Here is a 288,358-nt window from a genome sequence, read left to right on the forward strand (position 1 = left end):
GGGGATCGACAATGTGCATCGTATAATTGATGCATGTATAACGCTCGCGAGGGTTTATTTCCATCCGACGTGTATGACTTTGCCGAGTTTTGTACCGCGGCACCGTGAATTCGGTGTGACGGGCGCGAGTGTGTATACATATACGCCATCGGGGGGAGAAGTGGTTCGACGCTATTTTCGGAGTTAACGCAAGACAGGCGAAGGAGATAGCGCGGCTTATTCGGATGGGCTTTATTTTTAGGGACAGGGTTGGTGAGCTTTCAAACTTGAGGTGTCGATGACTCGTGTCGAACAGAAAGATGGGAGGGGGAGAGGCTAAGGGCATAAATTCTTCATTTTTTTTTTTCCAAAGCAAAGGGGGTGATGAATCTTTAACTGTCCGGTGCTCGCCGATAAATCGTTTTTACGAGGGTGCGCCGTGAAATTTGAAACTCAGCCGGAATGACAGTCCGTTTGTGTATGGGGCTCGTGATTAAATGAGAGTCGAGAGGTGTCGGGGATCTTTTTGACTTATTTCCCCTTCCATCGCGGCAGAAAAGTGGCTTAGGCATCGATACTCAGGGACAAACTTTGGTGACTGATGAAAACTTTTTTTTTTTTTTTTTTCCACAAAAGGGGATTTGGATACTCTTTACGGAGTTGGAGCTCCTTAAATTCCATTGCGAGGAAAATTTTTTATTTTTTTGTTTTCTGGAACTAAAACACCTCATGCCAACGTTGTTTCACCGTGAAATGTGCTAGCTGTGGATTTTCGACCCTGGATGAAAGTTTTCCCCAGTGGGAAAGATAAACACGATGTAATAGAGGGAGGTGAACGACTAGTGACCCACGACCTACTTGGATTTAAATATCAAAGTCTAAACGAAATATTTTCTTGTTAAAACAAAAATCAAATAAGTACATTTTTCAGTTGATTCAAATTAAAAATCTCGAAACGGACCGTAACTTTTAGTATACTCTATAACTTTATCTGTAAATTTAGGTGGCTTGCAATTTTTACACGAAAAAGTAAAAGTAATTCACTAGACTTTAAAAGCTCAATACCTTGCTTTTCTTCCCCTACAGACGCGAATGTTTATTTTGTACCGGCCAACCCTTAGAATTCAAAGGCCCAACCAGCCCCTCAAATAATACAAATTTCACCGATGCATCGGCCATGTCCATCACATATACATACCCCGTGTGTTCATAATACATCCTAAGCGATAAGTACCCAACGTCCATTAGCGCGCATTAGTAATTCTATACGCGAAAACAGCCGCGGCGCCGCTGCTGTCGGTCAGCTCTCGTTATTTCGAGGTTGGAGCTTATGTGTACGGTTACTATAAAAATAAAAATTAATTGCATATAGTACCCATAGATTACGCGCATTGAAAACCATGGTCACGGAGCTTTTGAAAGCTCGCGCCTGGGAGTAAATTACACATTGCGGGAAATAAAGCCAGCCGAGCCGTGTCGTATTCTTTTTTCCATTGACCAACAAAGCGACGCTTCCACAATATACTTTTTTTCATCTCGAAGAGAAACGTCAACAGCTAAATGCAATTATCAAGTTGGAAAGACTTTATTTCGCTCGACTGGTATAGTATATATACGCAACCCAGTTGTTACTACGAGGGGTATTGTTTTCCAGGAGAGCTTCCAATCGAACTGATTGGATGTACCCTGTGCACTCAATGTTTTCGTCCCACCCCCGAAGACTTTCTTCCTTTTTCTTCTCCTTCTTTCGTTGTCAGATGATGCGTCGCGTACCCACAAAATACACACACTCAATTAGAATAAACAAGGAAACGCCAAATCGATTTGTGGTGACTCAAGTAAATGACCTTGAGGTGTCAGTGATGATACAAATCATTTGACATTCGGCGTATCATGACGCGTAGCCACGTATAAGTATTTTGTATTTTTTGTTCTCAAAGGCTCATTGACGCTGACACGACATTGGAGCATCCTCGACGAGCCCTTCGTTTCCCCTTGACATCGGGACCCATCTCGCACAGCGTCGAGATACATCCTATTCGGGGTGCGGTCGTGCGGCACGTAATTTTCGCGGTCCGTATAAGCACGGCCCACCGCGTGCAAACTCCATCAGTAGGTGTACACATATACTCCCCCCCCCCAGACCTACACAAACGGAGCAGGGGTGCGGTCTCTCGACGTGTACGAGGCAACCTCGTCGTCAAAGCTCGCCCTCATCTATCCGCACGATGGGGCAAATCGAAACCTCGGGCGTTTCGTGCTTCTAATTAGAAATTAATAGCACACGGGCGCCTGTACTGCCAGAAATGTACGCATATATATACGCATAGGGTTGGTACAGGGGGGACACGGCGAGCGGACTAAAGGAAGATGCGCTGGAAGCCAATAGCCGATCCCTTGCCCGAGTATACATATACACGCGCGTGCACGTATAAATAGCCCCGAGCCGAGCACGCGCCCACTGCCTCCTATGCACTCCTCCTCCGTGGGTGTAATCTTGATGCGTTTCGGGGCGCGTGTGGCTGTTTGTGTATGGGTACAGATGTGTGTCTACAAAGGGTTTCACCCCCCACCCCGTACGTGGTGTGTACTGTTTTGATTTGCAGATTTTGGCCGTGTGATTTGTTAGTGGACTCTATGTATTTTATTCTAATTTAATTGTTTACTAGCATCTCGATTCGTTTTTCAACGGGAAGAGGAAGTTTTCGATGCGCACGTCAGCTTGATTATTTTATAGATTTTCAGATGTGAGGTAATAAAAATCAAACAGTTAGAGGTATCGAAACGGTTTTTCTTCTGGATGTTTGTCTCCTTCAAAACGTTATGCCGAAAAAAAATAAAAATAAAAAAAAATACACGTCGAGTAGGTACTGTCCGAAAGTTTTATTTCAAAAAATATTTTCATGTCGTCCGCATTGGCTTTTTGTTTTGTTGATGGAAAATGGATCACGATCCCGTGAAAATATCACGAGCACCCATTAGTGTCTATTTTCCGCAGTTGTGAAAAGTTTTTTCATCGGCATAGCGTATTTTGACTGCTCTATGATTTAAAAAAAAAAAAAAAAATTTTTTTCCAAACACGGGAAAAGAGCAAAAATATTTGTTTATCTACGAACCGGAATAAAAACATATTGGCGGGGAGCTTTTTTTTTTCATCGTACACCTTTGAATTTGAAGCAAAACAAATTTTTCAAACATGCAAAGCCGGAACGTGCCCAAAAACGAGGAAAAAATAATGATTCCGTGCCCACTCATTTTTCAGAGCTTTATCCCGCCAATGATAAAAGATTCCCAGATTATCCATTTTTATAGAAATTTAAGGGCCGCCTGGGCATTGACGCCGACCAGAACGAAACCTACTGCTTATTTGTTTGTAAAATCCTTTCGGTACACGCTGTGGCGACACCAGTATTTTTATTTTCTTTTTATTTATTTATATTTTTTGTTTGTTTTTTTTTCCTTCTCGTTCCGATAGACCGCGCAAAATAAACATCCACTCTGCATCGATACGTGTGATTAATGGTCTTCCAAAGGGGTGGGTATTTTCGTTGCTCCAATGGAAATTTGGGGAAAAAAAAAATAAATAAATAAACACATACAACCATTACCCGTGTAATTGAGCGCACGTGAAAAATAAAGTTACATCCCCTCGAACATTCAAGACTCGGTTGCGTCTCTAAAACACGGGGGACAGCCCCTAATTTGGCGTAATTCAATAATTTTTCTCAGCTTTGTCACTTTTCAAGCGAAATAATTTCACTAAACCTGTTTTTCATGGCTGCCACTAGCGCGTACTCGAGCTGACTTTCAAACTCCTTCCTTCGCTCTGTTTTACAGTAAAACAGCCCAAGTATATGGACTCGTTCCCTGTGAAAACAATCACAGAGTGGGGTAGGTACAGGTACTGGTGTAACAAACACTTTATCAAGCAATCAAATTAATGATGATTTTACTTGCTTTCTGTATATACATTGCATTTGGCAAAAAATGAGCAAAGTTTCGACAACCAGGCATTATTGGTTTTTAAACTCGTTAACCGCGAACAAGTTTGGTGAAAAGGGTACAACTCGTCACAGCATCCCAACAGTGGAAAAATGTTTTCCAATCAATCGTTCGTTTGTTCGCTCATTTTTCTTTTTTTTTTCCGACTAATAAACTAAAAATGTATAACTAACGCGTCCCGCCAATTATAAAAAAGAATTAATAAGGAGAACGAAACAACAAAAAAATGACCAAACGAATGGCGCTCTGTCGATTAGTTTGGTACATGACAAGCGTGTTTCTCTCCTTTGGAAAATCAAACGGAATAAATAATTCATTCAACCCGGCAACTATCCGCGATTACGTAAGAATCGGACAAAACTTTTTTTTATCTCGCAAGCCTCATTTTCGATGATACCCAATGGCAGTGTATGTACCCCTGCCACATCCGTGCACGATGACGATGATGATGATAAAATTCACGTCAATTATCCGTTTCCGATCTCACGAGCAACGAGATTACACGAGCGCGCTGATGAAACTCGGGGCCGAATAAGCCAAAGATGAGCTTAGCACGCGCGCACGAGATAACATTCTAAACGTGTGGCGTGGTCAAGTATGAGTTGGGGGGGGGGGAGGTGGGCAAACAAGCCTGGGCGTTCGAACGAAACCAGTGATAGGTAGGGTATATATACATACGTATGCCCTCTATACTCGCGATTAGGGTGTATAATGTTATCTGGTGGTATTACACGCATGTATATATATATACGTGTGTACCCCTGTGTACAATATATACGTATAATGTAATAAGCCTGCGACCAACCATTTGTTCGTTTATACATACGATTTATGTACATATACACACACACACACATATATAATTGGTTAAAATAACAACCCCAATGCTAATAGTAGTAATACAAAAAAAAAAAAAAAGCTTTGCTTCAAAAAACTAGAAAATCAAAGATAGTTACGCACAATCGCGTGATCGTTTCTCGTCTCACCTTGTTATAACCGCGATGGTTTCGATGTGGCTTTACTGTGCGCCGAGAGTACACCTACGAGTACCCATGCTTACACCTCCAGGTATATACATTTGCCATTAACTCGATTACCTCGAGACTCATAATCTCCTCTCTTGCGTACCGTGTATGCACTTACACCATACTCGTTGGTATTTTGGGGTGAGTGGGGGGGGGGAGGAAACGTTTGCGCTTCGAGCTAATCTCGGTTAATTGAAAACACCCATGAGAGGGGGGGGGCCCAATTATGGCTGGCCAGTCAGTATAGTGGCACTACTTACAAGAGCAGTCGAAACTCCTTGCTGAGACTTTTGTTTGTTCGTTTCGTTGGTTATACTCTGGTTTTGATAGAGCTAGGACACGATGTTCCACGTAAGATCAAGAGACAGCTGTAACTGCGCAGCTCGCAATCAAACAGGAGTAAAGCCCGAGATAAGAGCCCACTGCAACTTAATTTTTTTTTTTTTTTTTTATAACTGCGTGTCCTATATTTTACGATGACTTTTTTTCCGTATAGTGATGCGCCTGGTGTATCAACGGAGAGGGCTCGCGTAAAACATCCATTCGTGTACATAATAGATACGTACAGTCACCTGCCTTTAAAATCTAGTAACACGGGGTGACGTGCGCGACGTAATACATTTAAGCAGGTATTTACACGGATACCCGTACGCGACTCGGGAAGAAGGGAAAATAGAACGAGAGCATAGAGCAAGCGAGAGTACAGGTATATATATATGTTTTCCTTTTGCGTGGCGAGAGCAAAGCAACACAGTGACGACGCGGATGGTATCAAATCATAAACAAATATCAAGGTAACGAGATGCAAACAGAGAGAGAGAGGGAGACGTTCCCCTTTCCCTCCGCGTCTCTCTCCCCGCTGTTTGTTTGTTTGGCTGGTCATGCAACTGAAGCTTGTGCTGTTACTCTTTCTGCTCGTACCGATAGTTCTTACCAAGGGTTTCGTATATGTAGCGAAAGTATTAAGGGGGGGAGGGGTGGCTGGGGCAAATGGTGAATGAGTTTGCGAGAGAGAGTATAGCCGAGTTCAACGTTGCAATGGTACGGAGCTCCATGCGTGTACGCCTCTGGATGCAATGGTCACTGGAACAAGTGCAGAGTAAATTCACTTGCCGTCAATGCGTGGCAGCGTCGAATAAACTTTTGAAAAAAAAACGTATCTTTTTTTTTTTTTTTTTTTTCTCAATTCTCTCTCCATCCGATGACCGTATACCCGCTGGCATCGATATTTTTCGCGAGCAAACACCGCTCAAGGTACTAAATGGCCCTCCCTCTCTCTCTCTCTGCCTCCACCATCAGAGGTTACATCTCTCTCTCCCTCTTTTTTTTTTTTTGTTTAGAAAGCCCTTTTTGGGTGCTCGTAAAATTGAGGCGAGTGTTTATTTGCTCTCGGCTGTTTGTTCCCCGCATAAGTTTACCGCAGTTTCGGGGGAAAAAAAGAGCCTTTTAATCCTTTGATCGACGAAAAATCCCAAACCCGCTCTGTACGTATACACCCACGCACGTTTTTTTTGAAAAAAGAAGAGAAAATTTAAAAAAAACGTTTTTACCAGAACGCGCGATTTTGCTTTAAATTTACGCGTTTTCGAGTAACCAAAAAAAAAAAAAAAACAAATAATAAAATGCTTAGATCCACCCATGGATCTGGGGGTGTAATAGAAAAAAAAGAAGAAAAAGTATAAAAACCAGCCACTAGATTCAAAGAGATCACCAGCAGCCATGACTCGGTATATGGGAATACCTGTGGGTATACGTACCGGGTGCACATTAATCACGATTTAATAATCCTCGAAAGTTGGATGTATATATACATGTGCAGCCGGACGCGAGTGTTTTACAACGGCAGAGTGCCTTTTGCGACCGCGTTTATACGCGACACTTGTATGTATGGAGGTAAGATAGCGATAAAATATCCAGCACTCCCCCCTCCACACCTTGCGTGATTATCTTTGTCTTTATTTTTTTTTTCGATAAAATCAAAGAGTGGATGATGCGATGATGAATGGCCGAAAAACAATTTTACGGATGAAAAATTCATGGCTCACGAGCAGGTGTTCACATACGCCCGTAAGCTCGCCGATACACCCGTAAACCCCAGCCCCGCGTCGATCGCTATTCAACGCGCGTCTGACGAGAGGAGAGAAAAATGATCATCCCGAAACTGCTCGGACGATCCCTCCATGAAAGTAAAACTCAGGGCTGGGGGGCTGCAGTGGCAAATAATAAAACGATCCCGCCTTTGAAAAATTGATTCTTACTACGGGCAATTTTACCCCTCGCTTACTCTACTTATCGATCCCGCGATCTATACTTGCGTTTCTCTCGTATATACCATGCAAAATAATCGTGTTATTCATCTGGGTATCGACGTGACGGCTGGTTCAACCTCCACTGATAAATTGCACGACACGCGCAAAACCACCCAAGTGGATTTGTTCATCGGTGCGGGGGGGTCTTAGCGGATGAAACGCGGATTTTGCATCGACAACCAGGTCAGTTTTAACTCGGAGAATAACACGCGAATACGCAACGTCGAGTCACCGACTGAGGAGCAATCTTATTGAAGATATTGGTACGGGAGGACAAGCTTTTGTCAAAAAATACATTTCCCGGCAAAGGACCAAGTACTTTCTTCGTAAAGGTTCGTTGTTGCTCTGCATGGATTAGAACAGCCTGTGCACATGATGTACAGGTGCGTGTGCAGGCAAGACCACATAACTGCTAATTAATGCACCATAAAAGGGTTGAAACTCGAGGGAGAGAGAGAGAGAGTAACGTGCATCAACACATACGCCACGGGAGGTAAAGAAAAAGGGTTTAATTAATATTTTACGCCCCTTTCTTCGTAATTAAACGCATCTCTCGCTGGGCACAAACACCTTGATGTACTTGGATGGCACGAACGAAGCCAAATGTCAAAGCGGGGGAAGGGGAACAAAAGCTCAGTCACGCGTACGCGCGAGTCGTGCCATCTCCCCTCGAAAGGGGGGGAAGTGAAAAATGTGAAAACAGAGCTCGGGCCACCAAGTGGGATAATACGATATCGAGGGGGGGGGGGGCTGCTCCAGGTGTAGAGTCACGCAGCCGATGACAAATTATGTACTCGGTTCTTTCCGTACGCGCGTAGTTGTACAAGAGCCGTGCCCTCTCAGACAGCTTGAACACCCCCCCAACCCAACCCCCGGGTGATGCTCGAGAAAAGAGGGCTTCCTTCCCTCGAACGACCAATTACGCAGCTTTTCCTCCGCCTCCTCCTCCCGTCATTTCCGCGGGCGACTTCCCTCCCTCCCTCTTTATACCCCTGCCAAGACGGATCGAGAGGGTCTGAGGAGTACCAGCCGAGAGCAGGGTACGCATACCTACCCCCTACATCCATTTCTCTCTTTCCGGCGCCCGCGGGCTCGTCACCGCCGCCGTCGACTTGACTAATCGGCCTGCTTAAGGAAATGGACGTCGTCCTTTCTTAATGCTCCTGTTAACTCTCTGTCGGTCTAACTGTGTGTGGATGTGCACGTGTACGTGTATACGCGCATAGGGCATCGGGGAAACAATTAGCGCGAGAATATCCGCGTGCACCTGGGATGAGTATCGCGGAAGGTGGGGAAAAAATTGCTCCGAGCCCGTAAAAAACGCGATGAAAGGGCGCCACGCGCGATGACCCGCCCTCCCTTTTCACGGTGAGTCCCTCTTTTGAGCCGCTCCTATATATTTTTTTTTTTTTTTTCCTTTTTTTTTACACTTTTCACCTCTACACCTCCTTTCTTTCTCCGGCAAAGGGGGCGGGAAAGGAAAAATAATGTGCCAGCGATTCGTTCGTTTGCTCTTCCTCCCTCCTCCACCTCTTTTTTTTTATTATTTTTTTTTTTTCATCCTCGGTATTTCTTTTTCCTCCCTCGGCGCGGGCAAGAATGAACTTTCCGTCTTCTTCGGCGTTTTTGTTGTTACCACCTTTGTCCCCCTTTTCCATTTAATATGTAAAATTTCATTCGCACGGTGCCCCGGAAAAGCGCTCGGTCCGAGCTCCACCGCGCGTACATATACATACATACATAATAGCAGGGGTGGGTACTTCGTTAACGGAATAATGAACTTTTAATTTGCCGTGGGTAAATTGAGAGCGCCGTCTCGCTTTTCTCTCCGCGGACAAAGTTAAAATTATCATTCCCCCTTTCCTCCTCACCCCCTGTCTCTCATTCCTTTTCCGTAAATGCCCCTTCGCTTTTCCTCCACCGTTCCGCGATCAATTTGGATGATATACATGCTTTTTTTCGTCAGACTTACATCATCGTCTTTTGAAAAAGCCCGACCAACCCCCTTCCCGTGTTCCGCGCGCATCCGGGCAGGGTTTCTCTATTACCCCGCGGACCGAGGATTTATGTCCATCCACACGGCAAGCGGGCCCCCCGAGTGATTGAGATGGGCGTATCCAGCGGGAGCGAAGGGGTTGGATGGGCAGGCTGTCCGCGCGCGTCCGCAGGATCTATGCGCCCGGCATTCCTCTTCCATTCTCTTTACTCCCCAAAACAAAGGGCCAGCTCGCGCGAAAACCAAAGAGAGGGGAGGGGCTGGAATTGGGGCGAGGAAACAAGAAGAATAAGAAACCCCGCGCCGGCCGAGCGATTAAAAGAGGCGGATATCTTGATTCACCTCCCCGGAACAATGCACCGCCGGACGGCGCTTCGGCACTTTTAAAACAAAGTGTTGTCGGTGGATGGGATACCCCCCCCCCTCTGCTTTTGCCTCGATTTTCCGTGGCTACGCTGGTTTTCCTTTTTTTTTTCTTTTTTTTTGCCGCACAGCTCTATTTTAATCCTCCGTCCCTTTCTATTCCTCCCCGGTCTACTTCTATCGCCCCCCCCCCTGCCTTTGGAGTGCAAAGAAAAGAGCGGGAGTTTATAGTTTACACGCGGCGTGTCCCGTGCAAACCGCGGCCGATGAATCATCGGTCGGTCCCAGTCGTTGCATCGGCACTGCTTTTGACGCTACTCCTGGTTCTCCCTCCTTCTTTTGTATACCTTTGCGTTCTATGTGTTGGAGGTACCCCCCAACCTCCCGGTGCCTAGACACGGTCGTCCATTTTACGTTCGTGTGACTCAATGGTGCCCTTCTTTCGTTTTTTGCTTTCCTTTTTGCAGCACAATCGTATTTCACCGAGAATTTGATTTCAATCGCGTTTGCGACGGAACTCTTTGGGTATTTTTTTATTTCAACTTCGAGTCCCCTGTCGATCGGGATTCTTCCCCCCCACTCTCCAATCCTTGGGCAAAAGGAGTAGTTGTACCGATGAAAAAGAGCCCACGGGCTACTTACAAGGAGTTGCAGGCGAACATTGTCAGAAAAACTCCGTGCAACGGTTCGCGAAGTTCATTAGTGCGACAAAAAAACAGGTAGCGAGACTGTTTTTACTTCCCCCTTCCGTAGCGTGCAACACTCCCTCTGCCGTCATCAGCATCTCCTTGACGCCGCTACATGTATAGGTGGAGCCTACTGCAGTGCAGGCCAGGCGATATTGAAAAGCCGGCTCGTAAGGTTCGATAATCCGGAACTATAAATTTTGACCACGGGCTACGGCCTAGGAGGGATCTATGGGGACGAGCTACGCGTTATCGGGATTTATCGATTCGACGAAAATTGGCCGAGCAAAGGGTCATAGCTATACTGTATCCGCGATCGTCAATTTTTGTATGATTTTGTCGGGTTGTTAAAGCAAAAGGGTTGAGAATTTGACTTTTCAATGATTCGTGTGGGATTAAAGGACTGCGCCATCAAGAGCAAATTAAAAGTAGGTGGTACGACCAAAATAAAACTCCGGAATCCATCGAGCAAAACGTGCACGCGTCAAGCAAAATTGTCCCCCCGAAATAGCAAGAGAAATAAATAATGCTCTCGGTCTTTTGAAGAACTCGCGTCGCGAGTGTACCGTTCGAGGGAGTCGGGCCCAGTCTGTTATTCATTCGTACAGCTGCAACAGCCGACCAAAAGGGACGAAGAGAGGGGTTTGGGAGGGGGGGTCGCCGCTTTTCGTTTAAATTTGCACGAGTATGTATATACGCCGCAAACCCAAGATTACGTAGAGGTGCCTCGGCGCGCTAAAGCTTTACAAATAGCCCGAGCCATTCTCCGGGAGAGCCCTTTTCCTTGGCCCCCGTTCGCCCGAGAGACGCTTTAAAAAATATGTCCTTCGCTTAGTTTCGAAAGGATTGCTTCTTCTTCCTCACCTCCCCCGCCTCCATACGCGTTACTCTGTTCTCTATTTATCTGCCGGTACGACAGTCAATCTTGACTTGATTTGTCAAAACCCCCCGTCCGAAATAGTACAAAGTATATTACGAACGTTCCTGCAATTGCAACGTACCATCCGTTTGACTGACGTCACGAGTACAAATTAATGGAGTATAGAAGCACCTACGAGGTGGGTATTTACCGTCTGGTAAACCTTCCTTTGCAATTTATCACTGGGAGCTGGCTTTTTCGGGAGAGGCAAGAGCTCTTCCTTGGTGGATGCCAACGCGCGTATCCGACTCAAGTGGCTGTTATTAAAAATAACGAGACTCGCTTTTACGTACTGATACGTTGGCCAAGAGGGGGAGGGATGTGCCTCTGCGAGAAATCCATCAAAGCTTTCGTCTCGCGTCCGTAAATTTCCTTGAGGCTAAAAAAAAATCTTTCCTCCTCGACGGACGAGCACGAAAACCCATAACTGTATGTATACGCATCAGGAAGCGTTCATTTTGCGCCCGACCTGCTTGACAAAGCTCGGAATCCAACGGGAAGGGAAAATTGGAGAAAAAGAGGCGCGCGCTTTCGCGTCGGGAAGGGAAATAGAGCTTGAAAGAATTAAAAAAAAAAAAAAAAGACGTGGTGGAGGGGAAAAAAAAAAAAGTTAAATATCAACGCGTTGGGGCCTCTCGTTGCCGTGCATGTATGTGCGCCTCGAAAACTCGAGGGTGCGAATTGCATTAAAATAATTAGAAGCGGCCATCCGAATATTCCATTTCGCTCACAGGTGGTGAGTTATATTGCTCAAGTGCACGTATATCCACCACCAACGCCGCCGTTTAGCAAGTCTGATGACTGCGGACTCTCCGGGGCCGCCCTTGTGCCTACATATACGTGTTACGTATGCATATTATATGCACATCGCGCGTGTATATGTCGATGCTTTCACGTATACATGCATGTGTAGGTCGGTGGGAACACATGTGCACACCTACTATCGTGACGCTTGCCGAAATTCGCCGAGACGTTAAGTAAACGCGATTACTGATGGTTGGATGTTGTTTTTTTTTTTTTTTTTAATCATGGTGCGCTTTTTCCGATGAAATCGTTCGTCTGGAAATTTTACTGAACTAATTTTTTTTTTTTTTTTTTTTTTTAATATTCTTTATTCGAAAAATATTTAATATCTCGGTCACAAACTCTTTCGATCCTCAAATGGCGAATCGATGTAATATCGAATAGAAGCGTATAATAGATGTGTAGGTGGGATATTGACTATGCCCAGTAATGGCCAACTTGACTTTTTAACAGATGTTAAAAGGCACCATATAGCCCGAAAGCAAATTGCACGGCAACACTGGCCTTTTTCTTGTGTACCGTCGTCGTTTCGATAATGGGTAATGGTGTACCCGTTTTCCCAAATGAAACGTATCAATACGAGACGAGCGAATCGTAATTACGTGCCAGGCAATTGTTTTCCATCACGGCATCGGAAAAACTCTTTGGAGGGAAAAAGAGGCCCTTGACGAACAGCGGAGCAGGCGAGACGAAAATTTCCTCGAGAGGTAGTCTCGCGCCTTTGACTGGCTCCCTCCCTCGGCGAGTCGACCTTCTTAATTTCCGAGAGCGTTTTTACATCGCCGAGCTTTTAAAGCGAAGCGAGTGAAAAGCCGGCAGGGCCCTCTGCCCTCGCCCCAATAGCCGAGCGCTCGCCTCTTCAAAACGAGCGGGCAAAGCCTCCTCCGGAAAAAGTGAAAAATAAAGAGATTGAATCCCTCACCTGGAAGTGGCGAATATGCTCACTCCTCGAAACTCGCGCGAAAAAGAGAGGCGATGCTGGGGGGAAACGGGGCACAGCGAGGACGACTATACGTCCGGGATGTCGAGACAACGGGAGGGACAGTACAGACATGTACCCAGGGAGGAAGGGGGGATAAGTTATGTCAGGCAGTGTTGCCGGAGCGGTGGTTGAGAAAAATGACCGCGTTCTTTTTACGAGGACTCTCTTTACGGTTGCGTTAAGCACCCCTTCACCCAAACCCCCCCGAGCCTCATCTCTAATGAAACATTTTACATCCGTACATTAACCGTTGCATTGCGCAGCGTCCCCGGTGCTTTGTGTCTGTCAGTTTTGTTTCTGACTCTAATAGGCGCAGGGACAATAAACTTTTGTAGATTGTCGCCCAGGTACAACTTGTCTTGAGATGGGAGGATTAATATTATTTTCACACTTCTTGCAAGAGCCAGCGATGTGCAGTGGTGTATAGATTGTTGTGTTTAATTATTTCACACTTCCGAATGACTGAGACTGTTTTGCGATGTCTGACCAAATCTGCACTTGTTCTACTTGTTCAGCCTTACGAACGTATGAGGTGATTTTTACTGTTTTTCTATTCTTAATTGAAATTTTAAATAGTATCGTGACTATTATTTAACCATTAATCTATTTAAGAATCATTTAGTTCATGAGTGACTCAAAAATTATCAAATTATCAATTTTTCCATTTTTCAAAATCATTAACAGCACAAAAATACGTATTAAAATTTCTTAAGGTTTATTTAACACAATCACTAGAATTTTGGCATAAAAATTGCTTTTTTTTTATTAAACTTCAGCTTTTTAAATAAAATTCTCATGTACTCATTTTACGTAGTACTCTTAAACCCGTTTGCTATACTTGTACTTATATTACAACTTACTTTAGGTATTGTATTACTACTCAGAAGCAAATTTTATGGTACAATGTTATATTCATCAGCTAAGGGCAATAAACGCTATAAAAGTTAATTAAGTGCATTTTATTACGAAATGGTTCTCGTAACAGATTTGAGTAACGGCAAAATATAATGTGCGAGCTTTTTAATGATAACGTATGAAAGTTATCAGGTAATATTGTCCCAGGAGTCCACACGTGCTTTTATAACACTCGTGAGAAAACAATAAAAGCCATGATTTATATTTCCAGGACGTACAGGTAATTCAACGAACAGCGCATGGAGCAACAATAATTAGAAAAGCGCATTAGGAAGCTACTAGACTACAGTAACACACTTGAGGCTTTCCTTCCGCTCACCCTTTATAGATGCACACGCACGCAATGTGCTTGTCGCTCTGCTGCTGCTGCCGAGCTAATTTCACTTCGGCAACTTGACTCGAAATTGCGAAACCTTTGAAGGACCAGGGGAGTGGGACATTAATGGCAATCACTTGGCGAAATGTCATTAACATTTAATGATTGCAGGAGGATTTGTTATTAGAGCCCGCGCCCCCGTATAAACGAATGGGTGTGTATATATATGGATGCATAGGCTCTTAACGCGCGTATAGGCCCACATGCGAAAATTACGATTTCAGCGCCAAACTTCCGGCTATAATTGCGAAATTACAAGAGAGCGAAGCCTCCGGTGCACAGGAGCTTCACTTAACATAATACCCCCCGCGCAAGGGGACGAGGATCGGAAAATGAAAATTAGTTGTGAGTGCGTAAAATAAAGTAGAAGGTTCGGGGTACGGCTGGAAAGGAGCTCCGAGTATTTCCGGAAGGAGGAGGTGGGGCCGAAAAGTTGGCTAATTAACTCATTAATTTCCCCCGTGGCGAAAAATCAATTTACTTGGCGCGCTAAAATTCGATACTTGCCCGGAAGACCCGCGCGTACACACACCTAACTTTGTCCCCGCTCTTGCTCGTCTCAAAAAAAAAAAAAAAAAAAAAAAGATGCCTGCAATGAATACGTAAGGTTAAAATAATAAAATTTCGCAAGGGCAGGAGATAACACACGCGCCCGTCTTAAATTATTTATCAGCGGTAGGCACGAGCAATTGTGTACAGCGCCGCCGCTGTATCCTTGGCGCACAGGATAAACACGCCTAAGGGAGAATCGCGAAGTCAGAGCGCGTGTGCTTGCCCGTGAGGGCGGAGGATGGGGCGATAATGTTGCTAGAGAGATAAAGCGAGCGAGTCGTCTTTCTCAACCTTGTAATTGAGATGCTCGGGGCGTACGGTACACACGCCAACGGTAGTACCGAACGTGCGGATGGAGAGACGGACGAGCGAACAAACAGACGACGGGGTGCAAAAAATGACGCGGAACGCTGCGTGGGATGCTAAATTGAGGCGGAATACTCGATGGCTAACTAACTGGCTCTCGGTGCATTTGCGCGTGGTCCATTGTATACCGAGTTGTGACGAATTACGGCTTGTACGCCGTGTGCGGTTCTGTATTAGGAAGCAGTTGTAAATCAAAGTGTGCCTCGGGACATAATATGTTGCTGACCAATGACGCGTCCCACCACTTGATTTTGTTATTATTGTTTTGGCAAATAATTCAGAGTCAAAGCACTCTTGCAAATACTCATGACTAATGTGTGGCTGACTAGTTACGAGTTGTACTACTAATTTCTATGAAAACTACTGTTTTGTGTTGATTCCACGTGTAATAGATACACCCATAGTTACAACTTATGCTGTACACTCCTTTGACATATTTTCGAATCCTCCAAAAATTCTAATGAATTTAAATGTGACTCCTTCAATTAAGCGTTTTCAAAACATTAACTGTTTTTTTTTTAATTAAATTAGGCTGAAAGGACAAGGCTTATCATGCATACATTATACTACTGATTCCAACTAGGGATTCTTATTAATTCGATGAAAAATCGTGTGCAATAATTTTAATAAGCCACCAATAAATGCCTGACCAATAATTGATTGCACTACTGATTTTGGTACACTATTTCTCGATTATATTGTTTCATACGCACTGAATATTACCAGTAAAAATTTCTTGACTACGTTTATAAGAAGACACAGTTAATAAAGCTGACTAATTATACATTTTACTATTGATTTCAACTAAGAACAGTTTTAGGTGTTTGTGACAGAGCAATACATGTGATAAAGTTACAAATGAAATGGCTGACCTATAACACATTGTACTACTGATTTTGAAAAACATGGCGATTCTACTTCTCTTTTTTATATTTTAATATAGCAGACCAATCAATCGATTGTACTTAGAAATAATTTATTTTACTACTTTTCTGTTTCATAATTATTTTTTTACGTTCATTGTGACTTGTGAAAATTTAACAAAGGTGTGGCTGACCAATCGTACATTATACTACTGATTTTTTTAAAAATCATTATGTAATTTTATTATATCTTTGAGTGCGATTAATACTTTAGTTTCATAGTCCAAACTTTTTCATTGGCTGACTGTTTAGGCACCGTACTACTTATTTTACTTTAACTGCTGCTTGTTTTCAGTCTTTGTTTCTTTCTTTTTATATTTTTATAACTGAAAACGTGCTGTAAAAGCATTTTGTTAAAAAATATTTTCATAAAAAATTAATCCAAAATACTTGTGGTTAAATTAACTTTTAATCACCAATTCGTAGTTTTTGTTTTTTTCAAACGACTTTTTGAGTTTTAACGAGTAATGCAAAATTTAATCATTAAAAATTTTAATTAAAACACCTGATACACCGTAACACTATACAATATCAAAGTACATAACGCTTTCTAAAAAAAAAAGTATTTTTAGCCCAGCAAACTTTCCCGTTAAAAAATTTTCCGGTGGTAATAAAACCCATGAATTTTAATCCGAATAAAGTAACGTACTCGCTTAAAAATCAACAGAGCGCCATTCTATGGAAATAAAAAGCAATGAAAATGTAATACACTTGACGGTGTATTATGTATCGACGAAATCAATTGCAAACGTGTAAGAGACAAGACGGTCGCATGTTATTATTGACAAAAAAACCCGCCCAACGAAAAACAAATCAAAAGTACACATGGAGAACAAAGTACCTGCAACGGAGTACCGAGACACAAAGTGAGGCCGAGAAACGAGGGGACCGCAACTATAACTGGAGTCACGAAATGAGAGGGGACGAAAGAAAAAGCAAAGTCAAGAGCGAGGAGGAAGAAGAAGAAGTGCGGAAGAAGCTGCAAGACGTGAGCTTGCGCTCGCTACCCTCCTCCTCCGTCTCATCTCTCGCGCAAGCCTCCAGGGCCTCCTTAACTAGTAAAGTCCTTTCGATCTCGAGCTTCGCTCAAGTACACTGTATACCGTGACGTTGGGGCCCCGAACTTTCCAAAGAGCTTGCACGTATAGATAACACGTATATACACGTGTGTCACGCGTGTACACACGCGGCGCATTCGTGTCTTCTACACAGCCCGTAGCGAACGACTATGGCGCGCTGAACCAAACCCAGCCAACTAACTCGCAATAACCTCGCTGCATCCTCCACCCACTTGGCGATGTCATCGTAGTAATTGTAGGAGTAGTAGTAGTTGTAACAAAGTATCTCGAGGAGCAAAGAGATAAAAAGGTGGTTCCTTCCTTCCTTCCTTCCTTCCTTCCTTATACACTAGCCTCTCTCTCTCTCTCTTTGATAACTTGTTAATCGCTGGGGGGCCGTATCCGTGCGAAGGCAAGAGGACGACAAAGTTGTCGAGCCCCGAGAGAAATTGTCGGGAAGAACGACGGCTTGTCTTTTTGCCAGCCAAGACAGGCAGGAAGGGACAAAAGAAGTGCATCGTACTTTTTCCTCCTGCCGTAATTACCCTTTACTTCTGTAGTGTACCCTTTTCTCGTGTTATCATCGCTAATCAGGCTGTTGTCGATTGTCGAGGTCAAGAAAATACACCAGCAATGATCCCCCATTGGTCGGAGCTTGAATATTTTTACGGATCTTTAGCCGATTTTCGTCCCCGTGAGCCATCACCGTAGTTCTTGTCGCTTCACGAGGGAACCAAAGTTCACGGCAACATGGGGACGCGCACCCCCGAGCATATGGATGAATTATCGCCAGCCCAGAGATAGAAGGTCAGAGGAAAGTTCTTGGTATAGCCAGTCGTCTGGAAACCAATAGATTGGCCGATGCCGAAAACGAAGGTTATACAACTACCCTGCACGTCGCTCGAGGAGAGCAGGCTAAGGTCGAAGAGAGCAGCTCCAACATTGCCCAACCCTATGGGTTATATATTTGTACACCTATACGCTGACCCGGCTGTCCACGATCCACGTCTCGGTAAAAGTTTTCCGGTCGTGCGTCTTTGCTCATCGGGCCCTTATTGATACGTCCAGTCGAGGTACGGACCGCGTGCGTGAAAAATCAAATTTGGAGGAACACGTCTTTCGACTTCTCTCGACGCGCACCGTTGACGGGAGAAGAAGAAGCGATCCAATGGAAAGTTACCGATTTTAGAATGGTGCACGTACACACAGGTTGGCGTGGAAAATAGACGCTGTTGGCTTTGCCGAAATCTATTTAGACCCACTCTCTCGGACACTTGACACTGCCGTACTCCACCGGCAATATTGAAATCACGAGTAGCCGAAGGTGTCCACTATATATGCACGCGTCAAGGGACGAAGAGAGAAGGAATAAAAGCGTCAAAGTTCTCCGAGCATGTGATCCCTGAAATTGTGCCAGCGTGAAAAACAAGGACGGAAGTACGTACACAAGCGCGTGGTCATTGTATACATAGGAAGGTGAAGAGATTCATCGCTACGTGGGGCGGGGGGTAGGGTGTCGAGGAGCAGAGTTGGCTTATAGGTGAACGTGGGTGTACGATTTCACCGAGCCAGCTAGCCTTTCTCTCTCTCTCTCTCTTCCCCTTCCCCTACACCACGCGCTCGTTTAATTAATAGTTGCTAAACGCGCACTCCTCCTTCTCCACCGGCTCGTCCCTTCTTGCAACAACCTCACGCGCGTTCAACTCGGTCCTCTGCTCGAACCACCCCCCCCCTTCCCCCATTCTACTCCCCGTTGGCTCGCTTACGTTACTCCAAGCGTGATTTTCACTTTTCGCTCCCAACCCTCCCTTTCGTTCACTCGGCGGCCCTTCATGTTGCACACGCTAAATTAGTGCACGCGGCCAACGATGATGATAATACATATTACCCAAGCATTTTGCAAAACTCCCTTTGCAAAGATGTCCCTTTCGTTATATTCGTTCCAACTCGGCGCTTTTATCTCACTACAGTTGCAATAACGATCGTAAGATGACTTTATGTATGTATAAGTGGAAAAAAACAACAAGATTCATTCGGGTGCAAGGAAAGAAGGAGAAAAGAGCTAATGGCATAGTCCTTTGGTGGTGCTGTTAATTAAAAACAAAAATAAGGAAAGACAGAGCGGTCGCTTGCACGCGGACCACAATATAATTAACTCAGCCGAGCGTGCCGCGCAGGAGGAGGACAGACAGCCGGAGTAATAAGGCTCGCGAATAGCCGTCCAACTCGTTTAAACTCTCGTGCGCCCCAGCAGCAACGTATACATATGCCTCTCTGCACTGCACCTCGCTTCTTCGTTATAACCATTTGCGTGCACGTACACACAAACGCGCGGCCGAGGGGCTCCTTGGGGTGCAAGCTCGCGATAAATCTCTCGTGAGTTCCACCACCGCCGACCGGCTAGACAGCCTACGTACCTATGCACATCCGAGTGGAGGACGTGCGACGACACGGTGCGGAACATATATAGATACACCTATATGTGTTTTCGCGTGTGTACACGTTACCAGGGGAAGAGGAGGAGCCGAGGTGTGTGCGCGCACGTCGTGCGTTAATGCGTAAACGCCAGAATTACAGGGGTAAGAGCAGACAGCAACAACAACTTTTACCAGATCATGACGCGTCGATCCCGATTTTTTGGGCAAAAGTTTTCTCTCGACTTCGCCTCCATACGTGTACGTATACGTAAGTATAATTTGTAACGCATACATACATAGTTGGAAGCGGGTGCTCGAGCCGAGAGCCGTGAAGGACCGCACCAGGGGTATACAACGTCTAGATATCGCGGTCTTAATTAAACCACGTCCTGCAGTAATCAGCCGGATGGAGATCGGCGTAGCGAACAATTACCCCCTTCCGTCCGTTCCCTTTGATAAACGTGTATTATAGGTATATGCCTATGTATCAAACATCCGCGTCTTGGTGTAGCAGCGCGCCTCTATGAACCCTCATTTCTGGCGTGTGTCATGTATGTATATACAGGCAAATGCTTTTCGGCAGCATCCCAAGCATCCGACAGTCAAATTTTCCGGCTGAATCGCGAACTACGTCAACTGTATGTATGTAGGTACGTCAGAGCGTATAATGCGTATGTGCAAAATACGACAAGTCTCGCGGGTTTTCTACTTTTCCTGACAATGCGTGTCGTCGCGTGTACAGGTGCACAAGGAAGTGCCGGAAAATCTTACGCGAAATTTTCCCGATCATTTCCGCTGAAAGACGCGTACTAATACTCCCGATGGCTGTGGTACGAAAATTCACGGCGGGTGGCTTATACTTTGCTTGTTCCGAAAGTAATAAATTTGCCCCTTGAAAGGGTAACAAACTTGGCATGCGAGTATAGAGCTCGTGATTTGCGTACAATGGAGCGCGGGAACGCAAAACCATCTCTTTGTCGCTTTAACGCGATCGTCGAAAGAGAAGTGACCGAAACGTAGCAAGAAGCATAAGAGGAATCACCCGCTCCGAGCACAATGGGGTGACGGTATAGATTGTCCGCTTTGCGGACGACAAATATCCTCAGAAGGAGCCACGTTGTTTTTCTATACTACGACGTACTTGTTCATTCGTACATTGTGAGTTATCCTTTTTTTTTTTATTCCCGATTTTTGTACCTATGAGTAATGTCAAGTAGATCGAGTCGGCGTTTGGTCAGACGAGCCAACGCTGCGAGTGTGAAAAACAGCGTTGTTGTCTATGCGCCGTGTCGGAACGGGCATTTTGTTGAAAAATACGAATAAAGTAGGCACGAAGTCCATCTAGTACACCAAAACACGTGTCGCCCGACGATGCGTGCAGCAGTTTTCGATACAAATTTTACGCGCTTCGGGTGAACTCGCCGTGGCTTGCGAGAGGAGTGGGCTTATGGAAAAGGCTTTTGAGCCGTCGAAAGTTTGACGCGTGGAATATGTTTTCCCGTCAACTCACAGCTATCGATTGTTTGCAGAAATATAGCTAGCCCTCCAAATTTTTTTTTTTTTCCCAACTGGTTCTAAAATAACTCAGGACCGTATAGAGTGAAACAAAAGTATAAATTACACAAATTTATTTTTTAGTTAAAAAATCGTGCCCAAACAAAATACAAAAAGTCAATCGTAGGCAGTTGTAGAGTGAAAAGTTGCCGTACAAAAACGCTGAAAAGATTTCCCGACGCATTAGTTCTCGGATTCGTGCTCAAGCAATCCAATAAACGCACAGTGAGCGTTTAGTAACATGCCTCTCCTTTTTTCTATTTTTTTTTTTTTTTTTCATTCCGTCCTCCTGTGTAATCAGTGTGGATTATTATTATCTGTCGGCCGTAAGCGGGGTAATTCACCAACCATACCCCATTATCTCCACAAAGAGATAATCCGAGCTGCCTCGTCCGGCGCGTCATTAAAAGCACAAAACACGAGAACGAAGTAATCATTTTTGTACGACTCACTGCAAGGAAACGGTAGGGGGGGGGGAGGAAAAAAAAGAATAAAACCACACCGTCTCGAGTGCTGCGGCGCAATTACCCCTTACGAAGCGAAAATTTTCTCAAGCGCGGAGTTTATCCCAGAATGCCCCGGCCATTATATTACGCGGAAAAGTCGGCGGCTGCGTGGAAAAAAGGACACGACGCGCTCTTTACGAGTAATCAAGTTCCCACCCACCCACCCCCCGCCCCCTGGGTCGCCCGGCTCCAAACACCTCGGCATTATTCTCGCCTCGTCTATAAAAATATTTAACAGCTCGGATATTTAAAGAGAAAGAAAAAAAAAAAAAAAAAAGAAACTCCGTTGCCCCGGCATTGTATCGAAGCGCTTGAAAGCTCGTGCAAAAAGGTGGAGAGGTGGGATCGCGGCAGCTCCGGTAGGTATTATTAGAAGAGCGCTTTCGCGCCGAGCGAATAATTGAATTCCGCTTTCCGATGAGTGCGCCGCGAGAGGAAAAAAAAAAAAAAAAAAAACCCTTGCTCCGGCACACGCGTATATATACAATATCCATCCAGTCTGCGAAGAAAAGCAAAAGAGAGGGGTAGCCTGTTGTTATTCTACATTTACTGCATACTTTAGCTCGCGCTAAATTACGCACAATGTACAGCTGTTACGAATTTTTTCGTGTATCACGTGCTGTTGTGTAGGTCTACCAAAGTTGGAAATTGACAATCGAGGATCAAGTTTGCGGTCTTTCGCGCTCTCTGCACTGAGAGAAAAAAAAAAAAGAATAATAAATAAAAATTATCGTGCTATAGAACGATAATCTGGTATTTGGGGACTTTTTACTCTGGCCAACCTTATTTTTACCATTATTCTGGACAGTAATTTCTATTGTACAAACAGTAAAAATCACTATACTTACAACAAATGCGTTACTGTTGTACCATAAACCCTAAAAATTATTGTTTCAACAGTAAAAATTCTCTAGACGATTGAACACTACCAGATTACCGTTCTAGCACAGTAATTTTTTTTGTTCTCTCAGTGTGCATTGTACAGTCGATAAGAACCAAAAACCACGGGATGGGGGGTGCCTTGTCCTCGTGAAAAGACGCACATACACACACATTAGCTGAGCAGCGACCATATGCTGACGGTGGAGGTGTTATTGTTCCGTCGATATGTATTAGACGCGACGCCGATCGGCTTTTCGTTCGCAAGTTACGGGAGTGACGCGTCACCTCGGGTAGAGGGGCGCCGACCACAGGGGAGGGGGAAAAAAGCACTCGAAGCTCCGCGTTAAAACGTAAAAGCAACAACGGCAGGGAAATAGAGGGGGATGTACACGAGGGGCGACAGTCGCGGGACGCGCGTAAAATTGACAGTGAACTCCTGGCAGAGTTCCCGCACTGTCATAAGTAGTTAGCGATAGCCCACCTGTACCGCCGTTTCCCCCGAGCGTTGCCGTACGAGTGGGCGCGAAATTCAGTTTGGCGGCGAAGAGGAGCGATCGACTGTTCCCTCGTGTGCGCCGAAAATCAATCTCGCCAACGTCCGCCGTTCGGTTGTGTTTCTGCCGCTGCTGCCCGTTTGGTTTAGCGCGGCTGTGTACGGATGAGCCTTGGCAGAGTCTATATATTATACTCCCCCGCGTTTCCACTCTGCCCATCCACCCGCTTGTTTTCTCCCCGCCTACGGTGCAGCTCGACGATAAGCACACTCGGAGCGATCATCTCGTCTCGGGGCCTTTCCAATATATATATACGTCCATCTGTTTATGCCTCGCTAGGGCTTTTCTCTGGCTCTCGTCGCGCATACACTTTTCCTCCCTTTGTCTTATTTTCGGCCGAATTGCAAATTGGTGACCACGAGTACACCAACAAACGATGTGCCGTAGCTATGGCGACGCAGTATTTGTTTTACAACGCCAAAAGCGACTTTTTTTTTCCTTCACCTCTTCGTATCAGATTGAAAGGAAAAAGGAAAGAAGAAATTAAACGCGTAGCCTCGAAAAATTTTTAAAAATCCTTTCAATTTGCCGATCAATTTGTAGAGCTCGTGTTTCGCTCGATATTTTTCTCCCCCTCCCGGCCGTTTCGCGACAACCGTATGAAATTTTCAAATCCTGGCAGGGATGAAGGCTCGGCTTAGCTTAGCGCGCTCGTGTTGTAGGTCGCGTACTTTTTTTTTCCAGGTAATCTCGTCGAGCGCATGACGAGCATACTGCCGAAGCCACTGGACCCGTTAATAAAAACAAAAAACGCGCCTCGCCAAAGATAGACGCTACACCTGATGGGTGCGTCTAGTTTGGAGCGCATCGATAGGGGAGAGGGGTGACGAAAATCCGAAAAAATTCGATTGATTTTTGTAGCCCTCGGGTACTTGTGCTGGTATGTAAAGTGCATTTGGCTCTGCTGTTTGTGTGTACGCACAACAACATATATTGGCCAACACTAATGCAGGCTCCTTTATTTACTTGACGAGATTTTTCGCTCCAGTGTGGCCTGCTCTATGGGATCGTTCGAGGCTCCCTTGTACAATGATGGTTTCAAACGCGACTCTTACACACAAGGGTGACCCTTTTGCGAGGTTGATTGAAATTCAGATTGGTCGTTTATGGTCTAAAGAAATCGCGAACAGTGAGTTAGTCAAATAAATCGTCATTTGCCGATTTATCTTCAGTTGAAACAATCGAATGTATAACCGTCGTTGGGCACTATCCATCGTAAGATATGGTGAAAAAATGATTTTAAAACAAACGCACACCCCACCTCATACGTACACGTTTTGATTATACGGGCATTGGCTGCTCAATCAAGCGTCGATTGTTTATCACCGGCTAATTTCTGGGACGGCCCCCTCGTGATTGCCAATTAGGCCACGATTTGGCTATTGTGTGTACATGCTCGGGGATTGCTCGTTGTTGGACGGAACACGAACGCGCCGTGGAAAGAGACAAAGAGAATGGGAAAAGGAAAAGCTCCCTACTGCGCTGCATTCCGTGCACAGTAACCAAGTGTCTGCAAACGAAGGTGCAATACGTAACGTACACCCTCGTCGTGCCATTCGTTCAAAAGGCTCGGTAAGACGCTATCAGAGATCAATTTTTTTTTTTTGTACCGATTATTTTTTCTTTTCTTTCCTCGTCCCTTTATCGTACTCATTTTCCTTCCTGCAACAGAGTATAATACACATGTACTTTCCTATTGAAACTTTTACGTATAAGCTGGGCTCCCTCCTCTCCCCCTTACTCGTGCAAAATTAGGACGTCGCGGATCGAGCATACGACCTACTTTCTTGCAACCCTCTCTTATTATTTAGTCACGCGCCAACGTCGTACGATATATAGGTACTCTCCACGCCCCAGTTATTGCGAGCCCGACAAATATGTTGTTTCGTTGTTTCTCCAGCGGATGGATGCAGGATCCGAATGCTGCGATGTGACGAGACTAAACTTTGTTTTTGTTTGGATGGCTGCCAATTTCACGAAAAATTACCGTCCAAAAGGTCTTTGTAATTTTAACCGATTTTTTATCGAGCTGCTTCTCTTCACTCGGCTTTGAGCTCATCGTCAAGTTTTTTCGTCCCACCGGCCAAGTGCACGTTAAATCCTGATAAAATAAATAATGACCGTATGGCCATTTAAATTTTCTCCATTTCCATGTAAAATCCATGAAAAGAGGCAGGATGATCGGTGACACCTAGGACCATCATTAGCAAATGAGACTAGGTGCAGCGGGTCCAATTTCGAATATTGATTGCACTGCTCGAAGAAAAAAAAAACTTACTTCCACGAGATATTGGGAATAACTCGATTAAAACGCAAGTCGCAGGATGAAGCTTGTTACATCCTTACCCCTGAACTTTCAATGGCTTTGTAACTCAGACAAAATACAAGTGCACCACCATCTGTACCATCTCTCCTTACATCTCATTGACAGAATGGCCTACCGCGAATACAAATCAAACGATAAAGATAAAAAATAAAGATAAATCGAGCTAAAGTGGCGATCCTCGAGCGACAAATGAAATAAATACCGAGAGAGGGGCCACTGCGCCGTTGGTGCGCCTGTTTGAAAGGGAGTAAGTATTTCCGAGCGAGTTTTATTTTCTCCTCCTCTGTGTACGACGAGCTCCTCTCATTTTTCCTCCTCGAGGCCTCTTGCAGCGAACTACACATGTATATATATATAAGAGCCAGGTCAGAGGGTGGGCGTGGAGTGTCCGTTTGCCAGATCCTCGAGAGTAAATCGATTTCGCCGTCGGCTGATGGAACTCTCACGCGATTCGATTCGGCGATATCTCTCGCGAGAAATAGAGAAGCGGCCGTGTAGTCGTTTCTATGCATTTCTAACGCGCGCGAAACTTATTTCGCCGCTCCTCGAGGCTCCAAGCCTCTCGCGATTTTTCCACCCCCACCCCTCCGTCGCGTTGAATTATACGTGCTCCGACGCGCGCTCTCCGTTATTTATTGACTTATTTGTTCAAATGTTGACGCAATCGGAAGCGGACGCGATCTGTACAAGATCCGATTTTTCCCTTTATACATTTTTAATCCCTGCTGTGGACTGCGCGTCGGATCCGGAAAAATCACGATCGCGTCGGCAAACGTTGTTCCTCTGTACAGAGTGCTCGGTGTTTGCGAGGGAGAGTGAAATTTTAACCAATATGGTACAATAAAAATCTTGAAGCGAGTGTTTTCGTACTACAATCTCGGGGCGGAAGCATCGATACCGAGACACATTTATTTTTTTTTTTTTTTAATTTGTTAGCAAAAACGTAACAATCGTTTTTCACGCGGGTGGGCCCACGCAACGACCACTCGCGTGATGTACCGAGAAACACGCATGTGGACGGCATATGTATAGGCATGCATATTATAGAGCTCCGAGTGTAACTGTAAATTCGAGCTCGTTCGTGTAAAACGACGGTGAAAGGGGAAAAGAGCGCCGCAATTACACGGTAGCGCATTAGAGAGTCAGGGAGGGGGGGTGTGCGCATATATACATGGGTAGGGTATACGTAACTTTTTAGCGAAAGCACTCGAGCTTGCTCGCCTACATAAGTAGTAGAATCAGGGATGGCGAAAGAGAGGGTTAAAAGAAGGAGAGGGTGGGGGTGGGGCAGAAAATCAGCATAATCCCCTCGTAATCCGAAATGAACTCCTCGGAGGTAGAGAAAGAAGGAAGCGAAGTATGAAAAGCAGAGAAAAAGGGCAGAGCAGTGCCATTGATTGGATTTCAAGACCATTGAATCTCACCACGGAGCTGTAGTGATTATTTATCGGGTGAAACTGCCCCTAACGGGGGCTGCAACCTCAGACTCTCTCGTCATCTCTTTTTCTCGGGAGAGCAGGAGTACTTGCCCTGCATCTAACAACTCCTCGCGTATACTATACACCATGTATAAGAAAAGAGAAAGAGGGAAGGTTGAATTAGAATTCAAATCGGGAATGACCCGGGCCCATCTGCTACACCAGCGCCCACGCAATTGCGCTCCAACCATGCGGTCTCCCTCCTTTATTATTTTCACCCCAATAACCCCTCTGCTGTTCACTTCATCTTGCTGGACCCTCGGGTTTACGTATCAACCAAGTACTTTTTTTGCTCGATGAGGAAAACAAAAAAAAAAAAACAGCGCAGCCAAGCTTCGCCCCGAAATTGAGCTTTTTCCCAGCTCCGAGCCAGGTACAGTTTACCACAGAGTCCAAACTATTTTAATTGAAGCCTTCCCCCCCCCCCCTCATCCTCCTCCTCCTGACCCTGCAACAGATTTGGAAAACTCATGAGCAGTCGAGCGTGTAATTCCCGCGTGAAACGAGAGCCCCGTGCGCGAGAGGGTTTACTAGTTTCCGAGCTCGCAGAGAGGCACATATAGTAAGTATAACGACGCGACGATCCTCGAAACTTTGGAAATTCGGAAAGTCAGCGCGCCCCGCAAACACCGTTGCCAAGAAACCGATGCTCGACGTATACCACATATACACATATATATATATGTTATGTGCTTTCCGTACATTATTCAAAGAGAGCCGGAGATGATCGAGGGGCCTCGCTCAGCATCTTACAGCTGCACTCGATCGCGCATACATTATACATACGTGTATGTCATACTTACACCTCTTGGAAGCTCCTCGACAATGTGCGGACTGGAACCTTTGCATCCACCCTATTTCTTGAGGATAAGGGCCACGTTATTGCATTTTACATCTGTCGATGCTGTATACCTCGTTTCATCAAATCAATTGAATATGTATTTGTTTAATAATCGTATACATCTTTTTAGGTGCCGAGTAACAATAAACAATGAGGATAAAAATGGCCATTTATTCTTACTTAGCTCGTGCCAAATCAACGTTATATACACATCGCGATCACGAGAGATTAGAAAGACGATTGTCGTACGCGAAATGGGGAACATTTCAGCTCCCGACGATCTCGATTATCTCCTCCTCGTTCTCCTCTTTGTATTACGTATACATGTAAGTACAAGTGTATACATATATATCCATGTATTATACGGACCACACTCCTACTTGAAAATTATTGCCACGTACGGGACATCATTACGAGTCTTACGAGTGTAAGCCTCGCGCCGCGCGCTTAACGTATATATATATATATGCTCTCGCAGACACGCGCCCCAGGTTCTCACCACCCCATATCCAAATTGTGTACAACCTTTAAGTAGGGGGGAGCACACATGCCCACGTTGTGAATACAAAGTTGCCAAAATCACAGCTGGTAAGTAAGTGAAGTGAGAATTATGTACTTAGGTACACGGACGCAGTTTGGTTTATACGTTTACCTGCCGTACAGCGGCCGGGCAAATTAATAGGGGCTCCGTGGTTACCTGTAAACAAATAAGATGAGCGAAACCCAAAGTGTACCGACTTACAGCTTCTTTGTAGCTATATAGAAAAATGTTCGAATGCGGGACCGCGTTATACTGTTTTTGTATGTATGAGTTCGAGTATGGTGAAAACAATGACAGGATGAGCACTAGATACGTGGTAAATGCATTTTGAATAACAAATGGTTTCATTGGTGCTCAAAGGCGGGCTTGAAAACGTGATTTTCACGGGGAAAAATATTTTAAGCACAATAATATATACCTACAGCCCTCCTCCTCCTCCTCCTCCTCCGTGCGGTGCGCATATATACGTGGAAATTGTAATGAAAGCTCCGTGTCAGGGGCCATCGGCAAACAATAAACTGATTGTCAATATGCGCTCGGCTTGATTGCAACTCTCGGGTACGAGGGAGCATGTATATATTTGTTTTGTTTTTTGTTTTTTGTTTTTTTTTTTTTTTACTTTAGTGCGCTTTTCCAAAAGTATTCACAATATTTCCTTTCGGAATGTTTTTTTCAAATAATGAAAAATATTGAAAAAGCCAATGAAAACCGCGCGATATACGCTCCGCGTCAAAGAATGAAACGTACAAAGTTTGATGGGTAATACAAATTTCACGTGCTTTCAGATTTCGGCGTTATACCAACGGGAAATCCAAACTCGGGATATATACGAGCTTAACGAAACGTATTTGACATGGTCACTTTGAGCCGAATAACAAAGTGTCCCGCCGCGAGTTGATGTGGATGTTACTATTTGTAGCGTCGGTGGAATGAAAAAAAAATATCAATAATATACAGACACGTGTGACAGTTCGTTAAACGCCCCCTCCCGGGTGTATATGGGTATGAGCTTGAAAACCATCGGGCAAGTAATATACACCGTAACTTATTCGAGCCAAAAAAGGAGAACACAATGAGTCGCATATATATATATATGTACACAAAAGTTTCTCCCACTGAGAGACGACGACCGGTAGGGGTATAGGGTCCGGGGGATCCATATGTATATACACGTAGCCCATACAGGAGCTTCCTCGGATGATATTGCGCAAAGTGATTTATGCGAGGCGCGCGAGACCGCATATTACCAAGAGAAAGAGAGATGGGGGGGGGGTAGCGAAGACTGGGAGCCGATACTAATGCTTATGCCAATATTCCCGAGGGTCCCTCCACCTCCTCTTCTTACTCTTCGTTCACCCTATATATATATATGTATATATGTGCTCGTTCGATCGCCGAAACTTTTCCGATCGTATACCTCATTACGAGAACGAGTCCCGTCTACGGCTCGTGCATGTTATACCTACTTATGAATACTATGTGGTCGTGGCCGACGATTTCTATCTTGTGTTGGTCATGTAATTAATACGTTGTGCGAGGGCTGTTTGGGATGATGATGATTACTGTACGGATGTTTTTGTTGTAAGTACTACGATTTACACGTGTTGCCAGATTCGTGTGTTAATTTTTTTTTTTTTTTTTTGTTATACTTTGGTTTTGGAGGGTTTTAACATAATATACCACCAGGATGACAACGACAACTCGTGGCTTTATACAATTAAAAGTGCATCGTAGTGAATGTCAGATTTATTTTTTTCACTTTACTTTCGTAGTATCAGGATGCACTGATATCGTCCTACACATAGTATCGGTTTGTGAGTATAAGACTGGGCCATTTTTTTGATGACGTACCACATAGACAGACTTTTTCGAGTGAAATGAGTAGGGGTTTGTCCCAACGACGTGTGTACGATGAATGTGATGTTTTGAAATCTATTTATTATTCATGAATAGCATTCTTGAATTCATCAGCAAATTTTTATGATACCGACAGTAAAGCTTTTTTATATAAAAAAAAAATTTCCATTCATAAAGCGGCACGCTTGATTCGCACCATCACCAACGAGCGAGCCAACGGGATAATAATAAATCACAACGGTGTACCTCGTACGATTATTTGAGTTTCAGCCTCCGTCTATATTTAGTTCACGGGCCCCTTTCAATTGACTAATGGAATTAATTGATACGCGCAAATCCTACCGAGCTATTAAAGGTCATAACGGAATCGATATAATATTAAATACCAGTGCGGTAAGCCCATCCCCTTTGAGAGTTTATTGTATCCTATAGATCCGTTTAACCTACTGTACTCCTCGTCCGCCGGTATTTATATATACAGGGAATGAGAAGGGACGCTTTGATCCTTTTCACTCCAGTCTTCCGAGCACCACGTCCCCTTCGATATTCCGTTCACCAGCGGGTGGCTTTCGCGTCGGGCGCGAAAAAGCGCTCGATTATCCCTTGGTTGGCATGCACGCCTGGCCCCTTCTTTTGCACTCAACGAGCGTGTACGCGCGTCTATTTTTTTTTTTTTTTTCTTTCACTCCGCCGTGCGTCGATCGCTCCTTTACTTTTTTTTTCCATTCCTCGTGCAAAACACTCACGAGGAGTCGGAGTATCACCTTAATACAAATTTACCCAGCAGCAGCCGTTACCGCGAGTTGTTGCGTTAATACAGGTACGTGTACATTATAATATTGTACACTTACACGCATCGCACGATAATATGGAACAGCCGCGGCAGACATCGCCCCAAGCTTCGTGGAATGCTTGTAAATTGCATTTTTACTTTTTTTTTTTTTTTTTCTTTTTTCCACCATGCTGCTTGGGCTGCTGGTGATGTTATAAAAGAGGCAGCCGCGCTTTAATTAAGGAAATAATTATTCCAACGCACCTAATGAACTCTTTGAAAAAAAAAAAAAAAAAAAAAAAAGTAAATAATTAAAATACACGATGTTACGTGAGCGATGTTTTGGAGGAAAAAAAGCTACCTTGGTTGTAAGAAAGCGTGAAAACAATTTTCACGGAAGCAAAACTATCGGATGGAAAATGAAAAAAAAAAAAAAAAAAAAAACAGGGGAGATCCCATCCTTCTGATGTACTCTACATTCGGTCCATGCCCGTGTATGGAGTACAAAAAGCGCGGACGTTCGGGCGTTTTGATGAAAATAAACTGGTAAAAATAATTGCCGATATGCAAAACAAGAATCAACAAAAGATTGAAAGCACACGTAGGGGGAGGAACAAAACATGGCCAGAGGGTGGGCCATGGGTGGCGAAAAAAAAAAAAAGAAAAGAAAAAAAAAGTGGGATAAAAGCGCGAGAGAAAGGTGCCAATGCCAATCAATCACCAAACTTGACGCGCCGTATAGCCAACCTTCCATCCCCCTGTGCCGACCGGAAAAGCGTGTGTATAGCGATTTCTCGAAAAATCGCCAACTCGCCGATGCGCGCGAAAAACGTAAAATCAAAACAGACACGACGACGCATAGCTGCAAAAAAAAAAAATAAATACAAAATAAAAGCCTATAGTTCTCTTGCCTCCTAACGCTCTTTCTCCCTTTCGATTTATTATCCGTTTAACGCGATCTGTTTCGCGCGTGTCCATATATACGCAGCCAGACACGCGCAAACGAAGGCATCCATCGCTCGCGCAAAAGATTGGCCCAACTCTCTGTCTCCTTCTGTACGTTTCGTTTTGTTTCTCTGTTTTTAAGCGAAGCCAGGGCCGCGCGGGAGTTAAAAAAAAAAGCAGCGTAATGGAAAACGTCGGGTTTAATCAACTGCCGACCGCAATCCACGCTACTATTTTTTTTTTCTAACAACGCTGCGTGTGCACGTGTACAACGACATCAATTCCGTTATGAAGTTTTTGTTCCCCCCTACCAGGCGCCTCTCTATTTATCTGTCAGTCGAGCAAAGGCTGTATATATATATACATCCATCTGGGTGTACGTGAATCAAGAGCCTTGGACTATCAACGTTATGAATAAAAGTGAAGTATATGTGCGCCCTTAGCTGTGATTCTCGCATATTTCAGGTGTAAATATTGTCGATTTTGATTGGACAAGCATAAGGGTGATGATAATCACACGCGTATGCAGTTTTAATACTCCGTGTCCAAAGTAAGTAAATACTTCGCGCTATCGTGCTAAAAAAAAAAAAACAATAAAAAATAAATAAATAAATAAAAAAATGTGTACAAAGTATCAAATTAACTTCACGCACTGTAGTGAGCGAAAATGTACTTTGAGCACTAGTGCGGTAATCAGGCACGAGAATTTAGATTAAGCGAATAAAGTGTTGAAAAACATAATTTTTTTACACAGTGACTTACACGATTGGACTCATCAGTGAAATTCAAAGGGTTCGAGATGTTTTAATATTTTTGATTAAAATGATGAACAGTAGGTATGAGTACAAAAGTAGGAGTTTATTAATAAACCACGAAAACGTATACACAAATGCATTTGTGCACATCCTAACTTTTATGGGAAGTAAAAAAAAAAGTTTGTAATCACGCATAAAAAATTTTTCATGCAACTTTTAACATTGGCAGTATAACAACAACAAAAAAAAAAAAAAAAAATAGGTTTTTCCTGGCAAACGAGCTAAAAATAAAAATACAAATGAAAGCAAGTCCTGATTATGTACGCGCATACCTCCACATAACGATGGATAGGTGTATCAGCGAGATCACTTTCGGGCGATCGCAAGCGAAAAATTTTCCACGACATTTATTTCTCCCGATATCGCTGATATCGATGATGAGACTTTTCTCTCTGCATATATAAGGTGTAGTAATATCGACGACGACGATTTTTCGCGAAACGAACAAATCAAGGATGGAAAAAAAAAAAAAAAAAAAAAAAAAAAAAGGAACTTCGTACTTTGCTCTCCTGCTGCTACTGCTGTTGTGTAATCCACAGGCAAATCATCACGGCGGCAAATGAAACACTGTCAATTTTATTCGAATCGATACATCTCTCTAGAAACTTCAAAACTTACTCTACCTTAATAAAAAACTCATTTCAATAATATGAAGAGCATACGAGCGAGCGCCCCATGTGGAATTTAATGGAGTGCAAGTCACAAAACGGAACGCCACACATGCTTTATACTTAGGTAAACGCAAGAACCTCATTTACGATAGAAAAAAAATTTTTTTTAATCTAACGGAAAATAACAAGGATTTATTTTTTGATGAAAAAATAACACATCTGTATATTTTCAGCAGCGGTAAAGCACTGGTGCATCGACTGGAGCGACATTTCGGGAAAATTCCACTCCTCGGGGGGGGGGGGGGGAAGAGACGGAGAAAAGAAATCTCGCGCGGGGATGAAAGTTGTTTTCCCAGTCCACGTGAATTTAAGCACGGCCGGCCAAAGTTTTCCGTCATTAAAACTGCAAAATAAATTAGGAAGGAGAAAAAAGAAGCGGGGCGCGCGCGAGCCTTGATAAAAATTTACTGCTCCCGGCATCGTTAACCCCCCGCATCTGACTCCCTTCCGCTCTACATGTATACATGTATATTGTGTGTGTGTACATGCACAGCTCGAGATGAAGTGAAAAAAGTCCAACTCGCGTTGTAAGAGTCGCAGCAAAGGAATTTTAAATAACATGGAGATAAAGAAGACAAAAAAAAAAAAAAAAAGGTTAATACAAGAGGCAGGAAGAAAGCTCGTGAGTTGCAGTCTTGAGGAGGGCCCCCCTGTTTCTTTTTTTTCTGAGTCCGTCTCGAGTTTCCAGGGGCAAGTTTGCCGACTGAAAACGCATTCGGCGAAGTAAACGGCTCTGCTGCAAAACAAAGAAAATAAAATCAGAAGTGACATTTTTATGAATCAGAATATATACGTATGTAGACTTTGTGCAACATTAATTTTTTTATTTATTTAATTGTTTCATTTTGTTTGATCGATGAGCTCCCCATTTCGTTGAAACGGATAAGTTAATATTTTTTTTCAATTTAGAAAATGTAAGATACTTGGAATTAATAGTTTATCCCATGAAGCGAATGTTTTTTTTTCAAAAAGCTGAAAATAATAATGTATATTTTTTCCAATGAATTTTAATTTTTTTTATTTAAAGTGAAATACTGACCAGAACGAGAGGAAAGGAAAAAAATTTTTTTTGTTTTGTAAGAAAATCGAGCGCTCAGTGCACCGACCCACATGGCTTTTTTTCATTCAAGCATCGGCAGCGTAAAAACGACTATTTATTTAAAAGCCTAGCTTATTCACCGCGAATGAAAAAATAGTGTAACCTTACAAGCTCAAATGCTCACCTTTTTCATTTAAAAATATTAAATTATTCCAAGACTAAATGCACCTGCTTAAAAGTGCAATGGCGTTAGTTTCTTTCCTTTTTTTCTCTTTTTTCCCTTCAACCTTTTTCTCTCTCTCTCTCGCTGCAAAGAACCCGTGCGAGCTTGCAAGCACCGAGAGCCACCACTGCCGAAAATTTTATTCTTTCTCCCCACGACTTTTTGCTCGCTCGTACACACAAACATACACATATATACTCGCTAAGCGCGCGCCAGTTGTAGTGCGGGGTGTGTACAGCAGGTAGGTATAGGTAGGTGTATGCAAATTTTCAAATGCAAAGCAAAATAATAAAACCTGCGGGGGATCTTAACGAGGTCGTTATAACGGGTAGGAGGAAATTACGCGGAATAATGAAATTAAAAATAATGTATCATGAAATTAATTGAAATTTTATTAAAATCATCGAGACATGTGGGAAGATTCATCGTTAAAATTAAAAAGGTTTACCGCAGTAATATGAAAACTATTGGAATACATCTATGTTCGTCGAGTTGTGAACTTTTTTTTTTTTTTTAAGAGTTAGTAAAATTCAAGCATGAAACTATAAATATAAAAAAAATCATACGTAATTGTTTAGGTATTGATTTTTTTTTTTTTTTCTAATTTCCAATATTGACTCTACTTAAAACGTTAAAGAAGTTAAACAAGTTAGTAAGACAGTTCCTCAGACAGTACCCAAGAGCTGCAGCAAATTTAAAGAACAAAATGTTTAAAAATATGCTTGTATTTTATTTTATAAAATTACCTTCAGGCAGTCTGACAAATATTCTATTATAAAGTATGTGTGGCAAAATAGCATTCTAACTTTGAATCCAGAAATTCGCGATTTTACGTCCCTCTCTTGGCAGTCCAAAAGTTGGAATATTTAATAAAAACATGGCTAATATCGTGTAAAATAAGGAATTAGTCATTAAAGCGCGTTAAAAATTTCGGTGCTGAACAAAGTAGGTATGTCCTTTTATTTTCTCGATCCATTTTCAAAATGCATGCATCACCATGCGTCCTTTTTACAAAATTAAATTAAATTTTTAAGCAAGTAATACTCACGGGGGTATCAATGAAAAATTTAACTCCAATTTAGTATTCTGAAATACGATTCAACGCAAGTTCATTAAAAGCACACTATTGAAAAAACTCACAAGAGTTTCAACGTCATAGATGGGAAGAATAATTTTTAGCAAAGTGTTTACATTCTGTTAGATATTACTATAATTAACACGAATAACAATCATAAAAATTAAATTGTATGAAATAATTAATTAATATAGGTACTGACAACAACAAATATTTTATACTAATGAGGAAGTGAATTGACTGACCAAAGAATGGTAAGAAATCTCTTACAGTCGCCTTTAATGCCGACGGGTGCTAACTTAAACTCATTTGATAAAGCAGAAAGTGACGCTGTCAAATGTAGGGAATGTAGGCAGCTAAATTTTAATTAGAAAACATGAGCGCCAAAAAGTTGAATCACTGGTCAAGTCGGCTAGTTTTGTAAAAATATTATTATGAACTTCTATTGCCATTATCTCTAAGGAACGCAAGTTTTTAACAAAACTACCCAAGTGCTTTTTTAAGCAATTGCCTCGTAGTAAAACTAAAAATAACGACAATTTGTGATGACAAAAAATTATAATTATACTATGATATTATCTCTATTTCTGTTTACAATTATTCCTAAATAATTTACACAATAAAATAATAAACTGTTTATACATATATTGTCTTGTTATATGGGTAAGTTATTTGTGATGAAATGAGTTCCGCTTATATTTTATTATTAATAACTATTTGTCTTTACTGATCAGATTGCCTTACACAACCGTAATCTATTGATGAAATGAGCAATATACATGTAGAAGAGTACACTAAAAAGAGTAAGGAAGAAGATTGAAAAATTATATTAATAGGCACATTCACCCATTTAGTGTTATATATATATAGTACTCTTTTTTTATCCATCTATACTTATACATATATCTTCAGTAAGTACGGGGGCGTTTGGATAATGCATCGAGCATCAGCAATATGCACTCCGGCGCGACAGTCGTTTTCAATGTTATGATTTTTGAGATTTTAACGTCGCGATTTTGACACGTCGACTTCATCAGTGCTCTCATCTCTTCCTTTCGATAATATATAACAACGCTATACAAAAGACAGATAGAACGAAATCACTCACAAGAGCAAGTTCGTGCCTACTACTTATATACATTAACATAATGAACTCCTCGACTCAACATCAGCAGCGGCAAGTGATGGCAAATGATGGCAATAATGATGCCTGATCATCATCGCTGATGTGCGTCCGGTTTGCTGCTGCTACAGCTGCAAATATTATTTGTGCTTATTCTTCATGGCTGCTGAAGTTGGAGCAATGGACAGTTCTGCACCAGGACAGTTGCAAATCAAGTATCAGAAGCTAGCCACCGAATACTCCAAAGTATTAAAATGCCTTCTTGTTCGTTTTTTTTTTTGTTTTGCCTTGCAATTGATTGTTTCGGGTGAAAGTGATTAATGTGCAAGTGTACTCGACACAGTGGTGCTTCTTATTGTCAAACAATGACAATTCGATTACACTGATATTTTGCACTTTGCTGACGTGCACACTTGACACTTCCACCTAGTAGATCTATTTTTATAAATACAATAATTAGCTTGATTAGCCCTTGAAAACTTAATACTTCGTGTTTAATGTCAATCAAAGTGCTTGTTTACATTTTATTATTTATTGTTTTGTTAACCTAAAAAAGCTGTCATTTATTTTCAGATACGTGCACAGGCAAATGTCCTGAAAAAAGCTGTGATCGATGAACAGACTAGAAATACTGAACTTAGAGAGCAATTGAAAGAAAAGCAAGTTGAACTGAGAAGAGCAGCCCAAGAATTGGATAGTCTGACCTTCCGTAATCAACAGCTGACGAAAAGAGTGACAGTCCTGCAAGAGGTAACATTTTTTTATTGAACAAGTCGTTGCGATCAAAATGAAATTGGTTGAACACGGGTGATTTTTTAGGATTTGGATAAGATTCAGAATAAAACGAAAAAAGGAAAAAGTAAGACTGCAGACAACAAAACTCAACCACTGCCTCCTCCACCAAATCATATTTTAGATGAAGAGTTTCAGAAGAAAATCATTGAAAATGCCCAGCTGTTGTCACAAATCAGTGATAAGAATATTGAGATTGATAGTTTGATGGATAGGATTCAACAATTAGAGTATAAGTTAGAATTATCAGAAAAAGCAAAGGTCGAGTTGGACAGTAAATATTGCGAAACGATAGAAAAATTAGAGAGAGAAAGAAACGATGCTCAAAGAAAGCTCAGTGAAAAATTAAAGCAGGAGGAAACCGTTTCATGGTCTAGTGGAGAAGGAAAGTATGACTTGGACTTGAAATCAGGAAAGTTCACAAACAATAAGCAAGATCCTTCTCCATTTTCTTCACCCTCTGCTTCAAGACGGTCTTCCAAATCAACTGTTGAAATTGAACCCACAAGAAAAACTTGGTCTGCGTATCAGAATGAAAATGGCTATGATTTTGAACTTTCAAAATTTTGTGAATTAGAAAAAGAACTAAATCATTGGAAAACCCAATACAATATTGTTAAAATTAAGTATGATGAGTTAAATCAAAAAGAAAACAAAGAAAAGAGAATACTCGAAACAAATTACTTAGAACCAGTTGAAATTAATAATATGGTAAGGAATTTTTTACAAAGAAAAAACTATTGTTAACCAACGAAAGTAAAAAATTTTAAATTCGAATTACAGATTGGAAGACTGACTGCACCCTTTTCTTTACCAGAGGAGATTGAGGCTCGTGAAGAAAAAATGAAAGAGTATTTTTTACGAGAAATCGATAGGTTAACAACAGAAAAACACATTTCTCATGTTAGGAATCTAACTATAGCTGCAAATGTAAGAATTAATTTTTTTATCTCATACTTTGCAATTTTCACTACGTATTTTTATTTTTTTTTTTTTACTATTGCAGACTGAAGTAATGAATGTGCATTTAGACACAAGTGAAGAAAAAAGGGAAAAATGTGAAGCTGCATTATTAGAAGCTCTTTCAAAATGTAAAAACTTGCAAGAAGACAAAGAGATTCAAGAGGGAAATTACAAATTACAGCTGAGTACCATGAGTGAACATCTTGCTAACATGAACGAGAAACTAATTCGGCAAACAGAAGAAATTCAGCAGTTGAAATTCGAACTGTCTACTAAAGTAAATAAGACATTGTTTTTTTCTTGTTTTTTTTTTTATTATTTTAAACAATTTTCTTTAATCGCACCATGTATTTTAATAATGTATATAGTAAAGATAATATTCATACAATTTTTTCAGAATGGTAAAAGGGGGAAGTAAAGTTGCCCGTCAAACTATTTCATATCGACGATACAAAACATTCCATGATGCAATTGTGCTCATCAAGGAACTTCATTTATTGTAAATACTACGAACATGATATCCAATTTCGATGTGCTCCTAACTGCAAAGAGTTGCTGTGAGCTTTCTGACTTGGTGTTACGTTATTTATGAATTATAAATAATAAAAATTTTAATGTTCGCTATTCGAATGTTAAATCATGTACAGATCAACATTGTTCTTCTTATTATTAAACAATTATAAATTTTAAACACAAGTTCCCATTATTTCTAATTTTATGCACATCTCATTTTTATTACTTGAATCAAGCTCACTACCATTCAATCAGTCCAATTTTATTGCAAAGCTAGCTCCACAGCTGCAGCCTTGTTCTGCTAGAGGATTATTTGTTATTCTGAAAGCCGATCGTATAAGTTCTTTGTGGTATTCTATTGTGGATCCCTTAATATATTCCAAAGACGTGGAGTCCACAACAATCTTTGTGCCATCTTTCTGGAAGACTCTAAGAAACAAATGAATTATTAAAAGGAAATGAGGTGCAAAAATAAGAAAAAATTTAAACTCACCTATCATCCTCATTAATATTAGAATCAAGATCAAATTTATACTGGAAGCCTGAACAGCCACCTCCTTCAACTGTGACTCGCAAGCTAGATCCATCTGTGATTTCCTTTAGACGTTTCACACAACTGTCACTGATAACCAGCTCATCCTCCTTGGCATTACTAACCACCTTAGCAGATGAAGTTTTCAATCTGAGTGGCAAAGCACTTGTCCACGGTGTCCTGTAAATAATAGAAGCACACCAACTATTGTGAACCGATTGCGATTATCAGATAATCTGATTGCCACTGGGCACTTTTTAACATGGTATCATATGACAAAAACAGCACTGTACAAAGGATAAAAATTAAAATTTCATTACAGCTTAGAAACTTACGCCAGTAGTCGTGAAAAGAACTGATTTGAAGCGAAATTCGAAGATAGTCCCCAGACGGATTGCGTTAATTTGGCCATGGTTGAGTAAACTGTCATCCTCCTTCACATGTGCCGTAGAAAAATGGATGAAAAAAGTGAGCAAAAAAGTATCACTGGCCCATGACATCAACAACATAATATAATGTAATTGTTACCAAATGAAACTCTTAAGTAATGCAATGGTACATTTATGTGTACATATACATATCAGTATATGAATGGACACAACTTTTATACCTACAAACCTACAATTGACAGCTAAGATGGTTCCTTCATCAAACTCTAACCTTCTTTTCTCTACATAATATTGTAATGAATTACTATGTTTTTACATATTCTTAGATGTGATAAGGATAAACGTCATACGTCTTATCAGAATACTATACTGTACATTACTCCTAGAGATTAGAGCTATAATCTCTTTCTGCTTGTCTTTGTATTTTTTATTTAATTATCAACTTATGAGCTGTCAATTGGAAAAACTTACATAAAGACTTATTAATTTTTTCATATCGTACATTTGCGCCATCAATTACGTATTATAATTATAAGTGAACTTGTAAATTGGTTGGTGCAAAATGTAAAAGTGCATGATAGGTTATGTAAATCCATTTCGTCTGCTTGTAACAGTAAACATAGCAGACGACGACGAGATCGATTTCACTGATTTCACATTTCAGGAGCCCCGCGCAAGCGCTGCAGCGCCGATTATATTTATATATATATTTTATATTTATATATTATATATTGTATATTTTATAAGTATTTATCTAAGTTTAAAAAAAATTAAATTTACTTTTCTGTCAACTGTTTGTATTTTGTATCTAAATAACAGTATACATGTTTATGATAGAATTGTAAAATTCTTTTTCAAAATAAAAAATTGTATTGACATATTGTTACGTTTATAAATTAATAGTATTAATAATACACCCACAAGTCTTGAAGTGAAAAAAAAACAACAACAAAAATTACGGAAAGCTAAAAAGTTTGATAAACCGTATCAAAAAATCATGAAAATCTAATTAATACTGTTACATATGATTTGTCGTGGACATTTTTTCGTAACCATACCTTTTCTGCCAGTGCATGTCTACTATATACATCTGTTAGAGTAATTAATCTTCATAAAATCATCTGTCGTGTGGTTCCAAAATGAATATTCAAATGAAGTTACTCGTACAACGAATGACGTAAAAACATAGACACAACAATTTAAAAAAAAAAAAAAAAAAAAAAAAAAAAAAAAAAAAAAAAAAAAAAAAAAAAGAGGGCCAAACACATTGATGACAGATTGTTTTGAAGGTATTTGTTACAAAATACGTAAACTAAGCATTTAAACTTGATGGCTCACGACTAAAAGAGCCATATATTTGGAGAATGTGTGTGTGTGTGTTGGTATATCGTACAACTTTTAACTTGCAAGCTAACATTTCTATACCTTTTTTTTTTATATTATAGTGTACTGACCTACCTCTTTTAGCCGTTTCCTGAATATATATATATATATATATATATATATATATATATATATATATATATATATATATATATATATATCTCCAGGCCAGTGGCTTCACGAACAGCCTGAATTATGTACGAGTATTGATACATTATACATATACACATACAATTTATATGTGTATAACATTATATTTATATGCGTATTAAAAAAACATCTGGTCATAACTCAGGTGCACCGATGGCTGAAAAACATCTATTCTTGTGTATAAAAAGCCATATCTGAGCCTACGGGCGATGATGAACAATAAATATATCATATAAGTATATTTTTATATGCATGTTGGAACAAACACATGAGTATTTATCCGAAATCCGAATCGTTCACATTTACACCCAACCCTTGCCAATAATTGGGTGCGCGCGCGCTACGAATGTATCGCTACACACTATACTATTTTTATGTCTGAATACTTTCATTTTTTTTATCATGTTCTCTTTCCCCGATGCAAAAGCTCATACACGTTTGCATATATATATATATATATATATATATATATATATATATATATATATATATATATATATATATATATACGATCAGTGTATATAGGTGTGCACGCATTGTTAAACGTAACAATGAAGTAAAAGAAAAAAGAAAAAAAAACGAAAAGGAGTATATTTTTTTTCTCCAAAGCTTGAGTGTGAGAGCTTTTTACTATTTAGTCGTTCCAATGCATATACCATCGCTCGGAACTGCTCCTTAAACGCAATAAGGGCAACGACAAGTGTGTAGAGTGCACGGGCGCATATACAAGCAATCTAATATACACTGCATGTCCTACCCTAAATATTCACTTATATAGATGTAGGGAGAGCGGAGTGCGCGTTTGGCCGTACAGGAATATTGTATACCAACAAAGGGGAGGAGAACGAGGTGGAGGACGCAAAGACGACACACTCTAGATACCCAAATTGCAACGCAGGAGAAAGAGGGAGAGCGTATACATAAATATACCACTATATGAAAAAAAAAAAAAAAAAAAAAAATACAGTATATATAAGAAAAAAAGAAACGAGAAACAGGGAGAAAGGGGCCATCCACACACCACTTGCACAGGCGCGCAAGCTCTCTTAATTCTCACCGAGCGAGCAAACAAACGGAGTTTAGTCAAAACCCCTCGATATACACTCATGTATGTGGTGAAAAATGCATGCACATATGTTGCACGTGCGTGGGTTTATACATGTATGCATATACGTATGAATGTTTGTAGGCCAGAGCAAAAGCTCCTCCTCGGCTTCGCAAGCTCACTCTCCCTTTGGGTGTATATGTATACGTATGATGCATTATTGCACGGAGGTATGTGTGTGTTTTGTTTTAGACACATCAGGTTACGACATACGTGGGTGCTATAACCTACGAGCCAATCAGAAAGCTTGCAAGCTCCGTGGTAGGCCCTCTGATGGTCTGGTCTGTGGCTTACGTTTGCATGGGCTTTAAGTTGTGTTCCTCAAGTTGTCGGCGCGTTTTGATGATCACACGTCAGTTGTGTACAAGTCGAGAGAAACGTTTTTAATTTTTTACCCGTTTCATTTTCATCCACTAAAGTATACAGGACAAATTTGCCTTTTATAGTTCCAATACACATCATTACTGATTATTTGTTTGCACACTACAATTGGATAATCGATGAGCAGAAAAGTTTAACAAAATCGATGAAAAAGGATTTCATGCAAAATTTGATGATGATATAATCCGTCGTTTGGAAACTTAAAACAAATAATATCTTACCAACAAACAGTACTTACTATGAATACAATGTTAAAAGCCGTTGAGAATAAAAATATGTTAAGGATGTATATTACTATACACGGGTTGAAATAAATGTTTGAAAATGTCCTGATAACTGTGAACCCGATTCGAGTCATTCAAATTCAAATGATTCATACATTAGTGCCAGAAAGGACTTATCATCCGATATAATGTACTTTTTTGAGTAATAATGAACGTTACAGTGATACTAGATAGCACACATATATATATAATATATAGTATATATATGACTCATGACGCAATTAGAGTCAAAGAAAACTAAAACGAAAGTTTTCCGAAAAAAAAAAATTAGAAATCGATAAGCTACTTGACTTTTCACAAAGCTTCATAGTTTTATATGCATATAAATAATTAAGTATGTTATACGAATGAGGTACGTGACAACATTTGTTTGTTATTTCGCCAAACTTGCACAATAAAAAATTCAATTTTGTGCTCCAAATTTTTTTAATTTGCATAATTGAAAACTTGGTATGTTCTTTTAAGCTCTCCGAAAGCACGCACTCTCTGCACGCAGTTTGTCCGGGCATATATATATGTACATACATATGTTTCGTGCGCGCACCATGTACAACTGTACAAGTGCAAAGTGTATTAGTCAGACAGAGACATCAGCAATGTCAGAAAGGAGCTAGCGCAAGAGAGAAAGAGAGAGAGAGAGAGCACTTGAGCAGCAGAGTGAGCCTGAGTATATAACTTTTAGAAGTACTTACTTTCAGTAAAATAGAAAGAGCAAGAGTCGAGAGAGTGGTTGGTCGAGTCGGGGGTGGAAGACCTTTGTTTGGGTAAGGTAAAATATACCTTTGTACTTTTTACCAAAAATCCAAATAAATATACCTAGTCCACGCATACATGCTGTACGACACAACAAGAGAAGTACTTGTAGTAGTAGTAAGTAGTAGCAAGCAAGTATAGCAAGGCCGAAGGCGTACAAGTACAAGGATACGACTGATACGAGTAGTACAAGTACAACCTATAAGCGAGGAGGACGCTCTTCTCCTCATCAACCCTCAACCTCGTATAGACGCGCACGGGACACGCTTTTGAGGGTGTATATATACGCGATGGAGGAGTCGAATCGACCAAGACGAAGACGATGATGATGATGATGATGGTGGTACTGCATCAAGGAAGGGAAGTTTTTCCTCCAAGTGTGTAGTGAGCGAGTGTGTGTGTGCTGTTAAGTTAAGGTATTAAGTATATGTGTACGTGCACGCAGAGGGAAAAAATACAACCGACGACGACGGCCACGAAGAGGAAGAGAAGAGGACGTCGCTGTTGTGTTGGCGTTTATGTTGTACCTGCTGCTGCTGCTGCTGCCTCCATAGTATTTCACATCTTCCTCCTCGTCATCGTCGTTACGTATGGTCTGCTGGTGGACGCGCTCCACGCATTGTACGTCGCTGTCATTCGTTCCCCGTGCAGTAGGGTTCTCTGCGCCTTTTTTTCACGCAATACTATCTATAGGAGGAAAATAATTAAAGACCCTGGGGAAAGAATGTTGTTCTGCACTAGCTCTCTGTGATATATCACATCGTGATTTCAGCACTTTGCGCTCTCTCTTTCTCTCTCTTTCTATATACTCGTTCGCCCCCATGACTCCGATTCTCGGGATAATCGTCTTTTCCTCGTCATCCTCTTTTTTAACTTCAAAGGGGATTGTCCGCTAATCGTTGTAGATATCATATACTACTTACTCATCAGCGCAAGCTTTCTAATTTACTCGAGTCTACTGTTGTCATCATCGTCGTTGTTATCGTCATCCTCTCGAGTGCGCGCTCAAGCAAAAGCAACACCATCATGTTCACGGGTACCATCAAGGTTGAGATTTGCGAAGCTTCTGGTCTTAGAGCTACGGACAAGCAGCGCAAGTTCTGGCAGGATGAACCACCCATCCTGGATCCCTACGTTCAGTTGGACATTGACGAAAAGTATCTCAACTGTTCGTCTACCAAAAACAAGACCTTCAATCCTGTCTGGAACGAGTGCTTTACACATGAAGTGCACGATGCCATGCTGTTGGGCCTCACTGTCTTCCATAATGCAGCTCTTCAGCCTGACGATTTTGTGGCCAACTGCAGTATACCCTTCGAAGAACTTATTCAGCGAGACGATGAGACTACTGACTTTTGGGTAAGTACGAGCGGTGACATTTATACGTCATACTTGAGCTTTTTCCTTCTGACATAATGTCGCTGTTATGTCTTTTTGTCGGTCTTATTTGTGAAACATTCTCTCATAATATTTACTTTGACACGGTAAATAGCTAGTGCCACTGATAACACGGTGATGTAACAATCATCTGCTCTCTTGCTATTAGCTGTATGAATAATTTATTGTTTCAAAATATTTTCAATTCTCAGTAAGTAGTTTTTTTTAATAATGTATACAATATATGAGATAGTGACATCACCTTTGAAGAAATATAATTTTCAATAGACATCTTGATTACGCTTTTTACTGTTCAAGTGATCCACTGAAAAGCTTCTGTATTCTTATCTTGCTTTCATTTTTATAAGTACATCTTACAAGATAGGGATCATATATACCTACATTGTATTGTGTAAACATACTGATAATCAAAATCTTTCTCTGATAATTAAAAGTTTATCAATGATTGTCACTTTGAATCAGGAATAAAACAAATTGGTAGAAATGCATGTACAACACTGTTTATAATGTATATATAATGTGCATACTTGTACACATACACATATATAGAATATAAAAGTAAACTGACACGTGATATAATAGCTTCTGCTTGTTTTATGATATCTAAGAAACAGATAAGATTGTAGAAGATGAATCTTGAAATCAAAGAACACATGACTGCAGTACAGTTAGGTGCACACAAATCGATTGCTTGATGATATTCCTCCCATGTTTTTGGGATAAGTTTAAATTAGTTTTACAGTAGTCTATTAATAATCTGTATTATTCATTGCAAAATTAAATTGAGCAAGATGTTTAATTCGCACAGAAATTATGGAATGCTCAAGTGTTTACGTAGATTAATTGCAATTCAGCAAGAAACAATTAATAAAATGGGTATAGTACATCCTGAATATTGGGTGAGGTTTAAAATCTGTCCTTGATCAAAAATCAAATTAAGTATTATTTTTAAGATTTAAAAGAAAATCACTATACGTAATTTTTCATTAATTTCAGGTGGATCTGGAGCCTCAAGGAAAATTAAGAGTAAAAATAGAGTTACAAAGAAATGACCACCTACAGCATTTGGGAGGTGGTACACGAGATGGAGAGGGAGTTGGAGGTAGTGTCAACAGGAGCAAAGAGCCCAAACGTGAGTTTAAGGAGCATCATCAAGGCTTCAGAGGCAGGCGGGGTGCCATGAGAAGAAAGGTTCACCAGATAAATGGGCACAAGTTTATGGCCACCTTTCTTAGGCAACCCACATTTTGTTCACACTGTCGAGAATTCATATGGTATGTCTTGACTGTAATTTATTCAATAATTTAATATTTCCTTATTAAATATAATGGGTTCTGCATGCTTGACTTTTACTTGATCAAATTGAAGTTTAAGGGGTTGTAGGGTTGCAGACCTGTTAATCAATTAATATTAGATTATATCAATAGAAATTTTGCATGTACTAAAATTCTAGAATGTGATACGATCTAAAATATATTTAAGGATATGGAAAGTTGGTATTTTAATTTAACTCAGTGAAATTATTATCTCTAAATAATATATTATTATTTCCATGCATTTTAATAAGATTATACAAGGTACTCTTACCATAAACTAGTATTTCTATACATTTTTATTTTTTTTTACTCTATTTTCTACTTTTTTTATTTTCATTAATTTTTTTATATAACTTAAGCTAGGGATTAAACTCTGTTTATAATTTATCACATCTTAATTTTCTAAAATTCTTGGTTGGGATATTTTCTTACTGTTATACAGTGTAACTTGCATGTTTGGGGATCTTTCCTATTAACGATTTTTGGAACTGTAGTGCTATTTAAATTATTTTTAGAAAGCTATAAGCCTACACTGGTGATAAATAAATTATTTTATGTGAATAACATACGTTTTTCTTCGTGAATAATTTTTATCTATTTTTATCTGTGGATGTGGATTAATACAACTTTTCACGTTAACACGATAAATACGATTTAATAATATAAATAAAACACGGGAATAAGTGTTTTACCAGAGTAATTTTATCAGAGGAGATAATATGACGCGTTTTTGTCTGTTGTATTTCAGGGGCTTGGGCAAGCAGGGCTATCAGTGTCAAGGTGAGGAAGACACAAATCACGTTATTGAACATCTTTTAATTGCTGTTGTTATCACTTACCAGGCCTGGGCAATACTTTTCATTAAACTGTATAAATATCACAACATCAGCAATAAGTCACTGCCCATTCCTGGTTATAAATGTCAATGGCTGTACATTAACAATCTTTCTACGTTATGTATCTCATTTTTTTTTCTTGTGTTCGGAAGCTTTTTCATACGTCAACTGTGGGCTATGCTTGCAAAAATTTTACTTTTAATGCCATTATTAACACCATTTCAGGGAATTTTCATTTAGTTTGCTGATGTTATGTTTTTTTTTTACATTTACATTATGGTTACATTACAGTTTCAGCACCTATCATTTTAGCAACACTAACAAAGTGCATGTACAAGCTTGGGGCTGTGTTATGAAACATTTTTTAAACAATTTCTGAAAGTATCTCATTCTCGTTTCAGTTTGCACTTGTGTCGTTCACAAAAGATGCCACGAGCAAGTTGTTACGAAATGCCCTGGCATGAAAGAAGAGGTATTTATCTAAATGCTTTTGTATTACGTCGATTAAGCCTTACCTAGACTTTTTTAAATTATTAAATTCAAAATTTTAGGCATGCCATCCAGAAGTCGCTCGATTCAAGATAAATGTTCCGCATCGTTTTGTCGTTCACAATTACGTACGATTCACATTTTGCGATCATTGCGGCTCACTTCTCTACGGTTTTTTCCGACAAGGTCTCAAATGCGAAGGTAAACACCATACATAAGCACTATTAACTTGACGTTTATTAATTATTTCAACAATATTAACACATGTGTTGATTGGGCGCAGTCTGCGAAATGAACGTTCACAAGCGCTGTCAGAAAAACGTGGCAAACAATTGCGGAGTCAACGTGAAGGCGATGGCCGATGCGCTCAACCAGATCGGCATCGCCCCTGACAAACAACAAGTAAAAACTTCGAGGATCAACTACAAGCCTTCGATTCAATCGAGCAGCGGGAGCGATGTGTCAAGTGATACTTCAACCACGTCCTTGCTACATAGACAAAAGTCTGGAAAAGATTTGGTGTCGCTTGCGGGTAGCGACAGTTCAAGCACAAAAGATTTGAACGACATACACAAGTACGGCCTTGCAGACTTTAATTTTATTAAGGTATTGGGCAAGGGTAGCTTTGGCAAGGTCATGCTGGCTGAGAAGAAAGACAACCCTGAGGAAATTTACGCCGTCAAGATACTGAAGAAGGACGTGATAATTCAAGACGACGATGTAGAATGTACGATGACGGAAAAGCGAATCCTAGCCCTAGCAGCAAAGCATCCGTTTCTCACAGCTCTGCATAGTTGTTTTCAGACAAAGGAGCGTCTCTTTTTTGTTATGGAGTATGTTAATGGAGGTAATTTGTCAGAACTTTGAATCATATTTATTGCTTGCCATGTAATATCCATCATTTTACAAACAAATTTTATCATTGATACAGGCGACTTGATGTTCCAAATTCAAAAGGCTTGCAAATTTGAAGAATCTCGCGCTCGTTTCTACGCTGCCGAAGTAACGCTAGCTTTACAATTTCTCCACGAACATGGCGTTATATATCGTGATCTGAAGCTTGACAATATTCTACTCGATCAAGAGGGACACTGCAAACTAGCAGACTTTGGTATGTGCAAAGAAAAAATGTTCCCAGGCAAGCTGACGAACACCTTCTGCGGCACACCCGATTACATCGCTCCAGAAATTCTCCAGGAGATAGAATACGGTGCAAGTGTCGACTGGTGGGCGCTAGGCGTCCTTATGTACGAAATGATGGTTGGACAGCCACCGTTCGAGGCTGACAACGAGGACGATCTTTTTGAGTCGATACTAAAGGATGACGTGTTGTATCCTGTGTGGCTGAGCGAGGAGGCCGTTTCAATTCTTAAAGGTTTCATGACCAAAAATCAGAACCGTAGATTGGGGTGTGTCACGATAAACGGAGGTGAAAAAGCCATCAGAGAGCATCCATTTTTCCAACACATGGACTGGGATGCGCTTGAAGCGCGTAAAATCAAACCACCCTTCAAACCAAAAGTCGTACGTTTCATTTAACGTAACTTTAAAGTTTTTTCTACCGATTATCATGTAGTTTCGTGATCTTTAAAAAATTTTTTCAGAAAAACAAAAAAGATGCAGTGAATTTCGATGCAGAATTTACAAAAGAAGAGCCGGTTCTTACTCCGATCAGCTCAGATATTACGTCTAGCATAAATCAAGAGGAATTCAAGAACTTCTCTTACGTTAACCCGGAATTCTATCCTCCTAGATTCGTATCACAGTAAGGGAAATACATCAACCATACGCTGAAACGTTTTGGAATTTTTATTAAACAAATTTTATGAAGTTCACGGCCAGAGCGACGTCGACGATATATAGGTAAGCAATTTATTCGTCGTACTATCAAAGGCCGAAAATTTCCTTTTGGATACAGAGTAAGAAAAAAGTGTGTAAATATTAAAGACGAGCATTTCTCGTTTTACTATGATCTCTAGTCAACAAAGAATCTAAAAGTTTGTGGGGAAAAATATTAGTCATTTCGCAATTATTATATTTAATTCGCCAAGGTGAAACTTGTCACTCGCGTTGTATCTATAGTAATTTGTGTGCGATTAAAAGTAATTTTGTTTGTCGTTTTTTAAGAACTCTGGCGAAATGATAATAACATCGTCGTTATTAATAGTGAAAAAAAAATTTTAAAAACTACAGTCAAGTGACGTTGATTCGTCATCAACAAAAATAAAATAATAGCAGAAAAAGAGATTGCTTTCACGATTGACATGAAAGCATTATTGGTGGCCGTGTACCTCAATCGCTTTACGGTTCAACGGCGAGAGGCGGACATCGGTTTTTCTCGCTCTACTTTCCTCCCTGCGTTACCATACACACACACAATATTCGACCTCCGGTACGCCGAACAAACTACGGAGACCTGAAATTTCAAATTATCTATGCTTAGTATTTATTTTTAAACGACATAAAAAAAAAGAGTGCTATGAATATTTAATCAAAGATGTTTAGTGTTTGTGAATCGTGTTGGACACATTATAAAAGCTCACAAACGAAAAAGCCCGCGTTGATCGAACGACTATTTAAACAAAAGCCACATTTCGTTGATCTTTAAAAAAAGGCTTCTTATCTCACTGCGTGATCAAAAAGCTTCGACTTTACTCGACGAGATATTCAGGATGTACTCGTCGCGCATCGTCGGGGCGTAAGCTTACAACGGAATAAGAAAGATTTAAAAAAGCGGACCACTGGTGGTTCGCGTATCAAATAAGCTATACATGATTATGTGCGTATAAAGAAAAGAAAAAATATATTAATATATATATAAACTAAAGTATATAAATAAATATTTAACTTATTTTAGAATATGCTTGAAAAAAAAAATAAAATAAATAAGAAAAACAAATAGTGAAGTCAAATCGCAAACTATTGTTGGAATCAAAATAACAAAATCTATTGTTTATAATAATTGTTGAATGTTGCTGAGGTATATATAAAGGAAATGAAATAAAGAAACAAAACTCATCAGAAAATAATTACTGTATAGAAACGCCCATTACGCACCTTTCAGGATATTTTTAAGTGTTATTTCTAGTTAGACTGAAGTGAAAAAATTATACGTACCATGGGAGAAAGAAGATGAGTCTATGTAGCAAAGTTGAAGTTGAATTCTGTCTAAAAACTTGAAATCGAGTCTGATAGAAACATAGAACCGTAACTGTTAAGTGGATAAATGAGCATACTATACACATTTGGTAACCACTGGGTAACCACTTGTATTTATCTTTATACGTTTCTATAAAAATTTTTTGTAGAAATCTTCATCGAGATAGAAATGTTCGACGATTAATCTTGCGCGGTGCAATGTTTCTATGTAAAACTTTTATAGAAGCGAGAAACTTCGTTTTTGTATTCTCATCGCTGTATATGAGATGTTTTGAATATCGTTCTTTTTTAAAAGATCAATCGATGGAGAAGCGCGTGCACGTACATGGTGTGATCTGCGTTTCGCGTGTAAGAGCTCAGTTTCTATTTGACTGTTTTTTTTTTTTTTTTTTTTTTCTCTCTTCAGAAAGTTTTCGCCAAACATGGTCACGTATCAGTAAATGAAGTTCATGTATTTATTATACAAATTTATGAGTCTCCATAGCTTCACAATTCTCGCCTTGTACACTAGAGATGAAAAGAAATTTACTTTATTTTATTTTTGAATGACTATGGGAAAAAAACAACAAAAATAAGAAAATTGTCGCAGTGATTCGTGTACTTAAGAATAGTAATCTCATATACCGTAAAATCCAAAATTATAAATCAAAGAAAAGCTTCACACCTCGTGCTATATTATATAAGATGGTGAAAAATATAGGCAAAAAAGTAATAACGAAAGAGCCAAAGAGGAAAAGTGCACTAGAAACGCGCAAAAGTTTCTTTTGTATCTCGTTCTGATGGCAATTAATTATAAAAATTTCGTTGATGTTTTACGTTGTTTACGTTGATTAACAAAAAAAAAAAATAATAAATAAATAAAATGTTTTATACGCACAATCGAAACGAGTCGTGGAATTCTGTGTTCGTGTATTATTATTATTATTATATTTAAATTTTACTATCGTGACAGAAAACGTGTTTTATTTTTTGTATTGTTTTTTTACCGTTTGTTTGTATAACTTTTTGTTTTTGTTTTTATCATACGTATTAATATATAAAAGTTATATACTATGAGCCACCGAAACAGCGATCTCGCAGTGGTATAATCATAAAATAATAGGGGAACTGAGGCACACTTTTTTTTCCTCGCTTTTTCGAAAATTCGTTCCGTGCTTTTTTTTTAAAGTTAGAAGGTGCTTTGACTTTTCTCGAAAAGTGCTGAATCAGCCCCAGGAGCTCTTTTCGAGGACCGGCAAATTATCACTGGCCCCAAAATCGAAGAGTAACATCCGTCAACCCCTTGCGCAGCTCATATATAGGTACATTGTAACGGAGTGCATGCATGCAGGGCTTGAAAAAAAAATGAGAAAAAATGTAGTCTGAAACTCTTTCATTTCCATCCCTCGTCACTGATTGATTATTCGTCAGGTTTATTGGTGCCTTTCCTACAAGCCACCCAAATGCCCTCGTTTTGCATCTTAATTTATTTGAAAAACTTGGATGTTGACAGCAGACTGACCACATGTTTTTCTCATTTTTCACGAGTCCCTCAACTCCTTACAGTGTTATCCTCTATATTAATTATAATTCGATGTCGTAATCGTCGTAATCGTGTTACTGAACGTGCAATTTAAAATAAAAAAAAAAAAAAAAAAAAAGGGAAAAAAAACTAATGATTATTTCGTGCAATTTAATATTTAAGAAAACTCCATAAACACACAAATACATCAACACACTTACAGTACGGTCTTGCGACCGGAACGCGACGACTGAATTGTTGTTGGAGAAAAAGGAAAATTTTAAAAATTAATTAAACAGTTGCGTCCCGAGCGTATAGATTGACGCGCATTTGCAATTTCGCCTTTTCGTTCGTGAATAGTAAGACGAAATTCGAAAAACTATTGAAATATAAACAAAATCACATATTTACAGCTATGGTGGTCCTTGCGAGCTTCGACTTTGTGCAGATCTCGCAGCTCGCGATCGTGCCACCGCCTCTTTACATAATTATACATATATACATGAATATATTATTATCATTATTATTATTATACACGTTGTTCGTGAAGAAAAAAAAGTAAACATATATATATATATATAACTTAATGCCGTTTTCTTTTTATAAAAAAATAGGAAAAAATGTATCTTATATACCGCTTGCATTTTTATTGTATTTTTGTGCGCTGTTGTGTACTTGTTATTTGTTATTATTATTTATATTTTCTAACGAACTATATTGATTTTTGTATATGTTTACGTGCGAAGCAACATCGAGCGAATCCTAGTCGACTAACTAATATTGTAGTTACAATGATAAACATTATATTTATTTAATTACGTGCACTTGCAGGACGACAAATGCATTTATTTATTTATTTACTTATTTATTTATTTATTTATTAATTTATACATTTGTTAAGCCACCTCACGAGGTGAAGAGATAGTCAGAGTCTCGATTATTTTTCTATTCACTAATTTTTGTTCTTCGAAAAGTATTAGTAAAAGACGAGTGTGCAAACGAAGCGTGAATGCTAGTTATTTTCGTTCGCGTGACTAATCCCATTACGGATAAGTATAGATGCACATAAGTATATAGTAGGCACAAAGTGAACACAAAAATGTAATGAAGGCGAAAGGGGAAAAAAGTGATGACTTGTAAATTTCGTCGAAACGTTGGACGTCTCTTGTTAAGTAAAGAAAGAAATGAGAAAACTCGAAATCACAAGAAAGTACATATGCTCCCTCCGCGATTAAAACAATGTATACATTCGCGATACAACGACGGTTATTTTGTGATGAAAAAAAGCGCTGCTAAAAAAATCTATACTATCTCTGATTTTCTGAATTCTATATATATAAAAAGGATCATACTGAGTTGAGAATGAATCTTCAAGAGATTGATTGTTTTTGATGGAGGCATATAGGTTTCGACTTTTGTATGTAACGACTATCAAAAGGAATCATAAATCACATTAAATTATTAGTTGCAATTAGATATTCAAACAAAACCCAAGTGTTAAAGGACTGAGTAAAAACAATGCTAGTTTTAGTTTGCGTGTTATTAACTGAAAGCTTTGAGCGTTTGATGTTGCTTCGTAGTTGATAAAAATTTTATGAAAAAAAAAAAAAAAATTTTTTTAAAGAAATAAAACCCCAGAGTTGGATGGATTAACGAAAATGTGATACACTGAAAACCCACACAAAAAGTAAAGTAAAATTAGAAAAAGAAAAAAAGTTACAAAACCGTAGAGGAATGAAAAAAGATTGGGACGCATTGTGTGCGTTGAAATCTACAATATATAAGCGATACTTCTATTAGATCTGGAAAGATGCATATACAAATATATATATATTATCAATGTGTACAATAGCGCGTGCGCTCCGTTCTTTTTCTTTTTTGTTACAAATATCAAAGAAATGAAGCAAAGATAGAAGTAAAATAAAAAAAAGTCGAGCCAATAAACAAATATAAATATTTAAAAAAAAAGAAACAAACAAACAAAGCTATGTATACATATATAAAATTTAAAAAAAGTATAAATATGATGCGGAAACCCACGTAAGATTGAAGCAGAAAAGTTTTAATGATTGAAAAAAAAAAAAAAAAAAATTATGGAGCAAAAGAGGCGAGCCAGAAAAAAATGAAAAATACACACGTCGAAAAAACAAGGGACTGCTAGATAGAAGTTAATATGTACCTATAACTATATGTACGTACGCGTACCGCAAAACCGAACAAAAATACGCTCATCTCCATGCCTCGGCCACAGAAATATAGCGCCGATACGCTACTTACTTAATTATTTTTTTGTCAGTCTATTTGTATACACATTTACGCATGTACCTGCAGTTTTTGATCTTTATTTTTCTTACTCTTCCACCCTCACATCCAATATATCATATCCGTATTATTTAATACCCCACCTACTCTGACTAATAAACGAATATTATTTGTAAAAGTATGATAGAAAACGAGAGTATGCGTGCACGAGAATTCGAGCGAGTGATGTGTTAACGTTATATGATATCGTTATGATATTGCGAGCAAGTTACGAGATTTATCAAGTCAAAACGATTTTTTATCTCATTGAGGCACAAAGTAACAATGCATATGTATAACGCAACCAAAACACATATTAATTGTAAACCATAACACGTACACGCACACGTTGTATAATCATATACATGTATTTGTTGTGAGAAAGATGATGCGTTGACAGAGAGCGGCCGAGGCAAGGGTTGATCGAGCGGTCGCGGCGAACACTGTTACTTGTCTGATTATCGTGTAAAGATCGTAAATAAAACAAAAAAAAAGTATATATGTATCTATAATCAAGTCTGTTCTCTTTGCTTTTTTTTACCTTGTGACCATAAAAAAAAAAAAATCTGCGGTTTAATTAATTTCAGGGTAGGTATGCGTAAATGATATTACATTACTCGAGGTCTTCGTAATATAATATGACTTTATTGTGTTTTCTCGATACAGAGGCTGAGTAGGTATATTAATATTAATAATACGTAAGCGCGTTCGCTCATCATACATTATTATATATGCGTGTGTCCTTCGTACGCGTTTATTATGTGCGTGTAAGTATTTAGCGTTCGTTGGCCACGCACGTAAAATAACTCATACCATTTCAGTTCCTGCACCCCGACTCTTCGTTTAAGACTGAAAATCGAGTCTCTGTTACATATAGGTATATTCGTGTTTTCCGTCATTATAATATTATATAATATATACAAAAGCAATCTCGATCGTAACATATATTTCTTCTTTTTTTTTTTTCATTAATTCTTTCAAATCGATAATAATATCGCCAACCATTAATTTATCAACTCTTTTGTTTTTCTTCTTCCTTCTGCGTTAACATTCATTAAGCTATTACAATTCATTCGGCATTCGTTTTCTTTCTATACATCAGGCATTTGTGTTACAGTTCACTCAACCCTTTTTTTTTTTTTTTTTTATTCCTCTACTTATATATTTCGCACCACGTAGTATACTCTTACTTGTTTCGCTGTGGTTTTTCCTCAAGGACTCAATGAATTGGAGAATGCACCCGCTGTCGGCCTCGGCATTCATTATCATTATACACATATTCAGGCCAACGCCTGCACAAGAACAGAAAAAAAATTACAAACTACTCATTCTGCTGATAAGTTTGTTTGAGCTACAATCAAATCGATGTTGTAGGTTTTACTTGGAAATAGTAAAAATGGGTAACGCCATGCTCAATTATTTTTATGTTTATTTGTTCCCCAGAAATATTTAAATTTAATCAATACTTTCAATGAAACAATACTCGTTTCCTTATATTTTTTTATTTCAGCAGCTCAAAGTCAAATATTACAACTAATTGTACGTTTTCATCCGAATGAACAAACAAAGGAATCTTGGTTCGTTTTGTTTTTGGCTACGTATTTTACGGAACTTTTAATAGCTCATATTTACACGCTGACAACGAGAGATAAACTCAAAGTTAAATACATATTCGTCAAAAACAATCGAAGGAGTTTTCGCTCTTCTCGAAAATCGCCACGAGAAAGAGAGAGAGGAAAAATTGGTTTCACTGTGTGCGTTATAATTATTGTATACAGTACGCATTGGATTTGGACGTTTACTTGTCGTAAAATCGAGGCACGGCGCTCTTCTCAAGAAAAAAATCTACTTGAAGTTTATTGTTTTTTTTCTCCTTTTTTTTTCTTTTTTTTTTGCATTTCTGAGGTACAAATGGATTTTTAGGTATAAATTTCAAAAAGTTTTATTGGTTTATTATCATTGTGTGAAAGTTTGTGTAACATTCGTATCAATTGAGATCATTTTCATTAGATTATAAATTGTATATTTTAATCGAGAAATGCGGTTATTAGTGATTATATCTTTATTATTATTTTTTTTTTTTCTTATTTCGCTTAAAATGATTGTTAGTTATGATTGATATGCAAATTTTAAGTTAATCGGAAACTTTTTGGTGTATTGTTAGTTGGTAGTGAATCGCTTCTATAATAAATTGTATATTTTGTATAATGTACTCATATTAGATTGTATAAGGAAAATCCAGTCTTTAAAAGTATTTATTGCATACAGAAACGGGGAAAGAAACAGAAAAAGTTTTTTTCGCGTAAATACACACTTTTGTACAGAATTTGTTAAAATTATGTTTCTTAATCGTAACATATGCACAACAGGCTTCGATAATTTTAAATAACTCTAATTTTTCATACCCATAATTATTTACAAACACATTGTTTTAACTTGCTTTTCAATTTAGTTTAACAACTAACGAATTATAAGCGGAAATATTTCTTACACGCACTAACACGAGAATTCTTTAAATATATTCTCCTATAATACACTTACATCAGAAATCTTAAATTTTAACAGCCAAAATGCCTTGATTGCGATTAATTAACCAATTGGCTGTGTATAATATTAAAAATTGTAAAATTATAAAATTTGACAGTCGTAAAAAATCAAGCCCAGTTTATTAACTTTTGTTATTTTGTCGTCACTTTATTTTTATTATTTTAATGGTTATTTAAATAACTTGATACATATTCAAAAGTCTTGCTCTAAACGCTGGATACCCAAATGTCTGTATTTGCAATCGACGCAAAACTGATAAACATTGGATCTCGAGATTATGCTTGGTTCAGCTTAATTTAAAGTAAACAAACTTTACTGAACAATACGGCTCTCTTCAAATCTTGATACAATTCCTCACTTGTAATCTGTATATTTGGTTATAAAATTTGAAACGTCAAAGACAAAACGCTTTGTCAACTTTTTTTGTTGTTGCACCTCGTGTACACACATATCGTTTTGTATGTGATGTCACGTATCTATTTCTCATAATCTAATCTGTCGTTAATATTTTTCAATCAAAACTTTTTTTTTATAAAACGATGAGGTATATCGTATACTTTATATAATTCATTAAAAAGGCAACGGTTGTTACAAGTGTATATAATGCAATAACGATACGAAAAAACTTTCCAGCATTGAATAAGTGTAAATCTGCTAGTTAAATAATTTATCCAAAAACACACGACTCCGGCTATTTTACCTGTTAGAGTCGACAAACAATCTTACACGGCAGTGTTTTACGCAATATTGTAGACATGTACACGTCGTCTACTTTCATCATATTTGCAATATTCAAACATATACTCCTAAAGCCAGCATCACTATAAGCTAAACATGATTTTTTCATTTCCACTGTAAACCATTCGTCCATACAATTATACGAGCTATGAGATATATATTTTTGCTATACATATTTTCATTAGAGATTCTTCGAGGTATTTCTTTAGCATTTAATTGTAGTGTTAATTATATTAATTAAAACTAAAAATACGTCAACGATTAAATATCTCGAAAAAAGAATAAATTTGTCGTAACCGACGACTCACAGGAAAACAAATCGTTTGCACGCACCATCGTCAAATAATTTACATTATAGATTACAAAATCGTTCGCCAATAAAATGTACAACCTCGTGCGGTCGATCTATCGCTTCCGAGCGAATGACCGCAGCAATTTAAATAATTGGAAGATAAAAAAGAACGACTTATACCTTCCTTTGGATACTATTCACAATTGCGCTTATACCACAGAGTATGGGGTTTTGAATTTTTTATTTTAACTCGCTTGGGAGTGAATGACAGGCGCGCCTCGGTGCAGCGCCGAAGCCGGTCGTGATTTTCGATTGAGGGTTCCATTGGCGACTTGCTGCTGATGCGCCTGGTTCACTTGCACCATACCGGCGTCTCGTTTATGAACTTCTACCGGCAATCCAAGTACCTCCATGTACTCGCGAATCAGATTCGCGATCTGGAACGCCTATGGAATCGTGAAATAATTCAGGTTAATACAATCATTACTCGGTGAGAAACAATTTATCGGTATGATTGCACGATCAAGTTACCTGTTTGGTCGTGAGTATGACTTTGCTCTGTTTCTTGTCGGGCCCAGTGATAATCATCAGGCAGTTCATGGCAGGATTGTAGCTAAGAATATTGACGTACTCGAAAGTGCAGAGTACATTCCTGGAGCGATGCTCGAGCAGATGTAGGCCAGTTTGGTCGATGGCAAGCCAAAGGACGCGCGGCCAGATCGACGTGAACGACTGCATGACGTCGAAGATCGTCGCCTTGTGCAGTGGCCACGATTGTATGAGATTGAGGAAGGCCTGCTTGGAATCGGTTGGATTCATGCTGTGCAATGACTGATGGTGCTGTAGAACGCCGTCGAGGCAGAGGTTGGGCACGAACCGGGACGGCAGGCAGTGACCGGCTATCGACTGGTACTCTTGTACCGTGACGTGTTCTTCGCAGTCACCGAGCTCGAGTTGGGCTTGCAGGGCTGTCAGCATGATCTGAAAAAATTGATGTTGAAAAGTTTACAGATTTTTCGCAAATTTTTTAATATTCCTCGCGAAAGGGAAAATCAAACTCACGGCTTCTTTGTCCGTAATGGGGAAACGATCGGCACGAAGATCGTGAAGAACCTGGTGATACAAAAGTTCCTTCTCGACCGTATCGTCGAGATTAATATATTGGTCCAAAAACAGGTGCTTTTTGAATAGGAAGAAGTGATGTGCGTGTTTGCGCGGCTGTGTGCCCTGGCCTGTGGCATTGGCGTTTCGGAACTTTTCCCACTTAGACATGACCTCGGCGATCTTTTCGTCCGGCAGTAGAGCTCGATCGGTATTGTTAAGTACTTCGTATATCGCGTAGCCTTTAATGACAAACAATTTTGTTAGCACACGTACCTTTTTCAAATTACCGATACAAACTGACTCGTTCAACTCACCCATAGCGTTTTCTCCGAGACCGACTTTCTGCTTGATGATCGTCATGACGTCCCTTGCAGTTGCCGACGGGTGGAACTCGACCGCGTGATACTTTCCGTCCATAAAGTGGAATCTCGCGTATATGGGCCTTCTGTTGATCGTGCACATGATTTCCTCCCGACTCGGCGTCCACTGGCGCTTCCAGGTGCCTTGCGTTTTGTACAAGCACTTTTCCGCAAATCTCGCAAATTTACCCTCCTCCGTCACGTAATCGCTGGCACAGCGCTTCAGATGCGTGATGAGATACTTTCTTATGATCTTTTGTGGTGGTAGAATGACGGAGCAAGCTAATGATACATACATTGTGTAAATACACGCGCTAACGGGTTTGGAGGCATTCATTTCCGACCAAATGGATATTGTGCAAAACATATTTACCCAACGATATGAGAGCCCAGTGCCTAAGGTTGACTCGGCTGTTCGGATCTGGATGGTCCGTGCTCTGTTTGATCAGCTGAAGATACAGCTCTCCCAATAGCTTGTCATTTCGCATGCAGCGGTCCATCACGGTCTGTATGAGATGTATGTGATCGTCTTCGGCTCGGCGCACCATGTCGCCGTTCTGACCGAGGCCGGCGTAGGTCAAAATCAGCTGGAAGACGCTCAGAGCAACCTGCTCCTCGGCATCCGGCAGTTTTGTCAGGCTTTGAGTCAGTGGCGTCTTGCTGAAGGCCCAGTACCCGTAATGGAAGCCCTTGTACGTCTCACCCTGGTCCACAGAGTTACCGTGCTCCTGGCGCAGCTTTTCTATCCTTGACTTGGACAGTCGTCTCAACGTGTTCCTGAAGAAGTTCGAGCCCGCGTCCTGGGGCTTGCGCAACGCCTCCGAGTCGACGAGTGTCCTGCGACAGTTCACCAGATTGTGGTACAGCCTCAATCTGTCCTCGTTCGTGATGCCTTTGAGCTTTTTGGCCGGAGCCTCGTTGTCCGTAATCCAGCCGGCCAGCGCTGGACAGTAGCTGACGATCAGACTTCCAATCTCGTTTTTTTGCGTCGTCTCGAAGACGAAGCACTTGTGCGAGCTGTCGGGGTTGTGCCTCAGCAGCCAGAACGTGATGAACGAGTCACTCGGGTCGATCATTATACTCTCGACGTCCTGGTAGCGATACTCGGACAGCACGAACTTGTCGTCGGGCTTGATGAGCATCAGGCCCTCGCAGTTGATGCCGAGGATCAGATGATTGCCGTAGGACCAGTAGCCGCGATAGGTCACGTTGAACATGGTAGTGCCGTACAGAGGATACTGCATCACGCAGGAGAGGTAGAGGACCTTGGCGGCGAGCTCTTGGCGTCCAGCGCCATACTGGCGATGCGCCTGCGCCAGAATCGGCACCCATACATCGTCCCCTCGAGCTCGGCTGATGCGGTACGGCAGGAAGGTCTCAATCTCCTGGTAATAATCAAACCGATCGTTGTCCTTTGGATCGCCGAGCATCACCTGGGCCTGCAACCCGGCCAATTGCAGGGCCACCTTCTCCGATACCGGAAAATCATCGCACTTGACGACGTTATACACGGCTTGGGCGTACAGCATGTTCACCTCGACGGGGTCTTGGGAAAGTTCTTTGGTGTTGCGGAACAGGCGTCGCTTGAATATAAAGCGATTGTCGCCATTCGTCAGAGCTTGATTGTTGCGACGCACAGTCGAGAAACCGGATTGCACCGTGTTAAGTTTGTTTTGTTTCCTGCGGATGAATGGAAAAGGAGAAAAATGACGAGATCATAAACAAAATGATAACAAGGGAGAAAGTGTTCACATAGTTTAGCGACTTACGTCTCCCACTCGGCAATGATGTCGTAGAGGTAGTCGTGAGCCCGAACGTGTTCCTCGCCGTCGGGTCTGCTCTGATAGATTGCCCAACCCTCGAGAGACCTGAGACCTAGCTTCTCGGCTAGTTTTTTGACGGCATCGGCAGCAGTGTCCGTCGGATGAACGTCGATCGCCTTGGTCCTACCGTCGAGGAAGAAAAATCGGCACACTATGGTACCCAGCCGGCGCATCGCGGATATTTCGACGGCCGAGGGTGGATGTCTCCTGCATGAGACCTTGTTCGTGTTGCAGTTCTCGAGGCACCACTGCACGAACTGGCGCAGCTTGCCGTCGAGCGACAGGTTCTTCTTGAGGAATGACATGAAATACTTGTGGAGCAGCTTGCTCGGCTGGAAAGCGACGACGGCCAGGCAGAGCAGAAGCCAAACGCGCTCGGCCCACTCAGCGTTGGGATTGTTGGTCCCTTGGCGCATACACTGAACGAAAATCTCGTCGCGCAACTCTTCCCGTTCAATACCGTAGCCTATAATACTCTGTATGATGCCGGTTTCTTGGTCCGGCTTCAGTTCGCCTCGCAAGTACTTGCACAGATCCTAATGGAAAGTATATACGTATTTATACCCAGCTGCATTGGTGCATTGTAAAATATAGTTGTCAGACAAAATTTTATTACTTACCCTGAACACCGAGCAGGCCACGTTGACGTTATCCGGATCGTAGAGGTGAATGTGCGAGTTCGAAATGGTCGAGCCCTTGTAATAAGTGACCATCTCGTACTTGGGCACGAATTCTGTGATCTTGCCGCGTGATTTTCTCGTGAGCGTCGCCATGATCGTACCCTCGGGCGAGCGCTCGTGACTGTTGAAATAGTTCTGGGCGAACTCGACGATGTCGTGATAGTTTTCGCCATTTTCCGGCACCTCCTGCTTCTTCTCCTCCAACTCCTGCAGTTTGCGTTCGACTCGATGCTTTCGCCTCTGCTCGCGTTCAGCCGGTTGTTGTTGCTGCTGATGATGATTCGACTGTATCTCTGGCTGTTTTTGCTGTGGCTGCTGCTGCTGTTGTTGTTGTTGTTGTTGTTGTTGTTGTTGTTGTTGTTGCTGTTGGTGTTGTTGTGGTGGTTGTTGTTCTTGCTGTTGCAGCTGGTGGTGGTTGTGTTGCTGTGGTGGTTGTTGTTGTTGGTGGTGGTTCTGCTGCTGTTGTTGTTTTTGCGGATGGTACTGCGGCGGATAGTGTTGCTCTTTCGGTGACTGTTGGGGCTGTGTTGGCTGCTGTTGGTACAAGTGCGCAGGCGGTGGCGGAAGCGGCAAGTGATTGCTGATGTTGATGTGCTCGTGCACGTGATGACCGTGTCCGTTCTGTTGGGGTAACGGCTGGTGGTTAGCGTAATGATTCTCCGTGGAGTTAATCCTATGCTCCATCAGGCCATTCGGGCTTGTGACCTTTTTGATCTCCTGCATCGGAGGTGGAGGTGGAGGCTCCGTCGGTTCTGGCAAACTCGGGGTCTTCTTCTGATATCCGTTGACCAGATTGTGGGTCTTCTCGACCTCTTCCCCATTGGTCTGTTGAACGTTGTTGTTCCGCTTCAACTCCAGCTTGGCGTTCATCTGGAGTTCCTGCTGAATCACGGACTCGAGCTCGACATCGAGGTTCTCGACCAGCTCGTTCATCTTGTCGCCGATCTCGTCGATTATGTTGTTATTGCTCTTACCACCCGATTGCACGTCAGAAAGGAAGGAGAATATATTGTCGAGGTCCACCGAGTCGGTTTGTCCTTCGTGGCTGTTGCTGTTGATGTTGTTGTTGTGGTTGGTGGTGTTTGTGTTTCTGTTGTTGTTGCCAGCTATCTTGGAGTTGTACTGTTCGGCCATCTGCGTGAGAGCCGCGATTTCTTCTTCCGCTCTTCTGTAATGGGAAACACAAGAATCGTAAATCAGAAAAGGTTGTTGCAAGAATTTTCACAGCAAATAAAAAAACAACGACAGTGTGCTATAACTGTGCATCCAGTGTTTGTGAAGATTGCTCGATTCCATGCTGCTAAACGAGTTACATATGTATGTGGGTTAAATTAGGTAATACTGAAAAATTGTGTCTCATCATCATTATAATTGCAGCCTAGGGTGCAGGTTCTATCAAATATATATACCTAGTCGTACAAATTTTATCGTTTATCGTTGCTACTCGCAGATAACATGAAACAACTGCAATAAAATTATCCGAACGCTACTTTGTTAGTTTATTTTTGTTTGTGCATCGTGTGAAAAATAAAATATACATGTTTGCTCAAGTACGTTTTGTTAATCAGTGTTGAAAATGTATACTTTCGAAGAAAAAATACACACTAAATACCGAATATACTTTGTGATGGTTGGAAAAGCTAAATAATTTCAATGTCATGTAAAACAAAAACAAAAATTACGTTGTTTCTCGCAAGTCATATTGTACACCAGAAATGTAAAAGTGCAATGACGTATGAATAAAAAATATATCAACGCATGCAATACACATTGTCAATTATTCCTTTACGGTCTCTCGCAACTCGACAAACTTACCCAGCCTCCATTCCGGCCATACCGTTGTACTTATCGCTATAATTACACAAAAAAGAAAGAACACGTCATACAATCATCTCATTATGTGCATCATCGCGATAACAACAATGAGATCGTGATTTAAGTACTAGACCGCTTAGAAAAAGAAAAAAAACTAAGAGATAAAGGGGTACTAGATAATAACGAGAGTGCACTCACCTCTGGCTGTCCTCAAGGGCCTTATTGTCCTCCATCTCCTGGCGTTCCTTCTCGAGTCTTTCGCGCTTCCGCATCTCCTCGTCGACTAGCCTCATCTCCCGCAACGCGGCCGCGACCTCCCGAGCAAAGGCGCCGCGCAAATGCGACTGTATCACGATGGCGGCGCGCCTCTTCTTGAGGAACACGATCCTCAGCTTCCAGCCCCGATAGGCGTGCTGCACTTTCAGAGCGGCCTCTCTTACGCGCACATACTCTGTTGAATTGGGTTTTTTTTTTTTTTTTTTTTTTTGATAATGCATATTCACACTCAACGACCCGAAACTAAATATAATTAAAACTACCGACCTTTCCGAACTTTGTAGCCCCGCCAGATCTTTTGCAGGAGAACGGCGTTGGCCGTGATGATCTGGTTTCTCGCGTCCTCGAGAGGCTCGTGCACAAACTTCCTCAGAAACACCTTGGTCTTGCCGATCTGCCACTCGTTGGTGGAAACGCTCTTGGTTCTGATGAGCGCCCTCACGGCCTCCTTGTCGTCCCTGGGTAGAGCGAAGCGCCTCTTCTCGAGGCAACGATACCTCGCCACAAAGTCCCCAAAGTCCATGTGTATGGGAAAGCCCTCCTTCCGTATGCGTATGATGTCGAGCATGCCGAGGTACCTCAGCTGGTCGAGCACCAGCTTCTCGTCGTAATGATCGGCCCTCTTGTCCATGTTCGGCTTGATGCAGCGCGCGTACCAGGGCGTAGTCGCTTGAAGCACGTCCACCAGCGCCTGGAGCTGATGTCGGAACGAGTCGCACAGCGTCGGCTTGCCCTTCGAGGTGCCCCGGGACAGGGTTGCTGCCGCGCTGCTGTTGCTACTACAGCTCCCGCCACTGCTGCTGCTGATCGTACTGCCCGTGGATGCTCTACCGACCGGGCAACCAACGAGATCCTGATAAACAGACACGTATGCAACGCTATGACGTGAAACCCTGCGTCAACGATAATCGGAGGTAAAAGAAAAGCTCACCTGAAAGGCCGCAATCTCCTGGACGAACTCGTTGGTGCTCCTGGACATAAAGTCGAAAAAGACGTCTTGCTGCACGTCCCGGTTCTTATCGACGAAGCCCTCGACCGTGTAGGTGACGCAACCCGCGTAGTGCCTGACCCCAAACTCCTTCTCCCACCTGCGGCGATCGTCGCCCTTGATGTAACTCGGGTGGCCCTCGAACTCGGCGTGCAGGTTCGTCAGGTAGGCCAAATCCGAGCCCTTGGGCATGTGGCACTGCTCCGTGAGCAACTTGAGCACGCACCTGGGCGGTTTCTCGATCAACTCGAGGCATATGCTGTTGTCCGTGAAACTGATGTGCGAGTAATGTATCCCCTCCTGCCTGTACAACTCCTGCTCGAGGGCAAATACGTAGTGATTGAAGAACTTGTGGAGCTTCTCGTTGGTGTAGTTGATGCAGAGCTGCTCGAAGCTGTTGCTCGCAAAGTTCTCGAAGCCAAAGATGTCGAGGACCCCGAGGAAGCGCGACGTGTCCTGGCCCGGGTTCGTGCAATTGTTTATGTGGTTGATCAGCCAGGCGAAGGTGCGCGAGTAGAGGGCCTTGGCCATGGCGTGGCGGTTCTCCCGCGCCTCCTGGACCCTCAGCGGGATCTCGGTTATGTTGCCCCGGACGTTGATCTCGCGCTGCAGGACCACCCGATGCACGTCCTCGAGCTGCAATCCCAGGAGAATGGACACGGTCTCGAGGATCTCGCGGTCGGCGGTCGCCAGCTCGCACCTCTCCCCGTCCACGTCCTGAAAGCCGAGATTGCCCAGCCAGAGGATGGCCGAGAGCACCCGGAATATACCCTCGCACATCTCGACCGGCACCTGCAGCACGTTGAACGCCAGCCTCAGCGCGTCGAACTTTTTCGAGTCGGTGGCCGCGGCGTCCTCCTCCACCTCCTCCTTGGCGTGGTTGGCGCCGTTGGTGAGGGGGGGCGCGCCGTCCGGGTCGGGTGGGTCGTTGGCGCGGTTGAGGTACCTGTAGTGGCTCGCCGGCTTGAGCCTGTACTGCTCGGCGAACTCGAGGTCGCGGCGAGCCGCCTCGACCAACTGGTAAAACACGTGGTAGTTGCGCTCACCGGGACTCTGGGAGGTGATGCGGCTCTGCTCGAGGAGGTAATCCTGGATTATGCAGCCCCGTATCATCCACTTGCCGTCGAAGCACACCTGCATGAACTTCCCGAAACGCGAGCTGTTGTCGTTGCGCACCGTTTTCGCGTTACCTGCACAAATTATATATGGAATCGGTGGTGCTTGTATATATATACGTATAAATATCGATGGTCGGCGAGGGTTTCTCACCAAAAGCCTCGAGTATCGTGTTGGCCTCGAGGATGCGCTGCTCGACCCACGTGTCGACGTTGCTCGTCACCGAGCACAGGTACTGCAGGATGAACTTTGTCGTCTCGGTCTTGCCGGCCCCGCTCTCGCCCGATATGACGCACGACTGGTTGACGTCGGCGTTCATGAGCGAGCGGTAGGCAGCCTCGGCCAGTGCGAACACGTGCGGCTCGAGGGACCCCATCTTTTGGCCGTGGTATTGGCGCACGTGTTGCTGCAAACACACGGGGACAGGTGTTTCTTTCATTGTCAACTGCATCGTGGGAACAAACGATGATGTCTATATTCTTCCTCCTGATCGTATCGTTATAGGTATTATGTATTACACTGGTGTAAGTATCGGGGACAACGAGAAATCGGCAAAAGCTCCGATAGCCGCGGAAACGATCACCGCTTTGGCAATCACCGGCGTCGAAGGGGGTGAGGAGCTTTCGCGAAGATTAATCGCTCCTTCGTTTGCCTCCACTCGTCTTGATTGAAATTCATCCCTGTATACCTATACCCGCAGGCTTTCGGGGATTACCAGACCGATCGCGCGATATTGAAGCAAAATCGGGATCGGCGGAGGGGGGGAAGCTTCTTCTTCTTCTTCTACTCGAATGGAACAAATTTGAATGGGTAAAGTGCCACGTATACGGAGAGAGCCTCTGTCGCTGTATAACCATTTCCGTTTTCCCAGGTGGAATAAGTAGAACTACCCAGTGTAGGTGTGTAACGTATACACGCAAGTAGTACAACCCAGTTTACCGTCAGCCGGCGACCCCTTTACTTCGTCTCTCTGTATAGCGCGCTCGGGTCGCGTCATCGTCATCAACGACCCCCCCCCTCTGGCTTTTTCACTCCCTTCTCGACACACTACGCTGATTTTGTTTTCACTCGTGTTTATGTTTCTCCTCCCCCTTTCCCCCTTTCTCTGCAGCTTCTTGAGTTTACGTGCACGTGTCATAAGTAGACGCGTTCTCGGCGCTTTTCCGTCTTTTCGCGGCTGTGCAGGGGATTTCTCCGAGCGCGTGGCCTTTTTTCTTTCGAAAGCTCCTCGAGTTGCTTGTATACATTCGACGGGGCTTTTGTCTTTTTACTTTGGGACGCACAAGTCTTACTTGGGGCTCATTTAAATTTACTCGCGATGACAATTTGCAAAGTCAAGAGTGGATTTTCTTTCCCCCCCGCGTTTTCGATAACTTTTCTAACAATTAACTATTACATACATTTCCGTCGCTTGTATGAAGTAAACATATACATGTTTAATCGAGTTATCGCGATTTTATATGAATTATGGAATACACGCGAATGTTTTTTTTTTTTTTTTTTTTTTTTTTCCTGATAATTAAAACATATATCCCAGTCACTTGAAATATATATTTAATTTTAAATCAAAGATTCCAACGTTGGTCGAAAAGCAAAGAAAAAATCGCTCGGATTCATGTAGTGTACCGAAAAAATATACGAGCTAACGAGGTGTGTTTTACCCGAAGGAGAGAAAGAAAGAAAGAGAAAAGAAAATTGATAGCAATTACGTACACCAGAGAGACTCATTGATGAAAATTTGAGTATCAGGCACTTTGTCATTATCTCTCGTTACGTGCGAATGTGTGTATGTGTTATGTAATATACGTGGAGGGAGTGCAAGGTTTCCAGAGCGGAAAATATATTCCCGAGTGCCCGTAAGAAAGTAGGGTACGCGCGAGTGGATCGTACACGGCTGGCTGCTCGTGTTTCTGAATTTTTGACGATCTGAAAAGTTAATCGCGCACCTGGTAGGTAGGGTGCTCAAGTGCGACTACTCGAGAGCCCGGATCTCTAAAAAAAGCTCGCCTAACGAATATACAAGCCCGTCAATTGGCTCATCCAAGCTGATGGGGGGGGGGGGGGAAAGAAATCGACCAGAAGGTGGCAATGAGCCCGCGGGGAAATAGAAATGAGCCACCAAGGGCCCTCGACCCGCATACACGATCCAACCAAGCCTCTCGCGTGCACGCTCGGGATCGTTCCGACCTTCGCGATCGACCCACCACCGGATCCGATTTTTCTCATGGAGATATTTTTCGAACGAGCGCGCCCATCTCCTCTTTCCCCGCGTTCAAATTGCCACCGTTTGACTCTGCACGGTTTTATTTACCATGCATAATAAGTTGGGGTGGCGTAAGATCACAAAAACTTTACCCCCTCGTAAATAGTGTCATATCTTTTAATATCACTAAACGCAGTCTTCTCACTCGTATGCTATGCGTATGGATTTTCATATCGTGCCAAAGAAAGGTATAATTTGAAGCCATAAAAATCCACGAGAGAGCGATAAACGTTGCTCCCAAGGATCGGAACACCCGCGCAAAACTCTTATAACAATATGTATACCTACTATACGAAGGGTCCCGTATAATATATAGGTATACATTCAGCGCTCGCTCGCAACACGCGAACGAGTACAGAGTCTAATGACCCGTCTCCCGCCCTCACGGAGCTCCCTTTCGACTGCCATGCGAGCGGTGCCTGTATACTTCATTTCCTCGCTTGATTTTTCAAACTCATTATGGAAAAAAAAAAAAAAAAAAATCGCCGAGACGCGAAAAGAATAAAAGAGAGAGTAAAAAAGAGTACATAGACACAGGGCAGAGGTATACAGCGTGCGCGCGCGCGTGTTATCGACGCGCATTTTTCTGGGACTTATCGAGTGCGCAGAAGGAAGTTTAATGCAAGAGTCGTCGCTTCAATTGCGGGGCTATGACAAGCTCACTGGAGGAAAGTTGGGGGAGGAGGAAGAGACGGGCTTGATTTATTTTGCAGCAATTTTAATCTCATTGCGGGAGCTGTCATCGTGTACAAGTGTACATAATATGTTATCATGCATCATTGAAACTAAGTGTACGTGTACGTGCAATGTGCGAAATAAAATAAAATCCGTTGCGTGTGAATTTGACTTTGCGAGTTTAATCGGAGCAAAGAGCGGGGATGGTCCAAAGTTTTCTTCCACAACCAGCTCGATATAAAAGAAGGGGGGGGTTGAAACCCCTGCATGGCACGCTGGCCTGTAAACAACAATCAGCTGAGCTGAGCCACGGCGACTATGTACGTATATGTATACATTCGCAAGAGCAGCGCCCAAACCACCCCGCCCACCTACGACCCATCGCGTTTCCACGGAAAACGAGATCTCGGGGGGCGATCATCGTATCTACCGACGCGGTCGGTAAAGAAGAGCTCTGGCCGATCTACCCCTTGGCACCCCCGATAAAACATGTATATATACTATTGCCAAAACAAACGGGCGATCCGGGGGAAAAAGAGCGCCCGCATGCAATGAAAATCCAGCCTCGAAAGTATATATAACAGTGCGGCAGGCATCCGTATGTAGGGAGGAAAGCACTGCTCATAGAGCTCGTAAAATATATACAGGTATATGACGTGTACACACTCCCACAGCCGAATCTGATGCGCGCAGCGAGCCGATCAATAACCGGGCGTGTACAGGAGCGCTCTCGGCCGCCGTTCCAACCCTCTCTCGCGGCTCGTCGACCTTTTCCCACGTCGTACTCCTTTTTTCTCCCCCACCTTGGCCACCCCCCACCCCACCCTCGGATGATTAGTTATCAAGTTTGTACAACCCATCAATACATACATACCTATGGTATCCATCACTATCTAGCGATCATCGCGCTCGATTGGAGATAGGTACACACGCCAATTAACCCCCCCGATGGTGTATATATGTATATGTATTTTCCGAAACAAAAAGCGGCACTCGGCTATTTCCCTTTTGGCAAGCCGGGTGCATTCAACAGCTTATCCTTTGAGCGCTGCCAAAGGTAGCCATTTGTGTGTATATTTATGTATTTTATCGTGCATATGTGTACCACTGGGCCAAGCCAAACTCAAACATTTTTTTTTTTTTTTTTTTTTGACGGCCCAGCCCCAGTTTTTCACTCCAACCTCGCTGTGTGTACAACAGGTGCATGTGTATATTATGTACGTGTTCCACGTATACATCGGCATCAAAAGTAAAAGAAGAAGAAGAGAGGCCAAGAGCGCGGGTTTTTCTCTATCGCGGGGGGGGGTAGTGATGGAAAACGGGAGCACAGGGCGTGGTACGCGCGCCCTATATACCACGACCACCGCCTCGGTTCCCCTCGTTTCCGACGACTACACGTATATAAGGTATATAGCGCACAGTATCGCGAGGATGAGCTTTTACCGCGGATAAGAGGAGCACGAGAGCTCTTTTCAGCCGACGATGGTCCGCGCCCAAGATATTGTACACACACGGTGATGTGTTGTCTGTATACGCAGTGTACCCACGAATCTGCACGGGTGTAGTACATATATAATATACGTAAGTATACACTTATGGAGCTTGCCCAGGAGAGAGAGATCTTGAGCCACATCGTCGCTTGGCCCCCCCCCCCTTTTTTTTGCTGTTTCTCCTCAACTTCCTCTTTATTAATTTACAGCCCTCTCCCCCACTGGCGAGGGAAATGCGAGGCGCTACATGTAGGGAATGGGAGCTAAGGTGACGAAGAGAGCGGGTGCAGTGGAGGTCGGAAAAGCGTTACTAAGGGAAAATGAGATGAGTACTCAAGTGTCGCGTTTATTTTGGGCGCGCCCTTTTAGATGTGCAGCGGAGGTGTGACAATTTTGCTTTTTTTTACGGGAGGAGTACAGGGGTTGAAGCCTACACGGGCAATACCGCGCCTGTACGTTTCAATGCGAATGAAAAGCCATTACTTATGTATCAAAGGGTGCATGGATTTATCCGTGAATCTCACTTTTTGTATATATAATTAAACGATGACGAGCTCGTGGCTCGTGCAATTCATCTCGTTTCTTTCTTTGCCATTAAATCACTTTGACGTAAATTACATGTAATTATGGGCGTCGAAAGGGACGTCAATGATACATATATATATATATACATCCTCTCTACCCTAAATTTTATCTGGCACAGGCGGCAAGAGCGCGTGTAAGAAAAGGGGAGTTTATAGGATGTTGTAACCCTCGCGCCCTTGAACGAAGGAGAAGTGCTCGCGAGTTTTACATTATACATATCCCCGATGTGTCAACAGCAGTTAATATATAATGGTACGTGTACGCGATACGGGCATTATGCGCGTGCATGTGCACCACCGTTAGAGAAACGGGGGAGAAAGAGAAGAAATACCTACACAGGCTCTTTGCTTTTTTTTTCCTTTTAGGTGTATGAAGCTTTACTGCGCTGTAGAAAAATATATATATATTACAGCGAAAGTGATTACAGGAAATCCTATTTTTTTTTTTTTTGTTACTAAATACCTATACATTATTCTGTCTCGGAATTGAATACAGTGTGTTCAAGCGGATCATACGGAACGAGAGTGTCGATAAAAGTGCCGAGCTTTTAGCGCGACAACTTGTGCATGAGGAGCTTAGCGGGAAATTTGCCGAGAACACTCGGTTGCTCGCTCGATTCCATCGCGAGAATTTATATCCACGGAAATGGATGCCCATCGGGCCACCACGAGCCATTGACTTTTGGAACTTTACCTCCTACTTGTTATACGCTCCCTGCGAGCGTATATATTTATACACATACATCTCAGGCGCGACATATAGACGTTTTGAAAATTTTGTAATTAACTTTGCGACGAAAATAAAAAAAAAAAAATATGCCTCGGGTATACGATCGTGAAAGCATATCAGCGGCAGCAACCTCGTTCGCTTTGGAAATATCGCGAGTCCCGCCTCGCTCGTTCGTTCCCGTTAATCGCACACGTCGCGATCCATTCCCTGGGCAAAAAAAGGAAAAAAAAAAAAAAAAAAAGGGCCCGACCGACCGGCAGCAGACTCCCATAAGTGCGTCAAGTGCACTCGTCAATCCCGAAATAAGCAGCGCAGCGGCGAGAGGGCTGCTCGCGTATAGGGGCACAATGGACTTTTCGGAGCGCGTGCGCGCGTTTGGTACCGAAAATAGCGGCGATTCCGAGAGTGCGGCCACGAGAGTAACGGCCGATAGTGCGTATATATATATACGGGTATTAATGGCTGATCCTCTATCCCCGTGGCTGCGACACGTACGCGTAATGCACACGCGATTAAAAATAGAAGGGAAAGAATAATAATAATAATAATAACAATAATAATAATAATGATGGTGATGGTAATACATGACCCTTGTTAATCTACAAGCATATATACGCTTATTTCCCGAGAAACGGGGAAGGTGTGTGTGTATATAGCTGACGGTAGATTTATTGCCGGCAAAGAGAGCATTGAAGGGCACAAGGTCTAATTTTAAGAGCAACATTCGTCGAGAGAGTTGTTTTTATATATATACGTACGGTTAATAGGATGTGCTCTTGCAACTTTGCAACATTATATGGCACCTAAAATGACGACAGAAATCGAATGCGTTGGACCGCGAAAAAAAAAGCCGAAAGTTTTCGGTGGAAGAAAACAATGCTGATCCACCTTTGAAACAAAGCCGATTTAAGCTACACATTTACGGGAGCGACAGGTCGCACCTAAACGTATATTACTCTCGCTAATTCCCTCTTGGCGCGACCTAGAAAAACTAGAGTACAAATAACCAAACCAACTCGCTTGGCAGCTATATACAGACTCTTGGACTATAGTACATGTATTTTCTCTCTGATATCTCGTTGCTGCGGCTTCCGCTTCCTGTCCGTGGCTCTTGATGCTGCTTCTATATACTGCTAGTGCACGCACACGCGAAATACAAGGCATACTCTAAGAATGCACCAACCGCTTGTTGTATTGTATATATGTTGGATCTGCTACTTTGCGGATGGCTATGGAGGGTAAACGTTAGCTGGAGCGAAGGGCTTTTAAAGGGAGCTATACACGTAACAACTAAACGTGACCACTCGTTTTGGTGCAACTTTTATGCATCCAGACATTGACGGATGACCATAATTTGCGTGATACAACTCCGTTTGACGCAAACTCTCTTGGATATACCAGTAATTTTAGCTACACCTGCTGTATGAATGATCCACGAGGTTGACACCTATCCCGGTCCTGACAATGTCACTGTCGCGCATAAAAAAAAAAAGTGCAAGTAAGGTTTCAGCCTCGCCAACGACGGCCCAAGCAATTCAACTCAATTACACATAGGCAGTCCGTACCTTGTTATTACCGTCAACTTGACAAATCCACGTCTCACTGATTCGACCGTAGCGAAAAAAAAAAAAAATTCCATCGATTCCAGTTCGTCCTAGTTTCGCGACGCCCCTTTTTTTCAAATCAGCCGATCCCCGGCCTACTTGTTTATACTCTACATACTTCGCGACAAAGGGAAGCCCCCGTCATCCTCACCTGGATCGAACCTGTACAATCTCACTCCGGTTGGCTCCGGTAGCTTCGGAAGCCAGTCATTTCCGTATACGCGGCATTAGACACCCTTTTTATTTGTTTCTCGGAAGCATCAGCGCGTAATTGAGTATTTTGCCGAAAATAAGGACCAAGAAAAACAAAAATGGAGGGAAAAAAAAAAAAAAAAGGATCGACGCGTGCTGTTTTTTGTATAACAAAGATGTATCGCGCGCACACGTAGGTGTACTTATAATATAAACACATGTGCCAAGAGGAAGTCAAAAGGCGTCGTATACGCACGAGTTTACTATTCCCCGGTGGGCACTTCCGTCGATTCGTTGCTGCTGCCCGGATATGCGCTTTTGCCGCCAACTAGTGACGCTATATATATATATTTATATTGCATATGTCTATAAATATACAATAGTAAGTATCGTATATTCCACTCTGTGCCGAGGAGGTACTCGCAAAGGAACTATACTCGACTTTTGTGCGCGTGCATGCCCACACGTTGTAAGTAAAAACACACGTACGTGCAGCTTTTGCTCCCTTTTACATGCTTTATACAGGGGAGCTATATATCGGGAAACGCACGTCCAGTTTATACTTGCTCATTCTTTGATTTGTTTCGTGCGACAATTTAAAACTGTTCCACCTGAGTATACATTATATTTTTTAATACATGAGGTGCTGTTTCTTTTTACAACTTTGGGGGGAAAAAAAAGTCCGTGAGAATAGCGACGATCGATTGTTCCTTAGGATGATGTGTAAAATAATTGTATGGCTTACTCACCATGGTGTAAAAGTCGACCTCCTTGTACGGGTTGACAGCTATCAGGATCGATCCCGTGTACGTCTGCGTATACATGTTTGTTAAGAAAATTTGCTTTTTTTTTTATATATATTTATTTTTTGTTATCTGCGTTTGAGAAAATAGTAAAAATTATAACAACCCCCCCTCCCCCAGGACAAAAGGGCATTGTAGGTATGATGTGCAAAAAACAGCTTACTATCCTTGCGTCCACGCATAAACGGTTCTTTTATACGTATCAATTACCCTGCACTATAGCCAATAAAAAATAAGCACCTTCCAACGTTCAATCGTGAATCATCCTTGTACGTGCATGACACAATTAAAGGGACGAAAATAATATAAGCATCAGCATACCAACACGGGACATTCCCACTATCAGCGAACAGCTGACCAAAAGCTATATACCCTCATGAATTATGCAAATTCGATCGTCAAACGAAACTAATCGGCAAAATCTACCCCCGAAGCTGAAACACAGCTACACGCATGTAAACCGACACACGCGTCACATTCAAGCACAAGTACACACCTATACCATGTGTCCCGTCCTACGAGAGCGAGCCGATCGAATTTAAGTATCGAGCCGTCGTCGTACCCACAGCTATAGGGTCGTTGCAACGGCGGTAGGGGCATAAAAACGAGCATTTACGACTATACGACTCTCGCGTGCACCCTACCCTCCGCCCTTATTCGCCAGACAATCGTTAGAGAGTAGTGCCGCACGAAATCATCCCCCATAGGATTTGAAGAAGGAGAGAGAGGCATCAGCAGCTCGCGCGTGACGTCACCGGCGCGTGCACGAACGGGGGGGGGGGTTGTTGCTCCGAAGGGATGACTCACGCTGTGGCCTATGTACATACAGTGGTAATGATGCGCGTTTGGCTCCCCACACGCTTACACCAGTGATGGTGTGCAGAATAAAAGGGGAAGAAGAAGCCGTGTGCGTGTGTATGTAACATCGATACCAACTGGTCGTTTAAACTGTTTCTCCTCCGAGGGGCTGAAATTTTGTCGCGCGAAGTCGAGAGGATTCGTTTAACGTGCGGCTGGTGCGTGTACTCTGAAGTGCAAGGTTGCCTTTTTTTTTCCACTGTTTTTGCTCGAGTTGAGTATTGAATTTCTCAATCAGCTGATGGGGTGTAATGCTTATATACATTTACAGGCACTTTTCAGAAAATTAGAAGCGAGTAACAGCATAATATGTCAGGGTGAGGACGATGGTTGCAATATAATTGAAAAAAAAAGGATTGCGTGAAATTTTATTTTTTATTTTTATTGTAGAGAAACCTGTATGTGAACGTGACTCATGGATGATTTAAAAATCATTTCTTTTTTATCATTTGGTCCACACACAGAATGTTTTCCTTCAACAGTCCCTGGAGAAGGTAATAAAAGGTAGATGTTTGACATTGATGAATAAGCGACCGAAAAAACAAGTCTACCGTTCGAATCGAAGAAAAAAAATTTGCTCTGGAAACGTTATTGAATCGCATCCAAAAATCTACTTGTCATTTGGGTCGAAAAAATACAACCCGCTCGCGCCCTGCAAACGCTCAGCAAACATTTTTTTGATTGTATGCTAATACTTTCCTATACGTTTCAAACAGGAAAAATACTCGTTTGTCGGAGTACCCAATTTTTTTCATTTCCAAACAAATACAGACCCAAATGAACGAAAAAACGTCCCCATTCGTTACATCCTCGCGGCAAATGGAATAAGTTTTTTTTCCAATACAGCTTTTTGGAATACTGTAAGCTTATCTGTAGGATATTGGAGAAACGAATACTTGATCGTTTTACGTATGGCCCAAGTCCCACGGATTAAAAAAAAAAAAATGTTTTTTTGTTATTTTCATGATCACGAAATACCGTACTTTTCGCGATATCTGCATTATTTACGTAAAAATGAGCGATTTGAAGTTTTGTTTTATTATTCTCAATTAAAAAATATTAAACTCAAAGGATAGCCATGGGTATACACGTCTCGCAATGTACATCTGGATAATATAAAATGCGAAAAAAAAAAAAAAAAAGGGAAAAATACATGAAAGAAAGTTCATGCCAACAATCTGCACAGGAGTGAAAGAAAAACTTGGCAATACCGAGGAATCAAGGGGGGAAAAAAAGAAGGACACAGCATCAACAGCAACATGAAAGAAGCACATACACATAGGTATATCGATAAATAGCGCAACGCGCTCTTCCCTCTCGCAGCTATATATACAGCTCGACCCAATTCCGAGGCGATACGTCAAATCGACGGCTCGGCAAACACGCACCGTAACCCCCTCAGCTATATTATAGATACTATATCATGCGCATCGTATAAAAAAAGTCCCCTTTTTTTGGCCTTATCTATGCGTACATGTACATTACAGATTAAGGCTCGCTGAGATTTTCGGGTGTATTGCGTCACCGTGATACGCATACACACACCCAGGGATGTCTTCATATGAAAACGCTACACACCATATGCACATAGCGAGTACTTATCTTTGAATGTGAATAACGTACGATGGACATAAACAAACGCTCCCTTTTCAATCAACTACCGTTGCATAAATAATTGAAGCGACCCATATTATGCACTGATGTCGCCCAACGAGGGGATTAACGAGGACGCATCCCCGGTGACTCGTGCTAATTGTGCGCTCGTCGCGCGATGTATATGTCACGAGTATAGGTACATCATTAACCCTACAATGAAGATTCAAGCGACTCCGCGTTACCTTTTACTTGCTCTGAAAGATTTTAAAAAAACAAAAACAAAAAAGGAAGCGAGAGGGTGAGATTTCATTTTTTTTTTTTCCCAACGAAACACGATCCACACCCAAAGTGCACATGGAAAGGGGAGGGGGGGGAGGCTTGGGAAATCGATTTTTGCCTACTCGGCCTGGAATCCCGAGCTAACGCGCGCCCCAACAACGAGAGTGCATGAAGCAGTGCCCCCAAGTAGGTGTAGGTATACCTATACTATCTGCAGCGCGAGAGGATACAAGTATACACACGATGCACCGTACCATTCAATACACTTGCGTCGTTTCCCCATTAACCCCCTTTTTTTCCATCCTCCTCCTCCTCCTCAACCCTTCGACGACGATACCCACGTTAGATCAAACACGCGAGAGAGAGAGAGAGTAACGGGTACACGCGACGAGCCAAAGCCGATAATGCCTTTTCTAATCCCATTTTCACGCTGTATACGATGTCTAATGCGGCTTTTATACGCGAGTAACTCATTACACAGAGTTACCTATATATATTAGGTACATACAAAGCAAACCAAGTGCGGGATGACGTGTTTATGCTCATGTGGGCGTTCAGCTCCGATGGGAAGATAGACGTCGTCGTTGCAAGTTACAACAGTACATATATATATAACACGCGCAGTGCTTCCAACGAGAACGTGCAATTTGTGCATACCTACTTGCGAAAATTGCGAGATGACACGACGATGTATAGGGACAAATCGCGGAATACCTGCATGTACACCGCTTTCATCTCCGGGGATGGTTGCAAGTGCATCGGGTTTATTTATTTATTTTTTTTTTTTTTTTGCGTTAGATGAACGCGTGTACGAGGTACGTTGCAAAAAATGGCTTAAATTTATTTTACACGCCCATCGACACCTATACATAAGGATATAAACACGAACGTTATTCACACGCGTGTTATACTTATACGTACCGTTAGATTACAAGGTAAAGTTTCAAATGACCCCCATACATAAATATTTATATATACGTGCACCTACGAGTGTACATACGTATCAATGCGATTAAATATACATCGGCCCGAAAGTATTGACGTTCCTATAAGCATCGATGAAAAATACAAATACCCGATACCTATATACTTGCGTGTGTTGATATTGAGGGACTTTTGGCCTCCCCAACTTGTATAATTGTCGTAAAAAAATGCCATTAGCGCTAGTACAATATCCTTTGAAAGCTCTTGCATCCAATGATTAAAAGTATCCAAAGTGTATCAAGAACACGTGTGCACATGAGAAGGGGAAAAGAGGTTTAAATTCTCACAAATCTCCCTCCACCGCGTATTAGGGTATATACGGTCCATCAGGGGCTAAGCATTTACCTGCAGGCTCCCGCGCGCCTGTCCATCATCACCACGGGTGTATGACCCTCGCGCGTGGAAACTATCAAATTAGTCCCCTCGGTCCAGCCTCGGATACATACACGCACTCTCAACTCTGACGGGGGCTTGATTTCGTTATTGAGTTGCATGCGTGTGTGTGGATGCGATCGAGTTATCGGTAAATAACCACTCGCTAGCCGACCCGATGGCCATATATATATATACTTTTTAATCGAATATAGCAGCCGGAGAGCTGTGTGTGTGTGTACGTACGAGTATTTATCGATCGGCTGTACTTGAGGGGCTTATATCATGGGTATGCTTCGTGAAAGATGATTCGTTTTGCTACAGAGGTAGAAACAAAGGAGGAGGAGGATGATGGCTCGGTATTGCCGGTATATTATACCTGTACGTGATTTTTTATTGATTGCTTTATAAGCTTGGGTATATATAGGTTTGCTTCCGTGGGATCGTGATTTGACGCAATTATAGATAAAAAATATAGAGTTCCGCGAGAGATGGATTATTTGCTGGTGATTATTATAATTCACTGTTCCGTATATACATCGATCTACATGGTTACTTTTATGAATTATAGGTATAACTATGTGGTGGTAAAATTGAAATTTTTATATTGAATCAAACTTGATTTTTTTGTGGTACTTTGATACTTTAACATATATATTTTTTTTTTTTTTTTACCAAACGCCAAATGAGACTTGATGGTTGTGCAAATAAAAGTGTCTTTCCTATATCGAAAACTGTTTTTTTAGCTATATTTGTATACAGATAATGTATACGAACAAGTAATAGTTTATCGTTAAAAAAAAGACACGTTCCTAATGGGACGAAATGTCCTCATGGACACTTTGATAAATACCCTATTGCGTGACTTGACTTGGATAATTTAAATACAAGACTTATACACGAGGAAACATCGCAGCCCCAGAAATGTCAACCATATCCCAACACACGTCGTTGTGATTAATCAAGTTGTTGATATTTGTACCACACTATATATACGCCCACAATTCGTAATATTTTTCCTCTTGTTAAATGCAACGTATAAACACGCTCACACATTTCAATCGAAAAAATGCACTATACCCCCAGCTTTCTTTTAATTATAATCCGTGTGAAATCATACCAAACCCCGATTTAGCCCTCCTCCGTATCTCTGTATACTGATTTTAAACGCTCATCAGCTCAGCTCTCACCCCACCCCTAATATGTAAAACGAACAATCAGCTCCTCGTTTTCTCGCAAAAAAAAAAAAAAAAAAAAAAAAAAAAAAGTTCGCAACACTTTGCTCTCAGTAATAACAGCCCTTCATGTAACAGACGCCCTCGACAATTTCACAGACGATTGTCTCTATAGCCAGACGCGGCGGCTCGGGACGCGAGATAGGCATCCAGAAACGCCGAAGAGGAAATAGGAAGCGTGCATCGGGTACAGGGGGAGTAACGCGTGCAAGGGATAATTCCGCGAGAGAGATAGAGAGGAAGCAGCTTTCAACGAGGAAGAAAGGGCTCTCGACTTCAGCGCCGGAGAGGTATAAGGGCATAATGACGACGGAGGCGGATTACGCGTTGTTATACCCCGTTCTCCCGCAGGATAGGTATATATATGTATACACAATGTATGCACTCAAGGGGAGCTCTGTCTTTTCTCGCTCCTCCCTCGTTTGGCTTCTGTTGATCTCACGGGCGCCAACCTCGGATCGGGTGGATGTGCTCGCTGTGTCTAACCCGTAAGTCCATTCATCCAAGCCAGAGACGCGGAAGGTCTATTCTTCTTCCTCCACCTCGTCCTTCTTTCGTTCCTCTTTCTCTCTCTCTTTATCTAAAACGCGTCAACGCACGTAAACATACATTATAACAGCGCGTCCGACACTACGAATGCTCCCCGGTCGTGATCGCGCGTACAAAAATACCCCAACATCGGATCAGGGAAAGGCTAGGGAAAAAAAAAAAAAAAAAAAAAAAAAAAAAAACAGTAGGCAGTGATGTTCGTCGAAAGCCAAGGTTCACTGTCCACGCGACCAAAGTACATATATACATATACCTACTGCCAGTCCGAGTCAAACAAATTACGTACATCCCGCTGACGCGTCGTTTCCGCGCACGCGAGCTTTCCTTCTCCACCTACGCGAGCTATATAGGCTATCAACCAAGAGCATTTAGAAAGAGCGCGGTAACGAGTCGTTACAACTACCGAGTCTTGTGACATATCTTTTTTCTTTTGTCCTTTTTGTTGGGGCCAAGTGGAGCATTTCTTCCTCGTTATGATATTGCGAGGGAACGGAGCCGTGTATACTTATACTCAGAGGGGCAGAGGCTTCATCTTCTGTACTTTTTACTTGATGGTGCAAGCACGAGGATAATCACTGGTTACCCTATATAAAACAGTGTTTTGTACAACAGTATTTCATCTGGATCGTACGGGTAAAAAGGATGCGCAAGAGATGCGGGTCTTGTCTGGGGATGAGATGTGGTGATAAACCCCTTGACGATGAGTGTGCGTGTAGATCGGTCGCTCGAGTGAGCCCACCATTGACGCGGAGGAGGAAAGGGATGGCTGATTGATCTTGCGAGCCATCGACTTTCATATGTATTATATATACGACATGGTTACCCAGTATGGCTGATAAAATGATTATCAGATCTCTCACCGTTGCGACGGTCTCGTTCGACCGGCTGGGAAATTATTGCATATCCTGGCAGGGAAATCAAGGGGTGTAGTATAGGTATATACATCCTTGTCTCAATCGGGGTTGAATTAAGGCCACCATCCGGTATATATTGAACCAAATCGAGGCGTGCGGTTCATATCGACATCTGCTGGGCGAATCTTTTTTTTTTCTCTCCCAATATAAACATCATACCAATGTACACCTATAATACATATGTACAGGTACACACGGTTTATTTTTTCATATATTCACGTATAGAACCGATAACCTTTCATCGGAGCAGTACCCTTTCACCCGTAAGGAGGGCGACTTTTCGGCATTTGTACACACACACACGCGCGCGCGCGCGTATACGTACATGTAACTACTTGTGTATACATATATAGGGATATAGGCTGCATATCACGGGACGAGGAGGCCGAGACGCAAGATGAATGAGTCTGAGGCTGATATTGCATATATATTCATGATACTACGGTGTGTATGTATACACGAGTAGGGGATGGTTGTTGCCGAAACGGTATACGCGCTCTTCGCTGCTCATGTATACACATAATTATACGTACACCCATACAGTGTGTATAACTGTGTATAATATAGCCAGCTGACTGTAATACGCTCGTGTACCGGGGCTGTCTCCATGGCAACCCACACACACACCCGGGGATAGAGAGAGAGAGAGAGAGAGACCGGGCCACCGCCGACCCACCCCAGACCTATACTCTCTCTTCTTCTTCTCCGCTGCCTGCAAAATTCATATCCTGTGCGGGTCTTACATTTTTTTCTTTTCCCTTGATGCTTCTTCGTTTTCTCGCGGGACGTCGTTTTTTTTTTTCGTGAAAAATCAACGTGGGAGGGTGCAGCTCGTGGTTGTGGTTGGCCTGGCGCTCTTCAAAGAGGGTCGTATCGATAGCGGGAAAGTAATTATCGGGATGGACCCACTCCCTCCCCCGCGTACAGGGATAAAGCGAGAGTGCAGTAGGTTTTTTTTTTACGTGATTTAGCGCTTTTCTCAGTCTCGACACAAACAATTGTTGCAGTGCTGCGTAGCTCAAAGGAATGTTTTACTTACATCTCCCCGTTTGTTTCTTTTCTTTCTTTGTTACACGATATCATTCGTCGCTCCTCTATACTAAACCACCATCAAATATCTGTCATTACTGTAAATGCTAGTTTACCTACTACTTCATAAAAATGCACAAGATTTTTTTTTATAATAACTACATCGATGATTCATCAGCTCTATTAGTTTCAGCAATTTGTTTGTTTGTTTTTTTTTCTTTATCAAATGATTGGCACAGTGAAACTTGTGCGTCCTGCAGTTTTTTTTGTACATGCTGTGATTACAACTTTTCGATACTGTATACGATTATATATAGAGACAAAAAGTTGATGAGCCATCGATTTCGTGCTTTTTCAAATGGTTATCATAGTGTCTTTGCTGTGAGGGGAGGTTTTGTAAACTCGTAGAAAATTCAAACAGCCCAGCGGTACACGAAAAAGTGCGCCATTCGGGCCAGCTGCTGTGATTTACATCGACCCAAAAACTTAACCAGCGCGCACCTGCGTGGGTCGCTTCTTTTTCGTTCTCTCCCCTCGTTATTTTCCTCTCCTCTGCAGCTCTAGTGCACTAAAGCCCACTAACCCTCGGCCACCCGTGCCTATACGTACACATACACACGTGCACCTACTCGACAAAAAGTCGACACTTCTCGTGTATACCTGATGGGGCTCGACTTGGGAAAAATCCCGCTTACGTCCGCGTGTTCTATAAGCAACTTGTGTATACGTATCACATCAGCCCAAGGTGGAGTGATGAAAAGTAGGTTCTTTAAACATCCGAGCGCTACTTCCCTATTTTTTTTTTTTTTTTTTTTTTTTTCGTTTCCAACAACCCCAAATACTGGAACGAACGAACGCGTTTAATCAAATAATCAAAGCAAGATGTCTATACATGAATTGATTGCGATAAATTTTTTTTTTTTTTGTTCTTTCAAAAAGGATACGTAAATCTCGTCCCGACTGTAGCGAACCTGGAGGTTGCGGTTGATGCCGACCTCGTCGATGTCGCTGATGACCGTCATGTCCGGCACCCCCAGCTCGGGGCTGCACCCTGAAACATAAAGTTACAATGTTGACATAAGACTTGCTTAAATCAGAATATTATGTGGGTGCGCGTGAAAGGGTAAATTTGATTTATTCAAAGCTCGCTTGGCTTACTCGACTCTGGTATACGAGTAATTAAAAGTTCCCGGGCCGCGAGAGTATAAGCAGCCAGTATAAACTTGTTGGCTCATGGGGTAGTAAAATTAGACGCTTCGTCGAGGCATTTGTGTTTCATCAAATATGATAAAATACCCACTGGTGATGCCACTGCTGTTTTTTAACTTTTGGGTCCACAGGGATGGATCGGGGGTATGTACCTTTTCAATCTATTTTTGTGGAGCCAAGGGCCAAACTAAGCGAGTCTTAAAAAAAAAAAAAAAAATCTATTTTCAACGAAATTCTTTTAAAATAGGATACGACAATTTACAGAAAAAAAATGAAAAAAAAAAAAAAAAACTATCTAGCTATGTGTACCACCACCATCATCATCACAAGAGCGAGAGACATCAAAAGGGATAAAAGCAACGGGCCGTGCGTGGAGCACTGCACAAAGTAAATACAGTTACGTACAAAGAAGAAAAAAAGGAGGTTACCAATGAAAAGGAACATCAGTGGCGAGAGCAAATCCGACAAGTGTATAGGTATACGATGTGTATATGCAGGTATAAAATAAAAAAAAAAAAGCTCACGCACGTGACCGCAACCATGCAGCTGATGATCGTCATCCACTGGACGCGGGCGCGTGCGCTTACGTATATAGGTATATGTATGGGGGCGCAGGTGCAGAGTTAAGCACCTGCGTGTACCAGCTGCTGTAGCCATATACGTATACACTTGGACGAGAAGGAAGAAAGGAAGGAAAAAAAAAAAAGAAATAGTCGCAGCAGCGTAGATATATATACGGACGCTCCCTCTCGACGAGTGTACCCATATATACTCAATCTGTATTTTTAATATAGGGGAAGAAAACCGGAGGAGAGAGTGCTGACGCTGATCTTTGTGTGCATGCGTGCGCGTACGTAATGCGAAGAAATCCCAAACCAAGGCCACGCGCCGGCGGCAGTGGCAGCTTGGCGGACACGTGTCATCTCTCATTTTATTTTTTATTTTTTCTTTATCTCCCTTTTTCGTCCCTGCTGATGATTCGTTCACGATTTATTCCGAGTAAGTTGTAAACAGTCTGCGATTTTTAACCCCTTTTTTTTAAGAAGGGGGTGAGTCGAAGCTGCATGTAAGCCCGTGCGTGGATTGAAATGTGCTTGTCGAATTATCGGGGGGCGTGCCTTTGACCGATAGTAGCAAAAATCGGTTGCATGGAAATTGCTTTTTGGTGTTCTCGGTTGTACACATAACACAAACATTCATATTGCAGTAGAAGTAATCAGATAAGTTTTTTCGTCATAGATTATTAATTCACCAGTGAACTCAAGTGTGACAAAAATTACACGTTCAAGGTATTATAGTTGAAATCAACCTATACCGATGCTGCAAGCATTGCATTACACTGTTCACTTTACTAAGCTCTTGCCACTTGTGAGAAAAACTATTGAATTTTTTTTTTCTTCTTTTTTTCCTATCGACAACCTTTCGACGCAATGAAAATCGGTCAAGTAATCTTCCAACCGCTCATCCATATCTTATACGTATTGATGCATTTTATCAGACATTTGGGGGGTTCATGTATAAAAATTTAAATTGCATTAAAATAAACAATTCAGATCCATACGGTGTTCATATATGTATATGTATAGGTGGTTTTTCACGACTATACAGTCAATACAAATGCGCTTCTGGACGTTACCTGTGCAGATCGAAATATACGTATATATACTTAGTTGCAAAAATCGGTATTCTAAGGGCGATGGCAAAGCCTGCACACGTGTGTGCTCCTCTCGCTATGTTATATACACGGTATGAGGCGTTGGGTTTGCTCGAGGATTGCTGCGGCGTCGCCGTCGCCGTGAGTGATGAATTTTAAACTCTGACGGGTTACTTGGAACTAACGTATAGTGCACGAATAGTTTCTTTTTTTTTTATTTGTTCAACCGAAGCTTTGCAAATAAATTAATCCAGCCGGCACGAGAAGTTTATTTACATTTGGCTCGTCTTTTCCCTAAAAATGCTCATTCCCTGCGGACCACAAAGAAGTGCTGCCACGCGGATTACACGTATACGTGATTGATTTCATGGTATGAAATTTTGCAAAAAAAAAAAAAAAAAAAATCGTGAATAAACAATTATACATGTCAAAATGTCAAAGTGGCAAAATAATTGTGCAACTTTTTATTTAACTTGCAAAATATGGGATACGAAGTATCAACGTACCACTCGTTGATTGTATGTTATAAGTTATTATTGCAAAAAATATGCAATTGGCAATAAGAAGGAAAAGTGACACAAATCACCAAAGGATAGTACAAAAATTCCAACATATCCAACATATACCCAATTAAAATACTATAAAAATTGAGATACATAACAAAAAGCGTAGATCGGCGTAATTTCCAAGCTCGTGTATAACTTACACAAGACTTTTTCAATGATTCCCACGAAAGTGTTGCCATCGTCAATGAACAACATTAACTCGTAACACACGTAACTCGGACAAAGACGGGGGTAACCTCGAGCTTTCCCAAAACAATTACAATCCCACCATAAAACTGGAGCAGAATAATTTGTATCGAAGCAAAAAAAAATTTTGCATCGTAAAAGCGGTAATAAGTATACATACAAGTATACGAGCTGCCCTGCACCCACAGAGAGAGAGAGAGATAGAGGCGATCGGTATATATACGAGTGCGGCTTACACTTTTGTGTCCCCTTGGTTTCCCCCTCGCGTCGTCAAAAGCGTTGGCTTCCGCGCTTTATTCTCCTTGCCCAACCTCCCACAACACACGTATACATAGTAAGTATATACGGGGTCACGATATGCACGTGGTGCATAAGGCTACGGTGTAAGTACATTGTGCAGTCACAGAGCCAACTATACTATATGTATCAGCACCAAGTCGTGATCTCTCCTCTGGCTCTCCTGTACACGGTTTGGCGTTTCGTTATCGCTAAGGTCGGATCGCCATCCGTTTCCCGCAAACGTATATATATATATAGCTATACGTGCATATACACTCCAACATATATGGGACAGCGTATACGTGTATGTCATGTAAATAGGTACACCTACAAGCGGACAGTAAAGGTATATATAATAATACGTAGTGGCAACAGGATGTAACCCCCTTCGCTAATGTATTATAATAATGATAATAATAATGTGTAATGCGCAACAAACATCTATAATTCATCGTTTTTCTTTTCCCCCGTTTCTTCTTCCTCTATATGTGCTCTATATACCATTATATACCACAAGCTCATATAGCTGTCATCTTTGTGTATATTATACCTACTTTGTTTCCTTTATCTGCATGACCAGTTTTTGTATCTCCCCCGCAAAAGTATACGCCAACTGTACTGAGATAGCTACAATTTTTTTTTTTTTTTTTTTTCTTTTTTTTCTTTCATCTTGCGTAATTGCAGCGTCGGGTTTTCTTTGATAAGACGCGGTAACTTTTCCCCCTTTGTTACATGGGGCTACGGGTCGATTATAAAAATGGTTTATGGTAAGTAAGTGGACCTCAAAATATATTATCTCTAAATATGACGATTACGAGGCTATAAAATGACTTTATTATTATTCAAAAGCGTTTCCGGCAGGCGGACACCGTGCAAAAACAAATCTTCACCTCTCTCTCTCTCTCTCCTCTGTTTCCCTCAAAATCAATCCTATACTTACATTTCTGGGTTTTCCCGCTTGTTATCCTCTTCAACGAAATATCACTGGGGCGTAATATTCATTACAGCACAATAAAATGTACACAATTTCTTAAGAGGATTAACAGTGCTAACACCGGCCCTATATTTCAATATACATACCTAAATGTATATATTTCATAAAATAAAAGTATACATAGAAAATACTATTCATTTATTAGCTAATAAATAACATGAAATTTACGCATTTTTAACAAAGAAAACAGTGCATAATTATAATAACGCGTGTAGTCCGTTCAATTGTCAACATAATTTCTTTTGTTCGTAATTCAATTGATTTTAATATAAATTATTATGGTACGAATATGGCAAATTCCAGTATATATTAAAAAAATAATTGGCAGTCAATGAAAGTGTGAAAAAAAATTAAGAGGCAAATCCAAAATTTTTTTCATCAGTCCTCCATAAATATAAGTCACAATTAACCAGTCCCCCAAAACGTAATGTATAATCTTATCAGGTCAAGCTCCGTATGGGCACGCGTCACTGTCAGCACAACGCACTCAACATCACCAGAGCAAGTGAAACCAACACAACAAAGAGAGAGAGAGAGAACCCTCTCGATTAAAAAAAAAAAAAAAACAAATCTAAAGTACAAATCTAGCTAGCGCCCATTGACTTTAATCCCCCACTGCATAGGGGGACTCGATTGAAGAGTCCACTGTGGCGTCGCGATGCGTGTATATGTGTGTAGGAAGAAAAAAGGAGAGCGCGCGAAAAATTAAGCTCTCCGTTTCGCGGCCGAGTGCCACTTGAGAGAAAAGAACTGTGTGTACCTACGTACAGTATAAACGCGTGCGGGGGAATAAAAGCACTTGCCGTATACTTGGAGGGGGAAAAAAAAAGAAGAAGAATAAGAAGAAGGAGGGCAAAGAAGGAAGATAATGCACACCCGCGTGCGTGGGTATAGATGAATGTATATTATACATGTAAGAACTCACGCGACGACAACCCCCGTATCAGCATAGCCCTGATGCAGGGGGAGACTAAACACTCGCTTTGCCCTCCAAGTCTCCGGCACAACCACCCAACCGAGGACCAATTATACTTATTTTCCCCCGCGTCAACTTCCGCTAAAAAATATGCATGTCCCTATGTATACAAAGATACTGCGGCGAACCCTTTCCCCCTATATTTTGCTACTCTCTGGTGGCTGTGTTTCTCCAACGGGCGCTCCTGAACCTGTATTGAGAACACCTATATGCCGTTTTTTTTTTTTTTTTTTTTTTTTTAGGGTAAAAGGGGACACTCGGGTTGCACCAGTTTGCGGTCACGCTCGGTTTTACCGCGATCGTACATTTATTATGAATCGCGCGCGTGGTGACAGTGACGAGGGGAGGGGGGAAAAAAAAGGGTGTATTTAGTTGGGTCAAGGGCCCGTTCTTTTCGTTTCCTACATACGTCGCTCATCGCAAACACAAGCGCGCGTACCGTTTTCCACTGCTGTATGTTTTTTTTACAGTCGTGAGATCGCAAGGAGATTTTCGAGGATTTTTTTCTTCCTCCAACCAAAAAGTAGGGCCTCCGATGATAATCTGCGCGACGTCGAATTTTTTCATGCATGAAACGCAATATGTCGCACACGTGCGCATAATATTATGTGTGTTTTATGGAAATACGCGCGAAGCCGCGATCGAGGGACGGGAGAAATCCGATGCCGCGCGTACAATACACACGTGTGTGTACTATGTAGAAGCAGGTGTGTGTCGGGCCTTTCGGTAGGGTTTGCTACGCGAGCTGAGCTGTATAGGAACGTCGGCAGCAATTTTTCCGCCGACTACCGAGTAAGTATATCCTCGATGATGATGGTGACTATGCTTACTGGGTACCTAATATCACCACTGCATTCTCAATTTTCCCTGACGCTTTGACTTTTCTCGTTCGGGAAGGTACTTAATCACACGCGCCTATAGCACGCAGCTACCGAGTATATTAAAAGACGCTATGGTATATCTCGTCCCCTCTTTTATTTCATTTTGCCGCATAAGGTGAATATATATTTCTTTTTTTGGGTTTCATTGCGCCACGCTTTTCGGCTTCTAATTTCGTATAGCCGGTAAATTACTACATTGCACGTTTATTAACACCCGAAATAAAGGCGAGGCCCTTTATGTTTCCTCCTCTCCTCCATCTCGGGGGCGGTACATTTTAGTCTTTTTCCACTGACCAAACTATTTCTTTTTCTCACCCCCTCCCCCTTCCTTTTCCAGCTGCATGTACAAAAAAGTGGCGAGATTCATACACTCGGTGTACCGTGTAAGCAGAGGACAAACCAGCGCAAAAAGTAGTGATTAATCGTATAAGAACGGAGAAAAACTGCAGGGTGTGGGGTATATAATATGCACTGCAGCCAGTAGTCACGAGTTCGAGAGTAGGTATTTATGGTGCGTGTAAACGCGTAGGCGAATCCAATGTATTTTATATACGTAGCTACGTCGAGAGAGCGCAGCTTGAAACGTTTCGCCGATCTCGGGAGAAAAAAAATATGTATAGGTATATGTGTATGTATATATAATATATTATTATACACAAGGGCCCTCTTCCTCGCGAATCTCCACGGTCATTGTCTATCGGCGCTTTCTGGACCTTTTTTTATTCCCATTCCCTCCCCCGTTTATTTACGCACGCGCATATACACGACTCGTTATTTGCACGCCGCCAAAGCCCTCCCCCTCCCCCCCCCCCGCTGCTACTACTCCGCGACCTTCGCCCGCACTCGCTTGTTCTCTTTTTTCCCTCGTTGCTTCCTTTGAGCATTTTGTCTCCTCTCTCTCTCTCTCGGCTTTTATTTATTTTTTCTTTCTTTCTCGGGGAACTGGGCGACAGACAGGCACACGCCTTGTCTGCTGATGCTGTCTTTCCGCTCGTCCCTGCGGTGCGTGTGTGTATATTTGTACGGGGGATCGCTGAAATGTGTCTTTGCGTCTTTTTGTACGCGGACGAAGGAGAATAATTCGGGTTGTGAAATGTATGGACATGATGCGGGAGTTTGCGGGTCTAAGCGCTGCGAGTGCGTTACACGATGCCGAAAAATTTCCAAAGGATAGATGGATTTTTTTACTCGAAAAACGAGGCAAGTATACGTAGAAGCTCGAGAGTGGCTTGTTTTACTGCACGTATACTTCCGTATCTATATATGTGACTCGAGTGGACAAATTTTCTGTATGCGTGACGGTAATTGAAGAATTTACTTTAAAAAAAAAAAAAGTTGTTGACTTTAATTTCATCACAGCTGGAATACGTTAGTGCGTGTACTTACGCATCGCGTGATAAACTATATAGTAAATCATACAAAAAAAAACACGTTTCGATGAAACTGGCCTTTTATTTAAGTAATAATTACGAGAGACATTTAACATTTTACCTCGTATATGAGGGGGAAAAAAAAAGGATTTCACGAATGAGAACGTATGTGATTATTATTTGTAAAAAGGCCATGCACGCATGTACAACTTACTGGGTGATAAGTTGGATTTTTAATAAACCCATGCGCAATATGGAGAAAAAAATGTTTAAACGCATCCAAGTGTCATCGAAATGGTTATACATAACATTTACGTGGATAAGCGGAAGCTTGGGAACAAGGACCGAGCACGAGAGTTTTTTTTATGTATAATCGTAAAAATAATAATAATAAACTGTTGCTGCTGCGGCAAAATAAACGTATATATTTTAATAAATACAACGTATAAATGGAGCACGTGGCAAGGGGCTTGCGAAATCATGCCAAAAAGTGCAGCCTCGTCATGATGCATCGCACACAAGTTAAAACGTAAAAAGGGACAAAGGAGCGTTTTGCAAGCTGTATATCAAGTACCTATACGTAGTAAATCGACTAACCCAGTTAAGCCGAATCTCGTTCGCAATTTGTTTTCTTTCTTTTCAATGCATCCTCGAATAAAATTAAAAAAAAAAAAAAAAACACTTGCGCAAACGTACCCCACTTTCCATCCATCCTATATAAGTATAAAGTACGAGCGATGAAATTCATGTACACACTTTTCTCCGCAAAGGAGTAAGCGAAATTTCGCAGTATCGAGGTGGGAATTTTTTATTTTTTTTTTATTTTTTTTTTTTTCTCACAACAATGAAATACATAATGACCCCCGTATCAAAATTAAGTGTCTTTTCAGGCGGGTAAGGGAAAAGGGGAAGGAAAAAAAGAGCGTATCCGTCAGACCACGATTTTCACACGCAAAGGAGTGTGGAAGGATAAGGGGAAAAAAAAGAGGAGGAGCCGAGTCAAGCTTCCGCAGTACAGTCGATAGGATAGCGCAGACTCACCTGTACGTGCTCAACGAAGCGAGACTATGGGAACTTTTTTCGAAAACATACCCATACGCATATATATATAAATATTGTGCAAGCGGGGGGGGGGGGAACGCGTGGCGCGTGCATTTGAATTTTTCGAGACGGGGAAACCTCGTTTGCCCCCGCGGCTACGAATACTATTATATACCCCAGCATAAAATCTATATACTTGGATCAATGGTGATGGTGTGCCGGGCGGTAGAGTCGTTGCGACGGTGCGAAACGAGTTGGTATCTCTCTCTCTCTCTGTACCCTGTCCTGTATTTGTATATAGACCTTGTAAGCCTCGAGGCGCATTTGGTCGATTTCACTTTCTACGAGAGGAAAAGGAGGATGGGGAGGATGAGCGTAGACGAGGGGAGGAAAAATGTGAGTGCGTGGGTACAGCTATCACGAGCGAGGGAGTCTCGGTTAATTGATGCGGGGAGAAGGGCAACGGAGATTAAGTATACAAAACTTGGCGCCGGCGCTGCGCAAAAACTCTCTTTGCTCGTAATATGGAACATTTTGCCTGCAGCGCACACGCAACTGGAGAGTATCTTAATTTTAAATTGCCCACCAGCCTATATATATGTAATGTAATATATATATATACCGGGCTTTCCCTTTCCTCGTCTCTCTCCAACCGATTGGGGAGATTTTAAAACTTTGTCTCGCTTCACCAGATGTATTATGAGCGCAAGTGTGTAACGTGTGTAAAAGCGAATTGTACGTCGGGTAACTCGATAGATACTACGAGTGAATGTATATAGTAGCGACTCGCGAGCGACCGGTTGGTGTACAAACGTGTGATTTCCAAGTGCCGCAATCGGTGTAACTCGTTGCAAAACAAGAAACGAAGCGATAAATCGCTCATTCCGTACCGAGCAAAGCTTTGAAATTTATTTTATCGAAATAAAAAAAAAAAAAAAAAATTACTCTACTTTAATTTGATCGAGTTTTCTAAATTAATGAACTTTTATAGTTAGTTATGATGAAGATTTGACGGGTCTCCGGGGAATACTTACCTATACGCTATTTCAATGCCAAAAATGCTCAACAATGGCGCGTACAATATATATTATATTCTACATTCCAATGCGCGCACGTGCATTACTTTCATGATGACACGCACAATGATCAAGCTGGTACAAAGCAGCAACTCAGAGTTGGTTGTCTCTCTCTTTGCTAGTTAATGCACCGTCTAATCTGCACATCCCATCAGGGCACAGACGCATGTGTATGTATATTATATATATATATATCACGCGTGCTCGACCCACTTTAAATGCCCGCGTGTACGTATATAGGTATATACGTGTATGTTTTATCCATCGCACTGCAGTGCTATATAAGCTGCAGTATAGTATTGTACAATCAGAACAACGAATGAGTTTCGTTCTTTTCGCGGGAGGCACGTCAATCTGGTCGATCATATTATATATGTACGTCAAAGTGCGTGTCCTCTCGAGTGTCTTCATTCCATTGAGGCTATAGAGGTGTTGCGTGTACGTTTATAATACTCGTACTCACATACCTATGCCACTTCATCAAGTGTCTCTCTCTCTCTCTCTCTCTTGGATATGATGTGCAGATCGATATTTTCTCGCGTGCCTTTTTTCACATTTGGTATATAATATATATTATATGGACGCGTCATTGTTACGAGGGACGATTTGGTTACTTTGTGGCTTTGAATCTCCGTTACTCATATAAATTATATACACAATCGTCCACTTGAGTTATTAGATGTTAGATGTAGGAGATTATAATGTACCTATATGCTATTAACAGTGTTTTATTACTAATTAATATTATCATCTGAAATGTGTCCTCAAGTATAACAACTAATTAAAATATTAACAAACTGCCAACGATCAAATGTACATGAGTATTTTTTTTTTTTTTTTTTTTTTTATTACAAAATTCGAAGCTCGTAATGTTGTAAAAACTGAAAGTTTAAGAGGAGCAAACAGATACGTATACGTTATCAAGTAAACCGGACAATATTTTCTGGAAGCAAGTAACCAAGGGTAACCTTTATTGTAACAAACAGTGACAGCGCCAATGAGTAATCTCCTCTGTGTAAAATAATGGACTAACGAGGCAAACTCGATCAAAGCTAACGCAATAAAACCGTAGCGGCGAGTCGCTATCGAATTTTCTTACAGTGTACATAACGTCGTTTATATAGCCATCACCGCAGAAGAAGACCGACACAATTTAATCCGGCCGGGGGAGCGTCACGTGTCAGGCGTGTCGAGACAAAAACAAAAAATAAACCAAAATGAGCACAGCTTATCGAAAGCCGCAGCAGACTACGACGAAGGCAGAGGAAAAAGAAAAAAGAGGAAGGTGAAAAATAAAAAATCGATGGCCCTCTTTCGACAGAGCGGGCGCCTGCATTAGAGCCCCCCCCGATTGAGCGATAACTTCCGGCGCTCCCTCGCGCTCCGTTTGACTCGGCGGTTCTAATTACTCGCCCGGGATTCAAATGTGATGCGCGAGCCTTTGTGCACGCGTGTGTTAATTCCCCCTTGCTTTTATCACTTTCGCGCACATACCCACGCGTTTATGCGTGTCTATGTGTACCTAACACTGTTTGCTCGCTTTCACATTAGCATTGAAAGCGAGATGGGGTGGGAGGCAGTCGGTTCGCGATGTACCCCTGTTTACTATTAGTGAAGTAAATGCTGTGCACGAGCGTGCGAAAATTCGCGCGAGGGGGTCAGGTGAGAAATTAATTTCAACGAGACCCTGTAGAGATGGGGAAAAAAAAAGATAACTTTTTGGGAGTAAAGCAGCGTTATACTGTTACTTGGGAGGAGCTCAGATCTCGTGTAAAAGGTAATATGTATACGATGTACGGGTGTAACATTTTAATGTTGCAAATAAAAATATAGGGTTTCTGTACATGATGAAGAATATCATTTGGTTTTCGTAGTTCTAACAAAGTTTACGTATAGAATCAACTAACGAAGTGGTGTAGCCAACAAAAGCCAAAACGGTTGGACACCAACGCGAAATATCCCACGTACATTTTAAATATATAATCGCGTGAAATTTACAACGCAAGTGAGTAAAAAACGAGTGTTTACTTGAGACGCAGTGACGTGCAGTGCTTCTTTCTCCCATACAATATTATGCGTGTTGCACAGCCCGAGACATAAACCCCGCGACTAACGAGCTGTACGAGGATGAAGAGGAAAAAAGATAATTGAGAGAAACACATTCGTACAGCCGAACCAAGTCGATGACAAAAAAAAAAAAAAAAAGGGGACAGGGGACGAGTACATAAAATAAATATACTTTGCTTTTCGAAATGTAGGTACGTTTGCTCGGGATTATACAGTATAGTCAGCTTGGGCGAGTCTCGTGACTGGTGTAGGATAGGTATATAAATTTATACGTTATGTGGGGGTGCCCGAGGAAATGACACTGCGGCCGCGTGCGGAGGCCAAGACGACGACGGCGGGAAGTTATTAGAGGCGAAAATTCCAGTCGCGAGTAATGCCTTTACAAACACACACACACTGACGCACGCAAGGACGCGTAAAAAATTAAACGCGCATCCGCCGGATGGTGGGGGCAGAAAAGTCACAAGGCCAACCCTTTGAAAGAGCCTTTTTTTTCCCTATATAGATGGAGCAATTTCAAGGGCAATTATATACTCTCGTGCTATATTATATACATGTACGTGTACATATATAAATATATATATATATATGTGTGTGTGTGATATTATGTATGGGGCTGTGCGAGGTTTTCTTTTTCTTCCCTGCCCCACCCCGAGTTCTTTTGTACACGAAACAAGAGGTGGAAAACGAAGGAGAAAAGCAAAGAGGTGAGGGTAAATTGCTCCGGCTCGCGTGATTATGTATATAGTATATTATGTGCTACACGGAGCCACAATATATATTATATGGTGCGTATACCTAATATACGCGTTTACTTCGAAACGCAATTATACGTGTGTACTTGTAGCTCTTTTTAACCTCTTGCCCTGCAACTCACAAAAAAAAGTGTGCTAATTCATAATATTTATTTATCTATGTTCATAGCTTGCAAAATGTGTGAATGTAATTTTCGTAAAATATATTTACACGATGCAACGAATGTTAATTAATGAAAAATAAAGTTCAAGGCAAATCGATTGCACGAGTCTTTCTCGTTTCCTGAGATATCCCAAGGTATAGGTACACGCAGTCATCCTTGCAACGCAAGAAAATTACCCACGACAAATACCTTTCCCTCCCTCCTCCAAGTTCCTCTTTTAATCACGATTCGAAGCACAGTAGGAATAATTTCTTTAAAAGCGCGCAAGAGAACAAAGCCCCCGATAACACAGTGTGCATCACCCATCCACCAGAGACCCTACGAGTATACTTGTTCGTAGTAATCAAAGGTATATATGTATATGGGGTGTCGGCGTCGGCCGGTCCATCAAAGCGAGTAAATAAATCTAACGCGCGCGAGCAATAAAAATCCCCCGGACAAGCTCGACAATCGTTGCAACGGGCATGAATATTGCATGGGCTCCCTCTTTCGGAAATAAGCGATCATTCCGACGAGTTGATTGCTAATATGGGCAGCTCTTATAAGTATATTGCGCGTATATGTTTTTTTTTATACACGTGAAAGAGAAGGGAGGAAAGTCGTTTACCACCCGCGAGTATACATAAATATATATTAGGTATGATGCATATCAATTTTTCTTTTTCCTCTTGCTTTTACTTCCGTTTTTTCAAACATGCGTGTATATACATACATAGAGAAGGTGACGCGTGTGTCCGCAATATATACATTATATACATTACGTATACACATACCACAGAGATGAACGAGATGAAAGCGGAGGGAAGAGAAGCGCGCGTGGAATGCTCTTTCGGCTGTTATATATATGTTGACTCACCGGTAAGATATGACGAAAGTATATATACATATACACAAAGGTAGGATGTATAAGGTGCACGGGAGTATAAAACGAAAGATGAGAAGCTGAGGTCAATATTTAGGAGCGCGGGTGGTGTTTTATCTCTCGGTTATAATGTATATAATATATCGAAGCTAATATCACCGTCACGCGATTAGATCGCAAAGAGAGAGAGAGAGATAGGTCTCGTGTTTGCAGTGCAAACACATCATTTTACGGGGATTGATATTTTTTTTCCTTTTTTAATCAAACTCCCTCGGCATTGATTCCTTCCTCTTTTTTTTTTTTTTTTTTTTTTTTTTGTTTCATCGACCAAGAGGGCGTGTATGCATGGAAACAAAGGAAATTCGTCGAATGCCTTGTTATGTGCATTGTGTGTGCCCAAGTAACGAATCTTGTATGTTTTATGTACCCCATTACACAGATCTCGTGTTACAAATTACGAAAAAACGCGAGGAAGGAAGGGAAAACGTGTATTTACGGCGGAGGCAATAACTCGCCATAAATCCCGATAAACAAGGATTCCTCCTCTCGAGTCGATCGTACATATACTTATAGCTCTTTGAGAAACAAAGGTTAAATAAAGCGCACCGATTTTTATCTCATTTCTTTCTTTTTTTTTTTTTTTTTTTTTTTTTAACCGGAACTACTTTTATTATTATCTATACTTTTCACACATACGAAGGCGTGATACTTTTAATATAAAGTCCGTCGCTTGACCCGCGAGTTTTTGGAATATCCCGTAAGGAGGATGTGCACCTTTACCAGTGATCGAGGCAGAAGGAATTACGCGTGACGTCAGTCATGACGATGAATGAAAACAGGATCGATCTTATACTCCGCTTTCTCACACTATAACACGTGATACACAGCTACATGTGTGTATATATACGTAGAGGAGATATAAAAAAAACGACGAGTTTCGTCAAAGCGTCGATTCATCCCGGGACACTTTCGTCGCTGCAGCAGCTCTTCCGTCTATACAGGCACATTCTTGTGTACATGCGTAACACAAGCTCGCGGAGCGGGCAGGTGAGAAGGAGAAAACGGCCGAGTTACTCATCGCTCGGGTATTAATCTTCGATATGACGTGGTTCTGAAAAAAAAAAAAAAAAAAAGAAGGGGGAGATCCCGCTGGACTTGAAAATATGCCACGGCCCTCTCCACGACTCTCGTAGGTCACACTAATTTTTACAGTCACGGTAAATTAAAATAATCCGACGTGGATATGCGTATTGATGTTGTAGCTACATTCTTTTTTTCTTTTGGTTTTTTTTTTTTTTTTTTTTTCACGTCCGCATAACTATAGAGGTAATTAAAAGCAATATACAAGTACATATATACACGCAGAGATACTACTTTGCGAGAAGGAATGCACGCCGATGCTGGTGATTATTTTTTCTATTCTATTTTATTTTATTTTATTTTATTTCGCTGCACGAGATGTGTAATAGGTTCGTCGATGAAACGATACCCGTTGGGTTTCTCTTGCGAGGGATAATTTAAATCACGCGTACATTGCCCGATACTTGCATTTAAATCCAACGGGTGATTTGAACGTGCTCTTGGTTATTAGCGGGTGCGTTGCATAATTCATCATCGTACGCGTGTATATATCATATAGTCTCGCGTGCGCCACTGAATTATCGGTCATCGGCATACGTTACATACATATGTACACGTTTCATTCTGTACAAATGGTAATGGTACATAAGAATATAAGATTTGGAAAGCGCATGAATCAATGATAAAAAAAATAAAAAAAAGAGAAACCAATTTGAGATCCGTCGGACCGGAAAAACAGCTTTGAAATATCCTTATAGCCGTAACCAGTTCGAGAATTAAATCCTCCGTTCGAACGCGCACGCGACTATTGTAAGCGCATCTGTTATACGATACAAATGTACATCGAGTCCAAGTCATGTATCATATGACGTATACCACACACAAAGCCAATATTTAGTGACGGTCTTTTAATTTGTTGGGTCCCCGTAAACACACCCGCGCGCCTACCTTGTGCACATATGTACACGTACCTCCTATATGTTTTTCAATTTTTCAATCGGCCCTCATTTTTCATAATCGATCGAAACATGGTTGCTCGTGTTCTAGACTACAATAACATGCCAATCAATCGCAGCGAACAATGCAATGATGAGCTCGATGAAAGGGAGAGGTAAAGCATAAAAAGCTAAGTACAATAAGGACATCGCTCGCGTGGCACGGCAATAACTATAACGACAAACGAGACCATCGCTAAGTAGCTATTATCACGACACTGTACAGAGATGATTAGGTACTGTACATGGTATATATATATATACACATACCTACAGGTAGAGTCGAAAAAATAATTGCTGCAACAATTGAGAAAAGCATATACTTATTATGTCTTCTATACATGTGTATACTACACGCAAATTCTCGTATATGGGTACATAGTGGCCATTTTTTCTCTTATTTCTCTTCTATATTTGGTTTGAAGACATATATACAAATAAATATATTCGTGCATGTATATATGAGCAAGAGGGAGGGAGTCCATTGTGTGCATATGGGCTCACCGATTATGCATTTTACTTCCGCGCTCGCAAAGTCATTCTCGATGCATCACGAAGGACAAATAGCGGCAGAGGGGGCGCGGGAAAAGAGAGAGATTTTGTTATATATATATATACGAGTCTTACGTGCATCGCGAATTGAAACACCTTCGATGTTGCAGTTATACTTACTTATACTTAGTTTTCAGCTGTACTCATTTGCACGCGACAGCTTGACTTTATGAATATAATATGTGTGTGTGTGTGTGTGTGTGTACACCCGCGTGCAGTCACACTGTACATTATCACATACACATAGACGTATAAATAGGCACGGGTGTTGTACTTACTGAAATATTCATGTGTAATTGCACTGAGCGTGACCTTTAACCTTTGACAATGAAATGACAATGAAATGACAATGATTATCGATTTCCACTTTTTTTTTTTTTTTTTTTTTTTTTTTCTACTAGAGTTGGACTGAAAATTCGCGACGTGCCAGTTGAGTTTCGGAAAAAAAAAAGGAAATCATAAAATACACACAAGTATTTATATACATGTATTTACAGCCGAGGGTGCTCCAATCAGCTTGGCGAATCTCCGCTGTGGGTGTATATAAGTACTTGTATACAAGTATATAGCATTCATGCAGCAAAGCTTCAAGTCGCGGTATGGCTCTCGCGTGTTCTCTCCCTCTGTTGTAACATTTTACAGTTTTCGCCGCGAGCCGCATTTCATCGTCACCCAAAAATGTTCTCACATTTGTGAAAATTAGAGGGGAGTACCTCTACTTGTATACATGTATACACGAGATTGTAAACGTTGGGCGCGAGCCGGGTGTTTAAGTATCGCGACTTTACGGCTAATTTGGAAGCGCAAGTATACATGGATATTTGTAAGGTACGGGTTGCTTGATCTTCCCCCTTCTTCTCTCTCGCGCACAAGTTTTTTGGAGTAAATTACATGATATACGTACAGATACAGTATATATATATGTATGTTTGTAATAACACACTCGCCCACATGTATTAGCATTATTCTCGATTACGCGTACAATATGTTGCAATGTATGTATACACACGCGGATTTGAGATCCTGTACCCGCTATACTGTACAAATACTCGTATATATGTTATAATCACGGGTATTTCTACGTAAGTATTACCTACCAGTATGGTACGGTGGTGTGTTAATATTGGACCTCGCACATTAGACCTCGTATTATATATTGCTGCACACATTATACGGAAAGAGAGTCGAAAAATGTACGTGATGGTGAAACGGCGGATTAAAATTAGAGGGTTCCGTAACAAATGTACGCACGTGTATATATATATATATAAAACTTGTATCCGCACACGTTATACACGTACACATTGTATACGTACACAGAGTATACGTGGGTAAGTACTGTATTTCTCGGATTAACGCGCGTCTGTAGGTACTTATACGATTTTTATAGCTGCTGGCGATTTTACACGGGAAAGTGGAGCGAAATGTCGTATACATTGTGTACTAAGTGCAATGTGTAGACTTGGTGTACCAACATAGAGGGGATCAGGTGGGTAGATATTGCGAGGTAGTAAGTATAACGTTCCCTAGCACTGTGATGCCGTGATGTCGAAACAAGACCCATACATACATATACCTAGAGGTGGCTCGGTCGGCTAGGACGTGGATTGGCACGCGGGGGAGACCGTGCATGGTTCTATTGCCGGCCAGTGCGACTTTTCGGGCAAGTACCTCTGTGATTTTTCACGTGTGCTTTTTCACCACGCAATGCTCCTCGAGGAGGGTTTAGGTGACCTTCTCGCAGCAAAAATTGCCTTATTTCCCCTTACCCTCCTCTCAGTAATGGGAGGCCTCCCATCCCTTTTCCAAGTGCTAAGTGCCCATATAGTAGTGCCCTTATTAAAGGAGCCGGACGTAGAGCACTCTAATATAAAAAATAAAAAAAAAAACATATACATACCTTCCTTCGGTCTTTTGGATACAACAACGTACTTTGTTGCTGCAGAGTTTTATTGCAACCCACATAATTGTATGGAAAAATGGCCAAGACGTGTTAACGTGCCTCCCTGCCTTAAACTGAAAAAAAAGCCGTTGGGACAAAAAAAAGGGCACGGAATATACCCCTAACGTGTTATCGTACAGAGCTTTGAAAATTAAAAAAAACCGTGTAGTAAGCGCGCTTTGAAAAATTGAAGCCGTCATTCGAATACGAGCTTGCATCCAAAGCAAACCAATAACTTTAAAATCAATATATACGTGTCGTTTGGACGCCCGATTTATCGGAAAAACCTGGAGAAGAACGCAAAACTACCGTATAAAAGGGGGAGGGAAGAAAAAAAAGGTAAAATCGTTATAATCAAGCGAGCATCACAGCTCGACAGGCGAGGAGAAAAGATCGGCTCGAAAGACCCGAGAAGAAGGAAGCTCGCGCTCGCGATACACGACCGTGTATACACGTACATATATGTAGGGAGGCGTAGGAGGAGGCAAAGCGAAGGAAGGAAGGATAGATGGACAAAAAAAGAAGAAGACCCTTTACCTTGGTTTAAGAGAGAGAGAGAGAGTCGTCGTGCGCCTGATGCTGCCACTATATATATTACATACACTTACCTATATTATATATATACTAAACTCCTCTCTCTCTCTTTGTATATATATAGTGTTATACTCACTGCACGTATATATATATATATATACTTATGGGTACACATACGGGGGTGGAGGGGGTGGGGAGGTCAACGTCTCTTTCTCTTCTCCAGCGGCAACGGCTATACGAGAGTCGTCGCGAGAGACCGCGGCAGCGGCACACGAATATAAAGTAGGCAGGGGCACAAAAAGATATCGCACGTGTCTCCAAATGAGCCGGAGATCCAACGTAGTATATACTTATACTATACGGTACAACACAATACAATAATATATATATACCTATGTGTGCGCTCTTGGTTATATATATTTATATGTTAGCCCTTTGTTTCTTCAGTTCTTCCTCTCCCCCGTCTTCTGATGCCTGCTTTCCTCCATATACCTACGCTCATACCTTGCAGAGAACAAGAGATAGAGAGAGTGGACGATGGGCACGTAAGTAGGACACGTTCAATTGTTCGAGATGGAAAGCTCGATCGTTCGCTCCAAACGGGGGGGATGATTTTACAACGTTAGGATGTGTGTCTCTGCCCCATGGGGGAAGATGCATCATCATTTGTGCACGTATAAGAGGTCGCCGAATGTTGAGTCGAGCGCGAAGAATATATATTATGCGTTTCTCCGAAATCATAAACGGGCCGACTCCTTTAAAATATACCTGCATATATATACCTATATACACACAGAAGTGGCAAGTGAACGAGCACGCATTAAACCTTTTTTTTTTTTTTTTTTTTGCGACTGTCAGCAAATGCATTTAGTATACAATCGAGAAAATTGTAAATAATTATTTGCTCTTGATACGGAGGGTATCCTCATTTCTCGCATTTCCAGGTGCGCAACGCGTCCAACGCCGCCGATCGATCTACGCTTACACACCTCCAAAGCGCCAGGACCAATATTTCGCAGTTGAATAATTCACGCTAGCCGTACGCATATATATATATATATATGTGTGTGTACTTAATAGTATTACCCGAGCAAGACCCTCCCTCTTGTTGTTGCGCGGTGAAGGCCGTCGAAATTCGCGCTCGAAAATGAATATTACGATGTAGGGTATACACATAAAGCGCGCCCATCAAACTATATAACATTAAGTGAAGCAGCGGGGAGGCTGCGTGAGAGTTTAAAGCAGCAGTGGGAGGGGGGGAATACCTTTGCTCGCGGGTGCGACTGTGGGTACGGCTCCACCCCGCAGTGACTTGGGGGTGCGGTGGCGAGATCAGCGAGACAGCGGCTGTTACACCTATATCCGTGCAGTATATGTACCTACTTGTTGTATTATACATGTAGGTGTAGCAGTGAGATAAGGGACATCGAGCTCGTCCGAGCAGATGTGAACGCGTAACGTCATATATATCTAGGGGTATACACATGGATATCATATAGCGTATATGTACCAGCGCGTCAGAGAAAATTCGATATCTCTCTCCGAGGGCTGTGGTGGCTCACTGATTATTTAACGAGCAAGTAGCCGCCTTTGGATGACAACGAGTTGGCTATGTATAACGTGGAGATGGGTCAGTTAGATGCGTTTTGTGCGAGGCAAACCTGTGGTAAGTCTAATACTTATCGCTCGACACCTGCCGTGTCCCTGCACGCGTCTTCGTTTGTGTGTTTTTATATACCGACCTGTGTAAATATAATGCACTGTGACAATTATATACTGCGAAAAGTATTTCAATATTGGCAGGTACAATAATATCTTGCGCTTTTTTTTTATACAACGTAAGCGGTGGATTTAATCGATACTCGTCGTATACGTATACTTATTACAATATAGTACCATAGAAGTGCAGGTGATATACCTTTTCCGTCTTCGAGAACACTTTACGAGTTTTTATTCATCTACAGTATTACAGAAGGATCATGTTTACAAAACATACAAATGAATGAGTGTGACTGTCTCGATGACTATATCACTGCAGTGATTCAGAACGCGATAATGAACCAAAACAAGTGTGGTAAACTCGACAAGATCCAATTATCTTTTCAATCCGCATGTCGATCATTAATTTCCAGCCAAAATATTGTAGCGCGTCCGATAAAAATTTCATTAAATCACATACATTACGAAACAACAAAAAAGAGAAAGAAGACAATGTATAAAACAACCCCATGATAAGTACAACATTATGTATGTTCTTCACTGGGATTTTATCAAATGAGAAGGCAAACAACTTAGTTATACAATTCAACGATGAGGTGAGAAAAAAAAAAAAAAAAAAAAAACAAGCCTCACCTATGTGTGCTTACGCGAGTGGGGTAAAAACAAGAGGGGCGCCCTTGAAAACAAGAAAAAAGATACTCACCCTGGCTAAAGTGTTTGGCGACCATGGCTGGTGGTCCTTCGCCCCTAGTAGCAGCGGCAGAGCAGCGCTGGCACGTATACGTACATATATACACTAAACATCCATCACTACCACCACCGGCGCCACCGCCACCACCCCCTGTGTGCTGGTCGGCGACGGCTGCGAGAGCCCAGGCTTTATATGTGTATATACGCGTACGCTACCCCCGGCAAGCGCCGCTCCGAGCTCTTCTCCTTCACCGTTGTTATCTATCACTCTCCACCGCTGATTTGCAAAGGTAGGCAAAAACACGGTCACGCCGAGCCGGCCATGCCTTTTTCTTTCGCACTAATGCAGCATCATCATCATTATTGACATAATCATAATGTATAATAGGTATAAACACTCCCGAAAACGCACCCTCGATTGGTAAAGATGAGAAACACAGGGCAAAAAATCCTTTAGAAAAAAAAAGGCACCTTTATATACACAAGCGCACACGCACGTGTTGATGTAAATATACGAAGAGTGGCGAAAAAGAGAGGGTGCGCGACAGACGCAGCCACGCGACTACCCTGACATGATGTACCAGGATGCTGCTGTATGCACCCACGTACACAAACTCACATAAAACACTGTTTAGTCTCTCTCTCCCCTTTTTTTGGGGAATTATTATATACGAGTATCACACGGATGCGAATGTACTTATGTGTATAAATATTTCTGTAGGATGGGCGCGCGTGTAAAAGATAGAAAATAGAAAGAAAGGACTCCTTTCGAAGGAGCAGATGCAGAGAACAGTAGCAGACCGTCGGACGGTTGCCAGCCGACTGCTCCGAAACGACACGCCGAGCGAGACCCGAGCCTTGTCAGCGGTGCCCAGCGCAGCGAACTCCGAACCCGCCCGCCGTTTTATATATATGTAGGGTACACAAATCTATTCGGTAACTCTCGCTTGCGACTCCAAGCTCCGATGCTCCGAACTGCAACGGGGGGACACAACTCTTTTGTTTACATCATGACCTCCACCGTGACTCTCAACCATTAATATTCGCTGTACTATAGCAATAAATTGCCTCAACACTTTTTTATTCTTCAAACATTTTTGAGACAATGCCAAGATTTGAAAATTTAGAGTATCTACAAGAGTAATTTTTTATTCGAGATAATTAACAAAGATGATAAAACAAAATGAGAGATCGTCCGTTGGTAAGGTAGGCTACTGCGTTATCACCTGAAAACATTTTACCGATCACCGATGATGGAAGTTTCATTCTTACCTCGAGTAGGGGGCAGCAGTGATGTGTCGACGTCCGTTATATATATCCATTTTTTTAAAAACATTCAGTTCAGTTACTCGGTTACTCCACTCCAAATGTATACAGTTATAATATTTAGTCACAGTCTGTCCGTCTGTTGTCGGATTTTTGACAATATATTGAATTCTTGATACAGGTACCCTACAGGATATCAAATCAAGTCAGTAGAAGTGCAGCAGTAGTGTGTGAGCACTGTTAAGTGCAGTAGTTGTGCATTACTATCGGTGACAGTTTTACGACAATTTGTGCGTGATTCCAAACCAAACAGCCAAATTAGTCTTTGGGACAAAAGACATACACATTTGTACATGGATGGATGGAGGTTATGAAGAATCGTTTGCTGTTTACAACAAGCAAAGTTGAAAGTAAGCTCATTATTGCCTGGATAATCAGTGGTAATTTTTTGTAAATCTAATACTTTTTTCCCTAAGTATACCAAGGCTTAAAAATTTACGCGATAGTACTGGTATTTCCTCAGAGATGACGATACTAGTAAGTACACAACGGGTAATACAACAATAATAACCAAGAGAGAGAGAGAGGGGGGAAAGAACTTTTGCAATCAAAACTTGTTTGATTCACTTACTTACCTATAAAGATTTTTTCTCGATATTTGCCGCAGTGTACTGCAGTAACTGCAGAGGTTGCGATAATTTTGTGAAACTGGCATTGGGTGCTGTTAACTGGTAAATTATGGCTTGAGAGTTAAGTCATCCAAGAGTTTTCAGAATTTTAATACGTTTTTGCATTGTTGTTTTCTGTATTAATTTGCGATGACGAATGAATGATGGCGAGAAAAAGAACATTAATATTTCATGCTCCATTGGGAAACTTCCTTTCTTTTCTTTTCTTTTTGTTTTTTTGAATGCCATTTTTTGTACCTACTTATACAGTCATGGATGTGAAAATTTATCGGCCCATTGATCATACTCAACATTTCGTTGCAGGCGTTAATAAATTATTTTGCAACTCATAAATTTTACTTCGAAATTTCAGTTAATTAACTTTTGTCCATAATATAATTATACCGTGCATTCCATTCTCTAAAGTGCGATTGCCTCTTAACCACGTTTACTATTACTCTAGATAATAATATGTAAGTAACCAAAAAAAAATTGTAAGAATTGCCCGGCGTCGTGGCGATCATAATTAAGCCGCAAGAACGGTAAATACACATTTGGACGTAACGGAAGTGCGCGCGTGTATCTATATGGAATATAATATAAATCTTACTCGAGACATCCCCCGCATAACCGATGAACCTTTTTATGCGCACTTATAAGTACACCTACATCAAAAGTTTTCCAATCCCCCACAAGTAACTATAAGTATGTGCCTGCAGATGCGGGTACGAAAACGCGACATAATCATACAGGTGATAATGTAGTATACTATAAGTATATACGCAGGTAGGTATTGGGTATTGCTCTGTAGATCGGCATATCAGGCCACATATTATATATGAATCACTCGGTATATGGGCAAAATATATCGTATGACTCTCAGTTACCGCTGCTGCAACAGCTGCAGCTGTTCAAGGTTTCGCTTTTACATTACATGTGAAACGCCCGACAACACTGTTATACTTATATACACCATATTTATATTGTACAGTATATATAAACATGTATCTACACTGTAACAGTGACGGTGTGCACCTTTAATTGAAAGCGATGCACGCGACCCTGATGGATGAAATATCAAAACCCACGTGCACGCGGCCAACGTTCTCCTTTCGATATTCAAGTTTCTATTTCTAATCTTTTTTTTTTTTTTTTTTTTTTTTTTTTTTTTTTTTTTTTTTTTTTTTTTTTTTTGACCATTATCACTGTCAACATCATCATCGTTAGATCTGATACACCAACAGCTATAGGTGGGCAGCCAATTACATAGGTCCCTATACCGCTGTATACACCCGATACGTGATGTAATTAAGTTTAACTCGGACAGACTACGTGACGAAACATTCCGTGAGTGTACACTTTATGACGATAAAACGTGTGTTTCGCTGCCATGCCGACAAATCAATATTGTTTTGGTAAATTCTCAAAGCCGATTTTTCGCAGAGCCCATAGAGAGAGAGAGAAAAAGAGAGCTGTTATAATTATAAGCCACCACGGCTATACACATTTGCAATTACAATACGAGGTATATTGCTCTAGGTAAGCGCATTCTATTTTTACTTTCGTGTAACTCTTGCGTCTCGTGAAATTCGTTGTTCACGCAACTCTCGAATCAAGAAGAACATTAGTCGCAATCTTGATTGATTACGATGATTATCAATGAACGGCCAGCTTATTGACCACATTAGATTTTCAATTGCTGTTTTTTTTTTTTTTTTTTTTTTTTTCTCCGGAAGGCGAAAATTCAATTACGATCCGGTAGATAAAGCACACGCATACTCGAGCGCTTTTCACAAAGGACGTCCCGGATGACTCATTTTCCGCTTCATCAATCACGGCGGGCCCCGACAAAACGATCTCTCTTTCCTATGTAGGTATACCTGCCGTCAGAGAGAAAAAACAAACAAAACACCATTCGGACTCGTTTTGTAATTCAAACTCGCGTTCGAAAATAAAAAGAGAAGAAAAATAATAACACTTGTAAGTCTTCCAAAGCTCCCCCAGAATCTACTCCCCTGCAATCAAGATCGGCTTCGGCCCAACTCGGTATCCACAACAAAACCTGCATCGAAAATACACAGCAGCCAATGCCGATCATCTCTATCGATGAGATTGAAGCAGGGACCTTTGCTCAAAGGATTAAATTAATTGCTTGTATACACGATAATACCTACTTTCATGCCGACTCGTACAGCACTACAGCCTCGAAGCTCCACTCGATGATGGTGAAAAATCGATCGCGTACTCTGTATACCCACGTAAGTGTACCTATGACCATAAGTTATAGGTATATGAATGTATGGGTATACCTATATCGTATCTGCTTGCACTCTCCGTTTTAGTTGACCTTTTCTCGGAAAACTGCGTGTACCTGTGTAATATGGGTAGTTGGAAAAAAAACCCACCATAAAAGAGGAAAATGGCGAGGGTACCTATACAGGTATACGTTATATTGAGATAGCGATCGTTTTGCCTTTTCCTTTGTCTTACGGCCTCGCTTACACGGCTTGGAGCGAGCGCGTTTTGAAGGTGCAAAACTCGGCAAAACTTAACAACGAGCGAATAAGTACCTACACAAGTCATGTATACATATAGGCAACAAAACGGCCCGGCTGTTGTTGCTATAATAAAATGCAAAAACGTATAGATGCCACACGTAATGCAAGAGAGAGAGATAGAGAAAAGGAGAAACACGAGCCGCGCAATGAGAGTGGGTACGGAGAGAAAAAAAAAATCACGCCGGAGAAGCGAGTACTTGGGCCCAGACTGTCTTGCACGTGAGCTACTTTGAGAATAATAAGTATAACATCACCTACACCTCCTCCTTTAGTTGACGAGAGAGAAGAAGTACCACAAGTACGAGGCGTATATAGTATAAGAAGAGAGAGTGGCACGCACGAGGGTGTATATATTATTATGTGTGGACAAATTGAAAGAGAGTACTTATAGGTATCACTTGCAAGTTCTTTCTTTCACTCTCTGAACGCGGCATCTCCGATTTCTGCAGGGTGTAGATATACCTACCTACATTTTACTTATCATCCGCCGGCGCGCTTTTGCGTTTTATTTGACCACTTGCCACTTGGACATGTCGCGTGTCGAGTTTACCTAAAAAATCACGAGGGATGTAGGGGTCCACGGTGCATCGGAAACAAAATGCACACTCGCCATATATGCAGACTCCAAGTTTGTCTAGTTGGCACAAAAACGATGATTATTATATCTCGTTCGTTTTGGTTTTAACTCAATTTTATCAAGATTAGTCATACTCGGATGTACTTGCGCGCTTTTTAAGTAAATTGTAATTTTTATATGATAATTTTTTTCTCCTCTACCCATCAGCGAGGAAACGGAACTCCGCGTTAAAAGGCATAAGTATATGTAGTCGGCTTGGTATACTTGCGTGGAAAATTCATGGCCAATCTTGTTCGTCCTCTTTAGCCCCAAGAACGATTTCAGTAGCTAATTATGCGTGACTGCGTGGTGTCACCATACATAAATATGATATACATCTACAATAATTGGTTTTCGCACGAATGGCACCGTAGTGACTCGACATCACTACATGACATTACTATTTAAGAAAATCGAAGGAAATCAGCTAATGGAAACCTCGTTTCCCTTCTCCGATACTTGTACCTACAAAGAAAATACGGGCATTGTGTATACGCGGGCATCCACGTTAATGGCTCCGAGATAATACCTATACACCGCGACTAAGTATACACTCGCTAGTTGTGGTATTTTTACCTCGTTTTTACCGTGACTGCGAGTCGTTGGCTATATATACATATACATACTTCACACGTTCTCTCCTAGCGAGCTTCCTTGTGCCATTAGGGGGACTTATCACCAAGAACATTACAACAACGTTATTTTACAAATCTTATCGGAAAAATGTTGAGCAAAGGGCCAAATTCTTGCTCGTGTAACTTTAAAATTAAGCCTTGTTCTTTTAATGTTTACTAAATCAGTGAGTTACACGTTTTAAAGGATAAAATGTGCTAATACGATAAAGAACATTTTAGGTTCGTGAGACTAGTGTCATGCACACATTTTAAAAGCTCGTGCAACATTTTATGCGGTTTTTTTTTTTAACCTACCGTGTTGAAAGCTACAAAAATTATTTGCTCAGTTGGTACAGAGTTCGGTATAGCGGTATGCAGCATTTTTAGCTAATATGGGTGCGTGTGCCCATCCCACGAGAAACCGACGATGAGAGTGACTCTCAATCGTTCAAGAGCAAACAGAGTTGCATAAGTGTATACAATAATTATTTTTTTGTGGTCGTAAAAGCAAGCGTCTATAGAGAGGATAGAAGTATAAAGGTAAAGTATCCCTCGGATCTCATGTTTGCACTTGCATTGCCGCAAAATCGTTCGTGCACTGCACCTTTATCTGCAATTATCTCGACAAGATGTTTAATCAAAATCAATTTTTAATTTTTCGGCATTAACATTTTTAATTATTCCTCCAGAGTACGGATTACATAGGTTTTTTCAGTTGATTATTGTATATGTTGTTTGTCCATCTCTGCTACACAGCTTTTTTTTTTTTTTTTTTTTTTTTTTCATAAAATCTCATCGTTATCTATAGCATTTCGCTAACACACGCCCCACGCACCCAACATTGTGTTTGGTACTTCCTTCCCCACACATTGAGCTTTAGCGAACGAAAGTTAAGTAATTGTACCCGTATATATACATTGACCAACATTTTGTAACTACCAACCTATACTTACAACGTATATATACACAAACATAAACACTCCGGTCAATCTGACGTAACAACTCTCTGCGCCAGATCTAACACGGGCTTCGGTGTGTATATTATATATATACATATCTACATTGCACTTTTCTCGCCGCTAGATTTTATCAATTTTTAATGTATAACGGCACACACCCACCCACCCATAAAACATACAAAAAAGGGAAACCCCGAAGCGAGTTGGCCATAAAATGAAAAAAGAAAACCTCAAACGCAGGCGCCTATGTGTATAATACTCCCCGTTGGGCCGGGCTTAGTTTTTTAGTTTTTTTTTTTTTTTTTTTTGTTGTCTGTGCTATAAATGTATACAAGCTCCGTACGGTCGCGGCAATCCGTATATATATACCAAAGGATCGTTTTTCTTGTCCTCGCTGCCCCGTTACACGCGAAAGGCGACAATGGGGGAATAAACGAGACACCTTCCCCGTTTAAACGGGGACGCTCTCTCTCTTTCTTTCTCCGGTGAGAGAGTGTCGTTTTATAAATGAGCGCTGCACCGCGGCTAAATATCCCGAGCTTGCGAAACTCGGGTGTATGTATATGTGTAGAGTGTGAGCGCGTGTTTGTGTAGTATATTATATTGACTCTTTCTCCCCGATGATGGGCTAAACTGCGGCTTCTGTTTCGCTCGTTTGACACACTTTTTGCCGCCGGTGTCTCTACCTACTCGGCACAGCTTATTATTAACATATCTTAATATTATTTTCCAACGGCCCGTCTCGGCCTTCGCACCGACAGTATACGAACGCACACTCCTATATACTCATAATACTGATTGTTTCACAATATTTGTTTTCTTATATGTTTTTTATCTACACTCGCTTCATTTCCGTAAGGGATTATTATAATAATACAAGCGAAGCGGCATTGTACAGCTCACCAAAAAGCGTTGGTGCCCATCCAACGCGATAATAGATCTCTGGGAATCTATTATTGGGAAAAAAAGAATTTTTCTAGATACCAAGCTCTCGTCAATAATGACCACATCACCTGTTGCCTGCTACTTCCGTGCAAGCTTTGTATGATTATCCTCTTGTACTCGCGCGTCTCTTTCTCTCTCTTGCTCTTGGAGTTTTTTTATTTTATTTTTTTTCTCATATGCTGATATTATATAATACATTCGTCTCGAGCAGCTCAAGACGCGACTAATGAATCAGGTATCTCGTTATCAAAGTGCCTGGTGTTACATGTAGACGTATTAAAAAAAATCACGGGCTCGAGTGTGCTGGAGCATAAGCAGAGACGTGCGATGCATATAGTATGATTACGTGACAGCACGTATGTATGTAAAAATGCCTCTGACGGAGATAAAGAGACAAATAAATTCACCGCGTTACCGATTGTAATGATACTATTATTCTCTTGGTAAAATTTTCGGGACCCACGTGTATGTATATATATATATACCCAATACGTATACCAGAAAGTGCAGGCAACAAGCATCATTGTTTGCCTTTAAAGTTAATATTCCCGACTCAATGGAACTCGCAACAATTATAGTATATAGACTGCGTTGTGGATAGGCATTATTACCGACTCCATGCACGCGAGTAAGCGCGACGAGGGCGAGCATCCAGTGCATATATATACACCGGCGTGTGTCCGCCAACTTGTAATTTAATAGACCGGCATCCTCGGGTGAAATAGTCTGCTCCCGCATCGATGAGTTCAACCAGCTAATGAAATTCCCGCAGCGGTCTCACGGGGCCCGTCCTTGTATACAATCGTATACAACAGCGACGCCGTACATGATACCGTGTGGATATTGTATAGCCGCTTAACCGCGTAATGATCCATACGTGTGTATACAAGAGTCGGTTGGCTCGTTCGCGTGGGTGGCTCCGATGGATCGATCTTTTGCGTCTCGGAGGGGCGAAATTTTTACTCCCGCGGATTATGCTTACGCGGTGTATATACGTGGTGTTCGCGCGGGTGCAGCGCGCGATGCTTTTACGACCTATACTGTCGGATTTCCGCTTGATGGTGTGTGTGTGTGTATACCTATACTCGCGTGGGTTATTGAAAAAGAAAAAAAAAACAAGGACGGGAAGCGCTTTTTGGCGTCCGAGGCCATGGGAAGGGAAGACGGATCGTTGTGTTTGACGATTTGATTGTACTACTCGTGATTGTTTTTTTTTTTTTTTTTACCGTCTGAAAATCATAGTATACATTTGTTATAGGTAAATTATCCACCTCTACGACACGTATGTGGGTCTCAGTTTCGAGGATATCGGCGCCTCGGTCGAACAATACGGCGCCAACATATTAAATCCGAATCTGAACGACAAAGCTTTCTTTGGCCGAGGCGTCGAAGCGATAAACGCGTAAAAATAGACAAGTCGCTTGATTGATTCTAGTTAACAGTGTCGTAAGTGATTTTCTTTTATCCATAACATAATATATGTACGTATACATATACTCACCTGTACAATCTTAAAAGAGTCTTTCGTGCGTTGCCTGATGGTTATTGTTCGCGCCGCTTAAATGCCATTATCAGGGTACATATTTATGCATAGATTAGAGAATCGTTTGAAACGAACAAACAAAAATTAATTGAAAAAAAGTAATTTTATCAAACAAGCAATTAACAAATCACCGTTAATTTAACGATCTTATCGCCGCTAACTCGAGAAAATATTATATATACATATAATATGTATTATATAAATTGCGTGCACACGTGCTCATTACAGCTATACATGCACGTACGTATATATATGTAATAATGCAGGTGCTGCAGCAGTCGTAGACTTATGAATATAGCGTTTATCAAAATATGATCAAGGCTACAATTCACGCTCCGAATAATAATGTACACATCATGGGTATGTAATCAAATCACAGCCGGATGGAGGAAAAAAATGTGCAGCGCTAATTAGTGCAATTTCAAAAACTGTTGGTCCTTGCTCGTGATGCATCGTGCGCACGTGTGGGTATGCAAGTGTAAAATGTACCTACTTGCTTACACATTTGTATAGTACATGAAATTATGCTCGTTCGTGACGAGAGCGCGATTGAAGTTGAGTGCCATGGCGCTCTTTCGTTCTCCCGTGGAGAGCTATATATACCTCATTACTTACCACCATCAGCGGGACGAGACATAACGAACGGCTATGTAGGTATAAGTAGAGGTACGCGACGACAGCAACGGCTTTGAACACAATCGTTGCAGAACGTGTGCGCCCAATAGTGGCAGGAGTCAATAAACTGCTTGATACGGTTTTGGAGCAGCGAGAGACAAAAGGGAGCAAGCCTGAAAAACAATTTGCCCGCTCGTCTGCGCACGTACAGTGTATGTCAATTGGATGTACTTTTTGCTTGAAAAAAAAAAAAAAAAAAAAAATATATCTACTTTTCAATAAATACATAGGTACGGGCGACAGCTGCAACCCGATGAGAAAAGAAAATTAAGGTGCCCCCGAATATCGCATGAGTACTCATTGTGCAATAGCTCTCCTTTTTACAGTACATATAGGATCTTCTCTCTTTCAAACTGCATAGTGTGTAAATATATATATAACTGGACTTATATACACCTACGTTTATAATAATGCCTAAAGTTTTGCTTTTGATGTGCTAAACAGCCTGGCCATGCCAAGAGCCGGTGTATAGCAGAGTAAGTTGGTACAATATATGTATATAATTACAGAAGAAACACAAGGAGAGTATAGAGGCCGAAGGTGCGCTTATACGGTATATAAGCATTGCAGCTCGTGCCTCCAAAAGTCTTGTGCTGGCTCTTTGTTTTCATCTGTCTCGTTAAGCTAATCCCCCGTCTTGGACTCTCTTTTTCTCTCTCTCTCTCTGTTTCCCCTTTTCCAAGTGTATTGTATATATACATGTACCGTTATAATGCAGTGCATATATATGTGTCAATAGAATTTACGGTGATTCCGAAACTTTCGGTAACTCGATGCTTTCCGGATGTACTTGAACCATTACAAGGTAATTGCCATTCGCGCTGTAGGTACCTACATTTTTACCATCTTTGAAGATTTTACAGAGTAATTGTGATTTGCCGGGAAACATCTTTGGCTCTTTTTTTTAATACATCTTCCAGTATTATATACGTACAGGTATACCCTGTCTCGCACAACCACTGAATATATATATATATGTATTGTGATAATGATAAAGTTTAATATGTGTGGTACTGCGAGACGATCGGGTTTTCAATGTAGGTTCACAACTGCGAGTTTTTGTAATAGATAACAAGATAATTTGGGTGCAACCCTTTAAAAAAAAAATCAGGATACCCCAGATCTTCGTGAATAGGTCGATGATCGTCCACCAAAATCATCAATCACTTCCTCGTTGGTTTGTTCCTACATTATGATTGCCTCACTTTTATTCTCGTAAACAAACGTTTAACCGCTTGTATCTATTGGTGTGGGGAAATGAAGAAAAAAAAATATATATATATGTATATATACATGTATGTTTAAAAACAGATAGGAAGCGAGAAGGAGACGAGTGCAAGGCACCCCCTGCATCCAGACATCGGAGAGGGCATGCACGTCTCGTGAAATATGACTAAGCACTACAATATCGATACCTCGTCTCTCACGTTTTTCTTTCTCTCTTTCTTTTTCAGATACACATCCCAAGAAGCTGCTGCATTATATATAGGTGTGTAGCTGCTGATGATGATGATGCTGCATGCCCCTGCACTCCACTGTCAGAAGCTTGAGAGGACAAGCCAAGAGAGTTTATAATATCATAAATATATACCCTGCCTCGCATGAATGTACCTATACCAACGCACAACATTTCGGAGCACAGCCAATACACATACATATACGCGTGTCAAGAGGTAGTCCGCGGCGAGGCAAGCAGCTTGCGGAGGACGCATGCGCTCTCCGACTCCGAAACTCCGACCGAGGGACTTTTCCTCTCGACAGCTCCGTGAGTGCTCCGTCCAGTGCTCGCTCTGCTGGCGACCTGACGGCGTCGTCGTGCTCGCTACACCATAAACCCTACACCCAAGTATATGTAATATACGCTACCTACGTAATATAGTGCGTGAAGTGCGGCGCGCGAGTGTGTGTCATCGGTGCGTGCTTTCCTGTCATCGGGCCGCCGAATGAAAATACAGGAAAAAAAAAAAAAAAAAAGTGCCGTGGATGTTGTTACCTGGTGGTCGTTGAGTAATAAGCAACCACAATCATGAAGATCGGTGATTCCGCGATAATACAGCGGCCCACTCGTCCAGGTGTGTTCAAGTGTCAGCACCAGCAGTCGCGCTTGTACGTCGTGGTCGGTGGCTCCGAACGTGTTCTCCCCGCCTATTAGGTGTTGGGGAATTTTCTGTAGTTCAAAGAGGTTGGAGGAGGTGGTAGCCCGTTGAAAGGGCTATCCTGTGCACTGCTGGGAAGTCGATGCGCGCCGAGGGGACCAGCGCTGGTGCAATGGCTTCGGTCAAAGTGGCCGTGAGGGTCCGGCCCTTTAACAAAAGGTTTGTCACTCATCTTTACTCGACTCGTGCCATACTACAATATTAGCCATTTAACTAGTTTAATACGGGCGATCAATGCGTGCTTGCTCCATACATATATTATATAGGTATTTGTCGCGCCTTTGCAAATGCATCTCTCGGGCATCCACTGCATAAGTATATATATATATATATGCATGTTCTTCTTCTTCTTCTTCGCCTCCTTGCGTTTCTCTCCTCGATCGCTCGATGCACTTTTTTTTCGGAGCAAGCTATCGTGATAGTACTCGTACAAAACTTATACTTGATTCACCATTCGAGCTTTGTTTACGTTTTGTTTGCAAGTACGAATAGTATATAGGTTACAACTATTTTGAATTAAATTTTTTCGAAAACGATAATCTGTGCACCAGCAGGAGATCTAAAAAAAACTTTCACTCCGGAATATTTATTTTGTAATCCCTAATGGGCGCTTGTTTTGTTCGAAGCCGTTCCGTCTTTAACGAGACAAGGAAATCGCGCGCATTTTTCAGACCCATGTATACAGTACTTTAAACGCTCGATGTTGGATTTCAAGGCGCGAGGACGAGCTTTGGCGAATCTATTATAGGTAATACCTATACAGTCGCATATATAAACCTCTACCAGCTATCGATATATACATATTTTATACGCGTCGATGGCACATTTGGTAGTGTAATACACGTTTCAACGCTACGATTTGTCGTCGTTCATGTATATTTATTACTATCATTATTGTTGTTGTTGTTGTTGTTGTTGTTGTTTTCTTTTGAAACAATAACGATGATCGCAGCAAAACTTTATAATGAAGAAACCAACGGTACGAGGAGGTGTATTTATATGCCTACACATTTCACTTTTGCACAAAAGCTTTGCTCCAAGGATTTTAACAACCATGTGCCATAAATTCAACGACCTATGGGGCAATTTAAAGAAACTCGCGAAGCGTGTACACTAAAAACTTACGGTTCGCTTTATTTTACGGGGAATTAAGCGCGTGTTTCTTTTTCTCTGATGTACCGTTCAGATCAACGAACAAAACCTTGAATTGAGAAATTGTGTAACGTACAGTTGCAGTTTTTAACAACTTTAAGGTTGTTCGATGATTGTCGGCAACAATTACGTATCTATTATCAGCGATGCGTCACTTTATATACATTTTTTTTGTTCTCCATCGTTTTTACTTAAATACACGGCTCCCGAGGGCCATTTCAATATCACCAAAGCGTTTTATTTTCGTCACCACGTACCATTCGTGTATCGATTATTCTTCGTATTCTTCTTTTCACGGTATATATAGGCACTTGAGCAAGAATTCATGCAATGTTACGTAAACGATTTCAAATCAATGCCACTAGCGTGTGCATGAGTATTTTCCTTCCGCCACCGATATAATATACTTATCTCTCGCGGTTTGTTTTGAAAAGCGTATACGTATTACGTTCATTGTTTTCCGTTAAGTGATTTCTACAATTCGTCGTGCAACAAAAAAAAAAAAAAATCCATCACAGCTACAGCTGTCTACTATACATATACTTACGGACCACCTGCTGTCTGTCAGTTTTGCTTTTGCACGTGACCCGAAAGAGCCGTTTTTCTCCTTCGAATCAATGATCCCTTCGCGTCGCCTTTGACTCATAGGTATAACAGTCGGTACTTTTTACGCGTGTATACATTATTATTATAAACACCTTTGCGTATTAAAAAAGGGCACGGAGACTTTACGCTTTTATTGTTCCACACAAATGAAAATTACACGGTTCATTGGTTCGAAACAAAAAGTTTCTTTCGTTACACCTAATCATGCACCTTTGGCAAAGTTGTACTGCTGCGTAATCATAGCTAGTCGATTTTCTCGATTGCTTCCACGATCACTCGTGTACGTTTATTATATTACACACACACACACAATGTGTGCGCAAGTGAAATAATTATATCACTGTTGGCATCGATCTCAGCTCAAGTTGCTCAGGTTTCAGCTCTTAACGCTCTATCGTTGAGGGAGTTTGTATTACTCTGTTATTCTACTTTGATTATTTACAAACTTTCTCCTCTCGCGTCGTATTTTACACTTGTTGGGAAAAAAAAAAAATAAAAAAAAAAAAAAAAAAACATTGCATGATTTTTCGCTCAAACTCGATGATAATAATCTACTCGATGGAGAATAATAACCCACTGAAACAAAAAAAATAAAAACTGAGAGTCAATCTTGGATTCGACTCCATCATCTGACAATAAAAAAAAAAAAGAACGGGAGCACGCACCGTATTATTTTCTTTCGGGAATTCAGAACTCGCTCTAAAATCAGCGAGAAAGTTTTTTTTTTTTTCCTTCCACCGAAACCTTGAGCGACATTTACACGCAACTACTGTACTTACGCACTGTTCTGTAAAACACCCGAGGCACACTTTGACGCGTCGAAATTCGAAACAACAAACACGCGGGAGCTGAACATTATGGGATGTATACCTATACCTATAGTACCTACTTAAGTACACCTCTCTCTCACAAACTTTTTTCTTTTGCTCTGTGTGTTGCAGGGAGTTGGCGATGAACGCCAAGCTCGTCGTTCAGATGGACGGCAAGCGGACTCGGATCTTCAACACGAAGGTAACACAAATGTATATTATTTATATATGTATTAACATTATCTTTCTATGTACCTATAAAAAAAAAAAGACCGCGACACACGCTTTCGAATAATTGGGCGCGCGAACGAATCGCGCCTTGTACGGAGATACATATATATATGTATGCGAAACTGGTCTTGGCTGTGCAAGAGTGCGAAAAATGATACACCCATACAATTTATATATATATATTATACGTTGTATACTTGCTCTGCACGCAGCCCAATTAACTCCCGTCCGACTGAATTCCGAATGTGTGATTCGCAGTACAGCGGGAACACTTTTTTTTTTTTCATCTCAATTTCATGTAAGTGGTGCGCCTGCATGAATCGCCACTCGATGCGCGCGCGCGTGTGGGCTCGGATTTTTCGGGCGCTTATCAGCCTCTCGGGGTTAATTAATTAGACCTGTTCGGATAACGGGTGAAAGTAAATATATATGCCCGGTCCGTTGGGTGAATTGTATCGATAATGACCGCTTGATTCTGATTTATGGGAAATTAATGCCGCTGCGCGTGATGGGGAGAGTCAATAAATACACCGGCTTGCGATTGGCTACCGGTCTTTTTGAAAAATGTCAAAGTAAACACTATACACGAGAATCAAATGAAATCGACAGTATAAATCCATAGTGGTTGTGTGTATGTGCGCGAAAAACGACGCGTGTCAATTGGAAAATGCGCATGTTGAAAAAAGGAAAGCGGTTTTAAGAGGACTCCAATATAATATACCACATTGTGTGCGTTCATGTGGATATACGCGTATATAACGTAATCCTTCCCTATACATTGAAACGATAGAGCCAACTTTCACGAACTTGAAAAATACAGTCCGGCGCGCCAAAGTCACGATCCCTCGTAACGTAACTTGTTCATTGCGTGCTAAGCATAAAAAAAAAAAAAAAAAAAAAAAACACGCGTTTTTGTTATAATTTTCCATAGCAAATTTTCATGAGTAGGTACAAGTACTTATACGAGCACTGTAGTTTATATTATATTGGTACGTTTGAAGGGTGTGGTTGAAATTACGCCATAGTAGAGCTGGTAAATTTTTTAGATTTTTTTTTTCTAAAATTATATTTATACAAAAAAAGGTTGCAATGGACATTTTTCAACATATATTTTGCGCCCTACGTCCAGTTTGTTGTTTCGCTATGGAGATGGATTAAATATTTTGTATAAACAGCTCAATTTGATTGTTTGTCAAAACCGTATACACATATTATATTGATGTTGCTGCGATGCATTTATTTTTACAACACTCTCTAATTTACAGTTTGGCCCTTGCCTTCTCAATAAACGTCCCCCGTCCAAGGTTTTAAAGTACCAACATATACAGTCGCACACGCACAGAAGTATAATATATCGCAATGAGCATCGGGCAGGCCGGAAGCAAAAATTTCATGCCGCCGCGCATACCAACACAGCCAACCGCTGAGCCGTTGTTTTTTCCCCCTTTTTTCAAGCACACGCATACACAAGAGCTTTGGTTTTACGCGCATATGTGTATTCATACATGCACGTAGCACCGAGAGCATGCAAAACCATCGAATTACAATCCATGCAAACCCTAGTACACGTTGCACGATAGATATACAACTGTCACGTATTAGATATATATGTATTTTTTTTCTACAAACCTCCGCAGTCGAGCTTGACGTTCGACCTGCTTCTCTGCCGGTGGTTTCCTATACTTTTTTTTTGCCTGTGCCACCCCCCCCCCCTCTCTCTCTTTCATCCGTGTTTATGTGTACTTCCTTTTTTTTTACCCTTCAACCATCACCCTAGTTCTCGCCCCTTTTTTCCCGTTTGGCCGTATTTATATACCGTTCAGAGAGCAGTTTTGAGTTTCTCAATGTGCATATACAGTATACATATACGTATCGGATCGAGGGACCGATATGTACACTCGTACCTATATATACGGATTGTTCCGCACGGCTGGTCGAGACGCGACGTTTTTTCTTTCATCCACGGTATAATCGTATAGTATATATGTATATCAAAGAGGAGACTTTTTGGCGAGAGTCGCGACTGTATATGTACTTGATACGAATGCTTGCATGGCAGCATAGTAAGAGCTTTAAAGCTTACCCCGACGAGATTCGTGCGCACCGGGGCGCGACAGACAGCGGCTCTGAATGGGTCTGAAGGCAGTTTTGTGCCTCTTCTGCTCTTTTGACATATAATATACGAGGAGTTGAATGAAATCGCTCAAATATGGTGGCTCGCCAAAATTGTTTTTTTCCCATATGTTTGTATCTCTCTGGAGTTTGTGTCTGCTGTATATTGACAACCTTTCTTTTTCTCCTCGTATTATTCCGTCTTTGTACGATTGGCCCTACACGTCGTTGTTATCTTCCGCGTGTGGCATATACGTTAGAAAATTATTAATGGCCGTGGCAGAGGTTGGAAAAAACATTCATCGCACCTGGCACTCGACCAGACACATTTTCAAACGTATGTCTGTGCGATCGTGTGTATATTATTTTTTTTCTCTGTCGATCAAGTGGCGTGGTAAACAAACATTTTTTGAGACGAATTTAAATTAGGAAGTGAGTTGACTCTGTGTATCGTAGGTATCAAAGTTGGAGAAGGTAGTCGACGTGTGGCTGTATGTTTTATTCTGTATAAATGTATATGACAATTTAAATGATCCCAAGAACAGTTTGTTAAACTCGTCAAAAAATGACAATACATTTGTACACATTCAAATTAACGATACTGTATATTGCTGATTTTATTATTATTTAGGTGGAATAGTAACAAATTTGTGCATGTTGAAAAAAAAAAAAAAAAAAAACAGGTGTTTTTAAGATTCTCCAAAGCAATCGCGTGAGAAATCAAGTGTTGAATGAACCGTGAAGAAACATCGCTGGTCCGTGCGAGGCGCTATCTATATTGTTCCTGATCAATCGGCCCGTGTATAATAATATAAATATGTGATACGCGCGAACGAATCTTGACCTTTTGGTACTTATCGGAGAAAACAAAACGACGAGCACCGATAGGAGGAGGGAAAGTTATAGAAAGTCCATATACACATGCCGGACTACCGCGTAGTGTGAGAGCACACGTAAGCCCCTTCTCACCATTAAAATAAAGATATTGAAGAAAGAGAGAAAAAAAAAAAGACAATCCTACAACACGGCAACGCGCGTAAAGTGCAAAATACATGATGTATCGTATATATATATACACACCCTGCATGAAAGCATAGTTGCGCGCGTTTTCCAATCACGCCGATCTGCTTTGTACAATCGGCTCCCGATCGGCCGAGCCCCCTCTCTCCTAACGCCGATCAGACGAGCCTGAGAAACGTAAGCAGCTAACGCGCGTCTACTCTACTTACTCTATATACTTGTATAACTATTTCGTACGTATAATACATGCACCACTATGATAGACAAGAGCTATATAGAGTATAGAGGTATGTATATAGTGGGGGAGCGCGGTCAAGCGGAAAAATAGCTGCCCAAGCAGACTGTTAGGCATGCTGTGCCTCTTATATACTTTATATACCTACTTATCATGCACATATGTTAATAAGAAAAATATACGTGTGTATATAATTATATACACAAATTTATATAACACATACACATCACCTTACTCCAATTATTGAAAGCACGCGTGTCTCTCGCTACAGAGGCTTTATCTGTACGTATAATATACACACACGTAAAGTAAGTACGCGATGTGTGTACCTATATACATGTGTATAATATTATACACGCGACGCTTGCGGCATCGATTACTTCTTTCTCTTGTTACAATATATACGTGTAGGTAAGCACTTGCAGCAAAAGTCTGCCAAGCTGTAATTAGGAGCGTCTTGCGCTGTCTTCCTCCTACTTATATATCATGCCGTACTTATTTTTTTTTCATGCATGCATATGTATGTGTATGTGTTTAAAGAGCGCACTTTTCGATTTAGCTCGTGCATGTATTACTTGTACGAGGAGACGTGCGACGCGCGTTTAGTTTTCGGGGGTGTGGGGTGGGGAAAATTGAAAAACCGAGCAAACGCGTGTGCTCTTTTCAGACTCTTTTTGACACATGTGGCTATTTTTTTCTTTCTCATAGAGTTGGGCGAAAACAAAATTTGTTTAACAAAATTTTGGAAACGTGCACAGGAGACGACGATGATGATGTTAAAGTGGTGATGGCCGATGAGGTCATGGTTGCTTTAGTTGATGACCATCACAGTGGGTGACTAGCCGACGTGATTGTTTTTCGAAAACGATAAGAAAAAAGGAATGAGTAAATGGCTACGAGAGAACGTGGAAACCTTATATTTTTGTGTCTCGTGTATTATACGAATAAAAAAAAATGTTATTTCAGGAGTTGCCTTGGGGCCATTTTTTAAAATTAAGTAAGATATCGAGAACGTTGAATGTCTTGGGAATATTTTCGTGTCTATTCTTTCATAGTGACTTTTACATTTTCATTCTGGAGATCAAATTTTGACTTGATAAATATCGCAGAAAAATTACAAACAAATACCTATATTCGCTATGTCCTAATTTTAAGTGTCATCTAATGTATTTTTGTTTTCATCGAGTTTTCTGTTATTTTACTTTTGGGTCGTGACAAAAAAAAACTATAATATTTAAGGAATTGGTTGCATCGGAGACTGCAGGTGAAAGATATTAGCACTCCTTTCATGTAATGTCTAAATTTCCTAAACAATCTTTGAATGTCGCTATTGAAATTCTAACATAAAAGTCAACCAATCCGTAATATGTTGAATTATCACTTTATTCACAAATTGAGTATTTCATTGAAATTGTTTCATCACGTACAATGTGTCGATGATACTTGAAAAATTCACAAAAATAACCCACTTGCTGTTCTCGGCTTTGTGAGAAGTTTTCCTTCTTCTTTCCTGCAGACAATCACCTACATACTTACTTTATAAAAAAAAACACTCCCTCGAAAATTGTATAGTCCGTAGGTGAAAATGTGAGCCAATCGTCAGCAGCATTCATATAAAACAATAATATACTTATATACCTATGTGATTGAAATTCAAAGTCGGCAAACTTCCTTCCCGGGGGAGGGAAAAAAAAAGCAAGCTAACAATAAATCAGAAGCAGCGCCTTACGTGTACATACACGTATATATCCACACTTGTGTGCACACAAAAGAGTATACGAGAGTGCACGCGCTCCTAAAACGTTGTAAGCCTTTTTATTTACGTAAGTACCTACATAAAAAAAAAAAAAAAAAAAAGTATAAATACTGTCTACTCGCAACAGTGTACGACTCAATCGCTCATTATACACTTACCATTTCAAAATGTAAAAGAAACCCCTCTCTTTCTATATAATATACGCTGATTGTACAGGTATATACATAAAATTTCGAAGCGCACAATAAAGCGCTTTCTTATCGTCCACCTTCGTCTATACGCCTTTTAACTTATACGTACACGGTACATGTACAGGTATATTAAGTACAGCAGCGACCGGAAGTCTTCCTTGTATATATAGCGACGTCTCGAGCGACGTAACGCTACTTCCCCGAGACATTACGCACATAAAATATTACATATACTTGTAGGTGCATGAGTCAGCTGCGTATATTATCATGATGACGCCACGCGTACAATTTATATACTTTTTTTTTTTTTTTATCGTCACGTGTATATGTACAGCCGCAGGTGATTGCGCATATCTGTCAAAGCCGAATTGAGTAATGGATTAATCTATTACGCATCGGAGCTTTAATCTCTTTTCTTTTTTTTTTCTTTTTTTTTTTTTTTTTTTTTATACATAATTATGTGTTTTTTTTGTTGCAGACTCCGGGTAGCGCCAACAGGGAAGCCGACAGGGACAAGTACAAGGACTTCACCTTCGACCATTCGTACTGGTCCTTTGAAGCCGAAGACGAGAACTATGCTTCCCAGGAGGAGGTAAGCTATCATTAAACAAATGTCCATAACATACATTACGCTCGATGCACTTTTTTTCGGAGCAAGCTATCGTTATGGCTATAATATACCCAATAGGTGCAACATTTACCTATTCGAGTTTTGTTTGCAAGTACGAATAGTATATAGGTTACAACTATTTTAAATTATCTTACGTATGTGCAACGATAAACGATAATCTGTGCACCAGCAGGTGATCTCTAAAAAAAACTTTCACTCCGGAATATCTATATTTTGTAATCCCCAATGGGCGCTCGTTTTGTTCGAAGCCGTTCCGTCTTTAACGAGACAAGGAAATCGCGCGCATTTTTCAGACCCATGTATATAATTATACAGTTGGCGAGACTTATTGACCATAACGATATTTATAAGCATACATGTTACAGATAATACAGATCGCATCCGGTTTACTTCGACTATTAGTGTACTTTTACAATTTCTTTCTCCAAGGATCTTTTTTGTGCCGTAATGCTTTTGCCCGGATTGTAACTATTATCCTTGTATCGCCTTTTGCTTCGATCGATCTTACCCGATTGCAAACTATTCTTATAGAATCTGTTGGAAATATTACCATATTTTATTGATGATTATAACAGTGTTAAACGAAATTAAATTGTTTTACCTTTGTTGAAGGATGTAACAGGACTCCTTTTGTCCCTTCAAACTTGATCCATCACGTGTCTCCCCCGAGTACTTTTACTCCTACTGCACTGCTACGACTGCTCGCATGGTCAGGTGTACCTCATGATTCTTTCGAATCCTCACTTTTTTTTCAAGCTCGTCCTTTTAATCCTTACCCTTATTTCCTACATTTACTCCCTCGGGTTCACTATAGTTGCACTGTCCTATCCGAGGTAAATGACGGACCGTCTTATTTTTTCTTCATTTCATTAATTTTTTTGTTTTGTTTCTCGAGCCACTCGTAGATAATCGTGATGGCCGACACCGTGAGATCGAGAAGCTGATCTTTTAATTCTTCTTTTTTCGCATTTGTTTACGCACCGCTTTTCTCTTTTTTTACTCGTATAAATACCATACCAGGAGGTAAAGTTTCGCGTGTTTACTAACGTTTCGGCTCTTTTATTTTATTTTTCTTTTTTTTTTTATAAGTTGTCGAGCCAATCAGTACTTGAACCTGTACTTATTTCCAAATAAACAATATTATCGTGTTATCGATTTCGACATGAGCGCTGCGACTGCATTATCCCGCTTTTGTGTCTCCGGCTGCTTAATTGATACGTGGATCCGATAGCTTCTCCGTAAAAATTTTGCAGAAATTATTTTTTCCTTCAAACACCAATTATTGAAATGGTCCCCAAAGTTATCTGGAAATCAGATGTTGAAATAATCGTTTACCTCTCACATTAATTTTCTTCGACAAGCCACAGCATTGTTACATCCACGTTTTTAGCCAAAAAATTACCCCCTATACGTGTCGCAAGAGGAGGTAAGCGATGCGGTGAATTTTTTTTTCTCTCTTTCTTCTTAAGTTTAAATCGACAAGCCATAAAACCGCATGTCCATCCTGGGAGTGGCCGTGAAATCCACTTGGCTGCTTCTCAAACATAAAAACGAGTATTTTGTTACTGCGAGGGCAAATAAAAGAAAAACATTAATTAACACGTATAAAAATACAGCCGAACGCGCGAGTATTACTTTATTACGGTGCACCGATTTCACGCGAGAAAGTGAAATCGGGCAAACCGTGTGTATACATACGCATACACATACTCAAATCGATCGCCGCTTTATGGATTCAAGTATGCTCTCTTCCGCATCGATGATTATATTTATTTTTGTGGTATATTTATATATACGTGTCTTACGTATCGATGTATTGTTCAATGATTTCCGAATATTTACTGCAGGTATATCTTGCGACATTGACAAGAAGCGACACACATATTATCACATTTTAATCGGAGTCGAATGAAAAAAAAAAAAAAAAAATTACCCACCGCGGTTTCGCGTAATTCCTCCTGGAATTTGACGATCGAGCGCGTGCGTGTGTCGCGTGAAATGCAACGTGCGCGTAACGACAATAATTGGTGCACGCGATATCGAGCGAGTGCCGGTTTTTATGGTTGTTGAAACTTACAGGTATATTTACACCTATAGTATAAGTGTACAATACAACAGCACTGACGATGTTACGTACGTGTGGATATCATACATGGTACACACATATGTACATACTCGAGGGGAAGAGACCGGCCCCACTGGAAATGATAATATGCATATAAATGAGCTATTTCAAATATGCTTCGATGGTTTTTTTTAAATTTTTTTATTATGTTGCAGGTATTTTACGACCTTGGAACGGAAGTTATAGAAAGTGCCTTCGAGGGATACAATGCCTGCGTCTTCGCTTACGGACAGACCGGCTCTGGGAAAACTTTTACGATGATGGGCTCGCCGGTAGGCTTCTTCTTCTTCTCCTTTTTTTTTTCTTCGCTCCGTTTTTTCGGAATTATTTTAAAGATTACCGTGTAATAACTTGTAATGAAGTTAAAAAAAAAACAAAAAAATTGAACGCATCGGTGAAATGGCAAACTTGTAAAATACATTCACGCAAAATCACAGCAATGTCTTTCGGTAAAATGTAAGCGATCTCACGTCCGTCTTTGATTCGATCTTGGCAGGAATCTCAAGGGCTAATACCGCGGATATGCAAGACGCTGTTCGCGCGCATGGCCGCGGGCAAGGAGAGCGGCGCTTCTTACAGGACGGAAGTTTCGTTCCTCGAAATACACAACGAGCGGGTCAGGGACCTACTCAGGCCCGACCAGACCATGTCGCACTCGCTCAGGGTGAGGGAGCACCCGAAACGCGGCCCTTACGTGCAGGACCTGTCCAACCACCTAGTCTACGATTACTCCGATATACAGGTGAATAGCTTTCACGAGCAACATGACGTATCGGTACAGGTTTTACGCACTCGCCGATTTTTTACCGATCTCCAAAGGGATCGTTAATCATATTACTCATTTGTGTTTGCGTGGGCTCATTAATTCGTACTTATCGACAAAAGTACCAATCAGGGAAACTCGATGATACGGAACAGGTGGTACTGCGCGGAGCAAAACAACAAAGGGTGGAGGTTGTTATTATCAGCGCGTAATTTTTTTTTTTTTTTTATAGGAATGCATGGTTAGGGGAAACACGCACAGAACGACGGCCAGCACAAACATGAACGACGTGAGCAGCCGGAGTCACGCGATTTTCACGATAACCTTCGTGCAGGCCGGCTTCAACGAGAACAACATGCCGTCCGAGACGGTGTCCAAGGTGCACCTCGTCGATCTGGCTGGCAGGTAATCTTCGTCGAGTGATTATTGGCAAACTCGCATGACTTTTCGCTACATTTTTCATTTTGAATGACTAAAAAAAAACAACAACGAAAATTAATGAAAAATACAACAGCGAAAGAGCAAACGCGACTGGAGCGACGGGCCAGCGACTTAAGGAGGGTGCCCACATCAACAAGTCCCTCGTGACCCTTGGCTCGGTGATATCGGCCCTCGCGGAGGTCAGCTCGAGCGATTCGTCCACTAACTGCATCAACAATAACAACAACAACAGCAGCAACAACAACAACAACAATAACAACAGCAGCAGCAACAATTGCAACAACTCGAGGCGCAGCGTCTTTATCCCTTACCGGGACAGCGTGCTGACTTGGCTGCTGAAGGACTCGTTGGGCGGTAACTCGAAGACTATCATGATAGCCGCCATCAGTCCGGCCGATTGTAACTACGGCGAGACCCTGAGTACCCTGAGGTACGCCAATCGCGCCAAAAACATCATCAACAAGCCGACTATCAACGAGGACGCGAACGTCAAGCTGATACGCGAGCTCCGAGAGGAGATACAGAAGCTCAAGTCGCTCATCGGCAAAGACGTCGTGAGTATAGAGAATTTTGCGCTTACCCCCAAACGTATATATATGTAAAAATAAAATTGTACCCGCAAAACTGTTCGGTCCGACATTTTATTTTCGGCCGGGCGAGCGCGAGCTCATCCTCGCTAAGCTTAATTTTATACTTACCCATACGCGCATGGGTATACGTATTAAGCGCACGCGAGCAACGAGGTCGCGAGTTTAACGACTCGGATAAGTGTCGCGAATGAGCACTGCTCCGTCGGACGTGCGCGCTCTCTGTAAGCGGATCGGAGATGTGTACCTGTTCACCTACACCTGTGATAGTATCGGAATGGGTGGGAAAAGAGGCCCTGTGTGTGTTTTATTGTGCAGCTCTTGCTTTGCCGATCGAAACGATTGGAGGTGTAAAAACAATTGAACTAACGATTCGAGGGAATTTGCAGTCAGTTGTGCGGAATAAGTTTTCGGGGGGAGGGCTTGTTGATTTTTGTTGTTTATTTATTTATTTATCTTTTGATTGTATGAAAAACTGAACGTACTAAAAATGTAAATTACCAGAGTAGAAGCAGTATATTGATTTTTGAGAGAGTCAACAACGTCGCATGGGAGGGGAAAAAAGAAAACAAACCCAACAAACGCTGGGATCAATCTTGGGTTCAAGAGGGGGTTTGTTTGTTTGCTCCTCTTGTCTCTTTAAAGTGCAGTAACGAAATCTTCATTCTGTCAACTTCATTTTAATATTTAAATTAAACAAAATAAAAAAGAAATTGAAGGAAAAAAAAAAAAAATTTTAACCATCGTCGTCGCAGAGCATCGAGAGGCCGCAAGTGCTCCTCGCCCAGATCCACGAGAAGCAGGAGCAAGAGAAGGTACTGACCGAAGAGTGGACGGAAAAATGGCGCGAGACGCAGAAAATCCTCTCAGAGCAGCGCGCCCTTGGCCTCCGAAAGAGCGGCGTGGGCGTGGTGCTCGACTCGGAGATGCCCCATCTCGTTGGCATAGACGACGACCTGCTTAGTACGGGCGTCACGCTCTACCACCTCAAGGAGGGCAAGACCCTCGTTGGCACGGAAGAGGCGCTCACAGCACAGGTCCGGTTAATTATCGATTAGTAGCACCTGCATCAGAAATAAAAAAAAAAAAAAAAAAAAACGAAAACTCTAATATCTCCCGACAACAACGAAAAAACAGGACATCGTGCTCACGGGTGCGGACGTGGAGCCGGAGCATTGCGTGCTGGAACTCGAGGACGGCGTCGCGACGCTACAGCCGCTCTCCCCGCACTGCTGGATCAACACTGCCCAGGTCGACAAGCCCACCCGTCTGTCCCAGGGCTGCATTATCCTGCTCGGCCGCAACAACATGTTCCGCTACAACGATCCCGTTGAAGCGGCCAAGCTGCGTAAGGAGGGTAGCTTCATCGGCAACGGCAACCTCCAGTCGACGGTGGTCAACCTGTCCAGGCTGTCCCTAATCAGCAGCTGGAGCGTCTCGGACCTCCACTGCTCGATCTCCAGCGACAACTTGCTCAACACGAGCGAGGACCTCGAGGAGCTCGAGCAGCAAAAGGCTGCCCTCATCAAGGAAAAGGAAGACTTTAAGGTAGGTGCAACGACTACTACTTGTTTCGGGGAGACGTTATTATTCAGTTGACGAATCCTCTAAAGTTAGTGATATCAAGCGCTTGGGCGTGTGTGTGTGTGTGAATTTGGTGTGCACGTAAAAAGTCAAAGTGGTTTTATTATGGTGACGAGACTATGTTGTGACAATATGGTGTGCTCTTTGTCTGTGCGTATGTCCATCCATTAGCGGGAACAGGAGGAGCGAGAGGAGCGCTGGACAGCCAGGAGGGAGGCCCTGGAGGAGGCGCAGCGCGATCTGGAGCGCGAGTGGGGTGCACAGTGGCGCGAGTGGGCCGAGGGTATAGCGGCCCTCGAGCGTAGGCAGCGCGAGCTCCGTCAGCGCCGACAACAGCTCGAGCAAGAGCGAAGGGACGGGATGACCCAAGTAAGTGACGATCTCCCGGATGACCCGCCAACCGGCACGTTAAACGTGTTATCGGGCAAGCACCAGTTATACCTCGCCCTCATCGCACTTGGCGTACTGATCTGCCTGTCCAGCAATATCATCATCTACTCGCACGTCTGTCCCCTCGACATGTGACGAGCGCGATTTTTTTTCATTAACATCGTTGTTGTCGTTATTGTACCCCTTGGCGCGATTTTCTTATCCGCACTTGACCGCCACCCCTGTGATCGTTATTTACCATCACCATCGCCGCCACAAAAACACCGCCCCTCCCCTTGCCTGACTTTTTTTTGTTTTCCGTGTTCATTTCGCCGTTTAGTCGCTCGTGATGAATATATACGTTATAGTATAGCAGTAGTGAGAAAATTTGGAATCGTTCAAAGAGTCATTGTTATTGGTTGACGATTTTTCCTCGATTTAACTAACCGTCATAACTAATCACAAACATTGGAAACGTCAATTTGCATGAAGTAGGAGGACATCAAAAGTTGCTCGTTGTAGTCAATAAAGTTGCAATGTCCAAACATTTCTAAATTAAATTGCATCGTTTAATCTAAAAATGTGGTGTATAGCCAAGTACGTTGGAAAAGTGTTGAATAATTATTGATATTATTATAGTTAATGAGTAGTTTCGTAGACGAATAATCATGTCGATAAAAAACTAGTTCATTAATTTTGAGAATGATAATTACCCGTTATTTGTATATACATTTAAGGATGTAAATATGAAAGACTTTGATATTTTCGTCATATTTTTTACCCAATTTTAAAATTTGTTGAGAATTGCGTGATCAGATTGTACAAATTCTTATCAATAGTCTCTAGATGTTTGTGAAATTATAGAAAAAAAAGTTAAAAATCGGTGAATAAATGATTTTTCACCTGCTGTTGTATAATGATATACTTGTTAAATTCATTGAACTTTAAATCATTAACTTATTTTTTTTTTCATTTATTTTTATACAACGAATGTTTTCGTAACATGTTGCAAGTATCAAGCAATTTATACAAATTTAAAACTCCGATCGCATTTGAAAATTAATTGCAAAAGTTTTTTTTTTTTTAACAATTTGCTATTTACAGTTTTCAGAGTACTCTGTTAATTAATGTCTTCAAGAGAAAACTTAATTATACATAGGAAGTTATTTAACACAATGCCTCCTCGAAAAAATATGTTTGCTTATTCAAAGTATTTTTATAATTTACAAAAATAATAACGCTAATGAACGAAACCGTCACGACGACGATTCAAAGTACAAAAATCATCGTGGCTAATAATGTTTATTTTTGCAGATTACTTTTTTTATATATATATTTTTTTTTTTTTTTTTTCAACAGTTTATACAATTATTCACGTAAACCTAACATATGATGAAAATAATGTGCCTAAAACTGCCAGTGACTCGCGTGCTCGTGAAGACGATGGTATTGCCGGACATTCCAAGGAATGTTGTTAAAAATAGTTGACTGTATACCGTTATTTAAACAATGAAATATTTACGAATATACCACAAAATGTGTAAATATTAATCGAACGAAATATCGTCTTGGAACATAATATGAAAATGTTCATGGGTTTGTTATGCGAGACAAAAAAAAAGAAATGTTGTTAATATTAATATTATTATATATTATAAACACAAACATTTATATATATATTTACACACACAATATATACAAATATACTGTTGATTAATAAATTTTTTTCCTATGAAAAAAAAATGGCCTTGGTTTCAAGTTTCTGTATAAGTTCTTACATTCTTTTCTTTATTTTTATTTTTTTACTCTATTTTAATATTGTCCGGTGCTCTTGATTCTTTTCAGTATTTAATCTTTTTGTCTACAGTAGCATCTAATTTGGTAACTGTTCACTTTGACAGGACGTGAAAATCACCTGTTGACTGGCTGAATAATTAATGATTCATAAAACATTTCAGTTTGATACTTGGTACTTTATTTTACATTTTGTTTTTCAAGATTCGTCTGTTTGTTTGTTTTTTTTTTTTTTTTTTTTTTTTTTTTTTAATTTTATACAAACAACCTCGAGCATCAAGACATGAACGATTATTAATAATGAAAGGTAAGACATGAAATACGTATTTGATGTGCTTTTAATAGTTCGTGCAATAAACAGCCAATAAAACGAATAATCTTTTCACTTATAGAATTATTTAGTCGGTAACAGATGACTTACATGTATCCTTTTTAATTTTAATGGTAGAAGTAAAACACGCTCTAATCTCTACTACCAATGAATTGTTATTATTTTTTTTAAATTACTTTTTAGCCTGCAAATTTCCATCCGTCACTTACAATTTTTTACTTTTTCCCATTAACAAACTTAAATATTGTTTAACCATTAGATGAATCTATTGTTTCCCACATGCACCACGCATCTTTCATTACTAATCGAATTAACTTTGATGTCAATGCAATGTGTATCGTGTGTCTCTGTGCGCGTCTGATATGTTTATGTGTACTTGGCTGAGAACAAAAAAAAAAAGAAAAAAAGAAAAACATTTTCATCACGTATTTTCCGTACATCTCACAAATTACATATGTACATTAGAAACGGAAGTATAGAGAGATAGATAAAAAAAAAAAAAAAAATTTATACGAGTGAAACTTAGAAAAAAAATATGGGGAACGCTGCGGCAAGACTTCCGACCCGTTGCAGGTAAGGCGCCAAGCTATATATGCGAATCAATTTTTACTCCATATCGTTAGCTTGATAAAACTTTGACACTTTGCACTGATTTCCATCTAATTTTTTATTTTTTATTTTATTTTTTTTTTTTTACTCTTAACATTGGATTACACGGAGAATAAACAAAGACCGTGAAACTCATTGGTGATTAATGTTGCATTGTTTTGCATGAGCTGTCAAAATGTTGCGCTGAAAATTAATAACTTTGTAAGTAATAATAATACCTGTATGGAGTAATGGGAATTTGTGCGGGGCAAAACGCAGCGAGACCACAGTTCTCCGTGGAATACAAAAAGTACAGCATGACCCGTTGTTTTCCCGACCCTTGGATTGTTTTTTTTTTTTTTTTTTTTTTTTAACGTGTACGCGTGCTTGTGCCGTCGATGTTGATCTAGAAAATCGCAGTAGTACGTACAGAAAGCGAAACCAAAAGCTCTTAGTCGTGTTCAAATGCCACCCAGAGTCGAGTGCCATTAGTGTCGTAGCTCGAGAGGAAAGCACCGTAGATTTTTCATTGTCTTCCCTGATGTCCCCTACCCGATAGTGCTACATTTTATTACCGTTGGTTGTGCTACACGTACCTACTGTTATACCATGTATATCCCTCCATGTCCATCATAATATTACTTTTTATTATTATTATTATTATTATTATTATTATTATTATTATTATTATTATTATTATTTTAATCATTACCATAATTATTAAATTTTTTTTGCACAAAATTGTTAAATTGTTGTGTTGATTTTTGTTATTTTTAACGCATCGGTGTGTTATGTGTGTGTGCGGCTAGGTAGAAAATTTATGTAGGGAAGTCGCCTCACTGCGCACGACGCTCCAGTCCAAGCATCGTCAGTTCCAAGAATTCATGAACGTACAAAATCGCACGCAGCCCGGGCCCCAAGCAACATCCAAACAGGTAATATAAACATCAATCAATCAACATGTCATTGTTTTATACTCAATACCATTTTTTTACCGCTTGATTATTATTATTATTATTTTTTTTTTTTTTCATTCCCAACGTCCATTCACAATATTGTACAGTACACGCTCACCCGTTCGTCACCTGCACCTTATGTATACTTATGTGTAGGTATATTTTTCATTCGCAAAGTCGCTCCATCGCCTTTTACCTTCGTCACATCAACTTCCTCATCCGGCGGCTTATTTAGTATATGAATTGCAACGTATATTTATGCGCACCTCTAACGGGACCCTCGCACTCGTGACAGTATATTAGCTGAAAAGTTGGTGTGTTATGCGATCTCGAAATCAAATAATTAATATTTTACGGGAGCAGATTTCATGAAAATCAATCGATACTGTAAAATATTTAAAAAACCAAGAGTGTAGAAAATATTTACTTTAGCTTATGCTCCAAGCAGGCAAAGTTTAAGTAAAAATCTGCTCTTAAATCTGCATTTCAAGGGTGTACCTTACAAAAACTTTTTTTTTAATCATAGGGAACATGAGACTTGTGATTTAAAAAATTTTCCCCATCTCTTTGTATTTTTACATCACTTCAAATGGATTATCAGTGTTATTCTTTAATTATTTCACGAATATGTAGGTACCAAAAATACTTTGACCACGAAGCTTCAGAGAGATAATCTTTCGATGCCACAGAATGTATATAATATACCTATGCATTATACAAAAACAAAAAAAACACATTGTACATAATCATTACTATGCACGTATAGAAAAATACCAGATTTTTATCGTTGTTTGGTGATTAATGGTCAAAGTTAAAATAAGAGTGACTTATTGGCGCATTTAATCTACATATGTATATTTATTATACTGTATGATGATATGATTTATTATACTCTGATGATGTTTTTGTAGGTTTCCCGCGTCATCCGCTCCGAGTCGACTCTATATTTAAAAAGAAACTACCACCACATTAATTATTTAGAAAACTTTTTCTTCGCACGCGCGCAGCGATCCCTACGTCAATGGGCGTCAATGAAAATTTCCGTTTATTAACTTAATCCGCGTGTTGCCATTATTTCCGTGATGTATATAGTGTACCTTTTTTTTTCCTCCTCTATTTTCCCAGACTGACGAGATGGGCGCCAAAAGCGATGTCAGCATCCCGGAGTCTTGGTCGAGTATCAACGAGGAAAAACCATCGGACGACACGAAAAAGTTGGTCAGGAACAACGTTAGTTGAGCATTGAAATGATTTACTTTTTTTTTTTTTTTTTTTTTTTTTTTGCACGACTCGCTGTATGTTGCTAACTGACGAACAAACCCAATTTCCAGAACGAGCTCGAGGCGCTGGAGCTGGAGCTGCAGAAGAAAATAAAAACGTTGAACGAGCGCCAGAGCAAGATCGACAAGGTCGAGGAGGAACTCATGGACCTTGCCAAGCGGCAAAAGGAACTCAGCAACGTGAGCCTCTTTTAAAATTTCATTTAAATATATATCCCATCAACGAAATGAAACAACCTCGCTCGTTGAATTCCAGCTGGAGCAGGAGGGCTTCTCGGAAAAGAAGCTCCTGCTGGCCGCCCGCTCCAAGGAACAGCTGGAGGACATCATCCGGCGTAAGCGCAGCCTATCTCTGAACTTGAAGCGTGCCCTGCCGGCCTCGCCCTCCGACAGGTACTCCACGGGCAGTGCCGACGGTAGCGAGGAGATGCTGTCGAGTACCGACCAGCTGCTCATCCCGTCGCTCTTCACCGAAGAGGAGAACCTCAATCGCAAGCGCATGATCGCCGCGGCCCTGAATCTCGCGTATCCCGACCTCACGAGTCCTGTGGAGAACGACGAGTTCCACACGGCGCCGGCTGAGTCGCCCGACGTGCGGCCCGAGTTTCCCGGCGAGGGCAAGGAGGTGGAACGATCCCTGGTTCCGGAGAAAGAGGTCGACGAGGAGGAGAACGGCGACGCGGACTTTAAGACCTCCGTCGATGAGATTCGGGTCTTTGAGCAGCAGCGAGTCGACAACGATGCGCCCAAGCTCAATGGAGTGGTGGTCAATGGAGCTGTGGACGAGAAGGTGACTTGGCTTTTTCTTTTGATTCACGGTTTATTATTCCAAGTCAGCGTATAATATTAAATCGCGTTTATTACCCGTGTCCAGAAGTCCCCTTGCAAAGAGCATTCGGTCGAAGAGAACGACGATACGACAATAATGGACAACGCGTCTTACCTGGAGTCGATGGAAAAGTCAATACTAGAGCGTAGCGTGACCATGAGGCGGCTCAACCAAAAAATCGCGAATCAGCGTTCGTTAGTGCTCAAGTGTCTGGAGGCGAGTCCACAGTCCAAGGACGAGCTGAACCGGCAGATACTCGCGCTGCAGGACTTGCAGAGGCAGCAGATCGAGCTCGAGGTTTCGTTGCTCGAGCAGGAGCGGAAGGCCAACGGCAAGCTGTCGAACCATATCGCTGCCAAACATATCACCGCTTGCGGGAACAACGTCAACTGTGATACAACGTCACTTGCGTCGAGCGTGCAATCTAGGGATGAAGGACGGGTGAGTACGCCCGTTGTTCTTCAGGAGCAGGTGGATCAGTCGATGTGCGACAGTACGATGAGCCTCGCGGTCCCTGTCGTTAACGGGACTCACCAGCAGAGGTCGAGGCTGTCCAGCGAAGGGGAAGATAGCCACAAGCTCAGGCGTGCCGCGTCGAGGGCAGTGCCCCCGACTCGTGGCTACTCCTCTGTCTACCTTTCGGTGAGTTTTTGCTTCGACTGAGACGAGTGCAGTGACTGTTGGTTTTTTAAATGACGATGATGATGATCGTTTCAGAGCCAGAACAGAGGCGATCAGGGACTAGTCAGTCCGTACGCTCTGACGATTACTCGATCCTTACCGTCGCTCTCGGCTAACGAGACCGACGGTGAAAGCATCATAAGCGTGATTATCAGTGTTCCGTCTTACGTGATCCGGGGAGCCGGCACTTCCAGTCACTACGAGTACGAAGTGCGAGTCGTCGCCAGTGATGATAGCTGGACGCTTTTGCGCAGGTACAGGCGCTTTCGAGAGCTGTACGTTTCGATGCGGCAAAAGTACGGCAGCAAGGTAGGCCCGAGAGAAATGACAGCAGTAAAAACATTTGAAAATTTTTATTTTTAATAAGTACGTGTATTCATGCAGGTGGCAGGTATTCGTTTCCCGCCGCGCCAGGTGTTCGCCAAATACGAGACGGTAGCGAGGCAGCGTCGCAAGCGTCTCGAGGAGTATCTGCGCAAGTTGATCTTAGTGTGTTCCGAATTGCCGAGTTGTGAGTCGCTCTACAAGCACCGGGGCAACCTCGGCAGCATCGACAAGCAGTCGCTTCTCGAGTTTAGTCCGTTCTTCCGACGCGGTACCTTTGAAAGCAGCAAGTACGGCACTAGTTAGAATATTTTTTTATGTTAGATAGATTTGACTTTGAAAGAGCTGGTGTTTGATCTTTGTTTTACGATTGATCTGATTATTATTATGTCGTTAATGTTTTTTCTTTTTTGAGTGAACATATACTACATACCAAAGTCGATAAATGCGAGGGAATACCCAAATACTTGACTATCCCTATACACTGGTGGGAATGTGCATTTTTTTATTTATAAAAGGTCTATTAGGATAAGTTACAAGAGTCCAATTGATAAAAAAAAAAGATTGGGTGAATAATAAACTTTATCGTTTTCTCGAAATCTCATTTCACCGTTTATATTTATAATCATGGCGATTTCGTGATTTAACATAATCATCCAGTCTATCAGAGTTATAAATCAATTTAGTAGGCTGTAGAATAAAAAAGAGAAACGAAAATATTTTGAACGGTTCCGAAATACCTAGTTGTATAGTTTTAAAGAAAAAAAAATTATTATTTTGTACATAATGAAACATTTTTTTACGAAAGATGTACTTAGTGTTTATTTTCCCGATGGGCTATTAACCTAATTACGGAGTATACGTCGTATACACACGCGAGTATCTTTTACACGTAATTATGACTGAAAATTGAAATGATTGGCCTGTTATAATCTTCCTTCATATTATTGCTTAAAAAAATATCGTTTTAAGTGTTTATGAAAAAATTGTTTAACTATCAAAAATTGTTAATATCATCCTAGGGCGTAAATTGTAAATCATGAACGTAATCATTGTTGAGATAATGCCTTGATAAATTGTATTCTTTAACAACGGCAGGCATCTATATGTTACGCAAGTGCAATAAAAAGTTGTAACTCGCCATTTACGTCGAATGAAATTATAACGTGTTAACGGTAATTAGGGGAGAAAGTCATTTGGCATCTTGAATCTTGTTCTTTGCCCAAGAGACTTTCGTGAAAAAAAAAGTTATCCTTTAGCACCTTACATGTATTGAGCGTGAAATCTTGAAAGAGACGATCAACTAAATTTTTTTTTTATAAACAAATAAAAAGCAAAGTGACCAAGATCTGTACACCTTGTAGAAAGAAAGAAAAAAAAAATTCAAAACATAAACTAGCCTATTGTATTAAAATATCGCTATGTTATTTCTTACCTTTATTATTTCCATCACCGATTACAGATATAACTAAAAAATACAAGTATTTTAGTTTTACCTGAACAACGCCTACACTCAAAAATAATTCAAGTTCTTATCATACAAAGTTTTTATTAAGAAACATCGTGTTTAATATTATTATACAATTCTAAAAATTTTCAAGTCATAACGACGGAAGAAACAGTCTTCAAAATATTTTTATACTTTAAATGGAATAAAAAAAGTTTTGTTATTTATAGACATAACGCGCTTAACACTATTAGTAGAGTAAGTCCTTTTAATGATCTTTTTATACGTCGCAGTATTACCTAATTAAGTTAGAGCTTCACTTTATTGTAGAAAAAAAGTAAATAAAAGTTAAATAAATATCTGTTCACTAGCGAGACTGTTTGTGAACGGGGCAACGATTACGCGTGTTGCGAAATAAAAGGTCAAACCAAATGTTATGGAAATTGGCAGAGCAGGCAAAGCTTTCTTGAATATTGCCAACAACAACAGCGTTAAACACAGTCCCTGAAAAAAAAAAAAAATCACAATTACATAAAAGTTTTTTCTTACACATTATAATCTATATTACATTATTACTAACAATTAAAATAGCGACAAAGCAGGCCAGAGTCGTGTTCCAGTCGCCATAGCTTGAAGCCTTGCCAACAAGCACGCCGTAAAAAATAAAATCTCCAAGTCCAAGTTTCACGCCTTTTTCCTCTTGCATATTCATTTGTTGTTGACTGTATGTCATTTGAGTACCTGGTTCACCCTGCCGTAAGCCCGACCGAGCGTGTTCTCTGACTTCTGCGGCCCTGCGAGCGCTGCGATCGGCTATGAAATACAAAAGACTCGATACATATTGAAGAATTCAGTCACACATTAATGTTTAAAATGTACTCCTAGTTTAAAATATTTCATTCATGCAGTCAGACATGCAATCGCAAACAATACTGTTTTGACATGCGTTCAGACAAAATGGAAACAATTGTTTCTACCGTGGGTTTCAATCCACTCTCTTGTAAACCCACCATCTTCAGCTTCACTGGATACCGAATTGTTTCGATTTTGCGTCTGAACTCTGGCAGGTGACGATATGCTGTCACCAGCAGCAGCATCACCACTTGTCATTGTTGCCGCCACCACGTAACCAGTAAAGTTCATTGTAAACGCGTACATAACAGTGGACGAGTAAATTAGAGCAGGGAATATCGATTCGTTTCGTTCTTGAGCTGTTTCGACCAATATTCTGAGCGGGCCTTTCGGTGTTAGTACTGCTATCAAATCTATTTGTAATAGAAGCAAAAAAAATATTATAGTGCCAGAATAATCAACGTTTTTAAAGAGTAAAAGATAAAAACTTACCCCAAATGCTAATAACTCCCAAGATGGCCCAACCTGTCCATTCTGGCAAATATTTTATAAAAACAAGAGCTAATAAGGCAGCAATAAATATGAGATATCCTTGTTGTAGCTGTAAAGGACCCTGCCAGTGAATGCATACCATGCCTACAATTCCAAAGTTCCAAATAAATATGAATAATGTTATAACATCCATCGGTATATTGTAGGCTTTCAATATTTCTCTGAAACAGAAAGTAATTTTTTACAATTGTTTGCTTTGATTAAAAAAAAATCTTTTTTTTATACTCACTCGCAATACAGAGATGTAAACATAAAGAGTAGAATCAAAGAGCTAAGGATCAACCAGGCATGGATGGTCTTGTAAAACCTGTACTTGTACAAAATAATTAAAACAATGGTCATCACAACAACTACACACAGTAATATCAATGCATTGGCAGCAGCTTGCCAAGCTTTGGTACCCCAATCATTAGTTTCCTCGTGAAATGGTGTGTACACTCTGCGAAAAAAAAAAAAAAAAACTCTTGATAATGCAAACTGAAATTAAGAACACAAGTTTTCGGTAGAAAATTGTACTTACAAATAAATTTCTTTACTAGTATAAAATTCTATTGAACTAATTGTGGCTACGACGACTAACATACACAGAGACACAGGAACAAATAGTTTAATGACATGAACGGCTCCATATTTAAGTTCTTCCTCGAACTCGTCCTGCTCGCTCTGATCTAGATGACCAGGATGGCTGGGTGGATTGTTGGAACGATCCGGCTGATCTCTTCCTCTCCTGCTGCTGCTACCATCTTCGATGTGCACCTCAGGAACTCCATTTTCCATCTGCTGAGTTAAATATAGAGAGAACAATTTTCAATTCCCTCCCAACTTGTGGGAAGCAAATAATACAAGCAATTACTCATATAACAAATACACAAGTACCTCAATGCTACTGGCAACTTTAGAGCTGGCTTTTTTGCGTTTCACAGCAAGGGCTGCGTTGCCCGTATCGGCTGCAACATGACCGTCCATCAGGCTGGTGTATTCGTTCGCTCCGTCGCAATCACTTTCAGACATTCATCAAACCGTAATCGGCTGAACGACAAACTAAAAAACCCGTCAACTGGACTCCTTTGTACTTCACTTTTAAGGATTTACTTATCCTCGAGTATTAAAGGTATACACACCACTAAAAAAAAACACTCTTCAAAGTTGTTGAACAGCGAAATTAAGATTTTGCCATTACGGTCAGCGAAATCAGAAAGCTACTGCTCCGGGTCTTGAAGAATCGTAAACTTTAAAATTTTTTTGAAAAACTGCTGCTTCGATCGAATTACTTACTCCTTTTAGTAAAATGTTGGTGTAAGTGGAATCCTTATAAAATCTCATTACTTTATTTTTCTCTCTCCACTTAACCCTTGTACGGAGAGCTCTGCGAACTCCGCGAGCAACTTGCTAATTTCGACTTAAAAAAAATACCCAAAACTGTGGAATCGTTAGCAACGTTTGCAACCGCTTTGTAAAAAACTGTCGGATCAAGCAGTTTTGCAAAAAAAAATAAATTTGATACCGTCGTGCGAGAGACATAAAAAGTATCTCATCCACCCTTTGTAGTGTGTCTATACTATCAAAATTGATATCGATCGTTTGCAATTTAATTGTCGTTTATGTTGAACAGTTGCAAATTGTCATATTTTTATGTATAGCAGGTAAAATAATTATTTTTGTCGAATGTGGAATGTGCGATTTTTTCTCAATACAATAATACATAATACGTATTGCTGCGCATGCGCCGTGTATACAGTTCCACACAGCTCCATTAATTCGTTCCATTAGTAATAGGTATGGTCCTTGGTCCAACCCAACACATCTGGTATATAGGTCTACTCGTTTTCTGTGTTTCTGCTAGCAGACAGACAGATGTCAAGAACGCATACATATACTTACTGTTGTTGTAAGTATTTACAACCTATCCGTCGCCTTGGTGGCAGTGTTGTACATTGTGGCATAATATCAGCCGCGAAATTCAAAATTACAAAAAAGTGAAAAAAAGTGATATTAAAAAAAAATTTAATTTAGGCATTTAAAAATCATAATAAACTAGAATAAGCATAATTACAGTGATAAAATAATTTTTAAGCCATTATTTAAGCAATAAATGGCAATTTAATGTTACCTCAGGTAAACGAATATTTTCCCAATATTTCAATAAGCTCGGGCCTTGCAAAGTTATAATAAGTTTCTAAAATCATTATTGATCATCATGGTGATAAAAGGTATGATTTATTTATTAATAAATTAATGTTATATTGCAAGATTTCATGCTCATACAAAACATGTACTGGAGTATATCTATATATGTGACACATCAATTTTGCTGCTCGAAAGTTGGCAGCATCTCGCAAGCCAGCAGACAGCTGAAGTAGGGCAGTGGAAAACGCGCTTTACGTTTATTTACGTTTTCGGCAAGTGTTGCGGTATTAAAACCGAATCTTTTGATTTGTACTCATTTATATTAAATATAATATGAGAATAAAAACTTATTAGTTTCATACGGTCATCGAAGAGTTAGTGCCTAGTATACTCGATGCTTGACAGGGTTAATATGGATTAACCTATAGTATGTCAGATAAGTAAAAACATTGCTTTACACAATAAACATTATATCCTCTTAAAAGACAAGTCATCTTTTCATTTTAAGCTCTATTTACTTTGTTCAAAATTATCATTTCAGGTGTAATGTGCAACAGTACTTTCCACATCAACTGCAGTTTTCTCAAGGGAGTGCTCAAGTACGGCTACTGTTTGCACTGAAATTGTGGATTTAGTTGTTCAATTAAAAAGTAAATTTCATCCAAGCAAGAATTGAAGAATGCTCAATACCAGAAAATCCAAAATGTCACCTAATGAAGGATAATTGCAGCTTCTTAATCAATCAAGAGCTGATTGAAAAAGAAACAACATCATCAGTAAAGCTAATTCTAAATACTCTTTTTTTGAGCAAAAGTGCAATGGATATTAAGGCTGTTTAATAAATTGCTCTAGCTCTTATGCACCTACAAATTCTTATTTTTTCCATACACTTAGGCCTCAAATGTTGATAGTGACTTTTACTACTGTATACTACAACTCCGGATTAAGTTTATTTAGAGGATCAACTTTATTGGAAAGACAGAGCATGTTAACCACCTGGAGATGCAAGATGTCATCTGTCGAAGAGTATTGGCAACTTCTGGACTGATTCTAATGAATCGTAAGTTGATTGGAAAAGAAATATCACTTATGAAACTGTTACTTTTTCCCTCAATCCTGCATCAAAGTAATGTTCAGTGGAATGGATTATAAAGTGTTTTGGTAAACAAACAACCAGGCCGGGTAAATATCTTATTATTCTTTTAATTTGGACACTTTTCAATTATTAACTGATTTATCTGTCATTATACCAAACAATGCTCATTTCGTTTACCCACTTAGGCCTCAAATGTTGATATTGACTTCTACTACAGTATACTACAACTCAGGATTCAGTTTATTAAGAGGATCAACTTTGTCGGAAGGACTGGAACTGCTAACCACTTGGAAATGCAAGATGTCATCTGTCGAAGAGTATTGGCAACTTCTGGACTGATTCTAATGAATCATTAGTTGAATGGAGAAGAAAAATCTATAAAATTGTGACTTTTTTCCTCAATTCTGCATCAAAGTATTTTTGAGTGGGATGAATTATAAAGTGTTTTTAGAAACAAGCAAGCAGGCTGGATCAATCTTTGATTTTTTTTTTAAATTTAGATACTTTTCACTTAATGACTTTTTCATCTGTCACTATACCCAAAAATGCTCACTTGGTTTATCCACTGAGGCCCCAAATGTTGATGGTGACTTCGACTTCAGTATACTAGTACTCAGGATTAAGTTTCTTTAGAAGATCAACTTTATCGGAGGGACAGGGACTGTTAACCATCTGGAGATGCAAGATGTTACCTGTCGAAGAGTATTGGCAACTTCTAGAGTCATCCTTATGAATCATAAACTGGATGGAGAAGGGACACTATCAAGGAAATTATGACTTTGTTTTGCCCAATTATGCATCAAAGTATTTTCTAGTGGGATGGATTAAAACTTGCTCTTTACTTAAGCTTAAGTGCAATTAATAATAAGCTTATTAGTTTTTTGCACTAGCTGTTGTACTGAATATCAACCAAATCTAAAAGTTCTACATCAAGCTTAAAGTTTTCTTAAACTTTAAGTCATGCTATAAATATCTTTGGGCCATTTTTAAATGTAGTGATATTCTTAATTGTTGACTGATAAATCTCTGCAATTACAACTAGAAATGCTCTTTTTTTTTCTCATCCACTTAAGCCGTATATGTGGTTCGTGGTTTTTAATTAATACTGAAAGTCTGAGTTCAGTTTATTCAGATGATCAGCTTCAGCGGATGGACAGGGTCTGATCTATATACCTGGAGATGCAAGATGTTAACTATCGATGATTGAATATTGCTTCTATACTAAATTTAGTCAATTGAGAGCAGGATGCAGAACAAAACTTTCAATTATAAAATTGTGTCAACTTTTTTTCACAATTCAGCATTAAAGTATTTTCAAGTAAAATGAACCTCATGTTTTTGTTTTATTCTTAAGTAAAAGTACAATGAACAATAAGTTCTTAGTTGTACTAGCTTTCATTTTGAACAGTAATCAAATCAAAACATTTACAAGTTTTAAATGTTAAAAAACAATTAGACAGGCTAGTGACATTTTTGGGCTTCTTTTTAAATGGATATTGAATAAGTTATTTTTTATTGTCAACTGATTTATCTCCAATATTAAAGCTAGAGTTACTAATTTTTTTCGTTAATTTTATTCTGATAGTTAATTTATGACTTTTAGTTCATATGAATGGTATCCATTTCATTGGAACAAGCAAGAAAGAGATCAGAGGGACTGCTTAATACTTCGAGATACAAGAGGTCACCGTTTTTTTATTATTTTACTTGAGTATATAAATTTTTTTAGATTACTTTAATCTTCTTGCTTTGAACTTAACTCATGTCGATCTTTTTGCAATAAATTGGAGCTTGGGTGAGCAAGCGCTAGCATTAAACAGCTCCACTCTCTTTCAATTATAAATAACAACTAAATCCATTTTCAAGAATCAAGCGCAGGCACTCAAAAGCTTAATTACTTTTTAGTTATAAATAATAATCCAATTAGTTATAGTTAATGGTTGAGCGAGCAAGCACCGTAGATGAAAAGCGAAATCTCTTTATGTCATAAATAAAAACTCAATTTATTTTTCAGGGAAGTTTAACCGATTTTCATAGATAAATATCAACTAAATTGTTTTTGACTACCGTAAACGGTAGTATAACGACTACATGTACTTTTTATAGTGAAATTAATTAACACGTTAATGCTTGGATGAGCAAGATCAGGCGATGAGAAGCTTTACCTTTTTTCATTCATCGATAATTATTAAAATAATATTTAAAAAAATCAGTCTAACGACTAAATTAATTTTTTTTAATAATAAATAATGAACAATTTGATGCTTGGTTAAGTAAGAGCCGCAAAAAAGGCGCTTAAGTCTCGTTGCGTTATAAGTAATAACTAAATTCATTTTTGGGGAATATGAGCAAGTGATGACAAGCTCATTTTATTTATAAATGAGAATTAAATATATAATCTTTTAAGGAATTAAACGCTTGCAACAACTGAATACATATTTTTCTCATATAATAAGTAATTAACAAATTAATGTTTGGGTGAGCAAGCGCTGTAAAATTGAAGCTTAACTTTCTTTAAATTATAAGTGATAACTAAATTAATTTTCGGGAAATAAGCGCAGGCGATGAGAAGCTTTACGGTTTTTCAATTATGAATAACAAAAATAATAATTCAATTGATTCTTACGAAAGTAAAATCTGGTGACGACTGAATAGAAGTTTTTTCGTTATGAATAATAAACATTTAATTCTTAAGCGAGCAAGCGCCGTAGATGACGTATCCCCAATACGCTAAAAGGATTATATGAAGTAAATTAGAACATAGAAGAATTCTGTGTCCCAAAAAGTAATCGAGTATAATACTTATTAACGTCTTTAAAAAATAGTGAATGTCATCTGTATTAGAGTCCTTTTTCAGTGTTTGAATATTAGTGTATTAATATTATAAGAAACACATAAATAAATACTTTTTTTAGTTTCTCAAAAGAGCCATTGACTACAAGCGTAGAATCTTCATTCTTTGCCAGCAAAAAACTGGAGGTCTGATATATATCAAAATGCGACACATCTCAAAACTAAAAGTTTTTTTTCTCGAATCATATAAAACTACCAGAACTAATGTGGTCTGATGACACAAACCTTTGATATCTTGCAATTCTTTTGTAACGGGGATGCCGAAGTCTTTTTTTTAAATTAATCTAAAAACTCTCATATTCCTCTTCAAATCTTTTATAATTAAATGTAAAATAAGTAAAAAAATTTTCAAAATTTTTTTTTTTTATACGCATAAATAAGTTTTTATGTGATATTTTATGTTTAGTTTTAGTAACACATACGAATTTGAAAAGTATTCTCATAGCTTTAAAGTTGGCAAGCACTTAACATTAACATTACAGTATTACAAATTATCATTTTTAGTATGCTCAATGAATGCTCACAGTAATGCTTATTATAATTCTTTTTGACAACTTTGGGAGTGTTATAAGTATGTCTTACATGAATTCTTTTAGTGCGGAGATTCACACTTTCTTAAAGAATTATTTTACCTGGAAAATCTGCGTATTGGAGAGTCTAATTCTTTTTTTCTTACAAATAATAACTACATTCGTTTTTTGGGTAACAAGGGTAGGTGATGAACATCTTATCTATTTTTCATCTATAAATAGTAATTTAATGAATTTTCAAGAAAGTAAGTACTACTGACAACTGGATAAATTGTTATTTTTTTAATCAATGATTTTTAAATACTAAAGCGAGCTAGTACCACAGGAAAAAAGCTAAATTCATTTTTAGTTCCAAAAAAAATTTTTTTTTTTTCATTTTTCGGGGAGCAAGCAAAGGTGATAAAATGCTTGATGATTCTTCATAGATAAATGATAATTAAATTGATTTTTAAGAAATTGAGCGTTGGTGACGACTGAAAAACATTTTTCTAGTTACAACCAATAAATAAATTCACGCTTGGACGAGAAAGCACCGCAGAAGAAAAGCTTAAGTCTCTTTAAGATATGAATGACAACGAAATCAATTTCTGGAAAATAAATGCAGGCGATAAGATGCTTCACTGATTTTTAATTATAAATCATAATTAACTGATTGTTTTTGCAAGTGCGTGCTTGGATGAATGAATAAACTTTTTATTTACTATAAATAATAAAAATTTAATGCTCTTTTACGTCAGTACCGCAGACGAATATCTCAACTGTCTTTTTCTTATAAATGATACTAAATTAATTTTCCAGGTAACAAGCGCAAGCAATGAGGAGCTTAACCGTTTTTTAATCATGAATAATGATAATAGCAATTCTTAAGCAATTAAGCGCTGGTAACGACTATATATTTATTATAAATACTAAACAAATTAATGCTTGGGCGAGCAAGCGATGTTAATAAGGAGTCTACCTCTCTTTTTTTTATAAATAATAACATCAATTTTTCGGATATCAAACACAGGTGATAAGAAACTATAAATAATAAACTAATAAACGTTCGGGCTAGCAAGCGCTGCAGAATAAGAACTCAACTGTCTTTGCGTTCTAAATATTAATTATTATAACTAAATCAATTTTTAGGAAAACGTGTGTAGGTGATAAACAGATTTACTTGTATTTTGGTACGCATAATAAATTAACCATTTGTAACTTTATTGATGTCGTTGTTATTGCATTTTTTTGTATAAAGTAATGCTTAGGTCAGCGAGGGCCTCGCTTGGAGAGCTCCACAATTTTTTATGAATAATCATTAAACTAAAGTCATTTATCGGGAAACAAATGCAGGTGAGGAGAAGCTTAACTGTTTCTTAGTAAGAAAAAATAATTACTTTAATTTGTAGACAAATATGTGATTGGGATGACTGAATGAATTTTTTTTATTGTAAATAGAAAAAAGTGTTTGAGCAAGCAAGCGCTGTAAACAAGGAGCTCAACTTCTTTTTAAGTTTTCAACAACTAAATTAATTTGTGAGGAAATAAGCGTTAGTGGTTAAAACCTTAACTTTTTTTTAGTTATAAAAAAATTAACAAATTAATTGTTATAAATGAAAACGCTATGGACGAATGGAAATTTATTTGTTTTACTATAAAGAATTGCCAAATGGATGATTCGGCGAGCAAGCGCCGTAGATGAGGTTTGAGTTATAAATAATAACTGAATTAATTTTTCGGAGAACAAGCGCAAATGAGGATAAGCTCACTGTTTTTCAGTCATCAATAGAAATTAATTAATTTTGATTTTTGCATGGTCGAGAAAGCGCTGTAGATAAGTAGCTTAATTCTCTTTTAGTTGTAAATAATAAATGTATTAATTTATTTTTCTTGCAGCAAGTGTCTGTAATGAGTAGTTGAACTATCTTTTACTTATTAATAATAACTAAATTAATTTTTCGTTAAATACGCGCAGATGAGAAGAAGGTTAGTGTCTGTTAGTTATGAATAAAAATTAACTAATTTTTATTCATGCTTGGGCTTGTTAGTGCCGTAGATAAGAAGCTGAACTCTCTTTTATTTTTAAATAGTAACTAAATTCATTTTTCGGAAAGAAAGCGCAGGCAATAAGAAACTCAACTGATTTATAGTTATAAATGATAATTCAAAGAATTCTAGGACAAGTAAGTGCTGGTGACGACTACATACATTTTTTTTGTAAATAGTAAATAAATTAATGGTTGGGTAAATAAGCTTTGTAGACGAGGTGCTCAACTCTCTTTTAGTTAGAAAAAAATAAATAAATTTTTTAGGGATTACACATAGGGAAACAGATGCTCAACTATGTTTCTTATTTATACGAAAAAATATGTCATTCTTAGGAAATAAGCACTTTGAATGACTGAATCAACTTTTTTTTATAACAATCAATGAACAATTTGATGCTTGGCGTGCAAGCGCTGTGTATGAGGTTTGGATTATAAATAATGACTAAATTAATTTTTCGGAAAGCAAGCATAGGGGATGAGAAGCTGAACTGCTTTTCAGTTATAAATAATAATAATAATAATAATAATAATAATAATAATAATAAGAACAAATTTAGTTTGATATTTATAACGAAAACATGTATTTATATCTAAAAATGCAATAATATCGATTAGAACCAAGATAAAATTAATTTATTTATCATACATAACTGAAAAACAGTAAAATTTATTATCACCTTTGCCTGTATCTCTGAATATTAATTTTGTTCTTATAGTTATTATTTATGAATCAAAGAAAGTTGAGCTCTTTTCTTGTGGCGCTTGCTCGCCCAAGCATTTATTAATTTGATATTTATCCCAAAAGAAAAATTTAATTCAGTCGCCACTGTCACTTACTTTAAAAAAAATTCGTTTATTTACTATTTATAAAAAAAAAAACAGATAAGCTTCTCACTACCTGAGCTTGTTCCTCGAAAAATAAATTGAGATACTATTTATAACTCAAAAAAAGTTAGACTCCTTATCTATGGCGGCGCTTGCTTGCCAAAGCTTAAATTTGTTTATTATTTATAAATAAAAAAAGTCTATGCAGTTGTCACCAGATCTGACTTTGTTAAGAATCAATTTAATTGTTATTCATGGTTAAAAAACCGTGAAGCTTCTCATTATCTGCGCTTGTTCTCCAAGAAATAAATTTAGTTATTATTTATAACTCAAAGAGAGTTAGACTTCTCATCCACGGCGCTTGCTCACCAAAGCATTAATTTTTTAAATATTTTTAATAAGAAAAATAATATGTGGTCGCCACCAGCGCTTACTTTCTTAAAAATCACTTTTATTATAATTTGTAACTGAAAAACAGTTCAGCTTCCACCGCATCTGCGCTTGTTCCTCAGTCAATAAATTCAACTTTTATTTATAAAAAAAAGATAGTTGAGATCCTCATCTGCGGTAGTAGCTTGTCTGAGCATTAAATATATATCATTTATAATAAATAAACAGTTCATTTATTTATCCACGTACTTACTTGCATAAGCAATTAATTATTTAAATTATATAACTAATCTTCGTTTGCACTTATTTTCCAAAAACTAATTTAGTTATCATTTATGACTATAACAGATTGGAGCACTTCTCATGTGGCACTTGCTCCCTTCATTATTAATTTGTTAATTACTTATAATGAAAATAATTAAGTTGATTATTTAGTTGTCGCAAGCGCTTACTTTCTTAAAAATTCGTTCAATTATTATTTATAAATAAAAAACAGTTAAGGTTCTTATCGCCTAAGCGCGTTCCCCGAAAAATTAATCTAGTTATTACTTATAACTCAAAGAGAGTTGAGATTCTCTTCTGCGGAGCTTGCTCACCCAAGCATTAATTTATTTATTATTTATCATTAGAGAAAGTTCATGTAGTCGTCATACTAGCGCGTTCTTGCTTAAAAATTCTTTTAATAGGTATTCATAAATGAAAGACAGTTAAGCTTCTTGTCACCTGCCCTTGTTTCCCAAAAAACTAATGTAGTGATAAATCGATAGTAAAAGATTGTTAAGCTCCTCATCCACGGCGCTTGCTCGCCAAAGCATTAATTTATTAAATATTCATAATAAGAAAAATAAGTGTGTAGTCAACACCAGCGCTTACTGTCTTAAAAATTATTTTAATAATTATTCATAAATGAAAACAGTTAAGCTGCTCATCACCTGATCTTGTTTTCCGAAAAATTAAAGAAGTGATTATTCAAAAGTAAAAGAGAATTGAGCTCCTCCGCATCTACGGCACTATCTCGCCCGTGCATTAATTTGTTTATTATTTATAATTAGAAAAAAATTTATTGAATCATCACCAGCACTTGCTTTCGTAAAAATTTATTTAATGATTGTTTATAAATGGAACAAGTTAAGCTTCTTATCATTACCTAAGCTCGATCTTCGAAAAATGAATTTATTTATTACTTATAACTCAATAAAAGTTGAACATCATTTCTGTGACACGTGCTTGCCTTAGCATTTATTAATTAATAATTTTTAACAAAACAAAAACATGTTTTTTTAGTCGTCACTAGCACTTACTTTCTTAAAAATTCATTGAATTAATATTCATAAATGAAAAATAGTTAAGCTTCTCATCACCTACCCTTGTTTCCCAAAAAACTAATGTCGTTATTATTTATAAGAAAAAAAGAGTCAGACTCCTCATCTATGGCACTTGATTGCCCAAGCATTGATTTTTTTTTCATTTATGACTAGAAAAAATTTATTCAGTCATCCCCAGCGCTTACTTTTTAAAAATAACTTCAGTTATTGTTCATGATAAAAAAACCGTAAAGCTTCTCATTATCTGCGCTTGTTCCCCAAAAAATAAAGTTATTTATTATTTATAACTGAAAGAGAGTTGGACTCCTCATCCACGGCGCTTGCTCGCCAAAGCATTCATTTGTTAAATATTCATAATAAAAAAATAATTATGTAGTCATCATCAGCGCTTACTTTCTTAAAAATTATTTTAATAATTATTTATAAATGAAAAACAGTTAAGCTTCTTATTACCTGAGCTTGTTCCCATGAATTGAGTTATTATTTATAACTCAGAGAGAGATAAGATTCTCTTCTGCGGAGCTTGCTCACCCAAGCATTAATTTATTTGTTATTTATCATTACAGAAAGTTTATTTAGTCGTCATAATACCGGTCACTTTCTTAAAAATTAATTTTATTATTATTCATGATTGAAAAACAGTTAAGCTTCTTTATTACCTGAGCTTGTTTTTGGAAAAATGAATTGAGTTGTTATTTATAACATAAGGAGAGTTCGCTTTTCATCTGCGGCGCTGGCTCGACCAACCATTGATTAAAATTAATTTAATTATGATTTATAATTGAAATATAATTAAGCTTTTGACTGTCTGCGCTTGTTTCCTGAAAATGAAATTATTTTTTTTTACGCTAAAAGAGAGCAGAGCTCTTCAACTCTAGCGCTTGCTAACCCAAGCTTCAATGTATTGCAAAAAAAGCAATAACATCGACCACGAATTAAGTTCAAAGCTAGAAGATTCAACTAATATAAAAAGTTCTAAGTATTCCTGTAAAATAATAGAAGATCACAGGGTCCTAAATGTTATAAAGGCAAATGTTCTATGCTTGATGACATCTTGCATCTCGAAGTATTAAGCAGTCTCTCTGATCTCTTTCTCACTTATTCCGATGAAATGGATACCTTGAATCCAGACCTGTCATATGAACTAAAAGTCATAAATCAAATTTCAGAATAAAATTAATGGAAAAAATAATTAGTTCTAATTAGTTGTAACTAGAAGCATAACTAGTTCTAATATCAGAGATTAGTCAGCCAACGATAAAGAATAACTTATTCAATATCCATTCAAAAAGAAGCCAAAAATGTCTCTAGCCAGCCTAATTGTTTATGAACATTTTAAACTTGTTGTAAATGTTTTTGATTTGATTGCTGTTCAAAATAACAGCTAGTACAACTAAGAACTTATCATTCATTGTTATTTTGCTCAAGTATTAAAAAAAAATTTTTAAGTTTATTTCACTTCAAAATACTTAAAGGCTGAATTGTGGAAAAAAATTGTCACAATTTTATAATTGAAAGTTTTGTTCTGCATCCTGCTCTCAATTGACTAAATTTAGTATAGAAGCAATATTCAATCATCGATAGTTAACATCTTGCATCTCCAGGTATATAGATCAGACCCTGTCAATCCGCTGAAGCTGATCATCTGAATAAACTGAACTCAGACTTTCAGTATTAATAAAAAACCACGAACCACATATACGGCTTAAGTGGATGAGAAAAAAAAAGAGCATTTCTAGTTGTAATTGCAGAGATTTATCAGTCAACAATTAAGAATATCACTACATTTAAAAATGGCCCAAAGATATTTATAGCATGACTTAAAGTTTAAGAAAACTTTAAGCTTGATGTAGAACTTTTAGATTTGGTTGATATTCAGTACAACAGCTAGTGCAAAAAACTAATAAGCTTATTATTAATTGCACTTAAGCTTAAGTAAAGAGCAAGTTTTAATCCATCCCACTAGAAAATACTTTGATGCATAATTGGGCAAAACAAAGTCATAATTTCCTTGATAGTGTCCCTTCTCCATCCAGTTTATGATTCATAAGGATGACTCTAGAAGTTGCCAATACTCTTCGACAGGTAACATCTTGCATCTCCAGATGGTTAACAGTCCCTGTCCCTCCGATAAAGTTGATCTTCTAAAGAAACTTAATCCTGAGTACTAGTATACTGAAGTCGAAGTCACCATCAACATTTGGGGCCTCAGTGGATAAACCAAGTGAGCATTTTTGGGTATAGTGACAGATGAAAAAGTCATTAAGTGAAAAGTATCTAAATTTAAAAAAAAAATCAAAGATTGATCCAGCCTGCTTGCTTGTTTCTAAAAACACTTTATAATTCATCCCACTCAAAAATACTTTGATGCAGAATTGAGGAAAAAAGTCACAATTTTATAGATTTTTCTTCTCCATTCAACTAATGATTCATTAGAATCAGTCCAGAAGTTGCCAATACTCTTCGACAGATGACATCTTGCATTTCCAAGTGGTTAGCAGTTCCAGTCCTTCCGACAAAGTTGATCCTCTTAATAAACTGAATCCTGAGTTGTAGTATACTGTAGTAGAAGTCAATATCAACATTTGAGGCCTAAGTGGGTAAACGAAATGAGCATTGTTTGGTATAATGACAGATAAATCAGTTAATAATTGAAAAGTGTCCAAATTAAAAGAATAATAAGATATTTACCCGGCCTGGTTGTTTGTTTACCAAAACACTTTATAATCCATTCCACTGAACATTACTTTGATGCAGGATTGAGGGAAAAAGTAACAGTTTCATAAGTGATATTTCTTTTCCAATCAACTTACGATTCATTAGAATCAGTCCAGAAGTTGCCAATACTCTTCGACAGATGACATCTTGCATCTCCAGGTGGTTAACATGCTCTGTCTTTCCAATAAAGTTGATCCTCTAAATAAACTTAATCCGGAGTTGTAGTATACAGTAGTAAAAGTCACTATCAACATTTGAGGCCTAAGTGTATGGAAAAAATAAGAATTTGTAGGTGCATAAGAGCTAGAGCAATTTATTAAACAGCCTTAATATCCATTGCACTTTTGCTCAAAAAAAGAGTATTTAGAATTAGCTTTACTGATGATGTTGTTTCTTTTTCAATCAGCTCTTGATTGATTAAGAAGCTGCAATTATCCTTCATTAGGTGACATTTTGGATTTTCTGGTATTGAGCATTCTTCAATTCTTGCTTGGATGAAATTTACTTTTTAATTGAACAACTAAATCCACAATTTCAGTGCAAACAGTAGCCGTACTTGAGCACTCCCTTGAGAAAACTGCAGTTGATGTGGAAAGTACTGTTGCACATTACACCTGAAATGATAATTTTGAACAAAGTAAATAGAGCTTAAAATGAAAAGATGACTTGTCTTTTAAGAGGATATAATGTTTATTGTGTAAAGCAATGTTTTTACTTATCTGACATACTATAGGTTAATCCATATTAACCCTGTCAAGCATCGAGTATACTAGGCACTAACTCTTCGATGACCGTATGAAACTAATAAGTTTTTATTCTCATATTATATTTAATATAAATGAGTACAAATCAAAAGATTCGGTTTTAATACCGCAACACTTGCCGAAAACGTAAATAAACGTAAAGCGCGTTTTCCACTGCCCTACTTCAGCTGTCTGCTGGCTTGCGAGATGCTGCCAACTTTCGAGCAGCAAAATTGATGTGTCACATATATAGATATACTCCAGTACATGTTTTGTATGAGCATGAAATCTTGCAATATAACATTAATTTATTAATAAATAAATCATACCTTTTATCACCATGATGATCAATAATGATTTTAGAAACTTATTATAACTTTGCAAGGCCCGAGCTTATTGAAATATTGGGAAAATATTCGTTTACCTGAGGTAACATTAAATTGCCATTTATTGCTTAAATAATGGCTTAAAAATTATTTTATCACTGTAATTATGCTTATTCTAGTTTATTATGATTTTTAAATGCCTAAATTAAATTTTTTTTTAATATCACTTTTTTTCACTTTTTTGTAATTTTGAATTTCGCGGCTGATATTATGCCACAATGTACAACACTGCCACCAAGGCGACGGATAGGTTGTAAATACTTACAACAACAGTAAGTATATGTATGCGTTCTTGACATCTGTCTGTCTGCTAGCAGAAACACAGAAAACGAGTAGACCTATATACCAGATGTGTTGGGTTGGACCAAGGACCATACCTATTACTAATGGAACGAATTAATGGAGCTGTGTGGAACTGTATACACGGCGCATGCGCAGCAATACGTATTATGTATTATTGTATTGAGAAAAAATCGCACATTCCACATTCGACAAAAATAATTATTTTACCTGCTATACATAAAAATATGACAATTTGCAACTGTTCAACATAAACGACAATTAAATTGCAAACGATCGATATCAATTTTGATAGTATAGACACACTACAAAGGGTGGATGAGATACTTTTTATGTCTCTCGCACGACGGTATCAAATTTATTTTTTTTTGCAAAACTGCTTGATCCGACAGTTTTTTACAAAGCGGTTGCAAACGTTGCTAACGATTCCACAGTTTTGGGTATTTTTTTTAAGTCGAAATTAGCAAGTTGCTCGCGGAGTTCGCAGAGCTTGTACGGAGTACGGAAGCCCCTGCCCGGTCACGACATCTACATAAAACTAGGGAGTAGGGCTATTTTTTAACTCAAAATCAGCAACGCGAGATGGCGCTGATTGTAAACTGAACGAAAATAGAGCTATATGATAGAACACTAAAAAAAAAAAAACACAGACATGTTATTAGGGTGCCTGTACATGGGCGTCTTAATGTCTTAAGACTGTAAGCCAAACCTATGGCGGGTGATTCAATTCAAACTGACGTTAACTGAATATTGATATAATTTGTTTTAAACAAGATAATAGGCATCCTGTTCATAACAAAACTATGTTACGTGATTGCATTATGATATTGGAAAGATATTTAGCCACCAAAACTAAAAAAAATTTTGTTAACGCTGAGTCGTTCAAAAGAGAGGTTATGTTGACAAAATTATTGTATTAACATGAATTGTAGAAACTTTTCAATTGATGCCTTAAAAAACGTTCTAACGTTATAATGTAATCAGGTTACATAGTTTTATGATGAATAAAGTGTCTATTTCCTTGTTTAAAACAACTTATATCGGTATTCAGTTAACATCAGTTTGAATGAATCACCCGCCATAGGTGTGGCTTACAGTCTTAAGACATTAAGACGCCCATGTACAGGCACCCTTACTATCATGTTAATACCATGGCGGCAATATTAATAAGAATGTTTGTAAAACGAAGGTAATTGTTTGTAATTTCCCGAATTATGGACTACGCACATAAAAGTGAATTTTTTTCTTAAAAGTTCGATTTTAAGAACTAATTTTTAGAAATGTCATTGCCAAAACATGTTATTGTAAAATATATAACCTAATTTGCTAGACCAAGTTTTAATTACATAAATGAAAATATATCATTATTTATAAAACTTTCAGTGTTACCAAAAGTGTGTTGTGTGATACCATCGTCAATAATCGAACAGCAAAATTGAATGTCACTTTACTCGATTTGACGTGCATACAATGCAGTTGTTACCACAGTACATCTTATCTTTTGAAGAAAAAAAAGTCTGTGGAAGAAAAAAAAAAAGTAAGAATAATTTTTTTTTTTTTTACTGTAAAAGGTACAAAACTCATTAAAATTTTTGTCTCCAAAGTTAAAAAAGTTACAAGAACTGGCTTATCTGAACCCAAAGCAAAAGAAAATTGTGCCAGTTATCGATGTCTGGAGAAACATGACTGTAAAAGACTTGGCAGCATCAGCTGGACGTCCTATAGATGACATTTTGGATGCTCTTTTCTTTGTTGACAACGAAACTGCCTATGATGGTGATTCCATCTTTGAGGATCCACAAATGGTATATGAAACTGTTAAAAAATTAGGGGCTAAATATAAAGTTATTTCACCTCCATCAAAGTCAAATAAAGATGATGACAAGGAAAATAGGGATGCTGTTAGACGGTAGTACTATAAAAAACGAAAGTTTCATTCATAGTATGTAGGTTTGAATATTTCTTATGTTTTTAGACCTCCACCAGACTCTTCAGTTCTCATTAGGAGACGTCCTATTGTTACAATTATGGGTCATGTTGATCATGGCAAAACTACACTGCTGGACTCTTTGAGGCACAGCGCTGTAGTAGAGTCAGAATTTGGTGGAATTACTCAGCACATAGGAGCATTTAATGTTACGTTAAATTCGGGTGAAAAAATTACCTTTTTGGATACTCCTGGACATGCTGCATTTAGCACGATGAGAGCCAGGGGAGCTACTGTAACAGACATAGTTATTCTTGTTGTTGCTGCTGATGATGGAGTTATGGAACAAACTATTCAAAGCATACAGATGGCCAAAGAAGCTAACGTTCCAATCATAGTTGCGATAAATAAAGTTGACAAGCCAAATGTTGACATAGTGAGTTCTCAGTAAATTGGTATCAAAATATTTGTATCAAATCTCACAGTACTTTTTTTTTGACAGAAAAGAACTCTTCAAGGATTAGCTGAACAAAGTGTTTTTGTTGAGGCTCTTGGCGGTGACGTCCAAAGTGTTCATATATCTGCCTTGAAAGGAACTAATCTGGATCAATTGATGGAAGCAGTAATTGCACAGGCAGAAATAATGAATTTGCAAGGTGACCCGACAGGACCAGTCGAAGGCGTCGTTATTGAATCGACGAACGATACAGGACGAGGCAAACTTTCAACAGCGTTGATTCAGCGCGGTACTTTGAGAAAAGGTGATGTGCTGGTCAGTGGACTTGCATGGGCCAAGGTGAGGGCAATGTTCGATCACGCTGGTGTAATTGTTTCCGAGGCTGGACTCTCGGATGCCGTCCAAATAATTGGCTGGCGCGATTTGCCGGTCGCCGGGGAGGAGATTTTGGAAGTCGAGAACGAAAAACAAGCCCACATGGTGATGAAATTTCGACAGAACAAGTTGGGCGAGAAAAAGTCCATCGAGCAAAAAATAGTCGCGGACGAAAAGAATAAACAGCATCGCATTGCAAGTATCTAAAACTCAAACGATGCGTTGTGACGAAAAATAACAGTCTACTTTGAATTTTAGGAGTATGAAAAAATAGTACTTAAGAAGCGAGCACTAGGCATAAGGAGACTCAAGCGGGAAGGTCCAAGACAAAAAGAAAAAGTTGCAGACGATTTTCCACAGGTAAGCTTGATCATTAAAGGCGATGTAGGAGGATCCGTTGAAGCTATAATGGATGTTCTTGACACTTATGGTAGCGAAAACACGTGTCGTGTATCGGTTGTTCATTATGGCGTTGGTCCAGTTACGGAGACTGATGTAGAAATGGCTGAGGCATTTAATGGTAATGAAAACATTCTTTTTTTCACTTTTAATGCGGTGAAAATACAGCTTTGAGAACCACCAATAGATAATTAATTATTAATTAATCGTAATGACTTTTTTAGCCATTATTTACTGTTTTAATACAACTGTACCTCGTAATCTATCGCATAGAGCCTCAAAGAATAAGATTTCGATTCGTGAGCTTAACGTGATATACAAATTAATCGATGATTTAAAAGATGAAATCAACAAAAGACTTCCAATGATCGAAGTTGAGGAAGTGATTGGTACGTAAAATTGTGAAAAATAGTTGAAATGTTGTTTACAAAAAAATTTGCATATTTTTATAAATTTACCGTTTAGGTGAAGCAAAAGTTTTGCAAGAATTCGAGATCAACGTGAAACGAAAAAAAGTAAAAGTTGCCGGTTGTCTTTGTACAAGTGGTTATCTAAAGAAAGACGAACTGTTTAAAGTGGAAAGAGACGGCGAAGTCATTTACACGGGAAAAGCGACCGAAATGAGGCATCATAAGGAGGAAGTCGAAAAGGTAAAGGTCAACACAGAGTGTGGATTAAAGCTGGAAAAGGTCGAAGGTGGCTTCAAGCCAGATGACAAGATCATTTGTTACAAACTTGTTGAGAAAAGTCAAGAGATTGACTGGGATCCTGGTTTTTAGTCAATTTTTTACGATCCATATATTTGAGTACTGTAAATAAACATAGATAGAAATTTGTAAACAATTTTTTTATTTTTCGAAAATCTGTTAAATTTGCTGTTAAATGTTGACATAAGGAAATGGAGGCAAGGAAAAGGCGTAAGAGAAGCTCTCTCGGTTCAGATTTAAGTACAAATTTATTTCGTCTAGTGGAAGAACCTCGTTTAGTGAAATTATGCTATTCAGTCGACGGTCCACTGACGGATCTCTTTACTTTACAATTTTTCGTTTGTACACACCATTGTTCAACACCATTTCTTTAAAATCGATCGGCCTACCGTCGCTCAACTTTGGCACCTTGTTCAATTTCAGAGATGAAAATTTCCTTTTTCTAATAACAAAGAATGCACACATTTTCGAGTTCGAATAGTTTCTACACAAAAATAAATGCCTTTTATAAAGATACGCTTTGCATCGAAGTCCAAGTTGACAGGCACGAATCGAGTAACTACAGGAAAAAATGCAGAAAATCGGAAAAAGGTTTTATGGAGAAAAGATTTATTTTACTTTTCAAATGCGAGTTTTGCATGTCTGCAGGTGTGCGTTTAAAATTTACATGTGAAAAATGTATGCAGTGATATAAATTATTCCATTAAATCTTCACTAATAGAAATTTCAGCTATTTTTATTTTTTCTGCACAAAATACGCCAAAATCTGCATAAAAATGAGTTGTGAATTTTCATGAGTAAAGTATAATACATATTACGTTATGAGGTAAATTATGATCAAATATAAACATTCGAGATTGGCTAAAAAATATACAATTTATACATTATTATACAGAAGATACTTTTAATTGTCAAACATCGGATAAAAAAATATTTTTCCCGAACCACACTTTTGTTTAAGTTTCCTTCATAAAAACTCCAGCGCAGAAAACGAAGTATGCAATAAGTACTTTTCTACTTTTCAGTGATTGACATAAAATTCCACTCTTACTACTATAAAAAAAAAAAAAATTCAATAAAATTTTTACCAACAATCAATTACGCCGGAATAAAGTACACGATTGATCGTAAAAGCTAAATCACAAAACACGAGGCTAAAATACTTTTCCAAACGATAAATTTTGAGCCTAAAAGTCGTCACGAGCATGATAACAGTAGCACATCCCCTACTATACTCAATACACGTGAAAAAGAGTGGGATAGAAAAAAACAATTCAGACAATCGCTCTCCAATCGCACCCGATTACAACTATCGTTTTCACAATAACATATGCACCCGCAAAGACTCTCTGATCCTCTGATGATCCAAAACTCAACCATCGCGCTCATGTGCACGATGGAACACACCCTCATATTACACTCACACGGAGGTGCGTTGTTTGTAAACATACACATCGCAAAGTTAACAAATAAATAAAGAGACGAGGGTACGGGGCGTCGGTGGCAGCCCCTATGAGTCGCCGTTAAGAGGCGTAAGTCTCGCGAAAACGGCGCTGGAGGTGGTGGTAGGCTGTGAGGACGCCCTTCTTCTTTTTCTGGAGGCGGCAGGGCGCGGATTGTTCCTGGCTGCCGGGGAGCTTGACGTCGAAGGCGAAGGGCTCGATGGCCACGTTGTCGTCCGGCCGGACGTAGAAGGCGATACTGTGGCGACGACAACGTGGAGCTAGTGGGACTACCCGGTGGCGCAGGGCCGGCAGGACCCCGGTTGTCCAGCAGCTTAGGAGGTCGCCGCTGTTGACGAGGATGGCACCTGGCAAGTGACCTACGCGGACCCACCGCTCGCTCCGGGGGCTTTGCACCTCGAAGCCGCCCTCGCAGTCCTGGAAATTTTTTTTTCCCAAAGAAAAAGCGTAATTATTAATGTTTGTTCCCACTTGTTTAATCATTTGCAATCACGAGGATTTTTTTTTTTTTAACTAAGTAACGGAGGTGATTATTGGGAAGATTAGATCAAGATATCTACGTGCTGTTAGGTCATAATGGAGGGGGATACATTAAGTAAGTAAATGTAGGTATATTAGGTAATTCGTGCAAATCGTTAATGGTTAATTTTCTCTTTAAAACCATTTTTTTTTTTTTTTTTCCAATTACAACTGTTTTTTATTCTCAGCAACTGGTTTCGGTCTCGCATAGCGAATACCTACTTAAATTTTTCATCTTTTATCCACGTAAGTACTTGAATTGCAACGATATTGTAATCACGGCAATTATCCATTAATTAAAAACCTCATTAGCCACCAGTATTTATACGAGTGCGAAGCGAACATTGTACTAAACATCGGTTTTTTTCTCCAATTGGCATATTGAAGTGTTGTTATTGCGGGAAAAAAAATTATTTCAATTACTCGTAAGCTTGTGTTGTATGGCAATAAAACGTAAATCCATTAATATACAGATAGTCGATCGAGTTTTCCTTGTTCTCGGCAAAGCAGCGGGTCATAATCCAAACGTGTTTTATAAAACTTACAATGAGAAGACGTAATAGGTAAATGATTTTTTTTTTTTTTTCCAATTACCGTAAAGACTATACATAGTGGTAATGACGCAAGACGTGTTTTTGCGATTAAAAATGTTTATTTTTAGTAACGACCATTAATTGACTGTAAATTCTTCATACATATATAGTCAACACACTTTTCCTCTTGCGCAATACAAGGAAAAAAAAAATTAAATCCTAGACCACGTCGTTTATATAATAATATTTAAAAAAATTATTGACATCTTCGTGAGAATAAAAGATATAAGTACACATATGAGCCAAGTTTGCGATTCGCGTGAAAGGCAATCGACGCGAAGATATATACATTACAATATATGTATACAATGCAGTAGAGGCGTCCTTCGGTGTCGAAATATATTTCTCTCGGTGTAATAAATAAATAATTGCGTAAGAGTCGAGCGAGCGTCAATTATTTCACATCGACATCTCAATGAAAGGGAGTTATATTGTACACGTACATAGGCACTGTGTGGTTTATGTATAGAAAGGAAAAAAATACGAAGGGATCGATTTTAGCGAATGTGTTCGATTCAACTTTTTCGGAGCAATATGAGTGTTTACTAGGATACCTTAGAAAGTTACAATGAACATTCAAAAGAGCCCGAATGACAACTTACATACTGTACAATAGGCCTGGCACAGAACACTAGAGACATTGGTTAATTTTTTTGAACCATTAACAATAATTTCCATGTAGAGCATTTAGTCTCACAATACTGTTGTAAATTTTATTTTTTATTTCTAAGGAATACTTTTCAAGAGAATATTTTCACGGTGGCCCAAATGATCACATAATGTCATAACGTCAAGCTTAGTCGTCTTGAATTGAATAATATTCGTTTGCAGGTCAATCTCACGGTACTGATAGGTACGATTTATTCGCTACGATGAAAAACCCCTTGGCTTAAATAGTTGATTCGACTCACGCGTTTTTCACGTTACTGTGTTAACATCACCAGGCGTATATTATTTTATCGATAAGCACAAAGAGTAGAACATTTTTCGCACTCGAAGCGTCATAAATATACTCTATGAGGCACAATAATTATCTTCTTTGTTAAGAGTGAAATACGTGTTACTAGCACAATAAAATTTTTCTTCATTGATTTCCCAGAATCCACACAACGCAAAAAATCATCTTCACTTTTCGTTTTTAATAATGGATTTAAAAAAAGTTTCAAAAATACAAACGTAGAACCACTCTTGGATATATATGTATGCACACACACCAATAATGTGTGCCAATCAAAAAGACGAGTGAGAAGATGAATAGGAAATTTTTATCTACGATTTCCACTGCACCGTGACGAAGGACGCTATACCGCGTGTGTGAATCAGCAACACGCGCCGCCACTGATTGTACGCGTGTTGCACGTACATTAAGCAAGTATAGACGAGCTTTGAGGTCGAGCGCGAAAAAAAAAAAAAAATCGTGAGCACTTGAAAAAATCACGCGCTTTGCACAAGGAACCTGAAGGATTGTCTCGAGCATCATTCGAGCGATTATATTTACATTGTTAAATGCTAAACAAAAAAAAAGAAAAGGACAGCAGCGAGGCTATCTTCCACGGGGCCGTTTAAACAAAGACCGGCAGCCCCATTGTTCAGGGTAAAAGATGATTGTTAAGGTGACAGGATACTTATATCTGAACTCATCAGTCTCTGTGCTGTCAGAGGTAGCGGTGTATCGTAAAACGTCGGTCTGTCTTGTTTTACAACGCTTACAATACATAAATACATTTGTTTTTTTAATTTTTAAACTGTAACTATTATTACAATCTTTTTTTTACAATTTACCTTGGAAAAAAAAAAAAAACAATTTAGGGTCATTCCAAAGGAATTCGATTAAATATTTAATTTAACGTTTAATTTAAGAAACACGTGTTTATTAAATTGAGTTTAATAACTGTATTTCTTTGATACTTGGTATCATATTGTTTAGGTTTTAGATGGAAAAACTATACCCTTGGAAGAACCCAACACATTAAAATAGTTGAAAAAAGTGTAAAGGTAAAAAAAGGTAAAAAAAGCAGAAAAGGATGAAGGGGGAAGGAGCACGAGGGCGTATTAATGTTGAACGTATAAATTTAGCATGTATAGGTAAGTGTGCGAGTAAATGATATGAATTGTATACCTGAGCGATGAGAGTGAAAGTGCTGTAGTCACAGTGGGCGTCGCAACGCGTGTCGCCGGGCTCGGGAGCGCCCAGGGCCGGATAGTAAAGTAGTCTAAGGGTCGACTCGTTGCCCGGCTCGAGAATCTTCGAGTGCTTCGACAGGAAAAAATCCGGGGTCTTGTCCAAACCCACGGCCAGTGCCTGGAGTAATTTACATTACATTTGCGCACCGTCAGACTTAACTTTTTTTTTTTTTTTTTTTTCGCTTGTTCGATTGTTTTTTTTTTTTTTGTTTTTTCAAACACGTACGGTTAATAACATCGTGGTCAATTGCTTGAAATCCCGAGACAGCTCCTTGACGGCGCTGCCGAAACCCGGTACCTCCTCGTCGGGCATCGGACCACCCGATCCCGTCGCGTTGAACAAGTGCCGCGCTTCCTCCTCCTCCTCTTTGGTCATTCTACAATCACAAGAGTCACGCAATATTATCATCCATAAAAAAACCGATTACTTTTTTGATTGGCCCATGAGGCGGTACGAGAAATCAAAAGTGAAACACATGAGTAACGAGGAAGGAAAAAAAAAAAAAAAAAAAAAGTAGCAATAGAGAAAAATGTTCTTAGCGAGTTGTATAAATGAATCTCTCAAAATTACCTTTCCACTCCAGGTTTGACGTAACCGTGATTCGAGGGTGCAGTGCGCTCGTACTTGAGGCGCGCCTCCTCGGGCAGCTCGCAGAATTCATCCATGGCTCTGTACACTGCTTTGAGCTGCAAAAACAAAAGAAACAGGGCAAGACGTTAATTTTGTTTCCATCCACCGAGAACTCATGCCGTAAGCTCATCTTTACCATCCATAAAAGTAAAACTATGCGCTAATCTTCGCTACTTTATATTACAAATCACGTAAGAGGCGAATGTTGTGCAAACAGTTTAAACTGCAGATGCAATAAGGACCGTCTCGCTCGTTATATATGTAATCCGTATTGAGTATAAGTTGCAACAATAAAATAGCAATGCAGACTACATACTGTATATATATATTTGCCCCGACTTTTATCGGGTATGGCTGATCTCGCGATTTCTCAAAATTCCTCCTGCGCTTTGTATGCCTTTCTCGCTCGACTTTCATCTCCTCTAGTATAAGTATTACGGCCGTTTTAGCTCTTTGCATGAAACTACCCAAAAAACGTCAAGATGTGATCCTTCGCGGTAAAAAAAGTTTTTTTTAAAGCAGCCCACACTCGCACTGATTCCAACCCATAGGTGTATAGTTTATTTGACCTACGAAAAAACGCTCACAGCTATAAAATATAAACACACATAGTATGTACGTACTTACAATTATTCGCTTGTACCAATTTATCGATGTTGGTTTTTACTTGAATAATATGGGTGCAACTGATTTTACATGTTGTAAAAAAAAAGTTTTTCTCAATCGATCTCTGGGATGTACGTACACTCATTTTGTGAAACAATCAATTAATGTAACGAATTAATTATACTCGGGTGCAAAATGGAAAAAAACAACACACGTACCGAAGCATATTTTTTTATCGAGATCAACAAAACACAGCAAATTCCTGTGAATGCAATACGGTCATAAATTGTTAGCTTGGTTCTTTCAAATTCATATCAATAGCCTGATGTGTTATTGAACTGTTTTTCTTTTCTTTCTCTTTTCTCGTTCGAATTTATGTGGGTTGCGAGACACTTACTGTCACGCTTCGATCCTTTATTACGGAATAATTTGTCATTGTTACGCGAATTGGAGCACTATCGAGTGCAAATAATTCTGCCTTTGTTTTATTTCTCACTCGCGTGAGTCTACTTTATCAGCAACAATGGTGATTTTTCGCTCGTATATGTAACTTTTTCTGCTAATTTGGAATTTTTTAAAAAAAGAGTAAAACAATGCACGCGTGACAAATGAGTTCTTGTGTTATTGTATAAAAATACACCATCAATGAATAAAAAATAAAAAAATCATCAACATTGTACTTCTATTGAAAATAACTACCGATCAATTAATAATCACAACCTCGCACGATTCAACAGTTCTATTGCGCGTAATTCACGCTTATTGAATGCAATTTTAAACCAAGTAAACCAGTCACTACTAAAAAATTTTAAGCATTTCCTGGCTCAATATCTCAGTTGTGTACAGTTTTAGCATAACGACAGAAATGTGCGGCTGCTGAAGCGAAAAAAAAAAAAAAAAAAATGGAAAAAAGCAAAAATCCTATACTTGGTGCGAGATTTATGCATTTAGGATGGGCTTGTCGTGATGTTCCTAATTTTGTTTCTCTTGTAGGGCTGCCGATGCTTCGCTGTCTCGGCGCGCAAAAAATTCCGACTTATTTCGGGCTCGCCCCTTTTCCTACTTCAGTACCGTCGAGTCGCGAGGGATAAACCGAGGAGGCTGTTCACCCTTTGGTACTGTTTTTACGTACAGTATACGTAATTTTTTTTATTCGACACTGATATTTTGTTCAACAACATTTTAATTTGTTACGGATTCCAAAGTGTCGAGTAATAAAGTTTACACTGTGAATTGCAATTTTTGTGAAGAAGAATTATTGGACCAACAAGGACTCGATTGTTACATTTACCCCACCGCAAAATGACACAGCATTTCATTTAAGTCTCGCTTTATTGAGATTCATAAGCTACAATAAAAAAAAAAAAAATTGCATCGAGTCTCTTATCGCTGTGCGTGAAGACTATAAATACTCATCATAAAAGAAGTGCCTTGCATTCGCAATAAAAAAAACAATAACATAAATGAATGAGCCAGCAAGTGCAGAACAGATAATGAAAGTTGTATCACCTATACCCATATTATGTACATGAGAAATTCCAAAAAAAAACCTCTTTTTCAATCAGAAAAATATTGCAATTCGCCAATTGCACTGATGCGACCGTATTAAAGTCGTAAGAACAAATTTGAAAAAAAAAAAAAAAAAAAAACAGCTGAATTTTGTCTGAGCAGATACTGTCTAAAATACACGTTATCATGTGAAATGACGCGCGAGAAAGGAGCTTTTGAATGAAACAACATATTTATAGATTAAAAATTTCTTCCCATCGCATCTTTTGACGTAATTTTGTTCTTCTGATCAGCTAAAAATGGAAACATTTTAATGTGTCCAAGTCGGCTCACACGTTTACTTCTCACGGCGACCACGTTTTTTCTAATTCATCGCACGACAGGGTGATAAAAAAAAATGAGATTGGTTTAAATGTTGTGTGCAAAAAAAAAACTTTTTTATGTAAAAAGATAATTTTTTTTGGAATAACCCATGTGCACGAAACTGCATTTAAACATAAAAGTCATAAGCATAAAGGATAATCCGTGACACGACGATGGCGACTACGACGAAGAAAACGAACTAATTTCCTGTATCGTCACTTGTAATGCAAAATGCACACACGCGCCACTATATCTATGCACGTGTACATATACAATACAACACACACATACACACACACACACACATGCACGAACTCACTGGTGCAAGTAAAGCATAATATGTAGCCAGTGGGGCGTTTAGCACGATAAGGCGTTCAACAATCGCTCACTCGCGGCAAGGTCAGCGCAACCCAATGCTCTTTATCATCAATCATTATGATGATTATTAGCGATGAGTTTCCGATTCGAGTGTTAGTGTGTGATGCATGTGTGATTCTTATGAAACTGCGCGCATGTACCTTTTCCTCTCCTCGGTCTCGGACACTTGTTGCGTAACAGTGATAAAAATAATTTATTATTCCTCGTGGTAGGCATAGTTACTTGCGTATTGGCCAGGTGCATATCATGCAGCGCCACCCTAGGTGTCAAAATCACGCAACCGCGGGTACCCACATTACACGTCAACAACACACACCGATGCAAACTTTGAGTAATAATTAATTAATTAGCAAAAAATTAGTATATTTATTCATCTGATAATGGATGTTATCATAAAAACAGGCTTTAGGAATATCACCCGGTCGATTTGTTTTAACTCTGAAGCCTTAAAAAAAAGGTAAACAGTAGGTTAAAAGTAGTCATGTGTGCGATGTTACAGAATTTCAAAGTGATGGAGTTGGCAATTTGACGAGTGCCGTCGTAATAAGGCAGACCTTGGTAACTTCAGCTCCCTACTGAGTTAACCTGCATGTACATTTTATTCAGATTATTTTGAAAATTGTCCAAGTTGCAATGCACATGAAAATTACTTTTATTTACAGTTGGAGAATCATCGAAATTTATGTAATTTTACTTCATTTATATTTGCCCTCCTGTTACACTGGAACAACACAACACTTTCTTACACCCACATTTTGTAAACGTTTAAATAATAGAAATCACAATGATCATGTCTTATTTCGTACATTTATCTTTCTTTTTGCCGTCTGCTTCTGAGAGTGTGCTCTGGATCGAAAACTAACGAGGCTTCATTAATAAGTATGTTGTTACATTCAAACATTTAACAACCGTTTTTGGCACCACATAGCTCATTTTTTTACATTTGTGTAACTGCAATTTCATAATATTGATACTATTTATGCATATGTGATGATAACATCTGTAAATTTGACGAAATACTGTCATTATTTCCTTAATTAAAGAAAATAACAGTTATTTGGTACCCCGGGTTTCTTGTTTTCGTCACTACGCACGCTGGCGTCGACTCATCTATCCCCTCCCATCACTTGCACCTGACCAATACGTCAAGGTGTCATGTAAGGTATACGCGAGGCACATACATGTTACTGTTGGATACGTGCATTATAAATTGGTATTGGGAACGAAAGCTAATCGGTAAAGCCTTAGTTTCATTTAGAGCTTATGTTGATTCATGCGTAGTAATTTTTATGCTCCAATATGTAATTTTAGCCACTTATAGTAAAACCGAAAAATCGGTAGATCAACTGTTTACATATTATATTATCGAAAACTGCATTGATAGGAAAATAATAATGTGTCGTAGCCCCGATTTTTGTTAAAAGAAGTTTCTGTTTTGTGAGAAAATCCTAATTCTGTCGAAAAGAAAATCGTAGACCTCAAAATGAGACACGTTTCATCATTTTTATTTATTTTTCCAAAGCTATCATCATACTCGAAGAAAATGAAGAAAACTTTGGAAAATATGAAAAACCATGAGTTTCTTTTTTCTGTATCATTTGAAATGTTGATTAAATAAACAAGTATACGAATACACTATACAGACAAACACATCAAAGACATCGGACCAGGAGCATATAATTATATAATTGCTTATGTTGCGTTGCCGCTGACTTACCTTGCAGTCGGGAATGCCATGGTTCACCAGGAGAGCGAGTCCCTTTTCGGAGAGCGCCTCGGCCAGCTTTGTAGCGACCTGCTTCACGACTCCCTTCTGCGGGCATCTCTCCGTACCTGAAACCAAACCGACCAAGTCTTTTTATACCTTCGTATATCCTTCCTTTCCTTTTTCCACTTGCACAGTACACATTCACGTACACACAACATATTTTGCACGCATATATAATATGTACTCGTTTATGTTATCTGCACTCTGCTGCTTCGACAGCGCTCTCTTTCTCTCTTGTCTTTTGTTTCTTTTCTCATCTCAAAGCTTGATGGGTAAAAGTGGTTTCTTTTTCTCGGCAACTGTGTTTTTATTCTTTTCTTTTTTTTTTTTTTTTTTTTTTTTTTTCGCACAGATATACATGTCTTGCACGCATACTTATATCGAACGTGGGAGTGCAAAGGAAAGCGAATACAAAGTCACGAGAGTTTTTCGTACATGCGTAGGTATATGGGTAGTTTCGCAAAAACTTTGCTATTTCCTGTGCTCGTTTGAACATCCCGTTAATTTAACTTCAAATTACCAAAACACATTTTGCAAGTTCCATACTTATACCCATTAGAACATTACGTTTTTCGTTAAATCAGCCACGTAACAGCAAAGTCCGTGAATTCAATATTTAATATACGCATAAATAAAACAAATAAATCAACAAAGAAGAGCGAGTCCTTTTTACTCTAATTAATTGCTTTGATTATTTAAAAATAGGTACGAGCGAATTTTTTAATTTTTACTTCATACATTATGTTTGGACCTGTATTGGCTCGCCTCAAATTAATCATTGTTGCCCTTGAGTAGTAATAGTGTTTTTTTTTAAATGATCTTTACAGCTCTGCAATATATTAAACAGAGAAATAAGCACATAAACGCTCTACAGGTAAATTTTGATTCCACAAACAGCCGTGCATCGTGTAGGGTGATGATTAATTTTGTTTTAAATTTTAATACGTTGTTTTTTTACGTGATCCTTCATACACACACGCGAATTGGTGGGTAAGAAAGTGCGCGGCTTTCAAATCCTAACACCCATATACACACTCAAGCATTACGATGCACACGAGAGCGCGAAAGCGCCGATTTTAGCGAAAGTGGAGACCCCGCAGACGTCGACCAGACGACCGACCAGAGATCCCACGTTGTGGGTATAATATTGCAGAGAGACAGACAGGGGGAGGACAAAAGATAAGTATAGAGAACAAAATACCGGGGACGCGCGTGCCTTCCCCCCTCCAGCCTTTTCTCTAACTCCCGTTTATAAAGATAATAATAGACGCCGCTGCGATGACGAGGAGCCGAAGGAGTTGCGTATATGTGTATAAAAAGATGGTGTGATGATGGCAATAGAGCGAAAGAGCGACGCTGTTTTATCATCGGTCCTTTTTCTCCTTCGAAGGGCCCGTTTTATTGTTTATTGACTTTTGGTGCTTACATGCCGAGCCCACATAATATAAATCTACAGTAACGACATAAGCGTATCAGTCGCTCAATCAAACCTTTGTTTGTTTTTTTTTTCAACACCTAATAGGTATACAAGAATATACCCATCACGTTAGAGAAGAAATCGACTATATGTGTATACACACGCCTCGCTCTACTTTTCCTTTTTGCGACGCATTTATTATATAACATAATAGAGGCAGCTTATCAAACGAACACGCGCCACGCGAGATATAATAATATGATCCCCTTGCACTCGCGTGCCTCTCCTTTGTGTTATCATACGTATCCTTTAAGGCGAATGATATACAATCGCCATGATAATTTATTACGCGTGCCAAATGAAAAAAAAAAAATCAAGTCCAAGAAAGTAACTTAATCGGTCTTTTCTCGCCGTCTGATGTTTTAGCTTTTTTTTTTTCTATTTTGTAATTTGATACGACTACATGAAATGAGGTGGGCGGTCGCGAGAACCGGGTTTACTTTGCATATAGTATGTATATATAGGAATGGGGGGTGATGATAAAGACCAAACCAGTTGGTGATAGGCGTGCGTATATTACGAGGACAGCTGGATCCCTTTGCATATCTCGGAAGCAAGTGTTGCTCAATTTCTCGAAATGAATGCTTTTGCCCAATTTTTGACGAGCGAAAGCGACGACTGTACGTATAACCATCGTGAAAAGTGGCATACGGGACCATATGATTTTATTTTTTTGCTATAAAATTTCTTGTATTATTATAAATTTATAGGTATACACGAAGATGCATACTATATATTTACTTCAGGGTTTTCATTACAGTGTCAATGTTTGCGTGATTTCAGGTGATCGTCATAATATCACCAGCTGAGACGCATTTGTCGGGAAGCCAAAACTCGGGCCATTTGCCAAAACAATCAAAATGATTTTTCTCGATGCCGAGCTTAAATTTAATATTAAAACGCATACATTGTCCGTACGTCATATATATTTTATACACGTTGAAATCTTCGAAAAATCATACAACGCGTACATAATAGGTTGGTCATTTTGTGTGGCATACTCTCTTAATACTTTCACGTTGAAACCAAAATAAATCAGATACAGTTTTTATTGTCACTTTGCTTGCAGATGATGAAAATTGGAATATTCGTTTGAGCTTTAATTTGGGTCCTCGAAAAAGTGCTGATTCGATTTTCAATCAGGTAGGTATCGATAGATCAAAGTTCTGCCCCAACTGAAGCTCGTTTTAAGCACTTTTTGAACAAATGTTCTCTTTGACCTAATTTATTGTGCCACCACTTGTATTAGGATGAGAAAAGAAGAGTACGTACCACAAAGCAAGCCGATCTCAAACTGCGTGATTTTTTCGGAGATTCGGACGTGTACGTGCCAAATACCGTGGCTGTTGTCGGCGGCCCCGATTTGGAGAGTCCGTCTCGCGAGGGCCGAGAAAAACAAAAAGCTTTGATCTCCCCCGAGCGATTAGGAGCATCAATATCGACGATTGAGAGTGTCGGGAAGACGAATATAAGCGCCCGATCTTCTCGAGAGAGCGCGTTACCACTTGAATTAAGAGAGAGAGCAGAGGCGCGTCGACCTCGAATGTGGATCAGGGCAGCGCGCCAAATCAAGATCGGAACCCCGAGGCTCGTAAATGTTACCCTCGACTCTACCTACATGACGAACAAAGTCAATAAGTGTCATTGCGATCCATCGAAAGTGCCCCTGTGCGTACACGTTCATCCATAGCCCTATCCTCGAAAAAATTCTCAAATTGGCAAATCGTTTGTGGCATTTGGACAAATTTTTCTAGTTGGCTATTAGGCGTGATTTTAATCTGCTGATTGATTCGTTCCAATTTACTCTAGTTCTTAGGATTTAGTATTATTTTACCATTACGTACTTTGTTTCAATAATAATGTTTAAAGCCTCCTTCATTGATAGTTCGGATGTCACTGTTTCCTCATTATTGATGAGTTTTTGCAATGTTAGTGAATTGAGTTGAAAAAAATTAAAATAAAATAAAAGCTATCTTTTGAAAACATATTTTTTCGCAAGAGCAATCGAGTTGCACGTAACGAGATGCAAAAAAAAAAAAAAAAAAAAAAAAAAAGAAATCGAAAGTAGGAGTAGGCAGAAAACTCTCTCCGTTTGCGCATTCATTGCTCGTCGCGGCATCTATACGATTTTCCCGCTATACGCGCATACTGCGTACAAGCAGCGACTTATGTACGAATAAAGGGTATCTTCCGACTTATTCGCTCTTCAATTGGCGAAGTTAGAACTGTTTCGACGTACATTGTTCGCGTATGGATCGGTTTTTGCAATGCAGGTAATAAAGACGAAAAAAAAAGAAAAGTTGGGGCAGCCGTGTACCCCCTCTAATCAACACCTCGTATCTGCTCAAAATGTACAAAAATGTGAGCAAGGAGGAAAAGCAAAAGCTAAAAAAACGGAGACGCGCACGTCAGCTCACTCTCTTCCCTGGGAGCGTGAAAATGACGGCATCCATCAACGCTCAATTAACTCTTCTCTCGTTACACGCAAATTCGTCCCGACTCGACCGGCGCTGTGGCATCCTCATGGTGCATGAGAACACATGGCTGCGACGTAATGCTCCTCCTCCTCTTCTATTATATACACGACGTCGCGGTGTCATGATGATGCGACCGAGGACGACTACGGCCGTGGCTGTACAAAAACATGTATCCGCACGAACGACAATGAGCGCTTTAATTGCCTAATCTAAGCGTGTATTTGTGTAATTACCTATACAGGCTGGCTGGATTTTTTTCACCTCCACTTGCCGTTCATTTGATCAGTACATTTCAGCAGAGGTATCTTTTTCGCGTGTCGCGCCTTTACATTGAGACTAATGGCTCTGTAGAGTGTGTATGTAATTCGCGCGATTGGGTGAACGAGAGTGCGAGTGATACCGTGGAATTGCGAGCAAACGAGGCAAGAGAAGAGCAACAATGACCGAGCCACTTTCGATGGATTGGAATGCGCGCGCGATGAGCTTTCATTTTGTTATTGCGATTTATGGGCATTTCATTATTGGGACGGTTTGATGTTTTTTTTTTTTTTTATCATCTTACAATCAATTGCTCACCTCGAATTAGAGTGCGTATCGAGTATTTAAAAAGATTGGTCCAAACGTCATCTACATACCATTAATTGAGACTCGCGATTGGCGTTGAACGTGTAGATCTACGCCTAAATGTATAGGCAAAAATATATCGGCAAGGATGAACTATCGGAGTATACCTACTATGCGACAACAACAAAACAATATAAGGATGATTTACAAGTTCCACGAATTTGGAACGAATCAAAGCGGTGTTTAAGCTTAACACTGGGCTAACAAGGCAAATGTACATTTCGTATATTCACAGATGTATAATATATTACTGCACTTTGCAAGAGCGCGCCCGTATGTGTGTATACCTATATGTACAGGTTTGATTGGAAAGGCAACATCGTAATGTCCCATATTTTTTGAAGCTCACATATGAGTATGAGTTATTTCTCTCTAAAGATCCCCTAAAGTGTTGGTGTGTCAAGTTGGTAACTCATAGTGTGGGTTAGATGGTATTTTTTTGTTTGTTTGTAATTATTCAAGTTAATTCGTTTACCGCATTGTTGTTGGACAGAGGTCCGTGACCACAAAGTCCTTCAGCCTCCAACTTTATTCTTTTTTTTTGTTTTTTGTTTTTTTACGTGTACGACTATACCAACATGATAGTATCGTGTAGTATAAACTAAAGCGGAAATCCGTTTTCTTGTCCGCCGATTGCTCTTGTGACACATCGCTTACGTGGACAGCGTTTTTCATAACTTTTTTTTTTTTTTTTTTTTTTTTTTTCAACTCGTTCATCTGATCGCGCATAATCCACGTCCAAAGATACATTGCTCGCCACCCATTAAAGCAAATTCAACAAGTTTATACAAATGTCATCTACACGAGTATTATTATTTTTTTTTTTTATTATTTGAATTCGCACATGTTGAACGTATGAGTCAACTTTACCAATAAGAATAACAATAGATAAAATTCTTCATCACAACACACTTCGATACACATCCAAATATGTGTGACGATGGCGTCTTCTTCCATTGAAACGACCAGTCATTAATTATATACTTTATCACCTCACAACTGTACATACCGCTCTTGTCGCACTATACGCAAGCGATTCCAACACGTGAAGATAACACAAATACCGCAGATGGGAAAAAAAAAAAATCCATCATGGCTGTACGAACGTAGGCTATATGATACAAGATGAGGGAGACGAGATGAAGTCGCCTGCAGCCTCGTGTGTTCCAATTGTAATTGTTACAAGTCGTCACGAGAGCCATACGTTCTTTTTTGCTAATAGGATCTAAATCGATATGATGTATCTCATGTATGGACCAGAGAATTACTTGAAATTCATTATTATTATTATACGATAAATTAATGATGTTCAAATAACGCGAGTTCGAAGGAATACGATTAGTAGCGGTGACTGGTAAATTTTCATGACTTGACGCAACCTGAATAAACAATGCAGTAGTTGTTGGATATTTTACAGGGAGGAGTCATTGATTACCCGAACTTATGACTTGTACCGTGAAAACCCTGTCTTTAATTTTCCACTTTATACAGGTTAAGATATATTATCCATTTATCATGAATATTATATACTTTTATATCAGTGCGTGTGTTTTTCAGAACAGTACTTGCGTACACTTTTTTGGGAAAAATGTGATAACAAGTCGATAGTAATGAGAAAAAACACTGAGTCAAATGAAACGATAATCTATATGCATAATAGGTAATGATTGTACTGTCGATGTCTCGATGTACTCACTAATTTCGGTTAGTTTTAACTGGTTTACTAAGTGACTAGTCGCATGTTGACATATACTTATAAGCGTACACGTGCAACTCTCACGCACTTGTTTCACATAAACGATCCCCTTGGCAAGGAATTCGCATAATACACTTGAATGCCTTTTTGCTAGCGATCCCACCAATGTGAGCTCGATAAATCATCGGTAAAAATCGGCACTTGGAATTTTCCGATTTTACTCAACAAATAGATCGCAGATGCACACATTGGTACCGAACACCATCGATTGGACTCAACGACGCGCGAAAGTGTTGGACGAGGAGTAGGTGTAAGCTTTTGAAATATTTCAAAGTTGCGCTGCATCGAGGAGCCAGCGAAAGTCTCCCTACATGGTACGCGCACACCGATGTTTATTGCGACTCGCGTGAATGCGTCCTCGTCGTTTCTATTATAAGCTTGGCACTTTAATTTTCATAAATAATATGAAGTATAGGTACCACACGAGTAAGTGTCGGGATGAAATTTATGGGCACGTAAAAACGTCGGTGGCAGCAGCTTTCACCTCTAGATCGGGAACAGTGCACTACACACACACACACACACCTAGGAAGCAAAACGAGAAAGAAGTTCTCAGATAGCATTGGCCAAACCGTATAGTCGAGGGCTTTTTCGATGGCTCTAGCAACGTCTATAAGTTTATCCTCGGTTATGGAAGAACTCTTTTGTTACATCGCTTTCAGGAGAGTTGAGTACAAAAGTGTTTACGAACACATAATCCTTTCGACGGGCGCATACGTATACGTACATGCATATACTTGTTAAATACACATGCACATACACACCTGAGAGTCTTGTCACGCGTCGATGACGTCAATGACGAGATTAGCGCGAGCTTGCGATGTGATAAGGAACGCGAGTGTATATATATATATATGCTACAACTGTTACGTCACGTGGCATTCCTGGTGCATCATATAGAGGGGTACCCGTGGAAGCAAGGCAACATGCATCATCCACGTGAAGTGCTGCTTTACTGTTTTGTTATAGTTTTACTCCTGCCCATGTGTCTGGGCCGGGCTTGCCTGTTCTCTCTCTGTAACACACTGCGAACAACTCTTGTATTTTTTCTTTTTACGTTTAATTTTTTTTTTTCTTTACTTAAAACTTGTGGGTCCTTTATTGTTGAGCAAATGGTTCTTTAAAACATGCGCGCTCTCTTAATAATAATGAAAAAAAAAAAACATTTGAATGATACATATGCCCACAATTTCGATGCATTGTTTGGCTATTTTAGCATAACGTAAACACACCTTGTAACACACGAGCCTATAACCACAAGAAACTGGTGTTAACGCGTACAACGAATGTCACACAGTAACAACAAGTCGAGTCATCGTAATTTTTTTTTTTTTTCCAAAGTATAGGTAGGTAAACACATCAAGAGGTTGCGGTAAATCGTATAGCAGTGCAGAAGAAGCGCATTAGAAATTGTAATCCGATACGAATGTCCAAGAGGACACTCGATAACATACATCGGTTGGGATTTATTTCGATGAAGGAAAAACAAATAAAAAAAAAAAACATTAACAAGCGCAAAGTACTGAAAGACAAAAGTATCCGTGAATGCAGGTTGGTTTATTTGCATTTCGCGTGGCATCGGTGCACGCATATATTTTGTGTCGTTGATGATTTTTTTTTTTTTTTTTTCGTCGTTGGCTTGTGTGGCTTTTACAGCCAAGCGTGTATTTATAGAGGGAGCAAATCAAACGGGTCCGAGTGTAACGGATTCAGGAAGTGAAACCGCTAGACGAATGGGCTACCTGACATAACTGTAGTCTATATATACATTAGGATGCTTTAATGCGCGATCTCATTTTTATTTCGACTATCAAGAGAGTACGAGAAGCCGATGAATATCGGGAGTTTCCTCGTTTTTGCTTGAAAAAAAAAAAAAAAAAAAAAAAAAAGAAAACCCAATCCATTGGAAGAGGAAAAAAACTTGCACTGCATTTGAAATGCAAAACAGCACAAAAGGTATACGCGTGATTGTTCTAATAAAGTCCTAACACTCGTTTTTTGTTTTTTTTTTTCAATTGGTATTTAATCATAGCATGTAACGTTACGTGGTGCACAAACGTATATGAGCGCAGCCAGATGAAGAAATGGTAATTCACCTGCCACTGTGCTCATCGATTCCAAGAGAAAAACTATGCGCGCGAGAGACTACACACGTGCGTTTTATCATGTTCTGTTACGAAACGGAACGGGGAAAAAAGAGGAGGGGGAGAAAAAGAAGGTCGTAAAAAAATCAGCGCGTGCACGCGAGAAAAAAAAATTTATTCAACGTGGCGTAAAAGAAAAATCGTTTACCGCGCGCGGTTGTTGTGGGTGAATCGGTTCGCGTGGAGACAAACAGCTGATTTTACTCTGATTTTTTAATTAATTTTTTTTTTTTTTTCATCAACGCGATTTTCGTACCGATTTTTAGACATCTCTGACGCTGATTGGAAAAAAGTTATTAGGTATACAATGTTTATAGTAATTTATGGTAAACGTTTGCGGGAGGGACCCGAGAATGTTGGGAGGATTACAAAAATAAAAATCGGCTTTTCTCATCACGACTATGCAATGAAAGATATGAGTTTTACACGTCACCAAGATACCTTACAACTCACAATATGTTACAAAAAAAAAGAGAAGTTACCGTGACGATCGTATGATTTTTACAGCATAAAGTTCGAAAAAGAAAATTGTAGCTACATAGGTAGGTACTGGCAATACACGTCCTGCACTATAAAGTCGATGGTTTCATCGAGCAAACACTTACATAAAAATATGTACGTATGAGCACACATGTGGACCTTGAAACGGATAGAGTTTGATAAGCCACGTCGAAATCGCACTGTGTATGTATATATATATCTACAATAAGTCGACATACCTCATACAGGTCGATACACTTTATCGGATCAGAATCATGTTCTGTCCATACATTTCCAACAAATGTAATTTTCCTGATCTACTTATTTGTCCATATAATAGTGAAGAATCCACGTGTGTGTTGACGACTTTTATGCTACGTATCAGTATATGATAATAATTCAGAAATCGATCTCACAGTATCCACTTTTAGATGCCAAACATGGCTAGCAGTACTGGTTAAAATGCAAAACCAATGAAAGAGATCCAACTGAAGTCGAGTAAATCCCGTGTATCTATACCAGCGTACGCCCTGTCGTATCAGCTCTTATCGGTGATCTTTGATTTATCACTGATTGTCAGCTCCAGTGACTTTCTTCGAAACAGAGAGAGAAAAATTAAGTTGGGCTTATTCAGTTTCTTTTTGTGTAACCTTAATTTTTTATTTATTTCATGGTGGTATTTTAAATGAAATTTGACCCACTCCTAGTACATGGCAGACACGAAAGGTTGTTTCACTATACACGTGACGCAATTTAACTTCGCTTTTGTTATCAAAGCCTTTTATTTTCTCGCGTGGACATGAACGTAGCCTATCCACTCAATTTTCTTCATATACGTATGTACATAATGTATACTCATATATAGACCGAGTTCTAAATACGCTTGAGCGTCATTTTTTTATCATCACTCGTGTACTCAAGTCTGCAAATTTGGTTTCCGGAGTACAATCTTAGTTTCGATAAGCCTTTGTACGTTTGAACTGGAACTTACAAGTGAGGCCCAGTGCATATTTTTTTTTTGGAGCGAGCAGCGTCGTGGAAATTTAATCGACACCAGACGAGGGTATTATTAAGCGAAAACTGCAGATGGCCAATGTGGCGTATTGAAAGATGGATACTTGCCAATACGTGCCGTTTAGTCGAAAGTAAGTGAAAATGACTCCGAAGTGACGACGGAAAGAGTAAAACTAATAAACAGTTTAAGAACGACCCACGGTTTTTTTTTTTTTTTTCATCAATTTTCTAAATCAAATCCATATATAAACAATACGGTACTGATAGATCATACATACTTATTTTGCTTTCTCGAGCTTTGAAAAATTCATACGTGAACAGTCGAATAAAGTAAGTTTCGCGGATTTCTAAGAAGTACGAGTATAAAAATTCATGGCTCGGGACACGTGTGCATTGTAAAAAAAAAGCTTTGACAACAAAAAGTGTATTTCTCGGTAAAGCGCGCCCACACACACATCGGTGTATGTCACGGAATGACGAATAGTTTGATAAAATTGCTCTCGTACGTATACGTATGAAACAAGTTAAGTACCTCGGCTACTGAAACTCATTTTCACTGACGTGACAGGCGTGTTTTTTTTTAAATTTTGTTTACACATATGCACAAGTTCATACATTTCAAAGTAAGGGAGCTTTTTATATTGCACTCGTGACGTGAAAAAAAAAAAAAAAAAAAAAAAAAAAATCATACGAATCTATCCGTCCCGGTACAATGTATCACAACAAGTTGTGTAGAGGATAGCCAAATAAGAAAGCACCAATTGCGTATAAGCCAACGGCATTGTCTTTTTTTTTTAGGCTCACGAGCACAGATGTGAAAATTATTTCGAAAGTTCCTCTCCACGAGGTCAAAATACCGCTTGGTAAAAATACAGGTATCCATATAGATGTGAGCTACGAGCTACGCGCAAGTAGATATAATATGTATTTATACACTCAGCGGGTATATAAGTAGCAGAAGCAATGCAAAAATAGCCCCGATTCCCAACACGTTGCAAGAGAGACGTGTGCTAGCGCGGATTACCTATATATATATATTCAATGCGCGTCTATTCTTATAGCATATACGTATCTACGTAAATGTATATTATGTACGTGCACCAATGCGTGTGCAACGCACATATACAACACGCGTTTTCCTATACACTTCCGAAGGCGCTTCCGTATTTATTGAGTTTACCATTTTTGAACATCCACATACATACCCTTAAGTTATACATGTATGGTGTCGTCAGCATCTTTACATATAATTAGATAGCACACTTAAAATGTGTATACGCGTTAGGCAAAGCCGAGAAGAAGAATAGTATAAGGTATAGCTACTTGATACACGAAAGCGCGGTGTATAACTATATACGCGTGACGCGCTCGCGACTTAAATATATTTATAACCCGTATATGCACACGCGCGCGCTACTTAGCCGATGGCTTAAAATAATGGCTCGCGACACTGGGAAATACACGTATAGATATATTGTTGGTTATTGTGTGACGAGTCAACTCGGGTGAGGACGATTAGGTACGTTGCAATGGACAAATATAGATGAATTTGGCGACATATCGAGCGAAAAGACACGTCGAAGGAACGGTTCGATGATATTTTTTAAATAATTTAAAGCGTCTATTATGGAGGATACGCGCGAAATCGAGGGAATCTATGAAAACTGACGGGTTAGTTCGTAAATCGCGGTCTCGTTTCGCGTCACGCGCGCCAGTCCCAAAGGTATTTGAGTGTGTCCATCTATACAAAATTTATTAAAATAATTAATGACATATTTGGTTAACATAATAAGTATATAAGGGTATCTGCATATGAAATTCCCATATGACGTGCCATATTATATACTCTACAAGTAGTCATCGCATGTGTAAGTAGATAACGTCATCGTCGTCGTCGGGTACAGCATACAATATAATGTAAGCGCCACGCAAAGTTTGGTCGTTGGCTCGTTGCCTCTGTATGTGTGTTAAATGTGTGCCTTATACTCAAAGATGAAGATTAAAAGAGCTTTTTCTCTCTCTCAAGTGCACACGAACGAGGATCGGGTCTTATTATTCCCTCGGTGGTATTAGCTTGGTGCTTTTCAATCGCGCGCACTTTACGAATGGGAACGAGGCTCAATAACGCTTTCATTGCTGTACGTGGAAATGTTTGTGTCTTGTTATGTTTTTTTTTTGTCTACTTGATTACCGAGAGAAAAAAAAATGGGATATAATGAGTTTTCTATCTGCGTAGTGTCGTCGCGATGCATTTTTTTTCTCCACTGTGGGCATCAGAATTTCGTGAAAACCTGTTGTTTGTTTAGAGGAGTAAACATAAAATCTCCCAGCTACGGGTACAAACAATGATTTGATATTTAAATATCCCCGCGATAAGGTATTTCGATGCAAAAATTCATGAATATATGTTTTGAAAAATCCGAGAGAAAAAAAATTACAATGGACGTCAAATTGTCGACAGAGCGATTATTGTATAAATTACACACCATCGCTTCGGAGGAAGAAATTCGTGACGTCGAAATGACAGAGAGAGAGAGACAGAGAGAAGGTCGGAGATAGTGACAGCGGCTTACACGTTTGATATACTTGACATCCGCGACCTCGAGCGTGCGAAACTGGAAAAAAAAAGACGCGGAACGAGAGAGTCGTGTTTGACTCGACGAAAATCTCGTTCGGGTGGATTAACACTCCCTGTCTCTCTGACACAATCCGAACGGAGACGCAATAAATAAATCACACGAGAAAAAAAAATTCTACCAACTCCATAGGGCTTTATAACTCCGAGCGAGCTATTGTTTTTTTTGTTTTTCGGGGGAATCCCCGTCGACTGTCGGTTGCACGATCTCAAAGACGACGAGGAGGAAAACCCGAAACTTCAATTAAGTTGTAAAATAAATAATCCAAAAGCCCGAACAAACACGACGATAACTGCAAGTAATATATATACACGTTGTTTTCAACCTTCTCACGTATATATATACACACGTATATACACTCCCAAGCGTTTAACGGAGATCATCATTAATAACCCTCTTTAGCTTCTTGTTTTTCATGCGAGCCCGAAATTACATCCGTTAATTATCATTCGCGTACACAATATGCGCGTGTTTTGTGTATACGTTTGATTGCAACAACGGGCGTCAGAGCGACGTCAATCGACGATCGTTTAGCAAAAGGTATAACCACTCAAGATCCTTAAGATGATATACTTCAAAGTTCAAGCCTTGAAAAATAGCGCGTTCGATCGGTATCTACAATAGGTACCTATATATATATATATATATATATATGCCTGCGCAGTGTGCGGGAACATCAGCAGCATGTATATAAATTACTACGCGCCTAGACCTAGGACAACCCCATACCCTTCCTGCAGCCAGACAAACCAGCCTGACGAGCTCTCGTTCTCTCCTCGTTTTTCGCTCCTACGGACTATACACGTATACATACCTAGATGTGCAAGGTCAGGGAAAAATACAAGGTACCGAAGGGCGATGTACAAGAAAGGGGGGGGGGAGGTAGAGTTTCGCACGCAAAAGGAGCGAGAGAGAGAGAGAAGCGGCGGTGGTGGTGATAATCAAGGTCGAGCCGAGGGCCGCAGGGTATTTGTCCCCCCGCGAGCGGATCTCGAGCGGAGGCAGGTGCCGTGGGATCGGCGGCGCTCCGTACGAATCCTTGTCCCTGTCCTTGTAACTTGTATTACGGAGCGCGGAGTATCTTGTGCGTGCGAAGTAGACATTGCTGCGATGCCACGGATTTTTGTCGTCTGTCTGGCGAGAAAAAACGCAACTGAGGCACTCTATTGGAGGTATAATGGGGAGACCCAGAGTTCGAGCATCGTGATTCCTATAGCGCATTTCAGCTTGCCAACGTATTGATGTTTGCAATTCAAAGCCTCGGGGGAAAAGAAAAAATCGGTAAGCTTTCGTTCGGTGTTCATCCCTTGCTCTGCACAGGTATACCTTTTGTAACGTATACAAGAGCCGACAGTATGTACATATACATATAATACCATTGTATGCAACATGTGGATATGCAGATACTAAAGCTATACGATGCAGATATACGGAGAATCGACACAAAAGATCGGCAAGGGCCTTGCCTTACCTATAATAAGTATATCCGTGTGAGGGCTCGCGTATTACATACATACATTGTAAAGATATGTATGTACGGGTGATGGAGGGCACGAAAGAGAGGAAAAAAGGGCATACAAGTAGTTGCATCGAGGAGGAGAGAGATGGGAAGAGAGCACATATATATATTTACGCTGCAGACGCACACGAAGACATCACGAGAGAAAGGAAGTGAGCAGAGCAGAATGCCAAAGTCGGCAAAGGGAGAGGCCCTTTCGTGTACCTATACGTACATGTACGAGAACGGGGGCTCTGACCTCTACGGCGGTAGCGGAGCATCAGACAACGGCGAACGATGGTCGGACCCAGGGACTCTTTTTTTTTTTTTTTTTTTTTTTTTTTTTTCTCTGCTTGCCTCTAGGCGCCTGACCTCGTATTCACTGGTTGTCTGGTTACCTCTCCGCACCATCGTCGCCGATGCTACAATACCTACCGCTCGTATATTGGTCGTTCCGCCAAAACTTGCGCGATATTCAAATGTATACGCAATAAAGAAATAGGTAGTCTGGTGGATTAGGAATAATTTATTATTATTTTATAGCCATAAGTGCCGTTTTTGCAGATAAGCCATAGTATTACAAAGCAATGGGTATCGCTCTGAAGTTCAATAACAATATGTTGATGATATTCTAAAGCATAGAAAAAAAATTTTGCTGGGAAAAAAAAAAATTTCGGCGGAATGATCCATGTAAACGTATACATCTCACGATCTTTTGCTTTGGCCTCAGCTTCCTTTGCCCTCTTCATCTCCCTCATTGGCTTCTCTAAATGCATCATACACATATAATTATACACGAACGAGGAAGCAGAAGAAGAAGAATATACGATGAATCTTTCGGGGTTTGCGTCGCTTTGTTACCGGGCACGTATCGGCATATATTATTGGGACGCTGTATATAAATATTCCCTCCCTCGTGCTAATTTTAAGCCGATGCTCGGTGTTTGGTCAACTTTACCGATTTTGGCAAATTTTGCAGATTCAGGAAGCAACCTCGAACTTGATCAGGTACGATGATCGCTTTGGCGTATAATTAAGCAAAACAAATTGTACAACCGATTTCTCAGCCGATCTTAAATTCAATGTCAGAGATGCGTGAAAATACATACTCACGATGGCTACGAGTCATTGAGCGTTTAAATAGTTGACCGTGAAATATCGAGTGATTATAGATCGAATGGCGTTACGCTAATTTTACGTTTTATGTTATACAGGGTCGAAAATAAACAATTAAATGCGACAATCATTGACTCTTGAGGGTTTCAAGCAACCGCGTTTTGGTTCTCAGCAAAAATACCGATCTCATCTCTGGATCTTCTAGCACCACACAAAACCACATTCACTTACCCCCCTTGTCCCCACTGGCTCACTTATAAAAGTATGGGTATACAAACGCGGGCCACCCCCTTTGCGCTATCTTTGTCCCTCGCGGGTATATAAATAAGTACACGCACGAGCCATCAGCGCGACGGATAAATTTAGCGTTCCCATTCCGATGGCCGATCGGATGCGCGCGAACCGATCGCCCCTGCATACACAAATGTATATGTCATCAAGCAATAAACCTAAACGGATCAGTCGAACAAAGTCGCGTGGACGATGATAGCGAGAAGGCGAGCTTTTGGTCGGCACATCGTGTGAGTATGTTACACTATTCAACTCCCACACATGGGGACATATATATAGCCTATCCGGGGCGACGAAGCGAAGAGTCGCTGCAGGGAGTCACAGCGGCAGAGGGTACAATATCTGTCTTTCTCTCTCTTTTTCTCGTTCCTCGCATCTTTTCGCATCTCGTCTCGTTTTCCGGCTATATATATATATATACCTATACTCCCGCAGGTCATATATATTTATTATATAGCGTCTCTTCTGTATAGTCTAATCTCCGGGACGCTCTCTCGTGTCGCCTTTAATATCTCCCCGGCCACGCCGGAGAGAGAAAGTGTCTTCGAGGCTCTATTAATATGTATGAGAGAGAGAGAGAGAGGGCGCAGTTCTCAAAGGCCTCTTCTCTCTCTCTCTCTCGCTCGCGTGCGAGGAGACGAAAAAGTAGTTCAGGAAACAGTGGTGCGCACACATGTATACGCTTTATCGTTCGCTTCGTTTTTTTGGTAAAAAACGCTGGGGAAGGTTTTTTTTTCTTCTTTCTCCGTTTGTTTTCATTCATAATATTTTCTTTTCCTTCCGCCCGTGATGGTCTCCCTCATCGTTGACTTTTTCATTCGGCGCGAGTTGGACGCACACTTTTCGGACCAACCATGTACTTACACATATTATGTAGATACTCATCCATCTTAGCTTCGAGGGAAGCTTTTTCCACAAGTTTCACGTGGATCCTTCACTTGGGCAAAGTGTTTTACGTAAAAGCGTATCTTTCTGCTCGGTATACGATACACACAACGTGTCCCACACAGATGTATGTTACACGCGAGTTCTCGATTTTCAATTTCGTTTTTTTTTTTTTTTTTTTTTTTTTTCCGTTTGGCGCGTAATTTTCTGCGGGAAACCATCCAAGGACTCGTTCAAGGAGCGCGCAAAGTAAGAGGAAGTTGAAAAAGCGTACGATAAGTATATATAGGTATAAACGACCAGCCGGCCCTGATTGAAAGGCAACACTGCCTTCGCACTGTGGCACAGCGCTTGTGTATTATATTCACGAGAGAAAGAGAGTATATATTATATAGTAGTGGTCCCCCCGAAACTAGACAGATTTTAAGATACGATGCTGCCGATGTGTTCAGCCTTGTATGGCCGATAGCCGCGTCACTCGCGAAGCTCGAAAAAGAGATACGACTTCTCTTTCCCTCGATTACACAGAAAGCCAAAAGAACGAATGTATCGAAGCTCGAAGGGGTTTTTTTTTTTTCAAGTTGTCTCACAGGTGTCAAGTAATAGTACACACTTTGATCATCCGATTGACAAGCATCGTTTTTTTTATTTTATTTATTTTTTTTTCTTTCACCGTCTGTCGCATGCTGATTCGGCCTGTGACCCAATAAAATTTGAGCGAGCTAATATGACGTGTATGATGTGACAGCAAAACTTTAGTATTTTCGAGCACGATATCTGCAGGTGATATGATTTTCTAAATCATTTCAGACGACGGCTCTGTCTTGCGTGCAGTTTCCTTCACGAGGTGACAAACCATTTGTATTGTTTAGCAAAAACGCGTTCGCCATAATCAATATACCGATTATATCTGGTAACGTGTTGTAACGAAGCGTCAAATTTTCGTGTTGGATATGTCGTTTTACAAATCGTATACATTCACGATCTATACAGGAAACAAGATGAAAACAAATGATAAAAAGTCGGGGCAATCGGTTTTTATTGCTACATCAATGTGTCGTGACGTTTATTGGATCTCGGCTATTATAACATTAATCGAAAGAGCTATACGATCCCAGATAAAATGTAACGTTATATATCGACAATTACTTTTTTCAATCGAAGAGGATAACGCAACGATACACGGCATAATCGATGTGTACACGCAGTCTCATTTTTTTTTTCTTTTGATACATACAACTTGGTGTTGTAAACTCAAATATGTATACATACATACATGTAAAAAAGTAAGAATAATAATAATAATCCATATATGTATATACATGTAATGGTACGTGACGATCTACCGCGATTGTTGCAAGCGGTGAAAGAGTTTCTTTATCATATCGCACGTATATTATATACGTATAGCGGTCGATAAGCTCCATTGTATCAAAAGTACATGCCACACATGGGTTATATCGAGTTTCGCCGATCCGCCGAGCAAAAGGAAAAAGTATAGCCAAGTTGTTTCCAAAAAAACCATTACCAAGTGTACATCTCTCTCTATACATTTTTTTTTTTCCAAACAATGATCTGATGTACTAAAAAACAATTAATCATCATTACCATTGCGATCACTGAGGAGGTAGGTGCGATGTATTATATCTCCAAATATCGCCCTCGGCGAAAATCTCTCGTTCTGCTCGTGCGGGCCGCTTCGTTCTTGTGTTCATGCGAGTCGAGCTTTCTTGGGAAGTCGAGCTGCTTCTGCGGAGGAGACCCGGGCTCCTCGTTCGCCATATATATATATACCTGTACAACACTTTTTTTTGTCTCCCCCCCCCCCCGTTCACGTGGCAATATAACGAGGGAAGAGAAAAGAAGAGCGCGGAAGGGAAACGCCGGCCGATTTCGCTCGCTTTCGTTTTCTGGGGTGTCTCGAGGAAGAAAAAAAGAACCATCTGCGCACCTTCTGGCAGCGATATCACTCGTATCTATTGTACATCCATGGGTACATCGTTTTTTTTTTTTCTCAATAGCCAATAAAAACGTGGTAAAGCATACTTGTAGGTGCATCAACGCATCAGGTCGAATATTATTCATGCGCGCGATGTCACTTGTACAACAATGGTTGTGTACAATGTATTATGCCTATACTCTTCCGCAAATTGTTATTGTTATCAGTACCGAGTTCCCTCTCATCGGTATCCGGGCCAATCGATCGTGACATGCAGAAATAATATCTATCTCATGGATATCAACCGATTTGTCTAACGATCGCGGGACGCAACGTACATGACTTGCATCCATATAATCGATTAAACGTCACGTATCATCACTGTCGCGTAAAGTCATCATATCAACGGACGCAAGCTCGTATACCTACTTGTTAGTAATCCCAACACGCATCGGATAGTCGTACGAGGGAGAATTGCGCGCTCTCCTCACGCGTGTATATTAAGTATATGTAAGCAAGGCGGCGAACCGTTGGCGCGATTAAAACGGAATACGGCATGATATCCTCGTATAATCGTCCTTTTCCTATGCCACCAAACAAAAAAGGGACGTCACATGAGGCGCTTCGTACTTATACGTCTTGCGCGTTAAGTTTGACACGTGTGTCCGAAAAGTCGCGGGTCAGCGTACACCTGCAGCTTTTAAAATTAGAAGCGCGCTATAAACAAATCATACTCGCATGTGTATATACCTCACTTATCTTACGGGTATATTTATTAGTTTAAAAAAAGAAAGAAAAAAAGTGTAACAGAACAACATCCACCAACACGCACACACCAACACATAAACATAACATTATAAATATATTGATGGTCATGACGATGCACTTACCCACGTGTGCGAGGTCGATGATCGGGATCTCGCACTTGCTGAGCAGAGTCTCGCAGCCGTTGGCTAGGGCCACCGGTTTGCTCGTGCAACAGCTCAACATCCTGACGCCTTTGATGATCCTTTTCTCTCTCTCTCTCTCTCTTTCTATGTGTATTTTATGTGTGTGTGTGTGTATAGGGCTGGTATATTCAGGTATACGCGCAGTGTACTTGTATAATATAATAATCGGCTCTCGGACACTCTCTCACACGCACAGCACTCTTCTTCTTCTTGTATTCTTACTTTTTCTCGTGTTCCCTTTGCAACTTTTCCTCTGGTTCAGCAGCAGCGCAAAATCAAAGATAGCTCACCGATTTTTTTGTACTCTACGACAATCGTGACATTTGTTTTCACGTTGTCAGCTGATTTCTTCCCTTTAATATTTTTGGCTCGAGTGTTACGGAGCAAAAACAGTCAAACCCGATTGCAGGACAGAAAACCAAAGATTTTGCAGGAAAATTAAGGACAGGAACAACGAAACACACAACGTTTAAAAGTAGAGTATGTCGCGCGCGTTTATAGCAAAAAAAGTCGGTGTAATGTATAAATAATGAATATACATACACCTATGAATCGAAAGTGAGAATTCAAAGAAAAGTTAAATAACAAAGTGCGTGGCTAACGGTAGCCGTGGATGTCGAGCTTGTGGGCCGGTTTCCCGTTGAGCTGGCACTTTTTGCAATGTTTCCTCGAGAGTACGACCTCCCGATGATGGCCCTCCTGCTCCTTCTGCTGCGTGCGACGACGGCTACTGCTGCTTGATACGATTGTTGAGCTGCACATGCTACGGTTATCTCGACTCGGTGCCGAATGACCAACGACTGAGCCTCGAGCCGCTTGGCTGTGCCGCGGGAGCTGCTTGCTCTCTCTCTCTCTCTCTCTTTCTGACGCTCCGATCGGATCGTCGTCGTCGCGGGCGTCCCCGGGGTCCCCCTCTCGCTCCGACTCTGTGTGTGTGTGTCTGTGTGTTGACTGTTGAGTCAGTCAGCAAGAAAGAAGAAGAATCAAGAATGAACGGTATATAGAGAGAGACGAATATGTTTGTGTCGTATATACTTACAGTATATATTATAAGCGTGCAAGTGTGGGGGTATAATTATAAGTTTGGAGAGAGAGAGAGAGAGAGAGATAAGTGAGAATTCGAAGAGGAGGACGAGGATGTAACAGAGGCGAGGCAGGAAACGGAGACGAGAGAATGAAAGAAAAGTAAGCAGATAAAAAGCCACCCGTACTTTTTAGAATTTACTTGCATCTGCGTATAACGCATACATTGATACATTCTTCGTTCTGGTAACGGGTACTTAACGGCTCTCTCCGTCAGCTGTTTGTACACCCATCACGTGTGTACATATACGTGTCTATAATATCATGTTTGTATTCGGTTTACTGTTTGCATAAATCGGTATATAAGTCCAAAGTGTGTGGAAATGTGGATGTGACCCTCTTCCGGGCGAGCTTGCACGCGCCTTTTTTGAAAATTCGAACGGCAAAAGTTGCAAGCTGCACCGCAGTCAAGTGGTTCGTGGCGGTATATTTGAATGTTGCCCGATCGCAGCGCTACTTGCGGCGAATCGTCGAACTCCGGAACAAAATCGGTCGTTTATCGACCTGTAAGTAGCGGGGTATTTGGTGCACATTTTTATCGGGTTCTTTTTTAAGCTATCGATGTAGAATCGTTGACAAATCACAATTGACAGTTCATTGGTCTTTAACATTTATTATATAATATACTTATGTTTCAAATTGTTATTAAGATCTCGGATCTAATTATAGTTGTTAAAAATAGTAAGTATTCATATAAAAATACAACCTCTACACAGCTATTACCCCGCCATACAGCGAGGTTTGAAAGAAACCACAACGTTTTTGTTCAAATTTTAACGTTATTGCGTAAAAAAACGCGTCCACAGGGTAGCTTCTCGAGCTGCTCTTTAACTTTCCTGCAATTCAACGAGCAAAGTTTAAGTTATAGTCGAGGCCGTCAAATTTTCCAGAGCACTCTTAGCAGCGGTAAACGAAAAACGTTTTGTTCTTTTTTTCCCCCTGCCAGTTCGTTACTTAATAGAGAGCCGCCCGCAAGTCTTTTTACATGCATTTAGGTACACATATACGCACCGTGTGTCTGACTCCGCGGCAATTGCTATTTTGCAATCGTCAATTAAGTCTGGCTTCTACTGTTGATGCACGTCTCAAAGACGAAGACCCATTATTTAGTGATCACATGCTCTGCCGCTGAAACGTATACATATACTATACACGACGTGCTTTCATTCATAGAACAGCACAATTATTGTCATATATTCTGTAGAAAATAAAAAAAAAAATATTTATAAATAAAAATATCTTATTCGCTCGGTAATTACACTATCTACCTTATCGCTGCGTTAACCCACACGATACCTACAGTTGGTAGATCGATCATTTAAAATTTCAAAATAAAAATTAAAGCCAACGGCACCTGCAGTGCACGTAAAATAAATACTTAATACAATATAAAAAAAAGGTCCAGCTCACGTTTCAAGGGACCCCCTTGTGTTTCTGGGGCAGCTTGTGTTGGAGGTGGGCGCTGGGCGCTATCCTCGCTGACTCGGCGGCTGGTTCACAGCTGGGGCTCGAGGTCAGTGGCCCCGAGCTGTCGGAGCTCCAGGGGCTGCTCGTCACCGACTGCCCCAAAATCGCGCTCTTGCAGCCCTTGACGCGTGTAGGCCGCCGGCAAAACTTTCGCGGCTTCACCAGCGTCTTCAACTTTTTCCCGTACCTCTGGTAACTCCTCGATTTCCTCGGACTCGGCGAGCAATCGTCCGAGCTACTGCTGTTGTGTTTTTTTTTTTTTTTTATTGTGTTTCGTAGAAAAGATGATGCCAAAAACGGATTCAGGAGGAGAATCGGTTAATTATTACCTGCAGCTCGTGTTGGCGCCGTTCATCAGAAAATCCGACTCGCAACAGGAGCACTCGGACGGACAGATGCCCGGTATCACTTTGCGTATTATCTTGACAAACGAAGCCGCAATCAATAAACCGAACAATCAACAAGTGGTAATAGGGGGAAGAAACGGACAAACTTTGATCAGCAGAAGGACGATGACGATTTGGGTGGCGATGATCAAACCGGTCATCGAGTAGCCAATAATGACGACCCTGAGGAGCAGACGACCGATGACGAGGGCGCACCCGCGGCAATTGATCGTCCGGGTGCTATCCCTTCGCATGTCCGTGTGAGCGCAAGGCAGCATGGTCCGTCTCCTGCAGCAGCTGAACGGCACGCTCCGCTCACCGTACTCCAACGCCTCCGGCTCGTCGTAGTCCGAACTCTTTTTCCGACCCCGCACAATGTAAACATACCCAGTAGTCCCAAGTGTATATATATATATGTATATGTATCTCTATGTCGTACAACCTGCCAGTCGAAGGCGAACCAGTCGGTGTAGGCCAGCGAGCCGCAGCACTCGAGGTCGAGCTGGAGCTCGTCGAGGGCCAACTTGTAGGAGGCCCTGGTCGCGTAGAGCCTCATAGTGGCCCGAAAGGCGTCCCTCAGCGACTCGGTCCTAACGTTGACTCGACTAGCGATCAGCCAGACTGTCACTACGTTCAGTACCACGCAGACCATCAACAGCAGGGCGACGCGCCGGAGTCCCTGCTTCGGGTAACACGGGCGCGCCTGGTGTCTGGATATATACATATATTCATCTCGGTACACACGTGAGTGCATATAATACAGTATTTGGGGGGAAGCAACAGGGTATATATATACCTGCGAATGGCGTAGAGGGTGGCGATGGCGATGGGGAAGCCGAGCCCGGAGTCGGCGAAGCTCAGGACGATGGGCACGAGGGCACCGGCAAACCTGATGGGCCGCGAGTCCATGAGCATCTCGAGGGTCAGCAGTAGGAGGCGCTTAACCTCGAGGACGCTGAGACTCACGGCCGCGCAACAGCCGAACCTCGTCTCCCAGCCGCGGTGGTTGTGCGCGCTAGTGCGGATCGCGCTGTCGCTGATACAGAAGGTCGCGGGTTTCTCCTGGCGCGGGGTTTTGCAGCGACCACCGCGACAGGCGCTCGAGATCCCGGCCATTCATCGTCTTTCCCGAGCTTTTAATCCATACATTTAACTTTTGTGATTTTTAGGTCGTGCGTGTTTTATAATTGTCGCGGGTGTTGTTGCTTCGATCGAAATATTGATCCCGCGCTACTACCAACACCGCGAGGTATACTATATAGCCGTGCAATTAGTATATTATATAATCATTGTACGTCCGTCCTTGATTGCTATCGTTTGGGATGCGCGAGTTAATTTTAACCTCGTGCAATATCCGGGAAAAAAAAAAAAAAATCATGATGTGTATAACATAATATATACGTGCCCTCGGGAGGATCGAGTTGTTTTTCACCGACAGTTACGCAATTCAATGGTACATTTTGCAAATACAGGCGGTTTGCACTCCCCGTTTCAAGAAATACACACCACGTACTAAGTATAACGTTTATTCTCTCGCATCATGCAAATTGGGCAAGCCGAGGGAGATGATCATAACAAAGATTCTCTTCCGCGCAAACAACTCAATGACTACCCTATATATATTATGCTCGATGTTGTACCTACAGTGGCGATGATACTATGGGTAAGTATAATATTGTATCCTCTTTGTCAGAGACACGCTTATTTTTATGTAAAATACAATGGATAAGTACTGGCGACCGTTGATTTCAGCTCTTTTTACGTGTTTACATGGTACTATTGCAAAACAATTTAACCTGCAAACTAACCGTTGTTCATAACACTGCCCGACGCCTAATGATCCATGATCAGAGAGGAGAGCTGGATTTTGACACTTTTGCTTTTACGCGGCGGACAAACAAGTACTTGTGTGATTATTGCACAATCGACTCTCGCATACCGTTCACTTTACCAGCAAAACTTATGGTAAGTCCATACAATACAAAAATAACACGTACGCACGCGTGTGTATGGACGCTCTTTTTTTTGGGGGATTATGCAATTTTGCGACTTGCTAGCCCAACCGACGGAAACTGCCGACGATGGATGAATAAATTTTTTTTTTTTTTTTCGGTAACAATAGGTTTTTATTGATTCAACAATTCAAGTGGTAGTGATCACCGAAGTGTAAAAAATATCACCAAACAGTATCAAAAACAATGTACATCACAATAAACTACATAACGATTCACAGGTTCGCTTGAAAAAAAAAAAAAAAAATACATATATGTATAAACGCACACCATCGAAATATTTTTCTCGCAACGATTTACGTGATTTTTGTGATTATCCTTTGGATTCGTAGTGATGATGATGATGATGATAGGTACATGTGTATTAATAGGAGTGCAGTCGTCGTACCATTTACCTAATTTACTTATACATGTATACTCAACTAAATATACCTAAACACAACACGTATGCTTATATAATAAGGATGAAAGGTAGACGCGTGGAGAGTCAGTCGTAGTGGAACTTGTAAATGTTAACTCGCGAGTTTTGCCGTCCAAAGAGCCAATAGGCCAAAAAGGGAAAATTCTCCGTGAGGTAGATGGCGAATCTCATCTGCGCGTTGAAGAAGCCCCGGAAGAACCTCGACCACCAGTACGACGGGGGCATCAGGTACTCGTGCACCATGAGCTGCAGATTCAGCATGAATTTACTGTACAACGGCATACCCTCCGTATCTATACGAGTAATTGTTCTTTTATGACATCACATGCATATAAATAGATGGATATATTTTTCAAAAAATTCATGCCAATTGCTCACCAATGACGACGGAGTGATTGTTGTTGGTGGCCGCGGATACGGCCAGCTGGAGGGTAAAGGTGGTGTAAGCCTTGGGATCCAAGTGGGGGTTGACGGGCCAGAGGCCTTCCAGGAGCACACGGCCCATCTCGTCAAAGTTTTTGTTTTTCACCGCGAAGCTGGGCAGGAAAATTTCGTCCAACAGTCTTCTGCACAGCTGCCGGCACTCCTCGACGGTACCGTTGCACAGATTGTACCTGCGAGCGGAAACGTGTTTTTTTTTGGCTTACAATCAACAAGTTTTTTTCCTTGCCTGGTACAGCAAAAAAAGCCATCAAGTTCAATAATCGCGCCAAAAACCACTGTTTTCTCGGTGTAATGAGTACCCAGAGAGAAAGCGCCAGTGCACAGTCATAACAATCGCGAGGTAGGAAAACAATAAAATAAAAAAAAATGAGCGCTGCTCTCGTCGAACCATCATCTGCATCCGTTTGTGTATAATAGAAATGGGAGGTGGCAACTTGCTTTTTCGGTGTATTTTAGAAAGCGGTGGAATAGAGCGAAGGCATAAGTACGCGTGCAATGGATAAATACAACAACAACCAGAAGAAAATCGGGCCTCGAGAGAAAAGCTAATTTATCGCAATGATGATGTCGTACACCTTTGGCATCAGTTTATACTTGCTTTGGAGTGTAAAAATAGATATTAAACGATAATTTTCCCTCTCCATACCGATCACAATCAAAAATAAAGCGATTAAATGGTTTTAGGTGAATTTCTCAATGTTTTTGCTCTTGTAATAATTACAATTGAATACTTTTATACGATTACACTATTAAATTTTAAAACAATTACTATCATTTTTTTTTTCAGTAAATAAATAATGTAAGAAGACAAAAAAGTGTTATTCTAATAATGGATGATGGGGAAAAAAAATCTTTTAATTTCAAGGGCAGTTGCATGCACTGAATCCAGATAAATTTTACAACCTTAACTAAATGTATGTTTTTGATTTTTAAAACCATTACAATTTATTTGCAGCTTTGGAGTCATTGAATAAAAAAAAAAAAAAAAAAAAAAAAAAAAACAGAAAAAAACAGAAAAAAAGAAATTCTCCAACTGGATCAACTTTGAAAAACCTGCATTATAGCAACGATGCGTGACTTTGGTGGCGCGTGTTCAACCCAACACCAACGCGCCCGACGTAATTTACGTTACCTATCGTCCATGCCCAGCATGCGGCCGATCACCCGCCAAAAGTGCACGAGACCGTCGAGCTCCTCGTCGGTGGTAAAAATGCCGAGCCGATCGCCACTGAGCAGCGTGAAACCAATGAAGCCAAATTGCGTGAGCGCCATGTCCAGCTGCGTTATGCGACCGAGGCCCGCCACGGAGCAACGCTGCGACACGATGCAGTGCTTCTTGCGGACGTTCTTCAGGGATTTCAGGAATCTATACGGGACGGTATAGTTTGTCAATTTCATTTGACCATACCCAAAAATACTCTTTTGCATGTGGAATAACAAGTGCCACTGTGACCCCCCGTGAAAGATCGAGAACGTATACAATGTATTTTGTGCCCCTTCCCTCCCAACTTGACCCATCGAAAGCACCGATCGATCGCACACGTGTATAAGTAATACATTTTACGTTTGTTGCACCTGTGCCAAACTTTTCAAATGCTCGATGAAATGCTCGTTGGCAGTTAGCGCGCCTCTCCACTCTCGCGTTGCAACTATAAATCATCGTGGCAACAAGCGGTGGATTATTTATTTTACCGACATCTCGCCCATTTCCACATATCATGTATACATAGGTATATTATCCATGCAGGGGTAATTTGCGCGTTTTCTATAGTCGATTAACGAGTATAGCGCAACAACCAAAGGAAGTGTAATTAGTCGTGACGTTAAAGAGACTAACTCGATCTGTTTGCCGGGCTCCTTCTCGTACCAGACGAAGGTGTGCAGTATCGTGGAGACGTATCTGCGAAAGGCCGTGCAAGGGGTGCCGCTCTGCTTCGTGAAGATGAGAATGTCCAGGATGGAGGGCACGGCGAGGAGGGCCAGGAGGCCCGACAGTTTGGCTATCATCATCGCGAACACGTTGTTGTAAAAGGCCTGCTGGCCCAGCCGGAACTTACGGGGCTCGTAGTACTCGGGGAGCTCGAGCTCGTCCGCCTCCTTGTCCGCAGGGGTGGTCGCCCCTTCGCTGATGAGCACGCGGAGACGCTCGTCCACCACTGAAACAGTTTTTTTTTTTTTTTTTTTTTTTTCATACGTCATTTTCATTTTCACAGTCGAGGGGATAAACAATAAGCTCCGGATCAATGGATTAAATCCCAATTGGACGTACCTATATCGTGCGTACATTCATCAGAGGCACGTTAAAATTCTCGTTGGGACTCGCGGTGAAAAGTTTCGATCGCCGTCGCGCCTTTGTACAGAACCATACGCGCGTACACCGCGCCATTACTCTTGCGTGTCGGAGCCCGTACACGCGATTACACCGTGTCGATCGTGACTCTTCTTTTTTTCTTTTTTTTTCTTTTTCCTTCGCCAAATCGGATACGGGGGAATCGGACATTATACGGATGGATGAACGGAGGCGCATTCGCGCTGTATGGGTGTGTATACTGTTTTGTATGCGCCGGCGCCGAAACCGGTAACATCTGTGCAGCGCATTCGCGACTCGAATCGACAATCGGTGTATGGTTCCGCATCGCGTCACTTTTCTCTCTGCCGTGTAACTCACAAGGATAATCGCGTGTAATTTCCTTTCCCCGCGAGACACGTGCGCCGAGCCCATCTCTCTCCTTCTTTCTCAGTCTCGCAACTAATTTATCGCTGCCTTCGTAGTGCGCTCACGGATGAATTTTTTTTTTTTTTTTTCGGGGGTATGATCGTTGTATGGTAATACAAAGTTGTCCGGGTTATTTTTTCTTTTTTCCTTTAATTTTAATTTCGTTTCACACAGATATAAGCACAGGCATGCGGAGGACGTTCGAGTATGTATTTGCATGCAGATATGTATATGTGCGTTTCGCAACTACATAATGGCTAATCTCACGGCCTCTCCCGAGTGGCAAGACTATACGTTCTTTCGTTATTTGAATATTATGGTTAATGCACTTCATGCAAACATTGGCGAATAAATTTTTTTTTCTTTTTTTTTTTATATCAAAAGGCCCAAGTTTGTGAATAATGCAAAAAAAATTAAATGCTGCCTTTTTATTCGAGATACACATCGTGTAGGTATCCAGTCTTTGTTCAAGAATATAATTGCCAACACAGGACGGTCGGCGTTCCTACCACGTTATTTTGCCATAGTAAAATGAATAGTTTCGTTGGCTTGAGTAAGTAAACCATCAGGTTGAGTTTCGCGAGGAGCGTCCATTGTTTTTTTCCTTGAAAATCGACGCGCAAAATATATGAAAATCGAGTCAGCATAATACACTACTTTCTATTTCAGCCATCGCGAGACAAACGCACCCACAGCCTTGTACACATCTCCCACTCGATTGTGTATACCTGTGTTTTTTTTTTTTTTTTTTTTTTTTCCACCTCAAAAAACGGCGCGTGCAACGGTTTTCAGAGCCCGAGATCAGCGAAAGTGAAGCCACCGAAGCGTAGAGGAGAAGTCGGCGAAATCGGCAACGGCGCGTACACACATACATTTACACGAATAGCACAGGAATGCAAATAACGGAGATTAGGGGGGGGGGAAGGGTAGCGATTCGCAGTAATGGTCTCGAAATCTCACCGCGGTTGGCCAAGCGAGAATAAGTTGGATGGACTCTTGCGATCGTCACAGCTCGGAAAGATAAAAAAAAAAAAAAAAAAAAAAAATTGCAACTGTACATATACCGATCAATAAATTATATAACGAGTACAACTTAAATCCTTGACCAGATCCAACTGTGTACCATTGAATGCACCCATACACATAAGATAATTACGGATCGGAAAGTGCATTAGCCTGTGTAGTGCGCGCAAAAAAAAAAAAAAAAGTAAACCAAGGCCGTGTAAGGTATGAGGTATACGAAGAACAGCAGTAGTATGTGTGTACATGGAAATAGACGGGCTGTATGCGCTTCGTTAGAGCGAGTAACGAGCATTAGCGACCTGACGAAGGAGCTACAACGACTTGTGTCTATACACCCAATGAGCTCAACATTGCCGTTTGTTAATCCTCCGGGCGAGCCCGACTGTTTGACCATTGGGTACATATATATATAACATAAGTATTATGGTGTACTCGCGGCTTTTGCGGTGCAAGTTGGGGAAGGTGCGTAAGTACGGGAGTTGCTAATGGTTTGCAGTTGAAACTACCTACATAGTCTCTGTGTCAATATTACGCGAAGAAAAGAGTAGATAAGGTACACTCGCGCGCGATGGCAACGATTGTTCCTGCGTGTAATTGCGGACCTTGGAGTCGCGCGCTCCGAGATATTATGCTTCGTGATTCTAGGTAGAGGAGCTTTTGTTCTCTCTTTTTTTTTTTTTTTTTTTTTTTTTTTTTTTTTTTTTTTTATTCTCATCATTATTACTTGAGCGAGTAAATTAAAATTGATGATTATTATTTTTTTTAACTACAACACGTACGTTGTTCGTGTTTGATGGACAATAGGAAAAAAGGTGCAGAGTGTGAATAAACAAGCATCTCACACCGCGCATAGAAGAGAGAGAGAGGTGGGCGTCTTGCGAGCTCGAAAGTACACTAGTACAACTTCATCTTGGCCAAAGAGTCGTCGGTTTTCTTGACTTTCAGAATCAACTAATCGAGAGGCTCATTCGTTGCAACGCGAATGAAAAGAAACAGGATTACCAAGAGCTCGATCGTCCCACTTAACTGCAAAGATACTTATCAGAAGGTCGTCCGCAAACGGGTGTATCGTTATAAATCGGCAAGTGTATAAGTTGGTAACGCGCGTGTACATATATTATGTCCCCAGAGACGGAATCGATACGCATACATTGCCGATCTCTCGAAAAACTACTACTTACATGGTAAAAAAAAAAAATACCAATTGTAATGAGAAATCTCAAACTTTTGTGGGATAATGATGATTCAACTGCTTTGAGTTCACAGGATTTCTCTTGATACCAACTCGGTGATGCACGAGTATTCGGAATAGGGCTAAATTTACGATTTCATATTTACAATCAAATTTAGATTCATATGTATACGCCCCAAAATTACATATAGTTAACTTAAAAGTTTTTGCAAGAAGCATCGAAGTACTGCATTCGACCGATGGAAATCAAAAGCCCCCATCTTGAAATGGCCAGATAGTTCGACATTTTTCGACCCGACACCACGAGCTCGAAAACTTGGAGGTCGCTCGTTGCACGTATATATATTTTTTTTTCTTCTCCGTTTATACTTGTATAACTCGAGTAACGGCCCGTTTTGCACGCACTAATAGTCAGCTGCAGCCTTTCGAAAAGTTACGAAACCCCGTTTCAGCATGAGGACAGCAGCTGCGCGAGGCTGGTTGCGGTCAGATCGGCAAAATTCACGAGAGTGGAGGACTCGAAGGATTTTTTTTTAATCAACCGGTGTATATAACGCGTAGGGGCTCGTTTGTCTCGATCCTCCGCATAATGCCTATATACGTTACATACACGTATACACATATATTGGGATGCTGTTCATCGGTAATATTACAACGTTGCTACTATACACGGAGTATAGGCGTGTATGGGTAGAAATGGCGCGGTTTCGCAAGATCCAAGTGAAGCGCGTTCCTTGGCATTTTTGCGTCCGTGCGTACAGTTATACTGTTGTAGATATATAGTATTGGGCACAATTTTGTTTTTTGTTTTTTGTTTTTTTTCTTGAGTTTTAAACACTTTGAACGACCATTTTTTTATTTACACAAATAAATTGTTTTTTTTTCGTTAAAAATTGTAATGCTGTATGTTTTTGATAGAAAAAATTGTATTGAGCACCGTAATCTACTTAGTTAGTAATTGAAATTTTTTTTTTTTTTTTTTTTTAGCACTTATATAGCCCAAGTCTGTTAAATGATATGTGGTACACATGAAGAGATGGTGGAAAAAGCTCTTAGCGATTTTCTAATCTACACACTTCACCCGTCATCTTGGTACTATTAAACAGGGTATGAATTAAAATTGCATCATCGTCTACACCATCATGAACGCCATACATTTTAAAAGTGAAATAAGCAACAGTAGAAAAAAAAAAAAGAAAATTCTCTCACCACTGAGCTCCGAGTCGACATCCTCGATCTTGAGCGTACCGTCGAATTTAAAATTGGACGGTGGCATGTCGTGACAGCCCAACCACGTGGTGTACCTATTTGTCTATTTTATCAACAGCTCTCACTTCACAACTCGATGAAAGCAGCAACAACTCCTCCTCTATGCAGCGAAATGCCAAATAAAGTGATACATGTCCAGCGCGGAGGTAATCAAAGACGCGAGTCGCGCACCGGATCTGCAACCACGACGAGAGAGGAGCCCAACGGATCCCCACGTTCTCATGACCGGTAAGCCTCTGAGCCACTCGCGCTCCCCGGCGCTCCCTTTAACGTCGAGCACCGCACCTCTGTCCGCCTATTATATCCCACAGCTCGACTCCTATCGGCTGCAAGACTGACTCTCCTCTGCGCTGATAGAGGAGATAGCGTCGGAGAAAGATCGCAAAAACCGAGAGGCGGGGAGTCTGTCCAGAGAAAGCTACGCTCGCTCGTCGGGGCTCATACACGTAGGTATATTATTATTATATTTGCAACGCTCCGGTGTACGAAGTGCCGATGTACCTCCACCTCCTCCTCCTCCTCTAGTCGCGCGCTCCTCTGGCTCTGCCGGAGAAAGAACGGAGGACGTGCTACATTTGCGCACAAGTGGGTTGGTTAACACTTGGACCTCTCACTTTTTGCTTGCCGATTTTGCCAATTTTAGGCTCTTCTAGGCTCCAGGGAGGACGGGTTCACCGGAGGTTCATGCATTTCCGACTCATTGTTGTCCCAGGAGTTTTTCGTTGCCACAAGGCTACATGTATAACATACCGATCGCTCTCGTTTCTCTCGCAGTCGGACATTCTAGGAAGAACGGAGAGCGCAGTTTACGCTGTCGTTCGATATACCATGCTACCACAACTTTTACCGTACGTATATATAAATACATACGCTGATTATCACCCAACTGTTGCAGTTGCGAACTTATGCCGAGTGTCCTTGCTCGTAGGCGTTAATTCGCGTTCGAGTACACTCTCTCATGTAGAGGGAGTATTTTTTTTTTTTTTTATTAAATCGGTAAACAATTGCTGTTACGATTTATAAATATAAACTCTCTATTGACCGAAAACAGGAGAGCAGACGATAACACTTGACCAAAAAAGCACGTAAATTATATGTGTATACTCTGGTAAACGAAGGTAAAGTACCCTCGAGCTAACAAAGAGTGTGTGCTTGACTTGTTCCGGCGATGCTTGCAAACAAAAAGGACTCGAAGAAGAGGAAACTTGGGTCAGAGTTACATGCTCCGTACGCACGTTGTAGGTATAGCGCGTAAAGTGTATACACACATGTATACTCTCAATTGTTTGAAAAGTTAAAAAACGCCGAATTGTTCAATCATCCCGTGAAAATAATAAAATTGAGCGTTTGACAACGATGGTTATTGAAGAAAGGGTTACTTTGCACTGTCGAGAAACCGGTACCACTTCCATCCGATTCGCGACTCCATCGCCGGTCACGCGAACTTTTTTGATCGCGCATCACTATTGTTTTTTACTTTTTTTTCTTCGTTGGTTTATACCTTCACAAGACACTCACGTAACGCAAGCGCACACTTTTTCCACATCCTCGTTGAAAAAACGACGATTCGAAAGCGCGCTTTTCACCAAACGGGCAATAACGGTTGTTGCACCGCCGAATCGTTACACGGGATGAAAAAAAATTGAAAACTAGAAAAACAAGACACAACAGCGAAGGAACCGAGTCATCGCACCGCGAAATTCGTTACGGACGGTGAGCTTGCGGCCTGGGCGCTCGATTAGAGACTTGACGCGCGAAAGCGAAAATCCGCGCTTGCCTTCGCGTACACACGTATATGTCGCAGCCGCGAGCGGAAAGCGAAAGTCCGGACGCGCGTCTCTTTGCTTCCGACGCTATATGTTTATACATATATATACATACGTACGGGTTACATGGGGGCACGGAACGAAAATTTTTTTTTTGTTGCTCTGCTGCATCGTCCAGGAGTGCCCCCCCCTCCGTCTTTTTCGCGGCTCTCGCGTCATCGTACACTTACATCCAAGTGAAAGTGCACCGGTATTTCGCGATCGGCCGCTTCTGGGTGTTGTGTGTATTGTTACGTGATTTTATTGTCATTGGACTTTGCTCGGCGCGGATGTAATTAAGTGTAGAGAAATTGAAATTGTTTTTTTCTCTTTGGTCCTCCAATGTGTGACTGGCGCCGCTGAAAAAGCGCGGTGTGATTTTTGTTTGTCGGGATAATCGAGAGTTTTCGCTCAGGGAAGTGAGTTGGGCAAGCGAAACCGTGACAAATGGCATTTTTTTTTTCGAGAGGGAGCCCTCACTGTGTGGACGCCTCTTGTTGTCGTTTGATTTTGCTAACTCAGCCAATTTAATTATATGTAGCCTAGGGTAACTTGGTTTTACCATACGACTTTCTTTTTGTTACGTACTTACCTGTTGGTTGTAACATTTCGTGTATTGTTTGCGAAGATGTTGGACAAATAGCTGATGGTCTGAGAAAATTTTACGTGTACGCGTGTGGGTCCTTACAAATCTTTACCCAACACCCGGAAATTGAAAAAAAAAAATTTTATGGCCAAAGGAATCCGATTTATTTTGCGCCAATACTCATTTAAGACGATGTTTACTGGAAAAATCGGGCATTGTTGCGGTACTATTCCGTTTTTAAAAAAAAAATCCACAAATCTTTGCATGTACGAATAATAACTAAATTGGTATGCAATTGAATTCATTGCGTTGACGTCAAATAAAGGGAAGCGTCGTTAATTTTGGTGAAGTTCCAAAATGTCAATGGTATCTAGGTTTTCAAGGAATGGAATAACGACTAGTGCTGTTTTCTTACAATTAGATTTATTCGTAGTAGTTTATTTATGAAAGATAATTCTTTAATGTAAAAATTTTTTATTTTTATTTAAATTAGACATGTCTTTTTTTGTATTTAATGTATATAATAATAATAATAATAATAATAATAATAATAATTATAGTAATAAGCAAATATTTAAAAACTATATAAAAAAATTAAACAAAATCAAATCTCTATAAATTAACAAAAGCGCTGTCTCTCCTTGCCTATAATAATCAATAAAATATATCGAGTACATTGTCAAGTTAATTCGCTTTAATTTTTCAACTTTTGAGTAAAATATATAGATACATTTTTTTTTTTTTTTTTCATTTAAAAAGAAAGTTTTTGAAAAAATATTCGTTTCGATTTATAATAACTAGAAGGTTTACATGTAACAATATTGTAAAAGAAGAGCTGTAGTACAGTGTTTGCTGAAAATGTTTTTCCAACAAATAGTGACTTGATATTTTTTCACTGTAAAAATTTTGCATCGATTTCTTAAAAATGTTTTTGCAAGTTCGAAAAATAAAATTTTAACAGTTAGAGGCAAGCGGTTTAATGACAACAGTATCGAATGAATATTGTTATTTAGCATCAACGTTTTTCGAGAAGAAAGAGCCTCAATTTATCTGTTTTTTTTTTAAACATACCTACAATATGGCAGCAATATAAATTATATAGAGCAATAACCATGTTGATCGATGTGTTGCGAAAAAATGCTCCAACAGACTGATGCATTTTAGATATAAAAACCTTATGTAAAATCCAATGATGTTTTCAAGTACAAATTTACGTTTAAAAATCATCAAGTAATCATTTCAAATTTTCGTTGAATCAAATAAAAATTTCGAAGCGGAGGAAATATTGTTAAAATTATTGCTTGATCATTCAATATTATTGCAAGAAAAATATCTTCCAACTGTAAATGCTTAAAATAAATGAAAAATCGCCAGAACTGACCATAAAAAAAATATACTTAAAATGATGAAAATAAAGCACCCTTTGTTCGCAATTCATATCAGCTATCATCGCGTGCCGATCGAATTATTTCGAGTGCACCCACTTTTTTACTGTTTTCTTTTGCTATTCGGCTGAAGGCCTACATCTCGCAAGTAATGAGCAATTGTTACTATGTACCGTATTTTTTATCATGTAAATGTGTCGTAATACGCTGCTGTTGGCTGTTTATATTTTTTCATTAATTTCATACATCATTCAAGTTATTGCAAGGATGTACTCATCTTGAATGTCGAATTGTTTAACCATTAAGAAAAAAAAAAACATCGCTTCAACATCACTTAGGGAGTCACTGCCTATGTAAGCTATAATAGCTCTTGGTACTTGTAAGGAATCACTTGGTTAAAGATAAAACTCTGCGCGTGTCACTTCTTTTTAATGTCCGATTATTTGCTCATTTTATTATCATCAAAATCCCGTTTTATTCTTTTGCACATCAACAATCAATGAGATAAAAATTTACAATGTAAGTGTAAAATTAAATTAAAACGGATGAATCACTTACTGGAGTAAAACATTCATGTGTAACAAATTTTTTTTTTTTTTTTTTTTAATTTTAAAGCTACATTTACTATAAATATACAAAAGAGAGTACGAGATCCTTAAACAACTAACCCTTGACGTGGTGGTCATTTTTTAAATGTATACCCAATACTAGCATTGATACAGTTAATGACGCTTTTCGACGCACTTCATCAATATCGAATCTAGTATCAATCATTTATCTTTATCTTTTAGCATATATTAATAATACAGTAGTGCGTATTTAGCATAGGAACGATAAAAGAGCGTCCCCGCAGAGTTGTTCTCACCATATCAAAATCAACGGGAGCTTAAATTTATTAGTAGAGTAATATTATTAAAAAATAGATTAATATCAGTCCTTTGTACGAAAACACGAGCTCGCACACTTTCAAAAGCAATTAGAACCAATTTTGTTCTATACGAAATATTTATTCGTATCCTCTTATTTCATGTTGTCTGTCACTTATCTATTTTATTTCACTGTTATTTCCTCCAAGGAAATATTTTGAATCAGTTTCACAGCCTCGCCAGCGAATCCTGTAAGTCAACAAAGCAAATACAGATCTTTCTGCAGAATCGCTGCAAATTCCTCTTGCATTTTTTTTTCTCTTGACCGTTTTCTCTTCAAATTGTTGTTTGAAGTTTGCTCAAACTACTTTTTGCTTATATGATACACTTATCTATGTACACTGAGTTAACTTCAGTTATAGTGAGCAGGCTATCTAGTATTGTTTTTTTCTTTAACTTACTACTGGCTAAAACTTTGCTTATCACGAAACAACGGCATTTATTTCCGTCGTGTCTTTGCAGTCTTGAATTGATAGCTGTGCAATCTCGTTCACCACGACTTCGTCCGATGATGAGCTCATTGTCATCGTTGTTGCTTCTGATTTTTTTAATATAGTGTAACCTAAAAAATAACACGTATTTTGAAAAACTAGAATATTTCCAATTAATTAGTATAAGAAATATTTGTAATTACTGGTTTTAAAGGAACCTTTGTTTGTTTCTTCCTGCTCATTAGTAGTGGCATTCGTCTTTATCTGTCCATTGGACTTTTGTTTTTTTCCAGATCCAACATCGTCTCCCGCAGAATTATTGCCTTGGTGTATTTTAAACACACTTTTTATAATGCTATTAACAGTGGACTGTGCTCGTTTTGGACTATCTGCTGGTTTTTGCTTAACATGAGCATTCCAGCCTGTACCTGGGTTTGCTTCTACTGCAGCTTGAGGCCCTTTTACATGATCTTCCGAGTCTTTATCGTGAAGCCTATCGTTAGTATTTGAGTTCGTTTGGTGTTCGTGATGTTGTCTCATTTCTTTCACACGGTTCTAAAAAACAGCAAAAAAAATATATATATATATATATATATATTCACTCTTGATAAATGATTTAAATATAATATTAAAAAATCACCTTATTGTCGAAGTAGGAATTTCTCCTCATGATTCCTTTATTGAAAACTGCCCTCCGTTTTTGATGATGATTACGCTTGACTTCTTGGACGTCCTGTACATGAGATTCGGAAAACGATGACGTTGGGTTATCTGAAGGCAGAGTCTTTGCCTCTTTGGAGTAATCCGTCAAATCTTTCAACTCCTTTAGTGCGGCAGCATAATTTAAGGCTTCTGTTTTTTTAGGAGCGACTTCGGTCGCGATCTCTGAGAAGTTTTTTACTCTAGAGTCCTCTTCGTCGAGATCCGTTACTTGTACATTACAAGCTTCATTTTTTCCATCCACATTTTTCTCTAAACTCTTTGAGTTCTTATCTGGAGAAGACTGAGAAACTACTTGTTTATTTTGCAAGAGTGGACCTCGTTGAAGCACCTACGGAATAGTCATTTAATTACAAATAACTCGTATAACTTGTTGATATTTATCTAGCGAGGATGTTATACCTTAACTGGAGACTTCATGGTATTGTCCGCAATATTTTCCTTAGACTGCACTAAGCCAGCCATGCCACTGGTAATAACCTGAGGTGGTGGCCCTTGCTTCATGTGCGTGGGCGAGTTATTTTGCCTCTTGCCGAGGTTGTTTTTTGGCATACCACCGACGATACCGTTGCGACCAACGTGTGAAAACTTATGATAATTTCTCTTGTCATTACCAACAGCAGCGTGACTTGCTATGACACTCAACGTAGACGGCTGATACTGCGGAGCTGGCTGCTGCATCAGCTGCGGTTGTGGTACAAGCATTTGTTGTTCTTGCTGCTGCTGCTGATGCTGTTGCTGCATCCTATGGGCAGATTCCGCATGCATTTGACTCTCGATTTGACGCTGTTCTATTCCAGCAGTCATGTGCTGATGCTGCATCATTATGTAATCGTTGTAGTGATTTATTGGTGGATTCATCTATGAATAAAAAGTAACAAAATTTGAATATAATTTCACAAAATAATTCCAACTCCGCAGTGTAATTGATGGAATAGAGCATGCAGTAAATGTTGTGGAAAAAATCTTGGTTATTGGTCAAAGGGGTAAAGGTAGAAAGCTGGTAAAAAAAGGGTTGACCTCAGGCGTATTGCTTTCTTCGTTATAAGGCACTATCTGATTTCACATTATACTTAAATATGTATGGATTTGGCTGAAGGATAAAGCCAAGTGTTCGAATGTAGGTCAATAGCAAGCTATTAAAGTTTTAAAAACAGCTGACGAGTTACATTTTTTTTTCGTGACTGAAAATTTTTATTTATTCCAAACACGTGTGATAAATATAAAAATTACCGTTGATGTTTTCGGGAATCGATTATATTAGATACGATAAATATGACTTGATATGTAAATGAAAATGGTATTTTAAAATGCCACGAAGAAATTCTCAGAGTATTTACCTGGTTACCATAAGTAGGGCCCATGTTGGAGTCTAGCCTAGCATATTGCTGAAGGAGATACGATGTTAGATCCGCATGTGATGTCAGATATGCAGGGCAGTTTTGTTGAGGCGGCTGTTGCATAGGTGGTGGTGGCTGCTCAGGCATAGGTTTTGGCAGTGTTCTGCACTGTTCGCGATAATGAAAACGATCAGAATCGATGCGGCGACCAAAACTGTTACTGTACGATCGCACCAATGATTGGTAGGCTTGGTCGTTTTGATTCACCGGCATTTGATTTTGCTGCTGGTAATTACATCTGTCGAATCTTTGACGTTTATCCGACATTGGGTTATAGTGTTCGTTATGTGTATACTGAGGTGGCTGCTGCATCATGTAGGAATTCTGCATCATTTGCTGATTTTGCTGATTTTGCTGAATGTGCTGAATTTGCTGGATTTGTTGTTGTTGCTGCTGCTGTACATGCTGCGATATTTGCTGAAGAGGCTCGGGACGTGACATCTGAGGCTGTGGATGTGGTGGTTGTTGTTGTTGTTGCTGCTGCTGCTGTTGCTGTGATATCTGTGGGAGTGGTTCCAAAGATGACATTTGTTGCTGTGGATGAGGTCGTGATGGCTGCTGTTGCTGCTGTTGATCTGTACACTGTGGATACTGAGGCACATCTATCCAAGTTTCTGGCTGGTTTACAGTGGCCTCCTTTTCTGTCTGATTTTGCACAGTGATCCACACTTCTTTCAGTTCACCAGTGATGTCTCTATCTTTTAAAATTTCATATTTACGCTTAAACTTTATACCGTTGTTCATAGTCTCCACGAAATCTAATAACACGACCACTAAATTTTCTAACTCCTGTAAAATATTAACAAAAAGCATTGATAAATAATCACAATCGTTAATTATAAAACATACTTCTTATTGAAAGAAACTTTAAAAGTAAAACTAACGTTTGGATTCTTGCAGTTTTTGCCCCTCATTTTGAGGACCTCGGTGTTTGCAATGACTGCAAATACCAGAGTACTTTTGTCCTCTGTTCGTGGAGGAGTCAACTGCATTCCACCAAACAGCGGCACAGGCATATTAGGACTGGCGGGCATGTCAACCTTATCCCAAGACAATACGTTGACATAGCAAGGTAAGTCAGAACTCTGGTACATTTGAAAAAAAACACCTTTGATTTAATACTTTTCAAAAAGAAATATCCATAAACAAAGGAAGCGTATACTTACGACTACTTGGTCCTTTATGCACATATGAGGCTGTGGTGGATTTTTGAACGTCCTCGCGCCGTTGCGCTTTGTCTTAGGTGGAGCACCCTCGCTCATCTTGGAACGATCTGTAATTTATTTGAATGACGTTTATCCAAAGACAATGACAACTCGAACAAATCTTTCAACGAGACATCAACAGTGCACTTTACTAATGTTGCGTGTCTAAGCACAAGCTGCGTTCTCGTGGATTCGATTAGACTCTTCCTATGCGAGCGATTATTGTAAGACTCAAGTGAAGGTTGTTTTTTCACGCTCTGGCAACGCCATGTAGGTGCAATACTCGCACAACATTAACATGCACAAATAACTAGACGAAATAAAGAGCGGAACAGTTGACGGTACTCTCAACGAGGGCAATCTGTTTGTTTTCCTCGAGCACGACTACCATCAGAGCTTTTTCCATGACTTACGTACGCGCACTGCACGACCAGCTGCTATACGAACATAACCTTTAAATAACTGTCTGTTTGATCCCTTGCTTGTTGGACACCTCGTCCACAAGGCTCAACGGTGTGGATAACTCTCCAATATTTACTTCTTTATAAAATCATGCACAGGCAGTCCGAAAAAGAATAACGACTCATCTCGCAGAGAAAAAAAAAATAACAAACTAAAATCGCGAGTTGTGGATACACTGCGACAGTGGCCTGCAGTGGCGTGTGGGAGAGAGTATAATGCAAGGGTCGCAGGGGACGGCACACGGCAGGGTAACAAAACACCATAGGTATATTAGAACACGTAGGAATCCCACATAGGTAAATACACACACCTGAGCCCATGGATTTACCTGTTCGCGTACTAGACGACGATGACGACGAGGTCCCCGTATTCCTTTCTCTTCTTCTGCAGAAGCAGCAAGAAAAAGCAAGGGAGTTACCGATACTGCTGCTTGATGTCCTTATGCTGTTTTAATAAAATATAGGCGTCGTCACCTTTGTTGACGTTTTTATGGGCTAAAACTTACTTCTTCTTTTTTGCAAAAAATGCCAAAAAGTTATACTATAGGATACATACTGCAGAAAAAAATTATGCGGACGATGGCCGGTAACTATACTACCTGACTCTCTGTCGCATGTTTTTTTTTTTTTTTTGTTTATTATTTTTTTCCCTCGATCGAGAATTTCTACGCGCCGTCGACAGATAACGCGACAGATTAATGTATCCGGGATGCTGATATGATAGTCCGATATTATAGGCTTAAAACAGTATGTGTTATTATGATGTACTACTTGCGTACTTACTTAATTACTTACTTGTAGGAATATAAAAAAAAAGAAAAGCGTTGGGTTTGTGTTAGAAAAACAGTTCAGCAAATACCTAGGAGTTCCTACCTTATCGATCAACTATTTTCTGTGTTTACGAGGACCGATCGGTGCTGCCCCCAGTTGTTTTGCACTTGATGTATTCTAATATCTAATGGGCAAAAAAATATCAACTCTAAATACAGTACTTAACTCGAAAATTGTTTGCAAAAAGAGTGCTCTTTAATCCTTACCACATTATATATTTCTATTGCCATGATAGACAATTAATTTTTAAGTTAAAATGACGTAAGTATATTCATCCTTTTGTTGGATGGTGCGGAAATGGTGACTTGAGGTATGTAAAATAATACATAATTCGCAATACCTAAGTATATATTTATATGTGCATGAAAACCATTATTAGTAGGTTATTTATAAAAAACAGTTATATTAAGTTGATTCTAAACATAAGTAGCATATCTTTATTATTAAAAAAAATGCGTTTAGTGATGTGAGCCCTTTTGTTATCTTTTGATTCAATTTGAATGTATAATTCAAGCTGAAGTTGCTTTAGCATACATTACATTAAGGTATACGTTAAGGCGCATACAATTGAGGTGATAAAATATGAGGGGATCAAAGAATATAAAGCTCAATCAATACAGCACGACGTACCACTTGGATCATGCAGTTTGTGATTTTTCTTGTTGTCCGCGCACATTGTTACATTGCTATACCTTCTATTAGTCACATTTATAATATATTTATGTACAAGGTAAAATATACAAGTACACTTCATCCTCATTCCATGTATATGTATCGATGAGACATCGACCCTTTTATACAGGTATATTTAAGCTCCTCGTTATCGCACGTGTTTCCTCGTATATACAAGTATGTATGTATGTATGCAAGTACCATTTCAACCCATATATCGGTGCGAATAACGTATCATTATGACGCCTTTTGCACGAAAAACACATTCACACACACACACACACACATGTATGTACTTACACTGCTCACGCCCATAAAAGAGCTGTTTATATATATAATTATCGAAGTCCAATCGATGGTATTAATACACGGTTCTTTCTCGCGCTTCTGATGTTATGTGTTCTGTCTTTTTTTTTTTTTTTTTTTTTTTTTATCTCTTCTCCACCTTCGAGCCATCATCATCGTCTGTCTGTACTTTCCGCGGTGCGGCACATACCTCACCCCTTGGCCCCTCACGAAGGCACTCTCTTGTCGAATGCCCTTGTATTATTTTCATGAAGAATAATATAACACAAAATTATAGGTTTTTTTCCTACCGCGGAGAAGAGTACCGTTGAGTCTTTGCATCAAATAAAACCTGATCGATTCAAATCATGAAAAATTAGGTTCTTAGCGAGCTAAAAATGTAAGCGAACGACTTTAATTTGTCATTGGAATTGAGCTATGGCTCGAGATTTAAACTTATGTCAACAAATTGCCGTCAAAAACCACTAACTCTATACCACTATACCGTGTATAAGAATACCGATCTGACAACATAGCCATCGCCTGTGCAGTGAGGTCATGGTGTCAACATATAGTCATAATATCTAAGCCTTACAGTGTGAGATGATAAGCATTAAATATAATAAATAAGTTGGTATAGTTGAAACACCTGTTGAACATGGGTACTCTTGTATACCATACATTAAAGTTTATGTCTCTCCTTTTCCGCGTGTAATATATCCCGTTGCTCCTGTTGACGCGCCCCATTTGTTTGTACACACGTGTAAGTGTGCGAATAAAGAGCGCGAAAGCCAATAAATTGCAAAAACGACAGTTTTCCATGCATACGTATGGATGTGCCGTATAAATACCGAAGACTAAAAAAAAAAAAAAAAAAAGCGAAATTGGCACTGTATACGCGTGACAGAAAATATACTAGGTACTTCAACACCTTGCAGCGTACGTATACATGGGTGTACATATATATTTTTATTTATTTTCCACCGACCAACTCTGTATATATGCATGTGTACATATGCATATATCACTTGTACAAGCTTTCCAAGGTCTCCGATTTACGACTGACATTCAATTATCAAAACCAACCAGGGGCGCGCATGTTTATTTAGCCTCGTCTCCCCCTCGGCCCGTACCTACTCCCTATACGAAATAATAATAATAATAATAATGATAATTTGCAGTCATCGATTTCAATTTAAAATCATTCGATCGAACGCGCATGCGTTACTGCATATGCACCATACACCCAGTATATATATTATGTATATGGTACTTTCTCGGGTGTCCATAAGTCATCGACGCTGCAGTTTATTAGTTATAGCGCGAAAAGGAGAAAGAAAGAGGTGTGCGCGGTCGGTGCACGCGAGATACAAGTCAACGCGCTCGTGTGTGTGCACGGGACGATTAGGGCCCGCGGGAATAAGTCGGAATTTGAAACAAGCCTGGCTCTCGATGAGAGCTCGAACCGCGTGTGGGTCCCGCTCACGGGGAGACGTGCTTATAGTAATGAGGAGTGTCGTTATTTGTCCCCCACGACTCTCGCGAGTATACAACTATACCGGTATGTATACATGTATGTATGTGTATATATTACCAAAGAATTTATCTCTCCGGCCGATCTCCTTTTCTCCCTCCCTCCACCCGCGCACATCTCTGATTTCCCAACTGCGCTTCACCATGCATTCGTTTGACAAACGCTGCCGTGTGGGTTTGTTGTTTTTTTTTTTTTTTTTTTTTTTTTTTTTCCCACCCATTTCGTTTCGATTTATCGGAAGTCAAAAGCGCCCGTGCTCGGTTCTAGGAGATGAAGAATTTTCTAGCTGCCCGTGGGTGGGTTTTTGTACGTTTATCGGGGACAAACGTTTTTATCGGTACCGCGCGTCGAGCTTTCCAAGCGCGTGTGGCCGAAATAACTCAAAGTATCTCCAAATAATTAATAAGGAAAAAAGAAGGCCGTTGGACAGGAACACCGGGGGGATAAAAATCAATTTCGAGCCGATCGATCGGTCGATTTACGTCGGGGCGCATAATAATGTTTTTGGGGGGGAGGGGGGAGGCATTTAGTTTCCCATAAATTCGGCAAAAAGAAGCACGCGCGCGCTCGCCCAAGACGTGTATATACCTACTTATGCAGCCGAACCGGACAGGTATACTTTACGAGGCCCAGAGCCGCATTATAAAATAATTTCGCGCCCGAGAGGGCTACTCTCTCTCTCTCTCTCTCTTTCTCTGACGTAACGAGAGGCTAATGCCGCGGCCCGAGGAGGCCTCTTCCCCATAAATTAGCCGGGACCCGATTTTACTTTTTTTCTTCTTTCTTCGTCCACTATACGCGTCGTTGTACTCATTTCGGCCGCCAAAAGCAAAAGATCCAACCGCCCAAATCGACCCTCCTCCTTTTTACCCCCTTTGAAGCGATCGATCGATCGATCGTCCATCATCGAATTTACGGTGCGCGGCGCGCGAAAAGCAACAGCCCTATTTTTATGGGGAGTTCGCGCGACGCATACAGGATAAGACGATGATGACGGTATTTAGTGAGAGCGTATATATACGTATATGTTGTACACCCCGTGTATACTTATAATAGGTCAGTGCGCCGCGTGTATACACACTCGCGATTTATAAGGCTCGCTTGGCCGGTGCCCTGCCGAGACGCCGATTACCGAGGTATAACGAGGGCCTCTTTACCCGACACTTTTTCTTTGCCTCTCTCTCCTCCTTCTCGTGCGTACATGCATTTTCATACACACGAAGAGGAATATGCGCCGATTTTACTACACCAAATTACCCATTTTTATTTTTTCCAGCTGTACATTACGCGCTGCAGTGAGTTGGAAAATCGGCGATTTTGTTTTTCGCGTCCGCAACCTTACGAATTAAAATTGTCCATCGCGCTGTACGAGTAACTAGACAATTTTTGTAGCGTTGTTTGCAACAATGAAGCACAGACGTGCGCGCGTGGAAGCGCCGACAGACGAATAAGCAAAAAACAAGGATACGAGCTTTCGCTGATGCGCTCGGCCGTTCCCATCATCGAGAGGTGTATACTTACGTACACTTAACCACTGGCTTCTTCTCCTTCCTGCACAACCCTCTCTCTCTCTTCTTTATCTCCCTCGTGTTCCCCCGACGCGAGTCGGGGAAAAGCAATTTTTCGATTCCTATACGGACATCACCCGAGAGAGCCTCGTCCTCCGCGCACGTGGTATAATGCACTTTGCGAAATATTTTCTTAAATTACAAAATCCACCATTACAGACGCGCGCCTTGGATCATCGTTATTTCTTCTGTTATAGCACGTGCTTGAAAATTTAGCACTGGGATTATCATATTCGCACTTTGCGAGAGATCGTTACCCGTGTAATAACATACAATACTTACCTACCCCCCCCCGAGGTCTTCACATCGGACTCGCGCCTGTAATGAGCCACGCGCCGCCGTCACCGACCATGGCTTTATATAGGCTCATGTACCTGTGCACCGTTGTTTCATACTTGTACAGTATGTCGTTACATTGCAGGCGATGAAAATTTATAGTCGTGGTTTTTCAATTTGGCAAGATTATCATTTTTCAGGCCAAACTCCACGTATAAGCATAGTAACGCACACTGTCACCGCTACAATATATTACTGTTTGATCAAACACCTTTTCCCGATGCTGCCGGCTAGTTGCGTTTTCTACAAATTTTAATTTGTTGTTTTTAAAATAAATAACAACACGCACGGGGTTCTCTTTGGAAAAGCCGAGTATTTTCTTGTCAGCCCGAGAGAACATTGTTTGTTTTTTTTTTTTTCCTCCTTTTCCATTCGTTAACTTCGCATGGGTGGTACGAGCTCTCGGGTTTATTATTTGCCGGCAAAGCCTCAAATCTCCCCCAAGGAGACTCGGGGCAATACACATTACCTTATAGATATAAAGACGCGCTCGGGTCAGGTTATTAGAGGATATCGATTACTCCTTACCTTTCGTTTGTGACGATTTTGAACTCTTGATGAAAGGTGAGGCGATAGTCCTTTTGTTCCGGGCGATACAAAATGCACCGTAATGACATCCCCGTCAGAATTAATTGGCGTCGTGGGTAGTTTCGCGAAAATTCTTCTGTTATGTATACGTGAATTACTCGTACGCGAGTGTGCCCGATTTATGTAACCCTAAAGTGAAACCACTTCCTAAGGTGAGTATCGTGATATACATATATATAATGCTTGTGAAGGGAAAAAAAAACGGGGGGGGGAGGGAGGGAGGGGAAAAGAATAAAAAAACAGGAGAGAGAGAGAGAGAGAAGGGGGAGGAGCAGCTCCATAAATCAAACAAATTAAACACCCTTAGAGCCTATTTAGCATTGAAGAGCTCGTTAAGCATCGTGTGGGTACATCATATACCTGGCGCACTACTCTAGAGCGAAAACCTCGACGTTCGGCGAGGCGCGAAGAAAAGCATCGAGCCGGGGTGTACACGTTTTCCAATCAGTTTCCATCAAGCCGATTTATCACCTCCGATTCCCGTGCATCAGGGTGGGGGGGGGAAGGGAGAAGACCATGGGTATTTAATTGAAAAGCTGCATCATCGCGATCATCCCGTGTTGGGTGACGTGTGTAGGTATACATAAGTACACATAATATATATACGTATACGGAACAACGGGCTTTGCAACAATTATATCGGGTAATCAGGTAGTCAGGGAGGCGGCATGCAAATCGGGCCTAATCGTCCGGCAATTAAACCGCCAGCTACAAAAGTGTACACGTCATGTATAATACGCAATTGGAATAAAACACAGCCCATGCATCTCGCAGATGATACGGCAAAGGGCCGTCATGAATGTTTCATGTTGTGCATCAGCAAAACGAGTGGACCTCCCTATGGTATATACATATATACGTACCCCTGGAGCATGATCGATGCCCGGTTAACACTCTCTCGCCTCTATACCACACGCACCGACCACCCCACCGCCCTCCTCCCCTGATTTTTTACGTGTGTGTAGCTATACACGGCAGTTCATAAATACGCTGCTGCTCGGCGGTAAATCTCTCCACTTGGTGTGTATATGTATATGGTAGCCCTGCAGTGTTATTGCATGGTCTTCTTTCGTTCTTTTTCTTCCATATATACATATATATGTATCTACATTCGTGTACGTGTGACTCGCTACCTATACCTTTCTATATGTATATGCGTGTGTGCAAGCCTCCACCGCCACCACGTTGTTAATTACCGTGTTTTAACACCTACCCATCTCCTCCTCCTCCCCGAGTATGTACCTATATTTATTGTGCTCTCCTTCGTCATCATCATCATCATCTTTCTCCTCCTCTATAGCGTTACCCCTCTCGCGGTACCCCCCTTTTTTTTGCTCTCTCTCCCCTTGTTGTTTCGTCAGGGGATGCGCCCCGGGGAGGAATGTGTTATTCAAAAGGGCGAAGCACCACCGGAGGTCATTTGCATGCAGATTATCGGTACTTTGGGTAATCGGGTTATTTATGCGCGTTGATATACATGGCGCGAGGCATACGATTTTGCGTACACCTGCGCTTATAGTATTTTTTTTTTTTTTTCGACTCTTGAGTTCCCGACAATGTCCAAAATTCAGCGTAATTTGGTAGTCGGTGCGGATTTCACACTCGAGTTCGGCCTCCGCGTAATTACATGCGTACACGTTGATTGAAATTTCGTCTTGGGTTTATCGGTTTTACGTGCACGGGCTTGTTTATAATGGGCTGACATTTGTGGGTACACGTATTATATCGTCGAGTAATTATTCCGTGCTTCGATCTTCGATCAAGTATCGATTGGTTTTGCTGCAGTTGAACTCTCAGAGTGTAATTATTTTACGCGTCGAAATCTTATCGGTTTTTAGTTTCTTTTTTTTCCTTTTTTTTTTTTACCTCAACTCTTTTTACAACATGACAATAAAATAAAAAAAAGGTGTAACGCGGAGCAAATTGAATTGTTGGGCGATGTAACCCTCCACAGAACAATAAACATGAAATTTTTAGTCTAGAGGATGTACAATGGTTGCCTCTGTCTTACAATTTTTCAGACATTTTGATACACATCCATTAAAATTACGTGGGTTGAAGAACAATAACACTACAATCATAAATAATTTTGAAAAAATTTCACACCCCATATTCATAATGTACAGTTCGTACAAGTATATTTCAAACACGAGCAGACGGAGGGTAAAATGAATGGAAATCGATTTGCCGTGTAATGTACTTCCGAAAAGTTGAGAGAGAGGGGTAAATTTCAACAAATACCACAAAAATGACGTACCCCAACGGCGTAAAGTTCACATTTACTTGCAGAATTTATTAAATAAGTATCCCCACCGTAAGTACATCAGCACCCCTCACACTCGAAAATAAATTAAAAAAAAAAAAAAAAGAACGTTATCACGATCGATGAATCCACGGCTTTTCACGCCCCTTTCTCTCTCTCTCTCTCTCGTTTCCCATTGCCGGCACGCGCCGGAAGACCGTTCACTGCACAACAACCCATGCAACTCACGGCGCAATGTGGGCGGTCGTTAAGATTTCGTTTTTGCCGAGACTTATTGTCTCTCCCCCTCGCCCCCCCCCCAAACTATACGTGTATCCGACACACACACAAATATGCAACCTCTATGCTCATAAATACGTTTAGAAGCGACAAAAAAGGGCGTACATATACACATCCACATTTACATACATGTGTTTGCGCTGTGCAAGAGGACGCGTGTGAGTGTGACTTACGAGTTTAACCCTGCGATTCCGCGAGGTATCTACGAGAGAGTGGAGGGACGACGGGGAGGGGGGGAGGGAAGTGAAAAAAGGTGGAGGAGAGTTCAGGCACGCTATTACCGGGACATGCATATTTATGGGCCCGATGGGTATGGGATGGGAAACGGGAGAAGGAGCAGCGTTCGGGAGGCGGAGGAGAAAAAGATACGGGAGAGATAACGAGGTGGCGAGATAAACGATAAAAGTGTACACACATACACAGGGCCGTGTTCTCGCTGCTCTTTTATATACCTATAGGTGTCCATGTATCTATAATGTATAACACCGATGCAGCGAGGGGAGGGGGGGGAAATTATTAATTGATTGGGGCGATAATTTTCGGAGGGCCATTTAGGAAGGGAATATTGTTTCTCTAATTCAAAAGAGATGGAGAGGATGGGTGTATACGTAGGGGGGAAGTTATTGGGTATACCTGTATTATATATATATACACATATACGTGATACAACGCGTGTACACGGCAGCCCAAGGAGGAGGAGATGAAATGGTTGATTTCGTTGGGATAAGAGCGAGGAGGCGGCTGAACGGGCTACCATGTGCAGGGACACACGTGTATATATTTATAGTGCTGGTGCTGATAAATCGGAATGAATCGCTGGCAAATTTGTGTTTATGGCCACGTGTAATTGATAAGATAAAAGACCCGGGAGAGAGAGAAAGAGGAGGAGAGGGGGATGAATTATAACGAAATCTAAGCTATTACTCCGTTTTGGCGCATTGCTGGGTGATTTTTTGGGAGCTTATATGTATTACCTATTGCATCGCGCATTTATATACAGTAGCGCAATAAAGTCCGAGGATTTAACAGGCACGTCGATCGGAAAGCGATAAATCGAGATGGGAGAATTTTATCTCTCGCTTTTTTTTTTTGTTTCTCTCTCATCTGCGTCCGTCCATCTAGTGCCTCGCAGATTGGGTCCAATTAATCATCCAAACACAAATACTCGTAGTTTATAATATGATATACGTTAACTACATGTACATACAAGGTCGCGACGTGACCATAAATACCATGCAGATGCGGGTCGGATGGTGAGTAAATCGGATTGCCGAACGTGGAAAGCACAATGCCGAAAACTAACAATAACGAAGGAGTAAAAAGAAAAGAAGAGAAAGAGAGTTATGCATGCAACAAACGAAAGGAACGAAATGACGAGAAACCCATAAACTGTTCTCTCTCTCTCTCTCTCTCTCTCTTTTTTTTTCTCTCTTTAAGGCTTTGAACACATATATGCATACCTCCGCACAGACAGAGAGGCCCTCTTTACGCGGGTGTATATATATTATATATATTTACGTGGACACGTGTGCACGAGAGGAGCGAAAGAAGGGAGAGATGGAGGCAAGTAAGAAAGAGAGAGGGGGGGAGGTGGGTCCGCTTGGAGCTTGAGTTAGTTATTACTGAATCAATTACTCGAGCGTATTTATAGGGTGTAACTTGTTCTTTCCTCCTTCCCTCTCTCTCCCTCACTCTCGGGAGAGCGCGACCTTTTTCTTACCCCTCTCTCTCTCTCTTCCAGCTTTCTTTCTCGTTCTCACTAGCTCGTGTATATATTTATATACATTGAATTTCTTTTCCCCGCTGGCAGTCGGAGAGAGAGATTACATCGGGGGATACCAGCCAGAAATTCACGAGGTGCCAACGCGTACGGTACTTGTCGAAAAGCGAGAGAGAGCGAACAGGTCCTTTGCTATTTTGTGGTATATAAATGCGTGCTCGAAAAAAAAAAGAAAAACAAAAACAAAGTGCGTTGTTGTACAAAAAAAAAATTCGCCAAGTATAGGTACATCATTTTCAATTACGCCAACGAGGTCGTAAATAACGCGGTTAAACGGACACCTCCGGTTCTCCTCGACGCCCCATTAAAACGATCGATTCCTCTCCGAGTACTTATACCTTTATGACGACCACCTTTGAAGTGCACGTAATACGCACGCCACTCTCAAACAGACAGTATACCCTTTTCGAGAGCTACCGAGCTGTAACAATTTAAATGAAAAAAAAAAAAAAAAAAAAAAAAGTACATTAACAACGGCAGTGGTGGTGGCTCATCGATTATTCATCGAAATACTGTAATATACGGCAGGTTTTTTGCACGCGTTTAGCTGCCGAATATAAGATACACCATTAATTCGTATCGGCCCCTCCTGTAATATCTTCCAACTATAGGTATATATTGTGCACGTAGTAGGTAGAAGCAGCCCATTACGTGATATATGTAATTGCTCTATGAGCGTTGATCGTAAAAAAAAGGGAGGGATCGTTAATTTTCACCTGGAATCGATTGTATTGCGTCCAGCTCGTCGAACGATGAGTTTCTTGTCGACGGGCGATTGTGCTTTGGTTTTTACAGCCGTTCGTTTAACGAATAAGTTACATAGCGACGGGTTATATAACACATTGCATACAGTATAGCAATATTTAATTATTTCGTGAAAGTACGCGTAATTATAGGTTTACCTCTTTAAACATAATCTATTATAATAGTTTCATGGAAAATTGAATTTGTTTGTATGACTGTTTTATCTGACAGTTATTGAGTATATGAATTCTTGTACATTTTCTGTTTTCTCTTTCTCTTGCTTTGTTCTATTCTTCCTAGAAGCATAAACCTATGACAAAACACTACGCTACAGTCTACGTGCTGATATTTATGACACTCTATCTCGAATTTTCTTCACCCATTATAAGAAAGAATCTATTAATGACAAGTGGTTATGAAAAAATTTGCACTTTGGCGTACGACGCGCAAGTTAAATACTTTTCATAATTGGAGATAAAAAAAGTGTAATTACAGTATTAATAACGTTAAGTATATGTAGAGAAATCATATTTTGTTGAGTCATATTTATATTATGAAAAGAGCATGGATGACTGTATTGTATACAAAAATTGCCGTTCTTACTTGTGACGTAGTTTAAATTATTAGTTTTTGACTCGTTTGTCCCTGTATACAATTTTCATTATTACTATACACTTGTTGAAAAAATGTAAAAACTGAATAATTGTTAAAGATGTATAAAGTAGTGTCTATGCTCCAAGTTATGCACCTTAGCAAGTGTCCTTTAATAATCACGCGTAAAAAACACAACGTAACACAATTATGTAATCTTGTGTTTTTCTAGATTTTCAACGAAGGTAAACATTTTTTCCCTCTTCGTAATACGCTCTCTTTCGTTTGAAAAATCAAAATTGATGAAAAAATAAAGAACACGATTCGATCAACCAACTAGCAACTAGTTAGAAAAACATCTTTACCATATAAGTATATCTAACAATATAATATGAACGCGTGTAAGTTATTTTTTTTTTTGTTAAAATTTTTTTTTGTTCGATCATTCGATCCGATTGCGTGATTCAAAGTCGCTGTGGTTCACTACGTTGCCGCAAATAAAATAATGATAACAACAACAGTGTAGAATATATTCTTTAATTCCCACTGTATTTAGCCGTCGTCGGTTATCCCTCCCACTAAATAGGTAAGCTTGTGTGGACCTACAAACCACAAGCGTTGCTGATGCCGTGAAATCATTGATGTGCTGCCGTTACTGCTGACTACCTTTAACATTCTGTGATGTAACTATTATTGCGATGTTTCATTGGTAAGCAGGAATGGTATTAGATTGAAGTAAGGAATAGTTGGTGATTGAAGTCCAAGAAATCAACCAAGACATTGATGTAACAATAGTGGTTTATTTTATGTACTGACAAACCGTTTTTTTATTCATTTACATTCGACTCTACAAACTAAGAAGATATTAATTATTTAGTGGAGTAAACTTAATACAATATTTTACTAATAAAAAAATTATTATGTACGATTAATCCTCGGGATTTTTTTTTCTCAAAGTTTTCATCATTAGATACTTGAAAAGTTTTTGAAATTTTGTTATCTAATCTACCCTACTCACCTGTAGATAATAACGTATAAATGTTAACACCATTATTTATTTTAAAAATTTTGAGACAACGGAAATAAAAAAAAAAGATGAAATCGATAGAATATTTTCTACTCTACAAGCTGATATCATTATCGTTATCATATGATCGTGCATACTAGCAATGATGAAATTCGTATCTTTATTAGTCTACAAAAATGTGGAAGCTTATTCCGTTTATCCCATTAATTGGATAAGAATGGTAGAATTTACTGTTATTTCATGAATATGTGTACTCATTACGGTAAAACAGTAAAATAACATTAAAAAATTTTACAGTAATATATAAGAATGTACCTTAAAAATACTATGAGAGAAGCTCTGACCTTGTGCTGTATATAAATAAATTGTCAGAGTTAATGCGCTCGTACATACTCTTATAAGCTTTAATTTTTTAACATTTTGCAGAGTTCATCATCTATGTGAGTCTGCTCGTGCAAAGTAAGATTTGAATGGTGAGTAAATCTTTTTAAACATAGTTGGCACTCATACGGTTCATCCCCAGTGTGAATCCGCTCATGTCTCGTAAGATCTGAACTGTTAGTAAAGCTCTTCAAACATAGTTAGCACTTATGTAACTTATCATCAGTGTGACTACGTTCGTGCACTGTTAAATTACATTTTTGAAAGAAACTTTTCAAACATTGTTTGCAGCTGTAGGGCTTATCGCCAGTGTGACTCCGTTCATGCACAGTAAGATATGCTTTGTGAGTGAATCGTTTTAAACATAGTTTGCACTCATGTAACTTATCACCAGTGTGAATCCGCTCGTGCGTTGTTAAATTTCCTTTTTTGGTGAAACTTTTCGAACACTGTTTACAGCTGTAGGACTTACCACCTTTGTGAATTCGCTTGTGCACTGTAAGATGCGACTTTTGAATAAATCTTTTTAAACATAGTTTGCACTCATATAAGTTAATGCCAGTGTGAATCCGCTCGTGTCTGGTAAGGTCTGATTTTTGAATAAATCTCTTTAAACATAGTTTACACTCGTTAGGCTTATCACCAATATGAATACGCTCGTGCACTTTAAGAATTGATGGAAGAGTAAAACTTTTTGAACATAGTTTGCACTTATATGGCTTATCACCAGTGTGAATCCATTCGTGTAGTATTAAACTTCCTTTTTTAGCGAAACTTTTCGAACATTGCCTACAGCTGTAGGGCTTATAACCTGTGTGAATCCGCTCGTGCATTGTAAGATGCGATTTTTGAGTAAATCTTTTTAAACAATGTTTGCACTCATATAACTTAATGCCAGTGTGAATCCGCTCGTGTCTGGTAAGGTCTGATTTTTGAATAAATCTCTTTAAACATAGTTTGCACTCGTAAGGCTTTTCACCAGTGTGAATCCGCTCGTGTGCAGTAAGATTTGATTTATTTGAAAATCTTTGGGAACAAAGTTTGCAGCTGTAAGGTTTAACACCAGTGTGAATCCGTAGGTGCTTTATAAGGGATGATTTATCACAAAAACTTTTGAAACACTGTGCACAGATAAAGGACTCATTATCTGTGTGTGATCGCTCGTGTCTGGTAAGATTTGATTTCGAAGTAAATCTTTTGAAACACAGTTTGCACTCATAGGACTTATTACTCGTGTGAGACCACGCATGCACTATTAATTTGGATTGTTTTGTAAAACTTTCTGAACACAGTTTGCAGACAAAAGGCTTATGATTTGCGTGAAGTAACTCGTGTCTCGTAAGATCCGATTTTTTAGTAAAAGTATTGGAACACACTTTGCAGACGTATGGCCCATCATTTGTGTGTGTCCATTGGTGTATTATTAATTTTGATTGTTTTGTAAAACTTTTGGAACATAGTTTGCAGACGAAAGGCTTAGTATCAGTATAAACCCGTTCTTGCTCTGTTAAATGAATTTTTTTCATTAAAGTTTTGTTACTCATTTTTCAATTCAAAGATTCATTACCTGAGTCGATGATTTCATGCCTCTTGAGAGCATCATGTCTGTAACTTTTATTGCATCCGTTGGGAATGTAAGGACTGCCTCCTTCAGCCATATTCGTGAAAAATATATCGCCAAAGTTTAGTAGAGCTACTATTCAAGTGACTTTTTATACTAGTAGCTTTGTTGTTAATATGCGGTAGTTCTCTGTTTCTGATGACGAAAGTAGATAATTATCTCTGCAAAAAGTAATTTAGAAATTCATTTGATAAAGACCCATACCTAATATCGTAATGTGTGCGTTGACTCTTAGCTAGTCAGTGCCATCTATTTTTTTTTTTCGTTGAAATAAAAAAAAAATTATGTACAATACACTAGCAAATTACTATTTTTCTTGGTCACATTTTTGAACTTATAATTTAAAAACAATTTTTTTTCATTTTAGGTTGGAAAATATCATAGATTAAATTACACATGATCACATAGGTACGTGTGTTAAGTAGATTACTTATGCATGCTAGACAGTAACATTCACTGTATGTAGTCATTAGTTGTATACATATTGAGTAGAATGCAATATAAATATAAGGCAATAATTAAACTATTGTTACTCGAAATTCATGTGTTGACTAGCATTAAATTAATTGACAGACCATGGCTTGTACAGCCTTACTTATGCTGTCGTTTTCAACTCAACCTATAATGTTTCCTATTCCAGAGTATGAAAGTAATCATCAATCAAAACCTCAATATATATATATGTATAATACTAGGAGAAATAAATTTTTTACTGAAAAATTTTTTGATTGTATAAGTATATTGTTTCCAATCCAAACTATATTTACTTGAGCAAAGCAATTGGATACATAATATATATCCATAACTTCTAAACTACAGTTTTGAAGAAAGTATTTAGATATACTGTAAAAATTTAGCTGTCGTGTCTGAAACGCAAAACTTTAAAGTTTTTCAAACAGTCTTGGCTATTTATTTCCAAGCACACTTAAAGTAACCCTTTCCTTTCCAAGCCCTTAATAGTTAATAAACACTTACCTTTCTAATTGTTTACAGCCGAATTTTTATGGAATAATCGTTGTTCCCTCGCACATAAACCGTAATTGGCTTTTAAACAAATTTCTGACGTTACTCAGATATAATTGACATGTCTAGATATATATGAAACATGTATATTGAATGTATATTTATTAAATATTATGATAGTATGCTTAACACAGTATGCTGTCTTGTAGACAAGTAAGAAAAAAAGCAAATGCATTACAGCACGGACTAGCTATTTCAAATGTGTTCAGGTATTTTTAATGACAAAAGAAATATATCACTGATGATGTACTAATAGATGTTTTCTGTGACGAAAGTTAGACAGCTAGACTCATATAATTAAAGCTACGTTTTTGAAGTAATGCTGGCCCGATAAGTCGTAAATCGTTGGTGATAAAAAAAAAGAAAGATAGTAGCTATTTGGGAAATTCCATTTCAACAATGAATTATTGGAGATGGTGAGATAAATTTTTTTTTTCACTAATCTGTTCAATACAAAAACTTCTGTAAAATAAGTTTGGTCATGATTTCCATAAACAGGATTATCTTTTATCTTCACTTGAGGAATTTGTAAAATTATCCATAAATTGATTATTTAAATGTAAGCTTAAAATCAAATCAAGGCAATCCAAAGATACTAAAAGTTTTTCTGAATGTTTATGTACAGTGATAACTTAATACCTATCAATAAATTAATCATCCCGAATTTTTACTTAAAATATAATATAAGCAGGGATAAAAAATCACATTAGTCGACTTAGTGTTGCCATTTTGCGCTCGACGACGAATCACACTACAACATAATTATCTGCAACAAGTCAAAAGCGTGTTTTCCAAATCAATCGTACTGTTTCACCAAAAGCAAATAATCATATTATTCTACAGCTATCGTGAGAATAAGTATATGCGCGAACCATCGACTGCGCACAAACGAGGGTGATATTCTCATGCCTGACGCCCGTAATAGGACTAATTCATCGGGACAGGATAATGATGGGGTTGTTACACACGTCGTCGATCCGTTGTCGAACAAACACATAGGTTGTGCGGAGATCCCGTAGGTATGGCGCGTGCCGCTCTTCTCCTGCGCCCAGCACGTGAACCATCACCACCCGCTGACGTCCTCACACACACACACACAGACATTCCGCGATGCGAAAACAACAATCTACTGGCCTTTTCGGCTCCGGTTTCCAAATCCCGAACCCATTACACGGGCTGTGCGCTACACACGCGCTTCGCTTTGACCAGATCCCTCTGGCAACTCATTCTTTCGGCTTTTGCCATCCCGATGTGTATATACGAACAACGAGAGATTCCATGCTGTAATTGTACTCTTTACTCACAATTCGGTTATTGATCTCACAGTCGATATTACACCTGGTTTCATTATTTTCAGATTTCGTTTGAGAAACATGAAATTCTTGATATGAAAATTCACCTTGAAATTCAATAGTATGGGTACATCGCTAAATTGCTTTTCATAGTAGTGGAATCATATTTATTTTCACAAGTATACACATCCAGCGATTATTGTTGTAAGATATGTTGCTGCCTTTAAATTGCGAAATTTCCACTTTATGTTCACAGTATAACCGTGTACGTTTGATATTCCCTTTGAATTTACGACCAAGTAAATAATTATAATAATAACGATTTCTCAACGATTTAAATAACAAGTGTAGGCATAGCATTTCTCTTCCATTAACGCGTTTGAACAAAAAAAAGTGTCCTATCACTTGCTACTGCATTGCTGTGTAAAAAAAAAAACAAAAAAAAAAAAAAATGAAAACTCGAAAATGTTTCTCTCGACACGTGTGAATTAGAACATGAAGGCGCAAGAGACCGAGATGTACACGTAGGTATAGGTGGTGTGCTCGCGCTCCGAAACGATGTCAGCGCGAGAAAAAGTCCAAACTGGAGCAATGCCGTCTCTCCCTCTTGACTGTCGAGCCAAAGATCCGCCCCTTGTATTAAGTACACCCGGTTGTCGTTGCTGTTATTGCAATGCTCCATATATTGACAGGCGATAAAGTGTACATATATGTGTGTATGCGCGAGCGTAACTTATTTTCTCCCTGAAATTGACACTCTGCCGTATGTAGTAGGTATGTATATATGGTATGCTCGAGTACGCATGCTAAAGTATACACTTACCGCGTCTGTGGATGCTTTTTTCTTGCTTCAAAGCTTTTTACACTGGTAGAAGAGAAATTTAGCTGCGAATCAACACTCCTCTCGCTCCGAAGCTAAAAATAATCGGATGCTTGTTGGAAAAATATTTAATGCGCGACGTATGACCCAGAGAAACTGCCACGATGAGACGCAAATCGTCACCTGCAGTGGGGAGAAAAAAAAATATAGGATTTCCATTTTTGATATACATGAAAAGGTACTATCTCTCACGAGTGAACTTTTCCTTCATCCGAACCAAAAAAAATTACCCAAAATTAACTTGATAAACTCATATTCAAACTTTTGCTGGGCCAAAGAACCGAGATACCATCTCTCAGACCCATCAAAGCATCCTCCATTAAATTGGTTGATCTTATTACACCCGCGTCATAGTCGGGATGTACTGCATTACTTACACGGAGCCAAACGTGAGAGGGAGGAGGTCAAAATGAGCTGTCAAAACTTATACACGTGCCTCGTTGTACGCGTGCGTCATAGTATATATATATCAGGCAGCACGTGCCTTCGACGTAGAGTCGTTAAACTGATTATAAAGTTTGACTAAACGGACCCACGCGGTCATTGTGCAAAATGTTAACTTTTTTTTACGAACCACATTATTTGTGTTTTTATTTTTTCCCCCTATTGCATCCAATTAATTAGTAAATACCCAATGAAATTCATTTGGAAATCATACCTGCAAACAGAGCCAACACGCGTAAGGATTCGGGGGAAGGGTTGGGTGGGAGGAGGTACATCAGCCCCCCTCGTTCACCGATGTAATGAAATAACCCATAGCCGTTGCTCACGGGAAACGAGTAAAAAGTCAAGGGCTGGTATAGCTGTTATCTACACCAAACGAGTCGTCCTGTGCGCACAGACACACGCACTCATACGTTTAAAAAAGGGTACAGGGACGACAAACAAGACTCCCGTGTTTATATATACATATACTTTCTGAACGAGGAGGTGGAGGAGGAGGCGATGACGGCAACGAGGAGCTGCCAAGGGCGCGTGCGAGGGTGAAAAAAGAGCGATATGTACCGAGGGATGGGTTTTGCGGTGTTTCCCATTATGGACGAGAGCTCACCCCGTATTATTATATCCTATCCCTCGATTGACGGTATTGATTATACACACGCGCTGCTAACAATACACCCTGGCCCCCTAACTTTTCATCATCCAGTGTTGAAGGTGCCTTTGTGTGTATATATATATGTACTGCGGCAGCGCACCTTGACGAGGTAGTGATGTATACGCACTACATGATGGAAGCGATCGACGGGGGGTCGTGCTTCTTCTTCTTCTTTTTTTTTTTTTTTTTTTTTTTTTCTTCTTTTTGGAGCTTCTGTGTTTCATGCCGTGGGTATACGCGGTTTCCTTTTTTCTTCCTTTTTCAAGAGAGACATTCTTGTTTTTGCACATAAGATGCACTTACGCAACGAGTGGAGCTTTTTCAAGAGGTTTGTTATTTACGTGTATGTGTATAATTGATGGGTACACTGTTCTGCTATATTTGTTATCTAAAATGTCTCACGTGGATATAACGCCGGTGCATTGATTATAGGTTTGATGTTGTGCCTTTGTACATAAGATCATCTGTTGTCTTAACTAACGTTAATTCAATCTAGGGTATTTTATATCAAATTCAATGTCGGTATTTCGTACATAAAGTCTGGAAACAGAAAAAAAAAGTATGAAAATCAATAGGTGTTTATTGACAAATGGCACGAGTTGATTATCAACAGTTCAATGTACTAATTTTTATACCTTGACTTATTTATTGAAGAAAATAATGAAAACGTATATGCGTTTCGATATTTCGACAAATGAATATTACTCTCGACGCAAATAATGTATACATATACAGCGCATTGTGCACCTTTCACGCGATTATACCATCGAGTTAATTTCAACATCAGACCGCACCACATGCTCGTTCAACCAATCAACCGTATCACAGGTGTGCATTATACATGGGATCACTACTATTAATTTGATTGGCCCACCCTTGCTAATTTTATACATATATGTACACGCATATAAATATTTTACGCTCATGCGTGCACTGTACAGGGTATTATTATCGTCATATCGATGTGATTACTAAGAGTAGACGCAAAAATGTAAAAAGTTCTTTGACCAAGGTTACACAATGGTTTTTCAAATTCTCCAAAAATACGTATACACTGTCGTATAGGTGAGTACCCGTGATAAGATCTAAAATTAGCACCGCGAAAGCACGATCGGTGGTAGCTCGATGTTGAAGCTCTTTAACGAGTGTGCACACCTTTTAAGGGTACATCGTATACAGTTATCGGAGAGAGGAAAGCTTTCTCTTCCCCTCCATCAAAGCTCGAGACGTTTTTCTAAATATTCTAACAAGGGGGAAACCCAAAACCCTTCGGGGGGGGAGACTCTCTCTCTCTCTTTTCTTGTTAAAGGTATACATAGGTATAGCGCGCCAACGGGCACGAGCGGACTGAACTAACGAGCCGTAAATTTTTCGTAATTGAGTCCTCTCTCTTAGTGTTTGTATATGTACGTATACGTATAGCTGCTCCTCTTTTACGGTGAGCTCTTTTTTTTTTTTTTTTTACAAATTTGCCCCATCTTGGCTACTCCTCTTCTTCTTTCCTTCCTTCACGACCGACAACAACAACAACAACAACGTCGTCGTCAGAGTACTGGTGCCAAAGGGGGCTGCTGGAGGCCCTCCACCGAGAGGTGGCGGTATACACAGAGGAGCGAGGGGCGAAAGGAGGGACAGGAAGGAGGGGCGCAGCCATGCTCTCACGTTACTCTCTCCCCCACTCCCGCCCTCTTGCACTACCTTAGAGGTAGGTATATACCCATAGCCGCGGCCTGGTGTCGGGTTACTACCCTCGACCTCATCTTCCTCCTTGTGCGCCTCCGCAACTTTGCCACCATCCTTGTATATACGTGCATATACATATATATATATAATATGCTCTGCACCATCCGTCCTTTCGTCTCTCCTTGTTTTCGCCGTAGCTGCCGTTGGATGAATGGACGGAGTAAAGCTACGTGTACATGTAGTTGTTACATAGTCGCGTCCGGGAGTATGGGATAAAAGAGTTGGACGACTTCTGTCCCTCTTTTCTTTCTTTTTAATTTCTTTCTTATTTTCTTGTCACATCTCCCGGTGCACTCGCGTTGTCTACCGTGCGGCTCTCGTCCTCCCTTTGTATGGTCGTCTTGCGGCTTTTACCCCACCCCCCCCTCACCCGTTCCAATTTTTTTTTTTTTTCTTTCTCTCCTATCTTGGTCTCTCTTGTCTGTATGTGGTAGCGTTTTTTCGGGTGAAACGAGCAGACTTTTTACGTCACGTACAACCAACTGTTCTCCAAAGTGATGATTTTTATGTTTTTACACCTCGATTTCTAAACACGTTGAATACATTTTTTTTTTTTTTTTTTTCCTCGCTACAGTGAATTCTTTTTCCCGGAAAAATTGTTTATTCATCCCTATATTCACAATACAATACTTACTGAAAACACTTTTTTTTTTTTTTTCTTGGCAGGTAACTTTTTTTTCTTTCAACTGTTTTATCGTTCAAAATTTCTCTGGAAAAAATTTTGTTGAGCCCTGTATCATAATTATTAATCAAAAATATTTTTTTTCAATACTATAATGGCGCATTAAACGTTTAGAAAAAAATAATACTTGAAAAAAAAAAAAAAAAAATCTGTGCCCATGAAAGCTCGTGTTCGCTTTGGTTTACGACTGATAAGTTTGTTGGGCATTTGGGTGAGAGAAAAAAAAAAGAAAAAAAAAAAAAAAAGTTCGATAACAGCCCATGTACTGCAAATGACGAAGAGAGAACAAAGAAGCTGCCACGCACTGGCAGGCGGGGAAGGGCTATCGTCTTCGTAACTCAATCTACATCGAGTTCGTGAAGAATATACACACTGTGTACGTATTACTCACGCTTTATCTACATTATAGTAGGTGTATATATGTATATACGCCCGATGTAAACAATTGATTGTGAAGTGTATATGCCTCGAGTGTGCGTGCACTTTATACACGTTTCTTGCAGCCAATGGATACTCGATCCCAAACGATGGATATTTGTTTATCAGTCCATATTTTACTTTGGTTATCATTCCACGGATATGATATCGAAACAAAACAACATTTTTTACCAGCATTTTGGTGCAGTGGTTACGCGAAAAGGCATATACGATGGATACGACATCGGTTGTCTATGCATGTAAAAGAATCTCGCTGTGTCGCTCTGCTCTCCTGCACTCGTGATGAAACAAAAAAAAAAAAAAAAAAAAAAAAAAAAAAAAGAGCAAAAAACGTGCAAGTATAACAAGGACGTCCTCAAGTGGTAGTGCACACCACCTAAGTAATATACTTATACATACGTATTAAATAAAAAAGTCGTCGGCAACTCCCACCGATGCCGGCCTCCACCTTCTTTCTCCACCTTTACCTCTCTCTCTCTCTCTCTCTCTCTTTTCTCTTACGCGTATCCTGCACCTTCAGGGTGGCGTCTCGCTCAAGACACTTCCGGTGTTAAATTACCCCGTTCTATGGTTGTGTGACACATATACTCACCTACACGCGTACTCCTCATATAATACACACGCTTGCTCGACTGCTCGTTGCTCTTTTCCTCCTTTCGCGTATACCTACATGAATGTACTTACACACGTATACAGGTACTTTTTTTTTTTTTGTTTTGCTCACAAACGCGTTACATGTTACCTACATACACGCACACACCACAAGTAAGCCACAAAAACCGTAGGTAAGTAGATCACGAGAGCCCTAAGTAGCCTTATTTCTCTCCTTTTCCCTTTGATCGCGTGATAATTCTTATAACAGCCGAGCACACGAGCCTGCAGGTTAATCGATTTTAATCGGCCCGCATAATACACCTACATACACATGTACGGTATACTTAAGCGCCCCGGGACTTTGTTACGCGTTGGTATATGTTTCGCGAGCGTAAAATCAGGATGATACGGGAATATGCACTGCGTACCATCGGGATTACATGGGAGCAAGTGCAAAAATGCACTTGTGCAAGGACTGTTGATTCCTTTGCTTGCCTGTGGGTGCGGAAGCGCGCTTTTTTTTTTCTTTAATCGCGTAATTTTACACCCCACTTGAGAATCGTCACACCTAATCTTTTTATTTTTAAACGTAATGTGCGCGTGGGTGTTGTTATTTTTAAATTGCTGTTCCAAATCATCAGTGATATTTACTTATTGCAACGGCGTCAGATATATATTATATACATATATGTGCCACACGCGAACGATGTCAGCGGCTCCAATTTATCGTATATATTAGCCACCTTTACTTTGAACAGTTTAAGGAAAGGAGCCACAGAAAAAGCTCCCCGTATTTATTGCCGCAATCCCAAGTATTTATACTTCTGATAACACATTACACGAAAAAATTCTATTTTGACAAAAACAGGGGAATCCCGCGATCGATCATCGAGACCATCATCCGAAAGACACCTCCAATCGTGCCAGGTCCCTTTGTACACACATTATCTCCACCATCTCCGTCCCAATAGATCCTACATAGATGTATGTATACATTTATAACAATAATAATAATAATAATAACAATAATAATGTATGAGGTATATGTATACATGGGTAAACCCTATTAACCCCCGCGATCGCGAGTAAACGCCCGCCCACATGGCTGGCGCGCTGTACACACGACGCCGGAATCATCTCGATTCAACCGGCTTGATAAAGCATCGCGCTGCAGCCGGGGTGGGAGATCTCCCGAGGACGAGCGCCGGCAGCCGCAGATTATTTATTATTCATAGTTTACGCGCCCGGCGCGCTCTATTCTTCTTCCTCTCCCTTTTCTCTTTCCGCGATGTGTCTTTATTCTTCTTCTTTATTTTTTTTCTTTTTCTTTTTTTCTTTTCTTCTCTCGTGCGAGGTCACGAGCAGGCAGGTTGGCGCCTACTATACGATTCAGGGAATAGCGGGGTCCTTTTCTCTCTTTGAGTTTTTTTCCCTTTTTTGAGTAGTTGATGCCGGTCGTTAGTGTTTGCGATGCGGTGCTTGAGATAAACCCACAGCGTTTGAGAGCTTTATTTTTCATGCTCCAATTGGAGGAGATTAGAATAAGAAGAAGCGCGTGGGGCTGGAAGGCTTACAATATGATGGTACGTGTATATAAGTTGTTGGTACACGTGGATGTCGGTGCTTTTGGGAAAACCATACTTGTATAGGAGAAGATTGTCAATTGCGTGAATGAGTTTTCTTTTTTTTTTTTTTTTTAATTAATTTTTGGATTATTTATCATTTTCAAAGGATGCGTTAACATTGTTTTTACAATAAATTTTGCACGTGCACATTTTTTTCACCTCACCCAGAGCAAAAAATACACGAGCTTGACCCATAAACAATATAGGTATACTTACAATGATAAAACGTCAACAACGATTGTATATATATAGAAACGATATCCGAAACATCAACTTTCCCGATCCGACCCACGATTATTTTTTGTATTCAGTACTTTCGACGGAAAAGTAAACCCCAAGAGAATGGCCCTTAAGAGTCGAAAAGAGTATACGCGTCGAAATCAAACTTGTCGGTAAAATCAAGAAAAGCCCACCATACTTACAAGCGCGACCTGTAATAAATCCATCGTGTACATATATAGTTACGTGCAGACCCACAGAGAGAGAGAGAGAGAGAGAAAAGACCAAGTGCCGGGGCGCGCGTGATCGACCAGCCCCGTAGCAGCAGCTGTCCAATAAGTAACTCAGCCGAGGCGATCGTATATATATATATAGGTGCGCGCGTGGGTGTCGCGGAGCGGCCAGCCAACCAACTCGGCCACCTGTCTCTCTCTCTCTCGCGAGAGCAGGCACACATATATACACAGGTATGCGCCGTGATAGCCATCGCGAGCAAGTGAGAGCGCGAAGGGGCGGGGGACTAACGACGACGACGACGACGCGGGGAAGGTGTACATAACTCAGGCTCCGACAAATTATAGAGTGTGCGGCCCGGCGGACAGCGCTCTCTTCCTCTTATATTCGTTTCCGTTCGTTTGGCTCTTTTTCCTTCCTTCTTTTCGCACGTGGTTTATCACCCCCCCCCGTCTAAGTGCTCGTTTTGCGAAGTGCGCGCGCGCGTCACCGTTTTTTCCCCTTTCGCGTGTTCAAGCTCGCGAGCTTTCGTGTCATTTTTACCGTGTGCTGTGTGGATATAGCTCGGTCGGTCGATGCCGTTCAATTGGTAGCCCAAGCGTTTTTTGACGGTTCATTGTGTATACGTAACTACATTTCAGTTGGGCCTGGGGAATTTTTTTTTTTTTTTACGTTTAATTTCATTTGATTTTATTCGTCCGAAAAATGTGTAATCAGAGAGAATGGGATCATTTATTTTTTTACATGAAAATTAGTGGTCTCCGGCACATTGTTGGAGTGAGAGCATCATTAATGTACCTCTGGTACGAGGCAAACTCTCATTCATACTTGCGCCGCAAATCAAAGAGTAACATTTTTCAACTGTACAAACATTTACAGGACAATATTAGACAGTTATTGGTGAAAAAAAATCGTTGTGCGTCGCAACAATATTTCTCAACAGATTCTTACATTTTCATGGTCACTAATCATTTTAATTCCAAATGAACTCATGCACAGAGTGGGATGACATATTTATATTATAGTCCAAAAAAAAAACGTTTGTACACCCTTAGAAGTGTGTAATAATTGTCACAAGTGAGTGCAGTTTTCTTGCACTGATTGTTCAAAGTAAACTTGTTGTATCTGTCTTTTCCGTGTAAGTTTGGTGTACCAATAACCAATGACTCATTGACTCATGAATATGCGGTGTGCCTTTTTTAAAAGAAAATTGTCACCGGACACAAAAAATTAAAAATTCACCGTGAACAAGAAAATTGAAACAAGATTACAATGACCGAGCCAAGCATCTTTACCGTTGCCCTATGTATGATGTACAGATGGTAAACGCGTCGCGAGAAGCAATGCAACGAAATACCGCGTGCAGAGAGGGACCACGTTGTCGTAAGACCACCAGCGATTTATCGAGGCTCCTATACTGCACTTGGCCGATCGCGCGATTACGATGCGCATCGCGATAACCACCTCGTGGGACGTCTCGTTTTTCCCAAAAATCGGGATCGATCGACAGATGGCCCACCGTAACTCGCGCGACCTCCTCCTCCTTTTTTTTTTTTTTTTTTTTTATTCCTCAAACTTTTACGGGGCCTCACACGCGTATCTTTCCCATACATGGGAATGGTGTATTGGTACACGGCGAAGAGGAGCGCCGGTCTACACGAGCGGACGGCTCGATTTCTAGGAAGCTAAATCGCCGCGTCCCACTGAATTAATGTCTCCCGCCGGGCGTCCACTTACATCTATATATACCCTCATACGCGAGAATATATATATATATATATCGTAATAGAGACACGCTCGGCTGGTCTCTCTCGCGATGAAAATCGCTCATTAATTAGGACACCTCTGGCGAGTGTACGAGCCTTCGGGGAAAGGTAGCGTGATTCTTTGTACATAAATGTATATATATATATTCTTGGGTACCCAGCGCGATGTGAGTACGTAAGATAAGGGTAGCTTCCCTTGGCTCGTGCCAGCAGTTGTTTTTCGGGCACTTGCTTCATCAAATTTTGGGTGGCTGATTTTATATACGTATATACCAACAGTTGACGCATATATAGGTATAACACACGTCCGAATGATGGGAAGTCTGAACGCACTGTTTTTTTTTTAATTTGTATATAATCATAAAAAAAAGGACGATTAAAGTAAACCCAACAATGGATGTTTCATTCATCGTGAACACACCCCAGCGAAAGTATAACATGCCGATAGATGAGTCTCTGATCGTCAGCCCATGGGACAGCTTCGCCGAAAGAGCATCGATATACGAGGTGCTTGTATATTATTGTACAGGTACCTCTTGTGCAAACACACAGGAGCACCCTCATACCCTCCAAAAATATACGCGTGTGGTCCTGATGATGCTTGGAGCCCCGAAATTCGCGCGAGCACGTATATACAACCCCACCGATGTACATATATATACTTATACGGTAACTCGATACGCATCAGACGTGGTCAGCAGCATCTTCGGCATCAGTATGCAGGGGGGTACTCCCTCGCTCTCGTTGCTCTTGGCTCCCCGAGGGGAAGATATTTTTATGTGTGTGTGTGTGTTTGTTGTCGTCCTTGTCCTCACCCCATCACTCCCCGCGTAATACAGAAAGAGCGTGGAGTGTCGACGGCGGTCGTGTGCTCTAGTGGAGCGCGGTGCTGTTAATTAGATTTTGCGATAATTCTATAATTTAGTAGGTATAGGGATGTGCTTATACAGTACGAGTATGTGTATTTTTGCAGACTTTTAGCGTGTGTTTGGACTTGAAATTTTTTTTTCCCCCCATATCCCTTTTACCATACTTATGGAGTACATTTTTGGAAAACAAAGTTCATTGTCTAGTATTTGCTTCCTTACAGCCCAAACAATGGGTCACATTTGTATGGCTCAGCTACCCAATTGTTTGAATCATGAAAAAATTTCTTTACCCTCAGTATTTTCTTTCAATTGAAAAAAAAAGTACTTGGTCGATTGTAAAAAATATTTCATAAAACTAAAGTAAAGAAAAATTGTTTCATTCAATGAAATGTTTCTGAAAATCCAAGAAAATTTGATTATTTACATGAAAATACTTAAAGGTAACGGAATAAGATTAAAGACACTTTTTTCGATTCCAAGAATGTAATAGAGAGAAATTGTACGCACATACTATCTCGTGAAAAAGAAAAGAGTATAAAATAAACTGGATTCCTCCTTCGTACAAGCACATGTCGAGTAACTTTATTGTTTTCTCAATGATAATTCAACGCACTCGCCGATAGAGAGGGAGAAAAAAAAAAAAAAAAAAAAAAAAAAAAAAAAAAAAGTAGAAGAGAACCTCGGGAGAGAAAACTCGCGCTCGGCCGAGTGTATAATGTATGTAATCATTAGTCAGCCGTAACACGGTGCGGATCTCACTCATAAAACTGACAACGTAACAAAGTTCCTAAACCATTGGACGCTCCTCTCATCCACCCCACCCAGTCCTTCTCCACCGACTTGTTTCCTTTTTACGTGTATATACATATTCTGGCGTAAGAAAATTACGACAAAAGCCCAAGGAGGCGAGAGGTGTGCACGCGCATTAGCTCGTTCGCGCGCACGCACGCGGCTCGTAGATAAGCAATTACGATGGAATCCGCAGATAAGAAGTTATAGGGAGACGAAAAAAAAAAAAAAAAAGAGGCGCTGCCAGAGGGGGCAGAGAGAGAGAGAGAGAGTCTCGAATCCAAATTCCAAGATTTCGGCGAGGAGATAAGGGGAGGAGGCTATTGCGCGCGTGTGTCCGTGCGTGTATCTATATATATACACACACACCACGAAGACTACGTCGCGGAGACTATCGACACGCACGCACTCTTTTTCGCAGACCGCGTGGTGGCTGTACTCACTTTTTTTTTTTTCTCTTCTTTTACTCGTCGATTTCGCGTATACCTTATATAAGACACAACGCTTGTTTTCTTTCGGGGGGCCTCGTCGCCCCGTGCACGTGCTGATGGCCGCGTTCTTTATGCTCTTTCGTGTCACGCAGGCCCGATATTTGCTCGTGTGCACATATATGTACATGTACCCATAAAGGAATTTGCACGAAGCGAAGAAGAAAAATAAAAAAAAAAGAGGAGACAATCACAAAAATTCCCGATTAGCGAATCTTGGCAGATTTACATATACATACAGACGCGCAGTGTCGGAGAGAGGGAAATTACAAGTGTAGGTACACGAGGGACTCGGCGGGGCCTGCGTTTATCACGAAGGGGGGCTCCTTCTTCCCCCCGGATTATTTATCCATTCGCGTGTGGGGAGGCTTGGAATTTCGGAAATGCCGATTTTTCGCCTTATTAGGGCCGATCTTTTATCCCATATTCACCTGTACTCGTATATATCGGCTCTGCAAGGGGTAGTTTTATTTATACACGCATGAAATATACTCGTGTGTGGTAAAAACAAGGAAGAGAACTCGTATCTGATTTGATCGCGAGCGAATTAATGTGTTGACTGCACTGATCGGTATATACCTATAGGTATATCTGTACGTGTTCCACAGTAGCTTGTAGACTTATTTTAATTGGGGGAAGGATAAGATTCTCTCCTCACTTCGAAACGTACAGGTATACTCATCAATTTGTGTACCTATCATAATAAACTTATGCACGTTCTCCCAAACATCGGAGGTTCGAGTACATAGCGGGCTTACAGTGACACACCAAAAATACGTTTTTTTTTCTCCATCTCTCTCATACTCGTTTAATTTACATATTTATACGTATTTCAATGATGTTATTTACCATAGCATTCAAAGGTCTCTGCAGTTTTATCAGAGAAAAAAAAAACTTTGGTTTTGTATTCAGTATTAATTGCTTTTTTCGTGACTCGAAAGATAACAAATTAATTTGCACGCGGATGATAAACTGAATCAATTAATCAAAATTCATTAAGAATACAACATGTGATGCCTTTAAAATCAATTGTCAAACGCACTATTCTCTTTTTTCAACCAGTCTTCTTTTAGACTAGTTTCAATTTGCGAGGTTGTCCTTATACCAGGGGACACTTACCTTAACTTGTCTCCTCTTCTAAAATCTCGCACATATAGGAAGCATGGGAGGAAGAAAGAAAAAGTCCTGGGCGTGAGAGTGGAAAAAAAAGAGCAATGAGATCTCCGCAGGTCCAAGTGGAATAAAACAAACGAAAACATGCTGTGACGCTCACATGTATACATGTGTACACCCATCCCCCGTATCATACAACCGAAAACACCCGACAAAAGCTTTACCTACATAAATATATATATAGGCGCGTATCCCCCGTTGGTACACGACAGTAGGTGAACAGACCCCGCATATAACGAGGCGCGACATTCAACAGTTGCCTATATATGTATGTGATGTACTGTGTTCGAGTGCTAGCCAGCCCCTCGTTATCGCGCGTACAACCACAGAATAGAGAGACACCGAATAGACGTCCCGTGGGGCTCCTCCTGAAGGATACGGAAGTCAAGCACAGGGCAAACGTGTATACATATATATAAAAGGCGAAGCAAGTCAGCTAGAGTATTCTTCAAAACGAAAATGATATATATCTCTTCCTCTTTCTTGTTGTCCCCACTCTTACTGTTTTTTTTTTTTTTTTTTTTTTGCTCTCTTTCTGTCCTGCAAATTGGGCGTTCCCCGAGAATTGTATTATAGAAACCACGGGATGCTTTTTCTCCTCGCACTGCCATTGTACTGTTGGTAGATGTATTGTGCGTGAGTCTGTGTGCTACCATGTACCGAGCACTAAAAAAATGTATATACGTATATACGAAGCTACTCAATTATTTTTATTACTTTGGTGTTACATTGCGGATCTTGAATTTTTTCACTCCATCCTTTTCTGCGTCGGTCACTATACCTACTGAGCCTTTGTACACTGGTAGGTGTACGAATACATGCATTCATTTTCTTTACTCCATTAACCTGAATATTTCTTTCAACTCTTCGGAAAGTACTAAGTTGGTGGATCACTATGATATTATTGATTGATTATGGCGCAATATTATGTAATATGGGCATTGTTTTAAGCACTAAGCACGACAGGGATAATAAAGTTGAGTCGAGGCCAAAGGAGTGCTTCAACGAAATTAATTAATTAAGATAAGGGGATGGCGTTGATGAAACGAGTCACGGCTACCTATTTGTGTGCATGCCGAGGAGCCCTATTGTAAAAGCTCGCGTAATTCCTTCTGAAGGGGGAGTGTATGGTAACGCAATACCGGGTCTTATATATACGGTGCCCGGCAACCTCATTACCCCATCCTCCTTCCTACTTTGGGTTATGCACCTTTTGTCCAACGGTCCGTCTTCGTTCTTGGATTCAACTTATGCGTAAGAATATCAATACTGCATCTTAAGAGTAGTTTTTTCTACTGATAATACAATTTTTCGTCTTTCAGCTCTTTGTTAACGTATCCTCGGCTCTTAATAAAAAAAAAGACTATTCAGATTTAAAAAATAAAATAAAATGTTTATTAAAATCTTCGAATGGTTTTTGCACTCTCTGAAAATTAGCTTGTTCATAAACTTTTTCCAGCCCATTGAGTTAAGATATACTATTTTTAAACACAGCAAAATATTATTTTTACAAATTCCAAAAAATTTACTGACATTACTAAATGAGAAAAAGGCAAGGTCACATAAAACTACAAAAATTCTGGACCTTGAAAGTAATATTCAAACGAGAATTATCAGAAATTTGGCATATAAAAATTGTTCGTTATAACATTAATAACAATAGTTTTTACTTATATTATTATACATCCTTGAAGAAGGGTGTCAGTACGATGCCAAAATACTGGTGTTAATTTGTTGAAATAAATTTATGCTCTTAATACCATACGTGTATTTTTAATTATTTATTAATAAAAAAACAAGTACTTATATGAATATATATTTAAAAATAATTTTTGCCATAAGAAAAATAAAATTCATCATTTTTTATGTCCTTCAACAAGTTTTCCAATTCATCATCTTGTGTCCGAGGGACGAACTGCTGGTGTAGCTGCTGGGATTGTTGCACTTGTTGCTTTATCTCAAGCATATTTGATTCGACACTGCAGTTGTTTACGGCAATTTCTTCAATTCTTTAAAAAAAAAAAAATAGTTACAAATAGTTCACATGTTGTGAATTTTCATGTTTCCTTTGTAGAAATTTAAAAAATTAAATAACACGCTTTACGCCTATGGTACGAAATTTATTATTTTTCTTACCTGGCGTAATTACTCGCAAACGAACAACAGTACATTTCGTTGGCAAAACTTGAAGGTACGAAGGCTTCAGAGCTTATCACATGCGGTGTCTCTTTAGGAATTATAATCTGTTGCGTAGCCGCGTAAAATGGTATTTTGACTTGCTGATGGTACGTAGGTAACAGTTGTTGCGGTCCGTACGATAAAGGCTGGAGATGCTGCATTTGTTGGCCGGTGTTGATTTGTACCGGTTCCAGTATTTTTTGGAATCGCTTCGTTTTGCCATTTTTTACTTTTTTTTTTTAGATCAGGGCAGTTTGAGTTTTCTTTGTTTGACTTAATTCGACGATTTTGGAACCATTTTTGTACTTGACGTTCCGTGAGGTTGAGCTTTAGCGCCAAATTCAATCTTTTGTTCCGATCCAAATACTTAGAGCTGCTGTATACTGCTTCAAGCTCTAAAAGCTGCGTAGATTTAAACACCGTCCTCGCTCTTTTTGTTTTTGTTTGTCCTGAAAATGTTGAAATGTATACGTTAAACGCGTTGAAATAATTTTAAGTAAAATTCGATCTTATTATAAGATAAATGATTTTCACGTGAAAAAGTGAATGGTATGAACTAGGCATGTTTGATGCCGATATTTTCAACGATACTTTTTGTCTCATCATAAAATTTTCGGGTTTCGGTCTTGTCTCGGAATCTCAAATATAGTGATAAATACAGTATTTTGTTTAAATATTTAATTAAAATGACGTATTTCTATAGGAATGGGACACCCAAGTATAAGTAGCATTTATTAAGCCAGGTGGAGCGACCATGTATGGCTTCAAAGTTACATTACAATATGATGTATAATGAAAATGTTTTTTACAAAAAAAAATATTCTTGAGTATTCAAACAGAGATAATAAAGACTAACTTGTAAGATTAGTAAATAAAACGTAATCGATACTGTCACGATTACAAAATATTAAATGTAAAGTTTTAAGTAAATAAAGTCTAGAACTGTTTTTATATCATTATGTTATAAATAATATAAATTAAAATATCATACCAATGTAATAATACAAAATAAATTAAGTGTTTGAATAAGTTTAATAAAAGTTAAAATAAATTATTTTAAAACATTTCAACTCTGTCAAATACTGCCCATCTCTGAACGTGTCAGAAGTAAGAAATTTGTATCTTCAAGTTTAAAATTTCTATTATCGTAGTCAGAGTCAAGTAAAATTTTCTACCTCCTCTATCAAAAAAAAAAACCTCGAATAAGTTTTTTTTTTTATGTAGAACCCATACAAAAATTTTTAGCCAAATACAAAATGTGTCGGTCAGATTTTGCCTCAATCTGTCCGGTTTGTAAAAGAATTACCCATATTAACTATGATACTTTCACTCCTATTTTGCAATTGAGCTAAGTTTTACGGTTTTAAATTATATGTTCCATCATTATAAATTCTCCTATTTTTTTTAAACATCTTATTTATTAGAAAAATACCAAAAAATTCAATATTATCGTTGTCAGAGTCAAGTCAAATTTTTAGCATTATTATTAGTATTATTATTATTATTATTGTTATTATTATAAACTTGGATAGTTTCACCATTGTATCAGAAACAAAATCTAATAGCTTCTTAATATTGCCGCCTCTATTTTGCACATATAACAAGTTTATTATGTAATTGATACTATTTCATTATTTGATTTTGATCATGTAAATGTAATGCTTACTTTTCTTTTTCTGACATTGTGACACTTGCTCCTGAAAAACATCTAGCTGTCTTGGATAATGGATTTCCATTTTGTGACGATCAAAAACTTTACACTCTAATTTCAGTATATTTGAATCCGACAAAGATTCGGAACTACAACATAGTCTTCGACAATTCAAAGAACTTTTATACACTGTTCGCGAATATGATTGTAGATTCTTGCAAAAACTTCAAAGTTGCTAGTTAGAATCAAATACAAACACTGAACAGACACTTAATATTTAAACTGTTGAAACGCACCGTCCTACAGTCTGATACGTAGTGAAGCGTATACACTACATTACCCGTTCTAGTGACCCGTTCTATACCCATCAACTATTATTCATCAGTAATCAGTTAACACTTGACAAGCAACTGTCCGAAGCAAAATTCCGACAAACATTTATGACTCATTAGTGCTGGCGAGTAACTGACGATTAGTGCATACATCATGCACTATGATCTCTTCATACTTGAGCATAGCAACTTTCCCTGATATCGTTTATCAGAAGAAGAATATTAACGTTGATGGTGTTTACAAATCCTGGAATTTGAAATTTTCTTATGTATTCCGAAAATTATTTTTCCAGCTAATATGGTCCAAACAATATGAAATCATAAGGTTTATCGTATGTGTTGGATTCAATACATACGATATAATATCTGTGGCATAAGAATTTTAATCTTTTTCATTATTGATAAACAAAATTATATATAATATGAAATTTATTCCACGAGACATAAGCATGTACATCTTTTACGTCTTCATCATGTTTTATTTTTCAATTTAGTAAAGAATAATTATCGCTCTTATTATATAGCTTTCACTTTTTCCACCATAGTATTTGTTACTTTGTATGATCCAAATGAAATAATAAAATAAATTGAAAAACTATGCTCGACTGCTAAGACTCACCTTTGCGTTGATTATTAACACGTTTAATTTATTAATTTAATAATAAAAATAATTTTTTTATACAATGAAAAATTTAAAAAGATGTACTGAATAACAGCGAATGGAATTGTTATGCAGTAGTCTTTAATAGTTATGTTACAAGAAATGGATTTTTTGTCCGTGGTGGAAGTACGGAGAATCTTGGTCTTCCTCCACTATATAATGTAAGTTTTATATGATGGTCTTTGTTTTTTTTAATATCCACAGATTTGTATAGGTATAGTTAGTTGGTTGGTTGGATTAAGATTTTTAAGGCCTTCGACAAGATTTTTGGCGGTTGCAAGGATCCGACGGAGGTCTGCCGCATTCTTACCACTGACACACTTCATCAAGAAGCCTTTTAATAGTGCATCAACTTGCACGCGTGGCACCTCAAATGCATCTTTCAGCGCGTCCTAAGTCCGTTGAAAATTGTCACCCTCGAGAGAGATGCCGCGGACGAGCTCAGCTGCGTCTCCGGCCAGACTCGATTTTAAATAAAACAACTTTTCAACGTTGTTTAATAACGAGCTCGAAGAAACGCCAGAAATAAACAAGTCACGAAACTCTGGCCACAACTTGTAGTCACCCGTGAAGGTCGGCAACTTGATCTCGGGCAGTTTGCGCGAAGATGATGTAGGTGCTGACGGAGCTTGAGAAGACGATGCGGCAGTCGGAAGTATCGGCGCAGGATAGGTCTCGAGAAGCGACAGCATAGTGGCAAGGGCAGTCAGATAAAATTCCTCGGTTTTTGCGTACACATCGTTTTTGATATAATCCTGCTCGCTTAGATTTTCTTGTAGGCTAAGAAGAGTAAGATGATTGTTTTTGAATTCCTTCCAATTCGTATCCAGGCTATTCATACGAACTGTGATAACGGCGTTAGAATAATTTGCTGAGCCCAACTTAGTAAGGTTTGCCAAAGCATTTTTTATAGCGTTTTGAAGGTTTTCCTGGCGTGCGAGTAATGCATCAGCCGAACTTGCCATGCCGCCCGCCGTGCTAGAACGTTACACAAAATCAAAAGTTCACGGCACTGACTGGCACACAAACACGATGGTCACTGCACTTAGCGTATATTGTGTTGGTTTTTAACAGTCAAATGTCACTCTCGCAATCCCGAACCACGCTCTGCTACCAAAATGTTACGTTCAAGCAAGAAATGCTTGACGAACGCGGGGATCTTAATATCGATTGTTCGGGAATTACTGGGGATCAATAAACTGTTGAGTGATAGTAGTTTAAATAGCGTTTATTTAATAGCGTATGTATTTATAACAGCGGTTAGCGGAGCTCAGAGCGCAATTGATGTTGGCTCTTTGCTTGTTGAAACGTATCTGATTTATTACAATAATAGTGGAGAGAATAACTAAAGTTAACTATACAAATATACACTGTAGTCGTTATATGAGTTAGAGTAGAAAAAGAGAGATAAAATAAGAAAATATAAGTTCTGAAATTAAAGTATGTATAAATGTAAAGTGAAAATTATAAAATTAATAAGTGTTACTTTTAGATGATAAAGCAAAGATAAAGCTATTACAATTCCAGGAAATATAATTATTGCATTTAATGTATTGTGCTAAAGTAAATTAGAAAATGAAGAGAGAATTAAAAGTTTACGATTGGCGTGAACACTTGTTGTCCCCAGTCTGTTTTTTTTTTTTTTTTTTTTTTTTTTTTTTTTTTTTTTTTTTTTGCTCTCTTTCTGTCCTGCAAATTGGGCGTTCCCCGAGAATTGTATTATAGAAACCACGGGATGCTTTTTCTCCTCGCACTGCCATTGTACTGTTGGTAGATGTATTGTGCGTGAGTCTGTGTGCTACCATGTACCGAGCACTAAAAAAATGTATATACGTATATACGAAGCTACTCAATTATTTTTATTACTTTGGTGTTACATTGCGGATCTTGAATTTTTTCACTCCATCCTTTTCTGCGTCGGTCACTATACCTACTGAGCCTTTGTACACTGGTAGGTGTACGAATACATGCATTCGTTTTCCTTACTCCATTAACCCGAATATTTTTTCAACTCTTCGGAAAGTACTAAGTTGGTGGATTACTATGATATTATTGATTGATTATGGAGCAATATTATGTAATATGGGCATTGTTTTAAGCACTGAGCACGACAGGGATAATAAAGTTGAGTCGAGGCCAAAGGAGTGCTTCAACGAAATTAATTAATTAAGATAAGGGGATGGCGTTGATAAAACGAGTCACGATTACCTATTTGTGTGCATGCCGAGGAGCCCTATTGTAAAAGCTCGCGTAATTCCTTCTGAAGGGGGAGTGTATGGTAACGCAATACCGGGTCTTATATATACGGTGCCCGGCAACCTCATTACCCCATCCTTCTTCCTACTTTGGGTTATGCACCGTTTGTCCAACGGTCCGTCTTCGTTCTTGGATTCAACTTATGCGTAAGAATATCAATACTGCATCTTAAGAGTAGTTTTTTCTACTGATAATACAATTTTTTGTCTTTCAGCTCTTTGTTAACGTATCCTCGGCTCTTAATAAAAAATAAGACTATTCAGATTTAAAAAATAAAATAAAATGTTTATTAAAATCTTCGAATGGTTTTTGCACTCTCTGAAAATTAGCTTGTTCATAAACTTTTTCTAGCCCATTGAGTTAAGATATACTATTTTTAAACACAGCAAAATATTATTTTTACAAATTCCAAAAAATTTACTGACATTACTAAATGAGAAAAAGGCAAGGTCACATAAAACTACAAAAATTCTGGACCTGGAAAGTAATATTCAAACGAGAATTATCAGCAATTTGGCATATAAAAATTGTTCGTTATAACATTAATAACAATAGTTTTTACTTATATTATTATACATCCTTGAAGAAGGGTGTCAGTACGATGACAAAATACTGGTGTTAATTTGTTGAAATAAATTTATACTCTCAATACCATACGTGTATTTTAAATTATTTATTAATAAAAAAACAAGTACTTATATGAATATATATTTAAAAATAATTTTTGCCATAAGAAAAATAAAATTCATCATTTTTTATGTCCTTCAACAAGTTTTCCAATTCATCATCTTGTGTCCGAGGGACGAACTGCTGGTGTAGCTGCTGGGGTTGTTGCACTTGTTGCTTTATCTCAAGCATATTTGATTCGACACTGCAGTTGTTTACGGCAATTTCTTCAATTCTGAAAAAAAAAAAAAAAAAATAGTCACAAATAGTTCACATGTTGTAAATTTTCGTGTTTCCTTTGTAAAAATTTAAAAAATTAAATAACACGCTTTACGCATATGGTACGAAATTTATCATTTTTCTTACCTGGCGTAATTACTCGCAAACGAACAACAGTACATTTTGTTGGCGAAACTTGAAGGTACGAAGGCTTCAGAGCTTATCACATGCGGTGTCTCTTTAGGAATTATAATCTGTTGCGTAGCCGCGTAAAATGGTATTTTGACTTGCTGATGGTACGTAGGTAACAGTTGTTGCGGTCCGTACGATAAATGCTGGAGATGCTGCAATTGTTGGCCGGTGTTGATTTGTACCGGTTCCAGTATTTTTTGGGATCGCTTCGTTTTGCCATTTTTTACTTTTTTTTTTAGATCAGGGCAGTTTGAGTTTTCTTTGTTTGACTTAATTCGACGATTTTGGAACCATTTTTGTACTTGACGTTCCGTGAGGTTGAGCTTTAGCGCCAAATTTAATCTTTCGTTCCGATCCAAATACTTAGAGCTGCTGTATACTGCTTCAAGCTCTAAAAGCTGCGTAGATTTAAACACCGTCCTCGCTCTTTTTGTTTTTGTTTGTCCTGAAAATGTTGAAATGTATACGTTAAACGCGTTGAAATAATTTTAAGTAAAATTCGATCTTATTGTTAGATAAATGATTTTCACGTGAAAAAGTAAATGGTATGAACTAGGCATGTTTGATGCCGATATTTTCAACGATACTTTTTGTCTCATCATAAAATTTTCGGGTTTCGGTCTTGTCTCGGAATCTCAAATATAGTGATAAATACAGTATTTTGTTTAAATATTTAATTAAAATGACGTATTTGTATAGGAATGGGACACCCAAGTATAAGTAGCATTTATTAAGCCAGGTGGAGCGACCATGTATATGGCTTCAAAGTTACATTACAATATGATGTATAATGAAAATGTTTTTTACAAAAAAAATATTTTTGAGTATTCAAACAGAGATAATAAAGACTAACTTGTAAGATTAGTAAATAAAACGTAATCAATACTGTCACGATTACAAAATATTAAATGTAAAGTTTTAAGTGTATAAAGTCTAGAACTGTTTTTATATCATTATGTTATAAATAATATAAATTAAAATATCATACCAATGTAATAATACAAAATAAATTAAGTGTTTGAATACGTTTAATAAAAGTTAAAATAAATTATTTTAAAATATTTCAACTCTGTCAAATACTGCCCATCTCTGAACGTGTCAGAAGTAAAAAAATTTTATCTTTAAGTTTAAAATTTCTATTATCGTAGTCAGAGTCAAATAAAATTTTCTACCTCCTCTATCAAAAAAAAAAAACCTTGAATAAGTTTTTTTTTATGTAGAACCCATACAAAAATTTTCAGCCAAATACAAAATGTGTCGGTCAGATTTTGCCTCAATCTGTCCGGTTTGTAAAAGAATTACCCATATTAACTATGATACTTTCACTCCTATTTTGCAATTGAGCTAAGTTTTACGGTTTTAAATTATATGTTCCATCATTATAAATTCTCCTATTTTTTTCAAACATCTTATTTATTAGAAAAATACCAAAAAATTCAATATTATCGTTGTCAGAGTCAAGTCAAATTTTTAGCATTATTATTAGTATTATTATTATTATTATTGTTATTATTATAAACTTGGATAGTTTCACCATTGTATCAGAAACAAAATCTAATAGCTTCTTAATATTGCCGCCTCTATTTTGCACATATAACAAGTTTATTATGTAATTGATACTATTTCATTATTTGATTTTGATCATGTAAATGTAATGCTTACTTTTCTTTTTCTGACATTGTGACACTTGCTCCTGAAAAACATCTAGCTGTCTTGGATAATGGATTTCCATTTTGTGACGATCAAAAACTTTACACTCTAATTTCAGTATATTTGAATCCGACAAAGATTCGGAACTACAACATAGTCTTCGACAATTTAAAGAACTTTTATACACTGTTCGCGAATATGATTGTAGATTCTTGCAAAAACTTCAAAGTTGCTAGTTAGAATCAAATACAAACACTGAACAGACACTTAATATTTAAACTGTTAAAACGCACCGTCCTACAGTCTGATACGTAGTGAAGCGTGTGCACTACATTGCCCAAGTGACCCGTTCTATACTTATCAACTATTATTCATCAGTAATCAGTTAACACTTGACAAGCAATTGTCCGAAGCAAAATTCCGACAAACATTTATGACTCATTAGTGCTGGCGAGTAACTGACGATTAGTGCATACATCATGCACTATGATCTCTTCATACTTGAGCATAGCAACTTTCCCTGATATCGTTTATCAGAAGAAGAATATTAACGTTGATGGTGTTTACAAATCCTGGAATTTGAAATTTTCTAATGTATTCCGAAAATTATTTTTCCAGCTAATATGGTCCAAACAATATGAGAGTGCTCTCTGAGCCACCTCAGAGTTCGGTCGTGTTTGTTTATGTCCCGTCTAACGAGTAAAACTCCTAAAGATAGAGACTGCAGGTGTCAATGATTTTGTGCTCGCTGCGTGTGCCTGGGTTGGCTTGATCCAGGCGCTCACCTTCCTCGTGGTGTGCTATCCTCTAGAGGCTCTGTGCCTGTTTTTTTTTCTCCGAGTGACGACTCTGCTCTCAAAGTCGCCATCTTAACCTCAAAATGTCGTCTCATGTAGACGCCGCCGACAACAACGCCTTGCCTAGCCAGCTTCAGATTGCAAGTGCTTCTTCAGGCAGCACTAATCATTTCAACAGCACACAACCAAATAATGCCTACACAGGCATAGCACAAAATGCAAACCGACTCAATAACAGCCATACACTGCATCGCGACCGAAAAACGTATGCTCAGATGGCTTCTAATGATATTAACTACACCGAAGATATGGCAGTTATAGTTGATGCGATTGAAGGTGTCCCGTGCATGGATTTTGTTTGTGAAATTGCAAACCATTTAGATCCACTCAAAATGAAGTTCGCTTCTCGCATTTCCAACCAACGAATTTGTGTGTATCTTGATAGCATTGAGTCAGTTAAATATCTGTGCGACAAAGTAAAGTCAATAAAAGTAAATAATCAAGAAGTCAACATTCGGCCTTTAAGATCAAGAAACAAAAGAGTCATTATTTCCAATGCAAGTCCTGTCATCTCTAACGCTACCCTCATTGAAGAACTGAAAAAAATGGGCATTGATCCAGTCTCTCACATTAATTACCTGAGAATTAATAGCAATCTACCCAAATTTTCACACTTAGGAAGCTTCAGACGACAAATCTATATAAGAGAAGAGGACGAAGCCAAACTTGTTCCCTCTGTTCCAGTCAGCAATGGTAACATTGTTTATCACGTATATTTCTCGACAAACAAACCCACTTGCTTCTTGTGTAAAGAGGAAGGTCATTTGGCAAAGGACTGCCAACAGCAACAGACGAATATTTCACAGGAAAATTTTCCTCCCTTACAAGACTTGGGAAATGGCTTCCCTCCAACATGCAGCGATCTCAACAGTACTCAAAATAATTATGCTAACACTGTTAACATACCCAACCTCAACGACCTTGAAATTATGCCACCTCCGAGCGCTCCAATTGATGGAAAAAAAAGGCATGCTGAATCCGAATCTAGTTCACAAACAGCTATCACAAACCCTTCCAATGCCCGGCTCCTTAAAAATAAGCCAAAAAGGAAAAAAACCGAGCCTCATCAAACAACACTTCCAAATGCAAACATATCCCACGATGAAATCAATATCCAACTTGAATCTGTATCGAAACATCTCCAAGACAATCACATCCAATTAGCAGTCAACTGGGAAAAACTTACAACGTTTCTTTTCTTGTCTTATGGCAAATCCAATGTTTCCGATATTCTCACTTCACTAAATTGTAGTGTAGAGAATATGGATGAATCTCTCCAAGTGATAAGAAATCTAGTCAACGACAACAATTTAAAACACCGAATCTCCAGAATAAGAAAAAAATTCGGGCTAAGCCGTCTGTATCCCGATTCGGAATCTACTTTTGACGAATCAAGCTCGTGTGAGGAGCTTGGCTAATTTTTAATCTATTTATATATACATATTTATAAAAAAAAAAAAAAAAAAAAAAAAAAAAATGAATAACTCTTACAACATCGTTCAACGTGATTTGAAAATTTTTTATTGGAACTGTGGTAGCCTCAGAAATAAAATTGAAGAAATTCAGTGTGTGTATAAAAAATATGACATTCTCATATTCGTTGAATCTTGGCTGACTAAAAGTGACAATATTAACTTTCCTGGCTATCTAACCTACAGAAAAGACAGGACTCGTTGTAAAGGTGGCGGAATCATCCTCATCATTCGTAACAATCTGTGCTATAAAGAAATCGTGAATATCGCCTCTCCTGTGGATTCAACAGAAATTTGTGGTATAACTATAAATAACACAAATCCAGTCTTTGATATACTTGTATGCTACAGAGCTCCGGGAATCACTTTAACCCAAAATGAATGGGATATAATTTTTTCTAATATCAACCAAAATTCAAATACCTTAATTATAGGCGACTTCAATGCTCATAACAAAGACTGGAATTGCGTTCGTACCGATGTAAACGGAGCCTTTTTATCAAAATCTATCCAATTCTATAATTTGCAAATCCATAACACGTCGACCTATTCCTACGTGAATTCCTACAACAATAACAAATCTAACATCGATCTCATACTCACTTCTCTCAATTTCTCAGATAAAGTAAACTTTTCAGTAAATGACGAGACGTGTGGTACAGGTCATTTTCCTTTTTATATTGATATAAGCGTCGAAAAATGTGAATACAAGAAAAAAACTTTTAAATTAAAATCTAAAAAAACTAACTGGAATATATTCATTGAAAAGGTAGAAGATACTTATTTGAAGTTTTTAACAACTTACTACGATAAACTTTCCCCTAATGCCAAGTATGATTTTTTCTTTCAAAATATCGTTGACGCGCTTGTATCTTCTACCCCTCAATGCAATGCAAATTATAAATTCACCAAAAACAAAAAAAGCGGTCACAACCCGGTTAAGTGGTGGGACGAAGAGTGCAACAAAGTTCTTAGACTAAGAAAAGCGGCCTTTAAAAAATGGCAATACTCTGGTAAATTATTCGATCTTATTGACTATAAAAAAACTTGTGCTATCGCCAAAAAAACTCTCAAGCAAAAGAAAAAAGACTCTTTCAAACGATTTGCGGAATCTATTAATTTTAAGACAAATCCTACCTATGTATGGAATCAGTGTAAAATTTTTAAAAACAGTTGGGTCAAAATTAAACCTAAACACGTTGAATCTAACTTGAATCATCAGGATCTCGTCAACGAAGCTCTTAACAAGCTTGCTCCTCTGGTCAATGACTCCTTTACTCCCTCACCTACGCCCACCTGCCCTATCAATCAGTTTCTTTCAGCCCCTTTTACTTTTCTTGAGTTTAATGTCGCTCTTGAAACTAAAAATTCCGATTCTGCCCCAGGTCTAGATGGTATTGATTTTGAAACTATTAAAAACCTACCAACAAAATTTAAACTAATTCTCTTAGATATATTTAACGAAATGTTTAGCAAAAATCAGTACCCTCTATCCTGGAAAAATTCATACGTCCACTTCATACCCAAAGCTGATGGAGCTAGCCTCCGACCAATAGCATTAACATCTTGTTCGTGTAAATTATTTGAAACTATTTTGAAATCTAGGCTTCAGTGGTGGGCAGAATACAATAATCTGATTCCTCCTTCACAAAATGGCTTCCGCAAGGGGAAATCGTGTTTAGACAATGTAACGCAACTCGTATTAAAAGTTGAAGAGGCCTTTGCGGAAAAAAAACAAGTTCTAGCTGTATTTCTAGATGTCACTGGAGCCTTTGACAACATTAACATTGACACTCTTTGCAGTAAACTATCTGAATTGGGCTGTCCATCCAACCTCGTCTTTTTTGTTAATTTTATCACTAATGGAAGATATATTTACTCTGAAGTCAATATGGATTCCCCCAGAACCTTGCACAAGGGACTCCCACAGGGAGGGGTCCTTAGTCCACTTCTGTACACTCTAGCTACAAAAGACATCACTGAAAACCTTCCTAAAAATGTCAAAATATCCCAATTCGCGGATGACTTGGCCATCTATATTAAATTCTCGTCTGTTAAATGGGCCTCTAAAATCATAGGTAATTCAGCGGAAAGAATAAAAAATAATTTACTTAAAATTGGGTTGCACCTCTCTCTACCCAAGACTGGGTTCCTTCACTTCAACAGAAAAACGATAACTCCTGGAAACACGCATATCAGAATAGGAAATATTTCAATCCCCTCCAGCTCTTCAGTTCGATTTTTGGGTATCACTCTAGATTACAGACTTACCTTTCTTTCACATATTGAAAACGTTCAAAAAAAGTGCTTTAAAGCTATGAACATTCTAAAATATCTCTGTGGAACTTGGTGGGGCTCAGACCCACAGACACTCCTTACTCTGTACAAAAGTTTTATTAGACCTATTATCGACTACGGCAGTATTATTTATCTTAATACATCCCCCACTCTAATTAATAAAATAGAAAAAATTCAGTATCAAGCTATTCGTATAGCTCTTGGCTATCGCATAACCACCCCGACTAATATTTTACTAGCTGAATCTTCTTTAACAAGTATTATGGATCGCTCTATCCAGTTAGGCTGTCGTTTTATAACAAAATCTTATTCGTGTCAATCCTCGCTTACCCTTGCCTCATTAAAATGTCACAAAAATGTTTTGCAGAAAAACAACTCTTTTTCAAATAAAGTTCTACAAATCTGTACCAAAAAAGTTGACAGGATTTCAAACAACATTCTTAGTTTTAACAATCCTTGCTTGTATGAACATGATTACCAAACACTCCTTACATCAATTGATTTTAACTCAAGCTTTGGAAAAATACTTGAAAATTCTGACTCCCCCAACGATCTGTTCATCGAATTCTCTTCAAAAAACCAAACCCTCAATATTTTTTCTGACGGTAGTAAGTCTAAAACGAACGTTGGTTCAGCCTGTATCTGTCTAAGTCTCAACCTACAAACCAGTCGGAAACTCCACCCGCAAACCTCAATTTTCACTGCTGAATGTATTGCAATTAAGGACGCCCTAGACATCGCTCTCGACCACTTAGATGAGAACATTTCCCTTTTTACTGACTCTCTAAGCGCACTTGAAGCCTTATCCTCTACAAAATATAGTATTAAAACCAACCCCTATATTCTTGACATTAAAAATAAAGTTTTTCTATTTAATAAAAATTCAAACGGCTGCCGAATCAAATTCTTCTGGATTCCGTCTCATATCGGTATTTCTGGTAATGAACTGGCTGACTCAGCTGCCAAACTAGCTGGTCTATCTGAAAATGTGATTCATCCTCAGATCCCCTTCTCAGACTTTTTCGAATTCTTTAAGAAAGAAGCCAGACTAAATACTTTCAATACGATCTCCAGCCCTCCCCTTACTACTGGCAAATACTACTTTGAAAACTACTTCAAAAAGAGAAATAAATCATGGTTTTATAATCTCAACCTCAGCAGAAAAATAACAGTTACCATAAATCGCATACGTTGCAACCACTATAACTTAGCTGCCTCACTCACTAGAGTAAATATCCTAAATGATGCCAAGTGCAGTTGTGGAGCTGAACAGGAGGACATAAACCACATTCTATGGAACTGCCCTCTATACGATACACAAAGAGAGGAAATGATCCGCAAACTCAGAATAATAAAACTCTACCCACCACTGAACATCGAAAGCATTGTAACGGAACCTAAAATAGATGCCTGTCTGTGCGTATGTTCCTTTCTTAATACTTGCAATGTCAATATTTAGCAAAGTGCTACTCAACTGATGTGTTTTCTTGTATAGCGAATTAGTGTATAATTCTTACGTTTAAGATGTGTAAATTAAATTAATAATTTTGTATATTGTATAAATCTTGTATCTTTTGGCCTATTGGACTTCGGTCTTAACGGCTTAATAAATTAAAAAAAAAAAAAACAAACAATATGAAATCATAAGGTTTATCGTATGTGTTGGATTCAATACATACGATATAATATCTGTGGCATAAGAATTTTAATCTTTTTCATTATTGATAAACAAAATAATATATAATATGAAATTTATTCCACGAGACATAAGCATGTACACCTTTTACGTCTTCATCATGTTTTATTTTTCAATTTAGTAAAGAATAATTATCGCCCTTATTATATAGCTTTCACTTTTTCCACCATAGTATTTGTTACTTTGTATGATCCAAATAAAATAATAACATAAATTGAAAAACTATGCTCGACTGCTAAGACTCACCTTTGCGTTGCTTATTAACACGTTTAATTTATTAATTTAATATTAAAAAAAATTTTTTTATACAATGAAAAATTTAAAAAGATGTACTGAATAACAGCGAATGGAATTGTTATGCAGTAGTCTTTAATAGTTATGTTACAAGAAATGGATTTTTTGTCCGTGGTGGAAGTACGGAGAATCTTGGTCTTCCTCCACTATATAATGTAAGTTTTATATGATGGTCTTTGTTTTTGTTAATATCCACAGATTTGTATAGGTATAGTTAGTTGGTTGTGTCGCATTGTGGCGCAGAACACAAACATATCGCGTACCAAGACAGACAATAGTAGTTATCTATGTATTATCGATTGTCTCTGTTTGCTTTGTTAACAGCTGATGCCTCTTTGATTCGCTATCGTCGCTGTTCGAGGGAACAAGGTGGGAACAACTGTTTTAAAAATTCATTTAAAAAAAAAGGGTGTCTCGCATTGAATAGTATGTAGACCGAAACATTACATGCTTTTATGTAAGTTATCGTAGGAAAAAAAAAATACATGTTCCCCGTCCCGGATAAAGATATGCTGGATAATCATCATTTTTGTTTAATGCATTGATTCGTCGCTGATGTATGCTACATGGTGTGAATAGTACCAATAAAAAGATGTGAAAGAGTGACATAAGCAAAATATTGATGTATCACTATGTTTAGGGTACTAACCTTACACTTGTGTACTGTACTTTTGCAAAATTTCAAACAAAGTCGTTAAACATTTATTACCCGAAAATGTTACGAAAATATAAGTACCCACCATTTCGCGATGCCAAGAAGAGCGTAAAAAATATGGCCTCGTACGCGAAAGCAGAGAAAAGACATGAAAAAAAAAAGAAAAAAATTGAGCGAAAAAGAATAGAGAGAAAATCCTCGGGTTGTTCTCTTTCGGCATTGGCTCGCGGTTTCCATGGATGCATCGATCTGCCCTGGCCCCATCGCTCGCTATATATATATCACGCCTATAACAATACACCCCGACCATGCATCCATCCGTCTTTGGATACAGTACGCGCAGGTACCTTTAGTCTGGCGTTTTACAAACGCGTCGTTTCCCTTTTTTGTATCTACTTATAATTTATTTTTGTTGCGTACAACTTTTGTCTCGCCAAAGTTCCGTAGATGATGATGATGCCCTCTGTAATTAATGAGAAATAATTGAGATGCAATTTTGCATAAAAAAAATATGTAACTACAACACTAAGCTTCTGACATTCGAAAAATGCAAACGATTGAAGTTATCTCTCGATCCTCGTTTTGGCAGTCAACTCACAAGTCAACCTCAAAATCTTTGCGCTAGCACCCCCGATGCATCTCAAAATTCCAAGTACCTCTCGTCATTAAAATCTAAATCATCGGTGAAACAACGATGCCAATCAACGATAAATAAATAAAAAAAAAGGAAAAAAAAAAAAAAAAGTAAACGTCCAAGTTTTTCTTTCCCGTAATGGCCCTGAAAAATCTCAAGCAAGGCTTGTCTCACCTTCCAACGTGGAAATCGCAAATGGTAATAAAACACTTTTTCCCCCCATATGTATAACCACCCCAAAGCAACACAAAATAAGAATAACCCCAAGGAAAAAGTTTGTCCTCCTTTTGTCCTTCCAGTGCTCCTCGATGCTCCAACTGCACAGCAGCCCGACGGGCCATAATTTCTGGAACCTCCTCAACGCCACGGTCTCCAACGAACCAACGGCTCGAAATCGCCAAAGGAAACCTAACGCTGCCCCTGTCCCGCAAAGGACGCACGCCCCGATCAAACGAGCCGTCACCCAGCCGATCCGGCTGATTTTCGAGAACAACGGCGAAAGACGAAAATCGGTAAACCTCGGATCGCGCGATAAATCATCCCTCGGCGAGTTTTGGCGCCGAACCACCTGTCCATCGGCGAAGGTTAGTAAACTCTCACCCTGGAATACCGATCCCTCCCCCTTTATGTCTCTCCTTTTCCGAATAAAAAAAAAAAGGAAGCGTCGCCCCACGAGTACGGTCCGGGAGCACAGAGGGACGAACCGACAAATCGGAGCTTGCGCATCGTGGGAGCGGGCGTCGAGCCGATCGCCAGCAGAGGCCCCAGGAGAGCTTACTCGAGCTTTGCTGCTACCCAGCGCCGTTTGTACGTTGAATGTTGGAATGTATCGATGCACGGAATCATCGGTGGGATTGTATCGATGGTTGTTTATTTCAGAGCCGGCAAAACGGTGCGGTCGATGAGTTCGAGCGCGGTACTGTTGTTCGGCGACAGATGGGAGAGGCGGCCGAAGGAGCTGGAAAAGAGGAAGAAGCGAATGAGCAAGGAAATCAAGCAGATCGAGGAATGTCTGAGCATCAAGCACAAAAACGAAGCCGAGAAGAGCGGGATAGGGGGGAAGAAGGGTGGTAAAAAGAAGTCATCGGCCGATAAGAACGAGTGACGCTATGTGTACGTAATTATATACCCTTGATTTTCCAATCGCTTGTAAATTGCATCCATTGGAAAAAAAAAAAAAAAAAAAAAAAAAAAAAAAAAAAACAATCGTGTAATATTGGCTGTGTGTACCTATGTATATAGATGTGTTATTGTAACGGTATAGAGAAGCCACGGGCTCTTCCGGTGCATAGACCTATATAATGTGCGTGTGTAATGGGTGGATACGAGTTTCGATTCCCCTTCGGTGGTGGCAATTACAAGGGCCATAGAGGCGCGCTGCATGGGGTCCGGTTGGAATTATGAGCCATTCGTGGACACACGTACCCCATGCCGGGATTGGCTCTTTACATGGGAATTTGCGCGCCTACTGCTCACTTGGTAAATCTTTCTTTCTTTCTTTCTTTTCACTTTCACTCGGTGTGTGTATTCCATGAACCGTAAATGCGTGCGTGACGGCGTGACACGAGCGACAATGAATAAGGAGAAGAAGAAGAAGAAGAAGTCAAACGTCTACACCCTGAGGCTTATACTTGACGGCTGTATAGGGTACATCGCGCGCTTGCTCCGACTTTGACTTTGTGTTCCTTACCCGTGTAGGTACTTTTTTTAAAAAGTTTTTCCTCTGTATAGGCATAATTATATAACGAGCAATGCGTGTACACTGTGTTAGATATTCGAGATGAACATATATGTGTATGCAAATCGAGGAAAACGGTTTAAATGTTGCGATAAACCATTAGAAGTTGTTATTTATACGAAAGGTGTTTGACATTTAGATTAAACGTATTAATTTACCAAGTTATAACTATAGTGAAGCGTCGAGTTTCGCAATTAAAGTTTATATGTGTAGGTATGTGTACACATTTTTTGGCCGTGATGTGATTTTCAGAGCTAACTGTACAACCATAGGGGTACATCATATGTATATCATACAAGCGGCAACGTGTTTCTCGAATTCGAACAATTTCCTCTAGTCGGAGCCGTTCCATTGTCCCCGGTGTAAAAGTTCCGAGGGCTCGACGACACCTCGTTGACGTGAAAAAGTGGCTCGCAACAACGGCGACGCGTACAACAGGAACCCACCCCGTGACAAAGGCCTCTCGAGCGCGTCACATTATGGTTTTTCGGGGATCACATTGGGATGTAACACTTACTCGTATATACTTTGCACCTCTCACGTCCGATTTGTAATGAACCACGGGGGGGGGGGGGTTGCTTCGCCGTTGCAACTCGTGTATATACATGGCTTTATTAGGCGCGTTACGAGGGTTCCCGCCCCGTAACCCAACGTGCGCACAAAAGTACCTATATAACGGGAAACATAATAACAATGATGATCCTCTTGACGCAGTCGTTTGTCGAGTGAATGAAGCATATAACACGCCACTCTCTGTATGTCCACCGTGCGGTTGTTGTGCCATTTCTGGCTACTGGTTTTCATCTGGGGTTTTCCTTGCCCCTTTCTATATCCCTCTTGGATGATTATTCCGTGAAATTGTCTTTTCAGATTTTTTTATGGACAAAGGGAGGAGCTCAACGATTGCTCATTGCAAAACAACTTGCTGTATACTGCGGTACACGGCGTTTAATTAGAAACGGGAAGCCGTACAAAGGCACGTATATACCGGTACCTATATATTTTAATTTTGCGTCTGTACGTAATTCAACGCTCTTGCATTATTAATTTCTCCGGTTGATTTGATATTTGTTAGCAGAAGCAATTATTGGCTTCTACGATATTTGCCGATCGAAAAATCGGTCAATTGCAAAACGCATCGCGTATCATATACACGTGCTACCCGATGCCCCGAATAATATTCCCTACACTTTATGAATATTTGTAACGTTAAACAAATGACGTACGATAAATCAATTGGAAATATCTTGTTACGATGTTTTTCTACAATATTTATGCGCTACTCGTGTTGATTATCATCGCCATAATGTATAATAATATATATTGGTACCCCTTAACTATGCATAATACAATCCATCGCAATTAGCTCTCCTTACTTCCCGATGATTGAACAGTCAAGTTGGAAAGCCACACAGGCGCGCATCATCGTAAAACACGCCACTCAAAAACGAGAGGGGAAAAAAAAAGGAAAAATCTCCGACAAATAATAGCATACGAAAACCACGATGACTCCGGGCCGACGCGTGTTTGTTCTGAAAACACACTCGTAGTTTCCCCGTATTGCGGCGGAAAAACGTGTGCCCGATGTTTTTTCACGTTTTTCCGCTTCTCTCTACATATACTCACGTCCAAGTTTAGCCAAAAAGTCGTGCGGGCCATTTTTCCTCCAATACTTACGTGGGCCTAAAATAATGGAGAGAGAAAGAGCTGGGCACCGGCATCGTGTACAACATATAGCTGTATATCCTCCCCGAAACGAAGGGAATGGGACGAGAGAGAGAGAGAGAGATGTTCCTCTTGACGACGATGACAACAAGGGTGCCGTTTGTTTGGCGTGCATGTGTGTATATGTATATATGTATTATCTACAAGCCGAAAAAGCGCAGCAGCGGCGCGCTTTCTTTTTTCCTCTCCTTCTCTCCCTGTGTGTACACATTGATTGACGTGGGACGAAGGCCTGTCAGTTTTGCGAGCCCGCACATACAACTATATTATACATGGTCTCTTCTTTTTTGACGGAAAGAAGAGTTGTTGCTATGTATGTATATATACACACATGTGTGTACGGGGGACCATATACGCAGCTGCGTCATACATGGCGAAAGAGGTTTCGGGAGGAAAAGCGGTTCTGGACGCAATATGCGAGCTTTACGTACTTACATTACGGTCCGTCGGAGCACGTGTGCTGATGAACTCTCCCCGCGTGTTTTTTTTTTGTTTACCTTGTAATTCTGGAGCTGATACATATACATATATTTTTTTTACTTTGGTTTCCGTACATTGTTGCGGGGAAACGACATCCTGCAATTCAAAATGGGCAAATCGAGCTTCCAGTGGAGGCAAAATCAAAGGTTCGATCGGAGACGGTATAAGTTACAGAGTTTTCCGTTCTCGTGAAATTCCTTGTCAGCGCGCACAGCATAAACGTAATCTCGCGTAATGGTGAAAAAAAAAAAAAAAAGCCGGACAATGAAATCCACTTGCAACCTGTGTATTATACGGAGGACGACGGGAAATTGGCGTGAAAGCCCGTCCACCCGGCATCTTGAACCGGGGGAAAAAAAAAGAAAAAAAAAAAACGGCATAAAAAGGCCCCCTCCGTACAGAGGGACACAGGGAAAAATCCAACAGAGCCCAAGAGAGAGATGACGAGTGAGCATCATCGCAAGTAATGCCCAACACTGCAGGGAGGAGGCGTGTCCACCGGGGAGCGCGCCGATCCGCAGACATGGCGATCTACCGGCCAATCGGCCCCCAGCCAGCCGAGCCATCACCCGCGGCCCCGCCCACGACCAATCGCGGCGCGAGGCTCTCTTGCGATCCATACGCGACTGTCTTGTTTTCTCTCTCTCTCTCTCTCTTTGGGTACTGCTTGCACATGCCCCGCTCTCCGGGGCAGCTCAAACCGGGCTCGGTGGCTGGCTGGCCGGTCTGGCTGGCCTGTCTCTGGTTGCCCACTTTTCAGTCGGCTCGGTAGCGCGCGTCCGAGTGGATGCGCATACAAATCCATACGCGCTCGTGTTTCCGCACATCACCTCCGATCGTTCGACGTCGATGCATCATAACGTGCGCGTGTACTTGCACGATTTTTCAAAGCACTCGTGATCGTCGTCGAGTGAGTACCGGCTATACGAGTGATCGGTACGAAAAAAACGGAGGAGGGAGAGAAAAAAAAAAGAGAAGAATTTCGCGAATCGAGTCGCGACGTCCATCTTGACGTAGCCAAGGTGCAACCCACGCGCGTATAGCACCCGATGATCTCAACCAGAGGACAATAACACACCTCGGAGGGATTTTTATTGGTTTAACGTATACCTTGTTGAATATAGGTAATGAGTACTGTACGCTGTGACGAGTGTCGTGTTGTGCTGTGCCGATCAAGAGCGAGAAACAAAAAGTAAAAAGTCTCTTACGTATATATATATATATATATACGTACAGTGCGCGCAATGCGGAATATAATAATATTATATGCTCGAGGAGGAAGCGTAACTCAAGTGCGGAGCGGCATCCACCAGCGGTACTGCCGTAGTGTGTATATATACATACCGATCCGAGGGATCTAAAATTAGTCGCGCGCTGCTCTATTAATACAAGGTGGCCGAACCTAACAGCACCACCACCGACTCTCTCGCTCTCTTGTTCTCCCCCCATAAGCATATAAACGCACAGGAGCAAAAAAAAAAAAAAAAAAAAAAAAAAAAACACCCGTGCCGATTTTTCTATTTTGCAATCGTTGCGTTGTTTACGTAAACCGTGATGGCCCAACAACAGCCGGTTAAGGAAGAGGAGGAGGACGAGCATCAGAGCAGGAAAGACGCGCGTCAGGCGAGGGACGGCAGGGGCCGAGTGTAAACCTCTGCCCCGCTACATAAATATATACACTTGCCGATCTCCGGATAATATTGTGTGTCGTGCAGTGCGGGAAACCTAAGCACACGGAGATTCGAGGACTCTTTGCTCGCGAAACCGACCACGCCAAGTGAAAGAGAGAAAGAGAAAGGATAATCGGATCACACGTGTGTACATATATATGCACACAACGACAATAATCGGCCGGCCACTCGTTAAAGGCGATTATAAATATACACGCGCATAGAGGCGAAAAAGTGTGTCCGCCGCGGCGAGTAACCGGAGCTGTAATCCCTGTAGCCTTCCGGCGCTCCGTTTTTTTTTTTTTTTTTTTTTATTCTTTTGCAACTTATCCCTACACATATGCACGAGAGCGTACATTGTAGCTTGTGCAGCGGCGTTTGGCAGCCACCGACGACTCAAAGTCCACAGGGTCCGCCGGTGTAGCGGCGTTCATCTAAAAATACAGCCGCCGTCGCAGACAGTGCCTCCGCGTCCTCCCACGTTGTTGGTGGTCGACACGCCGATTTCCTTCGGGGGGGTGGGGGCCGGGCGGGAAAAAGCCGGCACGCCGCGACGGAGCCAAACGCCCCGGAACGAGGCGAGAGGACACAGTCCCGGGGCGACAAACGCCGCGAGGGCCAAAGAAACAACAACAACAACAAGGGGAGATAGAGGATACGAGTGTTTGTCGGGTTGGGCAATGAGGTGATGATGGCCTACGGGGGAGCAGCCGCAGCGGCCGGCCGATCAGGTAGCGGCATGGCAGGGAGCCGGGCCGTGCAGTGCGTCAGCCGGGCGGGGAGTACGGCAGCCCTCGAGCAGCCCTCCCAGCACCACCACCAGCAGCAGATGCAGCCGACGGAGTACAGTCCCCGGGGGACCCCGACATTGGCAGCCGCGGCGGCCGCTGCGGCCATCGAGGGTCCCGTGCCCTACGCCACCACGGGGGTACAGCAGCCCGGTTACAGTCCCCAAAACAGCCCCATCAACACGGCGGTGCAGGCAAACACCGGTGCCGGTAACAACGCCGGGGCCAACGGACAAGTGCCGGCTTTTGGATTCACCCAGGAACAGGTCGCCTGCGTCTGCGAGGTACGGCTGCATATAATATAATACACACATGCATACGTATAGAGCCTCAGTGTGGCTCGTCTTCATCACGTCATGACTCTCGTTTAGACTTTTTCTTTTACTCTCCCTCTTTCTCTCTCTCTCTCTTTTTTTTTTCGTACATATTACAGAGCTCCTTCTTCCTATATACGGAAGAATATACCTATACGTCAATACTGATAAACTTGCATCGAGTTGATTTCTCGCTCGTGACAAGCTCGTGTACGTACCATAGGCGAGTCGTGAAAGAAACATTACACCAGTACGTGTCGCGAGATATTTGTAACGTTAGACGTGTGTGCACAGGCGAAATTGCAAATCTTGTCATATACACTCTATCCGCGGATGAGTGACAGTGATCATCTTTTCGATCGATGTGTGATTTACACCGGATGTACCACAAGTTAATTGTATAAACTTTGGTATACGACAATCGATCTCCCTATTACCTATAATATCGCGTGTTTTCTTTCATGCTCGCGATTAAACTTCGTGTTACCTGTACACGCAGTGCGTTCATTTAGTATCAAGGAAATTTTAAGCTCCTTTTGCACGTGTTAATCATTTTTCTCATCTCGCGCATTTACATCTTTTCACGCGAGTATCTATTTGGTTTTTAATTTTAGGTGTAGGAAATCAAAGTGTGTTAAAATAACGTGTTTAAACCAATTAGAAAAAAATAATTTTTATCTGTTTCGAAGAATTATAGTATATACAGTCGCACTTGAATTTTTCCGTATAAACACGTTCGTCGGATCACTTGATTTTCCTCTAGTGAAGCATTTGGTCCTTAGGTACACTCGTCATTAATTTACAATTTTTCGTGGTACATACAATACTAAACACTACGTAATGCAAAAATATTCAGATGATGCGTTAAACGAGCCATTGTCAACGCGTGCAAAGTTTGACACAAGCAAAAGGAAGTTCTTTAAACGGCATCGAGTTGTCCCAATTTTTTTTTTTTTTTTCTCCGAGTGCACGCAGTTTATTCATAGCACAACACCACCGCCTGCATCACCACAGAGTAGTCAAAATGTACGTATAAATATATATACACACGTGTGTATATACATGACGCGTGTATGCATACACGCGCTCCCACAGACAAACAAACGTCACAACGCGTTTATGTAATACCTTGTTACAACATTTTTGCCGTGCCAAACGCGCGCATCGTGTGTCTTACCTCGTGTCATTGTTGTTATCATTATTTTTTGATTGTGTGAGCAATTTTTACCGTCAAAATGAAAATTCATTTGACAATTTTACCTTGTCCGTCGTATCCCAAACAGACGGAATTTCTCAAAACTCAAAACAAAAAAGTGTTAACGAATGTTTCAAACTGATCTTTTAGCCGCAAAAAAATTGTAATTTTGCCAACATCGAGTTATTTGTTGTTTTTGATTTAAAAAAAAATAACGTTTCAAAGCGGGATAAAATCTTTTTATTGATGTAAATTACTGAAAAATTTAGCTTTTTTGTAAAAGATTTGCGTCAGAGGCAAAAATTTATTTCCTGATCGAAAAAAAAAAAAAAAAAAAAATCTTATCAAACAATTGCAAAAAAACGTGAAACAAGCACATTTTGCTGAATCGTGTCTGGAAAATCGAGCAACTTTGAAGCAAGCGCGTAATATACACATACCCAACAAGTTTGAGAGAGTAATAAATTTACAGGGTCTAGTATTTCCAAATATTGACATAGAGTGCAAGCTCGCGAAGGCGACCGAGGCACTGGAGGCACGAAATTAGCTTCGATGTCGTCGAGTTTTGCACGCGCGTGAAAAAAAAATATATATATAAAATAAAAAGCGAGAAATATTTCGGGAGGGAGGAAGAAAAAGCTTAAAATACAGTATAAAACGAAGGAAGGGGGGGGGAAGACAGAAAACGGAAGGGGTAAAAGCGTCACCCCGGCTTTTTTATGTGCACGTGTATTTATATATACTCATACACACGCTTATATGTGTACATATATATGTGTTGTTCTTAAATAATTGCTGGCTCGCGCGACCGAGAGCCTTTACGAGCGGTATAAATCCATCGTCGCGCGCCTGGCGTTTAATGCAAGGAAAAAAAAAAAAAAAGAGAGAGAAAAGGTGAGCGTAGTATAGTTTTCCTTTGGCATAACGAGCCACGTGTTATATGTTTATTATCAACTAGTTATAGGCTAATTGATTAATTTTTTCCCGTTTTTCACTCATTTTACTTCTTAAATCACTTAACTGATTGAACGACTATCTTTGAGGCTACGCGCTAAAAAGACCAAATCTTGTACGACAAACTTAATATATAAGTTTGCACGTATAAATTTTATTTTATTTTATTTTTTTTTTGTAAAAATGATCCAAGATCCTATAAGATACATTTACAGAGTTGTCTCGTATCTCTCCGGGTCACACGTATCTAAATTCATCTGTAAAATTCTGCGAGTCGCGAATCATTGAATCTCGTCGGGCACTTGAAACGTTTCTATCTTTTCAAAATTTCCATCCATCGGGGTATCAATCTCTCATATCTCATATTACAAGGTACCTAAGCTTTGAATTTTCGATTAAAACTGTCGAGCACTGGATGAAAAAAAAAAAAAAAAAAAAAAAGCAGACCAATACACGTGACACTTGATGTCGAGACTTCAAAGCTGCCCTTAAAGAAAAAAAAAATCGACAGTAAAAGTAAATTAAACAAAGATACGAGAGAGAGAGTGGGGGAGGGGAGAGAGCCGCGGTATGAGTTCTACCGACTAACAGTGTGCCCCCCGTTGTCTATCGTCTATGAAAAGACGATGGTGTCGTCTGTCCAGGTGCTCCAGCAGGCGGGCAGCGTCGACCGGCTGGCCCGTTTCCTCTGGTCCCTGCCCGAGTGCTCCCGCCTACGCGAAAACGAGAGCGTACTCAAGGCCCAGGCGGTGGTCGCCTTCCACACCGGCAAGTTCAAGGAGCTCTACCAGATCCTCGAGAACAACAACTTCAACTATCAAAATCACGCCAAGCTGCAGATGCTGTGGCTCAAGGCCCACTACATCGAGGCAGAGAGGCTCAGGGGCAGGCCCCTCGGGGCTGTCGGTCAGTATCATAACCAAATCATCATCATCATTTGCTTTCGAATATTTAAAACCTTTTCTTTTTTCATGCCAATTTCAATTTACATTTTATCTCTAACAAATCATTGTGTTTTCTCGAAATGGCCATTAAAGGCAAATACAGGGTGAGGCGCAAATTTCCCCTGCCCAGGACGATATGGGACGGCGAGGAGACGTCGTACTGTTTCAAGGAAAAGTCGAGGCTAGTGCTGAGGAAGTGGTACGAGACGAATCCGTACCCATCGCCCCGGGAAAAGCAGGATCTCGCCGAGACGACGGGCCTGACGACGGTGCAGGTCAGCAATTGGTTCAAAAATCGGCGACAACGGGATCGAGCCTCCGAACAAAAGTCAGTCGCTTCTCCTTTTCTATTTTTTATTGGTTTTTTTTTTTTTTTTTTCCTCTCTTTTACGTGCCCACAGGTATATACGTAGCTTTTGCATGTCCTACAAACAATACTTACCAATCTTTCCGCCCTTTTCGCCTGTTTACCAGCTTGCAAAAGTCAAATTGGTTCAGTGACTCGGCTACGGGCTTCCCCCCATTTAGGTACATAATATACCGCACAGGTCGACTTTTCGTACATAATACGGGGATTTGAGAAAAACTCGGCGATCCTTTGAAGACCGGCTCAACAACGGGGGAGTACACAGATATACACACACATGTACAAAAGTCAAGGGCTGGTTAAAACAACAGTGCAGATTCGAAGCTCGGAAAATTAGTTATTCCTTCTCTTTCTTTTCTTAGCTAAAATCCCATTGTGTACACAAACACCGTTTCGTAAGGTAAATAATTGGCTTAAAAAAAAGGGAAAAAACTCGAGAGCTCGCCATTCAACTTTTGAAAGTATATAGAAAAAAAAAAAAAAAAGAGCCGATAGGAGGCCCATCGTTGTGTTAGGACAAAGTGCAAGGGGTTGGATAAACAAACTCACCCTCGATGCAACGGGCCCTTTGCAACCTCAATATATAAATTATACCTTCGATTGTTATACTTACCTGCACTCCAACGAACGTGGCAATCGCTGAAAATAAGAGACGTATACGAGGTGGGAAAGTCAAGTCTCTGCATTATATATAATATGAATTGGGGATGTCATAAGCCCGGCGTGTCGAAAAACAATAGGTATATGTATAGCTCGTGACTTTTTTTTATCATTCGCCAAAAGGGACGGGGTACCATTTATACCATAGGAGAGAGCAAAAAGAGAGAGAGAGAGAACGCCCGCGCGCGCGACATACAGACACGCATATACGGAAGGGTACACAGGGTGTTAGTGTTGTTCCGAAGGTCGTTGCTCCAGATCCGATTTTAGATCCGCTGCTGTACACCATGGATATACAGTACAGGGAGTTAGCGCTTACATTACCGTGCTGGGCTCTCTCTATATATCTCTATAAGTAGGTATATGATGCCACGGCATCGTGTGTTTTTGGCTTATTGTACGGCGTAACGCGCTGATGTCTCACCCACGACGCGACACACATTCCCTTGCTCCTCTCCCTGTATCATCACGTCTGCGTATATGTATGTGTGAGCAAGTGATGTATGGAACTTTACACTAGTCGCGCTCCCAGTGGGGTGGTTCCCTTTTTTTTTTTTTTTTTTTTTTTTCGCTCCGTTTCTCCTGTGTAGGTATATTCATTGAAATTCCTTTGCTCGAGTCGAGCTCAAATTAAGCTCTTGATTTTGCTTCTCTTGCCGTTTGGTTTGAACACGGGTAGGTACTACCGAGGTGCTTTCGATATTCATTTGAAATCTGTATACTTGCATCGATTATTTTATACTTTTGATTGATTAAGATTCGGTTTTTTTCAAAAAGCAAGTTTTCAACACACGCGTCAAAACAAAGATTATGACTTGCACTTTCTTGTATTTTGCTCCTCATTTTCCCTGTAAATTCAGCTCGAATTTGAATTTCCATAACTTTTTGGATATAATCTCGAACCACAGGGGCTTCGATTTTCAAGGGAAAAAGTCTAAAAAAAAAAAAAAAAAGAGTATGACGAACGCGCGTTACCCATCATAACGTATGTATACAAACACAAGACAAGTAAATTGACGGTAAGGGTAGGTACGGGCATCCCAGGAGGAGGAAGTGGGAAGCACCACCGTAGCAAAGACCCGGCGAGTGAAGGCAGTAAGCAAAGCGAAGAGATACAGTGGTATACGTGTACCTATACACCACGCGCGTGTCGAGTTACTCTATGGCTTCCACGTGTGTTTGTGTGTGTGTGTGTGTGTTGACTCATATGAATCCCACAGCATGTACATATATTATGTATGTGGATGTTTGTCTGTCTTTTTGTCCGTACGTTGTTCCCATGGACATCGATGAGTCGAGCTGCCCATAACCCAGGATGCGCGTCCTTATAGGCTCCGTATACGGTGGGTAATTCAATTTTTTTTTTTTTTTTTTTTTTTTTTTTTTTTTTTTTCGTCAATGCTCCAAGTCAATGATGTATTTACTTTTTCGAAGGTGTCGTTTCGTTGTACCAATATACAGGTGATCTCACATGACGACTCTTGAACATGGGTGCCGAAAAATCTCGATTTTGTGGTAATTAGGAATAAGAAGAAACAAAGTCGATTAAATTATTATTATCACCAAAACAGCGAGACGTGAGGGAAGAAAATTTGAAATACAATCGATGGACCGCATCGGTCGGCGAATTAATCACGAGCGGGAAATCCCACAAAAGTCCCGTGCATCCGAGGCGCGCACGGTGGAATATCAAATTTGCAATCGCAACGGCACCACCCCCCCTCCCTCCCCCTGCAACAACGAATTTAATTAGCTCGCTATTGACCCTCGTTGTTGTTTGTTTTTCGTCAAAATTAATATCCATCCGTCGAGTTTCATCGTGGGCTGCGCGATTCGCCCTGGGATGATTAAAAACAGCAGCAATCGATGCAATGTATTTGCGCGTATATATATACCCTTCGGAAGCCGTACGTAAACGAAACTCGTGTGTGTAGACAATTGTATAGCTAAATTACTGGAAATATGTTATATAATAAGAGCAAACCCGTAAGAGTAGACGATCAATTGGTGTTGAAAATTATGTCGCTGTACTATATACACTATTCAGAGCAGAGGAGGTGTACAGCCCAGACGTATAGTACATCAGGCAGCAAAGTGCCCCTCGGGACGGTGGGCGTTTTAGTGGGCGTTTTCGTGTTTGCGCCTGAGTAAAAAAAAAAAAACAAAAAACGTTCGTATGCGCAGAGCACAATGTGTATGCTTGTAAAAGAAAAAGAAAGAAAGAAAAGAAATTAACTCTCTTTGCGATACACGTGCACAGAGAACTATTGTCGACTGGGCGCGTTCCAAAGTCGCAGAATTGCTGATGCCGATTCTTCGTTCCGTCCCTACTTATCCAGTGCTCGTCACTTGGCTGTTTACAAAACAATTTCACGATGGCATAACGAGATGATATTTTATACATTGTTATACCATTATATGGTATTATTTAACTCCGTAGACTTACATTTTTGTTATTAACACAGAAAAATCCCCGCGAGTTGCCGACTCGTCGTCTTTCCTCGACACTCGCGTGTTTACCTTTTGCACAAAGGAATACTTTTATACATCATAATATGGGATGAAGTAAATACATCATTGTTGTGCATCATCATTATTATCGCATGTCCAATAATAATAAAAACTGTACGTATACAAACAACATAATATACATTATGTAGGTATACCTAAGGTATCCTTATCATACGTGCTTACGCAGAATCGGACGCACATAATACATACGTATATGGGTGATAAGATGAGATCTTTCTCTATCGTTATACCAAGTATTGGTACGCATATCATTTTCTTTTATATAATATGCATGTATGAATTGTGGCATGTACATTCTCATGAAAGTTGTTAATTTCTGTACATCGGCTAGCTCCCTGAGTGTCAAATTGGTAGAAAAATGGCAAAAAAGAGAGATGGTTGTAAAAAAGGCATCTTTATTTCTACCCTGCGGTGTAGAAGCTTCCATCTATATGTATAATGTGTGGGTCCGATGCTGTCCATTACGCTAAATAGTGGATGTACTTATAGCTCCCTCTTTCCGTGTATCGAGATGAAGACAGAGCAATGCCGAGAGGGTTTTAGCTATATATACACACACGGGGTGCACTTACCTATATATACCACCTACGCACACGCGGACCGTAATGGCTTGGTTTTTCTTTGTTCTTCTTTCGCATCTCTCTCGCTCTTTGTGCAAACAAAACATCGCTAATGTGCCCACGCAGCCATAACCCGCGGGCACTACGTGTATACAGGGGTGGGGGAGGAGGGTGAATCGTGCGTTTGCCACTGGTTAGGTACACCGTACTTTTGTACTCTTCTCGTGGTCATGCGTATATCTTTTGTATGGACACGCATACATATAGGTACATGTACCTATAAGTTTGACGACAAACGTATATTAATCACGTCGGCATTAATTTTATTTCTGACGCGTTGGAGGGTTATACCCATATACGCGCGCGAGAGGTCTTACCAACATATTTTTTTCAACGGTGCGGGCCCGATGTGTAGTTCATCTGTTCTCGAGTGAAAGGCAATACCATATACCGTGGTTTTTTCATCTAAAGACGATGGCGACGTACAATAGAGCGACAAAATGACGAAACAAAAAAAAAATAAAATTAATCGACAACGATAGGGACGGTACGAGGCTTCTAATTTCGCGATTGCAGTCGCACGTGTCGATTGGGGCCGGAAAGTGGGGCAGCAGTGGCTCTTTGGAGTTCCAATATTGACTCGCCCGAGTACGCTCATTTTCGAAATTTTTCGGGGTCCGAGGGAAGGGGGAAAAAAAAAAAAGAAAAAAGAAAAAAGGGCCGACGAGTGATAAACAACGGAAGAGGGTAAAAGCAGTGGCGTCGCCTATATGGGGGAGACACGTCCTTTGCTCTTAGAGTACATATATACATATGGGGCGTAAACGCGCTCGCAGCTTCCGGAAACGATGGGGGATATGGTGGGGCGTCATACACGTAATGTTTGGGGAGGGAACGGCAGCAGCGAGGGATTGACAACATCGGGAGCGAAAGGGAGAGAGAAATGACTACGCCAATATTGACTCAATGGGATGGCCCTAGGAGACCCTCGAGAAAAGCCAAGGGTGGTGCTTTTCCCCCTCCACGCACTCCGCGTCTGCGTCCTCTGCTCTTTTAACTCCAACTACTACATACCTATTATATATACTGTTGAGCTCACGCAATATGTGTATACCTATATACGTATGACATGTATATATAGGTGCCTGCCGTACAATGTGGGGCTGTTACTTCCAGCTGCTATTCCATGTGTATAGAGGAGGAAACCAAGAAATGGCTGCGCGCATTTGGATTTTTGGGGCTTGATGATGATGGAGGTGATGCCTACCTATGGCACATGTACATTGTACTTAACGTGTTTACCGATCGCGCTATGGTTTCGTTTGTCAAGCTGCTCATACATGTTATATATTATGCTCGTTTTGCACTGCACTGGATAGGTATGTCCAACTCGTGCGTTTTTTCTCTCCGACTGCAGATGAAACTAGAGCAATATATATATTGGACAAAAATAAACTCGTCTTACCATTCGATCTTTGAATCAAATTCCATCATCCGATCGCGACTTTTCTTCATTGGTTGAAAAAAAAAAAAAATCAACGATTTCGCGTATAGTACCAGACTTGTGGAGCCACAGCGACATCGATTTTGAAACGCGAACAGATTGTATCGGGGACATCGATCTATATATGATAGCGTTAAATAAAGTCCAACAACGGAAAAATCACACATACATTTAAAGTTCTACCTGATATCTTTTTCTCTCTCTTATATGCTTGTTTGTCTACGCTACGTGCAAAATGACCAATAACCCAATAACCCAACTCGAGTATAGCTGCTCAGACGGGGAGTTGTAGGTATAAAGGAGCTCGCGTGCAGCCATTTTCTGTAAGGTACTACACTCTTACACATGGGAAACGAGGAAACGACAACAGAGAGAGTGGAAATAAAAGGAGAGTACCTAAATATAACGGAGGAAAAAATAAGGGAGGTAAACGAGAGGACGGAAACGCTGCACGTACATCTGTGTATATAGATATACTGATCGGGGACAATGCTCTCGCTCCGTATAACATAACTTTCTCGTTGTTGGTTGGTGTGTAAAAACACACACACACACACACACACACACGTGTATGACTATATTGTTATTCACCAGAGACAGGAGGGCATCGTCATGAATTGCTCGTTCCTCCATTCGCTCCGATGGAAATCGATTGCGATCGACACCTATGGGCTACGGTATATTTATGGAACGTATCGACATGTTATGCATACATAGAAGCTATTATATAATATGTAATGCACGTTATGTCAAGTACAAGTAACAGTTTGGCGTCTCTCGTTGGCAGCTATACAAGTTTGTTCCCCGTGTGTCGGGAGGATCTTGGGAAGAGAGTATATTTATGTTTTTGAGCTTAAAAAGCACGTAGGATGCCGTGTACCAAAAATATATCGAATATGGTGCCGCGCCCACATTCGCGAATTCACGTAATACATTTGCGAGGTGTATAGGTTGTATACATTATGGTGTCGGGCTCCTTTGCACCCATACGGAAATGACTTGTAAAGGAAAAATGTACAAGCCACGGTATTGTTTCTCCGCGGGATTCTGGTTACTTGTGCATTCATGCGTATGTATGTATAGATACGCCTGCACACTTTGGTATACCTTAAGCGACAACTATTTTCAGCAAGAGAGAGATTTCCATTGTGTTTCCGAGACTCGAGCCAAAGGGGTGGGTGTATCTACGACATCCACAAAAGTTTATACATTTCATTCAATTTTTGTGCAAGTACATCGCACCGACTTATAAATTTACGCCTCGAGATCAGTTTTTATATAAAGTTTTGCCTTGATAAAACATGAAACCCAAAAAATTGTGAGAAATTCGAAATATCGCACGGAGCAGCCGTGTATTTCATGTACTAGTAGAAGAGGAGCAGTAGCGGCACGAAAGCTTCTCGGCCATTTTCAATGGCGTAAAAACACACGTCCTTACCGGTCTCGGAAGCCTCGGAGCGCAAACCCACAGCAAAGGGGAGACAGAAAACAGTAAAAATAAGACGAAGGAAAAAAAAAAAAAAAAGAAGAAGCAGAGAAGGAGGAGGAGGCTCCTTTTTCGAGGAGCTCCTCCGTATACAGGACGTATACAGGCCGCACGGAGGGAGAGATCCTGTCAAAGCTTGACAGGTCGTCGGGGAGCCCCCCTTGCGCCTATATACAATATATGGGCCGCACATACGCAAAACAGTGCCGCGTACGCGTGCGCTCGTACACACATATTTATTATAACATATTGTCTTTCTCAGCCCATACGTATATGTACCTATGGCCCTTTCGTAACATAGCTGTGCGCACCCTCTCTTTCCCTCCATCCCTTTCTCCTCGCCGCAATCACAGCAGAGCAGCGTTTCTCCTCCCCCCTCTCTTGTTATTATTATTTTTTTTTTTTTCTTCCACATACACACACACACATGGGAGATTTCAGGCTGCTCCGGAGCGAGAGTATACGAGGGTAAAAAAGACCGAAACGAGGGAGGGGGGGAAAAAAAGGAAGGAACAATCCTCTCCTCACATCGCGAGGAGGACGCTGCCGGGGGAAGGGACACAGAGGGGCCCTTTCATTCATGCGCCCGTTCTCAGAACGCCGCGCTTCACGCGCACACGTGTGTATGTGTATGTATAATATTATCATTATTGTTATTATTATATTATGCTCCCGCCTTCTCGTCTCTCTCTCTCTCTCTCTCTCTGCCCGGTACATTTATGTACGTTGTACGTACCGCGGTATATACACTTTTGCACTCTCGCTGCGCTCGCGCTTTTAATATGTCCGCTTTCTCCGAGGTTTTTCGGGTGTACGGTATATGCTGCCGCGGAGATTCCTCGGCCATGTATGGGCTTTATGTCTATGGTATATAGTACGTATACTGTGCGTATACTAAAAAGTGCACTGCCGATGCACGAACTCTGGGGGTGTTTGTTCCCCGATTTCGTGGGGTTTATTCCAGCTGAGCACGCAAACGTTGTGTGTTACTTTTTTCCTGATGATGATAATTGCTATATCACATGTGATTTTACGTTTATTGCATTTCCTTTTTTTTTTTTTTTTTTTCAAATGAAAATCAGTCGAATCGCGATCTATCTTTTTATAATTATATACCTGATGTGTACACAATGATATTAATTATGATGGTTAATAGTTACTTGTTACATTCAAGGGAAGTTTTTTTTTTCTAGTATTTACAAAATGTGATCAGAAGCATAAGATAATTTACGAATAATAGTATAGTTTTGCGTGTAGTGAACAAATAGCCATATATATTGACATGGTAGTGGCGATCTTTGAACTTAAATATCATTATTTTCCCGATGGTCCATCATTATGACAATTGCTCCATACCACTCTACAAAGTTCTACCATACAAGAGGTCATTATGGATAATATTTTCCTAAAAAGTAAAACATGGGCGAGTCGAATCGGCTCCCTTTTCACATCGCAACAGCCACGCAAATTTGTCTTTCCCGCAAACGTACGCGCAAACGTTTCACCCGCTTTTTTGAAATTCCTAACGTAGACCATATAGTTATATATATATAGACACAGAGAGCTCGCGGGATATGGCGACTGCATGCATGTACTTACTAATGGAAAGTGAGCCAGAGAGACCAGACTGCATCAGCGCTGGTGCAATGATACACGTCGTTTGAGAAAGAAAGAGAGCGCGGATGCGTGGTGTATTTTCACCCCGGTTTTCCTCTTACGCCGTCGCATCGTCGAGAGAGAGAGAGACCCTTGTATACATATATACATATATACATGCAGCAGTTCGGCTTACACGTAATAATAGAGTCATTAGTATCAACGGCAATTAGGCCCACTTCTCTCTATCTCTATATTATAACATATGAGCAACGTATATTACATGTATACAACTACGTCTGGCACGCCAATTCCGCGATGTCTGATACCAGGCTTACTTATATATATACGTGTATACATATGTATATATACACCGTTGCACGGGCTGTATAAGTACATACACCAGCGGTTCGCCCTCGTTTTAGGAGCCTCCTCCTTCTTCATGGGCAAAACCAAAAAGATGGAGAGGAAGAAGAAGAAGAAAAAAAGTGCGCACGGAGAGAGGGAAGCGGTCTTTCTCTTATTTTTCCTACTCTATGCAGCCGCAACGTCTGCCACTCGTCTCGGCGGCTAGTTGCGCAAATTTACGCGCGTCTGGCGCTACAATGCTGCGCAATTGCGTCTTATGATACCTTGCACCTAACATTACATATATAATATATACATATATATATATATATGTGTGTGTGTATATATGTGTGTTTGTGTGTGCTATTCCACGCATACGCGTACAAGACCACAAACTCGACCTTACAATGAGTAAGACGTGCATGCGCATGACTCGTGCGATGTGCAGCCATATTACGCAATAGGTAGGTACGACGGGGTAAATATTAAAAAAAAAATAGAATAATATAACGATCGATAGCTTGTTGAAATCATTTGCAAGTGCGCTAATCCCTAGTCCTGTGAGGCATAATTATTATTATTTTTTTATTTAATTTTTTTTTTTTTTTACAAAAGTGCATAGGGGTGGATTCGTCGAGCGGGAGATTTATCCAAATATTTTTAAATACAGTACATTTTCTTATTACAAATGTCCACGGGGTATACAAATGGTAATTTTATTTTGGCAAACCGATGCTCATATCCGTATCACGTATAGCAATGAGAAACGCGTGGGCCATTAAAATTTGCGCAAGGAACATTCAGCGTTTTATGTCTACACGTATGCTCATTACACACAAGTGCGTCGTTACAATATCTATAACGCGGTGGGTGGTGTCGAGTTTACGTGTGTTTGCGGCGGCAAGTATATACGTCTTGCTTCGCTTACTTCGGACTTCTCTCTTGGAAACACGGGAGACTTACGTAAGTAAGTAGTATATAACAAGACTACTGCGCGATGCGCCAGAGTGCGATTTCCTATATACCTATATATACGCTCTTGCCCGTGCTCGACTTGAAATCCCTTCTTTTTTTTTTATGCAGGCCACGATTGCCTTGGGAAAAGTACTTAGTTACACCTATACCCGAGCCTATACCTAATTACCTACCAAATGTATTTGGATGAAAATGTGATTCGCACCCGATAATTTGCCAAATTTCTGTAGTTACTCTCACACATCGAAGACAATTATGTAAATAGTACCTATGTTGTACGCACGGAAATGAAAAAGTGCAATAGTTGAAAAAATTGTAAAAAGAAATACCATTTTTAAACCCCATCGACTCCTTCCAAATTTCGTTGTTTCGTCAAATCCTCGTTAAATCTAGATACGAAAGAAATTAAAAAAAAAAAAAAAAAAAAATGCTCGAGAAAAAAAAAGGCACAGTAGAAAAATATAGCCAATACATCCACAAGGTGCACGCAACGTTAGCTACCGTTCTTTTCTGCCCAAATAACTTTATGATGGATTTCCGAAGTAGTTTCCAATACCCGCTCGTCGATACATATAGACGAACGAGCAGGCGATGACGAGGACGAGAGCAAAAGATAAAGAGAGAGGGAGGATTCCGTCGAGCGCATAGAGAGAGGAAAAAGAGCCTCATCGTCTCTCCGTGGGTGGCACGCACAGCGCCCCGCTTTTTATCCATCCGCTCGCCTTTTCTTTTTCTCCCTTTTCCTCTTCTTCCATCGCATTACGCACACTCTGTCTGGCATCAGCCGCGTATATATACACATAGGCGCACATTCGCGTTCGAGCGAGCGAAAATCCCTTAACCGGCAACAAATTCGATAATCGGCCGTCTCGGGAACACCCCCCCGCTCGCGCTGCTTGTCCATCTAAATCGTGTATGGAGCAAGTGATGTGTTATACATATAGCTTTTTTTTTTTTTTTTTTGTTTTTCAACGATAACAAACAGACAAAGTTATTGCACTTATATTTCCTGTTTTATGCCACCCGTGGACGCCTACATTAATCAAAAAATGTACCTTATCGCGCTCGAGATCGGTACTTGCAACGACTCAATCAACAACCAACTGTATAAAGTAGTGATAAAAAAAAAAAATAAAAAAAAGAAAAAAGTGTACATCGGAAACAAATCGATGCATGAATCCCAGACTCGTGATAATCCCAAAGCAGACTCTCTTCGCAATGGGCATATAGATATTTCCCAAACCGACGCCTCTCGTGGTTGCGTTGCACGTTCGTGTCCTATCTTTTTTGGGGAGCTTTGGGGGGGGGGGGAGGAAAAAAAATGTACCACGTATTAGTACAACTACAACTATACTATGCCACTAGCGGCTTCCCTCTCCGGGTAATCCGGATCAGTCGGGCTCCGGAACACCGAAAGCGTTTTAAGGCGCGATACGTCCCGCTGCAAGCTCTCGCGCAGCTTCTACCACGTATACATATATACCTACTCCCCGAGTCTCGATGCTCCTTTTTTTTTTCTCTTCTTCCTTGTTCGGCTGAACGAAACAGCTCGTCAAGGCGTTTTGTTAAAACGCTAATATGAGGCGTCTCGCGTCCTTTCGGATCGCGGGCTGTATACTATTTCCTTTTTTTTTTTTTTTTTTTTTTTTTTTTTTGTTTTTACTTCCTCATTTTACTTCTTTTTTATTTGGCGACAGGCGTATACGCGCTTGTCACACGTACGCCCCGTGTTCTTGCCCTTTTCGTGTTTAGTTGCGCGCGTTGGACAGCTGTTGTGTGGCCCCTGGTATACATACACACCTACATGTGGGTACCACACTACAGGCAATCCTTTTCGCCGACTTGTCAAATTCGCTCATTCTCCCCCCCCCCCCGCTTCTCTCGCTAATCCGTTGTTAAAATGTCCTCCGTTGGCTCTCCCCCTATTGTGATAATGGGTATACAGTAGTGTATATGAGTGTATACGAGGTGGCGCCTGAGTTTAGAGGAGCAGACGGCGATGATGATTTATCGAAAATCCATAAGCTGTCACCTTTGGTTTTGTGTTTTTCTCTTCGCTCTGGTGCCTGGAATGCGGACCGCGTGAAAAGTCTGAGAGATTGATGGGTTACCGTATACAGGAAACGGTATTTTCTTTGCTCGCCCCGACCTTTTTGTCATCGACATGTATTTCTGCTTAACAGGGAAATGATTTATTTACGTGTATATTTAATTGTTAATCGATTGTTAAAAAATGTTTTTTCATGCTTATTGGTCTCATATTAATACACACATTTGTCTGTAAGTTATGGATTTGAATAAATATTAGTACCTAATATGGGCAAACATAATTTAAATGGTTAAAAATAATCTTTTTGTTGTATCGGATACATTTCCACGAAATTGCGCGATATTAGAAAAATATCACAAAAATTCGCATGAAAGAAACTTTTTATTTCAATAACATTATTAAACAAACAATTGATTAAACATTGATGATGCAAATAGTTATTTTAACAACATTCAAAACTTTTTCTTTTTCTCAATGGATTACTTATGAATTAATTTTAAATCTTTGAGCATATGCAATAATTCATCATGGATGCCTCACTAGTAAACAAAATTTTCACAGTACAATTTATGATATTCATAAACATAAAAATCACCATTTTGTTTGCAAATTGATAAAGGGTGAAACTAATAATTAATTTTTTCCATTAAAAAAAGTTTTTTTTTTTTTTTTACAAATTTAATTGACTGATCCAGTAAACTGGATTTTGGTGGACTCGCCACATCCACTCATGTTTTGATTGAATCAATAAATCATTCTTACAATTAAGTATTTTATAAAATATTTGTTGTATATTGAATCAACAAGCAAATAATTATAATAAACGCGTTCGTAGCGTTCGATTATTCGTCCACTGCAAAAGTTCCCCGGTAAACTGGCCAAACGCAGCCGAGACCGACAGTTGTCTGCTGTTGGCACTTTGTCACCGTCGCGGAAACCGAATCGAAAAGTCCTGATATCGGTTACGTTGTAAACAAATGAACGGACAGACGCGAGAGAAGAGCTTGAAATACACGCCCCTTTTCTAATCATCCGAACAGGCCTCCGTTCACGCGTGTAATAAAACGCGCAATTGGCAATCGTTCTCGGGATTCTCGCCTAATGAGTATAAGAGACTATTTATATTTAATCTTATATCTCCCCCCTCGGGTGATCAGTATTAAAAATTTTTATTCCAAAGCTGCGTAAATAGATCATCATTACGTCAGAAAAGAGCAGATAAGAAAATAAAGAAAAGGTGTAAGCACAAGCCAAGATGTACTTACCCGACTCTTTTTCGATTTCCCCCGAAAAACCAGCCCCGTCATCGCTCCACGGGATACGCGATCTCCCGCCGCTTTACACCTATATAACCATACCCAAGCAAAACGCGCGTGCATCGTAAAACTGCACGTAGTCATCGAAAATCCAGCGGCAGCGAAACTCGCTCGTTAGCTAAGTATATTTATACGAATCGTGTGTTTGTTTAGCGTTGCTGCATATATGGGTATGTGGTACATACGCGGAGATGAGACGAGATGGACCGGGACGTGTGTGCATATTATATAGACACGAAAGGCCGGCTTTTCCATTATTTTAAGCCCTCCCGTCTGTGTAAGTATCTTATTATGGAATCAGCTGCTCCGTGTGTATAATGTGCTCTCGATCCTTTTTTCCCCCCTTGGCGTGCTTCTCTCGGCAATGTATTATATCACCTGCGGGGAAAGGCAATAAAACAAAAAAGAAAAAAAAAAAAAAATATGGAAGGAAAAATCTGAAAGATACGGACGTGTGTGCCTTGCTGAATTGAGGGACTCTCTTTTTCATCAATCACGTCTTCTTTTTTTGTCAATTTTTTATCATGTTAGAATTAAGGGGAGTCTGAAAATTAAAAATAAAATGAAATAAAACAAAATTGTTGCTAAAAAGCTGCTGTATTATAATTAACACGCACACTCAGTGATAAATATTTTTTACAAATCCTGTACTTGTATGTGTAAGTACAGCACTACTTTTTCCCACGCATCGTTGTTAATCGAGTGCAAAATTGTTGGCTCCGAAACTTTTTTATTCAATTGCGTTTTGGCTGTTCTCGGAAAAGAGAAAATTCAACGCTGAAAAATGGGCTTGCATCTTGAAAAACGTGTACCACGCACGTGACATTTCTAGACATAGAACTCCAGCCTCACGGACAAATTAACATGTGGATTTTTTTTTTCTTCTCCACTTCGACGCGAGAAGCGCGTCTGACAAATTAAAGATCACGCCCCCCAAAATTCCACGCGGTAGGTATACATCTGATCTTGCTACACTCGATCACAGGGGTAATAAACCATCGAATCGTAAAAAAATGTCACGTCTGAAAACGTGTATTTATATATATATACCTAGTCGATCGGTTCCTTATGTAGATACATACACACGAGATAATACATCCGCGTACGCATCAGGACAAATAAATAACAACGTGATTGATTTCAAGGTTCGCCCGGACTCCACACTCGCGCGATACATATACTCACTTGCATCTTAAAAAAAGGTAAATGACACAATGTACTTATTTGTATCGTTTGGACGTTTGCGCAGCCGGAGAGTTTAGTTACGTGAAATCATGTGTCGTACAAAAAATTAGTAAACGCGATGGGAAATTTATTAGAAAATAAACGTCGTATCTGCGGCTAGGATCGCGTCAAGGGAATTAAAAAAAAAAAAAAAAAAAAAAAAAAAAAAACAACGTACAAGACAGTGGAGGAAGGAAGAGCCTCGAGGATGAGAATCGAAAAGAATAAAAAAATAAAAAAAAGTACATAAAGCTGGCCCGTGCTTTTCCGTGCGCCGCAGGGTTTATCTGGTCGGAACTATCTTTTCCTGAAATACAAATTTTTACCAGTGTTCACGAAACCGTGGAGTGAGGATAAAAAAAATGAAGAAAAAAAAAAAAAAAGAGTAACGCGTTATAGGGAGAGAGAAAGAGAAGCTGGGCGCGAGAAGAGATATTTTCCTCTCTGACTTTTTTCGTCGTCGTCGAGAATCGCGTCGTCGATGGGGCCACCCGCTGCACGGCACTGCGCGTATAATATACGTATACACACGCACTCCGGGCCTATAAACCGAAAGAGGTGTCTCCCAGGTATGTCTTATCTTCGACTCGATCAGACAGTAAATTTTCTAGCGCTCGAGGCTCAGCAGCACCATCACCGACGGACGGACACACACTCTCTTCTCCTCCGCCTCTCTTTCTCACTCTCGTTCGAGCGATTCCATTGATTAGAGATGAGGAGAGCAGCCACACGGTCCTCTCATATACATGTATGTGGCTGTGAGTCATCGCGGCTATTATTTATGCCGATCTATCTCGGGAGCGGCGCTTAATTTTCGCCTCCTCCGATATATTACATGCGTCATGTGTGTGTGTGTGTGTATACACTGCAGATGCGAGGATATTGTATATATACATATACATGTGAGTATATTAGTCGGATTTGATCATAGCCGAATTATCCCCTCGTGCGAGTGAGTTTTGATTATTCATTGGTTTGCCGGGACCGGATGTGATCTATAGTTGTATATACGTAACGGTGCGAGTTACGTTTCTTATCTTATTTTTTGCTGTTTTATAAGGGAAAAAAAAAAAAGAAAAAAGATTTAATTGCCGTTCGATGTCGATGAATTAATCGGCTGACCCGTTTGGGGTGACTGTCCTGCGCGACAAACAGGTATAGATCACAGGGGTCCTCGATCGTCGCATAGATTGATATATTTAAAGCCCAGATATGGGTAAATTTCTTAATACTTTCAAGCTCGAGGATATAGGGTAAAAAGCATCGAGATTGGGCGAGACGCGTCTATAGAATCTCCGATCCAAGTGTTTGCCCCATGGTAATAGACACCCCTATCTTCCTATCTGCCTTGGTGCATCGTGCGCCTCCCCCGCAATCGGCGCACCATCGGGACAAAGCAGAGGAATCCGAAAACTCTCGGCGCACGGTCGTATGGGTACGCCCGAAAATTTTCGTACATATACATACCACGTATCCCGGACGATCTTATCTCGGGCGATAAAGTTAGACGCGAATTAGGGGGAATCGCGCTCGAGTCGCGATAAGCATCTTAGATGCGCGCGCGCTCGCCTCCCTTTTAATTTATCGAGAAATTAAATTGCGAATTATGCTAATATCGAAAGCCCAGCGGACCAGTTTGACGTTGGGTATTTTTTTTTTTTTTTTTTTTTTTTTCATTCCGCTACGTTGTTGCGTTGTTAATGATTCGCTCGTTTGTTCGAGCAAATTGCTCTCGCTCCTTCACCCGGTTGTATATTAAATACACCGAGATACCGTGTCACATTATGTGTATATATACACTCGGGCGCAAAGGAGCGCGATTTATTTTGATAAATCAACATATTAATAAATTAGATCCTCACGGCTGATAAGGTCATTCTCTTTGGCTGGATTCCAGCGTCTTTCGCGCGACAGAAGACAAATTCGTTGCTCGGGAGCGTGAATTTTTTTGATGGTTTCAACATTTTTTAATTTTTTTATAGTCCCCGGAAAAAAAAGTTGTCTATGAAGACAGTCGCTTTTTTCGCTCGTACACTCGTACGCGAGAATGATAAAAAGGCCGCCAAATCGTACACACGTGGCAGCCACCCTCCGGTGAATCAGCAAGTTGACAAACTGCAATACCGAGTCTCTTTCTCAAACGAGGAAAAAAAAATTTTCATCGCATAACACAAGTGTACTATTATTGTCTGAAACTCTTTCTTTATACAGCCCAAGCTAGACTCGCGTGCTAGACCCGAGAGCTGTAAGGTCGAGATCGACGTCGTCCCGCGGGAATAACTCTTGGCTCGTCGCTGTGCATGTATAATACTTGTACACACACGTGGTGGGCAAGTTTTACAGACTCGGGTGTTCTGACACAAAAGTTGCATCGAGCAACCCCGCGTGGTGGTACACGCCTTCCCTGTATTTTTGTTTTTCCGTCGTGGTAACCGAATGAGATTTATATCGACGGCGAAGGAGAAAGTAAACGTCTCTCTGGCTTCGCTGTTTGGGCACTTTGTCTCGACTTCAGAGCTGCCATTGTGTACACCCTTACTCACTGGGAGTATTTTGTCCGAGCGAGCCATCGTTTATGGCCTCTATTGCCCATACATATAATGGTTGTGTGTGACTGATGTCTTTGAACGTTTTCACGCGCTCGATTTTTCCGTACAACAATTTTCTTATCTTTTTTTTTTCTTTCTTTTTTTTTTTTTTTTTTTTCATGTAAATTGATGCACAAGTTCCGTTGGAAAAGCGTAACTGTATTAGTTGTGTAAAAGTAGCTTATAGGTCGCGACGCGTTTCAATGTGTTTATACAAATGTATAAGTTATATACGTACCCTTAAATCTCAAAACATAGTTTGTACATGATTATTAGACAAAATTTGGGTTTGAAATGAGTATTAGACTGTAGCCCAGCATGTGCGTAATTTTCATCGAATAAAGCCGATTCGAAAATTATAAACAATGAAACTGGTTCGTTATGATAAATAGGCTTATATTCTTCTTTTGGTTTCTCACAACGCAAACCAATATTAAATACTAAAAAAAAGTAGTTAGCTAATACATTCATAGGTGATTAAATTTTTTTCAATCGATCAAATCCATCACGGATTATATCGTCTTCTTGTAATAGCAGAGCATGCACATCTATACGAACTATTTCATCCCACGAAATCCACGAATAATAAAACTCACACAATCACTGTGTAAGGACCCTCTTTGGCAGTTCCGCATATTTACCAACAAGCCCAGGTATGTATGTAACGTCCCACAATGTTTCGGAAGCACCGAGCAACCCTTATCTCGCGATTCTTCTTCCTCGGGTAGCTGCTCAGGCAGCTCCAGCAGAATTAAGTATCGCAGGTATACACGTGGAGGGGGAGGGAGATAACAGAGTAAGTATATATAGGGACCGGTTTCGCGGTACATCACGAAAAACAGGGCCATGTAATACAAATACGCTGCAGCTCGTTAAGGGGGTTTTATCATCGGAGTCGCGGCTAAACGGCTTGTCGGACAAGTGCTTAAGTCTATATCGACTTGGTTTTTTTTTGTGTCTCCTGTGAATGGTTGATTTATGCCGATGAATAAGCGGTGCGTTTTATCAATGCGCCAGTCGATTGTGATTGCGTGGATGATTTATCGGGGATTCTTTGACGTTACATTGAAATCATCTCAAATGTCACTATTTTACATGATATTTTGGTCTTGATCGAGAAATATATCATACCTATTATCTACGAAACTCATGCCACAAATTCAATTGAATTTACGTTTATCACAATAACGAACTGTGTCGCGATTCACTGTAGCCGAATGGTGAAAAACGTTCGTTCAACTGGACGAATTGAAGGTCTAAAAAGTATCTTTATAAAAATGGGTACTTTTTTCTACAGCTAAACCATATTTAAAACTGTTTATATCTAGGATGTAACCTGGTTTCTCCCACATAATTATCTGTACAATAATATAAATATTTATGTCTATACGATAATATAAATATTACTGATGATGCAAAATATACTTTTAGAAATGACGTTATATTGTATGGACACAAAGTCCGAGCTAACGGTACCCCAAAAATTTGTTTTCTGTTTCCGCTTCCACTATTGATCGTCGGCAGTAATCAAAAGGGCGAAAAAAGCCAAATCGTCCACGACCCGGGCGACTCGAGCTATGAAAGCGGCGACGAGACGAAGCGGCAATCGGTCAGCCAGCAATCCCACCAGTCGACCTCGTGCGCGGTCCAGCAACAACAACAGCCAACGTCGCATCAGCAGCAACAGCTGGTCGACCACCACCAGCAACAGTCGAGCTCCAGTATGTACCAGCTTCCGGCCCAAGTGTCGCCCAGCCCGCACTCGTACCACCAACCCAGCCACGCGAGCTCTGGTCTCGGACACCACATGCAACAGCAGCATCAACAAACCCAACCAACGCAACAGCAGCAGCAGCAGCACCACGAGACGAGCGCGGAGGGAAGCGGCATCGACGACAAGAGGAACCTTCACCACCAGCTCCAGCACCACTTGGCGGCCGCAGCGCACGGGCTCGTCCATCCCACCGCCACGCTACCGTCCCAGTCGAGCTGCGCCCAGCAAAAGAGCCAACTCGACTACATGCAGTACTACAGCTCTCAGGTAGGTTGTTTTTTTTTTTTTTTTTTTTTTTTTTTCTTGTCAAGAAGGAAAAAAAAAGGTGGCTATCTTAACCGTGGACTCGAATCCTGGTGTGTGCCAACAGGAGTACCTGATAGGCACACCAAGCTCGGCCGAGTTGCAAAAGTCCCTGCCACATACGGCCACGTCGATGCAGATGGGGGCGATAGCACCCACGATGGGCGGCCTGAGCCCGATGGGCCCGTCCTCGATGATGCCCGCGACGGTGCAGGCCGTCAACCACACGATGAACGGCATGTCGATGAACGGCATGGGCATGGGCGCTTACCAAGGCATGGGCACGATGGCCATGTCCAGCGGCCACCACCACCACCACCACCACCACCACCCGAGCTACCACGGAGCCAGTCTCGTGCTCGGTGATTACCATTCCTTGTGACCTTGGGCGGCTCGCCCGAGACGTAAACACAATCAGCATCAGCAGCATCCTCACCCCTACCATCATCATCACCCCCATGCCTATTTCAACGAGTTTCATCAGCAGCGCCATCATCATCATCATCATCATCAGGATAAGGGATGGGAGTCCCCACAGCAGATGCAGCCCCAACAGCTGCACACCCAAGCCCTGCAGCAGCAACAGCACAGCCCAAGCAGCAAGCCGGTGACTATTGTTCAAGCACGAATTTACTGTCTCGCGGAGTAGACTGGACATTTTTCCGTACACACAATGTCATTTACATAAAATACATCATCATTACATATATGTATATTATATACGTATGTAAGCTGTAGCACAAGATGATGACCAGTTTTCTTTTTTTTTTCCCCTTGTTTCATCACCCCTAAGATACATACCTACGTACATTGTGTATGGGTTTACTGCAGTGTACAAACGGGTTAACGGATCAATGGTTAATTTTCAAAGATTTTTTTCCTCTCGATTCGGTTTTCCTTGTTTATCCGTTTTTTTTTTTTCGCAATAGTATAACAACTGCAGAGACTCAACGGTTGAAACGCATGAGGGTACGGATAAACTTTGTTGGTTTGAAAAGTTCAGTGTAGCACAAAATGTATGACGATTACGTAACATATACATACATATACATATTACTTGCGTTATTTTTCTATGATATTTTAAGCGCCGCATGCACACATCTTTCAGATTAAGTACAAGAACCTGAAATTGCAATATTACAAGGTATAGGGTTACATATAACCGGATGGAAAAAAAAAAAAGTGTGAGGGGGAGGGCAACGTTTTGGCATTTTTCGCGGATAAAAAGTGTTGTATCCGTGGTTTTGTAAATATAGGGTAGGCTTCGATGTAGAAATTTACTCGCGTACAAAGTCTCGTTACGATAGATTTTAAAACAAAAACGAACTGAAACCATTCGCCACAAAATGATAGTTACCTCTAATTTTTTTTTTTTTTTTCTTCTATACAAAACAAAAAAAGTTGTGTCAAAAATAAAAATATACTTACGATACTAGTAACCATACGGACAGAGGATCGATTTGTAAGCGTATATTGGTATACGATACATCGTTTGGATTATAAACGATAATAAAGAAGAATTTAAAAAGTAAGCGTTTCGTGTTACTCGTCCTTCTTGTACATGTATGTAGATAGAAAACAAAAAAGGTGTAAACGGCTCGAGGCTTCAACGTTGACTATATGCGTGCACTCTCTTTGGATGATATTTAGAAAAAATCTCGAGAGCTAGTAAAATTTTTTCGATGACAAAAAAGAAAAAGCGCTGCCGGAGAGACCATCAGCGGATTTTATTTTGAAATTTGAAAAAACCGAACGCCCGTATTTTTAGATTTCTATTCGGTTGGATATGAAAACGTATTTGAATAAAAGTAAAAGATAAAAAAAAAATTCAAGTGCGTTTGGAAGAATTTTTTATATTTTCGGCACCAGAATAAA

General features: G+C 40.1%; 14 protein-coding genes across 23 annotated transcripts; 5 read left to right on the top strand and 9 right to left on the bottom strand.

The window, feature by feature from the left end:
- The first annotated feature begins 36,697 nt into the window (after positions 1–36,697).
- LOC106646824 (uncharacterized) lies at positions 36,698–39,266 on the top strand. The gene is made up of 6 exons (XM_014362970.2): positions 36,698–37,120; positions 37,448–37,624; positions 37,694–38,377; positions 38,450–38,596; positions 38,673–38,906; positions 39,027–39,266. The coding sequence occupies exons 1-6, from the start codon at positions 37,034–37,036 to the stop codon at positions 39,045–39,047; spliced, it is 1,350 nt and encodes a 449-aa protein (XP_014218456.2). The 5' UTR covers positions 36,698–37,033; the 3' UTR covers positions 39,048–39,266.
- Positions 38,975–40,390, bottom strand: LOC106646825 (iron-sulfur cluster assembly 2 homolog, mitochondrial). Of its 3 annotated transcripts, none has more exons than XM_089591450.1 (4): positions 40,297–40,390; positions 40,010–40,108; positions 39,636–39,854; positions 38,975–39,571 (listed from the first exon to the last, which is right to left on the bottom strand). In XM_089591450.1, the coding sequence occupies exons 2-4, from the start codon at positions 40,102–40,104 to the stop codon at positions 39,394–39,396; spliced, it is 492 nt and encodes a 163-aa protein (XP_089447576.1). In that variant the 5' UTR covers positions 40,105–40,108; positions 40,297–40,390; the 3' UTR covers positions 38,975–39,393. The 3 variants fall into 3 exon arrangements, with proteins under 3 accessions (XP_089447576.1, XP_089447575.1, XP_014218457.2); XM_089591449.1 differs by having other exon boundaries at positions 40,285–40,390; XM_014362971.3 differs by having other exon boundaries at positions 40,203–40,390.
- Positions 40,391–44,274: 3,884 nt separating this feature from the next.
- Positions 44,275–51,706, top strand: Pkc98E (Protein kinase C). Its single transcript, XM_014363108.2, has 8 exons — positions 44,275–45,478; positions 46,514–46,791; positions 47,582–47,613; positions 48,071–48,141; positions 48,221–48,359; positions 48,442–49,005; positions 49,090–49,682; positions 49,763–51,706. The coding sequence occupies exons 1-8, from the start codon at positions 45,146–45,148 to the stop codon at positions 49,925–49,927; spliced, it is 2,175 nt and encodes a 724-aa protein (XP_014218594.2). The 5' UTR covers positions 44,275–45,145; the 3' UTR covers positions 49,928–51,706.
- A 5,293-nt stretch (positions 51,707–56,999) lies between these two features.
- On the bottom strand, positions 57,000–105,410 carry Myo81F (unconventional myosin 81F). The gene is made up of 15 exons (XM_089591759.1): positions 104,620–105,410; positions 83,959–84,065; positions 75,145–75,207; positions 67,011–67,263; positions 65,685–66,931; positions 65,021–65,606; positions 64,676–64,928; positions 64,478–64,513; positions 62,603–63,830; positions 61,929–62,518; positions 60,533–61,839; positions 60,115–60,441; positions 59,759–60,039; positions 59,228–59,677; positions 57,000–59,142 (listed from the first exon to the last, which is right to left on the bottom strand). The coding sequence occupies exons 1-15, from the start codon at positions 104,642–104,644 to the stop codon at positions 58,942–58,944; spliced, it is 6,954 nt and encodes a 2,317-aa protein (XP_089447885.1). The 5' UTR covers positions 104,645–105,410; the 3' UTR covers positions 57,000–58,941.
- A 558-nt stretch (positions 105,411–105,968) lies between these two features.
- Positions 105,969–139,509, top strand: Klp98A (kinesin-like protein 98A). Its single transcript, XM_089591553.1, has 18 exons — positions 105,969–106,312; positions 115,905–116,765; positions 119,306–119,375; positions 125,197–125,310; positions 127,630–127,746; positions 127,971–128,216; positions 128,470–128,642; positions 128,752–129,232; positions 130,021–130,302; positions 130,403–130,813; positions 131,021–131,218; positions 134,741–134,866; positions 136,013–136,117; positions 136,219–136,347; positions 136,424–136,957; positions 137,042–137,638; positions 137,714–137,986; positions 138,062–139,509. The coding sequence occupies exons 2-18, from the start codon at positions 116,689–116,691 to the stop codon at positions 138,305–138,307; spliced, it is 4,179 nt and encodes a 1,392-aa protein (XP_089447679.1). The 5' UTR covers positions 105,969–106,312; positions 115,905–116,688; the 3' UTR covers positions 138,308–139,509.
- Positions 139,510–139,530: 21 nt separating this feature from the next.
- Psn (presenilin) lies at positions 139,531–142,207 on the bottom strand. 5 transcript variants are annotated; one of them, XM_014363032.2, is made up of 8 exons: positions 142,128–142,207; positions 141,729–142,081; positions 141,373–141,632; positions 141,082–141,291; positions 140,793–141,013; positions 140,426–140,713; positions 140,029–140,261; positions 139,531–139,952 (listed from the first exon to the last, which is right to left on the bottom strand). In XM_014363032.2, exons 2-8 carry the CDS (start codon positions 141,861–141,863, stop codon positions 139,797–139,799), a joined length of 1,503 nt encoding a protein of 500 aa, XP_014218518.2. In that variant the 5' UTR covers positions 141,864–142,081; positions 142,128–142,207; the 3' UTR covers positions 139,531–139,796. The 5 variants fall into 5 exon arrangements, with proteins under 5 accessions (XP_014218518.2, XP_014218517.2, XP_089447680.1 ...); XM_014363031.2 differs by having other exon boundaries at positions 141,729–141,893; positions 141,974–142,207; XM_089591554.1 differs by having other exon boundaries at positions 141,373–141,645; positions 141,730–142,207.
- Positions 142,208–157,310: 15,103 nt separating this feature from the next.
- Positions 157,311–160,510, top strand: mIF2 (mitochondrial translation initiation factor 2). The gene is made up of 8 exons (XM_014363030.2): positions 157,311–157,361; positions 157,556–157,709; positions 157,777–158,081; positions 158,148–158,535; positions 158,602–159,126; positions 159,190–159,451; positions 159,555–159,719; positions 159,796–160,510. The coding sequence occupies exons 1-8, from the start codon at positions 157,324–157,326 to the stop codon at positions 160,107–160,109; spliced, it is 2,151 nt and encodes a 716-aa protein (XP_014218516.2). The 5' UTR covers positions 157,311–157,323; the 3' UTR covers positions 160,110–160,510.
- LOC106646870 (uncharacterized) lies at positions 160,267–190,190 on the bottom strand. Its single transcript, XM_014363037.2, has 6 exons — positions 189,279–190,190; positions 170,001–170,116; positions 165,368–165,483; positions 165,023–165,173; positions 164,732–164,914; positions 160,267–161,917 (listed from the first exon to the last, which is right to left on the bottom strand). The coding sequence occupies exons 1-6, from the start codon at positions 189,376–189,378 to the stop codon at positions 161,561–161,563; spliced, it is 1,023 nt and encodes a 340-aa protein (XP_014218523.2). The 5' UTR covers positions 189,379–190,190; the 3' UTR covers positions 160,267–161,560.
- Positions 190,191–191,834: 1,644 nt separating this feature from the next.
- Positions 191,835–193,594, bottom strand: LOC106646855 (uncharacterized). Its single transcript, XM_089591551.1, has 5 exons — positions 193,071–193,594; positions 192,714–192,984; positions 192,382–192,630; positions 192,218–192,309; positions 191,835–192,129 (listed from the first exon to the last, which is right to left on the bottom strand). The coding sequence occupies exons 1-5, from the start codon at positions 193,388–193,390 to the stop codon at positions 191,835–191,837; spliced, it is 1,227 nt and encodes a 408-aa protein (XP_089447677.1). The 5' UTR covers positions 193,391–193,594.
- Positions 193,595–194,773: 1,179 nt separating this feature from the next.
- LOC106646727 (uncharacterized) lies at positions 194,774–201,358 on the bottom strand. The gene is made up of 5 exons (XM_014362847.2): positions 201,292–201,358; positions 196,989–197,307; positions 196,284–196,517; positions 195,086–195,321; positions 194,774–195,000 (listed from the first exon to the last, which is right to left on the bottom strand). The coding sequence occupies exons 1-5, from the start codon at positions 201,356–201,358 to the stop codon at positions 194,774–194,776; spliced, it is 1,083 nt and encodes a 360-aa protein (XP_014218333.1).
- Positions 201,359–204,286: 2,928 nt separating this feature from the next.
- On the bottom strand, positions 204,287–210,980 carry LOC106646832 (uncharacterized). 4 transcript variants are annotated; one of them, XM_014362978.2, is made up of 8 exons: positions 210,600–210,980; positions 209,771–209,877; positions 209,489–209,689; positions 208,545–209,393; positions 207,607–208,065; positions 207,125–207,535; positions 206,688–207,039; positions 204,287–206,615 (listed from the first exon to the last, which is right to left on the bottom strand). In XM_014362978.2, exons 2-8 carry the CDS (start codon positions 209,864–209,866, stop codon positions 206,476–206,478), a joined length of 2,508 nt encoding a protein of 835 aa, XP_014218464.2. In that variant the 5' UTR covers positions 209,867–209,877; positions 210,600–210,980; the 3' UTR covers positions 204,287–206,475. The 4 variants fall into 4 exon arrangements, with proteins under 4 accessions (XP_014218464.2, XP_089447443.1, XP_089447442.1 ...); XM_089591317.1 differs by having other exon boundaries at positions 206,703–207,039; positions 210,582–210,980; XM_089591316.1 differs by having other exon boundaries at positions 210,582–210,980.
- A 12,369-nt stretch (positions 210,981–223,349) lies between these two features.
- LOC149375029 (uncharacterized) lies at positions 223,350–224,807 on the bottom strand. The gene is made up of 3 exons (XM_089590834.1): positions 224,717–224,807; positions 224,643–224,653; positions 223,350–224,231 (listed from the first exon to the last, which is right to left on the bottom strand). Exons 1-3 carry the CDS (start codon positions 224,805–224,807, stop codon positions 223,350–223,352), a joined length of 984 nt encoding a protein of 327 aa, XP_089446960.1.
- A 20,088-nt stretch (positions 224,808–244,895) lies between these two features.
- Positions 244,896–245,468, bottom strand: LOC149375030 (uncharacterized). The gene has a single exon (XM_089590835.1). The coding sequence runs from the start codon at positions 245,466–245,468 to the stop codon at positions 244,896–244,898; it is 573 nt and encodes a 190-aa protein (XP_089446961.1).
- Positions 245,469–263,696: 18,228 nt separating this feature from the next.
- so (SIX homeobox 1 protein sine oculis) lies at positions 263,697–286,876 on the top strand. Its single transcript, XM_089590836.1, has 5 exons — positions 263,697–264,077; positions 266,901–267,162; positions 267,294–267,528; positions 285,931–286,447; positions 286,551–286,876. Exons 1-5 carry the CDS (start codon positions 263,697–263,699, stop codon positions 286,863–286,865), a joined length of 1,710 nt encoding a protein of 569 aa, XP_089446962.1. The 3' UTR covers positions 286,866–286,876.
- Positions 286,877–288,358: the final 1,482 nt, after the last annotated feature.

This window comes from Copidosoma floridanum, unplaced genomic scaffold (genome assembly GCF_036245765.1).
Source record: "Copidosoma floridanum isolate Cflo_tuat_1 unplaced genomic scaffold, Cflo_Japanese_pri ptg000013l, whole genome shotgun sequence".
Taxonomy (NCBI): Eukaryota; Metazoa; Arthropoda; class Insecta; order Hymenoptera; family Encyrtidae; genus Copidosoma; species Copidosoma floridanum.

Coding starts and splice junctions, on each gene's coding strand:
- LOC106646824 (XM_014362970.2), top strand. CDS start 37,034: ATGGCTGCTGAAGTTGGAGCAATGGACAGTTCTGCACCAGGACAGTTG. Junction 38,597..38,672: donor ATCTAACTATAGCTGCAAAT/GTAAGAATTAAT, acceptor TTACTATTGCAG/ACTGAAGTAATGAATGTGCA. Junction 38,907..39,026: donor AATTCGAACTGTCTACTAAA/GTAAATAAGACA, acceptor CAATTTTTTCAG/AATGGTAAAAGGGGGAAGTA.
- LOC106646825 (XM_089591450.1), bottom strand. CDS start 40,104: ATGACAGTTTACTCAACCATGGCCAAATTAACGCAATCCGTCTGGGGA. Junction 39,855..40,009: donor TTCTTTTCACGACTACTGGC/GTAAGTTTCTAA, acceptor TATTATTTACAG/GACACCGTGGACAAGTGCTT. Junction 39,572..39,635: donor AATATTAATGAGGATGATAG/GTGAGTTTAAAT, acceptor TTTGTTTCTTAG/AGTCTTCCAGAAAGATGGCA.
- Pkc98E (XM_014363108.2), top strand. CDS start 45,146: ATGTTCACGGGTACCATCAAGGTTGAGATTTGCGAAGCTTCTGGTCTT. Junction 46,792..47,581: donor CACTGTCGAGAATTCATATG/GTATGTCTTGAC, acceptor GTTGTATTTCAG/GGGCTTGGGCAAGCAGGGCT. Junction 48,360..48,441: donor ACAAGGTCTCAAATGCGAAG/GTAAACACCATA, acceptor GATTGGGCGCAG/TCTGCGAAATGAACGTTCAC.
- Myo81F (XM_089591759.1), bottom strand. CDS start 104,644: ATGGTCGCCAAACACTTTAGCCAGG. Junction 67,264..75,144: donor AGGTCGACTTTTACACCATG/GTGAGTAAGCCA, acceptor GTGTGTTTGCAG/CAACACGTGCGCCAATACCA. Junction 59,678..59,758: donor CCATTACGGACAAAGAAGCC/GTGAGTTTGATT, acceptor CAATTTTTTCAG/ATCATGCTGACAGCCCTGCA.
- Klp98A (XM_089591553.1), top strand. CDS start 116,689: ATGCGCGCCGAGGGGACCAGCGCTGGTGCAATGGCTTCGGTCAAAGTG. Junction 127,747..127,970: donor TTACGATGATGGGCTCGCCG/GTAGGCTTCTTC, acceptor CGATCTTGGCAG/GAATCTCAAGGGCTAATACC. Junction 130,303..130,402: donor AAGAGGCGCTCACAGCACAG/GTCCGGTTAATT, acceptor ACGAAAAAACAG/GACATCGTGCTCACGGGTGC.
- Psn (XM_089591554.1), bottom strand. CDS start 141,863: ATGTCTGAAAGTGATTGCGACGGAGCGAACGAATACACCAGCCTGATG. Junction 141,014..141,081: donor TTTACATCTCTGTATTGCGA/GTGAGTATAAAA, acceptor TTTCTGTTTCAG/AGAAATATTGAAAGCCTACA. Junction 139,953..140,028: donor GCTTTGTCGCTATTTTAATT/GTTAGTAATAAT, acceptor TTTTTTTTTCAG/GGACTGTGTTTAACGCTGTT.
- mIF2 (XM_014363030.2), top strand. CDS start 157,324: ATGGCGGCAATATTAATAAGAATGTTTGTAAAACGAAG. Junction 159,127..159,189: donor AGAATAAACAGCATCGCATT/GCAAGTATCTAA, acceptor TTTGAATTTTAG/GAGTATGAAAAAATAGTACT. Junction 159,720..159,795: donor CGAAGTTGAGGAAGTGATTG/GTACGTAAAATT, acceptor TTTACCGTTTAG/GTGAAGCAAAAGTTTTGCAA.
- LOC106646870 (XM_014363037.2), bottom strand. CDS start 189,378: ATGTTGAGCTGTTGCACGAGCAAACCGGTGGCCCTAGCCAACGGCTGC. Junction 170,117..189,278: donor CATCGACCTCGCACACGTGG/GTAAGTGCATCG, acceptor GTTTGGTTTCAG/GTACGGAGAGATGCCCGCAG. Junction 164,915..165,022: donor TGACCACGATGTTATTAACC/GTACGTGTTTGA, acceptor AAATTACTCCAG/GCACTGGCCGTGGGTTTGGA.
- LOC106646855 (XM_089591551.1), bottom strand. CDS start 193,390: ATGGCCGGGATCTCGAGCGCCTGTCGCGGTGGTCGCTGCAAAACCCCG. Junction 192,631..192,713: donor TCGCCTTCGACTGGCAGGTT/GTACGACATAGA, acceptor GGTCGGAAAAAG/AGTTCGGACTACGACGAGCC. Junction 192,130..192,217: donor GGCGCCAACACGAGCTGCAG/GTAATAATTAAC, acceptor AAAACACAACAG/CAGTAGCTCGGACGATTGCT.
- LOC106646727 (XM_014362847.2), bottom strand. CDS start 201,358: ATGCCACCGTCCAATTTTAAATTCGACGGTACGCTCAAGATCGAGGAT. Junction 197,308..201,291: donor TGTCGACTCGGAGCTCAGTG/GTGAGAGAATTT, acceptor AAACTGTTTCAG/TGGTGGACGAGCGTCTCCGC. Junction 196,518..196,988: donor GAGCCCGGCAAACAGATCGA/GTTAGTCTCTTT, acceptor CGTCCCGTATAG/ATTCCTGAAATCCCTGAAGA.
- LOC106646832 (XM_089591316.1), bottom strand. Junction 209,394..209,488: donor AAAACTGCAAGAATCCAAAC/GTTAGTTTTACT, acceptor AATATTTTACAG/GAGTTAGAAAATTTAGTGGT. Junction 207,536..207,606: donor CCATGAAGTCTCCAGTTAAG/GTATAACATCCT, acceptor ACTATTCCGTAG/GTGCTTCAACGAGGTCCACT.
- LOC149375029 (XM_089590834.1), bottom strand. CDS start 224,807: ATGGCTGAAGGAGGCAGTCCTTACATTCCCAACGGATGCAATAAAAGT.
- LOC149375030 (XM_089590835.1), bottom strand. CDS start 245,468: ATGGCAAGTTCGGCTGATGCATTACTCGCACGCCAGGAAAACCTTCAA.
- so (XM_089590836.1), top strand. CDS start 263,697: ATGGCCTACGGGGGAGCAGCCGCAGCGGCCGGCCGATCAGGTAGCGGC. Junction 267,529..285,930: donor GATCGAGCCTCCGAACAAAA/GTCAGTCGCTTC, acceptor GATCGTCGGCAG/TAATCAAAAGGGCGAAAAAA. Junction 286,448..286,550: donor TGCAGTACTACAGCTCTCAG/GTAGGTTGTTTT, acceptor GTGTGCCAACAG/GAGTACCTGATAGGCACACC.